This window comes from Lepus europaeus, chromosome 6, assembly GCF_033115175.1.
Source record: "Lepus europaeus isolate LE1 chromosome 6, mLepTim1.pri, whole genome shotgun sequence".
In the NCBI taxonomy this organism is placed as follows: Eukaryota; Metazoa; Chordata; class Mammalia; order Lagomorpha; family Leporidae; genus Lepus; species Lepus europaeus.
The window spans coordinates 15,138,387-15,426,744 of record NC_084832.1 but is presented as its reverse complement, the minus strand read 5'-3'; the positions used below and the strand labels follow the sequence as shown (position 1 = coordinate 15,426,744).

The window sequence follows — 288,358 nt, the reverse complement described above, 5'->3', positions numbered from 1 at the left end:
TTGTGTCAGGAGGAAGATCAGTGTCCCTCTCACCATCCACCCTTCAAACTGTGGCTCTTTGCACCCATGCCCGGAGGTGTCTGGTTAGCAGGAAGCCTTCTGAGCAGCTTGGAGGAGGCCGAGGAGGGTGGACAAGCTGTTTACTGCTTCTCCTGCCTCTACACCCAGAGATTAGGAGCAAGAGGAGACAATATGGAGCGAAGCATGCTGGTGCCTTGGTTGTGACCACTGGAACCGAAAGCAACATTTGTCTTGTCAGAATCATGATGTGAATGAGGAAGCACGCATGGCCTCTCCCTGGGAGGCAGTGTCAGCTCCAGGAAGGAACCCTCGGCCCTGCAGCCGCCTCTCTTTGCAGAGCAGCAAAAGGCAGGCGGCTCTGGAGCTCAGCTGTGGACGCCCTGCCCAGTGTCTGCATGCAGTAGGCTCTCCCTAAGCATCCTTGGAGTGAACAAGGCATGGCTAAACAGCAAGGATGCCAGCCAAGTGGCTTCCACACTCCCTACGCCCTACAGAGCACCCCTAACAAACACAAACCTCCCCCAGCTCTCACAGCTTGGTGCCCCTGGAGAACTTTGGTCTGACTTGAATGGCATCTCTTAAGTCCTGAACTAACTAGGAGAAGGGCGTGATAGGCTACAACCCATTCTGTCTGTTCTACCCCAGAGAACACTCCTCGGCCTGACATGATGTGTTTTGTTACGAGCGTTGCTGCTGCCTGTTATGGGACTTTCCAGCCAAGCTCCACACTGCAACAGCCCCCTGTTTGAGCTCTGTTGCTGCTGAGGCAGGGGGCAAGGGTAGCAGGGAAGCCAGGAAATGTACCATCAGCCCGTGGGGAATGGAGGGTTGAACTTGACCCATCTGTAGCTTAAGCCATCTTGGCTGGCAGGATGTGGTATCTACTTGAGGCCTTCTTCCCACTCAGTTTCTTCCTAAGTCAGGCAAGACTCTCCTCACCTCTCCCCTCCCAACCCCCTTTCTCTACTCTGTATTGGAACCTTCCAGGGCCCAGAAATCCCTTCAAATGCTGTGTGCTCCAGAAACGGGCAATACAGCTGGTTCTGCTGGGATTCAGAACTCTCTGCGTCTCACCTTTTTCTTGCCTTGAATGTATGAACAAGTGAATGAATGAATGATACAGGGGACACCTTGTAGTTTGATCTTAATTCTGGAGCTACATTCAGATGCAGCTCTATCCTTTTGATGAAGTTTTTACCTAGACAGCCGGTTTCCGTCTCTGCACGTTGTTGGCAGTTCCACACAGTCTTATTTATTTCCTCCTTTTTCTCAAAGTTCCAGTTTCCTTTTTGTTTTGAAAGAAGGATGCCGTATAAAGAGTGTGGAACTTGGAACCAGGCTGTTGTGTGTTAGGCCCAGACTTGCCCCCCCCCCCCCACTAGCTAACTGGTCAACCCTGAAGATGTCACTCACCCCACGAGCCTCAGTTTATCTCTCGGTGAATGGAGACCCGGCCAAGCTCCCATGATTTCTGTGAGGATGTATGTGAGAAGGGGTCACGAAGGTGTGTGTGTGTGTGTGTGCTCTATCATTCTTATTGGCTTTCTCTAATGGTCGCTTTTCTCTCCTCAAAACTGGCATTTTAAAAACTGTTGCGTTAAAATGAGTACTTGCCTTTTAAAAAAATCTCGGAGTTGCTAAGCAGCATCTACTCCCCCCCCTTTGATGCAGCATGGTTGCCATAGTATCATCTGAGCATGGTAACAAGAAGCAAAGAGCAATCATTTTTCGCTAAGTAGGGTTGGGCTGACGGATCAACAAGCTCAAATGTTTCCTTCAAACCCATCTTGAAGGAGGGAAACGGCTCTCTAGCACACATCTGGCTTCTTCCACCAGTTACTGCCTCGCTGTCGGTGGTTGCCAGCTGTTTTCCTTACCTGTTGTGCCACAACCCCTTCCTAAAAGGGCTGCCGAAGGGGCCGCTGCTGCTACTCCCTTATTTGTAGCTATTCAGGGCTAAGTGAAGACTCTGATCCTTCTCAGAGATTTGCTAAACATAGGCATTGAGTGTGAATCAGTGTTGTGACTAAAGGCGCCCGTGCCGTAGCAGGTTTAGGGAAGATAACAAATAAACGTCATCAGAGTGACATCAAAGCGCGCCCTTGCAAAACAGGATTAAGAGAGAGGGAAAATAAAGAGCCGACTTGAAATCTAACACGTCTTTGAGGAAGATAAGTCTTCCCGCTCCTGTTTTTCAACTCTAAGCTCACCAAGTCGGGTGGCTGATGACCAAGAACATGGACCAAAAAGCACAGACCTGGAACTCCCCCTGAGGCCCATGTAGTGCTGAGTGGTCCAGTCCACAAGGCCGCTAGGCACAGGTTGTTGAGGTGCTCTGGTGTCTCTCGATTGGTCAGTGTTGTCCCTCACTGCCAGTGTTCCAGCCACCCAGATTCTGTCTGGGAGCCCGTGGGAGCTCCTCACACACCGGTGTCTAAGGGGCCATGGGGCCTCCAGGAGCTGCCTAGCTCTGCAGATAGCAGCTGTGCCAACTGGTCAGCATTCCTTTCATGCTCCTTTTGAGATCGGCTGCATATCACCTCTAAGAGCCGCCCTCACACACCCCCAGCCTGTTCCTAAATATGTAATGAAGTCCACATTTTCTTGGAAAGCAACATTTACTCTTGCAAAGTAAGCCATCAGCGCGGCGTGCTGCCCTCTACAAAGAACGTGGCTGCCCTTAGCTTTCTTGGGGAAGACAGTCCCTTTGAACTTGGGTCACAGGACTGTGTTGGACAAGCACTGTCACCCGCGCTCTCGTGCTTGGCTGCCCCCCGACAATGACGAAGAACTGCCGGGCCGAGAGCAGGGAGCATGCTCTCTGGCCCCGCGGTGCTGAGTGTGTTGATCTCCTGAGCTGATCCTCTACAATTTCAACACACGGGGCAGAAGGGGTCTTACAGAGAGGGCTTTCCAGACAAAGGCAGGGCGTCCCCAGATTCCTTCAAACAAATCAACTTCGCCTGCCAAGTGGAAAGGTACTTCCTCCCGTTGTCTTCCTGGGTTGTCTTCATCTAGGTGTGACAGCTGCCTCTGCCCCTGCTTCCTGCTGGCGGCCATGCTGTGGTTAAGAGCACAGCTTGTCAGAGGAATCTCTGAGCCCAGGAAAGGAGCAGAGAGAGTTCCTGGTTTTTTTTTTTTTCTTCAGCCAGGCAGGAGACATCCCAGGCTGCTGGTGCCCATCCGGCATCCTGCAGAAGGAACTTCTGCTCCATCACTCAATTTCACTGGGTGACAAGCTGATGGTTGCCCTGGGAAAGCATTGTGTACGGAAATGCTCTGTGTATGGAATGCATTGTGGAAGCCTGGTTTCCTTTCATCTGGGCTTCCAGGGAAGTACAAGTCAGCTGTACTAATACCCAGTCAATTAGTCCTCTTGAGCCCTGGGTTTCTCGGCTCTGCCCCCTTCCTCCTTCATCTGCAATTTCTGCTCAAATGAGAAAGACTTGTAGTACCACAGGATCCTTTGCACTTGCCTCTCAGGGCCCTCACCCATAGCCACCCCTGTGACTACAAAACAAAGCGGTGTCCCTAGACTCCTTGCCTCTTTCCAGACTCTGCAAACTTTACACACCGCCCCTCCCACAAGGCCATCAGTGGAAGCTTCTTGGGGCTTTGGCTGTTTTGCTGGCCAAATAATCTTTGGATTATGTTCCAGTGGTATGCTGATAAATGTTTTATAACAGCCTCTCAGGGGAGGGGGCTGTTTAAAAAGAACAAAAGAAAGAAATGTGGAGTATAGAAAAGCAAAGCCCTGATTCGTGTCATCTGTTCACTTCTCTACATCCGTACTCCCACCATGACCAATTTCAAGCCACCAACACAAAGTCACTGAAGGCAGAGTGGGGAAGCGCAAGCTGGCTCTGGCACACCCTTGAAGGAAGCCCCTCTTCAGGGTAATATGATTTGATCTCGTTTCAGGTTCTTTTCTGCATCTTGTTTCTGTCTAGTAGCTAATTCTGTCAGACATACCAATCCTTTAAACCAGTGGTTTCCAAACTGCTTTTTGGCCACAGGTCTTTATGTCTATATCAATAAGTGCAGTGCATAACAGCTTGCTGCCTGTCTGGGAGCTGGGAAGGGTTTGGGGCTCCACACTGCCCCGAAGTGGTGCAGAACATTAGGAATCATTACTTTAGGGCTTCCCTCCACTTTTGATGACTTGAAACGATCCAAAATTCTACGGCTTGTCCGAGAGTTCTCGACGCATAATTGTTTGTTTGAGGTCTGTGGAATCCACTGAAATGGGCAATACATTTGGTCCACTTGGAACCGTTTATGAACCCATGCCCTCAGCTAGGAAGGGCTCTCGGGAGCTTTCTTCAACAACATACCTCAGTAATGACCTCATCCACGCTGTAGGACAGCCGCTGCAGTGGGAGCCCTGGCTCTAACAGGATGCCTAATTTAAGGCTTGTCTGCAGCTCCGAGTGTTCTCTGGCTTCAGCTGTCTACCAAAACCCGAAAGCTATGAGTCATGCCACTTAACTGGCTGCAGGTTTTCAGTCCGGCTTCTCTCTCAGGCAACACCTTTCTCTATCTGTTGTGTCTTTCTGCATTTGTTACACTATTGTTCTATGTTAATCTGATAGCCTTAAAATATTCTCTTCTATATTTCCTCTCCAACAGAGTGCTTCCATTTTATTAATATATTTTATGATATAAGTCAGAATTTGATGGAGATGCACCCTTCAATTTTAGTGAGTGCATGATTTCATCTGATGGGTTACTTTTATTTTGATGGGAGAAATAGGCTTAGCATTTCCTGAGGTTTCAATAATCAAGTTATTAATAAAGAAATAAGAAATTAGAAAGCAGGAAATGAGCCTATGAAGATGGGAGCTGCAGGAAGGTCTTCACAATCTATGAGCACTGTTTACCTCTCCCCAGTGTTTTGTGTCAGACCCAAAGGTTCTTCTAATTCCAAATCTGCGTGGCCACAGTCTTAGCTCAAACAACTGACTGGGACATTGTACAAATGTTTGGACAGCCTGCAAGCAAAGTATGATAGAAGTGACAGCCCCGGGCTCTCATGTGGTAGGGAGGTACATGAGTGCGAAAGCTTAAAGGGCTTTAGCTTTGAGCTACTGGTGAGAACCACTGATAGTTGAACTTCAGACTTCAAACTAGGTTAGGGAATAGGACTAGGAAACATCTTTTGTAAATGAATAGTCCTTATCAGTGGCTCCAAAACCACACAGGGAGGCTATTGATTCCTCTATTTAGATGACAGGCCCACCTTGTGTGTCCACCAGGATGGGGAAGGCCACCCTGACCCATACCACCAGCCTTGCTGGACTTGTCCCTTTAGATATCTTCAGGGGCTTCACACTGAACATATCCAAAGCAGAACTACCTAGGCTCAGTGTTTAGCTCTGTGCTCTGTATCTCAGTTAGTAGTACCGTCCTTAAGATTACCCAGAGCATAAACTGCAGAGTCCTTTTTGGCCTCTTCCTTCTGACTGCCATCCACCTAATTGTTCAGTCCTATAAACTGCCTTTTCAGCTTCCTCTCACACTTCTACCTCTTTCCATTTCCAATGCCATTCTGCTACTTTGGGCTGTTTTAATTTTTGCCTAGTTTGGTAGCATGTTTCATTCATAGAACACTTTCAGTAAGTATCACTGGACTGGGTTACTATAGACTCTTGTCTTGTCCCCAGTCCAGTGTACTTTCCATCCTCCATTCATCCTCTATACTGCAACAGAAGTTCTCAATATAAAGTAGACCATGGTGATCTGGGCGGTCATGACATTGCACCTGCCCTGTTCCCCTGCAGGCATCTAGTGAGCTTGTCTTTCGCTGCATGATCCCACGCTCTTTAGTGTATCCTTCCAAGCACTTTTACAATATTCCATTGCTTCCATAAGTCTACTGGGCCTTGCTTCTGCATACTGCACCCCAGACTCAGCCTTCCTAAATTCCTGTTTCAATCTGCCCTGTCTCAGGGAATCCTCTTAGTATCGTACCTCTATCTGTAAGTGGAATATTATTAGTATGTTTCACTTAGGTACTGTGCCAGGCTTTCTCTTTGCCCCTTCTGTGTTCTCCCTGAATCACGAGTTGGCAAGTCTGGAAACTACACTTCCCAGAATCCCTGTCAGAAGCTTCCTGCTCAGATTCTGCCAATGGGAAAAAATCTCAAGTAAGATTCAGAGTAGAAGCAAAGTAGACAGCAGCATTGTCCTTGAAGCAGCATTGGTCAAGTTTAGAGGCTTCTCCAGGTGGCTTACATGAGATTTGACTGTGGCTCCCAGAAGGTCTTCTACAGATCACCTATGGGCTCTTGTAGGCATCTGAGATTATTGATTTTGGTTTCCTGTAAATCCTGAAATTCCTAATTTCCTAAAATTTTTAATGTCTATTTTAATAGTTGCAAATTTGCAATTATAGTTGTAAGCTTTCCTAAATTCTAAAGGAGGCTCTCTTTGATCTTTGTGTTATTCCTTGAACTCCCTGCACTTCATCATTTTTGCTGGAAATATCTGCAGTGGTCTCTATTTTCCTAATTAAAACTTGAGTACCACAAATCAGGTAACCACTGATTTGGAGATGAGTTTAAGCCAAGCCTGAGTTTTTGAGCTTACTAGATACAGGTTTTTTGTCCCATCTGTAGCTGCAAAAATCTATAAGATTCCACTTATGTTCCAGTTCCCAAGTTGTATCCTAAATCCTTCCCAAGAATTAAATCATTGTGGTGGATGCTAGCCCAGTTGGCCTAAGTTCCTGGTACCTTTCCTAAATTCTGCAGGCTTATCATAGAAGGTAACTTAACCCTCACTCCTTGTGCACTCTGACTCTGGAGCCGTGGTATGAACTGGGCAGCCTGTCAAGAACCAGTTACTTTCACCCAACTTTGATATTAACTAGTGCCTGGAAACTTCTGCTCTTGTTCTTTATTTACTTTTTGGCTCTAATGTGCCTTTTGCTTCCTATCAGTGTTGGTTAATCATTAAAATCTTGCCCTATCTCTCTAGGTGACAAATGACAGACCAAGTTTTCTAATGTGCTATGACTCCTGCCTCAGCCCAACTTTTTCCTGGTCTCTTTCCTTCTATTGCTAGTCTAGGCCCAAAGTCTCAGTGAACTCCTCAGTGAAGTAGCTGATAATGTATCATCAATTTTTTGAGGGCCTAGGGCTTTCTTTTTCTTAAAGATTTATTTATTTATTCAAAAGGCAGAGTTACAGAGAGGTAGAGGAAGAGAGAGAGGTCTTCTGTCCACTGTTTCACGCACCAAATGGCCGCAACCACTGGAGCTGGGCTGATCCAAATCCAGGTGCTTCTTCCGGATCTCCCAGGCAGTGTAGTGGTCTAAGCATTTGGACCATCTTCTACTGCTTTCCCAGACTATATCAGAGAGCTGGATTGGAAGCAGAGCAGCCAGGACTCGAACCAGAGCCCGTTTGGGATGCTGGCACTGCAGACAGTGGCTTTACCCATTACACCACATTGCCAATGAAGGCCTAGAACTTTCTTTTCCATCTACTTCCAGTCCTTGTTGTAACCTGCTTCAAGATGCTGTATAACTTATAAGTACAAAAGGAACTCATCAGGGTCATAAAACATGACATTAAATTCTTTAACACAGAAGCATTAACTGGTATACTCACGACAGATCTTCCAATTTCTAAAGTCACCCACTCTTTACCCTTGACATATTACGTTGTAGTAACCTGTTCTACTTTTTCCTCATCTACTCTATTTCCAAGAGCTTATGTGCTGTCCTGACAAATCTCTTATTCCATATTTCAGGAGCCTGGATGCACATATATACTGTGCCTTTGAATTAGCCTGACATAGTTCCTCTGTGATACTGAGAGAGTTCTTTCTTTTCTTTGGCACTCTTTCTACTTTTTCTGTAGAAGATTTTTGTAACCACATGTATTCATTTAGTGGTGCAGACTCTTCTTTAAGAGGTAATTTATGGAAAACCAATCCATGTGTATTATGAGTGCCAATGTTGTAAGTCCATGTAATCATAAAATTTCAGGATCTGTTTCAGCCAGAATACAGGGAAATCAATCTTTGATATGCCTGTAAAATCCTCACATCCACTTTCAGAGGGAGTGTTTAGCACAAAAATCACAGCAGCAATTATTTTTACCTGCCTCTACTCTTAAGATTTGAGTGGCGTGGGGGGAAGTTCTGCAAAACATTAGAAATGGCCATGCCACCAATTCTTCTTGGAAATATTTAAAAGAGGTTCCACCCACCTATCCCATTGTTCTGCAGGATGAGTCATGAGCACTGGAATGCCACAAAAGGCAGATTCTAACACATTGACTCCCGGACCTCCTGGCTGGATAGATCAGCTGTTCATGTCCGTCTTGTAACAGTGAGGTGCACTTTAGTTGACACAATGGCACTGTGATGACTCCGTTCCCCTTCAGTGTCTGACTTCAGTCTAGGGCTTCTTCCCTTCCCCCTCTGTTTGCCATCAAGTATTGCTTTCAGTCACTTTCCAAAATCCAATTGCCTGCTTTCCAATGAGGGTTTCCATGACAACTTCCATTTGTGATATTGTTGACTCCATTACACCATTTCATCTCTCCTTTGTGGCACTGAGCCCTTCCTTCTGTGTTAGGCCTGAATATTCCTGCTCCCTTTCTCAGCCTCTTGTGTTCTTCTTATGTTGTACTTGACTTTCTTCCCAGCCCCCCAAGCTCATTTTTTTTTTTTTTGCCAGACAGAGTTAGACAGTGAGAGAGAGAGACAGAGAAAGAGAGAGTTATAGATAGTGAGAGAGAGCGAGAGAGAAAGGTCTTGCTTCCGTTGGTTCACTCCCCTAATGGCAGCTACGGCCGGTGCTCTGCACCGATCTGAAGCCGTGAGCCAGGTACTTCCTCCTGGTCTCCCATGCGGGTGCAGGGGCCCAAGCACTTGGGCCAACCTCCACTGCCTTCCTGGGCCACAGCAGAGAGCTGGACTGGAAGAGGAGCAACCGGGACAGAATCTGGCGCCCCAACCGGTACTAGAACCCTGGGTGCCGGTGCCGCAGGCGGAGGATTAGCCAAGTGAGCCATGGCACCGGCCCCAAAGTCAATTTCAATGCTGGGTTTTGTTCTTACATCATCCAGAGAGGGTCAGACTCAAAGACACACCTTTAAGTTACCCTATCACAGAGTACTGGTCAAATCAAGGGCCTGCTGCCTTTTTTTATTTTAAAGATTTATGTATTTATTTGAAAGGCAAAATTGCACACAGAGAGGAAAAGACAGACAGATGGAGAGGAGGAGAGACAGAGATCTCCCATCCACTGACTCACTCCCCAGATGACCGCAATGGTTGAAGCTAGGCAGGTCTGAAGCCAAGAGCCAGGAGCTTCCTCTGGGTCCACATCAGTGGCAGGGACCATCTTCTGCTGCTTTCCCAGGCACATCAGCAGAGAGCTGGGTTGTAAGTGGAGCCTCTGGGACTCAAACCAGCACCCATATGGGATGCCAGTGTCACAGGTGGTGGCTTTACCCACTAAGCCACAAGGCTGGCCCCAGCCTGCCGCCTTTCAGAAGTGGAGGCAGTAAATTGTCTGCCCTGGAAAACAATGGTTTGATAAAAATATGGAGTCCTTACCACGCTTGTCCTGTGGTGATAGGTGCAGGGTGCTAGTGCTGGTGTTTGTGCCACATGGTGCCATATGCAATTTAAATCTTCTTTGTGATGTGTCCTTGGAGGGATAGCAGGCCCACAAATGCAGATCCATTATACTCCACTGAGAACACGGATTCTCATCCTTGGTCTTCCCTTCCACTTCAATACCTTCATAAGCAGGACTTATTAGTAAGTAATGATGTACAGTTAGTGATGTAAGCATAAAAAAAGAAAATTAGTCACTCAGTTTATAGAGTCAGATTAGATGAATAGACATTTTGAAACCTTTGGAACACAAGACATCTTTCTTTATTAAAGAGAGTAAAGGTTTTGGACATGGTATTTTCTCACATCCAACTAGATTCCCCTAAGTAAATAAGTTCACCCAGGAAAGAGAATAAAAATTCTCTCTTTAGGGCCGTGAAGATTATGAAATAACATCTATTATATCTGGGAGAGTGTCAAACCAAATCAAATCTCAATAAATGTTTTCTTTAGTATACACTGGTAAAAAGTGAAGACATTTTTAGTTTTCTAGATCTTCTCTATCAATATTCATCCCAAAAATTCAACAAAATAATTATTGACTAATGTGTGTCAGCTTGTGTAAAATTTGGTATCATTTATTTTTTGTGGATTTCAGTTGAGTCTGTGACTTAGACTTATTTTGAAATAAATTGCTGGAATGGAGTAGCCTTAATTAGACTCATGATATGCGTGCTCTCCTTGGCCATTTTTCTATTCTACGTTGGCTCCTTTCTGTATTTGAAAAAACAGACATGATTCACTGTGTAGTCCAAGTTGTCTTGAGAACCCTTTGGCCCATTCATTTCAGTGCAATCAATATTTATGTGCCCCTTTCTGTGTGCAGAGGGTAGTGCTAGATGTTGGGAGGCAGGGAGCAGTGAAGGAAGAATAAAACAGTATTCTGTTTCAAGGAACAGTAAATATGGCTAAGAGCCAAAGCGTTGAGCAAATGACTAATAGAAAATAATGAAATGAATGCAATAAGCAAGGGATATGGGAAATGCAGAAAGGTTCATTCTAGTTGGAGAATCAATTAGTGGATGAGGCAGCATTTATACTTGGACTTGAAGACTGAGGAGGATCCCAGCAGCAGGGAAGAATGAGTGACCCACGCACGCAAACAAAGTTAAGTATCTACATCGCCATATTCAAGAGAACAATGAATTTGGTTAAAGTTATAGCACTGGAAGCACAGAATCACTATATTTGATAGCTGGAATAGAGCCTGGAATCCAACCCAATCATTTTAATGGCACACATTAAAGGGAAATAAAGGGGGGGGGTATGTTTAAAAAGTCATACTGGAAGGGCCTGGGATTGCACTTGAAAACGCTTAGCATTGTGTTGCTGCAATGGGTGTCTTCTGGAGGTTTTTGTGGCTTTGTAGTAGAACTGAATGCATTTACAACTCTTACTCCCATTTTGCATCTTTCTGCAGAAGTGGTCCTCAGACTTAGACAAATACCTGGAAAGCTTGTCTAGAAATGGATTGCTGGCCTCTGACCCTAGTTTTGGACTCAGTAGGTCTAGAGGGGCCCAAGAATCTGCAATGGTAACAGGCTCCCGGTAATACTGCTGCTGCTGGCCTAGAGACTACATTTTGAGGACCCCTGTTGTGTTATGTGCTCTCAACAGGGCTGCCCATCCACGTCATTGGAGGAGCCTGTGCTCTATCCCAGATCAACGTTTCCGGAAGCATGGAGCATGGGACTACTTAGAGGTAATTTTTAAAGCTGTTGGGTGATGCCCTGGGTGCACATTTGTCCCCTTTGCTCATGCATGGGAGTCAGTAGGAGCCTTGTCGAGATGCAAATGGCTTTCTAGTAGGCCTGAGTCGATGCATTTATAATAAGCTTCCAGCAGATGGATGTCAATGGATGTCAGGTAGCAAGTTCAACATCCTTCCATTCCTCTTTTTAAAAAACCATTTTCATATTGTTTTTCTCTTCAAGTTCCTCTTAAGTGGTTGATTCTCCCTTTCTCTTTCTCCCCTCCCCCACCATTCCCCATGCAATGTGATAACGCACTGTCTTCAAACCCCAGTTTGAATTATGCTTAGTCCAGCAACCACAGGGGGATGGGGTTTGGTCAGTAGCTGAGCTGCACTGGCACCGGGCCCCGACACAGCCTGGTACACGCAGGTGACTGTGCCACCAGGAGCCCGGAGCCGCCTGTGTCCGTCTGCAGCCTTCTGTCCCTGCCACCTGCAGCGCCTGGCAGGGCACCCACACACCTTCCCCACAGCTCTTCCTTTACATTTCTGAGCTGCGCTTGCCCACCCTCTCTGCAACCTGCTTTTTTTTCTTTTTTTCTTTTTTTTTTGCACAATTACTCTCTGGGATCAGCATAGCTCCCGGAGAAGCAGCAGCTTTCTGGCATGTCTATTAGTCAGGAAGGCGACTGAGAGCTGTGGAGGAGGAAAGAGAGAGAAAGACCTATAAGCTACATGGAAAACACCTGTTTGCCATGCAGATTCTCTGGCAGGCTCCAAGGGGTGATTTGCACCGCTGTCCTTCACTGGCAATGCCCCCTCCCCTCCCGTGTCTGTGGGTGTAGTGTGGGGAACTGAGGCAATGTCCCCCTCTTTGTTTCTTCCATGAACTCTGACAATAGCTTGCAGGGCTCTTGCTAGAAACACATACTTGGAGGAGTAAGAATGAAAACAGTCCAAGGTTATGAAGTGAACCCCATTCCCTGACAACCTTGGGGAGACCCGGGATAGGACAACCAGATTATTTCAATTAAGGGAAGGTATCGGAGCACCGGCTGCACTGTGCTGTTATTGAACAAAGAAAGCAACCCGTCATTGTTTTTTTGCTAAGCTGTGTTTACATGAACAAAAGCTTCTGGAAGAGTTTAGCCCCTGAAATTCTTCTTCATGGGACCTTGCGACACTGCCACTGAGGAGAGAAACTGATAATTTATGTGCTGATTCTGTGTGGGTGAGGAGATTTTTTGCAAGAGTTCCAGGAGCGACTTCCAAATGGACAAGAAGACCGCTGCATGCAAAAGGCTGCAGGAATTCAGGCCAATTGTGATACTCAGTGATCCTCATGGATTTGGGTCACTCTCTCAATTAGTGTAGCTCCTCATCTGTGCGAGCACAGAAACAAAAGCTACTTGGAGCCCTTGTGGCTTGGCAGGCTATCCGAAAATACCCTCCTAAAGAGGCAGTGCCGCAAATCCAAAACAGACTTCTCAAAGAACCCCAGCAGGCAGCTCTCCTGGAGCTCAGGGAGTCTGGCCCTTTCCCCAAGCTCGGGGTTTGCAACTTCAGTGCCGATGGCTACAACACTCCTGGGTGAGCTGCTTCCCCCCGGGAGGAATCCATCTTTCTGAAATACCGTCGAGACTTCCACCATTCCAGACACAAGCTTTCACAAGCCCTCCACACTCCCCCTCTCCTGCGAGCCATTATCCATCTTCCCGTGGTGGGGGAGGGAAGCACAAGTCCGCAGCATGCTCACGAATGAGCAGTCATGGGAAGGCCACGCATGGCCCACGTGGAGCTGGACGGGGACTTCGGTCTTGAAAGTCGTCTGGGACGCAGGTGGTGGATGGCAATCAGTAGAATGTTTAGAACTGAACACAAACTCTGTCCTGTTTGTCTCAGCCGTTTATGTCACCAGAGCAAACTTTTATGTTTTGGAGCAGAAGTACAGATCATCTGTTGTGCTTTAAAGTGGGTGTTTTTTTCTTTTTTTTCAAAAGGAGCTAATTCGGTTGTGCAATACCATCAAGAGGAGCCACTTGTAAATTATATTTAGGTGTGTGTATGCTCCTCCACTCGTGGCAAGATGAATCATAGCCTTCTTTGCTCCATTATGTAACTCAATACTCACAAGAAGGACTCCCAGCTCCTACCCATCTGTGCTCCCCAACAAAGGTCTCTGCTGGCCCCTCTACCTGTCCTGGTGTGTCTGTGCAGAAGGCAGTAGAGTGACCACCTTGTCCCTGTTGGGACTTTCCTGGGTTTAACAGAAAGTCCTGAGTTCCTACAGGAAAGACTGGTCACCTTCGCAGGCCTAACTCTGCCCATTCCTGGCCTCAGGTGCTGAGGGTACAGACATTCACCCTAGGTCCTGCCGGCTGCAGGCCCACCAGCCTTCCGCTCCTACAGGAAGTCAGGAAGACGACACCCTGGAGTCGTGAGGCAGATTTGGAGCCTTGACTAAAGCATGGACTATGGACACGCATGCTTGCTTCTAAGCCCACTACGTTATGGTGAGAAGGCAGCTGGGACACTGTGTCTGTGGGGGTAGAAAACGAGCTTTGGGGACCAACTGGGTTCAAATACTAGCTATGCTCCTTCTCCATTCTGTCTCTAGAGCAAATTATTTTGTCTCCTTCAGCCTCGGCTTCCTTGTCGTTAAATAGAGATCATGGGTCTTAGACTCAAACTTCTAGATAGTATTTCTTAGATGAAAACAGCATCAAACTCCATATTGTTTCCCTAGAATAAGGCAGTCATCTTGGCTTTTGATCAGGTTTCTATTGTCTCTAGAACATCCCAGCATCTCCACCCTTTTGCCATCTCTTGCAAATCTAATATGTTTTGGCATTCAAGCAATTTCCACTCTCTGTGTACTCATTAAAATAAAACAACTGCCATATCAAATCAACCCCAAAGTTCAGTGACTTGATGCAGCAAAAGTTTGTTTCTTACTCTTGGAAATTTGATGTAAGAGGGGAATGGAGTGCTCTGCTCCACACAGACATTCAGGGACCCCAGGAACTTTGTCATGTTTGGTACTCAGCTTCTAAGATAGGTTCGAAATGTGCATCCACATGTCTTGGGAAGGACCAAGTTGATTTAAGATCCTGTTCAGTTTGTGAAAACTAGAGACATCGCTCCACTTAAATGCAAAATAGACCAGAAAATGCAGTCCTTGGCTAGGTAATTACTTCCTAGCCACCATTCTAACCAGGAACTCTCTTTCCACTGAAGATGATTTCAGACTTAAAGACTTTCTCACTTTCAGAATGTGTGAGGCCTGCAGTGAACATTCAGAATAAAAAGATGATTAAGACAAAGCCTTTACTCTCAAGGAGCTTGCCTTAAATACTGGCAAACTATTAACCTTGCCACATTGCTCTTGCTTGGCTTGGAGCTCCGAGATTGAGCCTTCTGGCTTCTCCCTGATGAAAGGGACAATGAACATCAAGTACAGGGGAATCAGCTGATGCCCCAGCCCATTATCTGCTGCAATAACTGAATACCACTAACTGAGTAATTTATTTTAGAAAATGGAGTTTTATTTAGCTCACACTTTTGGAAGTGGGAAGTGTCAAGGCATGGTGAGGGCCTACATGCTGCACCTTAACACGGCAGCAGGCATCACATGGTGAGACACAGCAAGTGTGACTTGCTCGAGTCTCTGTTTTGCCTCTTATAAAGCCACTAATGCCATCAAGTTCTCTGCCATGACCTCATCTAATATTAATTGCTTCCTAAAGGCCCTACCTACAAATACTATGGATATATGAAGTTGGGAATTCAGTTTCCAAAACATGAAGCTTTAGGGAAACATTCAAACCTCAGAAGCTAATAATCAAATTAAAGCTGAGAACAGGAGTTGGGGAGGTTTTGGTACACTGCTTATGTTGCCACTTGGGACACCAGCATCCTATATGGGACTGCCTAGCTCAAGTCTTGGCTACTCAACTTCTGCAAGGAAGCTACTCACCCTGCAAGGAAGAGGATGATGGCTCAAGCACTTGGGCCCCTGCCACTCTTGTGGGAGACCTGGATTGAGTTTCTGGCCCATGGTTTTGGCCTGGCCCAGCCCTGACTATAGTGGGCATTTGGGGAATGAACCTACAGATGGAAGATCTTCTCTCTATCTCTCTGCCTTTCAAAGAAAATGAAAAAATAATAAGGCTTAGAGCAGTCTTAGTGGTCATCTACAAAACTTTTTCCCCCATGGCTAAGCAAATAGGAGACCCAGACAATTTGAGTGACATATCTAAATTCTCCCAGCTAATTAGTGCCAGAACCAGGTTAAAAGCCTTCTCTTTCATCTTCCAGTCGCAACTGTTTCCCAACACATCCTGATCGTTCTGCTAACTGTGCAATACATAAGAGTTTCTGAGTTCAGACCTGTTTAATGTGTGTTTAGGTAAAGGTGACGAATGGCGGGTGGAATTGCAGACAACACAGTCAGCGCCACTGTCACACCTGCAGAACCCACAGGCCTCAGTGCTTCGCTGGGAGAACATCTGGCCTTTCGGGCATATTGCCTTTACAGCCACCTTGGATCCTCCCTGCATTTAATAACCACGCAGCTCCCATGTACAAAAACTGTCAGCTTCACCCGAGGTACCAATAGCTGTCAGCATTAACTCGTCCTGTTGAAAGTCTGATGCCTATCAGAAGTTTGAACAGTGCTTTGTTTCAACATACAGTGTTCTCTACTTTAGACTCAAAGTCACTGGCCAAACCTGTAAATTGGTTCATTTTTACTTAAAACCATAGTTGTTGTTATTTTCTCCAAAGGACCCAAGAGCTTGGGTCCAAATGGTCATGTCAGAGGACCTTGACAGTGCTGGTTGGATTCACCTCGCCAGTTTTTGCAGTTAGCTATGGGGGTCCTGGGGAGCTTCGAGAGTGATAATCCTAACCAGCAAGTCCCCAGGCAAGGGGCACCCCCAGCATGTAAGGTCATATTTTCCTGAATGGAGAGTCCTCTTCATGGAGCTACTCCTGACACGGAAGCTTTTACCTCCATAAAGTCTCAGTCCAGGGTGTAGTTCTCAGATGCACATAGACCTGAGCAGCTGGAACTCAGGCTATTCCTGAAAATTCCAAATCTCCATCCTGGAAAAGAGAGGGTAGTGGGGAGGCATCAGGAAGGAAATGGGGAAAGCAGGCTGCTGAGATTCCAGATGAGCTCCTCGAGGGTGAGGGCCATGCCTTGCTGTATATTTAGTTCTCATGCTCTTGAGTGAAGCTGTTTGGGGAACTCCATTTCTACCCCAATATGTATGGCAGTTAAGATCTTGGGGAAGCATAGTCTATGGTTCTAAAATTAAGCAGAAGCTGTACAATGGTACCTTAAAAAGGTTTCAGAAAAGTGGAATCAAAAGATAAATCTTGTGATGCAAAACAAATTGAAATCCATGATAGTCATTTGATAATGCACATTTCTCCATGAACTTTTTGGAAATATCTTCACATATACCTGCAACTCTAAAGCTACTCTTCCCAGATGGTAGGTTTACTTTGGACCAGAGTAGATGCAATAGAATTTCTAGACCAGAGCAGTTTGGGGGGCTTGCAATGAACACACATAAACACACGGGCATGTACACACACACACAAACATGCACACACCAAAGTGGCCCATAAACAACTGAGAAATGCTAGGAACTCTGTAATCAACTTTCCAAGAAGTTGATGTCTGTGCTTGTGGTTCTGGGACTGAGTTGAAATTCCCTGGAGGGTCACAGACACTCCTGAATTCTACAAGTCATGCACTCAGCTGTTCAGCTGGTAGAGACAGCCCTGATGGGAAACCTAATTTCTTAATATATAAATAGAAATGGAGCTTTCCCTCCATCCTAGACTTGGATTTTTGCTAAGTTCTTACTTGCATTTCCCTAGAAAGCTACTAAGGCACTAAAGTATTTCCCACAGACATATTTTAGGTGATGCTGAAATGGCCAAGTGTCTCCTCAGTTGAGAAAAAGAAAAGAAAGAAAAAGGAAGGAAGGGAGGGACAGAGAGAGAAGGAAAGGAAGGAAGGAAGGAAGGAAGGAAGGAAGGAAGGAAGGAAGGAAGGAAGGGAGGAGGGAAGGAAAGAAGGAAGGGAGGGAGGGAGGGAAGAAAGGGAGGAGGGAGGAAGGAAGGAAGGGAGGGAAGGGAGGAGGGAGGAAGGAAGGGAGGGAGGGAAGGGAGGAGGGAGGAAGGAAGGGAGGGAGGGAGGAAGGAAGGAGGAAGGGAGGCAGAGAGGAGGGGAGGGAGGAAGGGAGGGAGGGAAGTTGGAAAACAGAGGAGGAAACCCATTCCATGTAGCTGGAACAAGGTCTCTGAGAGTTTCATCAAGTAAAAATATTCTGTATATGTATCAAAAACAAGTTGTAAATTACTTTTATAAGAGTGGGAAAAAAGAGAGGGAGGAGATGTACAATTTGGGACATGCTCAGTCGGACTTGCCCCAAATGGTGGAGTTAGAAACGTGCCAGGGGATTCCAATACAATCCCATCAAGGTGGGATGTACCAATGCCATCTCACTAATCCAAGTGATCGATTTCAGTTCAAAATTGATCACTCTGATAGGTCTAAGAGTCAAAGGGATCACACAAACATGACTAGTGTCTGCTAATACTAACTGATAGAATCAAAAAGGGAAAAAATGATCCAACATGGGACACACAGCAGACTCATAGAATGGCAGATGTCCTAAATAGCACTCTGGCCTCAGAATCAGCCCTTAAGGCATTCAGATCTGGCTGAAGAGCCCATGAGAGTATTGTAGGCATGGAAAGCTAAGACACTCTGGCAAAAACAAAAAAGAAAAGAAGACCTAAATGAAAGATTTCTGCGAGTGAGATCCCAGTGGAAAGAACGGGGCCATCAAAGAAGGAGGTGCTTTTCTCTGAAGGGAGGAGAGAACTTCCACTTTGACTATGACCCTATCAGAATAAGATCAAAGTTGGCGAACCCTAAAGGCTTCCATAGCCTTGGCCATTCATGACTAGAGCCTAGGGAGATTACTGACGCCATAAACAAGAGTGTAAAATTGTGAAATCAACAACAGGAGTCACTGTGTATTTATGTCTCATATGGGATCTGTCCTTAATGTGTTGTCCAATGTGAAGTGATGCTATAACTAGTACTAAAACAGTATTTTTACACTTTGTGTCTCTGTGTGGGTGCAAACTGATGAAATCTTTACTAATTATATACTGAATCGATCTTCTGTATATAAAGATAATTGGAAATGAAAAAAAAAAAAAGAAACCTGGTGTTAAATTGGAAATTGCATAGAAAATTAATTAATTTTTAAAAAAATATCAAGTAGGATCTCTGTCTTTAATGTGCTGTACACTGTTATTTAATGCTATAACTAGTACTCCAACAGTATTTTTTCACTTTGTGTTGCTATGTGATAGCAAACTGTTGAAATCTTTACTTAATATTTACTAAACTGATCTTCTGTATATAAAGAGAATTGAAAATAAATCTTGAGGACAGCGCCGTGGCTTAACAGGCTAATCCTCCGCCTTGCGGTGCTGGCACACCGGGTTCTAGTCCCGGTTGGGGCGCCGGATTCTATCCCGGTTGCCCCTCTTCCAGGCCAGCTCTCTGCTATGGCCCGGGAAGGCAGTGGAGGATGGCCCAAGTCCTTGGGCCCTGCACCCGCATGGGAGACCAGGAGAAGCACCTGGCTCCTGGCTTCGGATCAGCGCGATGCGCCGGCCACAGTGGCCATTGGAGGGTGAACCAACGGCAAAAAGGAAGACCTTTCTCTCTGTCTCTCTCTCACTATCCACTCTGCCTGTCAAAAAAAAAAAAAAAGAAAGAAAAGAAAAGAAATCTTAATGTGAATGGAAGGGGAGAGGGAACAGGAAAGGGGAGGGTTGTGGGTGGGAGGGAAGTTATGGGGGGGAAGCCATTGTAATCCATAAGCTGTACTTTGGAAATTTATATTCATTAAATAAAAGTTAAAAAAATAAAAATTAAAAAATTACTTTTGGGCCTGGAAATGGGGTGCCGTGAGTTTAGTTGTGGCTTATGAGTGCTGGTTCAAGTCCTGGCTGTTCTGCTTCTAATTCAACTCCCTGCTATTGTGCCTGGGAAAGAGTGGATGATGATACAAGTACTCGGACCCCTGCCCCCCACCACCACATAGGAGACTGGAATGGGGAAAATCTCTAACTCCTCTCCTCCCCTCCCCTTTACACCTCTCCCCTCCCCTTTACACCTCTCCCCTCCCCTCCCCTTCCATCCCCTTCCCTCCTTTCCCCTCCCCTCTCCTCTTCTCTTTTTTTTTTTTTTTTTTTTTTGACAGGCAGAGTGGACAGTGAGAGAGAGACAGAGAGAAAGGTCTTCCTTTGCCGTTGGTTCACCCTCCAATGGCTGCCGTGGTAGGCGCGCTGCGGCCGGCGCACCGCGCTGATCCGATGGCAGGAGCCAGGTGCTTCTCCTGGTCTCCCGTGGGGTGCAGGGCCCAAGCACTTGGGCCATCCTCCACTGCACTCCCGGGCCACAGCAGAGAGCTGGCCTGGAAGAGGGGCAACCGGGACAGGATCGGTGCCCCGACCGGGACTAGAACCCGGTGTGCCGGCGCCGCAAGGCGGAGGATTAGCCTGTTGAGCCGCGGCACCGGCCCTCTCCTCTTCTCTTTTCTCTCTCCCCCCTCACTTTTCCTTTCAAAGAAATAAAACTAATTTTAAAAATTTATTTATTTATATTGAAAGTCAGAGAAGGAGAGACAGAGAGAAAGAGAGAGATCTTCTATCCACTGGTTCACTCCCCAGATGGCTGGGCCAGGCTGAAGCTGGGAGCCACGTGGGCCCAAACACATGCTGCTTTTTCCAGGCCACCATCAGGGAGCTGGATCAGATGTGGAGAAGCTGGGACACAATCTGGCACCCATACAGTGCCTAGTGTCTCAGGCAGTGGTGTTATCTGCTATACCACAATGCTGGACTCAAACCTAACTTGCTTTTTTTTTTAATATAAAGAACTGGCTGGGCCGGCGCCATGGCTCAATAGGCTAATCCTCTGCCTTGTGGTGCCGGCACACCGGGTTCTAGTCCCGGTCGGGGCGCCGGTTCTGTCCTGGTTGCCCCTCTTCCAGGCCAGCTCTCTGCTGTGGCCAGGGAGTGCCGTGGAGGATGGCCCAAGTCCTTGGGCCCTGCACCCCATGGGAGACCAGGAGAAGCACCTGGCTCCTGCCTTCGGATCAGCGCGGTGCACCGCCCACAGCGCGCCAGCCGTGGCGGCCATTGGAGGGTGAACCAACGGCAAAAGGAAGACCTTTCTCTCTGTCTCTCTCTCTCACTGTCCACTCTGCCTGTCAAAAAAAAAAAAAAAAAAAAAAAAGAACTGGTAGAACTGGTTGTATTTTCTCTGCACCAATATCTTCAGACTAGTAGCATTCCTGTCAGTGAGTTGGCATTATTCTCTTTGGCATGCATAATCAGAAAGGCCAGCTCCAGCTGGCCCAAGGATCCCATCTCTTCTTCTGGACTCTGAAGGTGAATGTAGAAATTATTTTCTTTTCCTTTCACATTTGAACACCTACAGACTTCACCTCCTGTTCGTTCAGTCATTTATTCAGTGACGATTTCTTTTGAGCTGGTAATGTGTGGGATACTAAGTTGGCCAATAGGTTTTTAAAGATGAATGAGGCATGGTCTTTTTCTTCATGGAGACTCCCTTAATGTCTAGAGATGAGTATGTCATCCAATGTTATTCATATTTGGAGAGATAGCAAGTTCATTTCAGGTGGCCTGCGGTACTACCTCCGTGGGCTCAAGTACATGACTTTCAATGTGATTGCTAGCCATTGGGTACAATGTGAATGGTCCCCTGAGATGTGCAATGTGGTTGCTAAGAGAGTGTTAAAAAATAAGACTTCCTCAAGGATGAGACACTTGAGTTGAGCTTTGAAACCATCAGTATGTTGGCAAAACCTAGCAGGACAAGGCAGAGAATAACTCGGGCAAGGGAGTAAAAATATGAGGCTACAAGTAAATAAGGCTAGAGTTCAGTAGGCAAGAGCAAGTGTGGTAGCCGATGAGGCTGCATAAGAAGGCAGAAGTCAGACAGGAAGTGTCCCGCACATGTAAAGAGTCTGAAAATGCATCCAGTTAATGCTGGGGAGTCTTTAAAGAATTTTAAATATGGTAGCAACTTGTAGCTTGAAGATTCACTTTGTAATCAATGTGGAAGATGGACTTGAATGGGAAGAGGTGGTGTGGTGAGGTGAAGAACAGGGATACCAGTTAAGAGGTGACTGAAGTAGCCCAGCAGAGAAGTGATGGGACTTTGACTTAGGGTCCTGAGGTGCACATGGATGCAAGACATGTAAGAGGTGAAATTCATTGATCTGGATGACAACTAAGATGCAAGTGATAAACAAGGAAAGTTGCTTGATTGAAAGCGCAATGATGGGAACATAAGCAATTCACCAGGATAGGGGATCCAGAATGAAGGTGCCTTTGGATACAAGGACCTGCTTGGGTTTTGGATATGTTGAATTAGAAATTGGGACCACCAGGAGCATTTTGCTAAGTTGGGAACCGAGGAGACAGATCTGGACCACAAAAAGCAATTTAGAACCATCAGTATTAGGGCTGGAGGAAGAGATTGTCCTAGCTCCTAATTCCTCCCCTTCTCTCCATTCTGATGTGACCTCTGATGAACTTTCCTGGTGATTTAACTTTTTCAGAGCCATCACTGGGAATCTATTCCGTCTTAGCTGTCAACTTGAATTACCACTTACATGATCCTTCACCTGATTATTGCAACTCCAAGTCCCTTTCTAAGGTTTCTGTCTGTTTCTCTGATTGCTTCTAGTTAAATAGTTGAATAGACTTTCTCCTGGGCTCCAGTCCAGCATAATTCAGTAAAAAAGACAAAAAGCCCAGTTCCCTCCTTGCCCACATTTGAGTCCTGGGGTCTTGTAAAATTATTTAATTTCTCTGTACCTCTGCTTACTTATCTTTACACGCAACTCAAATAAAAACCTGAGCAAGATATTGTTGATGTTTAAATGAGATAATGTATAATAGTGTTTTAGCATGCCACATCAGTGGATGCTCAACAAACATTAAATTTACATGCACCAATTTTGTAGATCAGATTCTATTAGAGTTGGAAGACAACTGGGGGACTATCTCACCTAATTCTATCCAAATACAGAAGAGAAAACTGGGCCACAGAGAATGAAAATGACTTGGCCAAGTTTACACAGCCAGTAGGTGGCAATCCTTGGACTCCACATCCTCACATTTAACACTGTACCAAGGCCCTGCCTTCCAGGTGGTTTGGAAGAGTTTACAGACATCCAACTATCACTAGATCTTTATTGGGCTTCCTGTGTAAGACTGGGAGCTGAAGGCTATATTATTTATCCATCACTACATAACAAATTACCACAAACTTAGTAGCTGAAAAACATGCATCTACTATCTCACAGTATCTTCAAGTCAGAAGGCCCAGCCCAACCCAGCTGGGTTACTGCTCAGCATTTCACAAGGCTGCATTCAAGGTGTTGACTGGGTTGTGTTCTCATCTGGAAGCTCGACTAGGGAAGAATCCACTTGCAAGTTCACACTGGCAGAATCCATCCCCTCAGGGACGAGGGACTGAGGTGCCCATAATCTTGCTGGCTCTTAGCCGTTAGCTGGGGGCCACTTCCAGGAAGCAGACACTACTCATTTTTGACTCCATCTGGTCCTCTCGTAGGTCCTCTGATGATGTGGCATCTAGCCCTCAAGCCCAGCAGGACAGTGTCTGCTTTGAGTCATGTTCTGTATATAATTGCAGGACATAATTACAGGACTGTCATTCTATCATCTTTGCCATTTTTCAAAGGCTAAAAGCAAATCCAAGTACTACCCCCTTTAAGATGAACAATCACACAGGGTGTAATTCCATGCGACAGAGAGCGTAGGCTCTGCCCTCTGCAGGTGCCACCGTGGACTCCATCCAGAGAGCGTCACAGAGCTCATTCTGGTTGAGCCTCTGCCTCCTGTGATCACAGCCCAGCACCCTGCACTACTGTAGGAGCACTGTCCCTGCAGGACTGTGAGGACAGTGAGAGTCAGACTGAGGTATCCTCAGGAGACCCTGTGAGGCACATAGTGACACCAAGGGACACAGTGGCACCTGTGCCGGCGGAAAGACAACGTGTGCACTTTGCGTTTATATATGAGTGTTGGTGTATTGGTGTATATGTTGTATATATGCATTTGTGTCTGTGTTATGTGTATATATGTACATGTTTATGTGCATATATTTATATGTGTATCTCTGTGTATGTGTATGTGTGTTTGTGAGTGTACAAAAAGTCCATGAAAAAAGTATATTATGAAAAACCTGCACGAATTTCAAAAATTTCTGCATCAGAGTAAACTTGTTTTTTAATTCTATTTTCCATGAATTTTTTAAGTACTCCCGTGTGTGTGTGTGTCCATATGTAAATGTATGTGTGTGTTTGTGCATGGATGTGTGTGTGTGCATCTGTGAGTGGATTTCACATACATTCGTGCATGTGGATATGTGTTTACATATGTTCATGAGTGGATGTGTGCATGTGAGTGTGGGCATGTGTTTGTGAGTGGGTTGTGTATGTATGCATGCATGTGTGTATGTGTGTACTATGTTGAGTGTCAGAGGGTCCTTCCTGGGAGCTCACCGAGAAACGTCACCTGCCATTCTTGCATTTTCTAGAGTGGCTTTTTCCTGAATTGTTGGTACACTCTGTGACATGAGTCACACTGCTTCTTTATTAAAAATCCATCTCCTCCAGCTGAGGCAAAGCAAATATTTACCCACGTCCTACTCTGGTCCCAGCCTGGGCAAATGTCTGTGCTTCTCCATGGAGCTGTCCATCCTTAGTAGGAATGGCAAAAAAAATAAGGAGATACTCCACTTGTCCTCAATCCCTTGGGAATGAACAGGGAAAGGTGATTTCTAACCATGCCCACCATCTGCTTCACCTTATCCTTGAAGACTTTCCAAGCTGTGCCACCCTCCTTCTTTCTACTTCCTTCATGCTGCCCTGCCTTCCTGCTCCTGGGAGGGTGAGGAAATTCCTTGTGGTTCAATAGCTTTAAAAAAATGATTCATTTTATTTATTTGAAAGGTAGAGTTACAGAGAAGTAGAGACAGAGAGAGGTCTTCCATCTTTTGGTTCACTCCCCAAAATGGCCACAACGGCTGGAGCTGTGCTGACCCAAGGCAAGGAGCCAGGAGCTTCCTGCAGGTCTCCCACTGGGTGCAGGAGCCCAAGCACTTGGGCCATCCCCGTTGCTTTCTCAGGCACATCAGCAGGGAGCTGGATTAGAAGTGGAGCAGCTGGCGCCCATTGGGGATACTGGTGCTGCAGGCAAGGGCTTTAACCCACTGTGCAATAGTGCTGGCCCCTTCAATAGCCTTCTGTCCCTCCTGGGAGATACACCCCAAGGCTGATAACTAAGGCAATCCTATAACAAGAGCCTAAAAATTCTTCTGTGTTTCATGCCCTCATCTTATGCCAGTTGATACCTAAACCCTAAAGTCCATGATCCAATGGAGGGAATCAGCCACCCTGATCATTATGATTTTTCTGTGCTAAAAGTTAAAAGTGGAACCCAGCAAAGCTATCCTTATCTCCTTTGTTTTGCTCAACTGTGGACTTCCAGAGGCATTCCATGCTTTCTCCATTCCCTGTTGTGGATGGTTCAGTAAAGAAGGAAAAGTGTTGACATTAATTTCCATAAAGGTAAAACTGCAAGTCTTAGACTTCATTGGTTTTCCCTTTTACAGAATGCAGAGGGCCTTGATTATCGGTATGAAATAATGCACCATGCAAGGCCCAGTGGAACCAGAGGTTTCTTGTTTGAGAGGTGCCCACTGAGCAGGGAACTCAGGTGCAGGTCATTGCAGGGGAAAGGGAAAGCATCAGAGAAAGGGAGAAAGAGATCGCTTGTGCAGTCCACTGAGTGCCCCACATCGCTGCTCCAACTTTCTCCACAGCATTCGGCCATACCCCATCTGCAAGGATTACTTTTTCCAGTGAACCAGTCTGTGCCATCAATTACCCATTAAACAGTGCTACCCCTGGGCCTGCCCAATTCAGGAACTGTGCCCAAGGACCTCAGATGTAGAGCAAGGGCTTCGGGAACCTTGGAATCCTCGTGGCAGAGAAGAACAAGAGGCAGGTCTGCATTTTGGAAGACCCCAGCCCTATGCCACTGAGAGGAAAGACAGCTCCCATTTGCTTCTCTTCCCTCTCCTTCCTGACCCACCCTTGGGTTAGGGCGGATTTGGGGAACTTTGGACCAATGCTCATGACAATGCTCTTGACAGCTTTCTCTCAGCCTAGACTTTCTCAAGAAGCCTCCTGTCTGAGTTTAAGGGAAAAACAGGGACAAGAAAACTACTCCTTTCCTCCCTGCAGAGTTTAGCAGTTGTAGCAACCTCTATGTATCCATCTTTTCTCTGTCTGGCACTGCACTATGCACAGTGGATGCCAAGGAATCACATCAAGGAAGTACCCTTATTACCCATGGTTGCCGACAAAGAAACAAGATCCAGTGGTGTTAAGTGCCTACGAATGCACAGGTAGAAAACAAGAAAGACAGCTGGAGTTTGAGTCCCAGGCTCTCGGCTGTAGCCTTAACTCCTAGGTGCCATGCTGCATCACTCCACACGTCTGCAGAAATGTTATTTTATTGCTTCCCATCATCTCTCTATTTCCCATAAAGTTTCCTCTCCTTTGTATTCTCTTGCCTTTTTGATGGTCTCTGTCTTCGTTCCTTCAGGCTCCTGTATGAACATAACATGGACCGGGTGGCTCATAATAGACATTGATTTCTTACAGTTCTGGAGGCAGAGTAAGACCAAGGCACTGAAGACGTGGGTCTGGTGAGGGCTTCCTGGTTCATGGATGACTGTCTTCCCTCTGTGGCCTCATGCAGTGAAGAGCAACGTTGTTCTCTCTGTGTTCTTGTATTGAGTCAGCTTCAGGACCTAACCATCTCCCAAAGGCCTCACGTGCCAATACCATCCTATTGGGTGCATGGTGTCAACACAGGAACTTTGTAGGGGACACACCTTCCAACTGCTCATTGAACCAAAGATTAGCTCATGTTCGTTAATTTATTTTTAAACCTACCTGTGTTTGGCACACTAAGTGCTGGAAATCTATTAATATTCAAACTTAGCCTTTAAGCCTGGCAAGCACATGGGAAGCACAGGAGGCAAAGAATAATAGTCTCATGGTCCAGCTCTCAGGGGAAGGGCCAAGAAAGAGGAGGGAAGTGAGGTGTGGAAAGAATGAGACAAGGGAGACGTTATCCTGGGCTTCAGGTTGGCTGGAAGCACAGAAAACCGAGCCCGTGGGCAGTTCATGCAGCAAGTTGGCATGATAACAACTGTGGTTTTGCACAACTGTGCAGTTCAGATCTAATGAGCAATCTTAGCGTCACAAAAATTGGAACCTGTGGCTCCTGGTGCAACTTGCCATGAAGAAAGCAACCTCACTGTGAACCCGTTTGCCGAAAGTGTGAAATGAGTTGTACGTAACTTCTAAGTCACAGGAAATATAGGGGTTAGACAGCTAAGGCAAATGGCTCAGTGAGCAAGTAGTAACACAATCCAGCAGGGGGGATCTTCCATGAAACTCCCGCTAGTCTCTTCTACCTGTCAATAACATGGAAACTAGGAGACATGGAGAAGCTGTTGGAGATTAAAGTGAAACGAAGAAATACAACAACCAATTGGATCTTACTTGAATAAATGAATAATAAGACATTTGGGAGACAACCAGGGAAATTTAAATATGGAATAAGGATTATGTTATATGCAGGTATTATTGCATAAAAATGTTAGTTTTTAGAGATGCTCCTAAAGTACTCAGGAACAAAACGCTAATATGTCTGAAACTGACTTTAAATACTAGGCCAAAAAATGATACAATAGGGTTTGAGCCTTTAGCCTAGCAGTTAGAATGCCCACGACTCACATCTGAGTACCTGGGTTTCTTTTTTTTTTCTTTAAAGGTTTATTTATTTATTTGAAAGTCAGAGTTACACAGAGACAGAAGGAGAGGCAGAGAGAGAGAGAGAGGTCTTCCATCCGCTGGTTCACTCCCCAGTTGGCCACAATGGCCAGAGCTGTGCTGATCTGAAGCCAGGAGCCAGGAGCTTCTTCTGGGTCTCCTACGTGGGTGCAGGGGCTCAAGGATGTAGGCCATCTTCTACTGCTTTCCCAGGCCATAGCAGAGAGCTGGATCGGAAGCAGAGCAGCCGGGACTTGAACTGGCACCCATATGGGATGCTGGCACTGCAGGCCACACCACAGTGCTGCCCTATGCCTGGGTTTCATTCCTTGTTCCTGCTCCTGACTTCCCTGCCAACCCAGACCTTGGGAGAGAGAAGTGATGGCTCAAGTAACTGGGTTACAGCTCCCCATGTGGGAGACCTGGATTCAATTCTTGGCTCCTGGCTTCAGTGTTGACCCAGCCTCAGCCACTGCAGACATCTAGGGAGTGAACCCGTGGAATGGGGGCTCTCTCTCTTGATCTCTCTCTCTCTCTCTCAAATAAATAAAAAATAAAGTAAAAGTAAAGCATATGCAGCAAAATGTTAATGTTTTCAACACGAGGCGAGGGTGTATGATGTTCATTGTACTATACTATCGTGACTATCATATATCTAATGAAATGGAAAATTACAGCCTTGGTTTGGCAGTGTAAAAGCAATGTAGTGATTTATAAGCCCTATTTAGTGACAATTGTCACGTGTACAATGGCTATTAGGCATATTGTCAACGTGTCAGATTCGTTTTAGTGAGTCCTTCTGATTCCCAAAGCTCTATGTTCAAGTGCACCCAGTGCTGATGTACGTGGCTTGAAAGGAATCTTCTTGTGTGGCCTGGCCCTGCTTCTGATGCACATGGAGGGACTGTTGCCGGAGACTTGAGGACACCCATGGTGAGGGGCCTTCCCTGGACAGGGCTGGGAGGTTGGGCAGCCCTTGCCATGGCCGACATCCAGACCCATCAGGGAAGAGAGCAGCAGCCACGACAGACAGGGAGATTCCCCATCGCCTCTGCCCTTCTATTGTGTCCTCTTCTGGCCCTCGGACTTTGCTGGTTGTCACACGTAGCTGTGACGTTCATCTCTGTTCTTACAGAGAGGCTGGGCCCACTCTCTTGCTTCTTTCATGTTAAGTGAAACTCTTGTGAGCATTTTTACCACTTAATTTTTTCCAAGCCTGCTCCAATACCTGAGGTTTTCCCTTTCTCCATTGTTCTTTGTTCGAGCTTTTCTTGCTGAATTCTTATATATCTTTCTTGTCTCGTTCTTATGCCGCTTAGGATTTTATCATGATTTATACAGTGGCTCTGAGTTTGACAACTCTCTTTCCCCCAAGGACCATCTGCCTTTTTGCAGAGAACTTGTGACAACCACATGTACATAGCCTCCTTGGTGACTAGCAAGTCAAACCTGGACTTGTCTATTCGCAAGTGATGCTTGGGAAAACGCTTGGGAAAGGTGAATTATTCTTCAAAACTGGACCTTGTATTTAGGATTTGCATCATGTCAGCAATCTCGTTTTCACTGCAATCATAGTATTCTACCTCCCTCAACCCAAGTGATGAGAGCAGCTCAAGTTCACCTTACCCCCATTGCCGAATAGTCCATTTATTTCCCTTATGTCTCATCTTGGTTTGTTTGGGGTAATTTGGTTTTTGAGCCATTCTTCCCTTGTTAGAGTCTATAATGCCTCTTCTAAATTGAAATTCTTCCTTCAGGGAGCCAAAACTCTGACGCTTCTAAATTTACATCTGGGTAACAGATTTGCTACGAGGTTGGGCTACTGGGGAACAAATTCAGCATTTCAAACATTTTACAAAGAGTTACATTCCTCAAGATCTCATCTGATGAGTTTCGTCATAAGGGACAGATGGGCCACTTTAAGGATAATCAGGAAGTTCCAGAAACATGACATAATGTTTTCATCTCCTATGATTTTTCTCGTAGGTTTGGCTTCTGAGAAATACTCCATGTGCCTGCCTCTGTCTCACTCTCTCTCTCTCTCTCTTCCTCTTCTCTCCCACTCCCTTTGTCTCTCTTTCCCTCTTTAGCAGATTTAAAAAAAAAAGTCCAGAAAGGCTTTCACATTATCTTTCACAGAGAGAACATATTTGTTTCTAATAACATATTTGCTCCACTTTAACATCTTTAGAACATTAAAAAGTCATATTATTCATGAAAAATAATATGCTTTATTTTGAGCCAATAGATAAGCCACAAGTTTTCTGGAAAGAGATAATTATAGGAAAAGAACCTAAAGGCAATCAGGTTGACCCAGAGCTGTGACCCAGACGATGGCCCTACACCTGCCCTACATCTGACATTTGGGCTCAGGCTCTCGCTACAGTCTCATGTGTGAGTGTGCATCCAGGATGGCAGCCAAGGACAGCCTTTTATAAGATGGGTGTGACTACAGGACGAATGTTCAGTAATTTACAGAAAAAAAATCTGAAATGCAAATTAGTTTTAAACCATCTTCATAAAAGCAAGAAAATGCCCCAAACCAAAACCAACTGTGCCAGTTCCTTTTGAAGAAGTAGTGCTGATTTAGGGGCCAAAATACATGTTAGAAGTCTTTCTACTGCTTTCTGTGCCAAAAATTATTTAAAAGCAGCACACACATTTTTTTTTTCTCCCATCATGTTTGGGGCATCAGGAACCACTGTGTTGTGCACTGTCACTACGATCTTAGGCTCTACAGGATCATTTAATGTAGTCCAGAGTCCTCAAGGCTCTTAGGGGGAGGCGTTTCAAGGAAACAGGTGATTGTGCTAAGCTATGAGTGTCAACTCCCCGGAACACGGACTGACTGACACTCTGGGTGACTTGAGTCCCTCCCAGGCAGAGCTGGAGCTGTGAGTTACTACGTCTCCCCGTCTCCCTTCTGCCAGCTGCTTGTTTGTTTGGGAGGCAGAGCTGATACTGAGGCTGGGGAGATGTAGTTAGCAGCAAGGCACGGAACACTCACTCCACAGAGAGCGGCCACAGCTGGGTTACCCTGGGGCTTTCTATCTCAGAGCATTCAGTTCCCTGAAGCAAGGTGCTGCTAAGATTTTTTACCTAAGGAATTAAGCCAGACAGAAAGTTAGTTTGCAAAATAAAAAGAGAAAAAATTGACAGCATCTCTAAGCAGAGCATTGATAGAGGTGAAAAGAGTTCGAAAAACAAAAGTGGGTAAAGACCCCAGGGATAACAGCTTTATCATTTATGAGAATTAATATACATTAGAACCGTACTTATTATTAGCTGTATCTAAAATGGTGGCAAGTGGCTGATTTAATGGGAAGGCTTAGGAAAGATAAAGTATTAATAACTGTTTCTTTTCACTCATTTATCAGTAGTACTTGATTTCCTACAAAGACTACAACTTAGCTTATCTAATTGAGACAACATACTCACCCTTGATTTCTCAATTATAAATAGAATCATCAAATGCTCAAATGCAAGGGTCTTGTCTAAACAATTCCCACTTGGGTTAAGCATTTGATGTGTTTGGAACTATTATGGAAACTTAACATTGCTCAGGTCTCAGTTTCTCAGAACCTACAGCAGTGAAGCTACCCATACCTACACATGCCCTGGCATTCACCTCTGCCCTCCCTTCTCCCTCACAAGTTCCCTTGAAATAACCTAGAAGTAGTCAGCAGCTGGCCGGTGTGAGCCAAGCCAACCCCATAGTCTGCTTGGGCTCTGTGCCCTTAGCTTTTCCACACATCTCTTCTCAGCCTGACCTGTACCTCTGCTTCCTGTTCTCCCTCTCCATTCAGAAGCTCACGGGACACTGCACAGGCAATCAGGACTTGTTAACTTTCTCCAGGGATAACTTAGAAACATCTTGTAGCCCAGTGAATAGAACTAACATATAATTGTGGAAAGCTTGATCCGTAGACATTTTTCTAGTTTGCCTTGAGAAAATTTAGAGCTGTGCCTTAGGAAAATAAGAAGGTGGTGTGTTGTCTTTGGTCCTTCTGGTTTCTCAAAAGTGCCAATTACATCCCCTCAGGACTAAGGGCTCTTCGCTTCCTACCAACTTACCTGGACCAGATTTGTGCTGTCAGTGAATCTTCAATGTAGTGTTACTGAGCCATGGCTTAAGGATTAGCGTTGCAGATCCCAGATACTCATATTTTTGTTTTGTTTTTATCTGGGAAGCTGAGAAAGAGAGAACACAAGCTCCTATCCACTGGTTCACTCGCCCAGATGCCCACAATGGCTGGGGCTGGGCCAGGTTGGGCCAAGGCTGGGGGCCAAGAACTCAATGCAGGTCTCCATGTGGGTGGTAGGAACACAACTGCTTGACTCATCACTGCTGCCTCTAAGGGTCTGCATTAGCACGAGGTTGGAGTCAGGAGCTGGAGCCACATCCTGAACCCTGGGACTCTGATGTGGGATGCAGACCAAACACCTGCACTTCCACTAGCTTTCTTATTGGTTCTTCTTAGGAAGGAAAAAGTAAAACTTCATTCTCAAAGGAATAATTCTCTAATTGTAAAATCATATGAACCTAGTCAACAACGAGAGAAATATTTAAGAGGCATCCCCATGTCCTTTATGGTCTTATATAAGAAGGCACGCAACACTCCCAACATTAGGCCAATTTGTGCCTGATCCTATCTGTCATTAGTTGATTTGAGCCTCAGCACCCTCAGAATCATGACGGGGTCTGTTGAAGGACCTTCCTGTCATCAACACTTCCCAAATTCCTCAATGGCCCTGTGCCAAAGAATGCTACCCAGGAAAGAAGTCAAACATGTGAAACTGCTGGTATTTTTTCAGTAAAGTGGAGAACAGGGGTAGCTACAGTAGGTACATGGGTTTTTTCCTTACTGACCCCTGGTGCAAATGAAATGGGTGCCATTTATACCCAAAATAATGCACTTGCCTTTCTTCAACTCCCAGAAAATGTTTTATTAATAGTTAATCTTTGACCGTAGAGATATTATTGCAATTTTTAAATTTTTTTATTTACTTGTTTATTTAATTATAAAGGCAGGAAGATGAAAATAAAAAGATCTTTCATCCATTCATTCACTCCCCAAATTCCTACAATGGCTGGGCCTGGACCTGGCTGAAGGCAGAGCCTGAAACTCAACCCAGGCCTTGCACGTGGGCGGCAGGGACCCAAGTGCTTGAGTTCTCACTGCTGCCTCCCAGGGTGTGCATTAGAAAGAAGCTGGAATTGGAAGTGACGTTGGGACTTCAACCTAAGCTCTCTGGTATATGGCATGCAGGCGTCTAAGGAGCGTCTTAATTACACTGATTGTCTGCCCCATCTTACAATTTTTAAATGCAATTACTCATGTTTTCTAGGGCTCATTCCAACTATAGTTGATACTAAGTAACCCCTCTAAAACTTTTTTTTTTACTTTACCAAGTGTAATGAAAATGGCTTAACCTTGACTTATTTGGGCGGCAGCTCAATGGCAATTATGTGAGAAGAGAGTTTACAAGATTTTTAATAGGGAGCCATGTCAAGTGGGAAAAGGAGAGTGTGTAGCAATAGCTAGGGAAGAGCAGTGTCAATGAGGTCTGCGTCCTTCAGTGATGTGGGGGCCCCAGCTGAAGACAACTGCAGGACCCTGACAGCCCATGCCTTCTGCACCAGGCATTAAAAAAAACAAAAGATACTCTCACCCCCTCTAAGTAATACTCCTTATAATTATTCTGGGTGCCACCACCATAGAGGGCCTGAGGATGAGGAGGAAGCAGAGGAAGATCTCCAACAAGGAGGGCAAGGGGCAGACTGGAGGGAGTGGAACTTAGAAGCAGAGTGTTGGGAAGGGTTATGAAACAACAGAGTTGAAGCCCTGGCTGGGGTACTCACCAGGGATACCCAGGGTATTTGGACTCCAACCTCACAGGCCAGGCACATGGCAGAGGTGCACCCCACCAACCAGCTGTGAATGTGCCCTTGTAATGTGTTTCAGCCATGAAATGTGATGGAAGTGATGCATATCTCATGTCTAAGAGGAGGCTTCCAGAAATAATTCTCTTGATTTACGCTCTTCATGCTCTAACAACATGTGAGAAATCATCACCCTCTTCCCTCTAGCAACCTCTGATGGACATGGGGAATGATTGGGAAATGCGCTTTGTTTAGGAGAGTTGGGGGATGTTTGTTACTGTGGTGTAACCTGGCCGAGTCTGACTGACACTGAAGCAGCAGATAGACCCAGAGAAAAGGCCCAAAGCAAACATGATAAGCACGAAAGTGAGAGAATGAAAGATGAACAGGAGGGAGAGGGAGGGAGAGATTAAAGGAGAAACACAGAAAAAGAGGGAGCAAATGAGGAATACAAGAGAGAAAAGAAGAAAGAGACCATGGTAAGGAGAAAGTGACCAGGGAGGAAGAACCAAGGCCACAAAGGTAGGGCTGGCCAGCATAGCTGTCAACAGTGTCAACTTGCTGCATGCAGACATTGACTTTAACTGCTAACTTGATTCATTTCCTAAGTACTTCTTAGCTAGCATTCTCTTATTCTTGTCTCAACCTGTAGATTTGAGGTCAGCATTATTTTTACATGGAAAGGAATTAAAAGGTGAGAGTGCTGGATAGTGTTTGAAACACAGCAGTCCAGCTGTATTCTGAAACCACAGTTTATGGCAGAAAAGAGGCTGCCAAGTCATCTAATCCTGAATTCTTTAGGGAATGCCTTGAGGTGCCACCAGGATTCCATGGCTATCACAGGGTCTGCACCCTGAACAAAGCCAGGCAGGCTAAGCGAGTGATCTACCTGGGTGATTACCTGAGCAGCTGCATTTTATCAGATGTCTACAGCAGGCTCTCAATAAGGTTTTGTTTGAAGAAATGGTTCCATTCCTAAAAGAAAAAATGTTTAGCAACAACACTGTGAACAAGATACCACAACACTTCTCAAATACTCCATATGAGAATGAGTTGTGGAATTACCTGCTCATTCAGAATGAAAGAGGTTTGCAACTAGTAACAAGGACTTATGAAAGAAAAATGAATGCAGGGGTATTGCTAGTCATAGATCTCACTTGATCTGTGGACCCTCAGGATAGTCACTACGGAATCTAAGGAATGAAAGACTTACGCAAAGATTTCCACACAAGCCAGTCCTTTATCTTATATAGCAATAGGAAAATTGCCTGAAGTTCTTTCTACAGAAAGTCTTGCTCCTGTTCATACTCCAAACCAGTTCTGGCCTTGTTAGAATGCATGGTTGGTCTTCCCTTCTGCCCAAAGCCAGAAGTAGCCACCTAGGATGTCCAGGATGTGCCTGCTCCTAGGTCACCACGGTCAGTCACAGGCATTGTTGATCTATGAAGATGAAGTCAGCAAGGCCAAAATGAAGCCATGCAGGCCAGTTCTGGTGGGGATGTTACTTTTCCTATGGCTACCTCCCAGTTGAAAGGCAGCTTCCATTGGGTCTGTCTGCAAACAGGAGGGAGGTATTCCTGATGTGCTGTGGACCAGAAGAGACTCCCATTTGTTCTGGGTACTTTCGTTGGAACAAGAGAGAGGGTAGAAGCATCTAGAAGAGTGTTTGACACCAGATTCTACTAGAAAAGGAATTACAATGGTGATTAACCAGACAGAACCAGAGACAAGAACTGTATCTGAAAACAGATCTACTAGAAAAGAAAACACAATAGTGATTAACCAGACAGAACTGGAGACAAGAACTGTATCTGAAAACCTGGAAGGCCAAATGAACTCCTATAAAACTCCTATTCTTCCTATGGTTGACTCTCTCATTGCTGTGGTCGCCAAGGAAGTGGCAAGTTGCACGAAGCATGAGAAGTACTAAGCACCCCTTCCAGTGCAGCACACACGATCCATTCAGTTTGTATCATCCCAGACTAAGATATGTGGAGGAATGGTTTTCATCTAAATTCAGAATGTATGAAGATAATTTGAGCTGTGTTGGGAAAATGCATGTTCATGTTGGCAGTGCCCCTAACTCCACCTCCATACCCGTTCCTACCCACCCAGCATTGTGACTTTGGCTGAGTGTAAAGCCATAGCCCACCAGTGGCTAGGCATGGTACCACTCTGACAATTTGGAATGATTTTTCCCCACTAACTAATAAAGAAATGTTCATATTTACCTGATTCTTCAACTTGCAAATGAAATAGTCCATTTCATATCCATTTCTCATGTCGGTTAGCATTTAGATGTTTGGCAGTGTAAAAATCTAGCAGAGCCAATGAAAACTATAGCTTCCTCTTCCCTTAACATCTAAAGTGCAAAGAAATAGCACTGCAACACATCCACTTAGATACCCAAAGGATGGCACTGAGCTAACACAGGGGATTGCCTGATGTCAGGGTTTGTTTTCATGAGAAAAGAAGAAATCCATGTTTTAGAGAAAGTAGATGTAGCTGGGTGAATCAGGAGGTGAGAGAGCAGGTAACAGAGTTAAGGGGCAGTAAGGAAAGAAAGCACACATGGTATAAGAGCAGGAGGGGAGTGGAAAGAGGGAAGCTGAGGACTCCTTGGCTGTGGACAGTGAAGCAAGGGTACTAGAAATGGCAGAAGTCAAGTACCGCACAGGGCTCTGCTTAGTCTCAACCATCAATGTGCACCTTTGACCTTGAAAAGAGAAGTTTGCATGGTACAGAATGAAAGGTTGAAAACAGGATGCTGGGCCACTGGTTACATAAGAGGAAAAGAACAGCCAAGCTGGTTCAATTCCTGACAAATACATTCATTTGCTGTCAATGTTCCATTTAGCTCTCTGTGGAGACAATTTCAAAACCAGGTCGAAGCCTTGTCATATCATCCAACAATATTCAGGGTAGAGAGGTGGCTCCCTGTTCTTAGCTGAAATGGTTTTGCCCATGACACCTGGGAGGGAACAATCTCTGTACTATAGTTCCCTATTCTTTCAGTGTGGCGAGTCCTGAAGAACTATTAAAATAATACAACACCAAGAGCAAATCCTAATGGGTGACACTGATGTGTCACTGTGGGATCCCCACCCGCGACAAATGGATCTCTCTGGTGGGGGGTGGGGGTGTTAGGTCATGGGAGGAAGCTGTCAGTGTGTAGGGGCAGGAGACATATGGGAAGTTGTGGTACCTTCTGCTCAATTTTTGCTGTCAATTTAAATTGCTCTAAAAAAGCATATTTAAATGGAGAACAGAGAAAAACCATGATCCTGCTGAGAAAGGACAGTGCTTATAAAAGACGGATCAGTATGATTGTCTTCCATGGAAAAGTACAGTATCTGGCTGGTAGGCTATATCTTCTGTTTTCAGAATTAGTGAATGTTCCTCTTAGGATGTGTAGTAATAGTTACTATTATTAGAAGTAAAGATGAGTTAGTACAATGCTTAGTATGATTCCATATGCACTTGTGTCTGCATTGACACACACTTGAGAACATTCCCCATTCAAAAGCAGATTAAAAAAGCCTAGACAGGGGCAAAGGCTCCAACCTCACTCAGCTTGGAGACTTTCCTTTGCTGCGTGGTGGATTTGAGAAAACATGGCTGCTCTTGCCACTGTCACCGCGGTGGTTTATCTCGGAGGTGCAGGACTTCGCCAGTGAACTATGTATGTGTAAAACAGAGAGGGGAGTAGTGATAGGACAAGATTCAGCCTTGCCAGGCATTATGGGAACGCAATATTCTGCTGCCCAAGGTCCCCTCTCCATAGTGATTGAAGGAGGATAATGCCCCTGCTTTAAGGTGATGCTTAATGCCTTGTCTGAAGTGAGGCGTTCCTGAAGATAAATCCATTTGCTGTCTTGTTTGCCCTGCCTGCTTGGTAAATATTTAATGTCAATTCTGCATCTTCCTCAGGCCCACGAACTCATTCTGTTTTCTCAGGAAGCAGCCCCAGGACCTCTGCAGAAAGCAGACGCTGCCTCCATGAGCTCTCCTTTCACACGTAGCCACCTGAATGTGACTCTGAGCTGACTGGGGGCAGACCTGCCACCCACGGGAGTAGCATGTGCTAGCAAACACTTAAAGAGCTCGTGAGTCAGCCTGTGGGCTAATGTGCCTCCTTTCTTACCTAATCCTCACAGTGCTCTCCCAGGGAGTTCTCGTTACTCCCTCCATGTTGCAGACAGGGAGGACGTGGTTTAGAGCAGAGCAGTTACCCAAAGGCAAACAACCCTACCTTGGTGGAGCAAAGGCTAACACAGCCCTGTTTCTAACTGCAGGTGTGTGTGCTTGTGTATTGGGCAGGCAGCTCTCTCTGCTACCCTACAAGGTAATGCTTTTTTCCAACATCATGGATTTTCTCACGCTTGCCACCCTTGAAATTTATCCCCCAAGAGGGTGGATGCCCTTCTGACTTCTGGCTTCAGAAGGTGAATTTAGGAAATCCACTGAAATGGTTGGTTGGCCTGAGGAACCCCACCATATCACACGTCAGCCCTCCCTGAACAGAATCACTTGGGAGTCTGGGCTAATGACTTCGAGTGTTTTTTTCCGGTTATCCCTTGGCACTGTGTGGCCAGCTGCAGGGACAGGGAAGCTTTTTGTCTTGGAAATTGTTGCCCATCACGTAACCAAAAGTGAGGAACTCTTCCAATCCACAGTCTTCAGCTGTCCTACATTCCTGGCTGGTGGTGCACGGGACATGGAATGAAAGGACTCAGCCAGGCTTTTTATTTGCCTGGCATACATGGTGCTAAGTGATCTGCCCAGAAATGCCATTCATTCTTCAGTGTTATTCATGCCGTGATGCTTCCTTACCTTTTGAAGCTGAAAAAGTGAATTTAACAAGATGAATGGTGAGGCTGCATGAAGCAGGAGCAAGATTAGCTATTTCTCAATTACCACATCCATTCTAACCAATTTATAGATTTACAGGAAACGACTCAAATCCACACGATCACTTCAGGTTGCCCCGGTACTCGGAAACTTTTCCAACTGAGGGAAAAAAATATGTATTTTACAAAGGCCAGTAAAAGTGTGAATTTTCAGGAAGTCAGAGAATGACCAAGTTTGTAATAGTTGGCCAGACCTTGGATACAGTCCGGCAAGCGGTTAACTATATATGGGGACTGGTTTCGCACTTAATATGATCCTGGTCCTGTCCTCAGGGGCAGTCCTGACCACCAGTTACACCTCTTTATTTTTCTGATCTGGCAAAGCTAAAAATCACTAACTGTGGCCCAGGGAAAGTGACCAAGCCTGTTGGGCTGCCCAAGTTCTTTAGAGTTACTTCTGGGTGTACTCAGGGTAGGAGAGGGTATCACTGAGCCATTCTGAACTCTTGGCCGGCCTCTAAGGGACCATGAAATCTTCAGCCAGATTTTTTAATAAAAGCAGCATATTGGGTCTGTGTTTCTACTGCCCCTCTCCCAGACTGCTAAAAGGATTGCTAAGGGTAGGGTTAAAACAGAGACAAAGAAGAGGGTAGACAACAGAAACCCAAGAGAATCTCATTTGGCATGTTGGAAAGCAGGTAGATGAGTGATCATTGAATTGGCAGATTACAGAAAGCTGAACCCTAATCCCAGGGCTGGGGAAGTGAAGCAGAAAACCAGGAATGGTGGTACTATGTGCATTTCCAAGTACGGGTGAAGAGAGGGCTAAATATAGCAGAATTGTTTCAAAGTGTGTTAAGTGTCAATAAAGCACTATATTCCCTTCCCCCACTCTGCACAACCCTGTGATCCTGTCCCCTTTCTCCAACTCTAATCAAAGACCAAAACACTATTTCTTGATGGAGTGTTCTGGCATGGGGCAACACCACATGCTGGGGACCACCTGGGGGCAGGTGTCATGTGCTCATTGGTGCAGTGGTTCTACTTAACTATTAGCTTAAATGGGGAGGGGGTCATTGCTAATGGCAGTGTTGTAAATATTCCCATCAAAGCTAATTCAAGCTAAAAGCATAAAATCTCCAGCCATGAAGTTGTAAAGCAAAGCAGCTATCATCTTTTTGAATCTAGCAAGCTGGCTAGAGGACCATGGAATATTCTGAAAATAGAGAAATCAAGTGGAAGCTATGAGCTATGAGAAAACCTCTGTCTTTATCTTCCTCCTCTATTTGATGCCCATATTCAGGCAAGCACAGGGAGTATATTGGAAGGGTTTTCTCTGAGGAATCTGATTGGTAGAGAGAAGACAATGGGGTTGTGGAAGTACTTACAGACATGTGTACCCCCATGAAACAGACAACCAGGTTACTCTGTCCTGAGTTCCATCAGACAATGAGCCCACTCAACAAAGGGCACTTTATAAATTCAATTATATGTAAGTAGTCATTCAACCAAAAATTTTAGGGAATCCATCAACTTGAAAGTCAGATATGAAAATAAAGAAATAGGAGGAAAAGGAATTTGAAATAAACAAGACAATGTAGAGAGCAAACTTGGGAAAAATTGAGAACTGCTATACATTCGTGAAAGAAGAAAAGGAAACCTGCATAAAGAATGGATCAAAAGGGAGGAAGGAAACATAGGAATAATAAAAAGATAGAAAAATGAAAATATAATAGGCTATTTGAAAGATAAAGTTCAGAAAACATTCTAGAATGGAGAAAAGGCAAATAAGTGAACAATGAGAGAAAAATATTTGTAGAGTTTTAACCCAGGAGGTCCAAAGTCCAAAGTGAAATTTCATAAGGAGAAAAAGAAAAAACCATAAAAAGAGAAAAAATATTCAAGAAATGCCACAAAAATACTTTTGAACATTGAAGGACATGAATTTCCACATCAGAAATACTACTGTGGACACAATAGATAGAAAACACCCAAGCCCAAACACATGATTCCTTAAATTTCAGAACACTACAGGCAAAAGAAAATGTCTTGAAGCTTCCAAAAATCAAAACAGACAATCAGCATTCAGAAAAGCACTGGCCTTCTCGATGCCATGTTGGACAGTAGAGATAAATGTTCCATGCATGCCTTCAAAATTTGGGGTAAGCGGGCACCCAGCTACACCACCAGTCAAGTGAGAGGTTAAAATAAAGACAATCGGGGCCAGCGCCGTGGCACAGTAGGTTAATCCTCCACCTGTGGCGCCAGCATCCCATATAGACGCCGGTTCTAGTCCTGGTTGCCCCTCTTCCAATCCAGTTATCTGCTGTGGCCTAAGAAAGCAATAGAAGATGGCTCAAATCCTTGGGCCCCTGCACCCACGTGGGAGACCCAGAATAAGCTCCTGGCTCCTAACTTCTGATCGGCACAGCTCTGGCCATTGCTGCCATTTGGGGACTGAACCTTTCTCTTTGTCTCTCCCTCTCACTGTCTGTAACTCTACCTCTCAAATAAATAAATAAAATCTTTTTAAAAAATTAAGACAATTGTCAGACATTCAGAGTTCAAAAATGTCCTTCTGTTTCAATTTTTCTTAGTGGAATACCGGATACATGCTCCGAAACAAGGAAAGACGCCAGTTCGAAAGACATTGGATCCAGGAAACAAGAAATCAAACAGGAAGAGCAGCCGATGGGGGAGAGAGGTCCCTGGAGGACCTCAGGGTGACCTTGGCAGTGAATCCGGAGAAAGTTAAGACTGAAGCAGGAGGTTCAGGAGCATTACCTCAAAAAGAAGAATAAGTAGTAGACCTAGTGCACGTGTCTGTTATGAGAAGATTTACGTTTATGGTAAAGAATTTGTGGATCGATCATGAACCAATGCAAAGAAAACTAAGCAACCCTCCCTCCTCAGAAGTAGAAACGGTAGAGAGTACTAATTCCAGACACATAAAAATGCGGTATTGGGAAATATAATAATAATTCACTACCAGGCTCAGCGGTGAATTTGTTTTCCAACCTCACAGCAATGTAAAACACCATATCAACCCAAGCAAGCACCACAAGATAACTGCATGGGAAGAATGTGGGGGAGGGATGTGTGTGTTATGGGAAGGGGAAGAAGTGAAGAAACCGAATTCTAATCAATAAAAATTGGAAAATTAAGATTAAATGGTATGAGCAATTTATTTAGATAAACATAGATATAATATGGAGGGGCAGGTGTGTGGCTCGGAGGTTAAGATGTTGCATCCCATGACAGAGTTCTCTGGTTTGAAGCCTGACTCTGCTTCTGATCTAGCTTCCTGCTAATGTGCATCCTGGGAGGCAGCAGGCAACAGGTCAAGTACTTGGTCTCCTTACAGGCAGCAGGTGACAACTCAAGCACTTGGCTCAAGGATGGCGTTCTGGGCTCCTGGCTTCAGCCTGGACCATCTCCAGCTATTGCAAGTGTTTGAGGAGGGAACCAACATATTGAAGCTCTCTATTTCTCCCTCCCTCTCTCTCTCTCTCTCTCTCTGCGTGTGTGTGTGTGTGTGTCTGGATGCCTTTCAGATAATTTTTTTAAACGTTGGTTTATTTATTTGAAAGGCAGAGTTACAGAGAGGCAGAGGCAGAGAGAGAGAAAGAGAGAGCAAGAGTGAGAGTGAGAGCGAGAGAGAGAAAGGTCTTCCATCTTCTGGTTCACTCCCCAGATGGCCCCAATGGCCAGAACTGCACTGATCCAAAGGCAGGAGACAGGAGCTTCTTCCAGGTCTCCCACACTGGTGCAGGGGCCCAAGGACTTGGGCCATCTTCTACTGCTTTCCCAGGCCATAGCAGAGAGCTGGATGGGAAGTGGAGCAGCTGGGACTTGAACTGGCCCTCATATGGGATGCTGGCACTGCAGCCCCAAGATAAATTTTAAAAAGAATTCATCTTAAAAAACTATAAGGAGATCATTAAAGGTTAAGGTTAGCTACAGGTGAGATAAAAATTGTTGTAGAGATTTTTAAAAATGAAACTTGTAGAACAATTCTGCTTTTTAAACAATGAACACATATGATTTTGATTAGAAAGTAAATACATCATAATAAATAAAATATATTTAGGGAAAAAAAAACAAAATTTTTAACAAGGTAGTATTGTTTGAATGTGTGCTCCATAGTGTCTCTCTCTCTCTCTCTCCCCTCTATATATGTACACACTGTCCTGCCCCTCCACCTTCAACCATAGGATAACACAACAAAAGACCCTCAGCAGATGCAGCCCCTTGATCTTGGACTTCTCAGCCTGCAGAACTGTAAGAAATAAATGTCTTGTCTTTATAAATTATCTAGAGCTGGGTATACTGTTAGAGCAGCACAAAATACGTGGAGGGTTGCACAGGGTACTTGGCGGTCTGGGAAAGTCCCTAGCTAACAACAGTGCAAACTTGCCAGTTCTGCCCCGAAAGTCAGATTTCCTAACTGGGAGAACCCACCGGACCACAAGAAAACTCAACTCAACCAGGCTATGAGGAGGCTCCATCACATGGCCATGCACCTCTTGGACTGTAGTGCTGGTGTAGCAGGCAGCCTGTGGCTGCCCTGTCTGCTGCTCCCTTGTAACACGTTAAACAAATCCACCTCTCTTCTCTCCATCTGACTGCTCTGGTGAATTCCTTCACCACCCATGCCCCAGTCACTTCCCCAAACAAGAGGGACTAACACTACAACTATCGCCGAATGTCTCTTCAGTATTTCTAAACGACTAGAACAGAAACGAGTCACGAGGCACTATGCCCAGTCTCCAGGATTTAGTGTCTATTTACAATTGGGAAAGGACAAAGTAGGCAACAACTTGGCCATGTCCACCTGACCATGAGATTTCATAAAATTTTGAAAATTTTTCAATGTGCTGGCTTCCAGATAAATTGTCATAGCCCCTATATGTTTCCACGACCCTTAACATACTTCTATGTACAGGACCCTTGCCAAAATCTTTTCTAATGATCAATTTTTGCAGCTGTCTCATTCGTTACACATTAACTCTGTGAATTGAGTCTCCTGCAGTAAATATTTATGCAGTATACATATTTGGTACCAGACTGCGCAGGATGCTCAGGAACAGTAGGCATTCATTCATTCCTTCATTCATTCAACGTCTGTGTCTAACGTGTCTAGAAGCTGAAGAAACTTGGTAAGTTAAAACAGGCAGAATTCTTTCTCCTGGAGCACAGGGTCAGAAAAGGAAATTAGATGTCTAGAAAAATTAGACAGAAGAGAGACTGACCTTCTAATTCTCATCAGAATCTTGGATAAGATTTTTAGCTTTCACAAGAGGATTCTAGCCCCATTTTTTACCACGCTGATTTTTTAAGCATATGGATCAGCATCAGCCCTAGAGAAGCGGGAGTGATTAAATCTGTCTGGATGTAGCTGGGAAGGCAACGCAGAAAAGTGTGTCTTGTTCTCTTTTTCCCTCATGTCTAGCAGAATACCTGGCATGGGGTTGCTTTTACGTAGATACCTCTTGAATGATCACATGGTGTAGGGATAGGTGGATGGATGGACAACCTCATTCACCTGAAAATCGCCTGTCCTCAAGGACGTGGTTCTGAGATTACAGCATTGAAGCCTGTGTAATAAGCAGTAAGTAGGTAATTCTAAGAGCAATGGGGACATTTTCTGATTCCAGAAAATAAATATTTGGGGCAGATCTTATCTATAGTTCCTGAGTAGTCAGGACATGAGTTGTTCAGCGCCTTCAGCTGTCATCAGCACAGGTTTCAAGATGAGCTCAGACTCCCAGGGGCCCTTGCTTTCAGGAAGGGCACATATTTTAGAGCTCTTTGCATCCTCGGTTTGATTTCAGGGAACCAGGGGACTAATTATACACATGGACCTCAGGATGATTTTTTTTAGATATTTTTATTTGAGTTGGAAACACATTTTCCATTCTCTCATTCTAGGTTTTTCCCTTTACCAGTATTAACATATATTTTCAGATTCAGGTTTTAAATAATTATTGTCCAAAATCAAGTCTTTCTCCACTTACTGTCATCCTTCCAAAATCTGTCTACATCCAAAATCATTATATTTGCTAAAAAGAAGTTATTTTCTTATGTTTAAAAGACACTTTTGCTGTCAGGGGAATGATCTTTGTTATAATATTAACTCTGGGATGATTGGATCTTCTGGAATTAAATAGCTGTCTGTCAAGCCAGTTGTGTAATTTACGCTCAGTTGTAAGGACATTCCAGGCTGTATTTAGCTCACCTCACTAGACTGACTTCTTCCATGCTCAACTACAAAGGGCAAGAAGCAGTCCTCCCTGATAGAGCTTAGAGTGTTGCCATCAACAGGAACCCTGGCTTCAAGAAAACAATCAGTTTAAGTCCACCCAAACAGGATGCCTCCTGCTTACTAGAAATTAATAGCAGACACTGCCCAATTTCTTTGTTTCTGTCGAACTGCATTTAGTTTGCATTGAACTCCTTAAAAACCCAGTATGAAAATTGAGGTAGCTTTAACTTAGTTAATTGTGAGGCACTTGAATACATACATACATACACACACACACACACACAGGCAGATGAGCCCATGAATTTACCTAAAAGGTACATGATCCATGATAAAGGCATCTTTTGAAACTTAAAAATATTGCATCGATAATTCCTACTTTGGATCCCTACCTTTATCTCTGTTGCCTTTGTAGGTGCATAACTCAAGGAGGTCTATGTACTGCTGTATTTATGGAGTGTGATTTATGGGGTCATCACAGCCATTTAAGCCTGCGCTCATCCCCCATTTATCCCGAGGGTGGATGTGCTCTCCCACGTGCCCACAGGGCATGTCTCAGATGGGTGCTGGCAACCTGTGCAGCCCAAGCTGGCCAGCGTCCACCTGCCTGCAGCACTCAGCTCCCTCCGCAGCCTGGATGGCGGTCCCACTGCTGTGCTAGAGCTGAGTGAGCCGTACTCACTGGCGCTGGTTTTTTATTCTAAAGGATCGACTCCTTGGAATGAGAACCAGGCCTGCCAGTTTTGCAAACACACTCTTGTAAGCGGGGCGCACCCAGACATTTGTTGGCTTCACAGCCTGATGAAGAAGGATTTCTTTCCTTTCGCCCTACCAAAGTTTACTGCTTTACATCCATCTTTTCTGACACCACAGATTAGGCAAAAGCAAAAAGAATTAATTCTCACATAATTTTTCAATTGAAATGGAAAAATGTCATGCAAAATTCTGTCTCAGATTGAAGATGGGATTTTCCAGGGTTTGTGAAAGATGTTTATTGGTCCTTGCTACTCAGAATGTGGTCTTTAGACAATGGCATCAGATGCACCTGAGAATTTTTAGAAATGAGGAAACTCAAGCCCCATTCCAGGCATACAGATGCCCTGTGTCTTCTTATAAAAAAAAAAAAAAAGAATTGCAGTAAGTTGAGAAAGCACCGTTTTGGATGTTGTCTTTCACTGAAGACAAACAGACCGACTGGTTCCCAGTTGCATTTGGCATTGAGAGGAATATAGGAACATAATCCAGTTGGTCTTCATACTCTTTAGCTGCTAAGAACCCAGTATCTGCTTTTGCCCACCCACCTCTACAGGGTTTTAGGAGTGGGGCTTGGTTCCTAGTTTTTTGGTTTTTTTTTTTTTTTTCATTGTGATTCTTATCTTTGCTCCTTTTGTAGCTTAATTTGTACCTCAAAGATTGAGGGTAAGGAGAGTCTTTGAGTAGGTCCATGCCTGTGTTAGACTTCAGTCTGGAACTTCCAGAGCACGTTGGAACTTCCAGCAGTCTGAGTGACCTTTCTACTTATCCTTAGTATAGTGGTGTCTTAAGCTCAAATAGTTTTGGGCAATATTTGTACAAGCAACTCTGAGTTTATATTACAATTACTATTATAAGTGTAATTTTTGGGGGAATAAACAATAAGCGCATCACCTTGTGTCTAGAATGTCTATTGCTTAGAGGATCATGAATCCTACCATTACACTGATAGAAAATAAACACTGCTAAAACAATTGGGAATTCAATACAAGGTGATGAACAAGTGCTTGCCATGCTCTCAGTTGACCCACGGTGTGTAAATTACCTGGAATTGGCTGGACATAGCTGTATGGTGTTTGGACCCATTTTTGAATATAGAAGGGCTATTTTTTTTCATTTATTAAACTTTTATTTAATGAATATAAATTTCCAAAGTATAGCTTATGGATTACAATGGCTTCCCCCCTCCCATAACTTCCCTCCCACCCGCAACCCTCCCCTTTCCCGCTCCCTCTCCCCTTCCATTCACATCAAGATTCATTTTCAATTCTCTTTATATACAGAAGATCAGTTTAGTATATATTAAGTAAATATTTCAACAGTTTGCCCCCATATAGCAACACAAAGTGAAAAAAATACTGTTGGAGTACTAGTTATAGCATTAAATAAGAGTGTACAGCACATTAAAGACAGAGATCCTACATAATATTTTTTTAAAAATTAATTAATTTTCTATGCCATTTCCAATTTAACACCAGGTTTTTTTTTTCATTTCCAATTATCTTTATATACAGAAGATCGATTCAGTATATAATTAGTAAAGATTTCATCAGTTTGCACCTAGAAGGGCTATTTTTAAAGGATCAAAGTTCTGTGTTTTACCTCAGGATCTGAGAAGTCCACCCAAGTGACATCTACATCAAATGAACTCTAAGAATGATGGAAAGGGTGGGAGAGCAGGGAACTGGCTGTTCATTAGACTTCAATCTTGACTATGTGGAAGCGTTAGCTATGGAAGCAATGGCTTGTTGACTTGGATTCTTGCAAAGAGAACACTCCTGCATGGAAACGTGAGTGTATTTTCTATTTCCCATCTATTATTTATAACATGTGCATTGGTATATGTAGGTTTCCTTGACTTCTGATTGCAGTTCCTGCTGATTGTATCTAAGGGAAATTATAAAAAATATGAAGCCCAGGTTCAAAAGCTCTGGAGTTGACGGATGTCTAGTGCTCCTCAGGGCCCTTCCCTGTCCTCAAGAGAAAGTCAGGCTAGTGATTAAGAAGGAAGAGGACACTATGCACTCAGCCTCCCCCAGCACTGCAGGCTGGTTGTGGTTTAACACACCCATCTTTGCATATTGCTCACAAGAGTGGAAACATATGTGAAGTAATATTTTTAATAATTCATTTTTAAGATCTAACATAAGACAGGTTTATTTTTAATACCTAGCTGAGATCTGGGTGACAGGACAAAACTTTAGATTGGGTGAGGGAGACAGGAGGGCCAGGGCATTTGGAGTAATGATGGGAAGAAATAAAGCTCTTAAAAAATCTTTGGCTTCCCAGGTATTAGATTCTGAACATCAGAGAAAGAGCCCAACGCTGAGGTATTAGAAAAAGCCGTTTCCTTTGCCAACTTGAGCATACACCTACCTTCAGCTGCAGAGTGACCAGATTTTTAGACTACCAGCACTGTCAACAGCAAAGAACATGAGTGGACTTAAATGCTGGGAGAAGCAAAGCAACCAGCAGAAAGAGCACAGCACAACCAGGCGGCAGGGTCTGTGGCTTGAAGGATGACACCTTTCATGATGTGCCCTTCCCCCAATCCCTTCTTCCCTAGGCTGTCATGCTCGTGGGCTAGGACAAGCGGATACTCCAAGGTCAAGATACCGTGTATTTAAATGTGCAAATTATTTAAAAAAAAAAAAAAACAAACAGCAAGGAGTCATGTCTCCCAGAGCATGAATCTAAGAATCCAAATCATATTGGATTCTTATAAGAGGAAATTTTGGACATGGAGAAACAGGGGGAAGACATCCTTATGTGGACAGAGACAGAGCAGAGGAGGGTTTTGAGGGAAGAATCTAGAAGCCAGGTGATGCCTGGGACTACCAGAGGCTGAAGAGGGCAAAGGAGGTTCCTCCCTAGGGGCTGCAGGGGGTACAGCCCTGCCAGCCTCTTGACTTTTGACTTTCAGCCTCCAGAATAGGAGAGAAGGAATGTCTGTGAGCCAAGCCTCCCGCGGTGTGGTACTTTGTTAGGGCAGCCCTAGCAAATGAACACAGTCACCAGATTGGATTAAAAGGCCCTTCTTCCCTTATAATCTTATCCAAATTTACCTGGTTGTAACCTGCCATCACTCTGCTCCCTAGTAAGATCGTGTTCTGAGGGAGCGGAGGTTAGGATTTCTACGGCTAATTCTTTGGACAGATTGCATGAAGGCTCTAGCCATGTTGGTATGGTGGAAATTTCTATGCCTTTGATGCTGCCAACTTGGGATTGTCTTGTGTGCCATGACGTCGCCATATTAACTAGAATCTATTAGCACAGTGCGTGGCACACAGGGATAGTTGACAAATACAGAATGAGCAGATGACTGACTGCATAATGAGCTGGGAAGGTTTGTGCAAAAGAAAACATTTGTCAGCATTTAATCACAAGTCTGGGTGGTGCTGCAGCCTTGGCACCAAGGGACTGGGAGTAAAACTGGCAGGGAGTAACCATCCTTGTTGTGTTGTGACCTAGCAGGAACTTTGACAAAAGCACTGTATTTGCATTAATATTTTCTCTCTTCCAGAGAAATCTGAATTTAGGCAATTTTTTAATAATTAAAAACCAGGTGAATAAGTTTCCCTCTTCCTAAATAAAGGCCAAAGGAAAGAATTCCTCTTGGCTCTAGGGAAACCCAGTCCTGGTTTTGCCCTTATCCAGTGCCTGCCAATGACCAGGTCTGTTTAACCAGAAGAAAGATTTGGTGTGAGCCTCCTGGGAGCAAAACCAGCAGCTCTCATTATGTTCCCTCCCTTAGAAAAAGACAACAAGCTCCATTTCCAAAACAAACTGCAAGAAGCTATACAAAAATATACCCTGAGGGAGCTGAGGAGAAACGAATGTTTTTATAATAATCCCTTAAAAGGGGAAATGTCACCTTAATTTAATTGGAGCTCTGCTATTACATTTCTTCTCTATCGGTGACACAATTAAACTCTATTATCTAAAGCACTGACCCAAGATGAGCTACTTTTTCTCAAAAAAAAAAAAAAAATCTTCCTGACATCGTTTTTCCAGTGTCTTTTGTGAGTCCTTTGGTTCTGAATTAATTATTTAGAGGAAGGGAAAGTAAATCAGAATTTCAGTTGAGAGGTTTGGGGCATATGTGGTTGGGAAATCACATTCAACATTGTAATATAGATTCATTGCTAGAAAAAAATGTAAATGTTTTAATAAAACAAATAATGGAATGTAGAGAGTACCACAGCCTTAATTAGAGAGGTGCATAAAAGAAAGAACCTCCAGAGTATCACAACTCCCTAGCATCTACAACCTTCCCCAGGAAGCATGGTGTTTATCAGAATCTGGGACTTGTGCGCCATGACACTTGAACACTGTATGATTTTTTTATTATTGAAACATATCATATTGTCTAACCTTCTAACTTTCTCTTCACAGAATTCATAGTGGCATGACATATCGAGTCCACACAAGGGCAAGTCTATGAGGCAGGACCTGTTGTTTGGGGAGACGTTGTTTGCCGTGGAGCTGTAGTTGCCTCTCCTGTGATGGCCTCTCCTGTGGCTATTGTTGATCAATATTTGCAGGCAAGGAAGCAGAAACCCTGTCTGATCACAGGGACAGTTGCTATGCAAACATCAAGTACAGTCACAGTGTTTGCTAGAAATCTAACAAGAGTGGAGAAAAGATTGCAGGAATCTCTTCGGAAGATCAAAATGGTATTATTGATTACGTGTTGAAAATAGGAGGCAGATCTAGCAAATATATAAACTTAGGTGATATATTGTTTAGACTGTTTCCTCCTGAACGAAATAAATTATCAGAAAGTACATGAATCAAATTAATTTAAAAAGTCCTTTTAAAAAGTCTATTGGGGCTGGTGCTGTGATATAGCAGGTAAAGTTGCTGCCTGCAGTGCTGGCATCCCATATGGGTGCCAGTTCAAGTCCCAGCTGCTCCTTTTCCGATCCAGCTCTCTGTTATGGCCTGGGAAAGTGGTAGAAGATGGCCCAAGTCCTTGAGTCCCTGTACCCATGTGGGAGACCCAGAAGCAACTCCTGGCTTCTGGCTTTGGATAGGCCCAACTCCCACAATTGCAGCCAATTGGGGAGTGAACCATTGTATGGAAGACCTCCCTTTCTCTGTCTCTCTCCCTCTGCCTCTCTGAAACTCTGTCTTTCAAATAAATAAACATATCTTTTTAAAAAATAATCTATGAACATATTATACAGTTGTAGAACTTACAGTTGTAGATCCTTTTCATCTTCATCTTTCTATACATCAGGTGTGGATGAGACAGGCAGACAAGGCATAGGACATCCACCACGTAGGCTAACACAGTTCTTTCCTCATCCGTGTAATTCTGGATCTGCAACAAGCAGCCAGAAGAGCATCCAACAACCTGACGATTGTACTACTTTGAAGGTCTTGTTCAACCCTGAGTTCCCCCACTGAGTTCTTTCCCCATAACAAAGCTGACTTGAATGCCTTGAATGTTACACAACACAGAGTAAGTGTTCAGGAATATTTGTTGGGCAGGGAGGCATTTGGTCCAGCAGTTAAGTCATCACTTGGGATGCCCACACCCCACATCAGAGAGCCTGGCTCCAGTCTTAGCTACTCTGCTTCCAAGCCAGCTTCCTGCTAATGAACACCTAAGGCAGCAGATGATGGCTCAAGTACTGGTGTCCCATGTGGGAGACCTGGTTCAAGCTCTGGGCTCCTGGCTTGGGCTGGCCCATCCCTGGCTATTGGAGGCATGTAGGGAATGAACCAGTGGATGGAAGATCTCTCTTTGTCTTTCTCTCTCTCGCTCTGTTTTTCAAACAAAATGGGAATAAACATTTAAAATTGTTGTACTAATGCATACATGAATATTGAAATACTAGGCAATTACTTGTGTATACAAGTATTAAGAACACTAATTAGGGCTGGTGCCGAGGCTCACTTGGCTAATCCTCTGCCTGCGGTGCTGGCATACCAGGTTCTAGCCCTGGTCGGGGCACCAGATTCTGTCCCAGTTGCTCCTCTTTCAGGCCAGCTCTCTGCTGTGGCTCAGGAGTGCAGTGGAGGATGGCCCAAGTGCTTGGGCCCTACACCTGCATGGGAGACCAGGAGAAGCACCTGGCTCCTGCCTTCGGATCAGCATGGTGCGCGGCCCAAGTGCTTGGGCCCTACACCTGCATGGGAGACCAGGAGAAGCACCTGGCTCCTGCCTTCGGATCAGCATGGTGCGCCAACCGCAACAGCCACTTGGGAGTGAACCAACAGAAAAGGAAGACCTTTCTCTCTGTCTCTCTATCTCACTGTCCACTCTGCCTGTCAACAACAACAACAACAACAAAACACTAATTAGTAGAATAAAGTAACAGATTCATTCAATTTGAAATCTCAGGCAATACCCAAAATAAACAAAGAAAATGGATGTAGGAGAAGATCTTCAGTTTGAAAGGATAAGTAAGTTAAATGTTGTAGGATTTGTCTTTCAATTATAGAATTCATCTACATATGCCACACTATTGCCATTACGGTTGTCCAAAAGTACAAAGGTCAATTAATGCCTTATTTAAAAAAAGAAAGAAAGAGAAAGACAAATCTGAGAAATGAGGACCAGAAAGTAGAAATATTATAGAAAAAATCTAAAAGATAGAAAGAATGAAGCACTTAAAAAATAAAAAATAAGCAACTGTAGGAAGTGAGTTTCCTTTATTCACAGAAGTCCATAGTTCACCATTTTTCAAAAGGTAAAATTAACCTCAAATTGGACTCGGATATTACATTTTCTTTGCTTTATAAATTAGCTCCTTTAATGTATTTAGATGCATTATGGCTTAATTTTATATTTAACATGAAGCTGAGCATCCAAAAGGTTTTCATTCTATGGATCATAGAGAGGGCTAAGAAGTTCTGTTTTTCCTTGTGCCCCAGTGAGTAAAGACCACTCTGAAAATAAAAGAATGAGGTCAGCGGAATGAGCGCTTTCACCACTCTCAGGAAGACTCTATATTTGTCCCTTAACCTGTATAACTGTCAAATTTGAAATTGACTAATTTCTTCCCACATTAGCACATATTGTGGCAGGGAAAAAAAGAGAAAATCTGAAATTTTTTTGCTTGCACACACTTTGATTTTTTAAAAATTGGTCTACAGGTTTAAAAATACAAACTTCAAAACTTGTCAAATCCAATTAATCCCCAAATTAAGCTTTGTTTCCCTTGTGGCTCTCCAGAACTGTCAACAAATGAAGAACAATGAAGAATAAACAGGTATTATGTAAGACTAGATATTCTATATAAATATTGTACTTCCTATCTCCATTTCCTATAGTATTTTCCCCATAGAACCATCTTCTAGCATTCTATATACATTGTAACATTGTTTATTTTTCTGTATTGCTGCTAGAAGTCAACCTTCATGAGGGCATGAATTCTTGCCATGTTTTATTTTCTGATGCATCCCCAGTGCTTAAACAGTGTCTGACACATAGTGGGCACTTTATTAGCATTGTTGAATTAAATAAGCATAATGAAGAGCTACAGATTCCAAGCCAACAATATTTCCAATTAGCTTTGTTTAGAATAGAACATGGCATAAAATTCTCCCCAGGACTATCAAGTCAAGTTTTACAGAAATGGTAAATTAAATAACATTTCTATGGCACTGCAGCAATTGAAAAGTGGGAGAGTGGTTATAGGGGGAAGAGCCACTATAATCCAAAAGATGTACTTTCAAAATTTATAGTTATTTAATAAAAGTTTTCTATAAAAAGAAAGAAAAAGTGCTTTCTCATGCACTGTCTCATTTGATCTCCCAGGAGCCTCCCAGGAAGCTCCTTTCTATTCTCACAATGTCGTAAAGGAGGATACCAAAGCTCAGAAGGATTTGTCCCAAATCACCCAACACAGAAAGTTCTGGATCCCAGACACAAAGGGAGTCTGTAGGCAGCAAGATTTGTGCCCTCTCTCACCAGCCAGTGGCTTCTCATTTCTAATTCTCTTTCAGCCTTGTACTGGCTGTGCCCAGAGCTGTGCTCTTTGCAGCATGGCTGCATGTAGTCATTTCAAGGACCAATAACTCGCACCATGAATGTGTCCAGGGCACGTTGCTAAATGTTCCTAAATCTGGGCAACTGTCACTGGAATGCCAAGTTCTCATTGTTCTTATTGGACATCATTTGCCAAAAGAAACAGAGTGGCTAATTGTCTCAGGTGACTTCATTTATATCCCCCAACAGTTGATTAAAAGCAAACTTATTCAGTAGTGTGCCAGACACCCTGAAAGACACGGAATACACCTTGGAGATCAGAAAGGGCTTGAAAAAATGAAGGCTCCGTTTCCACCAAGCAACGTTTGGGCAATTCTCCAAATGTCTTCAACCAGTGGTGAATTAGATCAGAAATTTTGTAGAAATAAGAACTCTCAGCTCTCAGAGTTTGCTGAGGAAATTCAAAGCAGGTCAAAGCTAAATGCTTTACTGTATTTTGGAAGCTTTTTGTGTCCCTAACTGACACCACGAATTCAAAATGAACATGTAATTTTCCTTCGCATTTAAAGAACTCCATCTTTCCCAACATTTGAGGTTGTGTGTGTGAGGTCAGGTCAGAGGTACACACAACTCCTGCCACCTGCCTTTCTATCACAACTGGGACCACCCTTCCCAAACTTTCTCTAACGTGGATGCTAAAAAGGAATTCCCCTATTTTATGTGGCTGCTGATGGAGGTGGCTCTCTGGGAGTTATCTCCCTACAACACTGCCACATTGTTTGATGTGGGCTCTCAGTGTGGACTACTGTGCTGTTTTAATGAAATACCCAGGCCTAGGTGATGTATAAAGATGAGAAACAGTCTTCATGATTCTGGAGCCTGGAAGTTCAAGATTACGGTGGCAGTAGGTTTAAGTGTCCAGTGAAGGTCTGTTCCATCATGTCATTGTCCCATTGTGGCATCCTCACCTGGTGGCCTAAGCTAGTTCCTACCAGTCATTTTTTTTTTTTTTTTTGGACAGGCAGAGTGGATGGAGAGAGAGAGAGACAGAGAGAAAGGTCTTCCTTTGCCGTTGGTTCACCCCCCAATGGCTGCTGTGGCCGGTGCACCACGCTGATCCAAAGCCAGGAGCCAGGTACTTCTCCTGGTCTCCCATGCGGGTGCAGGGCCCAAGCACTTGGGTCATCCTCCACTGCACTCCTGGGCCACAGCAGAGAGCTGGCCTGAAAGAGGAGCAACCAGGACAGAATCCGGCATCCGGACCAGGACTAGAACCTGGTGTGCTGGCACCAAAGGTGGAGGATTAGCCTATTGAGCCGCGGCACTGGCCTACTACCATTCATTTTATAAACTACTAATCCAGTGATGATGGTCGAGCTCTCATAACTTAATGATTCCCCAAGAGTGCCACCACTTCATGCTATCACAATGGGGAATAAGTTTCAGTATGAATTGAGCAGTGGACATTCAGATAATAGCAGCATGCAACCAACAATGGTGCATTGGATTTCACAATTTTAATCCCAATGAGATGGCTTCAATTTAGTGCAATTTGGAAAACTGCTAATAAAAAAGCATCTGGTCATTCTCTACTTATATTGCAACCACATGTTAACAACCACATTAATGCATTAGAACTCCAAGGCTGAAGTTCTCATAATTGCAAGTGGCTATTCTTGTCATTCTGACACTATACCTCATAGCGTTATCCTCATCTCCTTCATTTGGGGTCACTTCCTCCTTTGCCTGACTTCATCCTAAATCCCATATGCTAGGAGACACCTAAAAGTTTTATATATATACGTAAAGGTTTATGATGATATTTATAGCATATGTGTTATGTGAATGATACTAACAATGATCACTCCCATTTATTGAGAACGAACTATGAACCAGTCACTGTTCATGAGCTTCTGATTCAAAACACCCAATGATAATAACTACAGGACATAAGTATCCCCCAGCTAAGTACCTTGATGAAGGTGGCACAGTAGATGTGTTAACATTCACATGTAGGTTTGCCCAGTCTCCCGTGCTTGCACAGGACTGTCTCTCTACTCCAACCCTAGGATTTTTCTCCAGAGTTCAACCATGCTGACTACATAATAATAATAATTAATTCATAAGAGTCACTATGAGCCAGGCACTATTATTGCCTACATATAATCTCATTTAATAGTCATAAATAAGTGAGGTGCTATTTCTCCAGGGGAGGAAGCTGAGGCATGGAGTGGCAAAGGATCTTCCCCAAATTCAGAGTTTGTTAATTATAGAATGGGAATTTAAAATTAAACAGCCTAGTGCCAGAGGCCCTGCTTGTAACTCCTATGATATATTGCCTCCTCAAAACCATTTACGCTATAAAAATTTTCTTTAAATTACCTAAATATATTAATGTAATATCCAATACACTACACTACACACACACACACACACACTTGTATACTTTGTACACTTTCTTAATCTCTTCACCATGTTATTCATTTAGACTTTGAAACTTACTAAGTCAAGTGTATCCCAATTACCTACCAAAATTACATCTGGAACTGTCTCTTTCCACCCAACAAGTCTAACAGATAGCTGTGAACACCAAGCCAAGCAGGGCAGAAATAAGAATGTATCTGTGTGCAATTCACTTTGTCTGTTATTTTGTTGTTTGTCATTAGCCCATTCCAAGGAGCAAGTGCAGAGATTATTTTTGTTGTACCCACCTGGAGCACTCAGAGCGGAGCGGAGGGAACCTGGGTGATAATCTCAGGGGACTGCCTCACATTGAGTCAAGTACAGGGACTCTAAATAGCGCCACTCTCGTTCCTGGCTCCTTTTCTACCTAGCGGGGGGCACATTCCTATTTCTTCTGTTTTATTCTCCAGGTGAAGTGCTAACAATCTATTTAAGGCAGACTCTGATTTGGATGTCAAATAAAACTGATTGATTTTATGATTCTGTAAAGGTCACCTCAAAAGGTGAAACGATTCCTGCTGCAGGGGAACACCCATAAATTCACACTATTTGTGACAAGTCTTGTCCCATCATAGGAAGATGAATTCTTGGATCTGCATCTAATCCTAGGAGCACATTTTCCTTTGGTTTGGGCTCAAGGAAGCCTACATATATTCATACAGCATGGTTAAATGAGAATTTGTTGTCAACTACTCTTAGAGTAGAACCATAAGAATGAAAAATTACTGCACAGGTCCTTTGGCAAAATGAAAGGACATCTCTCGTACCCTTTGGTTACCTCATTAACATCAGTTAAGAGCTCCTGAACAGGTTGGTCTGTACCTAGATGCCATCCATATCTTCTAAGCTCCCTGAGGACAGGGAATGTTCTCCTTTGATACTGCTAGGGTTTGGATGTGCTTTATCCCTCAAAGGTTCATGTGCTGGAAGCTTGGTTCCCACAGCTGTGTTGAGGTGGTGGGAGCTTTCAGAGGTGGGGCCTGTGGAAGGTGGTTACATCATGGAGGCACTGCCTTGGAAGGAATTAACACTGGTCTATCTACATGCATCAGTGCCCCTGAGAGCAGATAATTACAAAGTGAGGCCAGCTTATCTGCTTGATTCCTCTGCAGGCAGCCAGTCTCCTTTCTGCTTCTTTGCCCTGTTGTGACACAACCAGGGGGAAATTGGATGTGGATTTTTCAGCTACTAGAATCATGAATCAAAAAACTTTACTTTACACATTACCCAGTGTCAACAATTTTATTAAAGCAGCACAATGCATATGTAGATACTTTCCATTTTTCCCAAAAGAGTGCTTAGCATAGAGTTATTGTTCAAAAAAAAAAAAACCTAAGTTGAAGAAATGCATGAGTTTCATGAAATTTTTGATACATTTCTATATCTTTCAGGATAACATCAAAACTCCTTGGGATTCTCAGTGCATAAAATGGAGACAAGGCTCAATAGGAGACAGATAAATATAACAGAAAAGTGATGGTGGAAAGGCATGGATTAGGGGGAAGTGGGGGACAGGAGGTGTACACAAGCATTCATGAAATAATGCAACAGTAGATGCATGGACTATGATCCACGCTAGTTTAAATAAAGGGGGTCCAATGAACTAGCTTATTCCTGTTGTCTAAAACAATGTCCAATCAAAGGTAAGACACTTGGGGAAACTGCTTAAGATATGGAGCAGGAGTTTAGCCTTCTGATGAAGATGCTCACACCCACATTGAAGTGCTTGAGCTCTATAACCGGCTGCACTTCTGAATCCAGACCCTGGGAAGCAATGGTGATGGCTCAAGCAGTCGGGTTCCTCCACCCACAAGGGAGATCTGAACTGAGCTCCAAGATCTGGGCTTCGGTCTCAGCCATAGCTGTTGCAAGCACCTGAGGAATGGACCCACATATGAGAGTTAACTCTCGCTTGCTCGCTCTCTCTCTCTCTCTCTCTCTCGCCCTCTTGCTCTCCCTCTCTCTCTTCCCCTCCCTCTCCCGCTCCCTCCTGTACCTCTTAAATAAATATTTATTAAAGATTCAAGACCTTAAAAAATTATGGTAAGGCAAATAAATAAATAACTCTATAGAAGCTTTAGAAGATAAATTCCAAAATAAAGTAGAAAAAGACCCAAAAATAGGCAAATTGAGGAGAAACATATGAAACATATCAAAACGGTCAAAACGGTCTAATATTCCAAAAAGAGGAAAGGAAGAAAAACTAGGGGAGGAAATTATCAAATAAATAAAAAAAATATATTTTTCTAAAATGAGAAGAAATGTGTTTTCAGAAAATTCCTGACAAAGTTACTAAAACCATAAACAAGACACAGCAGTATTAAACTTTCAGAATACTAAGGGTAAAAACTTAATCTCAAAAATTTTCAGAAGGCTTAAATGTGTCCCATAGAAAGAATTAGAATGACATCAGAATTCCCAAATGAAATACTGAGAGGTAGAAGAAAATTATGGTAGAAAATTATTTTTCACCTAGAACTAACTCTCTAAGGCAAATGATCAATTAAGTCTTAGCACAGATCACCTCCATCTCCGGACATCAGAAATCACAAAAATTTACCTCCTATGAATGTGTTCTTAGAAAGCTCCTGGGAAACGTTACACCACCAAACTGGCAGAGCTAACCAGGAAAGAAAGAGACAGAACCCGGGAAACATGAAATGCAACACAGAATGAGAAAATAGGAATGAACACTCAGAATTCTGGCAAAGAGAATGCCAGGAGGACAGTCCTTTGAATGAGAGCAACTGGGGTAGATTGGAGGGGGAGGATGGAGGAAGACAATGAGACAATAACTATGAACATGGACCCAATTTATTATGTGTTTGACTACACTGACAGGAGCAAGCAATTCTGTTGGAGAGTTTGTGGAATAATTAATGATCAGTGCAGAAAATTTAATGAAAAAACAAATAAGCTATATAAGAAAGAAAAAAAGCAATAAGTGTATACTTTGTGGCTAAATATGAATAATAATTATATAGTAAATATTGAATATTTAAGAAAAATATTGTTATACAAACATTTTGGAGAAAATAGAGAAGAAACTTGTGCAAAAATCCATAGGATTTCTCAAATGTGCTTCAAGTTCATCTTTCATAGTAGGGAGTCAATAAAAAATTTACAAATGAAAATTGCTTAGTAATATAATAGTAGGTATCAAAATCACTAAAAGAATATGTGTTTCTGAGTGTTGATCTTGGAAATGGACAGTTGAGACAGGGAATTACATGCATTCTCCTTGTTTGTTGAAGTGTCTGACCTTTTAATATTTGGTACATGTTTTGCTTTGATAAAAATTTAAATTATTCAAGACCTAAACACTAGGACCAGTGCTGTGGTACACCAGTTTAAGTTGCTGCCTGCAACAACAGCATCCCTTATGGGTGCTGGTTTGAGTCCCAGCTGCTGCACTTTGATCCAGCTCCCTGCTAATGTGCCTGGGAAAGTGGTGGCAGATGGCCACTCATGTGGGAAACCCAGACGGAGTTCCAGGCTTCTGGCTTTGGCCACTAACCTGTTGAGGCCATTTGGGCAATGAATCAGATTTCTCTCTGTCTCTTTTCCTCTCTCTCTTCATAAATCTTCCCTTCAAATAAATAAAAAAAAATATTTTAAAAACACCACACACACACACTACCACAAGGAAGAACAACTAGTAGCTCTCCAACTAAGCATGAACCAGTCTCTTCTATCTCAAAGGCAACAATGCACATCTCCTTGACATCTGGACCTCATCAGCCGGCTGTTCCATTCTCTTCTCTGCACAGACCTGCTTCTTTACTGCTGAGAACTCACTAGCTCCACTTCTCACCAACCCTCATATTTATCCAACACTGTTACTGAACTCTGTTTTTTGTTCAATCCAATGAATTCTTTCCCCTTACTCGACTCTCTTCTGTCTTAAGTGCCTCAATTCTGTTCCCTGTTCCCCTCTGACTACTTCCTCTCATCGCCTCACGCCCCAGCCAACAATTCTTCTTTCTCTGTTGGACATGCAAACATGCTCAGGAAATCACTATTAGGCCATTGCAAACTTATTTCCTTGGTAGGTGAGAAGTGAGATTCTCCCATTTCGTCTCCCTAACCCAGGTTCTCCTCTGATCCTTTAGCCAAGTGTTCTCTCTCTCTTTGCTTCCTTGAACTTAAATTCTAGACTTGCTTTCCCACCTGCTGTCATTCCAGGTGAGGTCACCAGGATCCCTTGAACATGCAGGGATCTCTTGGTCTCCTGCTCACTTCTCTGCCTAGTCTCAATTCCTGAGAGTGTGCCTGGGCTTGAGAACCCGGTTCCTGCTTGTTCTAGCAAAGAAACACTGGGTGTGCTGATCTAGGGAGAGGAGAAACATATGTTAAGGGAACAGCAAATCATCTGGTGACTACAGATTAGAGAGCTAGAGGGAAAGTGATTACAGATGATGTTGGGAAAATGGGAAAGGCCAGATGACACAGGGCCTTTTGTTTAGCTCACAGATCTTTGTCTTGAAAACCAATAGATAGCCATTTAGTTGTTTGGAGCATGGACTAATTGTGATTGGATTTCCATAAAGATGAGTTTGGGTGAAGTACAGACTATGTATATGATGTGGATGAAAGAAAACCAGTTAAGAATGGTGCATATGACAAATAACAGTAATTGGATTAAGGTGGTAATGTGGAGATGGAGAGATGTACTCTAAACAGGCATGTTTAGGAGGCAAAGCAACATGATTTAGTCATGACTTCGTCAGGGATAATTAGGGAATGGTGGTAAAAATGCTCCCCACTCCAGGTTCTGGCCTGAATAGTTGAGAAATTAATGGTGCCTTTCACAGTTAAAAGGGATCCTGGACAAAGGCCAAAACTGTGTTTTCAAGCATGATTTGTATATCTGATACAGCTAACTCATGATTTTTAAGAAGGCTTGGGAGTGAGTGTTATGACCCAGCAGGTTAAGCCGCTGTTTGGAGCACCTGCATCCCATATTGAAATACCAGGCATGGAATTCTTCCTTCTCTTCTGACCCCACTTCCTGCTGTTTCACCTGGTAAACAGCTGGAGATTGCTCAAGCACTTGGGTCCCCGGTATCTCTATGGTCAACCCAGATGGAATTCCTGGCTCCTGGCATCAGCCTGGCCCAGACCAGCCCTTGCTGTTGCAGGCATTTAAAAAGTGAAACTGAAAATGGATAATCTCTGCCTTTCCCATTATTTCTGTTACTCTGTCTTGAAATAAATGGATAAGTCTTTTTTAAAAAGAAGTTGGCTGAAGTGATCAATTTCAGCTCACAATTGATCATAATGATAGGACTAAGAGTCAAAGGGATCACATAAACAAGACTAGTGTCTGCTAATACTCACTGATAGAATCAAAAAGGGAGAGAACAATCTAACATGGGAAGCGGGATACACAGCAGACTCATAGAATGGCAGATGTCCTAAATAGCACTCTGGCCTCAGAATCAGCCCTTAAGGCATTTGGATCTGGCTGAAGAGCCCATGAGAGTATTGTAGGCATGGAAAGCCAAGACATTCTGGCCAAAAAAACACACACCTAAATGAAAAATCTCTGCGAGTGAGATGCCAGTGGAAAGAATGGGCCATCAAAGAAGGAGGTACCTTTTTCTGAAGAAAGGAGAGAACTTCCACTTTAACTATGACCTTGTCTAAATAAGATCGGAGTTGGCAAACTCAAAAGGCTTCCATAGCCTTGGCAACTCATGACAACAGCCTAGGGTGATTATTGATGCCATAAACAAGAGGGTCAATTTGTTAAGTCAACAACAGGAGTCACTGTGCACGTACTCCCCATGTAGGATCTCTGTCCTTAATGTGTAGTTCAATGTGAAGTAATGCTATAACTAGTACTCAAACAGTATTTTACACTTTATGTTCTGTGTGGGTGCAAAGTGATGAAATCTTTACTTAATATATACTAAATCGATCTTCTGTATCTAAAGAGAATTGAAAATGAATCTTGATATGAAAGGAATGGGAGAGGGAGTGGGAGATGGGAGGGGTGCGGGTGGGAGGGAAGTTGGTGGGGGGAAGCCATTATAATCCATAAGCTGTACTTTGGAAATTTACCAAATAAAAGTTTAAAAAAAAAAAAAAGGAACATAGAATAATGGTCTCTGTTGACAGACAAAAAATGATGTCATCACAAAATGGTGTCAGTGTTATATCACTACTGCAACAAATCATCACAGTCCATCTGTGTCTTAAACAACACAGACCTCTTATCATATACAGTTCTAGAGGCTGAAGTCCAACGTGGGCTTCACATAGATGCAATCAAGGTGTTAGCTGAGCTGCCTTTCTTCTGAAAGCTCTAAGGGAGAACCAGCTCACTAGTTTCCCGGCCTCTATAGAGGTCCCCAGCATTCTCCATACCATGGCTCATGGCTCCTTTCTCCACATTGAAAGCCAGCAACGCAGTGTGCCACCTTCAAATCTCTCTCCTCCCCTCGCTCTGAAACACATACACCCCACTTTTCCTCTCTCTTTCACCTCTCCATCTGTCATCAAAACTCCTGTGATTTTCACTTTGTGGCCTCCTGCTTTTTTAAAAAAAAAATTATTTATTTGAAAGTCAAAGTGACACAGAGAGAGAAGGAAAGAGAGAGAGAGGTCTTCCATCCACTGGTTCACTCCCCAATTGGCTGCAATGGCTGGAGCTGCGATGATCTGAAGCCAGGAGCCTTTTCTGGGTCTCCCATGTGGGTGCAGGGGCCCAAGTACTTGGGTCATCTTCTACTGTTTTCCCAGGCCATAGCAGAGAGCTGGATCAAAAGTGGAGCAGCCGAGTCTCGAACCGGTGCCCATATGGGATGCCGGCACTGCAAGTGGCAGCTCCACCAGCTACACCCCAGTGCCGTCCCCTGTGTGGCCTCCCTCTTAAAAGGATCTTTTTGGTTACACTGAATCCATTCTGACAATCCAAGGAAACTCCCTACATCAAGACCTTTGATTGAATAACAACTGTAAAGTCCTTTTTGCCATGTAAGGTAACATATTCACAGGTTCCTGGACTAGAATGTGGGCATCTCTTGGGGGAACCATTAGTCTGTCTACCAGAGGTATAGAGATATCATGACAGAAATATTTATGGAATAGATAGAGGTTTTCAAAAGGAATGAGCTATTTTAAGTGATATTTTGGTTTTCCTCTAATTGAATCAAATCAAACATAGATAAGAAGGTATAATGGATGAGTCCAGGGAAATGATGGAATTTATAGTACTGCTAAAATACAGGTAGATTTTACCCAAAAAGTTTTAGGTATTATTTCGCCCAAAGAAATTGTCCCTTTTGAACAGGTATAGGAAAGAACTTTTTCCTGAAGCCTGATATCCTGAGAATTCGTTCAGCTTTTCTTCGCAATGAATGGGTGAGTTGTGATATATGAGAAGTCAATCTCTGTTAAGACACGCTTTGGGGGCCAGTGCCATGGCGTAGTAGGTTAATCCTCCGCCTGCGGTGCCAGCATCCCATATGGGCACTGGTTCTAGTCCCAGCTACTCCTCTTCCAATCCAGCTATCTGCTATGCCCGAGGAAAGCAGTAGAAGATGGCCCAAGTGCTTGGGTCCCTGCACCCGCATGGGAGACCCAGAAGAAGTTCCTGGCTCCTGGCTTTGGATCAGCGCAGCTCCAGCCATTGCGGCCATTTGGGGAGTGAACCAACAGAAGGAAGACCTTTCTCTCTGTCTCTCCCTCTCGCTCTCTGTAACTCTACTTCTCAAATAAATAAATAAAATCTTTTTTTAAAAAAAAGACATACTTTGATGAGGAGATGACTTTTTTTGGTCTTTTCTCTCTGATTATGAGGGTACTTCAAAAAGCTCAAGGAAAATGAAATTAAAAGAAGTTTATTTTTGGCCGGCGCCGCAGCTCACTAGGCTAATCCTCCGCCTTGCGGCACCGGCACACCGGGTTCTGGTCCCGGTCGGGGCACCGATCCTATCCCGGTTGCCCCTCTTCCAGGCCAGCTCTCTGCTGTGGCCAGGCAGTGCAGTGGAGGATGGCCCAAGTCCTTGGGCCCTGCACCCACATGGGAGACCAGGAGAAGCACCTGGCTCCTGCCATCAGATCAGCGTGGTGCGCCGGCCGTAGCGTGCCTACCGCGGCGGCCACTGGAGGGTGAACCAACGGCAAAAGGAAGACCTTTCTCTCTCTCTCTCACTGTCCACTCTACCTGTCAAAAAAAAAAAAATAAAAATAAAAAAAAGAAGTTTATTTTTGGTGCAAAAAATTGCAATACCTGTCCTTATGAGGGAATCTTCAAAAAGGATTGTGAAAAATGTATATATGAAAAGTGTTATGCATGAGATTTTAAACGTATTTTGCACAAAAATAAACTGATATTTTAACTCCACTTTTCATGAAGTTTTTGAAATGTACTTGTATGAATATCAATTGTCACTGTCATGGCCTCAGTGTCACAGTGCAAAGCCACCTTGACGGGGACAGCTGCCATGGTCACATCCAACAGGCTGCTCTTTGTGGATTTCTGTTCTGACTTTGTAACTCTGAGACGTTTTACTACCCAAGGGAGTTCTACTCTCATCAGCAGATATAGAATAGTTCCAGAGATGCAAGACTTCCTTGGAACCTGGCTGTTTTTACTTGACCCTGACTACCAACAGTTAACAGCGTGATGCTATACAAAAGTGAAATTGAGATGTAGGCATTGAACCCTGGCCCTCCCATAGACACTGCCTTGTAATATCCTGCCCACTGGATGGCCCATGCAACCTAAACAGATCTACCTGGGGCTCAAAAATAGATGCATAGTAAAATCCCAAAGGCAATCAAACTAAGGAGTGGAAGAAGGAAATCATAAGTGCTCAGTTAGAACCTAGTGACAAGTTACAGAAAGAATAATTGAAGCTATTACTCATTTTTCCCTCTTTGCTATGCTCTGCATACAATTAGTGTTTTAACTGATTTCCCCCCACTATCTTATAAATGTAAGTGCACACTGGTGACACTCATGCCATTTAGCTCACAGGTGGAAGACTATTGATGAGGGATCCCAGTGGAAGGAGGAGTGGGCATTATTGTAATCATCTAGGCTTAGAGACATTTGGACTAATTAGTGAGACTTTGAATTATTTTCCTATTGAGAGAGCAAGTTAGTGCACTTTTTATGTGTCCTAATATTTGACTTATATAGCTATTCATGTCAGGGTAGTTAACTTATATTAGTCTGTTTGTGGCTTTTTTTTTTTTTTTTGAGCCGTTGGAATGAGAATAAAGATGCTATAGATTTCAGGCAATACCCAAGAAGTGGACTATATGCACACATATTAGCAATTTTGTTGCATACTACCCATCATTTTTTCCAATAGTACCTGACTTTCTTCTGGGGAATTATTTCTCTCCATTGTGTATTTGGGTCTAGCAAATACTCTCCTCTTGCAAGGAGAATGCATGCTGCACCACCCTCCAAAAGCTAAATGACCCACCTAAGTTACAAGTAAAGAAAGGTCTGGTGCTATGCTCAGAAAATAAACTGACAATTGTTATAGTGTTGATAAAAACGTCTGATTTTACTAACATAGAATGAAAGTATATATATATATGTATATATATATATATATATATATAGAGAGAGAGAGAGAGAGAGAGAGAGAGAGAGAGAGAGTTTACTGTGTACTTACTATATAATTGTCAAGCACGAATGCAAGTTTATCAAAATCTAACACTATAAGGTGGGGCTGTATTACCAATCCTAATTGCCAACCAATATAGTCTAGCTCTTGTAACACAGACAGGCCTCGTATTTTTGGTAAGGCTTGAGAAGACCCCCTCTTTTCTATAAAGACTTAAAAGCAAAAAGCAAAACAAAAGAAAATACAAACTTCACTTGTGCTTACTGCTCTTTGGTTCCCCTGACATTTTGCCCTTACTTTCCCCTCCCTAAGCAAGGATCACCATCTCAGCCCTCGTGCTCTCCATCACAGCCCCTCACCATCTTGCCTGCATCCCCACTGCCCCCCAAAACAGTTCTTCTCTCACCAATCACCAGTGATCACCTGGCTTCCTAATCCTACAACTCTTCCATTTCCATTGCTGACGTTTTTTCTTGTTTTGGCTACTTTTCTATATTTGGCATTAATGGTACATTTCTCTATCTCTCCCCCGAAGCAGACACTTAATACTTCTTTGGTATGTCACTTTATAAAGATAGTTTTACTTTTCTTATTTACATAATACTTGAGAATTAGAGAATAGAATTGAAGAATGATGTATATTTCCATGTTGCTAATGAAACAACAATAATCCATTTGTTATGTTTTCTTTTGGTCTATTTTCACATTTCCCATGTTATCTCAATTGTCTTTTGTGTTCTGATAACTTTCATGCTTTCAATTGAGGCACAGTATTCAATAGCGTTCATATGTTAGTTTGCAATTATAATTGATATCCAAAGTAAGGAATCAAACTCCTAACCATGCTATTCTAATTACTCTAAGATGACTAAAATTGGAGTTAATGCCAAAGTGTGGTGATCTAGAGTTGACCTGCAATAAATAATTCAGCTCACTTAATAAACAAGAATTTCAAAGAAGAAGTATGGTCTCATGTTCGCTCAATTTCAGATTTTTAAACTTTATGATGATGCAAAAGCAATAAGTAGTCAATGGAAACTGCACTTAGCATTTTGAATTTGGATCATTTTCTGGGCCTAACAAGATGCAGTATGATGGTCTCTGGTGATGCTGGGCAGCATCAGCAGTGAGCGCAGCTATCAGTCAGCCCCGTTGTCACCAGTGGAAACAGAGATGCTCTAAATATGTTGTGTAGCTAAGCTAGTATGTTTCCTATTACTTACAATTTTCAACTGATGATGGGCTTACTAGGACACGAACTGACTGGAAATGAAAGAAAATATGTATGTCTTTTTTTATAACTTTTTATTTAGTAAATATAAATTTCCAAAGTACAGCTTATGGATTACAATGCATTTTCCCCCACCATGACTTCCCTCCCATCCGCACCCCTCCCATCTCCCACTCCCTCTCCCATTCCTTTCACATCAAGATTCATTTTCAATTCTCTTTAGATACAGAAGATCAATTTAGTATATATTAAGTAAAGATTTCATCACTTTGCACCCACACAGAACATAAAGTGTAAAATACTGTTTGAGTACTAGTTATAGCATTACTTCACATTGAACTACACATTAAGGACAGAGATCCTACATGGGGAGTACGTGCACAGTGACTCCTGTTGTTGACTTAACAAATTGACCCTCTTGTTTATGGCATCAGTAATCACCCTAGGCTATTGTCATGAGTTGCCAAGGCTATGGAAGCCTTTTGAGTTTGCCAACTCCAACCTTATTTAGACAAGGTCATAGTTAAAGTGGAAGTTCTCTCCTCCCTTCAGAGAAAGGTACCTCCTTCTTTGATGGCCCCGTTCTTTCCACTGGGATCTCACTCGCAGAGATCTTTCATTTAGGTGTGTGTTTTTTTGGCCAGAATGTCTTGGCTTTCCATGCCTACAATACTCTCATGGGCTCTTCAGCCAGATCCAAATGCCTTAAGGGCTGATTCTGAGGCCAGAGTGCTATTTAGGACATCTGACATTCTATGAGTCTGCTGTGTATCCCGCTTCCCATGTTAGATTGTTCTCTCCCTTTTTTATTCTACCAGTGAGTATTAGCAGACACTAGTCTTGTTTATGTGATCCCTTTGACTCTTAGACCTATCAGTGTGATCAATTGCGAACTGAAATTGATCACTTGGACTAGTGAGATGGCATTGGTACATGCCACCTTGATGGGATTGTATTGGAATCCCCTGGCACATTTCAAACTCCACCATTTGGGGCAAGTCCAACTGAGCATGTCCAAAATTGTACATCTCCTCCCTCTCTTATTCCCACTCTTATATTTAACAGGAATCACTTTTCAGTTAAATTTAATTACAGAGTTCAACCAATAATATTAAGTAGAACAAAAAAAAATACTAAAAGGGATAAAGTATTACATTGTACATGAACAGTCAGCACAAGAGCTGATCAAGTCACTGTTTCTCATAGTGTCCATTTCATTTCAACAGGTTTCCTTTTTTGTGCTTGGTTAGTTGTCACCTATCAGGGAGAACATATGATATTTGTCCCTTTGGGACTGGCTTATTTCACTCAGCATAATGTTTTCCAGATTCCTCCATTTTGTTGCAAATGACCGGATTTCATTGTTTTTGAGTGCTGTATAGTATTCTATAGAGTACATGTCCCATAATTTCTTTATCCAGTCTATTGTTGATGGGCATTTGGGTTGATTCCAGGTCTTAGCTATTGTGAATTGAGCTGCAATAAACATTAAGGTGCAGACAGCTTTTTTGTTTGCCAAATTAATTTCCTTTGGGTAAATTCCAAGGAGTGGGATGGTTGGGTTGCATGGTAGGCTTATATCCAGGTTTCTGAGGAATCTCCAGACGGACTTCCAAAGGGGCTCTTCCAGTTTTCATTCACACCAACAGTGGGTTAGTGTCCCTTTTCCCCACATCCTCACCAGCATCTGTTGTGGGTAGATTTCTGTATGTGAGCCATTCTCACAGGGGTGAGGTGAAACCTCATAGTGGTTTTGATTTGCATTTCCCTGATGGCTAGTGATCCTGAACATTTTTTCATGTGTCTGTTTGCCATTTGGATTTCCTCTTGAAAAATGTCTATTGCGGTCCTTCACCTATCTCTTAAGTGGGTTGTTTGTTTTGATGTTGTGGAGTTTCTTGATCTCTTTGTAGATTCTGGTTATTAACCCTTTATCTGTTGCATATTTTGCAAATATTTTTTCCCATTCTGTCAGTTGCCTCTTCACTTTCCTGACTTCTCAATTTGATGCAATCCCAAATGTTAATTTTGGCTTTGACTGCCTGTACTTCTGGGATCTTTTCCAAGAAGTCTTTGCCAGTACCTATATCTTGCAGGGTTTCTCCAATGTTCTCTAATAATTTGATGGATTCGGGTCATAGATTTAAGTCTTTAATCCATGTTGAGTGGATTTTTGTGTAAGGTGAAAGGTAGGGGTCTTGCTTCATGCTTCTGCACGTGGAAATCCAATTTTCCCAGCACCATTTATTGAATAGACTGTCCTTACTCCAGGGATTGGTTTTGGATTCTTGATAATCTGTATTTCTTTTTTTTTTTTTTTTTTTTGACAGGCAGAGTGGACAGTGAGATAGAGAGACAGAGAGAAAGGTCTTCCTTTTCTGTTGGTTCACTCCCAAGTGGCCACTACGGCTGGCGCACTGCGCTGATCTGAAGGCAGGAGCCAGGTGCTTCTCCTGGTCTCCCATGTGGGTGCAGGACCCAAGCACTTGGGCCATCCTCCACTGCCTTCCCAGGCCACAGCAGAGAGCTGGCCTGGAAGAGGGGCAACTGGGACAGAATCCAGCGCCCCGACCGGGACTAGAACCCGGTGTGCCGGCACCGCAAGGTGGAGGATTAGCCTATTGAGCCATGGCGCCGGCCAACAATCTGTATTTCTTAAACTGCAGTTTATTTAATTGGGAGTCACGTGTTCCAGACCAGCTCTTAATTCCTGTAATGGGTAGAATAGCCCCTCTGCCTAAAGATGCCCACGTCCTCAGCCCTGGACTCTGTGACGGTGTTGCCCTACATGGCCAGAAGAAACTTTGCAAGTGAAGCGAATGGTTTTGAGATGAGGAGATTATTTGGGATTATCCATATTGGGCTTAGTACAAATCACAAGAATCCTTGTAAGGAGGAGGTGAGAGAATTAGGGAAGGAAATATGGCCATGAAAGCTGAGGTTGGACTGAGGTTGGCCATGAGTCACGAAGTGTGGGAAGACTCTAGAACCTGGAAGAGGCAAGGGAAGATATTCTTCTCTGGGACCCCCAGGAGGAGGGCAAGGCTGCAAACCTCTGGAGGTAGCACTGGCTTCAGAACTACAAATACTAAATTGATGAGCTTTAAGCCACTAACTTCATGGTAATTTGTTAAGCAGTCATGGGAAACTAATATAGGCCTTCCCCCTGCACACCCACTCCAGACTGAAGCCCAAAGCTCTTGGATGGTTTGATCTGCTGACTCGGGGTCTCCTTCAGAACCCTGCCTCCCACCTGTTGTTCCATCTTCCTTTTTTTCTGACTTTTTGCCCCATTCTTGATTTTTTTTCTCCCTATGCTCAGCCCTTTTGTATTTGGATTAGTGAACCAGGTTGACTGAAACCCAGATGATCTCCCTTGATAACTCTGCTTTTGTCTCTCCAGTGTTTGTCCTTAGTACTTAGAATCCTAGATCATCAATGGCACTCTGAGTGCATCATCTGTCCAATGTGGGAGATTAGGCTTGTCCCTAACAAAAGAGGGATTTATCATTTTCCCAGAACGCTCCTGAGATCCATGCTCATATGTCAAGTCATTTATTGGGCATACCTATTTGAATGTTTCTACAGATGCTTAAACTCAACATGTCCATAGCTAAATGCATGACATCGTGGAATCCTGCCCTTTCTTCTGTAATCCCAATCATGGTTATTGGCAACACTCAGTCGTCTCGTCCAGAATTTTCAGAGTTAATTTAGATCTCTTCATTTTCCTGGTGAGTATGCTCCATTCCCATACTCCAGTACAGGAAACTCCTCATTTATTTTAAGATATTTATAGTCCAACGATTCATCAGAGATCTTGATTAGAGTTGAATTTAGCTCTCATTAGTTGTTAATATAAATTATATATGGTGTTAGATGTTATTACTATAACAAAATACCTGAAGCTACTAACTTTATAAAGAGAAAAGGGTTATTTAGCTCCCAGTTTTGGAGGCTCAAGTCCAAGATCAGGTGACCCAACTCTTCCTGTCCCTGTAAAGGTAGAGGATGGCAGTGTCAGAGCAGATGCATTGGGAGAATCACCTGGAGAGCTAGGAAGCAGGAGTGTTTGGGCCCAAACTCCTGTCCTAAGGGCATACCCCAATGACCAAGGATCTTTCCCTAAGCCTCACCTCCAAAAGGTTCCATAACCTCCCAATGGCACCACCCTGAAGAGCGAGCCTTTAACATATTTGCCTTTGGGATACACTTAGACTAGCATCCAAACCTTAGCACATATTAACACAAAACCATTGAACACGGTTAGCCAACCCATGGAAGAGGCCAGAGTGACTGTATAACCATCTAAAATGTCCAGGTTCCAAGACAATGCAGTGCTCTCCTCCTTAGTAACTAGAAAACTACACTGGGCATTCACTGGTCTACTCACAGGCTCTTCTCTCTCCAACTCTGGGCATTTTCAAATTCTTCCGAGGAGCACAGCAAATCAAAGATTAGGCCAGCTTTACATTTTCTCACTTTACTCTGATAATAACATTAAAACTAGGGGCCCGCATGGAAGTGTAGAAGCCTCCACCTGCAGTGCTCATATCCTATATGGGCACTGGTTTGAGTCCCGGCTGCTCCACCTCTGATCCAGCTCCCTGCTAATGTGCCTGGGAAAGCAGCAGAAGATGGCCCAAGTACTTGAGCCCTTGCACACACATGGGAGATGTGGAAGAAGCTCCTGGCTCCTGGCTTTGGCCTGGCCCAATCCTAGCCATTGCAGCCATTGCAGCCATCTGGGGAATGAACCAGCAGATGGAAGGCCTCTCTGTCTGTCTCTCCTCCTCTCTCTATATTCCTGCCTTTCAAATAAATAAATACATATTTTTAAAGAAAAACACTGACACTGATTGCTCTATATGGAAATACTGGCATTGGCATTTCAATCATACACCAGAAAATAAGAGGTTGCTTTCCACAGTTACCAGCTCCAGTGCTCACAAAGCATTGCAAGTTGAGACAACGTATTGAAATCAGATCCCAATGTCTCCCCAAGTGATCACTTGGTGACCTTGTTCTGTAGGGTCACACTGGCTCCACAGCCTTATTCTCACTCTCCATGAGAACAGTGAGAATTCTACCTCCAGAGTATTTCCTGTCCTGTGCATTTTGCCCTATAGAAGATGACACTCTCAAAGATCCTACCTAAATTTTACTAACAGGTGAATATGTACAAAGTGCAGACAATATGAAAGTGTACAGACCTTGTTCCTTTTGGAGTGTAGACTAGAAACCATGTAGTTTTTATTTTCGCAAATGCAATTTAGCATTATTGCTTCTCTGTTTATAAAATATAGTGAAGGTTACTTCAAAACATTTATGGAAAATGGAATTAAAACATGTTTCTTATGATACAAAAATTTAAAAACCATGCAAGCTGGGGATCTCCAAAAGGTTCATGACAAATGTGTTTTATGAAAAAGTTGTGTCTGAATTTCAAAAATTTTGAAACTAAAATAAACTTAATCTTTTAATTTCATTTTTATGAATGTCTTCAAGTGTCTTCATATATACTCATTACCAAAAACATGAAGAAAAATATAAATAAGAGATATGAAATAAATTCCATCTTAAATCCACCACTCATATTTAGTCACTGTTTACATTGGGTTTATATTCTTCTAGGATTTTGTCTAAGCAGCAAGGAACTCAAAGGGTTTTGTCTGTGCCAGAGGGGAAAAAATGAAATACAGAAGCTAAAAGGTTCAAAAATAGGAAAAGCCAGCTCCTATTTTTGCTGTGGTAGCAAACATAAGGAATCAGAGCCCAGAGCCACACAAAATACTCCCTAATGTCATTAGGAAGCCAAAATTATCTGTCTCCCTCTGCCACCGGGAATCCTCAAAGTATGCAGCTAAAAAAATAAAATAAAACCAGCAAAACATCATTCCTGAAATGCACTGTGGACAGCGACATTAGACCCCAACCCACGAGAAATGATGTAGCCCTTGATTCACTGGAGGGATCCGCTGGGGAACATTTTGTTTCTCATCACCTCCACCGACAGATTCATGCTTACAGCAAGGCTATTAGGGGTTTCAGGAGGAATATGTTCCCTAAATTCACCCACAGAGTAATTGTCCTTAAAAGGGAGCCGGAAAAGGTGAACGAATCCTCGGGAGGCACTTGAGATAATGAATGGCCCAGCTGCAGCCATTATCAAGGAGATAGGGTGAATCTGTTACCTCCCTAGACCTTGGCTGCATGGTATGGTGAGTTGGTCGTGCTCAAGACACCTCCCCAGTGCTTCCCCAGCCACATCCCAAGAGTGGAGGCAAAGACACTCTCAGACAAGTACGGCCATGCACAAATACCAGGAGTTACCGTCCTCCTGGGGCTATAACCATACCCATCCTCTCAGCACTGAAAGCTGCGGGGCGACACATTCCCCAGCATTTTCATTCAGATTACACAACCCCTGGGTGCCACACATGTATTGAAACGTGCAAGGCCATCCCTTTAACCATGACTACCCGTTTCTGGTTCAACTGGCTGAGTGAGCCCAACATGCACATGTGACTGATGCATAGATAATTTCCCTAGAACTCTGACGCAGGTGAAAACCAGGCAGAAAGAAAAAAAATAATAAGAGTAAGGAGAAAATATATCTGTCTTTGAAGATATGCATAAAAATATATTTTAAAAGAGGTAATACATATATTTAAATATATATTTGTAAATATTATGTATGTACATAATATGTGTAGGTATATTTGAAGATGCATATAAAACACTTAAAAAGAGTTAAGGAAATATACATATAGATTTTTTAAATTTTTTTATTTATCTATTTTCATTTCATTTGAGACTGAGAAAGATATTTTGTCTGCTGCTTCACTCCTCAAATGTGCACAAGAGCAGGGACTGGGCTGGGCTGAAGCTAGGAACAAGGAAGTCAAGCCAGATCTCCCACATGGGTGGTAATGTGACAGTCAGACTGGCTAATAGGCAGATAGGGTGGAAGGAGGAAAAGAGGATTCTCTCTAAAAGAGAGCAAAACCCTTGGTTCCCCAGAAGTTATCTTCAGCAAGATGGAAGTGCTGAATCCCACTGCAAGTTTCTCCCCAAAAGCTGCCTCTGGCAAGACAACAGTGTCCATCCCGCTCCTTGGGAGTCTCCAGTAGTTGTCCTATGCTGTTGTTTACTGTGAAAACAGAATGAAGTCACTGGTCATTGATCCCAGGCTTCTGATTATTTTTTTCTGTCTTAACTCCAAGTTAGATAGGATAGACAGTCCTTGGGACTGCCTCTCCTGGGGCCCTCTCCTGATGACTGTGTGGGAAGCTTCTGACTTAAATAAATCTTGTTTTTCTCTCTGCCTTGTCCGTGTGGAAATTCTTCTTTCATGTGAAACAAGGAACCGAGGTTGTCTTTCTCACCTGTGACAGAGGGGACCCAAGTACTTCAGCCATCACCTGCTGCTGCTTCCCAGGGAGTGCAGATTAGCAGGGAGCTGGAACCAGAAGTGGAGCAAGGACTCAAACCCAGGCACTGAAGTAGGGCAGCCCAAGTTGTGTCTCAGCTTGATAAATGCCCTACCCTGAAGTCTTACCTTTCACTAGGCCCACTGTGACTCCCTCTGAGCAAGCGGCCAATGCTTCCTCATGCAGCCAGTCGGACTTCCCTATTCTGACAGCCAAAGTTTCCTCATTCCTGCCAGTCTTCCCCCTCTCCTCTCTCACCATCCCACCGCTTGCCCACTTCTGCTAGCCCAGGGCACACTACCTCTTTCTGCCTCAGCCAAACTACTCAAGACTGTGAAAGAGCCATGCCTTCTCAGACCTCCACACCTTTTCCATACAGGCTCCGCAGGGGAGAGGGGAGGAAGTTCAAGGTGGGCTCTGTTAACGTGAAACTGGGGGGGGGCGGGGGGAAGGGCTGGTGCTGTGCCCTAGTGAGCTAAGCATCCGCCTGCAGCGCTGGCATCCCGTATGGGAGCTGGTTCCTGCCGGCTGCTCCTCTTCCAATCCAGCTCCCTGGTTAATGACCTGGGAAAGCAGTGGAGGATGGCTCAAGTACTTGGGCCCCTGCACTGGCTTGGGAGACCCCAAAAGAAGCTCCTGGTTCCTGGTTTGGGCCATTGAGGCCATTTGGGGTGTGAACCAGCGGATGGAAGACTTTTCTCTCTGTCTCTCCCTCTCTTTGTTTATAACTCTACCTCTCAAATAAATAAGTAAAATCTTAAAAAAAAGAGAGAGAGATGAAATTGAATGTTTTGACAAGGAGAAGAACCAAAATAATTGCCTGTTTCTGTGGAGAAGGAAATCGATCTATCATTTATCTCTCTATCATGTATCTATGTATATGTCTATCATGTGTGTACCTATCCATATTTATGGGTATATGCATATACATACATATGACTGTGTGTATACATACATGAAAAAAACTATGCCAGGATTTCAAATGTTTTTTAACACCAAAATAAATTCATCTTTTAATTTCATTTACCCAAAAATGTTTTCAAGTCCCTTTATTCATGTATATGTGGATGTGTGTGTATAATAAATGTGATATGATATCATATAACATATACATGTACTATATAATGTCTAAACAGACACATATGTATTCTGCTCTTCCTGGCTCACCTATCAGCCTATCTACTGTGTTTGTACAGGGTACACACAGATGAAATTAATATGACCACAACTTAAAGGGACAGATAAGGACTTTTAAACAATTTTCAGCAAATGGTTATTGATGTTTACTTTTAGAACCATACGCACAGCATGTGCAGCTGGTGACGCTGTGTGGGCCACCTGCTACCTAGCACTTTTTCAATCATGCTTGATTACAAAGACAAGGGAGAAAAACACCAGATAGCTCCACCTGATATGGACTTTATTATTCAGCGTGTATGTGAGCAAAGGAGTCCAAACCATGGGTGTCTGCAGCGTGGACGATGGCCTGGGGCTCTGGCCACCTGCCGCAGCGGGTCCCTGGCGTCGTTTCCGTGTGCTCTGCTAGCAAGACAGAGAACAGACTCCAACTGGTCCCAGTGGGTGACAGGAGCTGAAGCTCATCCCTTCCTGAAAGCATCCCATGCTCTCGCTCACACTGGCCATGCTCTTGCTACATTTTCCAGCTCTCTTGTAAAGAGAGTAAATAAATGTTTTAAAATAAACAATCATCAGCAGTGATACCCATTAGCCTCGAGAGGACCAGCATAATTACACTCCCTTGCCTTTAGATGGCATTTTGTTTGCCCCTCAGCACAAAAGATGCAGGAAGACAGGATGTTTGGGTTTTGCTCTTTTTTTTTTTTTTTTTTTTTTTTTTTTTTTTTTTGCAAATGAAGAAAATGAGATTGGAGAGGTGAAGTTAATTTCCCAGGATTAGCCCTGATAAGCTTTGAAATGCCATGTTTATTATAGATCAGATATTTTATTCCAAAGCGAGTGCAGTACAGAAGGGGGAAAAAATGGGCATACAGTTAGAGTTTGTCCATGCATATCAATGCAAGTGACACAAGGTCACCATTTACTTTCTCTGGACCTGATATCCTTATCAATAAAATGAAAACACCTACCCTTTGCATGTCCAAAGCTAGGGAGCACAAAAAAGACCATCGGGAGTTAGGAGGCACTAGATCCTGCCCAAGAAGGCTCCTGGTAGTTCCTGGTGATGATCTTCAGAGGCCATAGCAACAGAGTTGAAATCCGAGGCTAGATTTGCAGTATCACTAGAATACATCAGCTCCTACCAGCCTATGCAAAGAGCAGGCTCCCCACCTGAAAATTGGGAGCTGATTTAACCCTTCATTGTGACATCATCTGTTAGCTAAAATATCTGCTGTTGTTTTGATCAAAGATAATAACACTTAAAGTCTTAATGAGAAATGAGCACTTTCATTAAAAGTCAAATGAATTTTTAAAAAACACATTTGCTTAGGAATTATGTGCATAATAAAGTCATGCTATTATGTATGCAACAGTGCAATGATTAGCTCTGATAAGAGAATTGTCACCAGCAGCCTACATCTGGACGTGTTTCAATTTACACAAGGATTACATTTTAAAAGTCCACTTGTAAGTTGGTTGCTTAATGTTTACAATAAGTTATACAGAAAAATCTGTTATCCATCTTAGATCCGCCTCCCTATTTCTATATTGCTGTAGTGTGAGCAAAATATAAAAATAATATTTCTGCTGTGTTTTGGATTTAAAGCATTTTTATGGACCAGTGTGGATATTTATTCGCCGTTCCTACGGGCAAACATATTCATGAATGGTAACTCAAGACACTGCAAGTAAACATCCCTATTTTCAGAGCAGCTAGGGAAGATACCACCTTGCCAATAGGAAGAGGCCAAGGCAGGGACAAAAATCCCTCTGCAGCTGTGCCGGACACATGGAATACGACCAAAGGGACCACCCGCCTTGCACCTGCCATGGCCTCCCAAAGCAGAGGGACTCAGAGCGGGACATTCCTACATAGCAATAGAGGGCATTCATAACTGAGGTGTTTACGAGCTAGAGAATTACTGGGATGCGTTTCCTACTCTTCCTTCCCCCACAGTAGACATCTAAGACAGTCTCAGTGATAGGATCCAAAACACAGATGTCACCTGGCCCCAGAAAGACCACCCGTTAGTACCGCAGCATGGCTGGCCTGTATCTGTTCCTATCAAATCCACTAATGGAAGAAAACAGGACAAGAAAATAAAATCTTCAGGAATTAAGGCAGGAATAAATTCAAGGATAATTATTCAGGGGAAAAAAAAAAAGGAAAAACAGAGAGAGAAAGAAGGAAACTTCAGTGTTCATGCTTTCACCAAAAAAATACCAGCTGCTTCATTCAGCTTTGATCTGACTCCACTCTCCTCCCTTTCCAGTGTTACCTTTGCTAATAGGATGGATATGACCTTGGGCTGGAACTGAACCATTACTAAAGGAGATATGATCCAGACCTGGTTTACCTGGCAGGTGTCAAATGAAAATAATCATTTGGACTTGAAGGTTAGGCTAATACCTCATCTTGAGAAAAATACCCCAAGGGTGAGGCCAGTTGAAAAGCAGGGGGTACTGAATCCTATACTACGGATAGAGTGTGCCCAAGAATTGTTGAATCTGAACAGTCGGGAGTGCCAGGTGAGCTGCCTGCTTACTGGTCACAGCATGGGAATCAGGAAACCAGGATCCTGAAAAGAGATTGAGAAAAGCCTTTAGAGCCTTTTGACGTCAGAACAGACTTAGCCAAGATCTCCACTGTAGAGATTCTGATTCAGTCGACTCACAATGGGCCGAGGAACCTGTGGTCCATACTTTGGAAAACACTGTACTAAGCAATACAATTAGATCTCACTCTCAGACAAGCAAGTGGGCTGTAACACCTGTAAAGAAGTCAGTTCAGGGGCCAGTGCTGTGGCACAGCAGGTTAAGCTGTCATCTGCAACACTGGCATCCCATATGGGCACCAGTTGGAGTCTCGGCTGCTCCATTTCTCATCCAGCTCCCTGCTAATATGCCTTGGAAAGCAGAGGAAGATGGCCCAAGTACTTGGGCCCATGTTCAGGTGGAGTTCTTGGCTTCTGGATTCAGTCTGGCCCAGCCCCCCAAAGTTGAAGCCATTTGGGGAATGAGTCGGCAGATGGAATCTCCCTCTCCCTCTTCTCTCTCTCCCTGTCTCTGCATTTCATATAAATAAAATGAAATTTTTTTTTAAAAAAAGGAAATTAGTCCAAATAAAGATGAAGTAAAGTCAGTGAGTGCGGGGATACCAGATATCAATTAGCAGTTTAACTGGAAGGAGTAGCTCAAGGAAGCCAGCAGATGAATAATAGAAATTATTTTATGGTTCTAGGTTTTAGTCACCCAGAGAGACTTGGTGGATATTTTGATGCAATAATTCTCTCAAGTTGATGCCCAATTTCCAGCCAACTCTAAAGAGCCATGACATGTGTTTGTGTTTTTGTTGTTGTTAAGATTTATTTGAAAGGCAGACATGGAGAGAGAAAGGCAGAGAGAGAGAGAGAGAGAGCGAGTGAGCTTCCATCCACTGGTTAACTCCCCAGATGACCACAGTGGTCGCCAGGGCTGGGCTAGGCCAAGGCCAGGAGCCAGATGCTTCCTCTGGGTCTCCCACGTGGGTGGCAGGGCATTCCCAGGCACATTAGCAGGGAGCTGGAGCAGAAATGGAACAGCCAGGACTTGACCTGGTGCTCATATGGGATCTGGCATCACAGGCAGTGGCTTAACGGACTGTTCCACGGTGCCAGGCCACCCTGACATGTGTCTAGCTGGGTGGTTATGCAGAGGAGAGGAAGTGTTATGAGAGAAGGAGACAGGGATGTGGTGTGGTGAGTCAGGTTGAATGTAGATATCCAGGAGGAGATAGAAAGGGAAGGAATGAGAATCCCATCAAGTGAAGAAGCCATAGCTAAGTGCTTCCTTCCTAGCCATGCCAGCCTTGGGGCACAGGCTCATCTCAGCAGCTGGGTTCTGATTCTGTCAGGCTGTTAAAGCCTAAAAGCCCTGCAGTAGTGAAGGCAAACTACGGCTGCCGTGGAAAGGCAGGACACTGAAGGGTATGCTTGGTGGACCCTGGGCTGCCGGGGACAGTGGACTTTCTGGCGTCTACTGGGATTAAAGCTGACAAAGTGGAAGAAAGAACTAGCAAGTGGGTAAGAGAACAGGTCTTGCCACTGAACTGAATTTGCTTGATGTTATCACTTCTTAGCTGGAATAGTTATGGGCAGAATCCTGGAATTACAATTGGTTTATCAGTAAGATATACATAATTATAGTTTCTAATGCTTGAGTTTTTGTGGGAATTAAATGTGATAATCAAGGTGAAGTGACTGGCAATCGTTAGGCAGGGGTTACCTAAGACAGCTGTTGCTACATTAAGGAGTTCATTCTTTGCCATCCCAGTCCTTTTTCTGAGAATCCATCCTCCCTTCCAAGTGCTCTCAAACCACTAACTTATTCCTCTTAACACACACACACGTGCTGCAACCGACTCCCCATTTTCACACTCCAGCCCAACTTCACTGTAAAATGTGGCTGCTTGAGAGATTCAGCTATGCTCTGTCATTTCTCCACTATATTTCACTCTACCACGCCTTCCATCCGCCTGCTCTGGACAAGATCCCTGAAGATGTACTTTCCAAATCTGTAGGCACCTGTCAGAGATTTCTCTACCACCCCGAGAACTCACCTGCTCCTTCTTTGCTACCCATGCCACCAGATCACATGTTTCTCCATTCCATAAGCAAATCATATGTTCTCAGTAGGATCCTGAGACCTTCTCTGCACTGTATCCACACTCCCAGTGCTTTGGTTCAGGATTCCTTATTTTTCCCCCATATTAGCCCATTTAATAGTCATTTCCCCAATGTATTACAGCAGCCTCCCTAACCTTATTTAAACACACACACACACACACACACATTTATTTATTTATTTATTTGAAAGGCAGAGTGCCAGAGACAGAGGGAGAGTTGCACAGACAGAGAAAGGTCTTCCATATGCTCGCTCACTCTCCAAATGACCACAAAGGCTTGAGCTGGCCCAGGCCTAAGCCAGGAACTCCATCCAGGTCTCCAACATGGTGGCAGGGACCAAAGCACTTGGGCCATTTTCCTCTGCTTTCCTAGGTGCATTAGCAGGGAGGTGAATCAGAAGTGGAGTAGCAGGGACACAAACTGACACCCATATGGGATGCTGGCTTCGCAGGTGGAGGCTCAATCCACTGTGCCACAACACCAGCCCTAGTCTCCTTAACCTTAAAATGTAGGAATCTTCCGAAAGTCTCCCTGTCATTCCCTGGCTCCCACATATACCCTCAGAGCATAGGAAATTCACTAAATCACCAGCCAGACTATATTTCTAAAATGTAAACTTATTCTGCTTCCTGTCCCACCCCCACTCCCAGTTGTCCACATTTTAGTAAACAGCTTCACTGTGGACAAAGTTCTCTGGACCATCAAGCTCGGAGTCATCTGTGACTAAGCCTGTCCTCCCACAACCCACATCCAGGTTTCAGAACACACAGCAGTGCTATCTCCAAGGTACGCCCACTTCTTGCTACCTCTCCTGCCGTCACCAAATCTCAGCCGTGTGACTTCCTTTCTGCTCTTTCTTCTTCTGTTCCTGCCTACCTGAAGTCCACTCTCCAACTAGTAGCCGGGGTTGCGTCATGTCACCCTAGAGCATCCTTAGTGAGCCTCGGAGCCTTTGATCCTGGCCACCCCAGCTCCTGTGGTCTGACTTCTGATGACCCCTCTTGCTGTGTGCCAGCCTCCTCCCGATCTTTATGCTTTTGGGGCAGGTCGAGATCCTGAGCCAGTGTGCCATACTGTGACCTGGCACCCCTCCCAGAACACTGTTCTGCCTGGCCACTCTTCACCGCACACTATGTATGAGTGGAGCTTTATCAGGTCTTCCTTCTAACGACACTTCTTAGAGAGGCTTTTCTGATCACCCCATCCAAAATTTGTTCCCGTGACCCTGCCAGCACCTTATTTCCTTCATAGCATTAATGGAAACTGGTGCTTATCTAATTCATTACCATCGCCTTACTTTCAATGTCCACTCCACTGGACCTCTTTGGAAACAAAGTTCTAAGTCTCCATGGGACTTGCCTTCTTATTTAAAAAAAAAAAAAAAAGATTTATTAATTTAAAAGGCAGAGAGAGAGGAAGAGAGGCAGAGAGAAAGAGAGAGAGTTCCTCCATTTGCTGGTCACAACCCAAATGGCCACAATGGCTAGAGCTGGCCTCGGCCGAAGCCAGGAACCTGAAACTTCATCTGGGTCTCCCACGTGGGTGGCAGAGGCGCAGGCACCACTGCTTTACTGGGTACATCAGCAGGGAGCTGGATGGTAAGATGAACATCCAGGACTCGAACTGGCGCTTATGTGGGATGAAAACATCTTGGGCAGCGGCCCAATCCATTGTGCCACAGTGCCTGCCCCATGGCTTACTTTTATATCTCAAAAGCCTGCCATGGTACTGTCTACACTGGTAGGCTCCGTAAGCACTTGTTAAATGGTCAAATGAATTAAACTTATAAAAAACTTCGATGAGTTTTAGAGTTTACATGGCATAGGTCAAACTCTTTAGCATACAAGGCCCCTCCCACGCATATAGCCCCTTCTCCCAATATCTGCCCCTATAATCCTGGTACTGCTAACATATCAGTCCCCAGGCTACCTCTACTGAGACATTCTCAGGATAACCTCCACCTAGAATACTCTACCTAAGCCTCGTCTTCCTGAGGAAATCAGGAATTATTTTATTTATTGTGCCGACACTCCCCAGCCCACCCCACCCAAGGGTGCCAGCTCACCTCATACTCCCGCAGATGTATTCCAATGTGGCACGGCTTTCAACTTGAAGTTCATTGTCTCTCCCCAACTCTGCTCTCCCTCTCCACTGTGCATGGCTCAAGCACTTATTGTCACTATCACCAGCATCTAGCAACTTACATAGCACATAATTAGTGCTCAGAAAAATTTGTCAAATAAACAAGTGAATGAATAAGTATGCCTCTGTGTAAAGCTCTTAGAATAACTGTCTAAAACTACTCATTTATAAGTCTCACTGCAATCAATATGTTGATAATTTTACACTAGAAATTCAATATGGCATACAGGGTGAATTAGTGTGATCTAAGCCACGGTACTAAAATTATACATAATGGCATAATTATACTTGGTATCAGATGATTAGATGTGATAAGTGACTTTAAAAGGTTTTGGGTGCATTTTCACTAATAGTTGATGCTTGGTAATCTTGGACATTTTTAATATTGCCAATTGACGTGTGACTTGGTGAAGATCCATTTCAGCTGTGAGAGCCTCATGTTTTACAGCATGTTGCTTTCTCTCTAATGGCACAGCAAGTGTTGCTTTATGCATTCATTACATTGGGCAGCATCAGTCAAAGGTAACTGGAGGATAATCTCCAAGGACATCCATAGTCCCAGAAAGGCAAATGTATACAAGTGGCTGCATTCATTTTTGTCTAGAGAACATTAGTTTTCAAGTAATTTCAACCTTAATGTTTCCCTTGCTGTGTTTTATATCAATTCAATAAAACAAAAACAAATATAAACCACCATTTTGTGCCATGCAAGGTTGAAGCACTGCTTCTTGGGTGTCCTCTGTAGACAGAGAATCTCCAAGGCTGAGGAGAAACTGGGTTGGGGAAGGGGGAAGGTGGATCCAGTAGAGAGAGGGAATAAACATCTCTACACTGTGCCTGTTATTCACCAAAGGTTTCTGAACAGATATATTAAGATTGTACCCTGGTTTCATAGAAGATAGAAGATATTCTGGGGGTTATAAAACTATACAATCCCTACCCTTCAATGTTTCATTGTCACTTAAAAATTACTTAGCACTCCTGTGTCATTTAGGGAAGCAAAATCCCATCTCAGTGGTTGAGAAAATGTCAATGAAGGGACTACTGTTTACAGAGGTGTGGGCAGGGTGAAGGTGACCGGTAAGAAATATCGGGGTACCCAGAGGTTAGCAACAGAGGGAAGCTGTCATTTATCTTTAGGTCTGAAGGGCGGAGGGGTGGAAGAGTCGCTGGACCTATGAGGGAAGGGCCACGGCAACACCTAGGGCTATGGAGGGTCACAGCAACTTCAGAAATGAGAATCAAAAGAAGATGGAAAATTCAGAAGTGCTTCAAAAAGTTCATGGAAAAATTGGGTTAAGAGATACATTTATTTTTGATGCAAGATATGTTTGAAATCCAGGCATGGTCTTTCCATAATATTAATTTACCATGAACTTTTTGAAGACCCCTCCTGTGTGTTCTGAGTGACTCAGCCCAGAGAGTATCAACTTCTGGGCACAGAAAGGTGGGGAGGAAGAAGAGACAAAAACCAGCAAAATTCCACAATCCTAATTAACATGATATTACTATAACATTCAGCTTTCCATCACTCCATCAACATACCTGACCCAGGCAACTTACAAAGGAAAGAGAGGTTTATTTTAGCTCATGGTTCAGGAAGTCTATAGCCAAAGATTGGGCAGCTCCTCTCTCCCCATTGGTGGGCCTTTAGTGATGGAGTTCTTGCTAGCAAAGTCCCCAGCCAGCACAGAGGATCCCCTGGCTGAGACAGCAAATGTGTCTGCCTCTGTCTCTCCATACAAAGTCACCATGACTAAATCTCGGGGGCTCGTCTCCAGCAATCTAACCCCATCTCATCACTTCCCAGAGGCACCACACCACCAGATACCCCATAATGCCGCTCAGTACTGGTAACAAAGACTTGAGGGACTAAGCCTGGAACACCTGGACCTTTGCAAAACATCCAGACTAATACCCAATCCACGCCAACCCCCTGCACACTTTCTCGTGAGCTTCTCCACCTCCAGGATGGCCTTTGCCACCACAGGTTTCTGAACAGACCTAGAAAGAGGCAATTTAAATGGAATGCCCCTCTAATGTCCCTCGTGTGATCTTTGTTATTCAGATTGTTTACATAGACCAAGGGTCACCAATTACTTTGCCCCTAGGGCTAGGATGTGGAATGCCCGGAAATTGCTTTCAGTGATACTGCAAATTAAAAAGCAGAGTCACAGAATCTCCGAAGACATTGATAATCCAGCCTGCAAGTTTGCAGTCAGATGCCTCCCATATTACCTCTTACTATCTGCAAATTTCAGATAAATGCTTTTCTCTAGTTTAGGTAACAAATGCACTTTATTTCTTGGGGAGATAAAGTGTCTTGATGTTATGCTTCTACTTTTATTAAAAATGTTGTCCTTTGCATGCACAGTTATTCTGCTTTATATCCTACACTTCTACTAAATCAGAACAAACTGAAGAATGGATTCATAATCTCTGCAACAGATTTGTATTTTTATAAGTGAAACTATCCATTTCACATTCTTGGTTGAAACATGATTTCTGGTTCCTAGTTACTGAGGTTCTATGTGTATTCAATTTCATGTTTATTCATTTTCCTAGAACAATATTGATAATCTCTCGAAAGTTTTCCCTATAATTGGTTTTCTTTTCACTGGACCCATGGATAATCTTTGATTGTTCAAGCAGTTTTGGGTTAACTATCTTTTTCCAGTCAGTTGTGTTTGTTTTCCTTGCTTTCTTTCCAGTACTTAACTCCCTTGATAAAAATCACATGAACAGTATGTGTTCTTTGATCTACAAATGTACTACTACTTTATTTGAAGTATTTATAATTCCCCTAATTTTGATTTTAGTAATGTAATGTTTCACTAGAGAATAATGTTATTGGGTATTTGGATTATATAGGGATCCAATTAAGCTAGTTAAAGTTATTAACTACTTAAGCATTTGTCTGATATTTAGACTGAGTTTTTCTTTTTTTTTTTCCTGTGGTTGTGTATTAAGTCCCTACTTCTATGATTGTTACAAATGTTTAGCAAGTTCAGAACCTGCTGTCAGGAAGATTTTAGTAGAAATAAAACTCCCAAAATCCTATCTCTTGTCCAGACCCCTCTGCTGAATCTCAGACTTGTATTAGGCTTCCTTCCTTTGAGCATCTAAAGGCATTTGTGATGTCTATTTCTGTGGGTTATCTTGACTGGGCCCAGAGGTACCCAGACAGTTGGCCAATCCATGTTTATATAGGAGTGACCTTGGAAGAGATTAACATTCAAATGTGTGTGCTGATGGTCTGTGGTAATGTAGGTGAGCCTTATCTAATCAGTTAAAAGCCTAAACAGAACAAGAGACTGGCCTTCCTCAAACAAGAGGAAATTCTCTGACTTGATGCTCCTCAAAGAGGAACATTGGTTTTCTTCCTGCTTTTGACTGAAACTAAAACACTGGCTCTTCCAGGGTCTCAAGCCCGTTAGCTTTATGACTGGAGCTACACCATCGGCTCTGCTGGTTGTTGGGTCTTCAGACACACTGGATGTAAACCATGGGTTCTCCTGGGTCTCTTGTTTTTAACTTGCCCTTCAAATCTTGGGAGTTGCTAGCTTCCACAACCATGTAAGCCAGTTCCTTAGAGTAAATCTTTCTATGTATATGAGTGTGTGCACACACACACCCTACTAGTTCTGTTTCCCTGGAGAACTCTAATACAGCACCTTCAATTCACCAAGTCTTTAACCAAATCCTTGATTCCCTCCACAGATCTTCCATGGTATTCCCTGTCTCACTAAAGGGCAAGTCCATCCTTCCTTAGAGCCATCCTTGGCTTCTCTCTTTTCTATCACATTCCACAACAAAACTTCAGAAAGCCTCACTGGCTCTATCTTCAAATACATACAGACCCTCCGGCTCTTTCCCATCTCCACTGCCACTTCCCTGACCCAAGCCACCTCCTTCAATAATCAAGGGCCTCCCCCAGTGGCTCCCGCCCATGCTCTCTGTTGTCTGTATAAGTAAAACATCTTAGAAATTGTTGGTAGAAGTCCAGTATCATTTTCTCCACTGCCTCTTTGACCTTAGCCACTTCCACAATCCCCTTTGCCCAGGTTCACTTGTCATGCTGGTCTCCTTCCTGTTCCTCCTGCTTTAGGTCTTGGAGTGTGCTATTCCCTCTCTCCCTAGATGTTCATCCTCCAGAGATCTGTTAACGGGCTCCCCTATTTCTGTCATGCCTCTACTCCAAACCTTCCCTAATCACCTTTTTAAGGGGAGCCCTCTCCCTATAACAGCTCCCATCTGCCTTGTTTTCTCAGTGCCAGCTACATTTCCTCACATATTACATGAGCATACATACCCAGATTTTATGCCTCCCCCACTAAAACACAACCAGAGCCAGAAATTTCTCTGCTATGCTCCTTGATGGACCCTAAGCATCCATTTCTGTTCCTGCTACCAAGTGGGTACTTAAGAAATAAATCCTCACTGAATGACTGCTAAGCTGTGCATAGACCACCATTGCTGAATGCAGAATGCATACTTGCTATATGAGGCTCATGAGAAAATTCTGTGCCTGTGGAAAGATGATTTCTGGCTGGAGAAACCAAAGAAGGCTCATCCTAAGGAATTTCTGACCTACACACCTCAATAGAAAGGAAAATTGAATGAAAAGCTGACAGCACAGTGGTTAAAAGCCTGTGCTTCCTGGATTCAGACCCTAACCCTGCCACTCACAAGTTCGGTGGTCTTTGGTAAGTTGCTTCCCCTTTCTTTTCCCTCTCTCTTATAACTGGAAATACAGTCATGTGTTGCTAGATGGTTCTTGGAATTGTGTGGTCATCACTGAGTGTGCTTACACAACCCTAGATGCTATAGGTCAGTTGTATGACCTCTTGATATAATCAAGTGATGCAGTAAACATGAGATGCATAACATAGCACAGTGTTGTACAGTGAATTGTTTTGTAAATAGAAGGGACACCCTCTAAAGCAATGATAAAATTATACTATGTGGATGAGTATTTGCCCTATGCAATTAAGATACTGATTAGGTTCCCATGTCCTACATCAGAGTGCCCAGATTCAATACCTGGCTACAACTACCAACTCCAGCTTCCAGCCTATACAGACCCTGGAAGGTAGTGGTGGTAGCTCAAGTAGTTGGATTCCTGCCACCCACATGGGGTACCTGAATTGAGTTCTTGGATCCTGGATATGGTCTTGGCCCAGCCCCAGCTCTTGAAGTCATCTGGACAGTGAACAAGCAGATGAGAGCTCCTCTCTCTGTCTGTCCCTGTCTCTGTGCATTGTAAGTAAATAATAAATTTAAGAAATTTTAAAGCATACTGTGGTGAATATACAATTATCATTGTAATTTATTATCATTATCAAATATCATGTACTTTATACATGGTTATGATGTCATGTTTTTCTAGGATTGGTAGCACAATAGGTGTGTTTACACTGGATATCACCACCTATAATCTTTTTTTTTTTTTTGAAAGGCAGAATGGATAGTGAGAGAGACAGAGAGAAAGGTCTTCCTTTGCCGTTGGTTCACCCCCCAATGGCTGCTGCGGCTGGCGTACTGCGCTGATCCGAAGCCAGGAGCCAGGTGCTTCTCCTGGTCTCCCATGGGGTGCAGGGCCCAAGCACTTGGGCCATCCTCCACTGCACTCCCGGGCCATAGTAGAGAGCTGGCCTGGAAGAGGGGCAACCGGGACAGAATCCGGCACCCTAACCGGGACTAGAACCCAGTGTGCCGGCGCTGCAAGGCGGAGGATTAGCCCTTGAGCCACGGTGCCGGCCTCCATTATAATCTTAAGAGGCCACTATTATATACATGGCCCATCATTGACAGAAATGGTATGCAGCACTTGACCGTATGAGTAATAATAGCTGTTTCTTGGGTTGATATGTGAACCAAAGGGAGTAACCTATATCGTGTTTAGCAGAGGCCTGGCACATGAAGCAACCTCAACACCTGGTATCTCTCGTTAAGCAAGGAAAATCTGGGGGGAGGCATTTTGGGTACAGAGATCAGAGAAAGCAAAGCCCTAAGAGATGGGAAAGCATGAGATGTGACCTATAAGGGGCAAAACACTCTGTCCTTTCTGAACATGGGAGTCACACAGAGGGAAAATTAGACAATGATGAAAAGGGGGTGGTTGCAGCCTGGCTGTTGAGGAACTTGAATGGCATCTACCAGTGGCTAGAATGGCATGATGGGAATAAACTGCCTAGCCAGGAAGAAGGAAGGACTGAGATATCCATGTGCATACTACTAGTGCAGCATGGAATGTTTAGAATGAGATAAATCTGACTTCCAGCACCAGGTCTGCACATTCCAGCAAGTTATTTAATCTCTTGAAGACCTCAGTCTCCTTCTCCTCTGGTTCCTGTATCATGCAGTTGGTGTTAAGATGAAATGGGTTAATACAGATGAAAAAGTATAGACCATTATAACGTACGGAAAGCTCCCCATTAGCATTTTCAGATCTTCACTACAGTAGTGACATCGAGATAGAAGGGAGAGGGCACATTCTAAGGATGTTTTGGTGGTAGATGCAACAGGATTCATGTCTAGCAATGGCTTAGAAGATTCTGCTATTTTCCTCTTGCATACCTGCATCCATCAGTGTCCTTCACTGCAAGTAAGAAAGTCTTTTCTAGCTGATCCTACTCTTAACCTATCTCCCCAGCCCACAACATCTTCAGAATTCCCAAAGAATCAGATTTGGAGATGATTCAAGAGAAGCAGTGCACAAAGTATACTCTTGTCAGGGGAAGTAGGCATCACAGTTCCCACCTCTGAACTGGCCAACAGATACCATAAGCTCGCTCTTGAGGTCCGAGAGTGCAGAAAGCATCACCGACCTCCTTAGCCAGGAAGTGAGTTCCAGATGTGCCTACTTTTGTCCTACTAGTCTTCACTCTTGTCTCATTAGTCTCCTCTAAACTAAAGTCTTACCTTGTTCCAACTGATGGGGAGCCTCAGTCAAACACCTACACTACAGCTGCAATGGAAGCCAGGAAAGAGAATTTCCTGGCACTCACACTGTGAAAAATTCTGATATGGGAAGGGAATTGAAAAGATGCTTGGGGGCCACAATTTCTGCTAACAGAAGTTGGCAAGCTAGGGCAAAGAGTAAATTTACTTGGGGGTGAGGGTTGAGCCTGGGGTTCAGTTCCAATGGAATAATCAATGGGATGCATCTGGCAGACATTTGGAAACATGGACTTGGAGTTCAGGAGTGGCACTATGGGGAAGTCATACTAAAGTGGGGATTGCTAAAAATATTAGTGCATGGAATTGCAGATTCCTTAACATTTCCCTTTGGTTTTATTCCTTTAATTTGGAGAATTTATTGTTGGTAAAGTAAAAATATACAACAAAGCTCAAAATCAAGGGTGTTGGATTTCATTAAGTGACAAATTTATCTTCTGTACCTGCTGTAATGATCAAATGAATTGAGAACTTCCATAATTGTTTAATTTTTGATCCTTCAATCTTAATGGACAGAATAGTAATTCATTACTATGGTGGCCCATCAGGAAACATCAGACATAACTTTGTACTCTGTATTCAAATCAATTACCAATTTTGAGACTATTTATATGAATTTTGGTGAGTTTCTTTTTCCTTCAAGAACTGAATGAACCATAATTTTTGAACTTGTGTCAGTGAAGGTTTGATCAAAATCAGAACTGCTATGTATGATAAAACTCTAAGTCCCTTATGCTGTAGGAGCCATTGGGTCTGCATAAACCATTGATCCTGAAGTGTGGAGACTTTGGGTCTGCCAGACTAGAAAACAGGGAAGAAAGCTGGATGTGGTTGACAGCAAAGGCAGATGGGGGCCAAGTATGATGAACTAAAGCTCCATAAAGTCAACTGGAACCCGTGAGATAAACTGGAATCTGAATCTGTCTCACAACACCTCCAATCTTGATGCTATGGAACATCTGCTTATAAGCTGGCACCTTTCAGGGCAGAGTGGCATCTGCACCTGTCTCAAGCCACATAGAAACTGATGGAACAGATCTTTTGGGAGCTGGAGGAGCAGTAAGTTCAGTTGCTGAGCCAACCATCCCAATCAGGAGGGTTGCGAGATGTGCATAGTCTGCCACTTGCCTACAGTTCTGCTCTGAGCTCCAGAGTAAAGGAGAGATGGCTGTTGGGTGCACTGCACATCTCGTATCAAACGTCTCGTGGCCAACACTAACTCAGAACCATACAAGGAAAGGAATCTGGGGAAGCTCAATTCTCAATTTGATAAATTGACACACCATGGTTGTAAGAATTTCTACTTACAATATTTACTTTTTATAAGTCATCACTCTGTGTAGAATATTAATAGACATTGAACAACAAAGAACCCTCTTGGATTATACTTTCATGATTTGACTACAAACGGTTTTAATGAAACTTCAGTTGCAACTCTTTGAAATTTGCAACGTGCTAAATCCCTCAGACATTCCTTATTTTTGAGTATTGTGTTTAACATCCTAGCACCTACTGATACCACTAAAAAGTGAATACAGCAATTGCGGCGTGTTTTAAAGGGAGTAGGACTGTTGCATTGCTGTGTGCTAAGGAAACACCCTGCTCTACCCTCCATAACTGGAGATAAATTCTAGTTGCATTAGAGGTGAATTGAATCTTGCCTTGCAGAACCTAGACTACTGACCTTCCACCCAAGGCCCTGCAATACGATGCGCATACTTACTTCCTTTGAAACTCTGCCTTTGTTTATGAAAGTTCATTATTCATCACCCATCCTTATGCTTTTTCCTCCACTGATGACCTCAGACTCTCTTCTCTCCCTGCAATTATTTCCCCTCTCTCACTCATTAAGCTAATGGACTAGAGAGAGAGAGACTTTCTTCGAAAGCCACCCCTTCCTTGAAGTCCTGAGTGATGAGCTTTTAATGATCTGTTGCTTCCTATTTGGTGAAAGGAGGCTGGGGGTTAGAGTCATTTGCCCACAAGAGGAGAAGTGCAACTTCAAAAGAACACCTCCTCCTCAGAAACGCAGGAGGTCTCCAGGTCTCGTGTCTGATTGCTTCTTCCCCCACCTTACACAACCAATCAATCATACTTACAGCCTTGTACTTCACTTGCTTGACTTCGTCTCGAGCTCTGTAAAAAGTAATAGTTTCTTTTCATGTATTATTTAAAAAACCACTTTTGGACACACATCTTGCCAGATACAGAGGCAGGCACATGACTGGATGGATGGATAAATTGATTGGTGGACAGTGGAAGGGTAGGTATTAAATATATTGAGCATCAGAGAGGAATGGAGCTTTTGGAAATCATTTTTTCTGTTATTCCTTTTAACACCAATGAGTCAACTCTTTCTCAAATTAAGAAACATTTGTCCACTAAGGAAATTTACTTATTTATTAAGTAAAATCAGTTGGGGGTTATAAAATTCAAAAGGTGCTAGAACTAGAAAATTCTGAATTATAAATTCCTGATCACTTGAATCCTTTTTTGTATATACTTGCATAGGAAGCTGAGTGATCTATTTAGGCATAGGAGTCAAAGCTTAAACTTTCCAAGTCCCATTGCTTCCTACTGTTCCATGGAGAAATATATGAGCCTAAGCACTTCATGCAAAATAGGCTCATCTGATCAAACGCCATTTAAGTGTTAATGCTGGAATACAAATGATGTGATATGTGAGTTGGTAGACTCCATTCTTCATATGTACCAAATCACATTACACCTATAAGATTATGGTCTAGTAGTTAAATCAAGTCTTGAGGCTATGTCTTTTAAATCGGAGGCTTCAAATAAATTATTGTTAATATTTTTATATGTAGTACAAATATTATGATTGTTTTTAACTTCTCTTTTACAAATAAGACTGAAGTGTTTATCAATAAAGTGATGTGACATCTTGTCTTTACTTCAATATAACATTATGTTGGGAAAAATTAATGAAATGTAATTAGCCTTGTGTGATGATTATTGAAACTGGGTGATGCACATATAAGGGCTCATAATACTATTCTCACTATTAATGTTAGGGTTAAAAGTTTTCATAGGATGGTTAACTTTAAAAAATGGCGCCAAGGTCTGGCGTTGTGACATAGCAGGTAAACCTGCTGCCTGTGACACCATCATCCCATATAGGCGTTAGATCGTGTTCTGGCTGCTCCACTTCTGACCCAACTCCCTGCCTGGGAAAAGCAGTGGAAGATGGTTCAAGTGTTTGGGTCCCTGTCACCCACATTGGGGACCCTGGTAAAGCTCCTGTCTTCTGGCTTCAGCCCAGTCCAGCCCTGGCAATAAGGGCCAACTGGGGAGTGAACCAGTAGATAGATGACTCTCTCTGTCTCTGTCTCTCTCTCTTTTTCTCTCTCTCTGTATGTATATATATATATATATATATATATATCCTCCTCCTCTCTGTAACTCTGATTTTCAAAATAAATAATTAACTCTGTTTTTTTAAAAAATACGCCACTAGAACATTAACATGGTGTGTATGGGCTCCAGTGCCAAAATGAGTGAGATTTTCATGTCAGACCCTCCATTTACTAGCTCTCCATCAACAGAATGATTGTAAAGTATCCAGCTTCTATGGCTGTAAAAATTACATGAGATAACACATATAAACCAAGCCTTTAAAACAGTCCAAACACACCTGAAATCACTCAGATTTTACCAAATATGTTACTAGTACTGCCATTCTTTTGAAAAGATACTCTATCTCCATGGTTTTCTGTTCCACTCTTCACCTACAGCAAAGTTTAAAACATACGTGTTAATAAATAAAAGAAGTGATTACCATTATCTTGGGTTTCGAGAGAGAAAGCAGGTTCACAAAACTTCCCAGGTGACCTGCAGCAAGCACACCGAAAGGTTAGACTGCAGAATGCAGGAAGGAGAATAGAAGAAATACTCTTGACTGTGAAGATGAACTGTTACCCAAAGCAAAGCAACGTGGCACTCTGCACTCAGAAGAGACACGGACACGGTTGGTGGGCTAGGCCCAGGACCAGATGATGTGCTGTCTGTCAGAGCCAAGCAGATCCTGAGCACTGTCAAAGAACTGTTTGATGTAGACCCCCTGTAGCTCTCTTCCAGTAGTGTGCCTCTCTTCCTTCTCCACTTTCCTTCCACCATGCATCTCCTCATCCCTCCTGTATGGAGAAGTGCCATAGTTCAAGTAAGTGTGCAGACCAGAAGGGTTTGCCTGTAGGATCCATGCTAAAGCTGGGAAAGTTACAGGAAGGGACGCTTTAACCAGGATTCAGAGCCTGGCATTTATTTACAATATGGGTCACTTGCAAATAGGGAGGCCAGAAAAAATTCCTGTGCAGAAGACATTTTTGGGAGTCAGCAGAATGTTGCCAGTGCCCATACTAAACCCTCCTAAGTGCACTAATGTGGAAACAGATCCTGATGTCACCAGGTACCTCAAGGGCTTGCTTACTTCCTTTTAGTTTTTGACCAAATACAATATTACTGGTGCAACCCTCCATGGATTCCCTCCAATCCACACCAATGGAAGGACCGTGGGAACCACTGCCTGGCCTAGCATTATGTTTTCCTTTTCTCTGCCTTACCACTCTACATAACTTTTGTTATTTTTATAAATGCAGTCTGATTAATGAATCTAGTTAGTTAATTAACAATTTCTACCTTCTCCATGAAGGCATGTGCACGTATCTGTTTCGTTCTTTAGTTGATCCTCAATACCTAAAATACTACTTGGCACATAGTTATTATTAAATATAATTTCTGTTAAATTGAATGAGTAATTAATCAATGTAGGCATGAATCAACTAGCAAGAAAGTGAATGAGTATGTGAATGAATAAGTGAACAAACGAGGAAAATAAACAAGGAAAAGAAACAGAAAACTTCTAAGGTTTAGCTCATTATTTTTTCCAATATCCCTTTGTGATAAAATGATGTATAGAAGGAACATACCTCAACATAATAAAAGTACCATTTGACAAACCCACACCTAGCTTCCTACTGGACAAGGAAAAGTTGGAATATTTTCCTCTAATGTCTGGAACAATACAAGGGTGCTCACTCTTATCCCTTCTGTTCAACACAGGACAGGAAACCCCAGCCAGAGCTATTGGGCAAGAAGAAGAAATAAAGGGCACCCAAATTGGAAAGAAAGATGTCAAATTATCCTTGTTTGTAGAAAACATGAGTTATATATAGAAAAACCTAAAAAAATTACCAAGTTATTGAAACTGCTAAGAAATTCAGTAAAGTTGCAGCATACATAACCAACATACAAAAAAACAGTGGCATTTCTACATACTAATAACAGACTAGCTGGGAAAAAAAGCAAGAAAGCAATGTCATTTAAAATAGTTACCCAAAACAGTTAGGAATATATTTAACTGAGGAAGTGAAAGATATCTACAGTGAAAATTATAAGACATTGATGAGAGCAATTAAAGAGGACACACACAAAAATGAAGACATTCACGTTCATGGATCAGAAGAATTGTTAAAATGCCCATACTACTGAAAGTGTTCCACAGATTCAATGCAATCCTTATCAAAATAACAATGACATTCTTTACAGAAAAAAAATTGTAAGATTCATATGGAACTACAAAAGACCTCCAAACAGACAAAATAATCCAGAGCAAATTGAAGAAAAGTGGATGCACCACAATATCAGACTTCAGAGCATACTACAAGCTATAGGAACCAAAAGAGTTCCCTCTGCCACCTAGGGCTGCCTTCTGGATTCCAGCTGTGCGTCTGAGGATCTGATTCATCCAGGCCTTTGGCATCAGTGACACAGGTGCCCTTTCTGGGAGACGACTGCCGTGTGTGTACTTCTCCTGTAGCCCAGGACGCAAAGTCCCCTTCCGAACGCACGAAGCCCTGCTTTAACATGAAGGAGCACAGGAGAGGCGAGGGGTAAGGTTTGTTAACAGGGCCCTGGAACTTTTCTGCAGAGACTTGAAGGTCTGCTCTTGCGTCCGAGCCTTGGCCAGTTACGAAATGTCTGAGCAAAAGGGTTACTTAAAGTAAAATGTTTGGGGCAGAAGCTTGCCACAGCGATTGAGAAGCCACCTGGGAAACCAGCATCCCTTATGAGAGTGTCTGGGTTTCAGTCCTGGCTCTGTTTCAAGTCCAGCTTCCTGTTAATGTACAGTCCGCAGGTCCACAGGTGACAGCTCTGCCACCAACATGGGAGATCAGCCCTGGCTGTTGCAGGCATTTGGGGAGTGAACCAGTGGATTGAATCTCTCTCTCTCTCTCTCTCTCTCTCTCTCCCTCTGCTTTACTAATAAAAAAGAAAAATAATAAATTAATTTTAAAATTTAAAAATAAAAGACATCTGTTTCAAATAATCTACATAATCCATTGAAAAGAAAACAGTTTTTAAATCTAAATACATCTAAGCAACTCAAACTAAGTAATACCAAGATATGAATCTCCTAGCTTTATTTTCTTGAACATATAGAGTTTATCGTGAGTGTGGAAAGGTTGATTTGCATAAACTATTTAAATTTACTGTTTAAGGAAGAAAAAAATTACACTTTCTGAGGAATGATCAAAAAACATCTAGTTACGTAGAGGCTCAATGGTATATTGACTTGTTTAGGAAACTTTTTCTTCTTCAGAAGTAGGAAGCAGGCCACAGGACAACCCTTTCTAGCCTGACTCAGCAAACACCCTCAGGTCCTAACTTCCCTCCCAGACCCCGGTCAGTGCAGATGTCCACAGAGTAACCCCGTGGTGCCCATGGAGTCAAATTCCACACAGAACGGAGTCCATGTAAGTAACAGACTGTAAATAACCACACAGCCTCCCTTCCTCTCCAACTCCTTCCCAACACTGCTGCTCCTCCCTCACAGTAAGTAGGAATCTGTAAGTCTTGCATTTCATAACAGAATAGCCTTTAAAAAGATTCAAAATACAGCATTTTTGTTGGGATCTAATTTACATCTATTTTTTTTTCCTTGTAAGAAGAAAGCTCTCATTCAGAATAAAATCTGTCAGAAGGTGACAGCTGTTTTTGTTGGAGATGGAATTAAGTAAACAGTTAAGACAGTGGAGCTTTTACTAAGATGATTTAATAAAGCTCATTAATGTTGTTGATTTTAATAGCTGACCCAGATAGAACACAAAATGCAACCCTATGCAGCAGCAATGTATCATCAGAATGTATTGACACATTAAATATGCTGCCAATGTTAAATTCTAATTTCAGATTTAATCAAGTTTGTTCAAAGGATGCAAAGGGAGAAATATTGGAAATACTGAACAACATTTTCCATTCATTTCTCCTTGTTTTCTAACCCATGTGAAATGTTCAGTCTACCTCATCAGGAAAGTATTAATAGCTTCATTGTTATGAAAAACCGAAAGCAACAACAACCTGGAGTTATTTCTGAGATGACGGATCAAAGCTATTAAGTCAATCAATATAATGGCCAATGAGTAGCTAGAGACAGGCTGTAGCTGCCGGTAAATATCCCTTTTGTCTCTATCAGTTGTATCCTTGATAATGAATCAGCAAGAAAACATTTGACCCAGCAAAATTCTCCTGCATCTGAATGGTGCTTTATAGAGCTCAGAGCCTCAGAACGCAGGCCACTGGATGCTCTCTGTGTTCGACTTCCACATCCAAGTCTGTCACTCTTCTTTCACCACACAGCGGCTGAGGATACCAAACAGTCTGGACGATAAGTTTGTGATTCATTTTCATTCATTTATGAAGATCTCTTGGCCCTCCTTCAGCTTTACGGGAGTGGAAGGGGGGTGGTGAGTTATGTTTTGTGTTTTATTTCATTCCAGTAGCTCCTGACAGTTAATAACCCAGCCTGGGCTGTGAAAACTTGTAAACTGTGAGAATTAAGCTATGAATCGTAGTAATAAAAACAACTGGCAACATTTATTAAGTATTTATTATTTTCTGAGCACCAACTCCTATGAGGAGAGATAGAGATGGCAGATAGAGATTCCTAGGACTTGTGCAAAGTCACAAGCTGATAGTAGCAGGGGTGGGACTTGAACCTGTGTTCTGATTGGAGCCTATATTTAATGACTGCACTGTGATGTCTCTTCAATGGCAGTAATATTGATCTGATCTGATCTGGTAACATTATGCTAAGTGCAATGAAGGGGAAAGAGCATGGGAAAACATAAGGCTTGGGTCAGCAAAACGGGGTCAAGTTAAAGCCGTGCACCAAACTAGTAGTGTGACCTTGCACGAGCTGTTTGTCTAAGCCTTGGCTTCTCCATATGTAAAACGGATTTAATAAATCAAGGTCATGCTTCTGTGTCTCCTGTCCCTCTACTTACCACCTCCTCCCCAGAACCTAGGGTCCCCCTGTTCTCCTCCTTGCTGGCAGGCTGTTATGAAGCTCAGTTCATTATACAGCTAAAGGGTTCATTAAATCCCGCAAATGCTCAGTTGCACAAACTATGATGGATACTAGGTAATCCAGACAGTGAAGTCAAGTCAGGAAATACCTTTGAATCACATAAAGAATTATTGTTATTGTTTGTTGACCTTGTTTTTTTCTGTGTGTTTGCATTTCCAAATCAAATTTTTTTATATTAATAGGAGATATCAAATAAAAAAAAGTTTGGGGAAAAACAGAATGGAGCATTTATTTCTTGCAGGACTTATCAGAGCCTTTAATATGCTAATGTGTAATGTGAAGCTCCAAGTGAGCAAGGTTTTCCAAGATATCTTGTGTGACCGGTATTTAACAGGAAAAACTGTGAGAATGTCTTGGACGTGGGTGGTACCAGGTAATAAATGTGAGATGTGATGACTGGTTATTTCTGTGAATTAGGGACTGGGGCACCATGTGTTAGTTCCCTAGTAGGAGCTGGAAGTTGAGCCTTTTGCAGAAGCTGTGGAGTGGCCCCAATTGCACAATGCAACTGGATTGTTCCTGGGACTCTAAAGAAAGGCTGATTCATGGGCTTATCTCATCAGTCTACTGGAGCACAGATACCCTAATGACCATCCCTTACACTTCTAGGGGGAGTGTAGAGGAACCTCAGCCACAGACACATTGAGAAAGATTTGAGCGAATAAAGAGAAACAGAGAAGAGGCAGAGGAGAAACATGAAGATTATGCATACATGGTAAACCTGTGACAACCCTCTAACAGTTTCTACCCACCCCAAGTTTAATCTGAAGATGTTAACTGGTCAGATGTGTATTGTTGAGCAGGCTGCGTACTGCACAACTTCAAAGGTATACTGCAGTGGCGACTGTAGAATGACAACTAGTGTCTGAATAAGGTCCTGGAGATTTGCCATGCACAGCCCCCAGGGCCATGCAACAATGTCCGTGGCCCCGGACATTAACCTCAGCAATTAAGTCAACTGAGACTGGGTCTTTCCAGAGTGGTATTTTGTTTGTTTGTTTGTTTGTTTGTTTGATTTTGGTCAAACTATAACTAGCTTTTCCATTAAGTGGAGTTCTTAAAGTTAGGGGCAAGAAGAAAAGAATCAAGCTAAGAATTCAACTGGCTTAAACACACACACACACACACACAAGAAATAAATTAAATATCCCATAAAGATATGATATGGATAAAAAAATAATATTTTTAAATTAGATTTCTGTGTTTCCGTTAAAGTATTTCAGGAAGTTCTCTCTAGTTCTGTGCTTCCAACACAATCTCACTCCTTATTATTTTCCTCTATACAAACAAGAGAACCCACCGATCCACTGGAAATGCACCCAGTAACTCCAACCCAGAACATGTCAATTGAGCACGAGCCCTTGCTGGAGTTTCAGATTAGACAACAGGTCCTGATCAGTGGCACCCTTGGGGGGCCCGAGGGTTCCAAGGCACCCACCCAGCCACCAAGCTCCTAGAGACCTCGGAGTCAGTGCTCAACCTGCTGTGCCTCAGTTTCCCCACTTGTAAAATAAAGGTAAAGAGAGTGACCTCCCAGTTGGAGCGAGGAGGAAGTGATAAATTATTGCAAAGTGCTTTTTAAGAGAGAATGCGAAATGAATGCTTAATAATAATCTTTCCAATAATGAAGACATAAAGATAAATTAGGCAGCCCTTTTGTCTCCGTTGAGAACAATGATAGAATCTTTATTTGGTGTCAGAAAGTCTAATTAAAGAAATACATACTTGTTAGTTGATTCAGTGTGCAAAATGTGTACTAATTGCCCATTAGGTAAAACTTACAGTTTTCTATCATTTTGGCAATCTTGTTTGGGTAATTTTATATCTTAAAAAATCCTTTAAAAGAAAGATATGAATTTCTAACCACAGAAAATATCCTCATTGCATTGAAATGTAAAATCTGAGAATAGGAGGATTTTTAAAATATAGTCCAAAACTATTAGCTCAGTGATGTTATATAACTCAAATATGTGTCTGTAAAGCAAAGTTACAAATGCTTGATTATGTTAAAAATAGCTTTAAGATTCAAATAGATTAAAAATATCATCTGTGTTTCTCAGTCAGGGACCCAGCAAACTGAGAACTTTGCAAATGACTTCTGGAACTGACGGGTAACTGTGATGAAAGCGTATAAAGGACGGCTTTGTTTTCCAGCAGAACTTGTGGTTTTGAAAGCCGAGAGCCTCGTTTTGCCAAAACAGAATATGTGTGGGGATAGTTTTCTATTCATTGACAGTGCATTTGCTTCTGTCAACATGTACAAATGTTTGGAACTTTAAAGAAACACAACTTAAACGATTCTACACAACTCTGCCTTTTTAAACGTTACTTAGTGAAAGGCCAGCACCAATACTGAATCTCGTGGGTGAACCAGGCCTGGTCCAATTCCTGGTGTGTGAAGGGGCTCTCTCTGGCTGCTGTGACCCGAGGACTTGGGTGTCTGGAATTTTCAAGTATGGAGGAGATGAAGGGAGGCGTGGAAGACACGGATGGAAAAGGCACCTAACATCTGGTAGGTGATCTGACACCCTGTGAGAATCCTCACTGAAATTTTGAGAGGCCACAAACTTCCAGGGAGTTACAATCTTTTCTGTCTTTCATAAAAGCCAAATACTGTGCAGCTGTCTGTTTCCTTGCCTCCTGAGAAGCAGCTAGAACCTGGGTGAAGAGGAAGATGTCTTTCAGCCCTCAGATCCGTGATTGTAATCTCACCGGAATGGTCTCCGGATTGGAGTGCTTTGCAAAAATAAAATCATTTGTAAGTGATCAGGCTTGCTGGAGTGGCTGGCAGCCCCGAGCATTGGAGGCTCAGAGGAAGAGCGTGGGCTCTTCCGCTCAGGAGACCCCAGAGTACAGGCAAAGCTATAGCAAAAATTGCAGTAAGTAGCAAACGAACAATTCCCATTTTGTTTTGCTGTAGAAAAGGGACCTGCGAACAGACCTCCAGATGAGAATGACTCAGTGAATATTTAAATGTGTCTATTTCTCTCTTTTTCATTAAGCCTTTTAGATGCAGCGATCTATAAAGCTATCGTGTGAGATTTGAGGGAAAAGAACGCAGTGACACAAGAGCAAAATGATGTCAGAATGCTGTTGCTAAGGTGAACCTGGTTTTTCCTCTCTAATCCAGCTGGAAGACGAAATCATTGCCCATTTCTGGTAAAGAACATATCCATGGCATGAGCCCGCTTCGGCAGCAGATAAAGCAAAGCCAGATGCTTGCTCTGTGCACAAGTCACTTTTAAAATAAAGACCCAAATTGTATCAGAAAACATAACACACACCCTTGAAAGGACATTTAGAACATTTTATGTAAATTAATGTATCAAGAATATGTACTGGGATCTAAGTGGATATCAAGATGAGATATTTTAATGAATCAACCTGAAAAGCAGCATTCTGAATTGAGCGAACAAAGAGAGATGGAACTTTCTAGAAGCGAAAGAGGAAGAACTGCAAGCTGGTGGTTGTTGACAGAGGCGGCCAGGGAGTCCCGGGTGAGGAGGAGAGACAGAAGCCACCACATTAGGGCCCTGAGGGACAGATTCTGACATGAGCACAGAGAGCCCTGTGCCACCACGCTAAAGACTGAGAACAAGGGTCGGCACTGGTGACAAGCTGGAGGCCAGAGCAGTGGAACGCGGAAGTCCCTCGCTCAGGTGTGTCTCTTCCAGTTGCTCCAGGGGCCTGTGTCTTCTGCTGCGACCTCACACATGCTCCCTCATCACCACACATCTCTCTGTGCAAGTGCAGTTTCTCTACAAGGCCTGTCCTGGCTACGCCCTCCCAACTCTACCTGACTACCAACTTCCCCTCACCATGTCCTCCTCTTCCTCTTTAATTTTGAGTTTCTTATTAACCGCGAACACTTTCTAACTTACCATGACACTTTCCTGTTATGTTTAAAGTCAGAAAAGTGTCATGGTCAAGAACACGGACTCCGAAGCCAGCCTGCAGGGGTGGATGGTACGTACCACCCCTGAGCTGCGTGGCTTTGCAGTGGTCAGCTGGATGGCTGGGTTCTCATCTGTCCCTCTGGGGTGGCAACACATCATGCATTTCACGGTGCTGTCCTTGAGTCACAGGAACCGTGTGAATGTTTAACAAATGAGTTGTCTCTCCGTGTCCCTGTAACTATGCAAGCTTCCCAGAAGCACTGTCATGAGCAGCATTTGGTGGAGGAAAGAGATGCGTAACACACTTTTCAGGAACTGATGTTTTTGGTGGAACACAGAATGTAGACAGGGTAAAGATTTGGAAGGGTAGTTATGCTCAGAGGTCACTATACAGCCCCTAGGAGCCCTCTGCTGGCCAGAAAATCCTGGGCAAATAGTTGTCAAGATTTGGTGAGGAGGGCCAAGAAGACTGGATCAGGCTGGCATATACTGGAGCCGCAGAGACTTCCAGGGTAACCCTGATCGTGAGCAATGATGCCTCACAAGCTAATGGCAAAGCTGAATATCTTGTTACAGTGAGAAAACAGAGCATCAAACCAAAAGCAGTGAGTTGAATGGGATAAGCAGATATGGACCTGGCTCAATGAGCAGCAAAGAGAAATACACATTTATTTGGGCCAGTGTTTCCCAGAATGTATCTCCCACTGTAATACCATCCTAGTTAGGTGCGTTTTGAGTAAAAGTGTCTGGGATAGAATAAATCTTCAAACACAGTGGACAATATACCTGTCTCCTCTGGGAGATTCACAGTGTACGCTCCCACAATCAAAGCTCTGAGCCGTCCAGTAAAAACACAGGTTGTGCAGTTTCCCAACTGCCCCAGCTACAATTCCTTTCCTTCAGGGACACTTTGAGATGAGGGTGCGTAGGTTTCACTTTGGGGATCACTTTGGGGATACCTGAACTCTGCGGGGTCAGGTTTCAGCTGCCTTTCTATCATGAAGATATAAAATCGGGACCAATGTATTACAGTGGGCAACTCTTAATCAGTTGAGGGACAAAGCAGACCTTGGTAGGGCAGCAACCCTGGAGGAAACAGAGAGATGGAGACGGCAGTGGGAGCACTGATGTCTGTCTTCACGGTGCATTACCCTGTAGTAAGTCCGACTCAGTCGCACGGATTTTGTAAATGCAAGCTGGTCATCACAGCTGTGATTTCACATATGCCACACTTGTCTGTTTGCTGCACCTGTCCATATTCTCACATGCAGATGACAGTGTCTCCTCCAGTTAACAGGCTTGGCCATTAGTCTCACCAGGATCTTTGTCTGCACACCCATCCACTTCGAACCCATGGTGGAAGAAAAGGTTGCCGTTCCATTAGAGAACTTTGGGGGGGGGGGGAGCTGAGGCATTCATCCAACATCCAGGAAACACCAAACTCCAACTCTGCAACAGCACCCACTTTCTGATGACACCCACATTACCCTCTCAAACTGTGGTGTTTGCTTCTTGATGTAGTTTCTGAACACTTGGCTCTAACGGCCCTTGGAGGATCCTTAGGCAACGCTGCTGCAGCTTTGATGCATGCCCTGTGTCTCAGATACAATTTGCTCCTCATCTTGTGCAGTATTTTGGTCCTCCCAAACTGTATTCGTTGATATAACACAGATTTACTGCCAGCCCCACGTGTCGGGTGCTCTAATATACCAGCAAGCAAACCAAGAACACCTCTGCCTTGGGGGTGCTTACGTTCCCATTAAAGAAACAGAAGTGGCGAATGCTGTAGAAAGGCAAGGGAAAGCACAGCAAGATGAGTCTCCTCCAGCTCATTGCTAAAGGACCCTGTTTGCTTGATTCTCAGTCGAAGTTGGCCAAAAGGCAATGGATGGAAAAATCTCTGACGTCATCTAACGGGGGAGGGGAGGATATCGTGCCATCCGTCTGGAGAGTTTCAGGCTAGGAGTGTCCCTTCTCTGTCAGAAACACCACTTAAACATAAGGATGCAGAGACCATGGTCTGAGAACACTCACAGAGGTGAGCTGTGATGGGAACACTCACTCTGGTGAGCACAGCGGGAAACATGAGGCATGCATGTGGTTCCCCGATCCTCCAGAGAGAGCTGCAGGAATGAGCAGGAAAGATGTGTTGTGGTCCTGTTGAAGAACAGTGACAGGACGAACACTCACTGTGGCTTTGTCTTTGCACTCATGTGTACACGTTGCCATTTCTAAAGGTCATTGGCAAGTCCTCAGCAGCTGGCAGGATCAACACTCACCTTGCTGCCTCACGGGCCACTGCAGCTCTGCAGAGGCATCAGTGTCACCTACTCCTTGGAGGCTTCCAATGAGCTCAGCTCCAAGGATGGACATGTCCAGGAATCTCTGATCCAACCTCTCCTCTGAAAACTCAAATGCCCTGGGCCTGCGACTGGAAGGGACGATGCAATGATCACACAAGCAAAACAATGAGAAAGTTGCTGCTGGCCAACCTGGGGGGAGCCTTTTTCAGTGTGAAGGTTGCAGACCATGCTGTCCAGTGCCCTGGAAGCTCTAGTGAACACACAGGAATTGCATGGGATGGTCTATAGTCCCAAGAGAAACAGGAACACTCGACATCTGTCGGGCTCTGTGTACGCTACTAGCTCAAGGTAATTCAAAATTTCTATATTGAAATCAAGTGGCATTACTTTGTGGCATTTGATATCTTTAAAGTACGGATTTTTGACAGTTGTAAAGATGAAAAGAAAGTACCATGCAAAAATCACTGTGAAACCGGAAGTGAGAATAGTGTTTCCACTCTGATTCCAGGCTTTGGGAACTCTGTGCAGTGCCCAGTAGGCATGCAAATCCATTAATAACCGATTAGAGTTAAAATTCAAACAAAAAGATTGTTTTTTTCATTCAAATACTTTGCATAAAGTTTTAAATAGCTACAAAGTTGTTAAAACATGAAAACTAAGTTGTTTTCAAGTAAATATTTAATAAGTAGAACAATCAGGTAATCTTTTGGCCCAGGAGGTCAGTGAAAAAAATTACTGAACATCAAGATCACCATGACCAAAGAAAGTTTAGATACATCTACCTTGGTTCATTACCACTTTTTGCCATGTAATAATTACTCTTCAGTGAAATCTCATTAGGATTGTAGAACCAAGAAAGCTGATGATGTTTATGATAACAATACTAGCAGTAATGGACATAGCTACAGGCACTGTGTTCTGTGCTAAGGACTTCTCAGACATTATTTAATTTACATGATGTACACAACTTATTTCATTCTGTTTTCTTTAACCCAGAAAATGTTAGTCCTAATTTTCATCAGAGAAAATTTTCAAAGCAGTTAATATTTCTTGTGATAAACTCAATAGAAGACGTTAGAACTTTTTCTGGCAATTATAAAACCAGTTTTATGTTTCCTGCTAGTTTCAGCCCACACATTTAAAATAATGTCAATCTCTTCTAAACTACATAAATTTTCTCCAGAATCATAAATAGAAATCAATCTACCAAAATTAATTCAGCACTACTCCATGTTAGGCATTGTAGAGGACACAAAAAGACCTTTAATACTTGGTCTCTACTTATGAGGGCCTTGTGATCTGAATTATATGTGAAACAGCTAGAGGGGGAATAAAAAACATTATATACTAAATAACTAAATGGAGTGACAATATACGGTAAAGGACTAAAATCAGAATACACTAAGGACTAAAACTATATTGAGAGGGAAATAAGCCCTAAAATTTAATGGTCACTGACCAGGCCCACCTTCAACTTGCCTTCCTGTCTCGTTTTTTTTTCTTCCTACAAACAATTACTCTTCTAGCCATCTCTTCTGTTAAATAAGACACTCATCTGTTCTAAGATAACTCTCTTGTTCCACTCAAAGGAAGACTTTCTTTCTCTGGAAATCACCACCATCTTAAACATCATCAAAGGTTACTTTTTTCCTTGCTGTTTAGCTTACTAACCTTGGTATACCCAATGAAGAAGATGATCTAATAATTCCATAGTACCTTTTAACTTTAATATTATTTCTCCTTACCCTTCTCTAGCTCAATAGATCAGGAGAGCCTCAGAAATAGACAGACTAGATCTATTGTCTCTAAGGCTCCTCTATTCATTTTTTGCTTGAGCCCTGTCTTTGGCACATTATTACTAGAAACATTTTCCAATTCATCCATTTAACCCTTCACTAAGTGTCTGCTGTTATACTACTGCATGTGCCAAGAATAAACTAATGGACAAAGACACAGTCACTTTTCTCACAAGGGTTAGTGAGGTGCATAAACAAGCTAGACATATTTGCACTATACTGTGATAATTGCTACAGTGAGCCAAATGTGAAAATGCCGAGCAAGTCACGACGTCGGAGAAGGCTTCCTGGAGCAGGTGGTGGGTACACTGAGTATTGCTGGATGGAAAGATGCTAGATGGGCATGAAAGGAATAGAAAATGTTTGATGTAGAGGGAATCCAGGTTCTAAATCAGAAAAGACACGACACATTCCAGAGACTAAAATTAGTTTATTAATACTAGGTGCAAAGTAGGAGGGAGGTGAGTTCAAGAGGAGTAGTGATACCAAGTGGGAAACCACGCAGGGGATTTATCCAAAAGATAACGGAAATATGGAGTGACACCATGCAGGTAATGGTAATGTAAGATTTGTTTTTAAAGGATTCGTTTGACTGAGATGTGGCAAATTCAGAGGGAAGTGAAGGACCAGATTGGAGTCAGAGAGGGGAGGAACGGGCCAAAGGTGATATGGACTTGAACTAGGGATACAGCGGTGATGAGGGAGAGAAGCGATATATTCAACAGATAGAAAATGACAGGATATGGAATGTTGGGGGTTAGAGAGAGATAGGCATCAACCATGCCGGATCCATTCACTGAAATGACAAACATAACAGAAATAACAATAACAAATTATTTTAGTTTGACACTAAAATGAGTTATTTCTGAAATATTTAAGTGAAGAGGTCAAGAATAATATTTTTTTAACTCTAATTAATCAACCTGTAGATTAAAACCTCCACTGGACAAATCCAAATGTGTCTTTTTTTCCCCCATTCCTCAGACTATCATCTTTACCTTGAACCTAATCAATCAAACTTTTGATACTCATCCTATGTTTGGTTTCTCATCCTTTTCTTGGCGCAATATGACCTCAATGAAGATTAAGCTTCATTCTAGAGTTTCTATAATTTTGAGGAATCTATCTTGAGTCACCAAAACATGGAAAGGCACAGGAAAATGAAAAGGAGCAAAAACAAATTTAGTTTGGATCTGTGGGTGCAATGCATCAGTCAATTCATTCACTTAAGATACAAGCGTATTTCAGAAAGCTCATTGCAAAGTGAAGTTCAAAGATGAGTTTATATTGGTGTAAAAACTTTTGAAATCCTTATTATTGGGTATCTTCCTCCATGTGCCAGGGACATGCTGGTGAGACAATGGGGACTTCTGGCACTAACAAGTTGGTTGGGAAGGTAGACCTTTAGTAAATAATTAACCCAGTGTAACGTACAACCACATACTGAAGTAAGTTTACTATAAAATGAACAGCCACATCGTGTAAGCTTTTGTGACTCAAAGAGTGGTGCATGGACAGGTAACATCAACATCACCCGGGAGCTTGTTAGAAAAGCAGAATTGCAGTATCCACCAGGAACTAGTGATATGGGACCTGCATTTTAACAAGATCCCTAGGGGATTTGCATGCACATTAAAATTTGAAAAGCACTGCTCTGGAGTTCACAGGGTTGGGAGAGAAAACAACAGGTGGGTGAGAATTTACCTTGTGTGTCAGGAAGAGTTCCGGACAAAAATGGCCTCTAGTCAGGCTGGAGAAATAATTGGAGGCCAGGACGCACAGAGCCTCATAGGCCATGTGGAGGACTTTCTTCTTTTACTTAAGAGCAATCGAAAGATATTTAGGGTTGCACTGGTCAGCTAAGACTGCCATAACAAACACCATTGACTGGGTTGCTTAGATAACATAAATGCATTTCTTACAGTTCTGGAGGCTGGACACCTGAGACCAGGGTGCCAGCGTGGTCAGGCTTTGTGGGGGCTCTCTTCCTGACGTTTAGACACCACCTTCTCCCATGTCCACACATAGGGAATGGGAGAAAGAGATCTAGAGAAATGCTACTGCACATGGGGCCTCCGCCTTCATGACCTCATCTAGCCCTAATTGCCCAAAGGCTCCATCTCCTAGAGCCAGGGTGGTGGGACGGCAAGGACATCAATGCATGAATTTTAGGGAGACCACAATTCAGTCCATAACAAAGGTGCAAAGCAAAGGAGTATGGGGAAAAAATCAGATTTCTGTTTCTGAGTTCCTTTTATGGCTGAGCTATGGAAAAGGGCCCCTTCAAGGGGGCCTAGAAAGGAGACCAACTAAGAGGCCATTTCAATAGTCTTGGAATTAGATGGTGATGGATTGGACAAAGCTGCATTGGCAAAGATGGAACCAAGTGAAACATTTCTAAATATTTTGATGTTAAACTTGACAGACTTGATAATGGATTTCAAAGGGTGGCTGGGAAGAAGGGTTAAGACCAACTGCCAAAGTTTATTTTGGTTTGTGCAACTGGACAACCACGATGTCAATTTTTTGAGGTAGGAATCATGAAATCAACAAGTTTATACATGGTGTCTTGCTAAATGCAATGATCAATATAGAAATAACTTAAGAATACTGTCATTTAGTGTGCATTTATCATATGCCATATAGTTTTTGCACATTTTGTTACTTAATATATGATAGAAACCTTGAATTCTGAGATGGAAAGATCAACTCAGAAAAGCTAAGGGTTTAAAGTGACCAGATTCAGTGAAAAGTACAGGATGCTTTCATCATAGCAGGCAACATGGACAGGGAAAATGTGACAGAGGAAAGGGGGTGAGAGGGGTGGGCGTTCGGCACAGCAGTGACAATGTCACAGAGTGATCTTGACTTCCACGTCAGGGAGCCTGGGATTGAGGCCCAGCCCTACTTTCCATTCCAGCTTGTACACTCTGGGAGGTGCAGGTGGTGGCTCAAGTATATGGGAGACTCACGTTGAGTTCTGGGCCCCTGGCTTTGGCCTGGCCCAGCCCTGGCTGTTGAGGCCATTTGGGAAGCGAACCAGCAGATGGGAAGTCTTTCTTTCTGTCTATCTCTTTTTCCTTCTCTCTCTCTGTCGCTCCCTCCCCCCCCCCTTTTTTTCAAATCAAAAAATAAATAAAAACAATATTTTACAAAAGTGAATGTGAGCTGGGGTCTACATATTGAGTACGGAAAAACAAGCATGACTCCATCAGAAAGTTTGTTAGGATAGCACTAGAGAAAAAGATGAGTAGAGAGGGAGAGGCCAGACTATGAAGGACCTTCAGAGTCTCTAACTTGGATTTTATAGAGTAGGATTTGAATAGGACAGCAGCGTGACCTTGTATGATTTACGGAACCCTGTGTGGCAAGAGAGGGATGTGAAGAAGAGAAGGCTTGAGTCCCAGAGGCCATCTTGCTAGCATTTGTATTACCTGGGCGACAGGTCAGCATGCTGCCCTGGCTGGGAGATAAAACATGACTTAGTTTCATTGGATGAGAGGGGAAGTAAAAGATGCCTAATATTTTAGGAATGAGATTTAAGGGAATGTTAGCTTCAAAGGCAAAACCAGAGAGTGACCAGGAAGAGGAGCTCGCAAACCTGTAATCATGCGTTTACACACAGGGTAACTTGAACTACATTGGTATTCCACAGTAATTCTCTGTTTGATGACCAAGCTAATTTAAATTTCCAGAAAAAAGTACGATGCACGAAAGCCTGCAAGTTACGATGCTTGATGGATTTAGCTGGGAATGAAAAAGAATATCACACAAGTATAAACAGCAAGGGTAATAAAGCATGGCGCTCTAGTGGAGAAAATATTGGGAGAAACATATGAAATATTGTGTCTGAATGATGCAATTGACAAAATAAAAAGAAACTATTGCATTCCACCCTGTCACGCTATTACAGAGGCACTGAACAGTTGCTTATAAAAATTAGTGCGTTGGCTTCAACCTTTCAGATGAATAGGAGCTTTGTTTCTGCCTTGGCCTAGTCATATAACTATCATACTTTATTTTTTTAAAAAAAAATTCAAAATCTTGTTTTTAGTGGAAGGAAAATGTGTGCTTATTGTGTTTGCTAAATGCCATATGTTTTTGTTTTTGTTTCCAAAAAAGCATGCAGAACTACTGATGGGGTGGGGGGGTGGTGGTGGATAAATAGCCCTTCACTACCCTTTTCCATTTTTCTTTCCCCTGCTTTGTCTCAGGGAGCCCCAGCACCTCCCAGAAGATCTTTTGTGGAGGGGCACCTCCTGGTGCCCCGTGGATCACGTGCCATGTGCACTCAGCAGTAAACATCTTCTATAATCATTGCTTCATTAGCGACAATGTGGGCCCACGCACGGCATTGATCAAATGGCATCTAAGGATCTAAGGCTGGGAAGGCACACCTAATCCCCTTGTGGGTGTCTGCCAAGAGCACCAATGGGTAATGTATAGATAGCAATTGTGTTGTTCCTGTTCCCCCCCACGCGCCGAAGTCCCTGGTGGTCTGAAAACTTAGATGCAAGATATGTGGGCTCCGGTCACTAACGGCTGCACCAGCAGATGTCATACAGGAAACTGTGTGTGCTGGGGTAAAGGCGTGTGTACATTTTGAATTTGCACTTGGGCTAGCACATTCTCCCTCAATCATGGAAATCACATGTCAATGTTTTGTAAGGTATTAGTTTCCATGGCAGACGTTGACTTGTTTTTCCTTTTGAAAAAAAAAAAAAAAGAAAGAAAGAAAGAAAAGGCGGGGGTGGTGGAGGTGGGGGGAGAAGCGCGCGCACACACACACACACACACACACGCTTCAGCAAATGGGATAATGACTCCAGGCTCAGGTACAACCCGGATGTCTCTGGGAACCCATGGAGTTTTGTATTTTCCGAAGTGTTTGCAGAGCCGCCGCAGGGCTTGGGGCTGGCCGGCTCTCGGGGTGTTTTCTTGAGCTACTCTCGCCTCTGCTCTGCCAATTACGTCCCACTTTGTCTTGGTGCCGGAGAGGGAAATTCCTCTTTCATCAGTATGGATGCACTGTGTGCAGACCCTGCCAGCGCCGTGTTGCTGTGTCAGTCGCCCTATGAGGGCCAGCTTGGGAGGAGGAGGCTGACGACCCGGCCGCCCATTGGCCGGCCGCGGCGGGGAGGGATTTGTCGGAAGGAAGGGCTGCAGCTTCACGGCAACAGAGTTTAGACTGTCTTTGCTTCATCATCTGAAGGTAAAATTTTCCAGAGACGGCAGACGGCTCGCAGAGTACAATAAACAGGGGACGAGCACTACGTACATGGACATTTCTTCCTCGTGATGCGGTGGGGACGCCTCGGCCGCTGGGTCCTGCCAGCTGTCCCTGGGGTTACTGTACATGGAGAAGACAGGCAGAGCTAAACAAGGTAGGAGAACCAGCCCCCCCCCCCCACTTTTTTTTTTTTTTTTTTCCTGAATGTTTAAAGAGTTTGCTGCAGTGTGCTGCATTCCTTGTGTGTTGCTTAGGGGAAGCCGGGGAAACCGGATTCCACGAATTCAAATGTAATACTTGCCGGGGACCCTGGAGTTTTACGTAACATTTGGATTTGAGAACAAGAAATGGCAAAGCTGGAGTCTGTGCTGCCTGTTCCGGGTGAGGCACGACGTCTAGTTTTATTTTAAAAAAAAAAAAGCTCCTTTTATTATCTTTTTTTAAAAAGAGCATTTGAAATCTTGGAAGCATTATTATGTTCTTGTTATAGAAAAAAAAAAAATCTTCACGCTGCCATCCCTAGCTCCCGAAGAGGTAAAGTTTACCTTGATCCTATTATGTGAAAACAGACTTGCCAGTTAAGACTGAAGGAAAAAAAACTTCGTGGTAAATATGCATAGGCTGGGGGTTTGGCTGGAGACATGTCTACTTCTTGGAATTTGGGGGGCTCCCCAGCTCTGCAATACCACGGCTGTGAGTTTCCAGAGCACATTTTTAACGACCTCGCGGGAGCGAGCTTTCTGGCAAGTTTTCGATGCCATGGTACATGTTTACATTTCGTTTTCTGGCATGTCCGAGCCTTTGTTTCCAGCTTAAAAGTGGAACCATTATATTCCAGAGTAAAGCTGGGTTAAGAACGCTCACTGCAATTATCTGATCTCTATGCATTTTTAATGAGAACACACAGCCAGGTCAATGATTTCACAGGAGCAGGCTGGCTTTTAAAGCCGAGTTTCCCCTCTGCCCGGCCATATCAACTTTCCTGCCGAGAAGCCACGGCGAGAGATGATGGAGAGGATTTATTTTTAACACACTTGGCCCAGGGAGAGAAGGAAAAGATGTATTTGTGAAAGACTTCTTGCTGCCCCTTTTCCGTTGTAAATTTCTGCCAGGCATGAGGTAGCTGTGCTTTTTTGTTAGGCCGCGGAAGCATGTGTTTACAATAAATGTGTAGCATTTTTAGAATAGTTAGCAAGCACTGAAGCGAAGAAAAAGATCTGGCTTGCCTAACCGCCGCCCCCGCCACTGCCAAGCGTGCTTTGAGAGCGTTCCTTGCTAAGACAAAGGTGGAGTGGAAATATATTTGTTAATTGGGCGATGTGTGTATTTGGGGCACAAGAAGGCAAAAAAGAGAGGAGGCATGGGGACGGTCTTGAAATCTTTAAAAAAAGAGGAAGTTTCTGGGGCTCTCCTGCCTGCTGGGAGAAGAGCAGTACAAGCACCCGTTGAAACAAGGGCAGTGCCACGTAGATCCTTCTAGACCCACTGTTTTTACTTTCAAGGAGAAGTGCAGGACACTAGCCCAGAACTTCTGACGTCATTTCCCAACTATTTCTGCTGTGTGTTCTTTTATTCGGGCTCATGGAGAGGAATATTTTTTTATGTCCAGGCCAGCAACAGTCTAACTCCTGCTTGGCCGGACTTGAGCTATGTCTTCATATTTTAACCTGTCCTTTTGTGAATCCTGCACGGGGGGCCCCTCATAAATACCACATCTTCGCGCAGCTGCCTAGTGTCGGACCCACTGCGCCGCACACGGTTCCTGCAGGTTTCTGGCTGGGCTGCCCCAGAGCGGCGGGGAGCAGAGCATGGGTTTTCATTTCATTTTATTTTATTTTTCTGGCCTAACTTCCCCTTGGTGCAGGCCGGCACTGCCACCTGGGTGGAATCCCATTCCTGTTTCCCCTCGAGCTCTTGTTGAGGACAGGTAATGCCACCAAGTTCACAGCTGGTGGTGACAATGGTGGGCACAGCTGCTTTTATTAAAAAAGAAAGAAAAAGCCCCAAGTTGTAGGGCAGATGGTCCCAAGAAAGGGAATTACAGCACTGTAGGCTTCAATCAGTGTCACAGGTGGCAACATGAGCCAGAGAGAGCAGGGGAAGGTTGCTGTCTGTAGCGAGCCTTGTAAAAAGGGTTTTGGTCAGAACACGTTGGAGTTCCCAGGAGTTCCCAGTGCTCATTTGTGTCCCCCCCCCCACCATACTACTATGTAGCCTTGAGCAAACACTATCTCCATGTTTCTACCTCTTCACAGAACTGAAAAATACTTGCTACACTTGCCTTCATAATTCTAGCATTTGGAGAGACCTTGACCTTGTACCGAAAAACAAAAGTTGTTTGTCTCTTGGCACAATGAGCTGTTTAAAGTACAAAGAGATCAAACCTTGGTGTTAGGAAACTGTTGCAAATGCCTTCTGGTACTGACATACATATACGCAGGCAGTCATGGATTGAAAACCCTTTCCTCTATTCTGTGCTCATGTAAATTTTCTGGGGGAATTTATCCTTAGATCAACAAATAGCATTTCCAAGGAAATCAAAGCATTATTGTTTGCATTTTTTTTTTGCCATAAATCTAGTGTAAGACACTAGAAGCTATGCAAACCAGACTTTTGCAGTGATAGGCCTTGCGTATCTGAAGCATTTAGTGCTATTTTTGCTTTGACTTTTGCATTGTATTCGTGAAAGTGGAATGGATAAGAGAGAAAATAAGAACGGAGGAGAAAAACGTGCTTGCGAAATACACTGGTTATGTGCTTTCCTGGTTACCAGCCTGCCTCCTCTCTGCTAGTTGTTTTAATTTGCTGTTGCTATGGTGAAAACAAATCAATATCACATGGCTACCAGCCAGTCCCGCGCTCAGGGAGCGCCATAGAAATTCAAGATCAGGTACTCAAGATTCCAAGCAAGAATTGTGAGAAGAGAATTTCAGCATTGAGCTTCAGAGAATTCCTTGTAGAAGGAATGAGTAGGTTCAAGCTAGCATGCATCTTCCTTTTATCCTGTACGTTTATACTGACAAGGAGAAAACAACATGGGAAGGAAGGTTTATGACTTGTTTACATTTACTAAAATGACAAAACATATTATCAATATAGAAATAGGTAGAAGCACATTGCAAGGAGTAATGGAAAGATTTGTAACCACAAGACGTGCTGGTTGTCGAAAACACAGTTTAATAAGGACAGCTGCACATCAGAACTGGGTGGGCTAGAAACAGTGACCACTACCGGGTCAGGTGAGGAAAGCTGGCGACTCCGGGTGCCAGGTGGGCAGCAGAGGTGAGGGGTTTTAGAAAAGGGGAGGGAGTTCAGAGAGTCTAAGTTGGGAGAAAGCTGTAGATGAAAAGTCTAGCCAGGTGAGCCCGGAACCGGAAGGGCATGGCAGAACACAGGAGAGGGCATTTTGCCCTTTGCACAAAATCTGCCCGAGGCCCAGCCTCCAAACCTAGCCAACAAAGAGAGGAAGCAGATGTGAAGAGAAACAGAGGCGTCCTGAGCCCAGGCCTCCACTCAGGAATGGTCAGCTCAGCTGGGCAGGCAGAGCTGGCCACTGCTGTGTGGAGTAAGGGGCTCCATGTTTCCTGCTTGGGTTCCTCCAGGAAGAAAGGCAGGAAGACAGCCAGGCTTTGTAAAATGGTTACAATACCTCATGCTTTCCCTCCAGTTTTTCCTTAGCTCAGTTTTTGTTTTTCTTTTTGAAACCTTGCACACACTGTTTGCTGCAGCTGTGATAATGTTCCTGGTAAGGAGTCAAAGGTGACATACGGCTGGGTCTGCCTCGCCGCCCCCACCTCCAACCGCACAGGGTGTTTATGGAGAATAGTCCCCGCCTCTATTGCTCAGTGAGAAAACAGGTGTGCAAGGTAAGGCCCCAGGCTTGCTTTTGTGAGCCTGGGCTTCCGGGCTGATGGACAAGTTTTCAGCCCGTCTACTCCCTTCAAGATGGCAGAAACACATGGTAACGAAAGCGGATTCAAATCTTCACTCAGTGTTTTGGAACAGATTGCATTGTCTAACATGTCCTAGGTCAGTGTATTCCATCAATCAGTCAACCAGTGTTTATTAAACACCTCTTGGGTTCCCTCATTTTTTGCTATTTGGTTAGAACACCAAGTCAGTTACCTGATACCTGCTTCTGTGTGTGTGTATGTGTGTGTGCACAAACCTAAATGGTACACAATTATAACTTTCAAAGACTTTCATGTTAGGTTTGTCACCGTGTGTTGTTTTGGGGGAGAACAAGAAACATAATTTTGAGTTTCAGATATCTCTATGGGTGTACTTTCTTCACGGCTGCTCTATTTCTCAGTATGAGCGCTGTTTAATGACATATAAAGATGCAAGGTGAGTGATACGAGGACGCTGAAAAAAAAATTCAAAATGCAAGGCTACGGAAAGGAAAGCAATTAGCGAGTCTCAACAAGCAGAGTTCCAGCTCCAGAGTCACTGGGGAACTCGGCCCATCGTCTAGAAGCACTGAAATGCCAGTCCATCAACAAAAGGAAGTCGTAGGCCTTCTCCCACACTTGGGAGCCACGAACGTGCTCCTCTCAGTATCCCCAGCTCTACCAGGAAACCCGATTCTTAGAGGATTGTGCTCCCCCTCTTTGCTTCCTGAAAGTAGTTACTTAAAAAAAAAAATGGTTTCCTTTTTTTTTTTAAATGCTAAATTTAGTTTTTGTTTCGTACATCACAATTCCTGTGTCTTCTCTGGGCCTAGTTAAGCTACAAGGGTAGAGAACCCATTCAGCTGAGAGAGGAGACTGCGGCTGTAGCTTAAAGAATTCTTTTTGGTCCTGGGTCTTGGCAAGCAGATGGGCAGGTCCAAGGTTTATGAGTGTCTGTGGCAAGCTGGTGGCTGCCAAAGAGCCTTGGGAGGAAAAGGGGAGAGGGCAAGTAACAGGGAGGGTGCTGCTGGTCCTTATTCCCAGCAGTCTGCAATTCACAGAGCCAGGAAGCAAGGTGCTTACAAACAAGATAAGAAGAGCTAAGAACACTAACGTCTTCAGGAGGGCAATTAACATATGTGTAGTTCCTTTCCCTTGCTTTAGGATCTCTGACTTTAATGTGCTGTACATTGCTATTTAATGCTATAATTAGTAATCCAATGGTAGTTTTTTCACTTTATGTTGCTATATGGGCAAAATGTTGAAATCTTTACCTAATATATACTAAACTGATCTTCTGTATACAAAGAGAATTGAAAATGAATCTTTACATGAATGGAAGGGGAAAGGGAGCGGGAAAGGGGAGGGTTGCGGGCGGGAGGGAAGTTATGGGAGGGGGGAAGCCATTGTAACCCATAAGCTATACTTTGGAAATTTATATTCATTAAATAAAAGTTTAATAAAAAAAAAGGGGGGGGCTTTCACTGGCATTATCTCAATGGAGACTTCAAATAGAGAGCTAAAAAAGTGGGAACCTAAAATTAGGGCGCTCTGGCAAGGGTGTGCCAGGTAAAGCACCGTAGGAGATGAGCTGTAAGCTGGGCTTTAAAAACTTGCGTTCATTGCTTTTGCTCCGAGGTTAATGGACTTGAGTTTTGAAGCACAGTTTGGATGCATGTCACTATCTCCTGTCCCCAAATGCTTTCTCAGTCATTCAGATTAAACTTTGGGGCCCACAGGCAGCAGCCATGCCAAGACAGAGCAAGAAGAGCTGTTGGTTGGCTTCCCTTTCTTGATTAAGACTACTCAGAAGGAACTGGGGGACACAGCCCTGTGCTGGCTCTGAACCTGCACCCCAGACCAGTGGCTCAGCAGTGAGGTGCTTCTAGAATGAAAATTTCATTAATGGTTGTAAATGACCTGCAGGCTTGGAATTAATCAAAGTCAACAGTGAGCCGAAATTCCAAGTATTCCATTTCCCCATCATCTCGTTGCATTCCCTTAAGGCTGACAACATGGAGCAAAAAAATTAATATTTTAGGACTATGTGTTATAAACTGGACGCTTTACACAGATTACCTAGAAAGAGCAGGAGAGCCCTGAAAAGTTGATGTTATCCCCAGTTGGCTGAGAGAAGAGAAAATCTAAAAGGTGCCATAATATCCACAAACTATCCCCACCCCCTACCCAGCTAGTGCTTGGCGGAGCCAGTGCCTATGCTCAGGCCCATGCCTCTCCTAATGCTGTGGATAAGGGGTATCAGCTTTTCAACTGAACATACAACTGAGAAAATGAAAGTCATTCGTTTGAAGGAACAAATAAAAGCTCAAGTTGGAGGTAGATCAATTAGTTTTGAAATCCCACTTACATAATTTATATTACACTGAGTGTGATAACAATGTTAACTTCTTACCTGTACATATCATTTCAGTTGTTATGTGTGTTATCTCTTCTAATGGTCACAAAATGCCCTTTTGTCCCCGTGTTATACATTAACTGACAACTAAATTTGAGTGACTAGGTGATCTCACTAACCAAACAGTAGGCAAGTTCATCCACACACCCACAGGAACTCATGCCTATGATATTTAAGGAGATAACGAAATTACACTGCAGTCTGACTAGGAGTTTTCTTGTAATGGATGTTGCCATAGTTAAGTAGAACCCAACCCACACAATTTTGGGAAGATAGTTATTTTTAATTAAGATATTGAATTATTCTAAAAAAAAAAAATCTATACATGCTAGTCTCCTAAATGCAAGCTCCACATCGTCAATCTAAAAGTATTGGTGAAGCATATGTGCATAAATGAACTACTAGTTCTCATTGTGAACGTTCAGAGACTTCAGGCAAGTGGAGCTCTGTGTGGGTTGGTGTACTCGACAAGGCTTTGTGGAGGGGCAGCCGCTCCCTCTGATTCTGAATGGATAAATTCTATCTGGATCAGCATTTCTAGTGTGGGATGTCCATGCCCCAGGCCAAGGGCAAGGTTATTTACAAAGTAAGGAAAGGAAGAACTTGTATCTTATATATTATTTAACATATCCTTTTAAAATGTCAATTTTGGTGTATGTTTGGTAATGTATATAACATATTACAGTGCAAGTACAACATTTATAAATAAGTAACCATCTTTATAATGGTTATTTCTGCTAAAAAAAAACACATTAGTTTTCTGATAGGAATGTGTGATCAAGAAAATGTTGGAGAGGTTTGTCAGGTAGGATGGACAGCAGAGTGGTGTGGTGCAGGAGGCACTGAGGGCACCTGACTTTGGAGAGAAGGGATTCAGTGTTAGGGAGCAGTGGAAGATGAGCTTAGGTGGAGGGCTGGGGTCAGACTATGGACATGCTGAGGAGTCATGCGAAGAGTTTAATCGCCTTACCTACAGCATCAAGTCTAATGTTTCATAAAGCTGTGACCTGTACCATAGGGTTAGAGGTCAGAACATTTGCAACAAGGAAGTCGATATCCAGAAGATGTTTGCAGTACTCCAGTCATGGTGTGGGAAGGAGTTGGATCAGCATGGCTGTGTGAGCATGGACAGGGTGCATCCCAAAGGCACCTTGAAGGAGAAGTCCCTGAAGCAAGTGAAGAATCAAAATGATAGTGGAGTTTCTGTCAGGAGAGATGTCAATGATATCCTGAGAGAAATGGGGGGAGACTGGAAAGGGGACCTACCAGAGGGAACAGGGTTGGGGAAATGAGGAGGCTGAAGAGTTTTTAGTTCTGGAAACAATGTGCTTATTAATAAAGGGACATCTAAGTGGAAATACCTCATAGACATTTGGCAACGTGGGAATGGAGAATAGTCTAGACATCAGGCTGCAAAGTTAAGCTTGAGACACAACTATGTGGAGGTCCTAGTTAAAGCCACGGATGCCCATGGAAGAAGGGAGCATAAGTATAGACAGGAAGAGGATCAGAGACGAGCTTTGGGGAAGACAGTCAGAGACCTGGGAGACAGCAAGAGCTAGCTATGAAATAAGAAAGAAAGTAAATACCCACAAAGAAACAGCCTTCATTTTTTACATTGAGCAACCCCCATGGTTCCACAGGAAGACAGCCTTGCCTCCTGCACTGGACTGCTTCTACTTTGCCCTCTCTGGCAGTGGTACCCTTGGAGGCAAACATTGGCTCAGGGTTATGCTTAGAGCCGCAGCATATTGGGTGGATAAAGTGACCTTCATAGTAATATCTTTCTTATATACAGTGAACTTTAAAAAAAACACAGATCTTCTCTAATAACCAAGGAGAACTTTTGAAACCAATGACTCTGCATCTGTCTCTCAAGAGTATAAAGACTGGGGATGTTACTGGTCAGGGCAGCAATGTCAGATACATCACTAGACTCTGGCCATCTTGTTCACCAAGAGAGGGGGATTCATGTATTACTGGATCTAGCAGATCTCAGCTGAACATAGCCATGAGGAGTATTCTGAAGAAAATGGACCTTTAAGAGGAGAAAGTGCTTGTAATATGGCAGTGTTGAGCCGGCGCCGCGGCTCACTAGGCTAATCCTCTGCCTTGCGGCGCCAGCACACCAGGTTCTAGTCCCGGTCGGGGCACCGATCCTGTCCCGGTTGCCCCTCTTCCAGGCCAGCTCTCTGCTGTGGCCAGGGAGTGCAGTGGAGGATGGCCTAAGTCCTTGGGCCCTGCACCCCATGGGAGACCAGGAGAAGCACCTGGCTCCTGCCATTGGATCAGCGCGGTGCGCCGGCCGCAGCACGCCTACCGTGGCGGCCATTGGAGGGTGAACCAATGGCAAAACGGAAGACTTCTCTCTCTGTCTCTCTCTCACTGTCCACTCTGCCTGTCAAAAAAAAAAAAAAAAAAAAATTGGCAGTGTTGATGCCTTTATACAGGGGGGCTACAATGTAAACCAGACAGCACTTCTCAGACTTCCCTGTATCAGTGCAGCACCTTGGGGATCTTATTAAAAATGTAAATTCTGCCTCAGTATATCTGGGGTGGAGCCAAGATCCTGCATTTCTCATGAGCTCCCGGAGGGTGAAGATGGGGGGCGGGGGGTGCTCATCTGAAAGGCTCTAGAATACAGCAGATGCTTGGCAGGAATGTAGGTGCAGTAGGTCTGGGCCAGCTTCTTTGAGGAGCACTGTGTAAGGATGGTGCCCAGAACCTACCTCTGAGCATCGCAGGTCTCTCCAGCTGGCTCAGGCTGAGAGGGCACCGTTTGCACTGATGCGTTCTCCCAGCCTTGCACCAACATGACTCTGGTGGGAGGCATGGAGGCAGAGGCTTCAGCAGTGTCAAGCAGTTGTGAGTAGCCACACACGGCCCTGCCTGGGGCCTCTGGCTTCTGTGTGGACACAGACCCTCACGCATTCCCCACGAGGTCTGCTAGCTGCCTCCGGGGATGGCTGGTGTGCTTGTTTACACATCTGCTCCAGAGAAACTTCTGTCCCTAAGAAGACATGAGATCTAAATCAGCCCTACATTCCTTTTTTTTTTTTTTTTCGTTTCTAGATAGTGGTCAGATCTGGGCCCAGGAGTTTGATGGGCCCACCTCAGTCCTTCCATCCTCCATGGGTCAGTCCCAGGAGCTTCAACAGACCCATACATTCTCTTAAAATGCAGATTTGCCATTCTCTCCTGAGAACAGGAAGAGTAGAGAGGAAGTGCTATACGCCATTAAAGTTGTATTTGTTTAAAAATGCTGGCTTTAGGGACGAGTAACACAAATGAAGACATTATTAGAAGAGAGAGCTCTGGGGAAATGCTTGGGCCTGGTGGCAGGCAAGCTCAGATCCTGTTGCAAGTCTCACATCTGGTGCCCCCATCTCCCCTCCCCCCGGGATGCTTCCATCCTCCGTGTGTGCCATACGTGGCTCCTGTTTCCTAGAGCCAGGAGTCGAGCTAAACTGATTTAGAGGAAGTTGTCCCTGCTCAAGATGCCCATTTAGTCTGCACACAGATGGCTAGTATTTTTATGCATTTTTAATTCACCAATAACCTTTTAGGAATGGAATGGGACAAATGTATACGGAGTTTATTGAGCGCCTACCACATGGCAAGCCCTCTGCTAAGAGCTTTGTGTCCATCAATTGAGTGTAAGCTTTTCAAGCAAAATGGAGCTCAGCAAGACTGAGTTCCTTGACATGGTCACATGCTACCCAGTGAGAGGACAAGGACGTGAAGCTCATTGGCAGCTAGCAGCCAAACACCCAGGGCTTGTCCAATGGGGCTTCCTGGGGGATTGCTTTAGGGAAAATTCCCTCACAGTTGCAAGTACTAGCAGCAGAACTCACTGAATGGTTAAACAGAACACAAACAAGCAATTCCTGGCACACTGTACAGGCATAAGTCCAGTTGTAGCCAGGAGTCCCTCCTCAAGGACTTTGTAAAGGAACAGGAATGGTGAGGGCATCGTCATCATTTGTTGTGATTACTTGGTCTTTCCCTAAATCTTGAAGCTTGTGTGTGTGCACATGAGTGTGTATGCCAATATACGTGCGCTTAGGAAACTAATGGATCTTAGCTTACAGCTATCTTAAATAGGTATCATAGGTAAAAGCTCATTATCAACTGCAAGTTGTGCTGTTGTGACTTTGCTACCCTGTGAGAATCCTTACAAATCCCTTTTCTTCTTCTTCCCCTGGGTAGTGCTGCTTTTGTTTTTGTTTGTTTTTAAGATTTTTATCTTATTTATTTGAAAGGTATAGTGGGAGGGGGGCAGCAAGAAGAGACAAAGGTCTTCCATCTACTGGTTTACTCCCCAATTGGCCATAATTGCCGGAGTGGGGCCAGGTGGAAGCCAGAAACCAGGAACTCCATCCTGTCTCTCACATGGGTAGTAGGGGCCCGAGCACTTGGGTCATCATCTGATGCTTTCCCAGGTGCATCAGCAGGGAGGTGGAGAGGGAGCAGAACAGCCAGTGTCACAAGCAGCAGCTCAGCCCGCTGTGCCACGGTGCAGGCCCCAGCAATGCTACCTTCTGTCACCCAGCCTCTGCATCCTCTCCTGAGGGCCAGTGGTTCTCTCTAGCTGCCAGAGATTCTGCCATCTGCCTCCTGATATTCTCTCTCTGCAGGTTCTCTCTAGTTCTTTGCCTGCTCCTGAGCTACCCCATAGTCTCTTCCCATGCTCTATTCTCTCCTCCAAGTCTGTAGCTGGCATCCCTACATGGGAGGCGGGCGTTTCTGGGGTTCTGTGCACACCTGACTCAGAGCAGGGAAGAGGAACTCTGGACTTTCCTTCTTACTAAGCCATTCTTCTGACCCTAAAGTCTCAGCTTCCTGGCAGCCACCACAAAGACCTATCCCCTCAGGAAACAAAACAAACCCTATCTCTAGTTTCCCTGTTTCTTTTCTTTAAAGTTGCCTGGTGCAACCAGGCTGCAATTAAGAGGCAGGATCAAAGAAAGGAGCTGCCTCTGGGGCTGCTGGGCCCAGCAAAGAGCGTGAGTCGGTTTAACTCTTTGCTTCCCACGACTTGCTCTCCAACTACTTCTCAGTTCCCCTGGGGATTCGGGCACCTGAGGGCTGTTTTGCGTGGGAAGACCCTTCGGAGCTGGTGGAAGAACTGCTTCCACTCTGCAAGATTCTGATAGTGCCTCTTCTTTGGGATCTACCATAGCAACAAAAATCACCAACCAAAAAATGAGGATTAGATGGGAATCCCAAGCAGGAAGCGCTCTAAGGGCGGGTCTGGCATGGCTCCTGTCTTTTACCCACTACCCTGGGGCCTGATAAGCTGTTTTGAGCTGTTGTGTGTCTTCCTCCTTTGACCCAACAATCGGGAACCTGTAACAAGCACAGCCATAGCACTTTGATAGAAAATTAACTCTTCCTTGTGCCAAAATGAAACGTGACTCCCATGGCTTCACTCTTCACCTCGGCAGGCCTTGGAGTAGCCCAGCAGGTGGACATTCTTACCGACTTTGCCTATTTCAAGGTGTCAGGCTTCCTCTGATAAGACCAGGCTAGCACCTCCCTTATCCACGAAGCAACACTTTCACTCGTGCAATCTAAGACACTCCCAGTTTTCTGGCAGCTTTGCCACTATGTTGTTGACCCACTGTTGACTCCCGTGGCACCTAGGTCTAGCTATGAAGGAAAAAGGAGTGGAGTTGTCCACGTCCCTTCCGCTCTGTCCAGGCCTGAGTATAATGGGGGAAGCTGATGGATGAAGTAGAAGTGTGTGTGTGTGTGTGTGTGTAGGGGTGGGCCATCCACCTTCTAGGACCACATGGAGTGCTTTAAAGCTGTTTTCATCTCAACAACAGGCTGGAAATACACGGGAAAATGCTGAACGCTGGCTTGCAGAATTACCTACAAGGAACATAGGCAGACAGACAGAACGAGATCTAGATGTGTGTGTGAGGAGGCGGACAGATGGAGATATATGGACATCTCCATACAGTCTGAAAAACACACTGAGGCGGCTCTCAGCGACACACGACATGCTTGGGGTTTCCTTTTGTTTTGTTGGTTTGGGTTTTTTTGGCTCAGTCGGTGCTGCTTGGTCGCTGAGTTCCTCTGGGGGCTCTCCTGAGCCCTCCCGCATCTCACGCACCCTGCCATCAGCAGGTGCCAAGGTCACTGAAGGAGCTAATTAATCCCAGCTCCAGGCCCCAGCAGGGCTGTGCTTGCCCTGCCTTCCTTCCTCGGAGCTCAGAATCCAGGAAGGCCTTTCCCCCTCAGTTCCTTGAGGCCTGGGGAGAGACACCTTGAGCAAACAAAGGAAGGGTGAGGAGGGCGCTCAGCCATTTCCCTGCTAGGTGGCCTGGCCTTCTTAGGAGAATTCTCCGGTTGATATTTAACCTACAGATCCGCAGGCCTCTACTCAGTCCTAGACTCTGCTCTCTCTCTCTCTCTCCTGTTAGTTTTTTTTAATGGTCTATGAACCGGGCCGACACTCTGCTGAGCTGAGAATGTACCTTTATTAGTGAAAACTGCCAATTTTCTAGCGGATCACTCAAAAGTGAGATATTTCTCCCTCCACCTCAAGACGAAATGTATGTCGTGAAACCTGGACCCACTAAATAATGGATCAGAAAAAGCAGCCGAGAGGGCTGAGTGTTTTTGGGAACCTTGAGGCTAGAGATGACAGTTATTTAATACCGTGTAGGTGTCGGAATTCGTGGGGGTCCCCTTAGCCTGATACGCACGTTGGGTCTTGAGTTAAGTGCTCTGGGGCTGTGCATGGTTATTTGGGGGGGTTCCGAGCTCTTCCAAATTAGGCGAGGAAAAGCCTGTGCACCTAGCAGGGCCGACAGGACGGCGCCCCTCCACAGGGACGGTCAGCCCCGCTGAGTCTCAGCCCGGCCCTCTGCGGGACCCTCCTCCCCGGGGACCCCAAGAACTACCACGCCAGGGTTGCGCAGGGCAACCCGTTTCCTTTCCAGTTTGGCAGAACCCAGCAAATCTTGGAGTTAGGCTTGTGACACCCTCCATCTTACTCACTGGTTAAAAACAGAAGAAGAAGGAAAAAAAAATGCCGTAGAAAATCAAAACCATATGTTCGGTACACTATCAAGCGGCTGGTGAGCATGCTGCTATGAAATAATCGCGGTGGCGCGATCGGCGGGGCGAAGGTTCTGGGCGTGGGAGCCGGGCCGGCGCTGCCCAGGCCGAGGCCGGGGCAGGGGCGGCAAGGGCCGCTCTGTGTGCTTCCTGCCTTGGAACGGCCGTGGCTGGAACCCGTCCAGCTCCCGCGGCGCAGGCAGGAGGAGGAAGGCTGCATCGACAGCCTGCCTGCCCTCCTTCGCCTCACGTTTTCAGGGCTGAAAATTAGAAACACTTTTCTCCCGGCACACGGAATTACCCCCTCACACACGCGTTCTGCACCCCCTCTGCTTGGAAATGGCAGTTGCTGCCCCCTGAGAGGTGTCTCCTGGAACACATGCGGCTGGGGCCAGGGCCACCAAGGGGCCCGCTGGATGATGGAGGGGGAGGGGGCTGCAGGGGTCTCAAGGGAGCTGCTGGGCCGGCTAATGTTTTATTTCTTAATCTGGGCTGGGGGGGAGGGGGGTGGTCACACAGATGTATTCAGTTTGTGAAAATCCAGGGAGCTGCATTAGTTAAGATTTGCAGTCTTTTCTTTCATAAAACTTTTGTTTTTTTCAAAATGTAGGGGGCTATCTCCCGTGGTGTAGTAAGATAAAGGAAAAGTTGGTCGAGGTTGTGCCTGCGCCGCCCCCCCCAACCCCCCCCCCCGAACCCCCCCCCCCCCCCCCCGGAACAGGGCCTCCACTCCTTTATTTTTTCTCTCCTTTCCCTCGGGCTTCCACATGGGGGCCTCTGTTCCCACCTACAGCCAGCCCCGCAGAAGCCCCCGCAGCCAGATGGCCATCCTCCCCTGAGCCAGTGAGAAGTTAATGCTTCACACTTGAAACCCGAAGAGGAACACATCGGTCTTGGGTAATAGTGATGACGACGCTTTGGCAAGGTGTGCGAAACATCCCCCTTTCTCCCTTTTTTCTGTTTCATTCAAGCGGAGAACACCTTTGCTTAATGGATTTATTTTCCCTGTGTGGCAATCGAGATGAGTGGAAGGAAGGAAGATTCCGTGGGCCGTGGATGACAACTCCCTTTGCTCTTGCTTGTTGTGTAGATCTAGCTACCCATTAGTTCTTTTAAGTCACCCAAATGTAGATTTCAAAAAATAAAGAAGGGATGGCTCAGAGGTCAGTGAGGGACTTCAGTCCTGGGCTCCCATGGATTGCAGAGGGTGACCAAATGGCGTGGAGCTTTGTCTTCTTCGTGTGCGTGACTCTAGATGGTCTTGCCCCATCTGTTTTGGGAAGCTTTGTTATAACAGTGTGCAGGAAGTGTGGAGATGCCTCTTTATTGGTGGAAAGGGGCTGAAAACATGTCAGTTTAATCTTGACCTGCTCTTCCAGGGAAATTTTTTTTTTTTGTTCTGCTTAATAAAGGATTTCTTGACTACAGAAAAAAAAATTGCAGGAGAAAAGAATGTATGAAAGGTGTAGGAAGAAGAGAAAAGTATTTCTCAATCTCCCCTGTTTCCTTCATCCTGTGGAATTTTAAAAAATATATTTATTTACTTATTTAAAAGTCAGAGTTAGAGAGAGAGAGAGAGAGAGAGAGGCAGACACAGAGATAGGTCTTGCATCTACTGGTTCATTCCCCAGATGGCTGCAACAGCCAGTGCTGGGCCAGGCTGAAGCCAAGAGCCAGGAGCTTCATCCAGGTGTTAAATATGGGTAATAGTGGCCCAAATATCTTCTGTTGCTTTTCCCAGGCCATTAGTAGGAAGTTGTATTAGAAGTGGAGCAGCTGGGACATGAACCAGCACCGATATGGGATGCCAGTGTTGCAGGCAGTGGCTTTACCCACTGCACCACAACCCCGGCCCCTATCCTTGTGGAATTGATACTCTGGTGTGACAGGTACAATGTGTACATAACTCAGCACAATGATGGTGATGCATGCCACTAGGAGGGCATAGGTGCCCTGTGAGTAGATTACTGCTGTTGGGGTAAAACAGAGAAGGCTGGCCGGCGCCGTGGCTCAACAGGCTAATCCTCCGCCTTGCGGCGCCGGCACACCGGGTTCTAGTCCCGGTCGGGGCTCCAGATCCTGTCCCGGTTGCCCCTCTTCCAGGCCAGCTCTCTGCTGTGGCCCGGGAGTGCAGTGGAGGATGGCCCAAGTGCTTGGGCCCTGCGCCCCATGGGAGACCAGGAGAAGCACCTGGCTCCTGCCATCGGAACAGCGCGGTGCGCCGGCCGCAGCGCGCTACCGCGGCGGCCATTAGAGGGTGAACCAACGGCAAAGGAAGACCTTTCTCTCTGTCTCTCTCTCTCACTGTCCACTCTGCCTGTCAAATAAATAAATAAATAAATAAATAAATAAAATTAAAAAAAAAAACAGAGAAGGCTTCCTGCAAGAGGCAATATTTGATGAGGCCTTGAAGGATGTGCTAGATGGTAATGTGTGCACTTGAGAAGCATCATGCAGGTTTCTGTGCAAGTTTCCATGGAGAATAGGTGCAGTCTAGGGAGCATTCAGCATGAACTCCCCTGTGCATGGCCTTGATTACAACGCGATGGCTTCCCAACTTCTTTCAGCACGCAGCAGAGAGCCATCACATGTTTATGAGCATGTGAGGAGCAGGGGAAGACATTGCTTAAGGAAGTAATTCTGTGAAGAGTTGACATCTGAGAATTACAGACCTTAGGTGCGTGATGAAGGCATGAGCTGGAACAGCGGCTGTGAGAATGAGGCTTGAGGGGTGCTGATGCATGGAGTGACTGCCCTAAGTGCTTGGGTAGGGTTTGTTTGTTCAGGCCAAGAGAGAGAGAAAGGAAGTCAAGGTGACCTGGAGACATACGCTTAGGTGACAGAAACGTCAGGAAAGCCAATGAGAGAAACATGCAGGAGGGTGGGTAAGAGCCCAAGGGTGGTACCGGACATTAGGAGAGCAAAGCGAAGCTGGAATGTCCTCTCTGAGCTGCAATCTGGGCTTCTGTAGAAGGCTGAGCTGGTGCATATTTGGGATTTCCTTTATAGAGGACTGATGTTGAAATCATAAGAAGAGTTGAGGTAGCTAAGGCAGCAAGAATAATCTAGAAGAATGGTTGATGACATGGCCTTGGGGGTATTTATGTAAAGGGATTTCCTAAGGGAGCATTCATTGGCATGGCACATAGAAATCCAGTTGATTTTAGAGTGCACTTTGCAAAAGGAGTTTGGGCCTCATGGCTTCTTTCAGTGCCTTTGGATCTGTGAGGAGGGGTCATGTCCTAGATTAGTCTTTTAAAACTGGTGGTCATGGAAAGTAATGCCAGATCCCATAGAAAGTCCAGTAAAGCTGAGGACTGGGCCTGGTACCGTGATGTGCCAGCGTTAAGATGGCACCCTTGATTTTCGGAAGAATGCTTTTGGATGAGCAGTGAGTGGGAAGCTGAACTGCAAGATACAGGGAGGGTGGAAAGTGGAAACGCTTAGAAGGGAAGCGTTCAACGTTAGGGCGATCAAAGGAGAGATGGCTTTTGCTCTGCTTCCGTAAGCAGACAGGAAGCAGGCTTCAGGTCATCTTGTTCAGCTTTGAGGGGAAGGTGTGCTGGGGTGGCAGATGGCATCTGGTGCAGCTTTGAGCCCCTGAAGGCTGCTGGGAAGAAACGATTTTGGGAAATGTGTAGGAATACGTTTGATTCTGCTGTACCAGGAAAGGTGAAAGACATGAGATCAATTGAAAGGAAGGTAGTGAGTTGAGGTCGAAAGGCTTCTCCAGGGAGGCTTCCAGAGGCCTTGGCCTTGACATGAATTCAGCTCTGTTCAAAATAATGGCAGTGGGGAGAGGCCAGTGTGCTGCATCGATCTTCGTGACTAATTGTGGACGAGCTTTGTGCCATGATAGGCTTAACTAAGAGGCAGCAACTGCTGCTGCTTTCCAAAGTGCCATGCAAATGTTATTTGTTGTACTTTTGTTATTTCATTATTCTTCTTCGCTTTTTTCCTTCTTCTCACTGGGTTGCAGCAAAGGATAATTCATGAGCCTAGCACCCTCCTTTTAAGTAGCAAAATCTGCCAATATAGATGTCGCATATGGAATATTTTAAATGTCTCCTTAGTGTAGTAGTCCCCATGCATCTTAAACTTGAGTCAGTGTCTGGCAAGTAGTAGATACTCAATAAATGTTTGTGCAACATGATTGAATGACTGGAGTGTTCTTTTATTATTGATATAGGCAGACATGATTATTAGCTATGAGTCATACTCACAGAAATCCATAGTCAGCATCCACCCTCATGAGCCTAGAATTTTCTATTATTATGAAAAGAAAATGCAATTTTCCCACTGGGAGTGTACATATTTCTACAAAGTTGTGCTTTAGTACTAAAGGAGGCCAGCTAACCCCCAGCCCCTTCAACCAGGGATGTTTTATTTATTTAAACTCAAGAGAGGAAGTTTAACTGATGAAGGCAATGAGCAGAGAGAGACTAAAGGGTGAAATGCATGAACTTGGTGTTATCTGGAGAATCCTAACTTAAAATAGGCTTTAGTTGCTTAATTGCTATTGAATAGATATTTCTGGTTACGTTCAACTGCACAAAATATACAGCACTTCTCATCAAATGGACTGACCTATTTCTCCACCCTTGAGGCCTACTTGAAAACTAAATAAGAGACAAGCATACCCATAGCCAAAGCCAGAAGGAGATTTGCAGCCACTGGGACAAGGTCATAGACCTGTATTATATTCACTTCTCTACCCTGCTCCATCCCCAGGAGGAGAAAGAAGTTATGCTGTGTTTCAAAACTTCTTACTCCAATAGTTAATTGGTTAGCTGTACAGACTCTTGGGCAGCTTGTTAAAAAGACAGATTTCTAGGCCTTAGATTCTGACTTAGGAAGTGAGAGGGATCCTGGAATCTACCCTTAATTATAAGAAAACACAGTGATCTAGATACCAAGTGTTCACAGATCTCCTGGCATAGGGCTTAGAAGACCCTTCAACTTTTGGCTCTGCTACAGACTCACTGAAAAATTTCAGGCAAATTTTAAAATCTATTTGAATCTCAGTTTTCTCACCTTTAAAATGGTGATAACAACACCGTATTCTCTGCATGATGGTTAACATTAAGTGAGGTCACCTATTTAAAGAACTTTCTTTACTTTGAATGACACATGTAAATCGTACGCATCTATGGGGTACCATGTGGTGTTTCCATACATGTACACATTGTTCAGTGTTCAAACTGGAATAAGCACATCTGACTCTTCAAGCCATTTATCGATGCTTTGTGGTGAAAACATTCAAAAGCCTTTCTTCCCACTTGCTTTGAAATGTCCAGCACATCATCACTGCCTATAGTCACCCCATTGTGCAGTAGAACCCCAGAACTTATTTCTCCTGATTCATTGTAACTTAGCACCCATTCACCACCCTTTCCCTGTGCTCTCTCCCCACCACTCTCCCTAGTCTCTGATAACCACTATTTTACTCTCAGCTTCTATGAGATCCACTTTTTTTAAGATCAACTTTTCTTCTGAATAAAAAGATCTTCATATATCCACAGAATAAACAACTAGTATGTGATACTTAAGATATGTTTCTCTAAAGGAAACAAGCTATTGGAGAAGAGCCTCTCCCTCTTCCCCCTGGTGAATACTATAGACCCTGTGTGCAATTCCAGAAAGAGCAGGGATATCAACATGACAATTTCTGAGAACACGTAATCTCTTACTGTCACTCACAAAAGACCTCATTGTTCTTCTAGCAAAATGCAAGAAGGCTTTATATACTACAAGCGAATTTTATTCTAGGCTTTGGGGAAGGTTTGCATTTGGTGGGGATGGCAAGACACTGACCCACCATAGTATTCCTTGGATGACTGAAACACAGTGGTGGTTGGAGGGCAGAGGGGCTGTGCTACATTTGGAAACCTTCATGTAGTGCATTTTTGAAAATGGAGCACTTGAATGAGCTCCACGATAGGCCAGGCCTTGAGCTGTTTTGGCTCAGAAGAAAGGGATTCTGCCCTCACCCAGCCTGTTTTGAGGTTGCTCTGACAGATGGCAACTGGTTCACCTGGGACCAAACTCCTGACTTAAACTTTGGGGAAATGAATGAATCAATGAATGAGTGAATGAATTTTCTCTGGGGCCAGAAATACTCCCAAGACATCTGCCAGTCCATGCTTGTCCTCTGGCCCCTAAGGAAGGTCAGCCTCTTTGTTGCCTGGGGAACAGATCCACAAGGATTGCTTCAAGGTGTTTCCTGGAACCAGACAGCCCTTCCTTCCTGGCTGTGCTGACCCAGTTGCCCGTGTGGAGAGACTCAGTATCACATGTCCTTTTTTCTTCCCCCACTGAGAAAACATCAGCAGCTGAGATGCTTTCACAAGTTAGGTGTCTGCCCGAGCTCCGGGTCATGAGATTTGGGTCACACACAAACAGGAAAGAAGTGTTGTACGGAGTGCATTTGATCAGTGCACAGAAGGACAGAAAAGGAAACTCAAAAATAGGAGGGAGTGCGAAGTGAACCGATTGTCACCCTGGGATCTACAAGTCTCAGTCACAGCTTACATTTGAGAAAGATTTGCAGATTTTTCCAAATCAAAGCCTGTCTTTAAATCTTCAAATTGATTGTGAATCATTTTCAAAAAGTTGCCTCCAGCCCAGCCTCCAGAAGGTATTAAGGAAAGTCCAGCTGTGACCCTGATACCTTAATGCTATACAAACAAAGCAAAACAATGGTGATTGGTAGCCAGTGACCAAATGAGGAGCTAATGATCCAGATTCCAGGGGACTCTGGATGGCAAAGAAAAACACAGCAGGATCCCTGTGGAAGGGGGAGATAGGAGGTGGGGGACTCATATACAATGTCATCTTCAGATGTTGTTGGGTCTGTGAAATGGACCTGGTTGAGAACAGCACACTTCTGTGCAAAACAGGCTACTCCAACATCAGTCCCCGATTGGTTCATGTAGCACACCTCACTAGCATATATTTTCAGCCCTCTGATTGGTTCTTATTCCTGCCCTCTGATTGGCTTTTATTCTGGCCTCCCGATTGGTTGTTGTCCCTGCCTCCTGATTAGTTGTCATTCCACTCTTCCCTTGATTGGTTGAACCTGGATCTGGTTTTCAGAAAGCGGACAGAGAGAGCCACATTGTTTATAGAAGAACCAGCACTGACAAGTTTCTCTGGCAACTCCTCCCTGGGAGTCCCCCTCCTGACTGGTGTGGCAGGAGGTTTCTCATTTTCTCACTTTGCTCACTGTCCTTGTCCCCATGGATATTCTTCGGTGTGAGAGAAGAACCAAGACTGCCTCTTCCTGCATTATGACACACGTGAAGCATGCACACATCCATGCACACGTGTACATACAGTCACAGGAATTAATGGCAAAAGGCAATGGAGGACCCTGGGGCTAAGCCTGTTTGCTTAGTCCCCAAGTAATTAAGCCTTAATCTAAGATAGGAAGGAGGGAAAGGCCATCAGATTGAGGCCAATGGGCTAGACTCTAATTGCAGTGGGTCTTATATAGAGCTTAGAAGGACGCATGGGTTTAGATAACCATGAAGAGCGGAATACATTCCATAGCAAAGGAAACTACTCAAACAAAAGCCAATAGGAGGAAATGAGCTCTTATTGTGTGCACACATGGGGTTCTCAGAAAGGAATTTACTTGATTAAAAGACATTTCCGATGCTTCCTAAAGCAACAGGGAGAGGTTGGGCCTGTGTTCTCAAAACCCAGAGAAGGTGTCTCCCATATATAGGTGAAAAGACATGTGTAGGAATTTAGCAAAACCATCCACACTCCTAGACTTCCAGAAATTTCACTTATACAATCTGCCCTTTCTTTATGTTCTTTCTTGTGCTTTATGGTATTAGGATCTAGGACCAGGACAAAATGAGGGTCAAGCACTTGGTACAAGTTTCTTGTTTTTTTTTTTTTTAAAGATTTATTTTATTTATTTGACAGGCAGAGTTACAGAGAGAGATAGAGACAGAGAGAGAGAGGTCCTCCATGCGTAGGTTCACTCCCCAGATGGCCACAATGGCCAGAGTTGCGCAGATCCAAAGCCAAGAGCCAGGAGCTTTTTCTGGGTCTCCCACGTGGGTGCAGGGGCCCAACCATTTGGGCCATCTTCTACTGCTATCCCAGGCCACAGCAGAGAGCTGGATTGGAAGAGGAGCAGCCAGGACTAGAACCGGCGTCCATATGGGATGCTGGCACTTTAGGCCAGGGTGTTAACCCACTGAGCCACAGTGCTGGCCCCTGGTGCAAGTATCTTGATCTCTATATGGAAGGGTCACCCATTCTTCAGTGTGCATCATCACCTGGGACATAGCCCATGCCTAGAGGGTCACCTCTTTTCAGGCCCCTTGTTGGTGCTTGGTGAGGGTCAGGCCCACTGGCCTGAGGTTTGGGGGTGAGGAGGTTTGCATCCAGGCCCTTCAGCTCGACAGTGGGAGTGTCAGCAGTCCTGTCAGCTGCTACTTTCTGCTTTTGGATTTTGCAGAGCACAGCCTGGGACCTGGTACTTGTCCTGGACAGCATGGATACCCAGAGACATTCTCAAACCCTTCTAGACATTAGGGACTAGAAGAAGAACATACATTCCAGTGAACATAATTAGACATGGGAATTTTCTGGGTTTCTGGAGCCCCTGAAGTGGAGGCATCTAATAGTCATCAAAATGTCTTGGAATAGGCAGGACTTGTTATTTTTTTCTTTATGTTGATGACTGACAGCTGGAGTACAGTCAAGCTGGAATCTGTGGGCATACTACTGTAAATGCTAGGCTTTGCAAGACACAATTCTCTGACGGGGGTGCTAACGGAAGGTAAGATGCAGGCAGAGTAGGCAGGGCTCCGAGCTGGGGCCAGTGCCCCCACCCCCCAGCTGAGTGGAGATGCTCCTATGGAGGAGTCACCAGCTTGCCCTCTGACTCGGCTTCCACCCCCAGAGCCTTGGCATGAGCTCAGAGTGTTACCAAACCCATCACTTCCTCCCTTATTCTGTCCCCAGGGACTGCTTGCAGTAGTGGCCAGTGGCAGGCGTGGACAGTAGATGTGGAAGACAAGACTGATCAAAAGGCAGTGCTCCAGCCCGCGCCGCGGCTCACTAGGCTAATCCTCCGCCTTGCGGCGCCGGCACACCGGGTTCTAGTCCTGGTCAGGGCACTGGATTCTGTCCTGGTTGCCCCTCTTCCAGGCCAGCTCTCTGCTGTGGCCCGGGAGTGCAGTGGAGGATGGCCCAAGTGCTTGGGCCCTGCACCCCATGGGAGACCAGGAGAAGCACCTGGCTCCTGCCTTCGGATCAGCGCGGTGCGCTGGCCGCGGCAGCCATTGGAGGGTGAACCAACGGCAAAAGGAAGACCTTTCTCTCTGTCTCTCTCTCACTGTCCACTTTGCCTGTCAAAAAAAAAAAAAAAAAAAAAAAAAAAAAAAGAAGGCAGTGCTCCAGGAATATATCAATTTTAATGCAGTTTATCTCACCCTGGAAGATGAAAACTCAAGGCCTTACATTTTTCTTATGGGCTGATCTTGGGTCATTCACTTAGTCAGTCAACAAATGCACAGTGAGTAGCCAGCATGTGCCAAATGCCGTTCTGGGAACTGGGCTACAAAGGCTCATTAGCCTGACTGCTGGGCTCAGCTGGCTGGTGTTCAACCTCAAGGAGAGGAGGACAGAAATAGAAGAGGCACAGTGGTCAAGCAGGGCAGCTGTGGGGTTAGTGGGAATAGGAGACAGTGTTGGGATCATTTTCCAAGAAGGGACATCCGAACTCAGCCTTGGAGGATGCACGCAAGGACTGCAAGCAAAGAAAGGCGCGAAGGGTGTCACAAGCTGTCTCCTAATTAGCATGCTCCTTCTAATTAGTTGCTTCTGAAGCATATCAAGTCTTATTCACAAATGAAAACTAATAAGCAATTGAGCATGGAACAGTTTCCTTTAGGGTTCTTTCTGTCTTTCTTCTTTTCTCTCTCCCTCTCTTTCTTTTTGCTGTCCCCTCCCCAGCCCCCTTCAAGGGAAGAACCCATGAATTAGGAGCCGGACTGGCCAGCCATTCGCATAATGTGGCTGCAGAGAAAGCAGGCTGTTTTACTCAGCGTGGATCAGGCCGCGTAACTGAGAGTTCTGTTCTCTGGCCTGGACCTTATTTTGTTTTCTTTCATCAGAAGAAACAAGTGAAAAGGGAAAGAGGGAAACTTCTTCATGGGCCCAGTGCTTGTCCCGCCTCTGCTGTTGTCTTCTGTCCAGACACCAAAGAGGCAAGGAAAAGGACCCCTGTTCTCAGTCTCAGGGTGCACAGCATTTTACCTTACCCTCTGGCTGAAAATGACAAAAACAAATAATAATTAAAAACAATGAATAATAAAAATAACAAATAATAAAAAAGCGATTCATCTCGCCTGACACTGAATAATGGTGGTTTCAAGATTCTTCTTGGTTTAAAAGCTCATTTACACGTTGAGCTTACACAAATGCTTAGAAAATTCCATGGCGATTCTTCCTTTACATTTTATTTGTTTGAAATTTACCTTACATTCAAAAGAAATAAATCAATAAAAACAGCCACTTGTGAAATACTTGCAATGAGCTTAATTTTTCTTGTATTTTAAACACGATGACTTCTGTAGCTGTCCTGAATAAACTCAGGCTATAATTCTGAAAGCAACAAATTGAAGGGCACAGAGAGAAAAGTAGGCCAGTGCCCAATAATACCGCAGAATAGATCAAGATCAGGGAAGCTAAGGAAAACGTGTCATGCACTAAGGAAAACACGGAGACGGAGAGAGACAGGTCAGGTCAACTTATAGGCAGGATGATTCCCCAGACCACGCAAGTTCACTGACAACCATGCAACCTTGACTTTTTCCTGTATTCACGGAGCTTTTGTGCCTTTGTTTTACAATGTAGATCAACTGATAACGTGCCTTGTTCCTCATTGACTTTGTAATCTCATTCTTTGCCACCCATATAATGGCCTGTTTGTTTTGCTGCTGGTGCACACTGGCCAAAGAATCAGACATTTGTTTCATGGCACTTGTTTTGAAGAAATCAGTCCTGGGTACATCTTTACACTGTGCAGAAAAACAGGGGCTTATTTGAGTGAGGGATACACCAGGTCTGCACCGGGATAGGCTTACATTTATGCACAGATATAGAAAATGAAATTGAAATATCCTAAAACTTCATTTCTATCTAATTACTGAGAAGCCTGAATTACAGACTATTCATAAAGATGCACAGTTTTATTAATTATAATGGCGTACAGTAATTTGAACTGGCCAAGGGTATTTTATCTAATAATGACCCTTAAGAAGCTCTTACTAATGAAGAGATAAGAATGATTTATAAGAAGTATTACAGGTATTTATAGCTAATGAATGGTAATGAAACTCCTGAGAAGTTTGGTCTCATAAGTAGGGTAAATATTCCCATTGGAGTTACGTTGACTGTTAATTTATTCAGCAAGCATGCCCCTTCTAACCTTTTATTTCATAAATAGCTCAAAGGTAAACTTTAGCTCTGTTGGGGAGTGGTTTCGATGCACAAGAGGATTCTGATCAGCTGATGATGGCTGCCTGCCTGCCTCTTGCTTATGAGTTTTCTGATGCCAAGTCTAGGCTCACAGAGCACACATGTTGGGATCAATTAGTGATGCCTGCCTTGGATGGGAAACAGTTGAAGGGAGAGATGGACGTCAGTCATCTGCTGCCCTTGGCATGGGCTCTTCCAAATAATTGTGACAAGATTCTCACAGGAGTCATCCTCATCCCCTAGGAAATAACAGCAACTTCTATGATGCTGTGACAGTTTCTGGGCTTCTCCAAAATCCAGCATTTGAAGGTGTTTTCTACAAGAGTGGAAGTCATTTAACATCTCAGTTCATTTGGACCCTAAGTAAGAAAATTCAGTTGATTTTACCAAATGTAACTATGTGAGATGTATTTTTATTTTTATTAATTTTGACAAACAATATTATTTTATGACTCTTATTTCTCCTGCATGTGATATTAAGGCAGTGGGAGGTACTGTTAAATTGGAATGAGCCCTTTTGAAATGGTATTTTAATATTCTATTTTAATTTCATGCATAATTACCATTGTAGTTTTTGAAAGAAAGTGAATAAATGCTTATTTCCTTCCACTAAAACAAATCTGAAATTCAGGGCCCCATCCACACAGTAGCACAAGCCTTCTTCATTGTGAAGCTAAATAACAGATAATGAGTAGGACAGAGGGAGGGAAGTAGTGCCGATAATGTACCTGCTGTGTTCTAGGCATCTTGACATTCGCTTTCAAATAAATTTCTTTTCTAATTTAATGTTCCCCACTGCCTGAGAGAGATACAGTATTGTCCCATTTTATAGCTAAGAAGAAAAGGCTTAGAAAGGTCAGGCTGTTTGTTCAGTCTGGAGCTTAAATTGGAACTAGCCTCTAAAGATGTCTGACAGTTCTGCCTAGAGTTCAGAATTTAATCATATGCCACTGGTTCCAAATTTTCTTTTATTTATCTATATAGATTTATGTGAATGACGAGAGAGAGAGACTGAGAGAGAGAGAGAGAGAGAGATCTCCCATCCTGTTGGTTCTCTTTCCAGATACCCCTGATAGTTAGGTTTGGCCAGGCCAAAGCCAAGAGTGAGAAACTCAGTTTGGGTCTCCCATGTAGGTGGTGTGGACCCAAGGATTTGAGCCATCACTTGCTGCCTGGAAACCAGAACCGGGAATGGGACCTAGAACCCTGGGGAATTTGATATGGGACGTGGACATCCTTAGCAGCACCTTAACCACTGTGCCACACGCCTGCCCCACCCCAACTTTTGAACAGGACTTTTGCAGTGACGTTTTATGAATTGACTAATAAGAATCTGAGAACCTAAGCATTTTGAGAGCCTTCAAGAAAAGTTGGCTACTATTATTTTTAGAACACACACACACTCACACATATGAGGGTACTTTAAAAAGCTCATGAAAAATGGAATTAAAAGGTAAGTTTATTTTGAGGGATAAAAAAATGTGAAAACCATGCATACAAAGGATCTTCAAAAAATTCATAGAAAACACATACTACTCAAACAGTACTTTACACTTTGTGTTTCTATGTGGGTACAAACTATTGAAATCTTTACTTAGTATATACTAAATTGACCTTCTGTATATAAAGATAATTGAAAATGAATCTTGATGTGAATGGGATGGGAGAGGGAGCGGGAGATGGGATGGTTGCTGGTGGGAGAGAAGTTATGGGGGGAAAAAGCCACTGTAATCCAAAAGCTGACTTTGGAAATTTATATTTATTAAATCAAAGTTAAAAAAAATGATGCATGGATTTCAACATTATTATACTCAAACGAATTTATCTTTTTATTTCATCTTCCCTGAACTTTTTGAAATCCCTCCATATAAACATATCTGTGGTGGTGAGAGTCTACTGAACCTGAAATGCTTATTGCAAACCACTTTGTCTTTTTATTTCAAAAAGACAATGTGGGTGCCTACTCTTTATGTTAGAAAGTTATTGGGAAGTATCACTCTGTTCCTAAATCTGTATATGTGAAATACATGAAATTTGTTCACCTTATGTAAATAAATATAAAAAATAATAAAAACATTTTCTAAAACCTAAAGCAGAAAATTTTAAAGGACAAAGACTAAAGTATACAAAACAATCAGTAATGTGCATAAGAAAATAGAATGTCATCCTGAGATTTCTTATAGTAAGTACACTGAACTTCTGATTCAGAGGGAGCCGGCTTTTAGTTCACTGCTGTGAACACATTCCTGTTTTTAAAATTCTCAATCTCTATCTTTTGGTGGGAGGGGTAGTGAAGTTGGTGGAGGAGAGAGTTCTCTCTCTCTCTCTCTCCCCCTCAATTTTCATTAATCTCTCTTGCTGAATTTTTGACCCTGAACAGAAAAATAGATCTATTGTACTGAGCCACACTACAAGGCGGACTCCGCCACACAGGCTCTTTCCTTCCTGCTGAAGGACACAGATACCGGCTTTATGAGCTGGTTACAGTCCGCTTTATCACACAGCCTGCAGATTTTCTTAATATACTTAGTGCTGTCCTGTAAATAGCATAGGGTGATCATGAACTCAATCACTTACAGGGTCAACAATGAGACAGATACTGGTAATCTTGGGAAGAAAGTGTTGAGTAGCCTAAATAATCAAGTGAGTAATTGGAATTCTTTCTTATTGTGTAGACTGACAGTCTGGAGACCAACTCATTGAGAACCTATTGTCAACCTTTGAAACTTAATGAAATAATGCATGCTAGGAGCATTTTAGTCACTGTATAAAATTATATGTAAATGCCAGCTGATACTATTAATGATAATAATTGTATCAAAATTTTCAATTCAGACACACGGGAGCTCCAAGATCGCCCAGGGTGTTCCTTTAAAAAGATGTTTCATTTAAAAATGGCAATCTACTTTATTGGTTTCTTTATTTTCAAGACTATCTAGAGGAACAAGCACTAAATCCTGGCTTTATGTCAACGGCAGAAAAGCCTGCACAGAACAGACTTCCACCCCCTTTAAAATGGTCTGCCCCTCTGGTCTTCAAAATTCTGAATTGTCCTTTGATTCCCTTTAAAAGCTGCGAAGGAGAAGGGAGATGCACTAAGGTCTGGCACTGGACACTGTATTAACTCCAATATTACCAGATATGGGTATTCAAAAAGTTCACAGAAAAGAGAATTAGTAGAAAAGCTTACGTTGGTTCCAAAAAGTTTGAAATTCATGCATTGTTTTTGAGTTAATTGGTTACATCTGAAGGGCAGAGAGACAGAAGGAGTGGAAGGAAAACAGAGAGAGATTTTCCATCCACTGGTTCATTTCCCAAATGCCTGCCATGGCCAGATCTGGGGAAGGCTGAAGATAGAAGCCAGTGACTCAATCCATGTCACCTGCATGGGTGGCAGGGACTCACATACTTGAATCACCATCTGCTACCTGCAAAAGAGTTCACCGAGGCAGGAACTATAATCAAGAGCAGAGCTGCCCAGCACACAGCAACTCTGCTATGGGATTCAGGCTTCCCACATTCTTGCTATGCCAAATGCCTGACTCATAGTTTTTCATAAAACACATTTCCATGAACTTTTTGAAGACCCCGCATATGCATGCAGTTAAGCACTGCTTTATATCCACATAAACTTATCTTTTAATTCCATTTTCCACCAGTGTTTTTGAAGTCCTCTGGTATTTCATCATGCTCTTAGTGGTGGCCTCATTTCTCCCATACCTGTTCCTCTTGTGTATTGATTAAAGTTCATGATAGAACCTGAGCACAACAATATGCAGTATAAAATGTCATGGCTGTTAAGGCAGTCATGTTGCTTATATTAAAACTGTTTCACATGTGGATATTTTATTCATTTCATTTATTAAGCAGCTAAAAATTACCTGTTGATTAACAATCTCACTTATTCCATATTTTAAATCACATTTTGGTTTAATGATGTATTAGTCTGCTTTTCGTTACTTTGACTAAAATATCCAAGAACAACTTCTTGGGAAAGAGAAGGATTATTTCAATTTACATTTAGAGGTTGAAGTCTAGGATCAGTCAGCCCCATGGTTGGCCCCATGTGGGGCACCTGTGGAGGCTGCTTATGGTGGGTGTGAAGGAATGATCACATGGTAAGCTAGGAAGCAGAGGGAAAAGCAAGGCAGACATTGAACTCACAAAGACCAACTCTCTGACCACCCTCCAAGGGCATGCCCCCAGGAACTGAGATACCTTCCACCGCACACACCTACGGAGCCATAGTCAGGTCTTCATCCTTAATCCATCAATCATTAACATTAAAACATGAAAGTTTAAATGTCTGCGTGAGTTTGGGGAAGACAAGTCCAACTCAGCCCACAACAAATGGTATCATTTTTATTTCAAACAGATTCTTCAGGAGGTAGTATCTAAATCTGCAGGCCAGTTGATTCGTTATCCTTGAATTCTACCCCCAAAATATAGGTTTGCCCAAATCTAAAAAACATGTATTCTGAATCAAAGCACAAATGGCAAATCCTTCATCACATATCCTAAATTTAAATTTCCAGCAAACAACCTCATTCTGGTTTGGTGCTTTTAATGCTGCACTGGAAATAATATTGCAAATATTCCTTCTCATATTTATTACTCCTGGAGTTAACATGTAATTATTTATTCTTTGCACAACAATTTACTTTTCATAATATTTCATAGTCATGGTAGAGGCTCTTGTACATGGTTGAATAGCTTAGTTGGTTAAAGCGTAAGATAATGATCACAGGTGCCCATTGCCACAAGCTCATGTTTCATCCCAAACCCTAGCCAACCATGCAAAACCTACTTGCTGTGGGTCCCCAAAGGGATCAAGCCACAGCACAGTTATCTCCAATCACTTAAAACACAGTAAGAAAGAAACATGGTGTTCATTATTGCTGTTCACAGTAACAAAGCCAGAATAAGTTTGTTTTTTTTTCCTAAGAAGCCCCCTTTTCTTAAAAAATCCTGTAAAATCAAAGGAGGCAAAGAGGATGCGAAGCAGAATCCTAAGTATAATGTTCAAACAGTCACATATGGCACCTTAGTGGTTAATATTATATTAGTTATGTTTTATTATTAGAAGCAATAATAAGCAGTTATAATTTAACATTTTCATGCCAAGTCTATGAAAAGTGTTATGCAAATTTAACTATTATTAGAAAGCTACAATTTGCAAGCCATTGTCACTCTATTTGTTCTTTTATTTAATCCTTTTTCTTAAGAGTTGGCCAGCTCCCCCCACCACAGCCCTCTCACTGTGAGTTGGAATAACTCAAATTAACATCGAGTCATTTAAGTATTAAACTGTATTTTACCTTGTGACTGATTTTTTAATGATACTTATAATTTCTGCTACACAATTTGGACAACGGACTGTGATATATAATATACCCATTGAATCATCTAAATGGGCATGGCTCACAATAAAAGTGTGTCTAGACTGAATAACATAATGTAATTTCCCTATTTTTCTGTCTTCTTGAATTTGAGGATGTTCAGTCTGGAAAGTGTATTCATATTTTATAAACAATTGTCCCTAAAATGTAGAAACATTTGTCCTATTCCACTTCAAAGGAGGAAATTCCATGTTTCCTGGCATACAAACCCACAGGGCATTTGTGGAATTTTTGTCTTGGTGGGTTTTTGTTTGTTTGATTGATTGACTGAGTTTACTTTCTGATAATAAAATAGTCACTTCCTCAAGAAAAAAATATAATATTGACTATCATATGGTGAACATTTGGATCAGACATTCTACATTGATAGAAAACGTTTTTTTAAAGTGCTGCTTCATGCTCAATAACATGAAAATAGCAAAATTTATTCTAGTGTTTCTTGTTGCTTAATATTTACATTGGCTCTAATGGTTTATTTTCATAATTATGCTATGATTAGTATCCTGACACATGAATATTTAATTCCATTCCTGAATTTTTCCTTTAGGATATATCCCTCAAAGTGAGATGCCTGGGAACTGCTATATTTTTTATTTGCATATCTGAGAATACTTTTCATTTTCATGTAGGTAATGTAGAATGAGTGAATACATTTTTTGGAGTATCAAGTTTCTCCCTCAAGATTCTATACAAATTTTTCTATTGATTTCTAGTGTTTTATGATGCAAAACAGAAAATTGGAAGCCAATCAATTCTTTTTGGGGCAAAGGGGCTCAGTGATTTTAGGAATCACCCTTTGTCTTCATGATTTAATAATTATGATGTTTTCAGGCTCCCAGAGTTTTTCAGTGGCTTTTTCTAGGGCATAGATATCACTTGGATTTTCTTTTTTTAAAATTTATTCATTTATTTGAAATACACACACACACACACACACATATATATATATATATATAGAAAGAGAGAGAGAGAGAGAGATCACTTTTCCATCCACAGGTTCACTCTTCAAGTGGCCACAACAGCCAAGTCTGGGCCATGCTGAAGCCAGGAGCCAGGAACTCCACTCTGATCTGCATGGGTGGCAGTTAGGAGTTTTTAGTATAGCCAGAAGTGTGGAGACATCAAGAAACATGAAAGAAATATTTTATTTTTAACCCTGCTTAAAATTTTCTTTCACTAGAGCTTTTGTGTGGAAAATCAGACAGCTACTTGTGCTCAAGTTGACATGTATAAAAATCAGAAGTTTGTAGTTAACGTGTATTGAAGCCTTTAAAGATCTTCTTGTCCTTTGCTTGCATTGTTTTCAATTCTTAGGACTTCCGTGCCCATACATAGCAATGAAAGATTCACTGATTTTTTCATCCTTCTGTAGATTATTTTTCATGTCAAATAAATGGTGAATAGTGCAAGTTGAGTCTACAAATTGAGTTATTATCTAGTTTTTCCAATTTCTCAAATAATAATTGTTGAATAAGGTATCCTTTCTCCTTATGTAGTATGTATTATCTTCTATTCTAAGTTCTTGTGTATTTTGAGATATCTTAAGGGAATTTCTGAATAAATTCCATTGATTTATTTGTCTGTTACTTTAGTGTGTCAAACTGCTGTTTTGTTTCAGATTAATAGTATCTGTTCTACATGTACTAAAGCCAGTACTATATTTTATGATTCTTTTTCAGAAATTTATGTTCTGTACACACCTATTTCTTCAAGAGAAATGCCAAAATCACTAAGTTCTTCCTCATACTCATAACAACCTTCCACAACAATAAAAAATTCCTTTTGATATTTTATTAATGTATTGAATCTACAGATTAATTTTGATAAAAACTAACACTTTTTAAATGAGAAGCATGCTTGTTTACAAATATTAATTTTATTCAAATACAACTTTATATTTCTAGGTAAAGTTTGTTAATGTTTATGCTGGTCCAATGCATTTTAAGTTGTTATTTTTCTATTTGTCTACATGATTATTGCTAGGAAACAAAACTATTGGTCCCATTCAACTTTATTTAGTTATCTCATTTCTGACAGTTTAACTGAATTCTCTTTCTCCTTGTGAGAATTAAATTTAATTCTCTTGAATTTTCTTGGGATATAATCACATCTACTGAAGACATGATATCACTTTCTCCTTTTCTCCAATAGCTCTGCTACGTATTTCTGTTACATATTAATGCATTGACTATACCACTTGCTGACTTTTGAAAATTCTGAATAGCTTATCTTCTGAAAATTCTCAAAAGTAGATGGTTAGTGATGCAAGGATCTCTGTATTTTATATCCTGTTGTGAATCCATGTTTCCTCCAGGGAATTCTAAGCTAATTATAGCAACCAGTAGCATGCTTTTCATCCTGCTAACTGAAGTCTTAAACATCTTATAAATATTGGTTTTATAACATTAAAAACAAAAGTTCACAGTAGTACATTTAAGACTAGTTGTACTTAATTTCCTACTGTATAAAAACTATAACTTTGATATGTAAGTTTAAAATAAAAATGAGTAACTATTTTTTGCTTTGTTTCATTCATCCATCCATTCAGCCATCCATTCATCTACTTAGCAAATATAAGTTCAAAAACCTTGTAGAAAAATGAAATTAAAAGACATGTTTATTTTGATGCAAAACAATTTTGAAATCCATGCATAGTTTTTGCATAATACACATTTCCTTGAATTTTTTTGAAGACCCTCATGTTAGCTGAACACTGTTTGAATCAAATAATTGAAAACATGTGGTCCCACCCTACACCATCTCCATCTACCCCTGTTAGAGATACACAGTTCTGCTCACACATTCAGGCATATGAAGGGTCTTCAGAAAGTTCACAGAAAATACGTATTGTGCAGAAACTAGGCAGGGATTTCAAAATTTGTTTGCAACAAACGTATCTTTCAATTCCATTTTTCCATGATCTTTTTTAAGTACCTTCATATTTAGACCTAAAATTATTCACAGCTTCCATAAATGATATAAAGAAAAAATATATTTATTTACTAAGTTCTTACTATATTCTAATTACATGCTTATGAGTTAAAACTTGATGTTTTCAATAAATACAGGTATATAGAAGTAAAAACTTCTCGAGTTGTACAGCACAGAGGGTGACTATAGTTCACAATAAGGCTTTATAAAGGACTGCAAGAGGGGAGCTGGTATACTCCAGTCAGAAAGAGAAGAAAATGGAAATGCCGATTGCCTGACGTAATCATTTTACACTGTGTGCATGTGTTGAAATATTGTACTGTATCCCATAAACTGTACAAGTGTTACCTGATAATTATTTTTATAAAATCATATGTTTATAATCATAGTAATTAAAAACCTAAGGGGAAAAAAGAATTTTATAACCTTGGAGTATCACCACTAGCAGACTGGATTAATCATTATTTTTATTGAGATTCTCTCAAGTTCAAGGCATTTTTGCAAATAGCTATGTGAGATGTAACACACTGCTACTACTTGCTTTTTCTTTAATTGAAATAGTTGGTTCAAACTGGAAGAAAATGAAAATTTTGCTTGTAAAAATTTCAGTTAAAACAAAAACCAATCTTACTTTTGCTCTAAAATTGCCTCTGAAAAACGTTTTGCCTCTATTCAAAATATTTGAACTTGCCTTTTGACCTTTTTTTTAAGATTTATATTTATTTGAAAGGCAGAGTTACAGAGAGACAAAGAAGGTGGGAAAGAGAGAGAGAGAGGTGTCTTTCATCTACTGGTTCACTCCCCAAATGGCCACAATGACCGGGGCTGGGCTGAACTGAAGCCAGGAGCCTGAAGTTTCTTCCAGGTTTCCCACGCAGTTGCAGGGGCCCAAGCACTTGCTATCCACCACTGTCCTCCCGGGCCAGACCAGAGAGCTGGATTGAAAGAAGAGCAGCCGGGTCTTGAATGGCGCCCACATGGGCTGCTGGCACTGCAGGTGGCAGTTTTACATGCTATGCCACAGTGCCGGCCCTTTGCCTTTTAACTTTTAATGCTAAATCTAGCTCTCCCTCCACTCCTTTGCATTTGATTCTTAAGCCTATAGGAAAATAGATTCTAAATCTATTTTAATTGTATCAGCTTTGATCATGGTGTGGATTCTTAAGAAAACTAGCTAGTTTAATGGATTTTTTAAAAGCAAGATGGACCTTTGTCAAGTTTGAGCTAATATAACTGAAACTCAATAGGTGCTACTTTTCAGTGGCATGAACAGCTGATTTGTTTTCCAGCCAATAAACTGATACCTTTGACTCCCCAGCTTCAAAGGCCACACTAAAGGCAGATGTATGCCATGACTGGATGTGGAGAAGTATGATCTCCCCGGTGGGTTAGAGATTCAGAGGGAATCATTAGCCATAATGAACCTGCATTTCTGACGCAGTGCTAACAAACTGCCTTTGGGGGCCACAGAATCTCCCCAAAGAGCCCTCCCTCCACCAGGCAAGAAACCTGACTCCTAGCATGTCCAAGAGGAGCCGTGGAGGACCCTGCAGCTCAGTATTTCTCAGGTTTCTCTATTGAGAAGAGTTGGTCTCTGAGGGGTCAGAAGCACCAACAGAAGAAGTCTCCTTTTCTGTCTGAAAAGCCTTCTAAATCTTGCCTTCTCCATTATTTATGCTTACTCTAATAGGAAAAAAAAACCCAAAATTTTAAATTACATACCACATCTGTTATTTGACTTTCTCCCTCACCCTCCACAACTTTCTAAGCTGCACCATAGTTAACATTGGCCATGGATCCACTCAGACGTCATAGTGAGGACCACTGCTTGGCCCAGATCCTCTGTTATGGTTGCGGCTTGGCGAGACTTGTTGCTCAGCCCAAGTTCCTCCCCCCACCCCCCGCCAGCATGTGGCTATGCAGGAGCTAATACTCAGCTGACACACAGTTAGGCAACGAGGCTACTCCCGAAGGACAGCCTAGGGAACTTCAGAAGCCCTTTTACCACTTTCCCTCTTTGGAAAAAGAAATGCCGATTGCCCTTTTGTTCCAGAAACTTCTTGGGACCTGAAGAGCTGTGTTTTTGGTGAGGGAGGAGGACGGCCAAGTCAATTATCAATGAAATACCCACAATCTACCCAAGTGTTTGTGTATTCCCACACTCTTGGCAAATGAAGTGCTTCTTTGAAGGAAACCATTGGGAAAACCTATGGCATCAACATAAGACAGATATGAATGAACCCGTAAAATGGCCAGCATGTGCACATGTATCTTTATGATTGGTTTTCTCTGAAAATATTGCAAATACCATTTGCAAAGCTGGATGAAACCTTGGGATGGATGGAGGCTTGATTCTAGCAATTGCATCATGAAGAACTCATAGGCAGACTTCATAAATATTTTCTGCTGGTGAGTCACTCTTACTGGAAAAAGTGGAGCAGACAGAGACATCCCTGCCAAGTGCTGCGAGGATGATCAGAGTGGACGCACCAAAATTTCTACCATCAGTGTTGTAATCTTGCCATGGACACCAGGAATGTTAATGCCTTCTACGAGTGTTCTGTGTTTAATCTTCCATGTTCTTCCATAGATAGTGTATCACCAGGGTCTCAGAGAAGAAGCAGCTAAAGTTTCCAGTCCAATAGCATGTCCAGGAGAATGTGGTGTGTAAGCTATCTCTTGACTCCTAGAAGCAATCCATTTCTCCTTGAGAAGCACACTTTGTTTGGCCCTGACTGAGCCATTTTGATACCACCAAGAAGATACACACATTTCAATAAGCAGAACATCATTTGCATCTGCATACACTAAGAGTTTTATTGTCATCAGAAAAGTTACTTCATATTTCACCCTTAATTAAAAAGATCATGCTAGTAAAAAAAAAAATAGTAATTTAAACACAGATGTAGTCCTGCATGGTCAAGTGGCTTTTTCATATATAGTGCTGAAGACCAAAAACTATTTTGGTCATTGGAGTGTGCAAAAAGCATGTAAGTAGGTAGCCATATGCTAATCCTTATATCAGAAACATAGTATTCAGATTTGTTCTCTCTCTGTCTCTCTCTCTCTCTTTCACTCTCTCTCCCTCTCTCCCTCTTTCATTTTATCATGTTAGGTTTGGTTTGATTCAGAACTGTTGTATCCCTTAGCAAAGGAGTTCAAACCAGTTTGAGGAGCAGGCAGCATTAGAGGAGCAATCGAAGTATGCACGTGGGAACTCAGATGATAAAATCGTTTTGGAAAATAATGAACAAGTAACTGGAGAGCTTGTCTTGAGGGTGGTATTGCAGGTTATGCCAGGTTATTAATTTTCCAACTCAGCAGTATGCCTCTTGAAAAAAACACTTAAAGAGAAATGGATATGATTTTGAACGAAATGCAGCTGATTGAAAGGAATTATAAAACCGAAGTTCACATGCCAGTAGACCTAGGAAAACAACGCTACTTACATTTAAATAAGAACTGTGTATTGGAGAGAATGTGTGAAACACATGGTAAGGACAGCTGTATTGAGTACACCAAACAGAAACAGATAGCTGAAGAGTCCCAGGTTCGTCTTAACAATAGCGAAACTGGCCCTCATTGTGTGTGTGTGTGTGTGCTTGTTTGAGGCACGGTCGATGCTTAAGGAAATGGCCCCGTGAGCAGTGAGCACACCCCCAGGTGTACAGTGGGCCATCAGCTTTTACATTTGGCTCCTCTGTTCACAGGATTTAGAGGAACACTGGCTTGTCCCTCAGTTTCTCCTCCCATAAAGTGGGAAGAAGCATGTTTGCCAGCTCAAAAGTTGCCCGTGACTATGGGCAAGACAGCTGTATCAGTGGCTCTTCCTTTCTCTCCATTTCGCTGTTGTACTCCTCAAAGTGGTGGCCGTTGTTACCATGGTGACACAGCACAAAGTGACGTTGCTCAGAAATGATGACAACTGGTGACAGTGGGGAAGCCGAGCTGGGTTGGTGATCAGGCCCTGAGGAGCGCTTGGGCTGCAGCCGGCAGAGTAGAGGAGAAATGGGAGGTGTTTGAGGCTACCCACGTCCAGCAGCTAGCATGGATGTCCCCAGTGACTGCATGGTGTTTTAACAATAGCGCCTGGGTGTCACTGGGCTTCCATCCTCATCCTCACAGAATGCACTCCTCGTTGCCAGGAGTATTTTATTGCTCAGAGCTCAAGGCCTGAATTGCAGTAAATATTTGTTGTTGATGTTGATATCTGGCAGTTAGCTCAATTTCCTGAAAGATAAGAGGAATTGTTGATGCAGACTCATTTCTGAACCCTACTCAGCGCTTGCGGCTTGAGTCATTCCTTGTGAATGGCGATTAACAAAAAAAGTGTGGCAGGAAATTGATTTTTTTTTTAACTTCTAGGGTGAGTGAAATGACAACAGAACAAAATCTTCTTTTATTAAATTGACCTGCTCCTGATCCTGAATTCCTGGGACCTGCTCTTCCTGCTGAAGTCAAGGGGTGGGCAGGGAAGTTTTTACTTTGTTCAATGTTAATGAAATAATCAGGGCAGCTGACCCTGCTCAGAGTGTTCTCATAGTGTTCAAATACACGAGTGGTATTCTGGGTCTCCTTGAACCCTTGGAAGCTCCAGGCCATAAGCCCCTGTGTCCTGCAAAGCCATGGGGATAAGGCTGCAAGTGGAAGAGGTTGGGGGCTGGAAGTTTCTTTTCAGGAGAGCACCCCTGGATGACCTCCTGAGCGTGCCATAAACTCAAAGACATAGAAGACCTGGGACCATGGCCACTGCAGAGGGCCTGATCTCACCAGCCAGGACTGAGCTGCCAACCTTGGGATGTGCCGTGAGGAGGGTGCATGTGGCTCAAAACTTAGAACTTCACTTCCTAGAGAATCCCAGGGCCAAGGATGGGGCCTCTTGGAGCCCAGTCTTATTGTGTAATATCTTCACGGCCACTGGATCTCAGCAGCCAGTTCTGCTGACCACCTCCTTGGGCCAGACTCTCCTCTGGGTCTGGGACCACAGCAGCCCCCACTACCAGAACCATGAATACCTGGCTGGAGGTGCTGCTGAGGTCTTGGCACCCAGCAGTGCTCCTCCCGGGAGCTGGATCCTTCTTGCAGGCTGGGGCTTAGGCACCTGCACAGCCCTCTTCAGTCCTCCTCCTCACCCCTACTGCTTCTCATGCGCCAAGACCACTATAGGCAGAACCCCCGCCACCTGCCCACCCCTCGGGGATCCCCTTTGGTGCTGCTTCCTTGGGTCTGGACTCTGGAACAGGAACAGAGTGGGACCCACAGATGCCCCCCTGCTCCCCAATACAGATGCTGCTGTTCGATCCCACAGCTCAAACGGCTGCTAACGAATCTAGGCCAAACCTAGCCAAGCTGATAAGATTTCCAGAAGAGTTCCTAAAAATACATTTCTCCTTAAGTCAGCCTTGCCAATCACCGTACAGTCACAGAACTTTAAGGACAGAGATGCTTTGGAAATTGCTAAGCCCCCTCCCTCCATTTCAAACCCAGAAGCCAGAGACCCAGTGTGCTGAAATAGTAGCGAGAACAACAGCAGTTGGGAAAGATTTCAAATCACATCATGAAGATGGAACAAAATAAGCCATGACGGTGGCACAGGCTGTGAGCTGTGGGGCACACTCATTCTGTCATTGATTCATCCAGTCATCCACTCAGTCATTCAATGACCACTTACTAAGTGCTCACTATGTCCTAAGGTGAGGTGTTGCTCTAGGTGTTGGGGACACAGACCGACCCTGCCATCACAGACATACATTCTGGCTGGTGGAGGAAATGAACAGACAAGCAAGTAAAGGTGTGAGTGCTACCTAATGATAAGGACTTTGGAGGGAAATAAAGCTGGGGGAGCCAGAGTGAGGAGGTAAGACTGATGCAATATTACATCAGAAATGGTCTCCCCATAGACTGATATCGAAGCTGTGTGAAGAGGAGAGGCACAGAGAGCAAGAAACAGATTTGGCATTCATCACGTCTAAAACCACAGAACTGAACAAGGAAGGGTTACACAGAGGCTTCTGAATTTTGTAGCCAAAGGGCCTGTGCTCCAGCCACTCCTCCTCATCTTCACATTTCCCACCTGTAGATTTGTGAGCCTCCTTCTCCAGGTATAAAACTCTTTGATGGCTCTCATCTTTGCTGCCTTTTCCTTAAAAAACATTATTTCAAATGGCTCCCTGTAAATGTTGGTTCTAAGATCTACTGGGGCCTTATATTCCCATGAAAGAAGCTAGCCCCCCGATGAGAGCCATCATCCTGGGCATCTCTCAGTTGGTTCTACCCATTGCTCCTTCCAGCACTGTCCAGCACCTGCCATTTTCTTCTCATTGATGCTGGTGTGCACCTGCTATGCAGTTATTCATTCTGATAGAAGGGAAGCTGCTGGCTCTTCACCCATTTGTAGAACACATGTGATTTTGATGTGCTCAGCTCACAATTGATCCAGCCCCTCTTGGTCAGGGAGAGCAGCCACGCTCAATTCTGACTCTGCCCACTGCTACTACTTAGCAATGTGCACACTCTCACACGTGCTCACACAGCAGTAGTAGATTCAGAAACAAAGGCATGGTAACAGATGTTCTTTCCATCCAGGAGGAAACAACCCTTTCCCCCACCTCCTCAGCTACAGTCACCTCAAGTGTACTCTTGCCAAAACTCAGGCCTTTTTATTACCTTAGATTGCCCCCTTTCCAAGGCCTTGAACTTTGAAATTGGCAGCAACTTTTCTTGGGCTCTGTTCTTGGCTGGCCTAGGATAGATGGACAAAGCCATGATCATCATTTCCCAACAAATGCATGTTCTTCCACTGAACTTGTGCCTCCTGGACCACCTGGTTTAATCTGCCTTTATTACTCTCTAGCATCCTCTGTTACGGCCTGTGGTGGATGTCCTAACTTCAGGAATTCTCTGGAAGGCTCTCTCACTCCACCTTTGCATTTTCCACAACAGAATATCTATGAAACTTGACATCGTGCAAGCTGCAAGACAAAAAGCTCTCCCAATTTTGTTGCCCTGCTTTCTGGCTTCAAGCCAGGCTTAGCCCTTTCTTGCTGCCTGCTTTCCATCCCATGAGCGAGAAGTGAGTATCTTAACTTCTCTCCTCCATGAGAGCTGTTGGTCTTGTCTTCTTTAGGCCACATATTGACACCCAAGTTTCATTTTTACAATTTTTAACTTCTGGGCAGTCTTAGTGTAATTAAATTTCTCAAGAATGCAATACTACATAAAACAAGCCAAGACTATTCTTTAACTGGTTAGAAACTTTACCAGGAATTGTTGGGGTTACCCCTGTCAGTCCATGTCTGTGCCTGTCACACTCATAACACTGCCACGTACATACAGGCATTGGCTTCTAATCACTTCATTCTGTCTTCTAAGATGTTTATACCTACGCACTGACATTTCAAAATGGTATTATTTTATTGATTTTTTTCCTCTAATATCTTATTATTTACAGTTATGACAATATATATTTTTTCAAGTACATCAATTGTAATCAGTTATTTTATAAGAATTTTGCTCAAAAGTGGGGTACTGACATTTGTAGGTGGCCAGGCAGATGACAGGGCCACAGGCTGGTGACACTGGGGAGGGAGTGAAGCACCAAGGCCAGCTGAAGGCAGTCCCGGTACCCACAGGCTCTGGTCAGGGAAAGAACTGGAAGCTCTGCGAAGACTTCCCTGGGAATTCATGGCTAGATTTCAGCCTGCAGCTCAATAATTGCCTGTCTGGCTGCAGCCATTGGTTCCTGGACATCCAGGAAACCGGTAAGTGCTATGTCAGTCTTCAATGCTACCTAACACAATTGCTTTTATTCTAGCAAGAGTGCCTCCTAACTGGATTATAAGTATTTGGATAGAAAACACAGACGCAATGAAAAAAACATAATTTGAATACAAATATATATTGAATATATTATATCCAGCTCTAGTTTCAAGAGTATATTTAGACATTTTCCCTCTTCTAATGGAAGATAGGATTTCTACCTCCGACCATTCCTGGAAATGGCTGTGAAAATAGCTTAGAAATTTTCACCTGTGAAAATGAGCCCTGCCTGGATTCTATGAATTTTTCACTTCTACTTTGTGGTACAAGACACATGAGAAAACAGGTTGTTAGGAAATTTCTCCTCTTACTACCTTTGTCATGAGGTATGGACTCATTTGACTCATTATGTGATTGTGGCTGCACCGGTGTTTTATTTCCCCTATAGAAATATATTTTAAAGTATGTGGACAAGAACAACATACTCTAGGAGGCACTTCCTAGCTTTTGCCCACCTACATAGACAGAGCTTTTCTACTTTTTATTTGTTTATTTTTTTTTTACTTACACTTCATTGATTTTGGAGAAAATTACAACTTTTGGTGAGTAAAAGTTATTTATACCTGTCAAGTGCACGTGTGCCTGTGTGTAGTTGTCTTTTAAGAACTACTATTGATGCAGGTCAGATACCATTCAAAGTACTTGTGATGTTATATAAATATATTTTGATGCCAGTATATACATCCATGGCTTAAGTGTTATTGTCCTCTTTATCGGAAACAAGCTTAGAGAAATCACATGATGTCACACAGCTATTCAGAGATAGAAGAGGAGATGCAATCCAAAGTGCAATAGTTTTTATCCCTCATCTCAGCAGAGGGTTCATAGCACTATTTTACTCTGATTTATATATTCAGTGACTTAACAAAATGTAGAGGCCTCTAGAAAGGAAACTTTTTAAAGACAATCACTTTTGCTGCTCTCCTCCCTTGTCTCCTTTGAAAAGTCAGTCAGGTTCTTTATTTCTTTTGCATTGGAATCTCACATGTTTCCCTATTCCTCTTGGTCCACTGGGCTTCCTGTGATAAGGCCCCAGTTAGGGACCTTTCCTCCTGCCTGTGATCACAGGGCACTAGTCCGCCCCACGCCTGGAAGTCAAGTGGCTCTCAGCCCCAGCACTTCAGCCCTCCAGGGCCCTCTCTGGGCTCCCACATCTGATAGGCTCAGGATGTGGCCAAGTCACTGATCAATGGAGAAGGCACATCGTGAGCTATTTTAAAGTAGGCTCCAGATATAGAGGTGGGCATGCTCCTTCCAGGAAGGAAAAATTACTTTAAAAATGTATTTTAAGATCTTAAAAATTAAAAAGAGGAAATCCAAACATTTTAAAAACTAGGGAAGTCAATGAGAAAAAGATTTCTTTATTATAATTAGATTTATGCAAAATGAAATTAAAGGCATCCTACAAATTACTTAATGGATAATGAGTCCTTGGCTGTCTGAGTCAGAGATCGGTTTGTTTTGCAAGAATCCTTTAACCGGCTCCCTGGGAGGCTGATGGCTGGCCTGCAGCTGAAAGACCATACATAGGTGACCAAATGTGAACTGGAGGAGCTGTGTACTGCAGAGCTGGTTCCCCTAAGGCACTCTTAAATTTTGATCAATCTCAGTCTCAAGATGGGGAATGATTGATGTTTTCTCCTTGAAAAAACTATCCACAAAGTGTTGGCATGGCGTGGCCACGTGAGATCCGCAGCCCGGGCTTGTCTGAAGGGGTGGGATGGAGGGAGGTTGCCTCTTTGCAGAGTGGAAAGCCAGGCTGCTGAACTGGCTTTCCTGCATGCTTAGGCGACTGTTTGGGCACAAGAGCTGCAAATGCTTCCATGCAGTAAAAGGCACAGCTTTCTGGAACTCTAACACGTAGAAGAGTTTTGAATATATTTTGAAAAATGAAGTGTCACGTTAAGTAAAGACCCTAAAAATAATTTGGGACGATTTTGTAGAGTTGAATGGCAAGTCCTTTGGCATTTCAAGAAATACTATAGAGCCTCCTCTCTGTATCGTGGGGGTTTTGATCTTTTCTTGCCTTTAAAGATGAGTCATACAGTGAGCTTGGATATTTGTTCTGTCATGCGCTATCTGGAGAGGACGGGGCACCATTGGTTCCTTTCGAATGGCCCCCCTCTCAAACATGAGGTCATAAGACAGTTCCTTCCAGCCCCCACTCCCAAGGCTGGTTTCATCCTGCATGCAGTCCCTAGAGCTACTTAGTAGTCTGCTTTCCAGTTCTCACAGAATGGAGTCTTAACTGGAAAAAAAAATCCCTCAGGTGTTTTCTTTTGGTCTAGCTTTGTTTTGTTTTGTTTGTATTGATCAGAAACACAGCTGCTGGGGGTGGCCCCTGGCCAGGCCTGCCGGGATTGCTTCTGTGGGAATCCAGGAAATGAAGACCCTGCAGGCCACTCCGAGAGGTCACCCTGGCCTCTTAGCAACCAGCAGGATGCCAACACACAGAGGGGCACAAGGGGAGTTGATGAGGGTGGTTCTGAAACTGGAGTGTGCCTCAGTGACCCTGGGAGGGGTTGGCAAAACCCATAGTGCTGGGCCTCACCACCCAGGGTCTCTGACTCAGGGCTGACCACAGAGGAGTAAGGCCTGATAATCGGCATTTCTAACAAGCTCCTAGGAGCTACTGTTGTTAGTGGCTTAGGCGCTACACTTCTGAAAAATCACTGGGCTAAGGGTCCTGGGTTTTGGCACTCCAATAGTTCATCTCTAGGGCAGCTCTCTACTCTCAATCTAATTGGCAGCAGCAGGGCAAGCCAGTAGACCTGTTGGAACTTTCCTACAGATAACACTGGAGTTCCCTATTCAGAGTGTTATTCCTTTAGTTTAGACTTTGGTCCCTCTTAAAATGTGAATGATCTTTGGAGGAGGATCTGGAGTTCATTCCACAAACATTTGTGGAGCACATTCAGACCAGGCACTGAGCGAACCCTGGAGATTCAAAAATAATGGACAAAGTCTATTATCTACATAGGGCAAACCCAGCAGGAGTTGACACTGGGGGAGAGGCAGTTGCATAAATCAATATTTACAATTCTTGAGAATTAAGGAATAATGACATCTATTTAAAAATAATTACCAGGCAGTGTTGAGAGAAATTGTAAGAGAGAGTATCAGAGGGGCTGAAGGAAAAAAGGAGGAGAGAGTGCCGAGTCAGGGTCCAGGGTGCGAAGGCTTGCCAGGCGTGACTCAGCTCCTCTGGCAAGGGCAAGCTCATTCCTGGACTGCCAGGGGCTTAGGAAGGCGAGAAGTTTATGAATCGCTAAGGAGGAAGAGGAAAGGTGGTACCAAGGGAGACACCGAAGGCCAGAGAAATACTTGAGGGCGGCTGCTTCCAGGTTCTGCTGCCATAGGAGCTGAATAGGGTGAGACTGTTCATACATGGCAAGTAAAACTGAAGCACCCGTCCAAAAAGGAGAGGATGTAGGTCACAGGATGCAGAATATGGTGAACACATTTAGAAATATAACGTACAACATGAGGTCTAAAGTCAGGCAAATGACACTGTAGGGATTTCTGTTACATAAGTAGATTTCAGCTGCTCTCTCTCTCTCTCTCTCTCTCACTCACACACACACACACACACACACAATGTGACATGACAGATACGCCAATCTGCTTCACTATGGCAACCATTTTGCAATCCTAATGGATCCCATAACAGCGTGGTGCAAATCTCAGATAGACACAATAATACTTATTTAAAAAAAAAAAAAAGAGAGAGAGAGAGAGAGAAGGAGGAAAAGGGAAAATGGAAGCACAAACAAAACCACAAGAATCTGAAATGCAGACTGGGAATTGATGGGAGTGGAGACCCAGCTGAATAGAGCAGCCCAGGAACTTCTGGGAAAGGAAAGTGGCGCCTTGCATATAATCAGGGCCAAGTGGGCATAGTTGAGACCTCTGTGAGAATCAGAAGAAAGTGCCCTCTCCAGATACATCTATTATTAACTGAGGCCCTCTGGGCAGAGGAACTTGAAAGCGCTGCCCCTTCCTCCCACTCACCCAGAGTGCAAGGGAAGGAAACAGAGGTTGCATTTCCACTGTGCCCTCAAGGGAAGCAGGCTTCCCACCAAAGTTACAAGAGTGTTGGGGCCAGACTTGCCAGCCAGGGTGCTGCTCAGACTCGAATGGCGAATGGCATCTGTTTCCTTTTGGGTTAGCAGCAGCTGGAGAAGATAACAGGTTCCAGGCCTTTGTAGCAACGCTGAGGGGAACCTTGTGTCTCTTGGGCTGCAGAATAAAGGCACAAAGAAGTTGGATCTGCTCCAGGTTAGGGTCCTGGGTGCCTTGAGCAGCCAGGCCTTGATCTCATATCGCAGGCACCATCCTGCTCTCAGAACCTGTGGCTGGGGCAGGTGCAGATGTGGTGGTCCATACAGAACCAGTGTCGAGGGGCTGGTGTTGTGCTGGTATCCCATGTGAGCTCTGGTTTAAGTCCTCACTGCTCCCCTTCCAAATCCTGTTCCCTGCTCATGCAGCTTGGAAAGCAGCAAAAGATGGCCTGAGTGCCTACATGTCTGCTGCCCATGTGAGAGACTCAGAAGGAGTTCCAGGCTCCTGGCAGCCATTTGTGGAGTGAACCAGCAGATGGAAGAACTCTTTATCTTTCTATTTCTCTCTCTCTCCCTTTGTATAACTCTGCCTTTCAAAAAATAAGTAAATCTTAAAAAAAAAAGCAGTACAGAGCAAGAAGACAGCTGAAACTAGTTTGGTAATTAATATAGACCAAATCTGTATTAACTGGGACAATTTATTGCTAACAAAATGGTTTTATATTTCTGCTATAATACATCTTCATGGAAGCAACTGTGTAAAGCTGGCAGGAATGATTATCAACATTTTACAGACAAAGAAAGAGATCTCAGAAATGCAATTACCCAAGGTTATATGATGAGGAACCTTGACAAATGAGAGCTACCTGTATAATTCTGAATTTTCCCGTGGTGCCAGTATCCAAATGGGCACCCATTCAAGCCCTGGCTGCTCTTCTTCTTCTTCTTCTTCCTTCTTCTTCTTCTTTTTTTTTGACAGGCAGAGTTAGACAGTGAGAGAGAGAGAGACAGAGAGAAAGGTCTTCCTTCCATTGGTTGACCCACCCAAGTGGCTGCTACGGCCAGCGTGCTGCGCCGATCAGAAGCCGGGAGCTAGGGGCTTCCTCCTGGTCTCCCATGTGGGTGCAGGGACCAAGCACTTGGGACATCCTCCACTGCACTCCCGGGCCACAACAGAGAGCTGGCCTGGAAGAGGAGCAACCAAGACAGAACCGGCGCCCCGACCTGGACTAGAACCCGGGGTGCTGGCGCCACAGGTGGAGGATTAGCCTAGTGAGCCGAAGCTCCTAGCCAATGCGCCTGGTAAAGCAGTGGAGGGTGACCCATGTACTTGAGCTCCTGCACTCACATGGGAGACTAGGAGGAAGCTCCTGCATCCTGGCTTCAGATCAGTGAAGCTGCAGCCTTGCGGCCATTTGAGGGTTGGGGGTGAACTGAGCCAGCAGATGGAAGATCTCTGTCCCTTTCTCTCTCTCTCATTCTGTAACTCTGCCTGTCAAATAAATCTTTTAAAAAATGGTTTTCACATTATTTTTCTTCCATAGTATGTCTTGGAATTAAGTGAATATTTTACACTTACAGTACAACTTAATTTGGATGCTAAATTTTCATTGAACATATTTAGCCTCTATTTAAAGTCCATAACGTTTATAATTTGAAAAGGAAAATTATATACTCCAGTTGGTCCAATCATACTTAAAAATCTTCCAATAACTGAATCAGGAATCAGCTTTTAAGTTAAATTTAAATTAAGAATAAACCAAAAAAAATTCAATTTAGTAACTCAGTTCCAATAGCTGTCTGTAGCTGGTGGCTCCTGTAGCAGACAGGGTAGCACTAACACTTAATCCTCCTCCTCAGGAACACAGAAAAAGCTGGGGAAAGAGTGCATAAGAGGTGATGACAATATTATTTATGTGTGATGCAGTTCTTCATTCTAGAGCACCTTTTAAAATGTATGTATTTATTTGAAAGGCAGAGCATTAGAAACAGACACACAGACACACAGAGCTAGAGGAGAGGAGAGGGGAGGGGAGGGGAGGGGACGGGAGGGGAGGGGAGGGGAGGAGAGAAATCTTCCATCTGGTAGTTCACTCCCTAAATGGTCACAACAGCTAGGGCTTGGCCAGGCTGAAACCAGGATCCAGGAACTCCATTTGGGTCTCCCACATGGGTGAGAGGCGTCTAAGTACGTGCACCGTCTTCCACTTCCTTCCCAGGCATATTAGCAGGAAGCTGGACTGGAAGCAGAGTAGTCTCAATATGGCTGCTGGCATTGCGAGCAGTGGCTTAACCCACTGTGCCACATGGCTCTTCCAGAGTATCTTTAGTCAGGTGACTCTGACACCAGAAAGCTTGTCTACCCCCACTTTTAAAAAGCAAGCTTATCTTAAAGTCTTAAAGATACAATCTTTAAAAACTTAACTCATAGAAGCAGACAGTAGAATGGTTCTTACCAGGGGCTGAGGGAACTTCAAGGATGTTGGTCAAAGGATACAGCATTTCTGTTAGGAGGACGAAGTAAAAAAATCTATTGTACAACATGGTGACTATAGTTAACAGCATTGACAATATTCCTGAAAATGTCTGAGAGTAGATTTTCAGTGTTCTCATTAGCTTGACTAAGCCATTCCTTGATTTCTACATAATTCTAGACATTATGTTTTACACAATAAGTATATAATAATTACTATTTAGCAAGTAAAATAAAGAAGTAACTTTTAAAAGCAAGTTAATCTTGATAGAGTCTGACCATCCAAATTCTGGGTTGGTTTTGATTGTTTGAAAAAGGAGAGAGAGAGAGAGAGAGAGAGAGATGGAAAGCTCCCATCCACTGGTTCACTCTACAAGTGCCCACAGTGGCCAGGGCTAGGTCAAGCCAAAGTCAGGAGATGGGAATCCAATCCAGATTTCCCACACAGGTGGGGGGAATCCAAGCACTTGAGCCATCAATGCAAACTGGAATTGGAAATGGAGTAGGGTTGAACCCAGGCTCTCTGAAATGGGATGTGAGCATCACAAGTGTATTGTCACTGCTGGGTCAAATGCTCACCCCTTGTTGGATTTTTATAATAAGTAGAAATGGGAATCTCTTTCTCCCAGCAGGGAATGATGTCTTCCTATCTAAAAGCATAAGCAAAATGTACACCATTTGCTGGATTAGATTGAAAGTATTGAACCTGGATGGGTTTTAGGAATCTCTGAGTAGTTATTCACGCCATGGATACATAAGTGCATATAATGCCCTTTTATTTTTCTGTTTCTTAAACCCAATGAGACTATGCTGCCTCTGAAGATGAGCATCCAGTCTCTCCTTGTTATCCTATGATCAACCCTGGGCCTGGTACACAGAACACAGGGACTCTATATAATATTTTGTACATACGAATTAAATGTGTTCAGCCCACTGTAACATCATTAGTGCTTTACTGCTTTGCCTCCTTCAGCCTTTTGTTCTCCAAGGTGTTGGAGGGAGGGGGTTGAGGTAATGAGGACACAGGCCCAGGCTGGCCTATGAAACCTGACCCAGAGTAAATTTGGCTATTAAACTCATCTTCTTAAGTGCCCTAACTTCAGCTCGTTGATGTTAGCTGCTGTTCAAAGAGGCAAGCAGGAGCCTGCCTGGCTCCTTCAGATATTTTATAATTGAAGCTAGGTATGTACCACAGCTTCCAAGGTTGCCAATCTCGTTAAATGCACATACAATTATAACTCATGGAAACACTTTTACTAACAAGTAGAATTAGTGGGATGAGGAGGCATTCCCCACCGGTCCCAAGAGAAGCTCTTCTCAATGAAGGTTCTCTGATAAGCGAGAGACACCCTTGCAGCTCCTCCCTCTGGCGTCAGACGCAGCACCAAACTGAAACCCTACTGCATGTTAGCCTGTTGGACCTGGTGTGCCCAGGGTGAACTAAACTTAATTGGTCTGAGGACCCACTTTTTCAAATACTTTTGAACAACTTCAGAACTGGCATAGTACCTGCCGATTTTAAAGACAGTTGTGTGTAGCCTAATGACAGGGACACATTCTGAGAAATGTGCGGCTAGCCATGTTCATCCTGCGCCAGCATCCCAGAGTGTACTTACACAAACCTGGGCGACGTGCATCAATCACTTGGCCTCTTGATGCTGTCATCAGGCAGAGTCAACACCAGATGTATGAGGCTGCTGCTGGTGTGACATGGCAGCCTGCTTTACAGGAAACATTTTTGTTAACTAAGTGGAAGGAGCACACTCTAGTATAATGACTGTATGTGCTGTGCTTTTGTACAGCTGGCAGTACAGTATGTGCGTTTACATGAGCATCATCACAAACACAAGGCACTGTGTTGTGATGTTACAATGGCTACAAAGTCACTTGGTCATAGCAATTTTTCTGGTCCATTATAATCTTACGGGATATATATGGCCTGTCAGCTGAAACATCATTATGTGATACGTGAGTGTAATCTACTTCCAGTCTTTATTTGGTTCTCCTTAGCTGTAATTTCTTTGGAGGGCCATCAAGGCTAAGCAAGTATGTATGTAGCATGTAGCATGTATGGTGTATGAAAATGACTGACTTCTAGACCGTTAGTCATGCTTGACCCGGTACTGTTACATTTTTAATAATTTCATATTGTTGAAAAAAATATAATGGGCTGATTTTAGAAATCTGTACTTAATACTATTTTGATTGTAGACATATGTTTTTGCCTCAGCATTCCATAGAAAAAAGCATTTTTCAGATTATAACTCAATAAGAAGCTGAACTAAATTAAAACAAGTACACATTCATTCAGTCATTGGCAAAAGCAGTCAATAAGTATTGCTTGAGGACCGACTAGGTGCCATGAACTAAGGCACCAGAGAGAGAAATGAAAACTATAAAGAATAATCCTTGCTTTGAGGGTGTAAAGTGCCTTTTCAGTGTAAAGAGGAAAACACACATTAAGCAAGTAACAAGGGGAAAGGAAGTGTTGAGATCAGAGGATAAACATCAGAAGGCTCCTACCTGTTCATCTTTAAGTTCAGGTCTCTATAAACTAGAAAGGACATGAAGAACTAGAGCCATATATTTCATACAACATGACAATGTGTCTTGTTACATAGAAGAGACACATCCCAAATAACTGTTTATAGCACTCTCAACAATAAAATCAATAGCCTAAATGTGAAATTAATTGGAAGCCACAGTTCTAATACACTGTTTTGGTGATTAAGCACATTAGATTGAATTGTTTCAGAAGGCCTAATTATTGTGTCTGCCACACTCATCTGTTTGAGTCATTCCTAACTTTTGGACTGCTGCCTAGATCATTCTGCAATACGGTTTCAGTTGCATATTCCTGTTTTTTTTTTTTTAATACCTAACTTTCCTCATTATACTCAAAGGTCTAACTTGGCCTTTTGCAAATTCTAGATGAGAGCTCAATAGTTTGTTAAAGTATTGATTCCACTGCATTTGGAGGTAAGTTATATCTTATTTGTGTTTTGCAGGTTCATGATTTATAAGTGCCTGTGTTGAAGTCACTTTTGGTGGAAACTGCAACCCAGTAGCTCTGGGTTCACGTCTTGTTTTTCTGTCAAATACACTTTTACACGACCTCATACGTGGATGAAGATACCTCATTGTCTGACATTGCCAATTGTCTAATTTCAGAATTTAAAAAGGAGGAAGGAATAAGAAATTCTGCTAAAACATAAACATCTGAGTGGCTGCTTTTCCAGCATCATCAATAGCTGTGGGACATCAGAACCGAATATTCTACCAAGGAGTGCCATGATAGTGAAGTCACTTTATTGAAAAGAGTTGCGTCTGCAGAAGTGCAGAGACTCGGACGTTAGAGTCGGAGATGACACTGAGCGTGCTCCCAGCGCAGCCCGCAGTCTTCAAGTGGCGCCTATTGATCCACGAGTGACTGCCTGCCGGTAAACGCTCTCGTCACTCTGTTCCCTGGATCGGACTTCATTAAGCAATTTATCACTCACCTTCCGACTTACATGTGGGAGTCTTCACGACAGTAGTCTTGCAGTCACTGGAACTGGATTGATATCATCATTTAGCAGAAACTAACAGAGTCCAGATTACTTTGTCATCATGGCCTTGAACGTTGCCCCAGTCAGAGACACAAAGTGGCTGACATTGGAAGTCTGCAGGCAGTTCCAAAGAGGGACATGCTCACGCTCCGACGAAGAATGCAAATTTGCTCACCCCCCAAAAAGTTGCCAGGTTGAAAATGGAAGAGTCATTGCCTGTTTTGATTCTCTCAAGGTAAGAGAATGTGTTTCACATATCATTTCATTGCCACACTGGACCTGCAAGCCGAATCTTTCTGTTGCACTTTTTCTGGACTGTGGTGACTGTTTAGAGATTTTTCACTCAAGTGTTTTTTTTTTTTTTATATCAGGCATACATAAATTTTTCACACATCTATGTTTAAATTAAAAATACATGATGGTATATTTCTGGTCTGGCATGACATTCATGTACCCAAGAGTTTTAAATCAAAGTCTGGCTTGTGACAACTGAAGATAAATATTTTATTAATGTTTGATCTTCAGGAGGTTATATAAAGGTGAAGAAATTGAATGTGTCACTTTTATGTGCCAGTTACTCGGATGTACCTCTTGAAGAATTTTCTATACTTGGGGTTTTCTTTCTGGACCAAGGGTTCCTAAAATACTTCCTCATAGGCTAGTCACTCTCTTTGAGAATTTGTCATGGCTAAAGTACCCATTCCATACTTAATACTTGAGAACCTACTATGTCTGAGTTGTGTAAGAAAAGGAGTAAATAGGATTTAGAGGGTACCCTTGGTAGGAAAAATACAGAATATTAGCAAATAACTACAATGCAAGAAGCAAGGGACATGTGTCCCAGCAAGGTACAGAGAGGACACCTCAGTGGGAGTCCAGTAAAGAGTGCTGGCCTCCAGGTCACTGTTTCAGGAAATGTCTCTAAAGGCTGTGGTATCTGACTTATGTGCTGAGATTGGTGGAGTTTGGACTTAAAGAAACGGGGGAATTTCATGAAAGATCTAGTTGAAGGAATTAGGATGACTTAGTCCATAGTACTTTGAGATACTTAGCCCCAATATCATGGTGCTATGATTATATAAGGTTATATAAGACAGGTCTGAAGGCATAATACTATTGTTTTCTATAGAGATAAGGAAGACACATGGATTAAAAGAGATCAATGTTTACAATTCTGCAAGACATCAATAAACATACCAAATAGGAAAAAAAAAAAAAGTTGATCTGTGTTCTTGATAATGATTTGAGAAATCGTGATACTGTGAGTTTACAAGGCAATAAACTTAGCCTATTCTTGAGTATTGAAGGCACTAAGTATATCCTTCAGGAAAATTTCATTTTAAGGCAAAAACTGCTTCTTACAAGACTTATAAAGTAAAAAAAAAAGATATTTTAAAGGTTTATTTATATACTTGAAAGTCGGAGTTACAGAGAGAGAGAGAGGGAGAGACAGAGACCTTCTGTCTATGGCTACTCCCCAGATGGCTGCAACAGCCAGAGCTGGGTAAGGCCAAAGCCAAGAACTCTGTCTGGGTCTCCCACATGGGTGCAGGGGCACACACATTTCAGCCATCTTCCTCTGCCTTTCCTGGGCCATTAGCAGATAGCTGGATCGGAAATGAAGCAGAAGGGACATGAACCAGTGCCCATATGGGGTTCTGGTGTCACAAGTGGCAGTTTTACCCATTATACCACAACACCATCCCCAGTCAAAATTTTTTACTCTTATACATATAAGACTTCAAGCCACATATTTTAAAGGGAAAATTTTGTCTGTATTCTAAAAGCAGAAGAATGCTTTTATAGCCTGACAGAAGTCTTTTAGAGGCAAAAATTTAATACATATAGCTATCCCCATTTTATTCCTTTTATCATAAAAGATTTATTAGACTGTACTTTTAAAATTATGAATCATTTTCCCCATTTTAGGGAAAGGAAGTAGATTGATAGATCACAATTCATAGAAAACACTATAAGGATATTTGTTATTAGTATTTGCTTTACTTCAACCCAAAAAAGTAAATAAAGCAAGTCTTGTTTTTGCTTTTTTTTTTTTAAGATTTATTTATTTATTTGAAAGGCAGAGTTACAGCAGAGAGAGACAGAGGTCTTCCATTTGCTGGTTCACTCTCCAAATGGCCCTAATGGTAGAAGCTGGGCTGCTCTGAAACCAGTAGCCAGGAGCTTCTTCCGGGTCTCCCACACGGGTGCAGGGACCCAAGGAGTTGGGGCATCTTCTACTGCTTTCCCAGGTCATAGCAAAGAGCTGGATGGTAAGTGGAGCAGCCAGGACCTGAACTGGTGCCCATATGGGATGCTGGCACTGCAGGTGGTGACTTTATCGGCTACGCTACAGTGCCCGCCCCTGGTTTTTGCCTTTATGATTATCTCTGAAGGGAACGTTCAGTATAAAAAGCAGTATAGGCTTAAAACTAGATCATAAAAGCTTTGATATATGGAAAGAGGTCAGAGATGAGAAATTAGTTTTCCTGGTCATCCCCAATTTCTTCATTTTAGTAGTCTAAGCCCTCTCTGCGTATTTAATATCTGTCACCATTTTTGCAAGTTTGTTAAGACATTATATTCTTTAAACTACTTACTGAAATTTGTAGAAAATATTGCTGACCATGTTAAGACCAAGTATTTATTTTTTAAAAGGAATTTATTAATACATTAGATTCTCAGGGTCATGGCAAATGCATGATAATTCCTACAATACAACTCTCATCAATTCTCATCTTAACATGCGAGTAATACAAAGAGAACAGATTCAATGCAGTTTGTACATCAAATTCTAATATAAGGCTACTTCTTGAATATCGACATAGCAGTAACTTTATATTCATTATATTCATTACATCATTATATTCATTACATCACGTTGGACTCACCAGGAGCACAGCTGTCCAAGTTGCCCAGCCCATGGATGGAGGATTATGACCAAGATCATGTTCAGAGTAGAAGCATGAACCAGCTACAAGAGTGATGAACACTGATCACATATAACAGAGCTTTAAAAATCTTTTCAGAATTATCTAGTAGAGCCATTTTCAAGAGGCATGCATAGCTATTTATGGCCTCAAGTTATCATTCACCTTCAGGATCGTAAAATTTCTGGTTACTTGAGTATGATATACACACATGCACATATATATTTAATTGTGAGACTAAAAAGAACATGAAGAGAGCCTACAGGTATGGGAGTAAGACAGGCATGAGTCCACATACCTACTCAGCTACTTCCTTGCCTTTGAAGGGTTGTTTGTGACTTCTGAACTTTGTTTCCTCACCAGTAAAACAAGGACATTCATGAGTGAAATTGGCTAATGTATGTGCAGTCCCTAGAGTGTGCTGACACATTTACCTTGCAGAGTTATGAGGATTACAAGTTCTTACAACAGGCATAACAAATTAAAAGAATACTCAACAATAGTAGCTGAAAAAAGAAAAATGATGATGATGATAATTATGAGGCTATTTAACTTGATTTCATTTGATACAGGCTAAACAACCCTGATTCAAAAATCTGAAATGCTCCAAAATGTGAGACTTACTGAGTGCCGACATGATGCCACAGTGGAAAATTCCACACCTGTTCTCATGTGACAGGTCATAGTCAAAACTCAGGCTCACCATACTGTATAAAACTACCTTCAGGCTATGTGCATAGTATATGAAACATAAATGAATTTCACTTTTAGACTAGAATTCCATCCCCAAGGTATCTTATTATGCAAATATTCCAAAGTCCAACAAAATCTGAAATCCAAAACACTTCTGCTCTCAGATATTTTGGATAAAGGATAGGCACCTTGCATAATTTTAAATTTGGTATTGCTCAGTCAAGCTAGCCTACAATAGAGAGAAGAGCCAAAGGCTTTCGGTCAGACAGACAGGGCTTGAGTGAACTCTGGCTGGGCACAGGCTAGCTGCTTCACTTGCAGGAATTTATTTTACCTCCTTGACTAAAGTTTCCTCTTACATAACAAGGATATAACTTCTACTCTGCAAGGTTACTACAAGGACTGTGACATCACCGAACTTGTCAGGAACTGGCAGTGTTAGTTTCTTTCCCTTCATTAGTAGAGTATCTCATTGTAGTTATTCGTTTTGATGACTGGCTTTTAAGACCAAGATGTATCCAACTCTTAAGAATCAATGGTGACTGATGATACCTGAGCCCTAGAAGTTAGCCACAGCATTAACATAAGTAAGACCTGAGGCAGACATGGTTTTTGCTGTTATTTATGATGAGATGGTTTTTTGAAGACACTGAGGGGTATTTACTGATGTTCATTACTGCTGACGGACTCTCTGTTTTTCTGTCAGTATGGAGATGACTCAGCTGTGACTTGTGTACAAGTTGCTTTCATACAGGGATAAACTTCCCATAAGTACACACTTAAACAATTTTGTGGGTGTCTGGAAAGAAGTTTGCTGAGTTTTCTGGAAAGACAGTGGCACAGATAGAACTGCTTTTACGAAAGATGTTTTAGAAAATACAGCAGCCTCTGTACGGTGACATTCGTGCGTTTTTCACAACTGTTATCACATTTGATGTGAAACATATTCAAGCAGCTGTGGGTTTCTTTTTTAAGTTCCAGTATTATTATGAAACACAGACATGGCTTAAATATCTGCTGGAAGGCCAGGTTACATTCCAGAACAGAACATGGCATTCCATAACATGGGTTAACTTGACAAAATGCTGCAGCGAAGGCTTTGAATAAGCTAACCCCATCTCTGATATCTCTGTGACTCACAAAGCATTTTCCCTTGCAGTTAACATGTTTGCAATTTTCTTTTCTGATTCCTTTTCTTGACTGATAGGAATGAATATGGACTATTTTGTACATTGAAACACTCAGAAAGGAATACTTGAATTAACCTTCATGCTTCTTGAAACTAAAGGTTTCAGCACTTACTTGCCACTCCCATCAAATATTCATTTGCTTAAACATTTGAATTCGAGTTCAGTTTCAAAAAAGGGAATGATGTTAGAAAACATATGCTAATTTTGATTAACAATACTCAGAGTATTCAGGGAAATTGTTTAGACAGTTTTTAGAAAGTTAGACATAACATTTCATCATAAAAATTAATTCAAAGACAGTGTGAAGTTCTCTCAACACCTAAATCAGTTAGTGTCTCTCCTCTGTTCTGTCCCATCCGTGGCCTCCCATCTCACTTAGTGGAAATGGCCAACACTGCGAAGCCTGGGAGACCTGCTTCCCATCCCAACCACCTAACATCACTTGTGCCCCTGTCCTCCATCTGTTCACTCCAGCCAGCCCAAATCTCTGCCTCCCCCTCTGGGTGTTTGCAATTGCTCTTTGCTCCACTGGGAATACTCTTGCTTTAGTTATAGTAATAGCCCTTTCCCTCATTTTCTTCCAGGTTTTGATAAAAAGTGTTAACTCATTAGTGAACTCTTTCTGCCAACCGTATTTCAAATATTTATTCCACTACTGCTGGGATTCCATTTCCTCCTCACTTTCCTACTGTTTTCTCTAACCTCAACCAGCATCTGATATACTAGACACTTGGTTTATCACCTGTCACCCCTCCCCATCTCTTCTAGAATTTACGCTGCATATGCACAGGAACTGTGTCTCTAATCACCACTAGTCTGTCTCCTGAGCCTATAACAGTGTTTCACACATAACCGATGTTCCATAAGTATGTTTTGAGTGGTAGAGGATGCTCATCTGGGAAGTATGCAAGCCTGCTGCCTATGTTTATATGGGGGTACTTGCACTTCAGGGATGCCTCTCTCATCATTGTCTAGGTGACCCACGCCCCTTGGAGTTGGACAGTGCACAACCTGTGCAGACATGTGCTGTGGCCCTTTGCTAGTATCCCAATAGATTTATAAATCAGGAAGCTCTTTGTAGGAATACTGAGACACAGGCAGGACTCAGGAAGCATAATACAATATTGAAAAATTCACAAGTGAATCATTTCATTGTCTCTGCAGGATAATTCAAGCTGCATGTGATTCTACTCTCCTATTCTGTCTAAATTTCAAAGATGTAGCAAAGTCAACCTTGTTCATTTACATATGAGAGGCAGCTATAAGCTGAGGGAAATTGGATATAGTCTTTGCATTTTAAAATATTTTTGTTTATTTATTTTCATGATCTTGAAAGGTAGAGAGATTTTCCATTGCTGGTTCACTCCCCAAATATCTGTAGCAGCCAGGGCAGGGCTAGGCCAAATCCAGGAGCCCAGAACTCTGTCCAGCTCTTCCAGGTAGGTGGCAGGGGCCCAAGAACTTTAGCCAGCATTTGCTGCCTCCCAGGATGCATTAGCAGGAAGCTAGATAGGCAGTGCAGGTGCCAGGATTGGAACTGGCACTCTGTTAGGGATGAAGCTATCCCCACTGGTGGCTTCACCCGACCTCTAGTCTTAGTATTATGGATGATAACTTCAAAGTTAAAAGATGTACAACTTTGATCATTTTGGACAGTTCTTAAAAACATATCAAAAAGGCATAAAAATCTGTAGTTGGCCTTGACTTTAAGTGCATGTACTTAAATTGCTGCTGAGGTATTATATAGCAAATAATTGTTTGTAAAAATTACTTGAGCATTTCCTAAAGTGTATGCCCAATTTTGGCATAATTTGCAAGTATTATCTCAGATAAACTTTTTTATTGTAAATAGTAATAATTGTAGTCCTATAACACCTATTATTTGCCAGGCATTATCTGTTCTTCCAATAACTATGTAAGGTAAATATGATTAAATAAACATCATAGATGTGAACATAGCCTCAAAAAATTTACATGAGTCCTTACTAACAACCAAGCTTGTAAATGGTGGAGAAGTAATGGGGACTCCAGTGACGACACTATCCAGTCTCTGTTATCACTCTGCTTTTCAAATAAAAATCAATAAATAAAACTTTTTAAAAAAAAGTGAAATAGGAGCCGGCGCCGTGGCTCACTAGGCTAATCCTCCGCCTTGCGGCGCCGGCACACCAGGTTCTAGTCCCGGTCGGGGCACCGATCCTGTCCCAGTTGCCCCTCTTCCAGGCCAGCTCTCTGCTGTGGCCAGGGAGTGCAGTGGAGGATGGCCCAAGTGCTTGGGCCCTGCACCCACATGGGAGAACAGGAGAAGCACCTGGCTCCTGCCATTGGATCAGCGCGGTGCGCCGGCCGCAGCACACCTACCGTGGCGGCCATTGGAAGGTGAACCCACGGCAAAGGAAGACCTTTCTCTCTGTCTCTCTCTCACTGTCCACTCTGCCTGTCTAAAAATAAAAAAAAAAAAAGTGAACTAGGAAAGGAGGTAAGAGGGGTAAAAAAAAGTAGGAGAACATTTGGGAGAAATGTAGCAGGAGAGAATTCTCCTTGGATGACAGTCCACAGAAAGAAACAGAGATGTGAATGAAAATGACAAAAGTCATTTGTGTTCTCCTGATTCTTTTACCCCTTTTTACCTCCTTTCCTATTTTACTTCTCTTTTAAAAAGATTATTTATTTTTATTTGAAAAGTAGAGTGACACAGAGACAGACACAAAGAGGTCTTCTATCTACCTGGTTCATTCCCCCAAATGCCCGCAACATTCGAGGCTGGGCCGGACCAAAGTCGGAGGCCTAGAACTCAATGTGGGTCTCCCAAACGGATGGCAGGGACCCAAGTACTTGAGCAATCACTGCTGCCTCCCAAGGTGCATACTAGCGGGAATTTGGATCAGAAGTGGAGCGCAGACTACAATACAGGCACTCCGGCAGGGAAGTGGGTATCTTAACTGCTGCACCAAACGTCTAATTCCCTGTTTTACTTCTAATGCCGCCTCGTCTTCCCCTTGCTCCCAAACTGGACTCTCCAGGACTGAAGTTCAGTCATCGGCTCTGAGAGCGTATCTGCATTGTGTGCAGGTCCCACTTCTTGTTGATGAAGCCTAAACCTGGGTCTCTGCCCTAACTGGCCAGATCTATAGCTTTCCCTGCCGAGCATCCTCATCTGAATGCATCACTGTCACCTCCAGTTCAGCATATCCAAATCCAAACTCTGCATCCTGACTTTACCCCAAGCCATCATCTCTCAACTATCTACCAATTCTTTGTTCCCCAGGCACAAAACCTGACCACCATGGCCTGGACAATTAGCCTTTCCTTTCTTTGTCTCTTTCTTCCTTTTTCTTGTTCTGATTGTACAGAAGTATAACATCTATAACAACTAATCAAAACTATGGAACCTTACCGATTGCCTATGCTTAAAGACTATTGCAAACAATATCAAGACCTCAGTGGTTTTCTGTCCATCTCTCAAATCTATCTATAGACTGCTAAGGAAGAAGCCATCATCTAAGGAGGAGTCTGAAACATCAAAGTGGGCCTGAGAAGGTGAGAGGGTCATTAAAGAAATCTTTGTTCACAAAGATCAGCACCCGATTTTCCCTAATAGTTCAGATAGTGTATGCTAAGGAAGGATAGGTTTTGCCCTCAGGACAAGTGGAGAATCAGCACTCATGTTCAAGAGCAGGCAGAAGGAATTTCAGTGCCTTGCTTGAGCACTAGAATGAGGATGCTGGGGATGAGAGGCATCTGCCTAGATGTCTCGCTCACTGACAGCACTTACGAGCCAGAAGTGATGTACTTGCCCAAGGACTCAGTTTCCTCCAGCAAGTTGCCTTCATTCTACCATTTTAAAATTAAGAATTGGACAAAATAATCTCTGTAGTCATTTCTTAGGGCTGTAGTAACAAGGGTACCACAAACCCAGAGGCTGATAAAACAAGACTTTTTTTTGTCTCACAGCTCTGGATGCTAGACATCCAAATCATGATGTCAGTAGGGTCATGCTCCCTCTGAAGCCTCAAGTGGGTTCATTTCCTTGCCTCTCCAGCCTGTGGGGACCCTGAGACCCCGGTTGTCCCTTGTCTGTGACTGCACCACTCCAGTCTCTGCCTCCCACTTCACATGGCCAAGGTCCTGTGTGTCTGTCTCCACATTGTCCTCCCTTTGAGTCCATTGCCTGATTCTCTTTTTCCAAGGATTAGTTTAATTAGCTGTATTAGTTTAAGGGCCCATCCTTCTCCAGTTTGACCTCATCTTAAGGAACTTTCATCCATAACAACCCACTTCTGAATAAAGTCATATTCTGAGCAGTTGTGGTTAGGACTTCAACATATATGAGAGTACTTCAAAAGGTTTTGGGAAAATGCATTTAAAAGATAAGTTTATTTTGGTGCAGTAAATTTTGAAATACATACTTATTTTCATCATACTTGTTTTCCATGAACTTTGTGAAAACTATTTGTATATTGGGTATACACATTTCAACCCAAAGTAATAATATGCAAACCTGGAAAATATCAGAAATCAAAGCCTAAACTCAAGTCCAAGTATTGGAACCAGCAAGAGAAAGGAAGCTTAAAGAACTCCAAGAGTGTTCTTGGGTACTGAGTAGAAGAAGGAATGATGATTAAACACTGTGTCATTCTATGCTTGCAATATTCTTTGAGTAAAACATATAGCAGAGGTAAAAATAATTCATGGGTAAATATGACAAAACTTATTTACACCTAAAAACTAATGGAATGCAGTATCAATTTTAATTACATCCTTTGATAATTGTATTTGTTACTAATTTTGTTAATCTGTGCATCAGTTCTTAGGAAACTGTTTCTCATTAAAGCTTAGGTAGAAAACATTTGTCATGTTAAAAGAGTTGCTTAATATTCTATTATTTCTAAAAATGGAAATAGCATTTTGTCGGTACTTTTCTTTCATTTTTTTAAAAGAATTATTTAATTTATTTGAAAGACAGAGTTACAGAGAGAGGTAGAGCGAGAGCAAGAGCGAGAGCTAGAGAGAGAGAGAGAGAGAGAGATCTTCCATTTTGCTGCTTCACTCTCCAAATGATGGCAATGGCCAGAGATGAGCTGATCCAAAAGCTTCTTCTGGGTCTCCCATGCGGGTGCAGGGGACCAAGGAGTTGGCCATCTTCTACTGCTTTCCCAGGCCATAGCAGAGAGCTGTATGGGAAGAGGAGCAGCCAGTACTTGAACTGCCGTCCATGTGGGATGCTGGCACTGCAGGCTGGGGCTTTAATCCCCTGTACTACAGTGCCGGCCCCTCCTCTTTCATTTAAACTTCTCTTTTCATATTAAGGTTTTATTAAAAAAAACTACAATGACACAGAGGAATAAAAGATTTTAAGTAAAAGCCATAGCCTGGGAATCTGCATCTGAGTTCTGGGTTTGCTGCACGTAAACTTGTATCATTCCACCTCTCTGGGCTCCAGGTGCCTTATAAGTAAATATTCAGTAATTAATCAGTTAATTAATTCTCTTAGCAAGAGGCACAGACTGAAAAAAAAAAGCCAGTGTTAGGGAGACTCATGGCAGAAAATTAGCTTAAGAACACACAGCCACTGTAAAGATGACAGCTGCCTCTTGGCAACAGATAGAGGAGGTCTGCCTCATGACAATCTATGTGATTTGTATGAAGAACCAAGGATCCAAATTTCTATGTGAAGTTTCTCAATTTTTGAATGTTGGTAATCAATGGGAATATCGTTAAGCCAGGGAGTCCAAACAAAACACATCTACAGGATGGGCTCAGCCAGTAGACTGTCATGTTTAACCTCTGAAATAAACAAGTGAAGGAATACTGATCTTGCAACAGGCACTGCTAACACTGTAAAATGTAGCAGTGCACATGGTTTGTTTCATCAGTAGAGATCATTGAGGGCACAGGGAACACAGTGGGCACACTGGTCTCAATCGTCCTTGGAGGTCTTCTTCACACTGTTTGTGGCTCACTCAGTTTTTCCTTTACCCCACTGGCTGCTCCTTCCGTTTTCCTTCCTGAATCTTCCTCCTGCTGACATCTATGTACCGGAGCCTCCCCAGGCTCTGTCCTTGAACATCTTCTCTCCCGTTCCTCACTCCTATAGTGGACACTTTGAGCTTCTTAAACTCACCAGGCATGTTATTGCTTTAAAGACTCTGGACTAGCTGGCCCAATAGTCAGAAAAGTTAACACCCTAGTGACCTCATTCAATCCAATGACAGTAAATTTTCTATATGCTGAATATTTCTCAATTTCCATCACAAGCCCTTATTTCCCCCCTAATCTCAAGACTCATGTCTTCCATTGCCTACTTGATATCGCTACTTGGATATTTAAGTGATGCCTCAAGTTTAATTCCCAGTGGTTAATTAACCCAATGGTTCTCATTGTATCCATTCTTAGAAGAGTTGGTTCCATTCATTCAGTTGATCAAACCAAACGTCTTGAAAGCCAGCTTGAATCTTCTCTTACCATTACAAGTCCAATTCAAAACTTATTCTCTGTATTCATTTATATGCTACATTGGAACATTTTTCATCACTCCTACCTGGCTACAATTGTATCTAATATATGACTATAAGCTGTACAGGAACCCTCATTTTTATCATTCTCTGTCTGAGCAAACAGAGCAACCCCTTTAAAACATAAGTCACAGGACACTATTCTGTTGCTCAAAACCTTCCAGTAGCTTTTGATTTCATTAATGAAATCCAGAGGACTCTAAAATCCTGTGTGATCTGGACTCTGCTACATTTATGAACCCATGCATCCACCATTCTCCCACCATTACCAGCTAGTCCCTCTACCAGGAAGGCTCTTCTTCCAGGTAAGTAGAAGTTCCAGCTCTTCAGTGTAAACCAGTCTTTGATTAAATGTCACATTTACACCCACCCCCACAACTTCTCATTAAGTGATATTCTCTGTTTACATGTCTCTCCAGTACCTGTCTCCTCTACTAGAGTGTAAAACTGTGAGGGAGGGGTCTTATTCTTATATCCCAGACCTGGCTGTAGTTGGGTACACGATCATATTTGTAAGTGAATAAATGTACCCTTAACTCTGAAACTTTTAAATATAACTCTTCCAGTAAAATTCATATCACTTATTGTGCTACCTATTATTCAGTTGCTCTGTTCAATCTACATACAAAAAAATTGACCACATTAATGTTAAAGGCTTTGTACAAACGAGGGGTCTTTAGTTTACAAATCAGAAGATGCTCATGGGTTATGTTCATGTATACAGTTATTCCAGCAGACAGGTCCCATGAAGTCTTGCCCGTAACTGTCAGCTGAGAGGTATTAAAATCCATCGACTGGCTTGTTGGAATTCTGTAGGCAACTCTGCTGTCCCCAAAGGCCTGGACATAGACTGTTGGCTGCTGTCCAGTAGGTTTTCACCAGTCTGTTCCAAAGTAAGGCCATTAAATACATTTTTTTCTTGAAAGGAAATTCATTCAATGTTTTTTATTCTGACATTACTTTCTTTTTGTTTCTCTGATCATCATAATATTCCTTTCTTTTATAAAGTGATTACCATAATACATGAGTTTTTTTTTAATTTTTCCTCAAGCCCTTACTTGGCAAAAGAAAGACAGGGAAATTCTATGTCAATTTCTTCCCACTTTTCCTTATAAAATATTACTACTTTGTAAAATTCAAAGGCAGTGATCTATACCCATACAACTTGGATGGAAATCCACGCCATCAGATTCACTCCTTTGAGTCCCACACACTGACTCAGTTTTGGCACAGCAAAGTCACTGTTAAATCTGCATTATAAAAAAAAACCACCAGAAGTTCCTCAAACTTTTTCAATTTTCAAATGAGAAGACCTTGATCCATCAGAAAAGCTCATTTCCATTTGGCGGTGTGGGAGGATAGAGCCCAGATAGAGATCCTGAGACCTAGGATGCATTGGTTTTAGTGTACGGGAGCAAGTCCCACAGAAGCTGAGGGGAGTTGGCAGACAAAGCCAAAGTCTCAACTACGGCAGGGGTCACACTCTTGGGGCATGGAGACCAGGCTTGCTCTGCGGAGCTACACCACTGATGCTCTTCACCTATTTCATCATAAACGGATCCTGCTAAGTAGCATATTCTTTCTCCTTGATTTGATTCAATTTCCTCCAGCTCAAAGAGGACAATCCTGTATATATTACTCTCTCAGCACTGCTGTGATCCCAGAACGAAACTGACGGTCTCAGGACAATCATTCCTCATGAGCATCTAACCTTTGGAATCCAGGAAGTGAGTAGACGCTGACACATGCATTTGTGATCGAACTTACCTAACAAAACTGCCTGACTGGCCAACATTTTTGGGAGATGACCCATGAGGTCACTTCTGATGACTGAGGTTGTATACCCAACTCACAGTATCAAGCCCTGCAGAAGATGAGATATTGCCAGGGGAAGGGGTGAAACATAATGATTTTGAGATGTTCATGGCATTAAAGCAAAATGGCCTGATTCTACTTTAGTTATGACTATATTTTATTCATATTATTTTCATCTTACTGGAACATTTCTTATTCTTAATAAAACTGTATCACATTTAATTTTTGAAAAAACTGATGTGGCTGTTAAGGTACATTCGTAATCAATTTTAATATAATCTTTTGTTGAAAGTAGAATTCAGTACATATAAGCCTTTTTAAGTATCCACCTGATCCATTTCTCAAATCTTATTTGAAGGAATATTTCAAGTGCTCTCAGTCCTTTGTAAAATCCTAAATGACACTAAAGAGATCGTTTCCACACCTGCCATGAAACTAAGCCCTGACCCAGATGCTTGGGATCTAAAATTAATCAGCAGCAGCCCTCATTTGAGACATTTAATTCGCAGGCCTCTTCTCCATTCCCATTGGGCATTCTGCTGTTAAGAGGAGCTGTGATATCTGGAAAATATTGGGATGACAGAATTCTTAAGGAAGAATTCTAGTAGGTCCAGTATGTTCTGAGAGATAACTAAAGCTAAAGAGAAAGAAATTTCCCTCCCTGAGGAATTCTAAATATCATCTATTTTATTCTGTAAATTGTCACTGAGCCACGACTAAGTGCCAAAGCACTATGTTTTGTGCCTAAGCAAGAGGCAGGACCTTGTTTTTCTGGAATCTTCAGTCTCTTGGGGAAAACAAGAAGCTCAGAAATAAATGGTTAAAGTGCATTAAAGTGGAAACCAGGCCTGCAGAATCTCTGGGAAGACAAAGCTGATTAAGCCGCATACATGACCTTGTTTGACTTGCAAACGTAAGTGAAACTCACCTTGAGCTATTTCTTGCAATTGCCTGTTTTAAAGAAAAACAGACTTTAAGTTCAACCAATCAGAAGAAATAAACAAAATAATAATTATATAACTAGGAAATTCCCAGTAGAGTAGACCAAATAAAGCAATTTTGTAACTGTAGCCAATCTCATATTTTCTTTGCTTTACTTCCCTGTTTGTTCTATAAAAACCTCCCCTTTGCTTGGCCTCATTGGAGCTCCCGACCCACTTGTGGTTTGGAGCTGCCCAATTCATGAATCACTGCTCAAATGAACTTTTCAGAATTTTATTATATAATAAAAGAATCGCAACCTATCAAAAGTGTTATTTACAAATTATTGAATGTTTATAGTATGACAGGCATCAGGTCAGGCACTAGAAATAAAGTGTGTTATAAAAAGAGCATGTGATTTTTTTTTATGCCAGGGATTTTCCTTCTAGTGGGAGTGATAAAAAACAAACTGGTACAAACAGCCCTCCTCTTACTACTCCCCCAAAATGATATATTTATCAAATGTGAGACTTGCTAGATGGATATGCCAATTACCCTTACCTAATCAAGGGCCGTGGTCTACACATATTGAAATGTCACACTGTACTCTCTATAGATGTACAGTTACTATGTGTCAATTAAAAATACATTTTAAACATGACACAAACAGAGTACTCCCAGAGAAAACAATGAGATTAGGGAGGACTTTGTGCAGAAAGGGTAGCGTGGGTGGCCTTCTCCAAAGAGTTGCTTTCTGAGCCGAGACCCAAAGGAGGAGGAGGCAGCCAAGTGAAGGAAGAAGGGCTTCCCCGAGCACAGGGGAAGGAAAGCTCTAAGCCTGGAGACGAAAGTGCTTTGTCAATTCTTTAAGACATTGCCTGAGACAGTGAGTAAGAGAGGGTCTGAGTCGGAGTTTGAGTATGGTACTTAGCACTCAGAGTTGAGCAAAGGGGTGGTGTGCTTGGACTTGTCTAGTGGGACGCTTGTTCTGCCTGGAAGGTGTTGCAGGATGTGGCAGGACCAGCAGACCACTTTTTGGAACTTTTGAATTTTCCACATTAAGGTCATTGCTGCTTGGCTGGGGTGGCGGTGATAGAGATACAAAGATGTGTGTAGATTGAAATAAATTTTGGAGGTAGAATTTTTAGGGAAGAGGTATCATGACTGGATATAAAAAAGATCAGTTTCGATATACCCTATCTCAACTTGTTCTTTTCGTTGGTGTATCTGGACACATTGAAGAGACATCTGTCTTTTCCCCTTCAGTGTCATTTGCCCTGCCGTTCACTTTATTCTTGGCGGTTTTCTCCATCTTCACTCAGTAGCTGGGTGTAAGCCAAGCTCCAGGGTTCCTCCTCATCAGAGTGGACTTCAGTCAGACTGCTCATATAGAAGAGCCTTCTAGATGTGTCTGGTATAACTGAAGCTCCTGTTATTGTTGACTTTCCTTTGATCCCATCTTGAGATTTGCTTGAATCTCATGAATGTTTTCTTGGTCATTTTAAATAGAAAGTTCTATTTGATCATTTTTTCCTATAATTTTTAAAATTTCTGCTTTATTTTTCCATAGGTTATCTTTTCAAGTTCATTTTGATTTCAGTTTCTTTCAGAAAATTATGTGCTTCACCAAGGTTTTTAATTTTGTCATGCAACATAATTCACTTTACACCATACAGGCCAATCTTTTATATAAACATTATTTAATAGATTATTTTATAATTTCTTTTCCTTTTATTTTAAGATGAAATTTATAAATAAATGTTTTAAAAATAAATTTACAATAAGTTAGTTTTATTTGAAAAGCTTATGTTCGGTCTTAGCAATCAATTCTACAAAAAGATAAATTTATTTTTCTCTCATTATTATGTGTCTTTTTCCCCCCAGAAAACTTTTATTTAAGGTGTACAAATTTCATGCATTTCATAAATACAACTTTAGGAACATAATAATTCTTCCCACCATACCTGCCTTCCCACCCACACTTCCATCTTTCTCCTTTCTCCCTCTCCTATTCCCATCCTTATTTTTTACTAAGATATATTTCCAATAGATTTTACACACATAAGATTAAGTGTATACTAAATAAAGAGTTCAACAAATAGAATGAGAAAAAAATAACTGTCCCTCAAAAGTTGAGACAAGGGCTGTTCAAAGTTATCACACCTCAAAGTGTCAATTTTACTTCTATAGATTACCTTTTAGGCACGCTAGTAGTTACCACAGATCAGGAAGAACATATTGTATTTGTCCTTTTGGGACTGGCTTATTTCACTAAGTATGATGTTTTTCAGTTTCATCCATTTTGTTACAAACAACAGGATTTCATTTTTTTTTACTGCTGTGTAGTATTACATGGTTTACATATCTGGTAATTTCTATATCCAGGTTTCAGTTGATGGACATTTGGATTGATCCCATATTTTAGGTATTGTGAATTGAGCTGCAAAAAAACATGGGGGTACAGATAACTCTTTCATATGCTGATTTCATTTGCCTTGGGTAAATTCCCAGGAAAGAGATTACTGGGTCATATGGTAGGTCTATATTCAGATTTAGGGGTATTCCCATACTGTCGTCCACAGTGACTATACCAGTTTATATTCCCACCGGCAGTGGATTAGGGTACCTTTTTCCTCACATCCTCACATTTATTGCTTGTTGATTTCTGTATGAAAGCCATTCTAACTGGGGTGAGGTAAAACGTCATTGTGATTTTGATTTGCATTTCCCTGATGGCTACTGATCCTGAGCTTTTTTTCATGTGGCTGTTGGCCACTTGGATTCCCCCTTTTGAAAATTACCTGCTAAAGTCCTTTGCCCATTTTTTAATTGGGTTGTTTGTTTTGTTGTTGTTGAGTTTCTTGAGCTCTTTATAGATTTTGGTTATTAATCCTTTATCAGTTGCACAGTTTGCAAACAATTTCTCACATTCTGTCAGTTGCCTCTTCATTTTGCGGAGTGTTTCTTTTGCAGTGCAGAAGCTTCTTAATTTGATGTAATTCCATTTCTCAATTTTGGCTTTGATTGCCTGTGCCTCTGGGGTCTTTTCCAGGAACTATTTGCCTATGCCAATGTCTTGCAGGGATTGTCCAATGTTTTCTAATAATTTGACAGTATCATGTCATAGATTTAGGACTTTGATCCATTTTGAGTGGATTTTTTGGTAAGGTGTAAGGTAGGAATCTTGCTTCATACTTCTGCATGTGGAAATCCAGTTTTCCCAGCACAATTTGTTGAAGACATTATCCTTGCTCCAAGGATTGATTTAGCTCTTTTGTCAAAGATAAATTGGTTGTAGATGTGTGGGATGATTGTTGGCATTTTTATTCTATTCCATTGGTCTATCCATCTGTTTTTGTACCAGTACCAGTCTGTTTTGATTACAACTGCCCTGTAGTATGTCTTGAAATCTGGTATTGTGATGCCTCTGGCTCTCTTTTGTCATATACGACTGCTTTAGCTGTTCAGGATCTCCTGTGTTTCCATATGAATTTTAGCATCTTTTTTTCTATAACTGATAAGAATTTCCTTGGTATTTTGATTGGTATCACATTGAATATGTAAATTGCTCTCTGTAGTATGGTCATTTTGATGATATTGATTCTTCCAATCCATGAACATGCAATTTTTTCTATTTTTTATGTCTTCTTCTATTTCTTTCCTTAAAGTTTTGTAATTCTCATTATAGAAATCTTCGATGTCCTTGGTCAAGTTTATTCCAAATTATTTCATTTTCTTTGTAGCCATTGTGAATAGGCTTGATCTTAGAAGTCCTTTCTCAGCTGTGGAATTGTCTGTTTATACGTAGGCTATTGATGATTTTTGTGTGCTGTTTTTATATCATGCCACTTTACCAAACTTTTCTATGAGTTCCAGTAGTCTATTACTGGAGTCTTTTGTATCCCTTATATATAGATCCATGTCATCTGCAAAGAGGGATAATTTGACTTCCTCCATACCAATTTCTATCACTTTGATTTCTTTTCTTGCCTAATGGCTCTGTTTAAAACTTCAAGGACTATATTGAATAGGAATGGTGTGAGTGGGCATCCTTGTCTGATTCTGGATCTTAGTGTGAATGCTTTCAACTTTTCCCCATTCAATAGGAATTGACAATGGGTTTGTCATAAATTGCCTTGATTGTGTTGAGGAATGATACTTCTATACCCAATTTGCTTAAGGTTTTCATGAGGAAGGGATGTTGTATTTTATCAAATGCTTTTTATGCATCTATTAAGATAATCATATAGGTTTTGTTCTTCAGTTTGTTAATGTGATGTATCACATTGATTTATTTGTGTATGTTGAACCAATCCTGTGTACCTGGGATAAATCCCTCTTGGTCTGAGTGAATAGTCTTTCTGATGTATTACTGGATTCAATTGGCTAGTATTTTATTGAGGAATTTTGCATCTATGTTCCTCAGGGAAATTGGACTTTAGTTCTCTTTCTCTGTTGTATCTTTTTCAGGTTAAGAACTGGGGTGATGATGGCTTCATAGAAGGAGTTTTGGAGGATTCCCTCCATTTGAATGTTTTGAATAGCTTGAGAATTATTGGAGTTAGTTCTTTAAATGTCTGGTAGAGTTCAGCAGTGAAGCCATCCAGTCCTGGACTTTTCTTTGTTGGGAGAGCCTTTATTACTGATTCAATTTTTGTCTTGGTTACCGGTCTGCTTAGATTTTTTTTTGTCTTCATGGCTCAATTTAGGTAGGTTGTATGTGTTCAGGAATCTATCCATTTCTTCTAGGTTTCACAATTCATTAGCATACAGCTCTTTGTAGTAATTTCTGATGATTCATTTTATTTCGTTGGTGTATGTTGTTGCATTTCATTTTTCATCTCTAATTTTATTTATTTGAGTCTTCTCCCTCTTTTTTTCTTTTGGTTAGTTGGTCCATGGTGTGTCAATTTTGTTAATTTTTTCAAAAAACCAGCTCCTTGTTTAACCGAGCTTTTGTATTTTTTGTTTCAATTTTGTTGATTTCTTCTCTAATTTTAATATTTCTTTTCTCAAACTAGTTTTGGGTTTGTTTTGCTGTTGTTTGTCTAGGTTCTTGAGATGCCTTGATAGCTCATTTCCAATTTCTTGATGCCTTTCCAATTTCTTGATGTAGGTACCAATTGCTATAAACTTTCCTCCTAACACTGCTTTTGCTGTATCCCATATATGTTGTGTTATTATACTCATTCATTTCTGGAAATTTTTTTTATTTCTCTTTTGATTTCTTCTATGACCAACTGTTCATTCAGAAGCATGTTGTTCAGTCTCCATGTGTTTGCATATGTTCTAGCAATTCTTGAGTTGTTGATTTCCAGCTTAATTCCATTGTGGTCAGAGGAAATGCATGGTATGATTTGGATTTTTTTGATTTTTGAGAAACTTGCTTTATGACCTAGCATGTGGTCTATCCTAAAGAAAGTTCCATGCAGTGGTGAGAAGAATGTGTATTTTTCAACTGTAGGATGAAAAGTTCTGTAGATACCCATTAGGTCCATTTGGTCTATAATGTTGATTAACTCTGTAGTTTCTATGCTGTATTTCTGTCTTGTTAATCTGTCCATTGTTGAAAGTGGGGTATTGAAGTCCCTCATTACTATGGTACTGGAGTCTATGTCTCTCTTTAGATCCATTAACATTTCTTTTAAATAGCCAGTTTCCTTGTAACTAGGTGCATATTCGTTTATTATGGTCACATCTGCCTGTTGAGTTGATCTCTTAATCATTACATAATGCCCTTCTTTGTCTCTTTTAACAGTTTTTGTGTTCAAGTCCATTTTGTCTAATATGAGGATGGCTACATCAGCTTTTTTGTTTATTTGTTTGTTAGCACTGAACATCTTTTTCCATCCTTTCGCTTTCAGTCTGTGGGTATCTTTGTTGGTGAGGTGTGTTTCTTGTAGGCAGCAAATAGATGGGTTTTATTTTTTAATCCATTCAGCCAGTCTGTATCCTTTAACTGGAGAGTTGAGGCCATTTACATAGAAGGTGACTGTTGATAAGTAAGGACTTGGCCCTGCCAATTTTCTGTAAATATTCCTATTGTTTACTTTGTATTTCATTTCTACTTTTTACTGGGAGATTTTTCTGCCTTCACCTTCTTTCATAGTGATGATCGGGTTTCTACGTTTTTGTGTGTAGCATATCCTTTAGCATCTATTATAAGGCTGAATGAGTGGTGACAAATTCTTTAAATTTCTGTTTGTTATAGAAGGCCTTTATTTCACCTTCATTCATAAATGAGAGCTTTTTAGTGTATAGTTTTCTGGTTTACAGTTTTTTTCCTCTTAAGACTTGGAATATGTCTTGCCATTTCTCCTAGACTGTAGGGTTTCTGATGAAAGTCAGCTGTGAGTCTAATTGGAGATCTACTGAAAGTCAACTAGCATTTCTCTCATGCACATTTTAGAATCTTTTCTTCATGTTTTACTGTGGAGAGTTTCATTACAATGTATTGTGGTGGTTATGTCTATTAGGAGTTCTATGTGCTTCCTATACTTAGACATCTTTTTCTTTCTCCAAATTAGGGAGGCTTTCTGCAATTATTTCACTAAAAAGGCCTTATAATCCATTCTCTTTCCATGTCTTCAGGAACTCCTAAAACCTGTACATTGGGTTGTTTGGTAGTATCCCATACATCTCTGAAACTTATTTTTAGTTTTCTAATTTCTTCTTCCCTTTTTTGGTCTGACTGTAAAATTATCAGAGATTTGTCATCTAACTCAGATATTTTTTCTTCTGCTTTACTGAGACTGTTGTTAAGGCTTTCCACCACATTTTTTATTTGAGTTATTGAATTCTTCATTGCCAATATTTCATTTGATTTATCTTTAAATCTCAATTTCATGGAAAAATTTTTCATTCATGTCATGCATGACTTTCTTTAATTCATGGATTTGCTTCCGATTACTTGTTAGTAATCCTATGATCAATTTTTTGAATTCCATTTCTAGCATTTCTTCAATCTCTGCATCTTCACATTCTGGTATTGAAGTGTTGTTGTGTTCCTTTGGAGGCATCATGTTGCCTCCTCATTCTTGTTTCTTGAATAGCTGCATTTATTTTTAGGCATTTGTGGAGATACCTGGTTTTTTTTTTTCTTCTCTGTGTTGGCTTTATCTTTGGAGTATTCTTCTGTGGCTTAGTGGAGGGTCTGCTCTTTCAGTGAATACCTGGATGTGTGTTTTGGGTGTAGCCATGGAGCTCTGTCTAATGCTCTAGGGTGAGAGTGTCCAAGGTGACAAACAAATTGAGCGTGTTAAAGCTCTTTTTTTTTTAATCAGAAGGGAGGTTTGATGTGCTTTGTTGGCATAGTCTCACCACATTCACCTCCTCTCCAAAGAGATCAATTCCCGGGAGCTAGCCCCAGTGGGTGCAATAGTCATCTGTGCTGCCACAAGAACCACACAAAGGATCCATGCAGTCATCAGTGTGAGCATAAGTCCTGCGGCAATGACTCTCGTCAGGGAATCAGGGATACCCAAGAGTGTGGAGCTGCCCACGGTGACTGCCCAAAGACCCAGCCATACCCTGCGCCCTTCCATGCAGCCATAGTGTTTTCATAGTCCTGGCACACAAGGCTCCCACAGTCATGAGTCCCCAAACCCCTGTCAGTTCTCCCAGACAGACTCAGGAGTCTCCTCTTGCTGGTTGCTGGTGTACAGACATGAGAGGGTACAGCTGTTATGTATGTCCAAAATGTCCTGCTCTTTCTTGGCTAGTTTCAGGATGCTGGTGCCGGTGCTTGGAGAGACAGAAATGTGACCCCTTTCATTTTCCTCTAGATTGGCAGTTGCTCTTTCCCTCATAGGGCTCTAAGCCTGAATCATGCCAGGCTCTTCCCGCAGTTTTATTGCCAGTGGCTTGGGCTGGTGCATTCTGGTCTCACCTCACTCTCCAAAGCTTGTGCTGAGGCTTTTGACTGCTGGGGTCTTGAGTTTTGAGTGTCTACACCCTCCATGTAGATCCACAGTGTCCCTCTAATTTTCCTGGAGTTTCCACTGCAGTTTTCTCCCTAACTCTTCCCTGAGATTGCACTCTCTCCACTTTTTTTTTTTTTTTTAACTATCTTCCCCGAGACTAGAGCAGTAAGTTCCCTCCCTATTCCAGCATCTTTTGTTTACTTTGAGGTTTATTATTTTCTTTCTTCAGTTTCCCATAATTTGTTTCACCTTTCTTTCCTCTAAATTGGAGGTAGAATATTTAGTTCTATTGTCACAATTATTTTTTCCTTAAAGCACTTAGGACTGTAAATCTATCACCTAAAACAGCTTTGGTTGTATCTCACAGGTTTTTGTTAAATCATATTCTCACATCTGTTATTTTCTAGTTTGTATAACTCTTGTCATTTTAATGCATCTAGTTTTAAAATACCCAAGTAATCTGGGGTGCTTTTTCCTTTGAATTTTTACTATTTGTTTCTAGTAATATTTTCTTACAAAAATATCAAAGTTGCACAATTTTTACTTCAGAGGTGTGACGAATTATTTTTGTTCAGGTTGTGATAAGATGGATTACTGTTCTTAATGAATAAGATTATATCAACATATATACTTCTATAGAGATATTGCGATGTTCAAGTGCTTTTTGTCTTTATTTATTTTTGTCTCCTTAACCTGCCAGGGAGTTCAGAATACAAGACATTTTAGTACTACTCATTTGTTTCTTTGTGTTCTGAACTTTCGCTTTTCATAGAATCATATTGTTTCATGCTTAGCATTCCCTGCCTTCCATGGCTTTGTTATGGTTCTGTCTTGTATCAGTATGCAATTAACATTTTTGTCAAATTTATGCTTTACATGGGTTTGCTTCTCCTGCTTTTGGTCTTCATGTTTTTGTTTTTGTTTTTTTTTTTCTTGACAGGCAGAGTTAGACAGAGAGAGAGAGAGAGACAGAGACAGAGAAAGGTCTTCCTTTTTCCATTGGTTCATCCCCAAAATGGCCACCACGGCCAGCATGCTGCGCCAATCCAAAGCCAGAAGCCAGGTGCTTCCTCCTGGTCTCCCGTGTGGGTACAGGGCCCAAGCACTTGGGCCATCCTCCACTGCCTTCCCGGGCCACAACAGAGAGCTGGACTGAAAGAGGAGCAACAGGGACAGAACTGGCGCTCCAACTAGGACTAGAACCCAGGGTGTCGGTGCTGCAGGTGGAGGATTAGCCAAGTGAGCCGTGGCTATGACCAGATCTTCATGCTTTTCTAATATTGCTTGTCTTGTTCTTATTTTTAACTTTATGATATGTTTTTATCTCACATAAACATCATTTGTTTGAATTTGAGTTTTAGTTTGAATTAATCTTGAAATATACATTTTTTAAATATAAGATATAGAGATAGATATAGTCCACATACCTGCCTTAAGGCCCTCTTCATCCCTGTTTTGGAACTTTTATCAAGGGCTGACAGTCTAAATAATTACCTATGTTAGGTGATAGAATTTTTCTGAAAGTGATAGTATTCTGATGTTTCCAGAGGGCTAGGAACTTAGAAACTTACAGGTATAATGGTCATATTTACATAATGTTGTCTTGTGGGTTACTACCTAGCATCTCCAATGATCAGGTTTGCTACAAGAGAGAGATCACACCATCCACATCAACTCTCTCATTTACATACGGTAGCAGGCTGCAAATATCAAACAAACTTCTCTGAAAGAAAAAGGCTTCTTTAATATAGCCAATATTAAACACTTCCATTTAGGTTTTACTCTCTGCCTTCCTTTTGTCTCTTTTCCCTCCACCCTCTGAAAAGAGGTTTCACCAGACTCTGTGTTCAATATTATGCCATATTCCTTGGGGGAAACATGGAAATGAACACTAAGTTCTTGTTATTAGGGAATTTTAGAAACCAACTGAAGAGGGACCGGTGCTGTGGCATAGCGGGTAAAGCCACCACCTGCAGTGCCGGCATCCCATATGGGTACCAGTTCTGGCCCCGGCTGCTCCACTTCTGATCCAACTCTCTGCTATGGCCTGGAAAAGCAGGAGAAGATGGCCTAAGTCCTTGGGCCCATGAACCCATGTGGGAGACCCAGGGGAAGCTCCTGGCTCCTGGCTTCGGATCTGCCCAACTCCGGCCATTGTGGCCAACTGGGGAGTGAACCAGCAGATAGAAGACCTCTCTCTGCACCTCTCCTTCTCTCTCTGTGTAACTCTGACTTTAAAATAAATAAAATAAATCTTTTAAAAAAGAACTGAGGAAACAGAAAGCCCTGTAAAATTAACAAATATTAAGCTATTTGGGGCTAATAATTTTTGAGAAAAGAGACAGAAGCATTAGCTGTAAAAGGCAACCAAAAAAATGTCATGGCAAAGAACTTTATGGGCTAGGTAGGATATAACTAAAAGGAAAGATGGATCTTCATGTTGTGTGCCCTATAACATTAGCTTCCAAGTGTTATTCCTTTGCGGACTTCTAAAGGCACCTGTTCACTAGGTCTGGGTATAGATCCCAGGAATATGTATTTTTAGAAGCTCTCCAGTGATTCAGATGCATGGCCAAATTTAGAAAACATTACCTTGAGTGATCTCATCACATAATCTGTAATTGTTCTTGTGCTGTATAAGTCTATTAAGCATCCCTGATGGTCTTACTGAAAGTTTCCATTTGTCTTACAAGGTTCAAATAAGGCACAAAAGTTCTGATAACTATGAAACAGCATTTAGTAGGTCAGGATTAAAAAAGATCAGGCAGCTGCCACTTCTTATTCCTATGCCAGTTTTAACTGCAATGTACAACAGTGCAACAGCCTATAAGTGATTAACCATAACTGTACTGAACAATAACCATCAATCCCAGTTGTTGCCAGTTTGAAATATCATGGTGTTTGGGGGAGGCAAAAGCAACAACAAAAAAATGAAGATGAATGAGTAAACTGTAAACCGCATGTGTTTACTCTGGAGAAAGGAAGACCCAGAGAAGACATGATAGCCCTCTCGGCTGGCATGCTGGAGCAGTCCACTCGCTCCATGTAACGAGCAGGTCTACGTCTGCAGTGTATGTTTCTGTTCAATATGAAGATGAAGTTTATAAACATGCCTTAAAGGATTAAGGTTTCCATCTCAGGAACTGCTCAAATAGATGAAAGCCTGAGATTGGTTTTTGGATTGTCTTTTTAAGTTTCTATATCAGAGATAATAAGAAATGGTCCCATATAGAACTAATTACTAAAATGGCCAATCTTAGCTTAGCAATAGCAATTTTTGCAGGTGTCAATATTGGAGTAATTGGTTGCCTAACAACTAGTAAATATCTGTGATGCATCAGAAAATCATTAGTTTGTGTTTGAATTGATTTCACAATTCCTAACACTACACTTGGTTCATTTCACTCATACAAGTATTCCCACTAGAGTTTGTTATATATCACAATGTGTTGAACTGCATACAACTTGCACAGTTTAATCTTTATCAAATGCTAGCCTGCTGCCCAGATTAGCCATAACACACCCATTGGAAATAGGTGTTTGATCCATGCGGGAGATGACAGGATAAGAGGGTGACAGCAGAGTGAGTTTGGGTATCTATAAAACTGTTCCATACAGTTAAATCCAGGAGAGTCCTTGGGGTATTGTACAAGTTTAATCATGAACTCTTCAATTTTGGAATTCTGTGAATTTTTAATACTTGACTAATATTAGCACTCAAGGTATAGAAGAAAGTTTAAATACATAACATACTTGAACCAAAACTTTTCCTCCACAGTCTCCTAGGAAACCAACAAAATACATCTGGATAGTTTAAAAGTTTGATCTTATTTATAAAAGGCTGCTTTACATTATAAGAACCAAAGAACTGTTATTTGTCAAACTTCCACATTAAACATCTGCCAAGATATCTTATTAGGTTTTCTTAGTAATAATGACTCAGTACATAAAATGAGCCACAGAACCCTTCTAGAATCTACGCACACTAAAGATCTGAGACACTCATTTCCTCTTCTTTGTTTGATCCCTCAAACTCAAATCATAATTTAAAAAAGTGATTGATTTGACTAATTTCTCTTTTCTCCCCAAAAGGTTTAGAACTGCTTTAGGTAACTTTTTATTAGCCAGTCCAAGATACTTGTGCTGCAGTATAATTAACAGCATTTTAATGAAAACGATGGCCCATTAGTTGGTAATATTTGGAAGAGCGTTTTTCCTAATTACTTATTAACCTTTAAATCAGATGCACACAAGGGAGCAGAATATCCATGTCTCTGAGTATCTGAAAGCTTTTCCAAGGTGCTTTTATAAAAAGAACCCAGAGAAGCTATTTTTTTCCCTCGGAGCAAACTTGAAATTATATCAGGAGCTAAGTGTGGTATGATGCTTGTCCCATTAATAAAGAAGTTTTCAGTGTACCTATTCTTGGCACTTGGCAGTGAGTCGCCATTAATAGAAGTATAGTTTAATAAGATAGTAAAGACGATGCCACCAGTTCTCTTCATCTCTTAAATTTGTAGCTAGTTGCTAAAAGTGCTGAAAAGAAAGCGCAGGCACTACTAACAGTTGAGATGGAATTTTGAATATTTCCACATACATACTAGGACATGAAGAAGGCTAGAATAATAGATTTCTAGATCTGACTTCGTGGGCCAAAAAGGTTCTAGAGCTAAGGTACGATGCCAACCCACTTTACTGCCCTGTAGACAGCCCTGTAAATGGCTGAACATAAGCTAGATGGAGAGAGATAACTGGGGTTTGGGTGACAAGAGCCCAATTTCATTGTCTCAGGAAAAGGGCATCCTACTCTGGGAGTCTTCCCTGTGGCCCATTCCCTGTAAGTTTCTGACTGGCTTTTTTCTTTACAGAATGCTTCTGAATGAGAATTACTGTTCGAAGGTCAAAGCTGCTTTTCCACTGGTGATTCATTGTCTGCCAGGGCGTTACCTCTAGGTCTGTGCTCTGTTAACTTTGTTATTTTCTCCCTCTGCCTCTGCTTTTACTCATTCATATAATGGAAACTGACTGAGAATATAGGTGCCAGGTCCTGTCTTGGGCAGGGAGGTACAGCAGTAAAGATATCTCCCTTCCTTCAACTTGCTGGTCATATGATGAGTCTGCAATGGGTGTCAGGCAGTGTCCATGTAGTATGATGAGCACCAGCAAGGGTACCGGTGTGCCTTAGAGTGTGGTTAGATTGGAGCCACGTGCTCTAGAAGCACACTGGGAGTTAGCCAACTCACTTTTGGGGTTGCAGGGAGATCAGGAAAAAGATCTCATTGGACTTGATGGAAGAATGGGGGTGAGAATGGTCTAGAGAGGGCAATATGGCCATTTCTCACTACCTTCTCCATGAGGCCACCTGTCTTCCTGGCTCCCTCTCGTCTGTCCTTTTCTCTCTCCACCTTCCATGTATTTCGGTTGGATCACTATCTTCCTAGGGACTAGCCTCTGTGAGGACCATCTGTCAAGCCACTGTGTCACAGTCAAGAATAAAACACTTCTCAGAGGCTTTGCTGCAGGGCACAGAAGGCCGCAGGTTGATAAAGGAGTCTGAATCTCTGTGACCCTACTATGGTTTGCCTACCAGTTCCAAGAGGTCTGTTTGCATCGGAAATCAAGTTATAGTGGTGGCTCTGCATGTCATTCCCAACCAGCCAATACTGGCAAAAACAAGAGGCAAAGGTGGAATGCTACACTATAGATGGAGCAGCAACACACACATAAATAAATATAAATGTCAATAGATAAGTAGACAAAATGTTCCTTGAGAGGAAGAACAAATGAAAGAAAATAATCATAACAACAGCTGCCATCTACTGAGTATACAGATATTGTGGACTGTACCTGACATTTTCAGTATATTATATGTAATTGTTAAGACAGTCCTGGAATCCAGATTCTTGAAATCAATCAATAATCAATCAAACAAAAATTATCCACAAATCTGGAGCTGGAGCTGTGGCATAGCTGGTAAAGCCGTCACCTGTAGCGCCAGTATCCCAGGTTCGAGTCCTGGCTGCTCCACTTTCCATCCAGCTCTCTGCTATTGCCTGGGAAAGTAGTAAAAGATGGCCCAAGTCCTTGGTCCCCTATACCTGTGTGGGAAACCCAGAATAAGTTCTTGGCTCCTGGCTTCAGATCAGCCCAGCTCCAGCTGTTGCAGCCATTTGGAGAGTGAACCAGCAGATAGAAGACCTTTCTCTCTCTCTCTCTCTCTCTCTCTCTCTGCCTTTCAAATAAATAAATAAATCTTTTTTAAAAAATCCACAAATCTTGAAATAGTCCTTAGCACAAAGTAGAAAGTTAGTAACTATTTCTTGAATAAATAAAATAAATAAAGCTATTCGCTTAGAGTCCAACTCCCATCCCCTCTTCAGAATGTCAGCTTCTTAAGAGCAGGGATCTTATCTTGACTTCCCCTGTATCCCAAGTACCTGGAATGGCAGCTGGTGCAAGATAGGTGCTTGATGACTTCGCCTTTATCAAAAGACAAGCAAACTGAGGCTAAGCAAGATTCAGCGTTTTCTGAAAATCACACAAACTGTAAAGATTTGGAACTGGATCGCAAGTCAACCATGCTCTTCTGCCCTCTGTGTAACACTGGTCTGGCCTTCTTCTTCTTCCTCTCCACATTATCCCCTAGTTATCTCAGGCCTGCTCATATTCCAGATATTCTCTCATGTCTGTAATCCACCAATGAGGTTCTGTTTAAAGACTTAGCACGCCAGCATGCACTGGTGAATACTTAGCGCATACCTATTATACCTATTAGAGTGGGGAGGGAGGAGTAAGCTTTAGTTCTCTTGTTTGTGCTGAAAAGGCACCAGAGGAATATACAGGGAGAATAGATTGCCTGCCTCATGCAGCTGTAGTGGAGCTCAGCTCTGGAGACAATGAAAGCTCAGTCTTAATAATGTAAAGACAAACTCACTGATGCATTTCTGCTCCTTCCCATGATCTCCTAAGGTCATTATGGTAACCTGGTATGTGCAGGCAGACTGGATAATTGCAGTAATGAGCATAGTGAGGTCAAGAACTTGTAGTGTACCTGGCTGGTTTGGGAGGAAGGCAGAAGGGAAAGCTATCAGAAGTTAGGAATTACAGGATTAGGACTGAAAATTGTGATTGTCTGAGTAATTCAAGTGACTCAGAATCTCACAAAGCATGGCATTGATGGGCTTAGTTAATGCTAAATTCCAGATACTTTTATTTTTCTAGTTTTTCCTGTTATTTCTACAGTAACTTCCTTTCTCTGTCTTTCCCATTAACTGGTTAAAATTTAAATACTGCTAATGTTGACAGTGGTATAGGGAACCACACACTCTCATATACTTATGGAAGTATACATTAGTTTAGATCTTTTGGAGGGAAATTGTAAATATATACTACATTGTTAAACATTTATACTCACCAACTAAGCCATTCCACCCCTTGATTTTTACTCTGGAGAAATACTTGTGCATGTATACAGAAAGGCACATACATGCATGTTTGTGTCGGTAGTGGTAATAATATTGAAAATTAAAACTAATCACAAGCTAACTAATAAAGCCATCTAGGGAGGGAATTACTTAAATAAGCTATGATTCATTGGTACTATAAAAAACTGTATTGTGTTTTAAAGATAAGGTAGAATTATTCTCTCTTCACTCTATCACTCTGGTGTATTATCTATATCAAATATACACACATGGGGCCAGCGCTGTGGCACAGGGGTAAAAGCCGCTGTCTGCAGTGCTGGCACCCTAGATGGGTACCTATTCAAGTTCCGGCTGCTTCACTTCCAATCCAGCTCTCTGCTATGACCAGGGAAGACAGTGAAGATGGCCTAAAGTCCTTGGGCCTCTGCTCCTCAGTGGGGGACCCAGAAGAAGCTCCTGGCTCCTGGCTTTGGATCAGCCTAGCTCCGGCCCTTGCGGCCATTTGGGGATTGAGCCACTGTATTGAAGATCTCTCTCTCTCTCTCTGTCTGTCTCTCTCTCTCCCTGCCTCTCTGTAACTCTGCCTTTCAACTAAATAAATGAATCTTAAAAAAAAAGAAAAGAAAAGAAAAGAAAAGACACACGTGACTTGAAAAAAATCTCTAAAGCAATATTTTACAAAAAATTGCTGCAATATTTTGTACATGGTTATCTGGTTGCATTTACAATATGGAGAGAGGTATTTCTATAGGGACATATATAATGTGCTAATTGAATATCAGCAGCTAGGCTGTAATTGGAGACCCAACAGTTACATGACTTTTAATCACAGGCTATGACCAATGAAAAAGCAGTTTATTTCTTTCCTACCGTAGGATGTGCTGGGTGTTCCACAGTCATTCAGGCCCTAGTTCCTTCCATGTCATGATGCTGCCGTTCTTTAAACCCTAAGAATTGCATGGTCATTTACTAGAATCAGGTCAGAGCCCACCTTTAAGTACAGGAGAAAATAGGGCGGTGGCTCACTCACTACCTTAAGGGCTCCCACTTGCACATTGCACACAGTACTTCCACTCAAAAGCTGCTGGTGAAAATTTGTTTAATCACCCCTTCAGCATGGGAGGAGGTGACTGGAAATGCATGCCCTGGCAAAATGACCATGTACCCAACCATCGCTGTATCACAATGAAAGTAAAAGAGGACAGAGTCTGGCGCACAGCTAGCTGTCTCCTCTATTACACAGAGGATGGAAAACAAGAGGGTCATGAAGCTTTGTTCTAAAGTGGGGATGGAACTGGAGAGCAGAGGAAACCTTTGCCTCATCCGTGTCCTTTAAATCATTTACTGTGACTAGGAGAGATTAGGACTAAGGTCACAGGCCTGCAGTTACCTAATCTGTCCACTCAGACTAGGTAATAGCTACCCCAGCCCACTTGACCCCATGCTGACCTCTCATAAATCTCCCAACACTGCCTTCCTCTTCCTCTTCACCTACAATATTTTTATTCCATTATTCCATCTGCACTAAATATGCTCCAGGAATTGGGTGTTCAATACCTACTTGATTATCATCTTATTAAAAAGTCAGGTTGCCACTGGCCTTTGATTCTCACACTGGAATTTTTTCATTTACTCCTTTTTCTCACACAAATGTGTTGGATATTTATCACAGGGATAGATAAAGTAGGAAGTTGAAGTGAGGATACAGAATTATCATTCACTGACACTAGATTTCCCCCTCATTGACAAAACAAGACATCTGCATCTGAATAGATGAGTGACAATGGCAGTTGATGTCCCAAGTTAGTGGTAAAGCTATTAAACTAAATAGAGGTTCCGAATGAGAGATGATGACCGGGATTAGGAAATTTAAATGAAGGCTCCTTAAGGAGATGAGCCTGGAATTGGGCCCCTAGGCATATGTGATATTTGCTAAGGCCTAAAGACATTAGCGTGTGTTAGGAGGACAGAGAGTACATTTATTGATTGCCTACTATATGCTGTTACTTTGCTTGCATTATCCATTTATCCTTATAATATATCACAGAAATAGGTACCCTAATTTTACAAATATGGAAAAGCAGAGAGTGTGTTAATGATTAAGGACCCCATGGCTAGTGAGTAGAAGAGGTAGGATCTGAGTCCAGCTCTGTCTATGTTCTAGACAGATCTAGATTTATATGATTTCCAGTTATCTCACTTTTCTCAGAGCATTTCAGGCAGGAGGGAAAGCAGATGCAGTGGGACAGAGCTGAATGCTGGCTGTGCAAGAGCAAGGAGGAGAGCCGGTTGAGTGCAGGTGTTCTTCCTTGTGTTTTTAGGTTGAGGTCACCCTGGTGTCTGGGTGCTCTGGGAGGAGAGGACTGAGTTACTTGCAGGAAGTGCTGTATCAAGCTTCACTTGGCATTGAGCTCTCCTCTAGTCCCAGGGAAAGAAACCTTGCACGTCAGGCTAGCTCCACTGGCCCAATTTAACAAACCAGTCTAGAAGAGGGGTTTAGTTAACAAAACCACCAGCAGCCTCTGTTAATTCGCCAGTGGCAAATGCTGACAGAGAGTCCTGCAGTCTTCCTGTCTCGGGAGCAGCAGTTGCTCCGGTTACTTGTGCTCACTAGAAATGAGGGCAGGAAGGGTTTTCTGTTTCCAGACACAAGCGATGTAAGAGTACAAAGCACTCCACCTCCCAGATTCCTTCTGGCTGGATTCTTCCTCAGCTCTTCATGAGGTTATCCTATTCCAGTGTGTTCTTGGGGACCATACCTGTGAAAATACCTCAACCTCTGCAGCAGTTCTTGAGCACATCCTTGGACTCGGGGATGCTGTTTTTCCCTGGTGCTGTAGCCACCTGCCCTTGCCTCTTCTCCAGAAAGCCCTTCTCTGGAAAGTGAAAACAAAGCGTTCTCTTTCTAGGCTACTTCCCCTTCTTTGATTCTCTGGCTCAAGCCTTAAGTAATTACCAAATGCTTTTAAAAGAGCTTTCTCTTCTAGAAGTGGCCCATTATTTGAATAGCTCAAATCAGAGGACAGAATTCTGGTCAATCAGGTGTGGTGGGAGCAATCTTTATGACAGAGGATAAGAGAGTGCCAACAGAAGTAGGTTGTACTTATTCCTAATGGTATTTTGGTTGTGAAGTGTGGGTGACAGGGAAAGCCTTGGTGTTTTCTGGGCAGGACAATGTAGGATTGAAATTATTTATAACATAGATCTGGTCATAGCATACAGGACTGTCAAGCGAAAAGAAGGCTTTGCTACTGTTTATAGCATGTTAACATATGCAGGGTACTATGCCATGCCCCCAAAGGGTCTGTGATAGTTCACTTAATCTTCACAATCACATTAAGAGATTGTGTCCATTTTGTGGATGCGGTAACTGAAGCTTAGAGAGTTTTTGTTTTCCAGGGGCTGGTGCAGGGCAGAGTTGAATTTGATCCTGAGGATTTCACTCCAAATGCAACAGGCGCAGATAGGTCACCACAGTAAGGACAGAAGTTTCCTGGAGGCTGTTGTGGAGTATGTGGTTTATCATGGCCCAGACTCTACTGGCTCCAGGAATAGAACAGAAAGGAAGGGAGGAGGCATTCACAGCAGAGGTGGGAGGCTGAGCTACAAAGGACAACAGAGGAGAGGAAGAGGACACTTAGTGGGCACCTGCAGGCCACACGCTGTTCAATGGCCATTTCATCAACCCCCACAATTCTGATTTTGCCCACTTCAGTGGTCCATGTGTGACTCCCAGGTGAGCACATAACACGGCACTGCTATCAGTGTGACTCCAACCTTCATCCCTGGGCAGGAGCAGGATCACAGTTCCCAGTCCTCAAAATAGGGAAGCTGTTTTGGGGATGTGGGTAGGCATGGGGATAAGTTTGTTGGGGGCGAGGTGTCAGGAGTCTGTTTGGTTAGAAATGTCTTACATATCTGGAGCCAGGATCTGGAAATGTAGATTTGAGCAGCAGATGCATAAGACAGATGCCAGTGCCTCCACACACATACACACACCCTGCCACTACCAGCAGCAACAACAGAAAATAAGTAGTCAGGAGAGCGCCAGAGGTTGGGCAGGAGGATGATGGGGGAGGTGCCCACAAACAGTGAAAACATAAAGAAAATTATTGCACTAGTGAGAGAGCTGGAGAAGAGCCAGTTAGCAGCACTGGGGAAAATAAGAGGGAGCCATGCTCAGGCAAAGGAAATGGCAGCAGCACGTACAGAAGCCTGGGGATCCTGGTGCCTCTCAGCCAGCAGGCTGTTCACTCACTCCCAACTGCCCATGATATTTTGAATCATGTCTAATTTATTAATAATACATTGCATTCCATTAAATGCTGTAACCATGAAGGACACTGAAGTAGGTACTCTCTCAGGAGTCATTGCTTTGGGTGGCAAAATGCACCGTTTTCCCAGCAGCTCCCTCTGACTGGTTACTGTTTCCCAATGAAGTATTTGCTCAACATTTGCCTTACATAAACAAATAGAAAAATAATAACAGTGTGTACTCCCTCTGAACATTATAGGAAAGTGTAGGCTTCCATTTAATGAGGTTTGGAGACAACATAGCAATTTTGATGTCCTGTCAAGCTTGTTAAATTGTGGTTCTACTAGGATTTTATATTGAGCCAGAACCAGTACATCCCAAGGTTTAAATTAGGTATAATTGGATATGTAACGACTCTTTTGGGTCACTGGGATATAATTTAATGCAATAATTGAATAAATCATACTGTTGTGGCCGGAAAAGCCCTCTCTAAAAACTTCTAGCCCACTCTCGGGAAGTAACTGGGGAGGCTGAGTCCCTTGTATGAGTTTATAACAATGTTTTCCAAACTGAACCTACAGCTGAGGAATGGCTCCAATCCAGACCTATTGCTCTATATTTTTAATAAGAGAGACAGGAATTTGCATTTTTAAAAAGTTTTCTAATTCAGTTGGGATGTCATATTTAGAAAATATTGTTTTAATGTTCTTCAGGGAGGAAGGCTTTATTGAGTATTTTATCCACCTAAACTTTGTTCAGATTGACTTAGTGTGGCTAAATGGGGAAAGTGTTGATTTGATCATCATCTACACTATTTGCACAAGTTAAAATTTATATTTAAAGGATTTATTTATCTTTTTACATAATTCAGAAATACAAAATAGATTCTTAAAATTTATTTTATTTGGAATTTAATGATATTTTCCATTGTCTTTTGGTCTTCTGTCCTGATTCTCTAATATAACTTGAACCTGAACACGAGTGTGATGACTTGACAATGATGTTACAGTACAGGTTGAGCATTTCTATCCTGAGAATCTGAAATCCAAAATGCACCAAAATTTGAAACTTTTTGTGTGACAACATGATACTAAATGAAAAAGTCCATACCATGAAGCTTTGTTTCATGTATATAATTATTTAAAATATTATATAAAACTACCTTCAAGCTATGTATATAAGGCATGTATGAGACATAAATGAATTATGTGTTTGGACTTGTGTCCCATTCCCAAGATATCTCATTATATATATATATATGTATATATATACATATATATATTCTAAAATTAGAAATATTCTATAAAATATTCTATAAATATTCTATAAATATTATATATATATTCTAAAATTCCAAAAAAATAAAAAATCCAGGACATTTTTGCTCCCAGGTATTTAGAATAAGGGATACTCAACCTATGTGTCATTGTATAAAATCTCTGAAGAGCTGGTTTTGAGTTCTGGATCTATCATTTATGACCTTATGGAAGTCATTTGCAAATGCAATAATAATGGCAATATCTAGTCTGCTTAGCTCATGTAATTGTTATAAAAATAAAATGACATGATGAAAGTGACAGTGCTTTGCAACCTTTTAAATACTTGCAAACGTTTACTACATAGAATAAGTGTAGAATTCAAGTAATATTAAATGCTTACAAACATTTACTGTATAGAATTAAAACAATAAGGTCTTTGATGTTTCCTCCAGTATCCCAAAAAGGGATACCAGCTTGGCTTAACTTAGAGGAGCTCTGTTTGATTTTTATGGCCTAAATATCTGATTTATATATTGATCTTCTGCATAAGACTTCATTGGAAATCTGCTGCTTAAACAAAAAAGTTGAAAATCTCTCTTCTATGTTCTTGGGCTTTCTGCAGATACTACATATACTGCAAAGATATGGTAAGACTATTGATTGTCAGGTGCTGAGCCACCAGTGTGAATACCTGGGAAACATACAAATGGGAAAGTCACCCCTTGATCCTCATTTAACTTGCCCCATTTGAACATTGAACAAAGGATAAAATACTTCTAGAAAAACCTGAAGGGATTTCCAGCACCAGAAAACAGAGGGAGTTGAAGCAAACACTTGTCCTATTTATTAGCTCATTTTCCATGGGGAAAAAGCATGCCTGGGAAGTAGAGAGCCTTTCGACATTGGTCCCCTGGGGTTCAGTAGAGGCGTATGTCGGTTGCCAGGCAACAAGAACAAAGCTCAAGAACCATAAGTTCTTATCTACTTTGGAAGCAAATCTGGATGGATTTTTGATAGGCTTTCAGGAATTTATGGAGACTTGACCCTGGTTAGATTTTCCAGTGTCCATATGGTCTTCCAGCATGCCTGGACCTTTAGCTTCTTAATTCTCACCAATACAGTATTTTCTTCACTATTATTCCATACATGTTCTACTGTCTCTCTAGTTAACTGAAAACTTCATTTGGCGAATAGAAAGGAAACCCAAATCTTCTAGGTCCCACCTCCATGCATCCAGCACATAGTGTATCTTCAAAAACAACTGATTGATTGATTGATTTTTGGCCCACGACCCTGGCTGGTTGTCAAAGACCCTCTTTTTATTTTTTCTTGGTGGATGAAAGTTCGGTGACACTTGTAGAAACAAACTTTGCTTTTCGACTTTTAACTTCTATTGATTTTTCCACTGAGTGTGCCAAAGCCTTAAATTGATTCCAGTTGCTTAAAAGACATGTATATTTTTCTTCTACAAGTTTTAAGGGGAAGAATCCATGAATGTATTTTCCCTAGACTAAACCAAAACCAGATAGTTTTTCCAGAAATGTATGAATGAACAACAAAGTGGTTACTTTGGAAATACCATTATATTGGATTTCAGTAAAGTCAAGTCATCCCAAATTTCATGCGATTCCAGGTGAAAGAAAAAATATTTAGTCAGTAACAGGAAAGGGAAAAATAAATTCAAAAGCTCCCTTGTGCATATTTGTGATATAAAACTGAACAATTAATGCAGAAGCAATATGGTAAATTGTATTAGTGAGTATGAATTACCTCTTAGACAAAAGCATATTCATAAGTTTTTGCTATATAAAGACAAAACAGTCCTCTTTATCACAGAATCACAAAATCTTGGATCTGGAAAAGACTTTAAAGAATTAAGTTATGTTCTGCTCAGTGCCAAGACAGTGACCCCTCTAGGGCAAAGATCATATTTTCTGCTTCCTCTTCAAAATGTCCACAATGCTGAGCGAAAAGCTGTGCTCTCAATTCCCTTAAATAACAGTCAAGAATGTGTATACTGGTGGCTCACAGCTATAGGGGGTAAGAAGAAAATCTCATCCTCACTTGCTGCAATTGTGTTTTTCTTTGATAGTAACCCATTATGAGCCACAAAGCTATTGTAATAATAGGGATTACATCTTTGGGATTTTCCCTGTGTCACTCATTAAAATGTCATGCAAAGAGCTACACTGGTGCTTTTGTTGCCTGACAAGCCCTGGCCGGTTGCCATAATGCCTGCAGGCCTACTTCATAGAGACCGTGCATGTTGACCTGCCCACTCAAAAAGGGTTGCAATGGCCTTACCTTTCTGTGACCACAGTACTGGGACTTCAAGTGATTCAAGATCAATACATCTTTCCAAGTTCCTCTAGGAAGTCCTACCAGCTGTCACATAAGGGCAATTAACACATCTCTCTCAATTATGCATGCGGGTGGAAGAATTTCAAACATTTGGCTGGATAACAAATCCATCCCCTCTGTTAGAGAAAGGTCATCTCTTTGGCCATCTGGATATTTACTTTTCTTTAGAAATGCACTTCATGGAATTTTTCTGTTGGGAGGGGAAAATGAGGAGAACAAAGGGAATTTCCTAGTGAAAATGATTATGTCTCATTCAACATTACTCATGCCCACACACCAACAATCTGAAACCTTACATACAACTTATTTTATTTATTTCACTATCTACTAACATGTACCACATTTAACCTGCACATGATTAAGACAAGAGCTGCCTTAGATGGTCTTGAAGTTATGCTACTGGTCTTAGAAATTTCTTTTACCTGCTTATGTGGTCATAAAGGGTACAAGTAATCACTTTATGGGAAGCTGATAAACAAAAGGCACGTGAGACAGATGCAAGATGGGTAAGTCCCTACTGTCTTGCAGGATACAGTCTAGCAGGAGGAAACACACAAGTGACTCTAACATAATGGTCACAATCCTGAATTACCACCAATGCAAGCAAAACAAAGCCCTATAGAGGCAGAGATATTTCTGAGGGGACCAGGAAGGCTTCGTATAGGGGAGGACATCTGATGTGGGCCCACAGAGTGGAGGAGGAGGGGGACATTCTGGGCTGAAACAGCCACGTGGGCCTGGGTGTGGAGGCAGGAAAGTGTGGGATGTGCTTGGCGTCTGAGAGCAGCGCAGCTGGACTGCAGTGCAGAGCGGCAGGGGGCATGTAGGGAGATAACATGATGCGACTTTGACACAGGGATGTAGGGGAACTTCAATGCCAACGTGAGAAATGTGAACTTTCTTTAGTAGTCAAGACTGTGGAAGATTTTCAGTAGGGAAATTAGAAATTTAAAAAAGTATATTAGAGGTACTGGTGCCATAAACTAGAGTGTCAATTTGTTGGGTCAACAACAGGAGTCACTGTGCACTTGCTCCTCATGTGGGATCTCTGTCCTTAATGTGCTGTACATTTTGATTTAATGCTATAACTAGTACTCAAACAGTATGTTTCACTTTGTGTTACTATGTGGGGGCAAACTGTTGAAATCTTTACTTAATATATACTAAACTGATCTTCTGTATATAAAGAAAATTGAAAATGAATCTTGATGTGAATGGAAGGGGAGAGGGAGCAGGAGAGGGGAGGGTTGCGGGTGGGAGGGAAGTTATGGGAGGGGGAAGCCATTGTAATCCATAAGCTGTACATTGGAAATATATATTCATTAAATAAAAGTTTAAAAAAAAAGTATATTAGAGGTGGAATTATGCTCTCTCAAATGCTGTATTTTGAAGTCCAAACCCTGTGCCTTAGCATGTGACTTTACCTTACCTCTGTAAGGTAATCAAAGTGAGGCCATAGAGTGAGCCCTAATGCAGGATGACTGGTATCCTTAAGAAAGGAAATGCAGACACAGAGGGGCCAGGTGACGCGCAGGGACACAGGGAGAAGATGGTCTTCTCCAAACCAATGACAGGAGCCTGGACGGAGTGCTTCCCCGAACGCCTTTAGAAGGAGCCAAATCTGCTGACTCCGGTTTTACTCTTTTGGCCTCCAGATCCGCTCAACAGTAAATTTCTGTCAACTGTAAGCCCTCAGTCTGGGGTCCATTGTTATGGCAGCCGGAGCAAATTAATATAGTGACAGTGCGTGAGACTGACTGGAGTGGGCAGAATCGTGCTCTAGGAATGAGGACGGTGGCCAGGGGGCAGTCAAAGGAAGACAGACAGATGAAAAGTGTCAAGGAGGGAGACGCGTCCTGACTGCTTGCTGACGGAAATGTCAGCTTGCAAGCCACAGCGCGTAACTGGCTCCCCGTGCTCTGTTCTGGGCTCCTACTGGGCACTGGAGGCCTGGAGTCTGCTTAGTTCTGGACCTGGCTCCGAATGGTCCATTGATCCCAGACAAATCACATTCTCTGGAGCTCCAGGGTTGGTTCCATGAAAGGAGAGGACTGCATGAGAATCCTACAGATTCAAGATCCAAGAACTCTTTGGTTCTGAGATGCTAATTACATGAGGTTTTATGTTAGTTGCAATAAATACATATTTGTAAGTGAGTGAGATTTACAGCCCACTTATTTCTAAAAGGCAACTGAAGGAACTTTTAAAATTCAGCATCTTTTTTTTTTTTTTTTTGGTTGTTGTTGTTTTTAAGAGAATAGCAAAGTAGAAAATTGACCCAAAGGAAAAGAGAAACATATTACAGGTCACCTGAGATGAACTCATTATTGGATTTGAACTTTAGCTCTGAGTTTCCTGGCAGCTAAGGTAAAAAGAAAAACATGCGCTCATTGTCTGATAAAATCGGTGTAATATGATTAGTTCTTGAGAAAAACATGCAGACATGCTGAGTGCTCAGATAAGATTGCATTCCAAGAATAGGCCCATTCAAGATACATTAAGAGCCATGCAGAAATCCATACTCTTTAATCCAGTAATTCCACTTACATGGAGAGAGTAGAAAGGAGGGGGAGGGTGGACTGTGTGTGTGAAAATGCTTGTCACGAAATTAGTTATGAAACTGCAGGACTGTAAAGGCCAAAATGGGAGAGATAGTTCACTTAATTGTGGTGCATTCATTCAAGCGAACATAATTCAGGCCTTGTAAACAATAAGACTCTGCCAGTAAAGAGAAGCAGGTTTATGATAGGATCAGTGAGAACAATCAGAGAGGAAAGTATTTGTACACCAGGATTGTAATATGTAAAAATATTAAGAATATCAAGAGTTCCTCGGGCAGAGTTATGATTATGGTAGGGTAGTGCTCTTAAGGGTGAAGCCCCCACCCCTCCAGCTGGGGACAGTGTTTTTGATTATATCTAAGACGACAAGCCAGCCCACATACTTAAGCTTTACATTCTAGCTATGCTTTATGGGATTGCATTTTTTAGTTATAATAAAAGAGAAAGCTTTCAGAAATGCAAAAACAGCAAACTGAAATTGTATTACTTGGAAAGAGCTGTTATTCAGTTTAATGCAATTGCTTAGTTTATTAGAACTGATTTTAACACAAAGCAAAACATATGTGGAAGCATGGTGGTCATGAAGAGGCTCTCTTTGTTTCCACTGAGGTCACTACAGCTAGCTGGAGTAAGCACAAGTGGAAATGCTGGTAAGGGGATAGCAATGTTTCAGGGTCCAACAGGCTTCTGTCCTTGGCACGCTTGTGGGCTACATACTTAGGTGGACATGCAGGCAAGAGTATTTCTCCTCTGGCATGATCTGCTCCCTTCTCCTTTCCAGATAATTCTCAGTGCCATTCTCATTAGGATTCTTTGAAAAAGAGCTTCCATTCCTGGTATTAATTTGAATGAAAGTAGTCTGACCAAGAACGAGCTCTTAGTGTTGAAATGAGACATTGCAAAGTTTCAAATTCTCAAATCTCCATGACATGTAGAACATTCAGGATAGTATCCAGTCTAGGAATAACTTGAAAAAATGATTCACAGAGGACATGTATAGGTGCACATGTCAAAAATTGGCCCAGTATTTGTCAAAATGCTTCAAAACACACACACACAAAAATCAATGTCATACCCTACATTAATAGAATGGTAGAGGGAGATACATCAGTCCAATTGGCGCATATAAAATAAAATAATTTGATTTTTCCAAGGAAAGTCCTCAAAATCGTTCCTGCTTTTCTTCTTTTCCACGTATCTCATTGCACTCCTGCCTCTAGCACATTGGGTCTCTTCTTAGTTGGCAGAGGAGGAACTCAAATTCTAATGGGCCAGTGTGCTCTTTGTGAGACACCCCATCACACTGGAAAGGACAGAATGATGCAACTGGCGGAAATGGGATTTGAGGCATGCTCTCTACCATGAACTGTAGATTGGGCTAGCCCGGACTTTCGCCTGCTCGGTCATGGAGACTTCTGCTGCTGTTCTCAGAGGAACGTCGTCCGCCTGCTGCTTGAACAGCTGTTGATGGATGTCTTCTGCCCCTTGCAAGCTCTAAGAGGTGGCTACAGAGATGGCCAGAACCGGTCCCAGCTGTCTGGAGTTTTAGGCTGAGTTGGAGGCTGCGAAGGCAGTATCCTCTCATTTCAAGGAGGGACCAGGAGAGACCTGAGGGCTGACACAGTGGATTTGCATGCCGCCCTGAATCTGGGCCGCGTGTATCTAAGCCCTTTGTGCTCTCTCAGGCTCTGACCTGCTCTCTGATCACAAGGGCAGAGCTAAATGGAGATGTGCATGAGATCAGCAATATTCAGTGACTGGGAGTTTGACATAATGCACTTTCTCATAATTTATTAAAGTTGCTAATACATTTAAAAACTATGTGAAGAACATGGAAACCTCTCAGTAATATGGTTCAGTGCATTAACCCTCCATTGATTTTGCCTTTCAATCAGAGTAAGAGCCACAGTCCTTATGATGATCAGTAAGCTTCACCATGTGATCAGCTCACTCTCCTCACCTCCCCACCATTAGTCACTACTCTTACTCTTGCTCACTGTCTTCCAGCCACACTGTCCTAGTGACGATGATCCCCAGAACACTCTAGGCATCTCCTGCTCCAGGGCCAATGCACTTCCTGTCTGCTTTTCCCAGAATCTACCAGACTTTCTGCCTGCCTCCTTCATGTCTCAAATGGGCAAGTTACAGAGAAGCAGAGCCAGAGAGAGAAAGAGAGAGAGAGAGAGGTCTTCCATCCCCTGGTTCACTCCCCAAATGGCTGCAGAGGCTAAAGCTGGGCAGATCCCAAGCCAGGAGCCAGGAGTTTCACCGGTTTTCTCCCACATGAGTACAGGGGCCCAAGGATTTGGGCCATCTTCCACTGCTTTCCCAGGACATAGCAGAGAGCTGGATAGGAAGTGGAGCAGCCGGGACTCTAAGCAGCACCCATATGGGATGCCGGCACTGCAGGCGGCAGCTTTACCCACTGCACCACGGCACTGGCCTTTCAAATGGCAACTTCTTAGTGCAGTTTTCTTCATTCACCCTCTAAAGGCACTGGGTTCCATATACACGCATTTTTCCTGTCTCCTCTCAGATACATTTTTCCCCTAGAACTTAGCATCATCATATTCACTATATAATTCATTTGCTGACCTTGTTGAGTATCTCTATTCCCCCATGAAGTTATAAGTTCCATGAAGGCAGGGACATTTGCTTGTTTTGTCCGCTGCCTTATATATGGTGCTGAGAACAGTCTGTCACAGAATTGAATACAGTAAAATGCAATGGATGAATTAATGATTTAAATGGCAATGAATTTTGTCCAAGGACATGATCATGGGAATCATCTTGCTTTGATGTTCTCTTCTGCTGAGACAATCTGCAGCTTGGACATGAAGGTCAACAACTGTAGGGTCTAAGGACTTCCAAGTGGAAGGGAAGAGACCAAATGACAGGGTTTGAAGAATTCCTTAGCTTTTAAAAGAGCTAAGTTAGAAGCCTAACTTTGCCAACTACAAGCTCTGTGATCACTGATTAGTTCTTTATTTTTTTAATGATTTGTTTATTTATTTGAGAGGTAGAGTTATAGACAGAGAGAGAGAGAGAGAGAGAGAGAGACAGAGAGAAAGGTCTTCCATAAGCTGTTCACTCTCCAAATAGCTACAATGGCTGGAGCTGGGCTGATCCGAAGCCAGGAACCAGGAGCTTCTTCTGGGTCTCCCATGTGGGTATAGGGGCCCAAGCTCTTGGGCATCTTCCACTGCTTTCCCATGCCATGGTAGACAGCTGGATTGGAAGAGGAGCAGCCAAGATATGAACTGGTGCCCATATGGGATGCTGGTACTGCAGGTGGAGGCTTAGCCCACTATGCCACAGCGCCAGCTCCCACTAATTAGTTCTGTGACCTAAACTAATCAAGTTAGGTCAGTTAGTTCTCTGAGACTCAGTTCATGCAATATGTAAAATAAAGATAATTATATATAAAATTCCAAGGCTGTTATAAGAATCAGGGTCATGGATGACACTATAGTTCAGTAGGTTAAAGCCATGACCCACAGTGCCATATGGGCACTGGTTCAAGTCCTGGCTACTCCACTTCTGAACTACCTCCCTGCTAATGTGCCTGGAAAAGCAGTAGAGGATGGCCTAAGTGCTTGGGCCCCTGCACCTCTATGGGAGACCTGGAAAAAGTTCCTGGCTCCTGGCTTCAGCCTGGCCCAGTCCTGATTGTTGCAGCCATTTGGGCAAGTGAACCAGCAGATGGTCTGTCTGTCTCTCACCTTCTCTCTCTCTGTATCTCTGTCTATCAAATAATAAATCAATCTTAAAAAAAAGGCATCAGGGTCAAAATACTTAAAACATTGAGCATATAGAATGCTTCATAAAAGTGAAACTTATTTTCATATACATAAATCCTCTGTATTATTTGGTAGGAATTCATATACATGTTTGCACTATCATTTTAGGAAACTATTTAAAAAATCCTTGCAATAGTATTTTTTTGTCTTATGGGGTGGGTGGAGAAGAAGCCTTCTTAAATATATTTTTATTGAATGCTAGTATAGATCTATACCACTTAAAGATCCAAAAATGGAAAGAAATAGCCTTTAATGCAATTGAAACCATCTTCAAAGCACATGTGTTGTGTTGACTCCCTAGGTCTCATCCTAATAATTTTACCACAAAGTCACTTGTTAAACAAACATTGACTAAGTATTTGCCCTCTTCTAAGCACCATGCTGTACCTTGTTGGCTATTCTAACACGCATAAGCAAGCTGCTGCTTGTGCACAACTTAACATTAAAGGCCAAGATGGCACCTGACATTGAAACCGATACTGATCATGGCCAAGATAGGCATTTTTGGCTGAGTACCACCCCAGTGGTGCAGGACGTTGGAGGAGTAGAGGAGAATCTGATTGTCAGGGTTTTTTTCCTTCGAAATTATACTTAAAGCTGACTACCACCAGTCCCCTTTGGGTTTTCCTCTCTTGGAAGCCCCCTTCACGCCACTTTGGCTGGAGGTCCTTGATTCTTATAAATATTTTTAAATCTCAAAAAAAAAAAGAAAGAAAATTACTGTTTCAAGGAAGGCTGAGGAGTAGGTGGAGAGTCACTGACAGTAGGGAGGGCAGTGAAGCCAGGCCTTGGAAGGGACGTGGAATTAGGACAACTCAAAATGGAGACAAAGACAGGGCAATGGAAATACCTTGCAAAAACTAACAGAGATGCCAGAAAGGAATAAGGTGTTAAGTTGTCCCAACTTTGGCTGTTCTTGGGTCAGGGTTGCTTGTGAAGGCAGCAGCAAAGCTGATACTGGAGAGGAAGCTCACTGTCTGACAATGTGGAAGGTTTGATTTAAGGTTCAGACCTCTGAGTTCAGAGACCCAGCATGGGGGAGGGCTCTCTGAGGGTTCTGAAGAAGACAGTGATACACCCAGTCTGCAAGTGAGGAAGTGTATTTGTGGCCACCAATTCCTTCTGAATTCCAAAGCCTCCCTAATGTGTGCCTCCAGACCATTCTTCTCTCCCGAACTCCAGATTCCCATAGCCAACTGCCTGCTTGCTGCCTTTCCTTCAATGTCTTGTAGGCATCTCAAACTCACCATGTGCAGAACACAGCTCCTGTGATTTCCAGTAAACCCGCTCCAATCATGATTTCTGCATCTCAGCTGATAAGTGCCCCATCCCAGGACATTTATCTAGGTCCCAAACCTAGAGTCATCTTAGACAGGTCTCTTCTACATCCAGTGACTTAGAAAACCCTATTGGCTGTATCCTCCAAATATAGCCATTCTGGCCCACTCCTTACCACCTCCACTGCCACCAGCCAGGCCTTGGCCACCATCATCCCTCTCTTGGATAATGGTGAAGCCTCACCAGTCTCCCTTTGCCTATTCTGACCTTTACAGTGGCCAAAGCCATCCTTCTAAAATGTCAGTCAGGTCATGTCACTCCCCTGCTCAAAACACCAATGTCCTCCCAGGAAGAAAGCCAACTGCTGACAATGCCCCCCACCCCAAGGCCTGACCTAATCGACCTGCTGGTACTTCTCAGTCATCCTTTCCCCCTTGTGGTGCTGGAACCTCCTGGCTAACTTCAGACATGCCGGAGAGGTTTCTCCCCTGAGTCCTCACATGCACTTCTGCCAGATACAAGCAGATGAACGGCCCACCTACTGCAAGGTTACTGGAGCATAAGCCTTTGATGACAATGTCAATTTAAAATATGTTGTTTAAAAACTAGAAAAGGAAGGGAGGAGGTAGAGAGAGAGAGAGAGAGAGGAAGGGAGGGAGGAAGGGGGAGAAGAAGGGTAGGAGGGAGGGAGGAAGAGGAGAAGCAGTGAAGGAGGGAGAGGGAGAGGAAGGGAAGGAGGGAGGGAGGAAGAGGAGAAGCAGTGAAGGCAGGAGGGGGAGAGGAAGGGAAGGAGGTAGGGAGGAAGGGGAGAGGCAGTGAAGAAAGGAGAGAGGAAGAGAAGGAGGGAGGGAGGAAGGGGAGAGGAAGGGAATATTATAATTTTAGAATTTATCTATGAACTACATTGAGTCTTTTCTATTTGTATTAATATCACATTAATATAAAAAGTACCAAATGGTAAAAATAAATAAAAATAAATGAATGAAATATAGATCCTATATAAACAGTTCAAAACTGCATGTCCTCCCAAAGGATCCTACAAAATGCCAAACTCTTCATGCCAAGGAAGGGCAGGTGGTTCACCTTGGAGCCATCTAAAAAGGGGTACAGCTCTCTACCCTTCAGCCTGCTGTTCTGGGGAAAATGGTCAATTGGGGCTTTAGGTCTCTGCAATATGTAAAACATTGCAAGATGCCTGCAACATGTAGTTTTACACACGGATAACCATTTATCTGCATGAAATGCAGGTGCCTTGTCTGCAGATTCTGAAAGCTTGCATTCTTCCCTAACAGGGTGAGCGCTGAGGCTGTTGGGGCTCCTCCTACTGTCCTCATAGATGAGATGTGCTGAGAGTTGTTGATGTTGGATATTTGCTTCAATTATTAGTTTGATGTATTAAAATTCAACTAGCCATATTTATAAAATGCACTCAATCACTTTAATTGGGTTTGTACAATTCCATGATTTATGAAACAATACGTGGGTTCTTCTGGCTAATGTTAGACTTAACTATGACTTATTACTATGGTGTCTTCCCTTCTGTCTATTCATGTGCATCTGCACTGCAGATCCATATACCAGAGTTTCTCTAAGGTGGGAACAACTTGTTTTCCATCTTTGTGTACACTTGGGCCCAGCGCAGTAGCTGAGGGCTGTGGGAATCCCTAACTCATACTTGCAGTGGGTCTGGAGCCAGGCTGAGTTGGTGCGAATCTTGGATCTTCCCCTTTTAGCTGTGTGACCATGGGCAAGCATTTAACCACTCTGTGCCATGGCTTCCACATTAGTAAAATAGAGATAAAACTTAAAGCTCTCCCAGAGGCCTCTTGTCAACCCTGAGATCATCCCTGTAGAGTACTTAGCACCGCATTTGGTTCATCGTGAGAATTCAATAAATTCAATTTTTTAAATTATATGAGCCTAAGAAAGAAATGCAGTGATTAAACCAAGTGGCTCAGGTCCTGCTTCAAATCCTGGTTCCAACTCTTGTTGCTTGTAGGCCCTAGAAAAATAGTCTTGCCAGCTGCAAAGCTCTCAAATGCCAAATGCAGGTATTAATGGTGCATCCCTCTCTTATAGGCCTGAGATTCTGCATGAAACACTTAGCACAAGGCCTACGGTGCATATAATACTAAGTATTCAAAACAACAATACTGGTGTTCATTTCCATTAGTGAGTATTATCAACATATAGGTAATTCACTTATTAACTTATTTTAAAGGCAGAGAGATGGAGAAAGTAGAGAAAGAGAGAGAGAGGGGGAGAGAGAGAGGTCTTTCATCCATGGATTCACTCACCAAATGACTAAAACCACCAGTTTTAGACCAGGTGAAAGCCAGAAGCCAGGAATACCATCTGGGTCTCCCACATGGATGGCAGGGGCCCAAGTACCTGGGCCATTTGTCTGCTGCCTTCCCAGGTACAATAGCAGAAGGTTGGGTGGGAAGCTGGGTAGCCAGGATGCACACAGCACTCTGAAACGGAATGCTGGCATCACAGGCAACAGCTTAACCTGCAGTGCCACAGTGCTGGCCCCAGTAATTCTGTTAAAAAACCTGGACTTTGCAAAAATCAATTAATTCACTTTACCAGTAAATTTGACCAGCAGTTTCTGGACTATCTGGAGCTTAAGCATCAAACCACTAGCAACAAATGAAGAACACCTGAGATTTGTTGAAGGAGACTCCTTCTTCCAAATACAGAGAGGTTCTAAAAGGGACAGGAAGTAATGCCATTTCTCACTGCTTGGCTGGATTCAATGGGAGACACCCTGGAGTCGAGTTAGTTCTGTCCCCTAGGCCAAAAGATACAGATTCCAATGGTGAAGTGGAGCCCAGTTATGTTGTCTCAGAGTTTCAATCCTCCCTAGGTACATTTGGAGAGAGGTTTGGCAACAGACAGTCTAAGAAAAATGAACAGGTATCAGCTGAGGCTGGTGGTCCTCAGAAAGTCTGTGGGTGGGCATCTGTGAGCAACAGGACCCAGCTCATGGCCAGGGCTCTCCATGGAGGGAGGCAGATTCTCAGATCCTGAACTCAGGAGCAGAGAAGAGTCCCATGTTACCCTCAAACAGGAGACCTGGGACATAAGGTCAGATAGAAGACTTCAAACAGAGCAGCTGCCTACTTATCATAAGCAGGGCACTCATGTGGGGTCAGCCAATGCGAAGATCCTGGCTCAGTTCAGGATTCATGCTGGGCACTTGGGCCTGGGAGACAGTGCAGGGGATTCCAGCCAGGCTTCAGCTGTGGGATGGAGGACATGTGTGTGTGTTAAATGCCTGGCCTCATGAGAAAGAATGGGTTGGGTGATGGTAGACCCTGGGCTGAACAGAGCATGCCTTTACCCTCTTCTCCCAACAATTTCGCCAAATAGCCAAGTGACCATCAAGGTGGCCTCTCTTTAGGAATGAGACTACAGAAATGCATCTCTCCCTTTGTAGAAGCCACATCAAAATACTGGCCAAATTTACCCATTTTCTTTGACTTCTCTCCTGCTTGACTGAATGATCCCCTCACCCCTGCTCCATGAAATTTTAACATCAAGGACAATTCTTATCAAGTCATTCTCTGTAATCAGAATATAAAAATTATCCCAACAATTTCTCTTTGAAAATGGATCTTCAGAGACTCAGTAGGCCTTTATGCATTACTAATGAGTTCCTTAGTGAAACATTTTGTCTTTTACTAAAATAAATCTCTCCTATTAAATCTTCCATATGAAAATTCTGACAGCATTTAAGCTGACTAGCTTCCCTGCTAGAAAATCATTGCACTTGTTAAGGATTTGGGAGTTGGTATCATTTATTTTTGAGGAAATTGGAAGGATCTTGCTACCTGAGTTCATGAAAAAAATTAGACTACATATTCACAGAACCAAATCTTAGGGTCAGAAGATACTGTAATGTTTCCAATCTCAGGAGGAATAAAACGTTATCTGGCATCTCTCACACGTGGCTGTGTTCGTTTCTGGGGCTGTTACCACAAGTATCATAAACCAGATGTCTTAAGACAACAGAAATTCTTCCTCTCACCTTCTGTAGGGCAGAGGTCCAAAATCAAGGGGTCAGCAAAGCCAGCTCCCTCTGAGGGGTCATGGAGAGGGTCTGTTTCAAGCAACACTCCTGGATCTGCTGGCCTCAGGCACAGTTTGGTTTATGGGTGGCCGTCAGCCCTTGTGTTTCTGTCCATCCTCTTTCCTCAGGGCATGTGTCTCTGTGCCCGATGAGGACAGTCACCTTGGATTAGGGCCCAAACTGATCATCTCATCTTAACTTGATGGCACCTATAAAAGTCCTGCCTCCAAAAGAAGGCCATGTCCAGAGGGACTGAGGATTCGGACTTCAAAATATCTTTGAGGGGAAGGAGGTACCTTTCTCTGAAGGGAGGAGAGAACTTCCATTTTGACTACGGCCCTCTCTTAATGTCAGAGTTTGTGGACTCAAAAGGCTTCCATAGCCTTGGCAGCTCATGACAAGAGCCTCTGGTGATCATTGATATCATAAATAAGAGTGTCAATTGTTAAATCAACAAAAGGAATCACTGTGTACTTGCTCCACATGTAGGACCTTTGTCCTTAATGATTGTGCTATGAAAATTAACATTAAAACTAGTCTTCAAATATTAGTTTATGTGTCTGTGTGGGTGCAAACTGTGGAAATCTTTACTTAGTATACAGTTGATCTTCTGTATATAATTAAAAATGAATCTTAATGAAGAATGGGATGGGAGAGGGAGTAGGAGGTAGGATGGTTTGGGGGTGGGAGGGTGGATATTGGGGGAAGAACTGCTATATTCCAAAAGCTGTATCTATAAAATTTATAGTTATTAAATAAACACTTTCAAAAAAAAATAAATAAATAAGAAGCCACCTGGGCTCCATATCAGAGTCCCTGGGTTTGTGTCCCAGCTCCAATCTCAACTCCAGTTTCCTGCTGATGTGCACCCTGGGAGTCAGCAGGTGAGATAGATCAAGTACCTTGGTCTTTGCCACCATGTCAGGGGCCTGGATTGTGTTCCAAGCTCCTGCCTTGGTCTGGCCCAGTCCTAGCTCTTGTGGCCATTCGAAGAGTAAACCAATGGTTGTGAAGTCTTTGTTTGCCTGTCTCTCTCTGTCTCTCTCCGTCTCTCTCTCTCTCTCTCTCTCTCTCTGCTTTTCAAATAAAATTTAAAAAAAAAATTTAAAATAAAAAACAAAATATCTTTAAGAGGAGACACAGTTCAACCCAGAATACTGGTCATCCACTGTCAGCTCCCTAAAGTTCATAATCATACGAGATTACCCATTCTATTTTAAACAGATCTGTCCTTTGTTGAGCCAAAAATCTGTTGCCCTGTATTTTCTCCCACTGACCACAGGGGACAGTGGAGAGGCTGCATGCTTTGGTGATGCAGAACCGGGGTTTAGTTGACTCTGTTTGACTTTCACAACATGACCTGGAATGTGCCTTTAAATCTTGGTGAGCCTCTTTTTCCTTACTTTTAAACTGGGGTAACATATTACAAGAATGTTGTGAAGCTGTAATAAGACACCGTGTGTGAAGAATGCTTTTGAAGGTGTGATATGAATGCTCCATTGTGAGTTTCCTTAAACAGCTCTACAAGGCATGGGGGTGACAGCACTGACCCCGAGGCCAGTCTGCACGGATGGACACCCAGCTATGCTGCTCATTAGTTGCATGACGTTGGGGGATTATTTCCCCTCTCTACGCCTCTATTTCATCCTGTAAAATGGGACCCTAAACAGTGTCTCTTGTAGTGGATAAATAGGCATGATCTTTGATAAGCCTTTAGAAACTGCCTGTTACGTGGTCTCTAGAGTATTATGTAAGTCTTTGCTATGTTCACTGAGCACAGGGCCAAGGCTTAATGTCCTGTTTGCAATTCCCTCCATTTCTGACTTAGAGTAGATGCTCCCAAACCATCTGTCACACTGCTTTTGCTCTCAGGAGACTCTTCCAGGGGTCACTGCCTTTTCTGTGTAGCCTAGCTCAACCTTTCCTCCCCAGGCACTGCGCCAATGCCTGCTCAGTGGTACAAGGTGCTGCCACCTATACCCAGGCTGTCTTTTATGAAGGTCACTCTCCTCTGCTGCAGTTCAGTCTGCAGTTCATTCCAAAGCCACAAGGAACCCAAATCAGCCTGAGAAGAGTGTCCTCTTGTGTCACCCAGAATGAAGGCACTCTTGAAAGGATGCTGCAGTTCCTCATTGTCAACCAGTGCTTCTTAACCCAGTCTTCCTTCTTTCCTCCTTAACTTTCTCAATCTCCCTCCCCTTGCTGTCCACCCCTTCCCCATGCCTCTATCCACAGGGCGCTCAATCCTTCTCCCACTTCTTCCTGGAAGCCCTCCTGACTCTAGGGCATGCTGGTTTTGTCACAAGTATGTTTATCATCAGGTGTGATATTCAAAATAACTAATATTGTAGGTGGTCCCTGGTGGGTAACAACCAATCGTAATGCAGCAGAGCTGGATCTGGGAGGTTCTTTACTGCACTCGGTTTAACTCTCTGACTTTTTGGGTATTAGGAGGCAGGTGCTGACAGTGAGGGAGGCACTCGAGTGGCTAGAGTAGCAGGAAGAGTATCTGAGACTATTTGCTACCTGCAGCAGGAGAATTTCCAGTACAAAAGCACATCCACTAAATGTTGGCCTTTTAGGCTGTGTCTGTGTTTGAATTCCAGGAAGCACAGGAGGGGAGGTGATTCTCAACATCATATTTCAAATCTGATTTAAAAGATTATACAATAACAGGAGATGTGTAATGATGCTTTTGTGTCTTTGGCTAGACCCCAAACCTTCTAGAATTGCTAATGACTGGTGCTAATAAGAATAGCAGGGTCTGGTGCTGTGGCACAGCAGGTTAAGCCACCACCCGAAGTGCAGGCATCCCATATGGGTGTTGGTTTGATTCCCTGCTGCTCTACCTCCAATGCAGCTCCCTGCTAATGTGCCCGGGGAAAGCTGCAGAAGATGGCCCAAGTCCTTAGGTCCCTGCACCCATGTAGGAGACTCAAGAAACTCCTGGCTCTTGGCTTCGGTCTGGCCCAGCTCTGGCTGTTGTGGCCCTTTGGGGAGTGAACCAATGGATGGAGGATCCTCTCTCTCTGTCTCTCCCTCTCTCTGTGTAACTCTGCCTTTCAAATAAAATGTTTTTTTAAAAAAAAGAATAGCAAGCAATGTCTACCAAATATTTACCTGTTCTAAGTGCTCTGGGAATGCCTTTTAAAAATTTTAGGAATTTAACTTCCATAGAGTGGTTGTGAATCATCAAGGCTTTTTTTTTTTTAAAGATTTTATGTATTCATGTATTTGTGAGGCAGAATTACAGACAACAAGAAAGACAGAAAGAAAGGTCCTCTGCCTCTGCATCTCTGTAACTCTGCCTTTTAAATAAATTAATAAATCTTTAAAAAAAAATAGTAAATGTCCCTTCCGATGGAGTTCCCTCTGACTCCTGAACTCTGAAGAGCTGCCCACAGGTGTTCACATGAAGCCATGTACTTCCCTTTTTGTGGCACTTACCATGCCATATGTTATTGCCCACTTAATGTCTCAGGGCGTGGCACACAGAGGGGGTTCAATAAGTGTTTGTTGAAGGAGGGAAGAAAGCTCATTTGATAACAGGCACTAAGTCTAACTGTGTGATGGTTGTGGACTGTGGGCTTTGAACAGGAGTACAGGAAGTAGACAGAAGAGGCCAGGAAAAGTTCTAAGGCTATGTTATTAACATTTTATGGGGCTTCTAGTCCAGCACCAGGCTGCACAGTCAGGAACATGGTATCAGAAAATCCAGACACTATGAAGTCAAATAGCCACCAGGATGGTTTGGGTTAAGGTGATATATTATCGCCATCCATGCTAACCACTGTACCTCAGTGACTCAGAAGACATTTATATTCTAGTTAAGTAAAACAAATTTCAAATGAAGCATCTGGTGCCCAGAAGTTTGTTTCCTTGAATCTAGAGAACCAAGGGCTATTTTTGCTCTCACCATTTTTTTTTCTTCTGGCACATTTTCAGTTAACGTGTAAAACTAAGAGGATGAAGAATCCTTACCAGTAAACACAGGGCTTGGCTCCCTGATCAAAACAGACAAACATCTCTCTCCTGTATATAAGACACAAAGAGCAGGAAAAACTGAAACCTACCTGGCAACCAAAAATCCATTTAAAAAATAATAAATAAGACCTAAACATGCTTTGAAATGGAAAACTACAAAACACTGACTTTCTCTGCCCTCCCCCATTTGTTAATTTTTACGTTCTGTTTATTAAAATGGGCACAGAATTGATGGCATGCATCAAAGCCAACAGTGCTTGAAGACTAGGACAATGGCATAGGCAAATGCCATTGACTGAATCCCAAATCTATTCACCAAGCACTTGGGCTGGCCTCCAGGTGTTCCTAGCCTTCTGGTGATAGCAGCCTGCTCTCAATGCAAATCCAGGGTTAAGGGCATCCAGAAGCATCTGTAACTCCCTCTAGGAGAGGTTAACACACTAGCCTTGGAGAGCTGCGGACACTATCCCTATAGACAAGGTGAGGCAGTAGGATGACCCAACAGGACTTGTATGGTTTTCTGGAAAGAATATGCAGACTGACTCACCCACCTCCCTAACTTGATTCCCACTTTTCTTATCCTCCTCTGAAGTGGCAGCTGTGCCATTATCAGTGGTGGGTGAATTGGAGGTGGTGGTGATTGCCTGTCATTATTTGTGATTTTCTCCTGATTTATCCATCAGGCTACACTGTCAAATCTTCCTATACGTTCCTCCATATTATGGAAGTAATAAAAAAAGAACGCAGCCTAGAAAAGATTACAAATATTCCATTTTGTCTGTCTTTAATAACCCTAACACCTTATATTATTTATTGCAAATGTACACTATAAAAAAGAAATTGTAGGGGCAGCCGTTTGGTGCAGCAGTTAGGTGGCCACTTGGGACACCCACATCCCTTGATTGAGTGCCTGGTTTGAGTTCCAGCTCTACTGATTCTAACCCAGCTTCCTGTTAATGCACATCCGGGGAGGCAGCAGATTATGGCTCAAGTATTTGGGTCCCCACCACCTACATGAAAGACCTGATAGAGCTCCAAGCTTCTGACTTTGACCTCACCAGCCCTGGCTGTTGCAAGCATTTGGGGGTTAATTAGTGGGTGGAAGATCTCTGTCTCTCTGCCTTTCAAATAAAGTGAAAATAAATAAATATTTTAAAAATATGAAGTGAACTATAAATTGAACAAAGTAAACAGAATGGGCCTATTATGGATCCATGCATAATATCAATGATAATGGGCAATTGTTCATTTTGATGGAAGTTTTGGTTATCATTTGCTTATAACAATTCCCCAGATTTTAAGCTTCCTTCTAATTCTGATGCCCTTACATAGTTTTATTTTATTTGCTACATAATCTAGTTAGAACTGATAATACAAGGAGCTCATGTGGCTCAATTAGTTTATTTAAATTCAAAAGAAGTCTTAAAAGCCTAATCTGTCACTTGCCTTAGAATAGCGCTATTTCAGTCCCATAGTTAATGCTATAAATTAAGCCGTGATGTAAATAACCATTTTATTCTCCTACACTTTCACTTGCACATATCCTTCTGGAAATGTTCTGGGGGAAGAAGTAGAGATTCAAACCCAGTGCTAAACTCAGCCTTGGCCCATCTGACTGAGACTCATATAAACGATGAACCAATAAAATCCAACTCCCCTTACTCAGATCACAGCCCTTGTTTCTTCCCCACTTTCAAAAGCCTTTAGATGTCTTGATGCTGTAGGAAAACTGAGGTATGAATATCTGATACATCCAATCATTCAGTCACAACTCACAACTACATGGCCCAAGGACCAAAAGACTCATCTGTTTGATGGAGTTTTCCATTTCCAAGCTGTGTACACAGTGGGTACTTAATAAATCCCTCCAGCCTTAAATGATTTTGACTTAATTTGCTGCTTCTGCCAATGTTCCTCATGCCAGCTCACATAGACATCTCATAAATGTAAGAACATATCTGGACAGCTGCCAACATACAACTCCGTGTCACTTTGTAATGTGACCATTGGTTCATGCAGCTTCCCTTTCTACCAGAATAGGAACAATTAAGGAGGAAATAGATGTGGAAAAAATATCCATGGCAATTTACACTTTTTGTTTTTCTTTATTTTTGTTTCAAAGCAACTTCTGCTATTTCTTGGGCTCTAACAGTCATGAAAAGCAACTGAGATATGGGAACAGGATCATCCCCAATTGACAGATAAGAAAACTGAAGCACAGAGAATGATAAATTATTTGTAAAAGTTCATTTAACCATTTTGGGATGAAACCACCACCAGAATTCCAGGATTCTCCAACTATAAGACACAGCTGCTTTGTAAACCATAGATCAGTCAGGCCGTGTGGACCAGCCCTGGCAAGTTTCAGCAGGGGAGATTTCAAAGAAAAACAGACCCAGGCCTCTTTGAAGAGATAAGTGACCAAAGTTGGCACTGACCGTGAGAACAAGGATAAAAAGGGTTAAAGAGCTTGGGAGAAAGGCCATACAGAAGCCCAGCAACAGAGAAACAGCACAAGTAGGGGGGTTGTTTTTAACATCATGTGTAAGGGAACTGCAAAAACTCCATGGAAAATGGAATTTCAAAAGAAGGTTATTTTGGTGTAGAAAATTTTAACATTCATGAATTTTTTTTTTTCATAAGGCACATTTTCCTGAATCTTTTGGAAGTAGTCCTTGTATTTTTACAAAGAAGGGGTTAATAGTAACAATCTGCTCAGACTGTTAATACACAGAAGTGTTAATAGTAACGATGATGATGATGAGCATAATAAAGCTCAGAGCATGCTGACTATGTGCCAGGGACTGTTAAAACACTTTGTATACATGCACACTTAGTCATGATTAAAAGCCTCTGCACTAGCAACTACAGTATTATTATCCCATTTTACAGAGATGGCAGCCGGAGGCCACCAGGCTGCGCTTGTCCAAGGTGCCCTGGCAACAACAGCAGAGCTGGAGTTTGAGTCCTCATAGTTCAGTTCCAAGATGGTTTCCTTCAGCCCTGGTTGAAACCGCCTCTTAGGAGAGGTCCAAGATGGAGCAGGCTTCAGGAATGTGACCTCAAGGCAAGAGCATCTGTCCTGACCTTGGGATGTCACTCAGCTGGTCTCAGGCGTGTGGAATGCAGGGAATCTGAGAGGCTCTTCCATGGCCAGCTTTGGGGTCCAGAGCAGGCTCTGGGGCTCAGAGTGTCCCCGAAGGCCGCTCTGAGAGCACGCACCATCTGCCCTCCACGGTTTGAGGGAGCACTCGCTGTTCCATGGCCTGGCCCACCTTTTTGCTCAGGCCGAATTGGAAAAGGCAGGATTCAAGAGATCAGAATGTGAGCCTGGCCCTCAACTGGAATAGTTCTCCCCTAAAAGGGCCTCCTCAGAGCCTGATGACCAATGACTTTGCTCACACAAGCAGAGCTCAAATTATTCCTAAAATACGTACGCCAGGGGCCTATAAACAGAATTGCAGATCATAAGAACTGTACTCTCTTCCCCATGGAGAACCAATGGGATATAGCTGTCTGTTAGCTATCCCTGTGGGCAAAAACTCCTGTTGTTACCAGGAGATTCCTCAGCAAGCTCCCTAATTAATCTGTTTTCTTTGTGCGCCCATATTTTAATTGCCTTTTTCAATGAGGACCATAATAGGAAAAGATTCTAAAACTTACTTGTTTTTAAAATAAGCAATTAGAAAATCTCTTTTTCCAATTATGTTTTTTCTTTCTCCTACCAACCTGATTCTGAATTCTTTTCTTAGCCAAAGATGTGCCATGTAATTTAATGGCCATGCAGCTCTGTTAGCGCTTATCTGTTGTCCTGCCAAGTTCATATTACAGTTGTTTAGCATCTTTCTTCATCCCGTGGGGAACCAACATGAGTATTTTGTATTAGAATCTTCCATGGTCACTTATTTTAATGAATTTAATTCGGCTTGAAATTCCAACTTGATTCTAATCACCTTCTGTAATCTAAATATTCTTGGAGCAGAGATTACTTTAGGAGGTAGAATAAATTGCACCAACTCATTGTAGACTCCTTCAGAATTCTGTAATTCTTTTTAGACAAGTGGTCTCCAAGTACAAATCATAATAAAACTAGAAATATAAAATCTAATAATCAGGGCAAGATTTAAATGTAGCATAAAGTATAAATCTTATCTTGTTACTCTTCTGCCTAAAAACTTTCAGCAGCAATGAAGTTCATGGCTTTTAACAGGGTTTTCAAAGTTTTTATCTGGCTCCTACCTCAACTGCTTCTGTACTCTAACCTTGAAAAGAAAGCTGCCTGCAGGTCCCCAGATGGGATGATGTCTTCCTCTGAATGTCTGCATGTTTTATCCCTACAACATGCACATACCACACACACACAACTTCCATGCACATACACATGCAACATGAATGCAGAACACACACAACATGCATAAAAATACATGTACACAGATGACACATTGACCGCACACATATGCACAACATGCTATACACACATAATCTACACACAATCTAAACACACATTACATGCTACAACACAATACATATACAACATGCACACAACATGTATATATACCACATACAAAACATGTACACACAGCATAAACTCTACAATACACAGCATGTATAACATACAAATATACCACATAAGAAACATGTTTACATGCCATATACATAACAAACACATCCAATATACACAGCACACACTACACATACTTACAGTATACAGTATACACACACAACACACAAACATACACACACGCTTTGGCCACCTCTCATTCCCTTGCCAAGTTCTTATTTATCTTTCAGGTCTCAGTTTAAATGTTGCTTCTGCAGAGACCTTCCATGGCCCAGTAATCTTGTTCTTAAATTTTTATTTTCATTTTATTTGAAAGGCATAGATGGGCAGAGAGCTTCTATCCACTGGTTCACTCCTCAGATGCTCACAATGACCGGGGATGATAATGGAAGCCAGGACCAGATACTCAATCTGGGTCCCCCATATGGATGGCAAGGACCCAAGTGTTTGAACCATTACTGCTACCTGTCAGGGCGCACATCAGCCGGAAGTGAGGTTGGAAGTGCGGTGCCAATCTCCAATTCTACCCCTCTCCCACTGCTTCTCAGCATGCTCTTCCAGAACACCTATCACAATGTGTAATTGGAGACTGATTGGCAGCACGACTTGGTTAACATCCATCTTTACCACTTACTGCAGGCCTCACGAAGACAGATACCATGTCCTGTTTTTGTTCCCCTTTGTTTAGTTCTGAGTGTAATGCCTAGCATGTAACAGGATATTGATAACTATTTGATGGATGGATGGATGAATGAATGAATGAATGAATGAGATCCTAGCCTGGAAGTATACAATGCTTTGCATTTCTACACCTAGCATGCCCCACTTGGATGAAGAAAGCCATCAAGGGCTTGGGTGACCTGTGAGCTGCAACTCCCAAACTGGTCCTTGACATGGACCCCTGTGACTGGCCTTCACCCAGGGTCCCTCCTGTTTCCCAGTTCTAGCAGACTGCACCCAGGCAGGGAGAGCTCCCATCCCAATCCTGCAGAAAATGCACTAATCCCTGCCTCCAGGGGTTGAACTCTACTTCCATTAAGTCTCTGGAAAGAGTAGTGCAGCAAGACCAAAAAACAGAGAAAGAGTTAAAACACAAACCAAGTCCTACTGTCTCAAGGAAAGTTTCTTCTGAGACCCTTTTGTTTTTATTTCTTGAAGTAAAATCAGGAAACCCTATTTATGACACGTCTGTTTTGTGTCAAGGTGACATAGAATGTTGCCTTACACTTCTGCACATTGCCCTCTCCCATGTGGCTATGACAACTTGCTTTGATAATCAACTGTTTTTGTGCAACAGTGCATATCCTGGGAAATAGTATGCCTTAACAACTTCCTTACAAATTGTTTACTACGTCAAAAAGCTCTTTATATTTCGACAGTAGCTTTTCCTTTAGGATTTCAGAATTCTATAGGATACCTTACTAAAATACTGTCTCCTAGAGTTCCTAGGAGACAATTTGGAATTGGTATACCCCATACATCTATGGTGCAACATTCTTCAAAATGTTGCTACCAGGGGGCTGGCACAGTGGCGTAGTAGGTTAAAACTCTGCCTGTGGTGCCAGCATTCCATAAGGGTGCCAGTTCATATCCCGGATGCTCCACTTCCTATCCAGCTCACTGCTAATGGCCTGAAAAAGCAGTGGAAGATGGCCCAAGTGCTTGGACACCTGCACCCACATGGGAGACCCAGAAGAAGCTCCTGGCTTTGGATCAGCCCAGCTCCGGCTATTGTGAACATTTGGGAAGTGAATCAGCAGATGGAAGACGTCTCTCTGTCTCTCCCTTTCTTTGTCTCTAACTCTGCCTCTCAAATAAATAAATCTTTTTTTAAAATGTTGCTACTAGAATGAACCATGGTTCAGGGCTGTCTTTTAAATATGGGTACTTTCAAAAATACCCTGTAGAATTGAAAATAATTTAAAACATAAAATACTTGAATGAATGTATGTAGCTCTTATCATGTTTTGATGTGAAAGCTTATTTTATGGAAGAACCAAAGAATCAACCAGAATAGTACTAAATCTATGATCCTGTACTTTACTGGAAACAAAATATTATACACAATTTTTTTCATCCTTTGGTAATAACAACATTTATTGAGGGCTTGCTACATGCCAGGCATTTTTCTAAACTTTATACATGTGTTAAGTCATTTAATTGCATAGCAGTCCTAAGAGGAGGACACAATAATTATTTTCATTATATAAATGAAGAAAAATGCAATTGTGCAAAGTCGATAGGAAAAAAGAGAACCAATTATGAGCCTATAACTTGTGTGCTTAAGAGTTGTTTTCCATTTCCAAATTCTCATATATACATATATCAGTAAAATTTTTAAAATTTCCTTATGTATCATATTATTTTATAAGAATAGTGGCATATTTTTATCCTTCCTTACTGTTGATAATAAATAGCTTGGTACAGTGATGTAACTGACTGTGGGAGATTTAAAATCCAGCTCTATCACTTACCAGCTATATGACCTGGGTAAAGCTCCTTAGTCTTCTGAGCCCATTTACCACTTTGTAAAGTAGGAATTAGTATTGCTATTGTGACAGAAAATGAGATAACACTATACAAATTGCTTGGACCATAGGTGATCAATATTCCTTACTTCAAATGTTTAAGTAAGGACACTGAGAAATCACATTAATTCTCATGAAAAAGAAGGTTCCATCAATAAATTACTAATTTGATGCTATAAATCATGTATTATTAGCTGAAAATAGGTTATATAGTTCCTAAGTGTCCTAGCTATATAAACAGATAACAGTATTTATTAGAAAACTATTTTTCCAGGCCAGCGCCATGGCTCACTTGGTTAATCCTCCGCCTGCGGTGCCGGCATCCCATGTGGGCGCCAGGTTCTAGTCCCGGTTGCTCCTCTTCCAGTCCAGCTCTCTGCTGTGGCCCAGGAGGGCAGTGGAGGATGGCCCAGGTGCTTGGGCCCCTGCACCCACGTGGAAGACCAGGAGGAAGCACCTGGCTCCTGGCTTCAGATCGGCACAGCACCATTTGGGGAGTGAACCAACGGAAGGAAGATCTTTTTCTCTGTCTCTCTCTCTCTCACTGTCTATAGCTCTGTCAAATTAATTAATTAATTAAAACTATTCTTCCAGCCAAGTTTGTATGTATAGGTACAATGTATTATGTTAGCAGACTGCTAATCATATTAGCAAGTACCTGAGGGAACACACTTAATAGCCATGCTGGTATAAGTGTGGACTTCTCTCTTTTTCCATCCTCATTTTGTGAAATTCTGCCACTAGACCCATCTGTACACTTGTGTTTATAGGTTCACAAGTGTACCTTGTACACACAAACATTTCTGGGCATCAGCTCCCAAGTGCCATGTTTGTAGCTAAAGAGAGTTTGGATTGAGGCTATCAGAGATAAGCCCGGGGTGGCTTATCCTCTACACAAGAAATACCTTTCTGCATACCCTCCTGTACCCTAGCTAACAGGCGGTAGCTATGTTACCACTTCCCATCCCAGATGTTGGGATTGTAGTCTCACAAGGCAGCCAACCCAGAGACGGCCATGTGTGTATGCTGGAGGACCTGGCTCATTCCAAAAGCTCTCCTGGAGATTCCATTTCAACAAACTGAGAGACTGAGGCAATTGTTAAGGGAAGGAAGAAGGGGACGTCAAATAAGAGATGCTTCAAGCAAGTTTCTTGGACTGGAGGGACCCTGAGAAGTCAAAGCAATGAGTAATGTTAGGTCCACCACACTGTTTAAAACAACAGGTCAGATTTTCAGAGAGAACACATGGAGAAGGACGCAGCTATTCCTAGACTACTTTTATTCACAGTAGTTTCCAGTTGAGCTTCCAGGTTACCTGTAGCTTTAGAGTAAGCCTTCTTGATGTCATAAATAAGATTGTTAATTGTTAAATCAACAATAGGAGTCACGGTGCACTTACTCCCCTGTAGGACCTCTGTCCTTAATGAGTTGTACTATGAGAATTAACTATAAAACTTGTTCTCAAACAGTCCTTTATACTTTGTGTGTGTGTGTGGGTGCAAATTGTTGAAATCTTTACTTAGTATAGAGTTGGTCTTCTGTACATAAAGTTAATTAAAAATGAATCTTAATGAAGAATGGGATGGGAGAGGGAATAGGAGGTGGGACAGGAGTGGGGGTGGGAGGGCAGGTATGGGGGAATAACCACTATATTCCTAAAGTTGTACCTTTGAAATTTGTATTAATTAAATAAAAGCTTTCTTAAAAAAAGTCAAAAGTGCTTGGGCCCTGTACCCCATGGGAGACCAGGAGAAGCACCTGGCTCCTGCCATCGGATCAGTGCGATGTGCCAGCCGCAGCGCGCTACCGCGGCAGCCATTGGAGGGTGAACCAACAGCAAAAGGAAGACCTTTCTCTCTGTCTCTCCCTATCTCACTGTCCACTCTGCCTGTCAAAAATAATAAAAAATTTTAAAAAATTTAAAAAAAGTCAATGGGAAACAAACTAAAAGATAAAAAAAAGAATAAGCCTTCTAATACTTGCCCTAGTATGTCTATTTGAAAATAAGAAGCCGAATGTAACATCCACAATGTGAACGTGAGAATAAGGAAACATTTTCTGTTGTTTTATTCTCTCTCTCTCTCGATATATATATATTTAGTAGAAAGCAAGGGCCTCTTCTTATGATATTCTCAGCACCTACCTTCTTATCCTCCCTGAAGAGGCTGACCTCTGGGATAGTGCCAGTTGACCAGCACAGACCACCAGCACTGCACAGGACCCATGCCTGCCCTTTTCCATGGCAGGGGGGAAGATTCAACCTCCAGAGAGCAAGCCTGAGCTGCCAAAAGTGCAGCTGAAATTAGTGGGAAGCAGAGTGAGAACTCCAGATGTTTAGAATTAGGATGACTATAAACAACTTCATTTCCCCAGATCCACCACGCTTGCTTTTTAAAATTATTTTTGTATCTGGTAAACAAACCCATACTCTCTTTCTTTGGTTGCAAACGGACTAATTCTTTAGGGAATGATAACACTCAAAATGGTTAACACATTTTGCTATTCTTTCTCCAGAAATTGCATAATTCGTATATCAACATGATTCTCTCAATTGGTAGTTTTGAAAACTTGAGGATTAAGTATAAACACCACCATGTGCAATTACTCTTGAATACTGGCTTTATGTACACCTGTCACCTAGTTTTTAAAATTTTTTTCCATTTTAACATCCAAATGTTACTTTAGCCATAACAGTATTTATTTACTGCATCATATTATGACATAAAATGTTGTGCTCTTATCTTGATGTAGGGTAGGGATGTACAGTGGCAGCTTTTGTGCAGCAAAGGCATCAGTTGCAGATGAGTATATGGCTTCAAACCTGGAAATTTCACCTATGTGCCCGTTACTAAGAAATATTGACTTGGGCTGGCATTGTGGTGTGGTGTTACCTGCAATGCCAGCATCCCATATGGGTACTGGTTTGAGTATTGGCTGCTCCACTTATGTTCCAGCTCCCAGCTAATGGCCTGGGAAGGGCAGTGGAGGATGGCCCAAATGTTTTGCATTCTGCCACCCTTGTGAGAGACTCGGAAGAGGCTCCTGGGTCCCCACTGTAGCCTGGCACAGCCCTGGCTACTGCAGCCTTCTGAAGAATGAACCAGCAGATGGAAGATCTCTCTCTCTCTCTCTCTCTCTCTCTCTCTCTCTCTCTTTCTGTATGTGTGTGCAATTCTGACTTTCAAATAATTAAACCTTTAAAAAAAGAAAAGAAATGTTGGTTCCTGTGCCATCATTGCCTCTTCATCAATAAGTTGAAATAAGGGATGTCTTCAGCTAATCTGAAACACATACTTCAGATTCTAATTGCAGTCTGTACTGCATAAATTTGTCATATAATTCATATTTTGAAATCACTCTAGCATGTATAAACCAGTGTATAGCAAGTTCAAAGACTCCTTTTGATGGGTCACAATAAACACACCCTTCTGACTGCCTTCCCTCCTGCCTGCATGAAGAAACTTTCCCTTCACTCTTAACAGTCACATTTCTTTGCAATCCATTGTTAGGGTTTGAAATCCAATAAAAAAATTAGAGAAAGAAAGAAAGAAAAAAAAAAGAAGCTCCACTTCTCAAGTTCTGGCAATGTGGCTCATCGTGTAGAGTGTGATGCACTCCTCCCAACCTCCCAACATGTGCATGCATGATCCTATGCCCTTGTATATAAGGGGCAATTGTACAATTGATGTTGGGGATAGCAAGCTACCTATCACAGTCCTAAACCCAAAATATTCCTTTTACAGGGCCGTTGTTCAAGAGAGAACTGCAAGTATCTTCACCCTCCAACACACTTAAAAACTCAACTTGAAATTAATGGGAGGAACAACTTGATCCAGCAAAAAACTGCAGCAGCGATGCTTGCCCAGCAGATGCAATTGATGTTTCCAGGAACACCACTTCATCCAGTGGTGAGTACATCTTACCTAATGAGGGGAGGGTGATTAAAGGGTTGGTATGAGCAATGCCACAGGGGCCTAACATGACCTCTCTCTACTTTGTCACCTTGGTTATAATTAGAGTAAATAGCTTCACAGCTCAATATATGCTGTGAAATAGGTTTTTGAAAAATTATTACTTATATGGAAAAATGTATGTGAAAACAGGAAACAGTGAACCTCTAATCAATATCTGGGTAAAGTATGCCAGTTCCAGTCTTTCCCATCAGTAAACTCCGTATCTGAGCCATCTCAGGGTAGAAATAGATGGTTCTACATTTTCAGTTAGAGTATGGATGACTGTCCAGGTATTGAAGAGGTTGTGATGCCTCCAATATTTTTAGCAATGCAGCACATAGTTTATTTAGTCCAGTGGCATCATTCTGAGGGCAAAGAAAGTGAGAAACCAGAGAGGTTCAGCGATTTCCCCAATGTCATGCAGTTCATAAATTGTATAGCCTAGAATGGAACTGGGGCGTCTCAGTCAGGGAGCTCTCTGCAGTCTGATACTCATAGCCCAGACTGAACACAGACAGAGACCTGACAGCAGCCCCACAAGGAGTCAGAGGTGGCAGCAGGCCAGGGTCCCTGCCTGAGTCACTCAGTCTCCTGCCTCTGACAGGCTAGCGGAGGGTGTGGCAGGCCTGAGGAGGACCGCAAGATAAATGCCCAAGGGAACTAAGGACATGAATATGCATTGTGTAATATTTCCTCCCTCCTTTCTCAGTGTTGCAAAGTATCTCCTTAAAAGTCTGGAAATTGTTTCAGGAATGAGGTCCTGGGGGAAATGAGTGTATTTTCACTTTAATGGGTTTCATTTAGATTTGTGATTGATCTGTTAAGAATAAGCTAATTTGAAAAAAAAAATGCAAGTGAGTGAAATTTATGTTTAAAAAAGGTATATGCAGAAAATTGTTTGAAAAAATCAGTCTTTATTGTAAGGAAAAGCTTGTGTGCCCGGAATCTGCCAGATTAAAAGGGACACCTTTCAGGGAGCTCAGCTTTCCTACTGTGCTTCTCTAAGAAGGAGAGGAGAGGGCAGGGTGGCTGAGAGGAGGCAAGAATGCAGGCAGCTTGGCAGCAGTGTTGCTCATCCCTGGGTTTCTGAAACAAGTCGTCAGGAACCACTCTGCCCCGTCTAAAAGAAAAGTCAGGTGCACGGGGCTCCAGGATACATAGGATGCAGTCTTTGATGGGTGGACAGATACATGGAAAGGAAAAAGATCTGGACACAGAAAATGATGAGGCTGGATAATGAAAGTGTATTCTACAGGATGAGTTAAGAGCTGGCCCAGATGTAAGGGCTGAACACAGATAAGAGTTCTGAACGCATTTAACACCAAAAATAGGTATTTAAATGGTCCTCTTTAAAAGTACACACCAGTATAATTTATAGTTTTCTTCACTGATGCACGCACATAAATTATTTTATTAAATTACCTAAATGCTAAAATAATTTAGTTATACATATTCAATAATGTCTATGGCAATAAATTTACAGCCAGCAAGGTCAACACAGTAACACTGGATTATATGTCTCACTCATTTGAATGATACACTTCCTATTTATTCAGAATTAATAACGACTGACTCTGGTACTCAATGATAGCAGTATTAACAAGGAAATTCCATTTCTGCTGTTAACTATTAGTTGAACTATTTTGGAAAGTTATATTTATTTATTGTCTATAATATTAATTAGAAGATAATAATCATCATGCTTTCTATTAAAAAAGAATATTGCATTTAAATATTGTAATAAAAGTTTTTAAATCACAAGAAGTAATAAAACAGTGTGACAAGTACGGAAATGATCTGCTGTACAAAGAATTCAATTCAGAGTCTCAGAAGTGAATTAGTGGCCTCATACAGTGTGGTCAGCTGAACACTGACTCTCAGAGGAGCCTGGAATCTGTAACGTCACCTTGTATGGAAACAAGGTCTTTGCAGACATGCTTGAGTTAAGAATCTTGAGATGAGGGGACTCTTCCTGAATAAAATGCAATCACAAGAGCCCTTCTAAGAAGGAAGAAGAGAAAGAGTTGGCACAGACAGAAGAGGAGAAACGCAGTGTGACTACAGAGTTAGATATCGGAGTGATGTGGCCACTAGCCAAAGATGCCAACAGCTACCGGAGATGGGACAGATGAGGAGTAGATTTTCCCCTGTAGTCTCAGGAGGGAACAAGGTCCTGCCAACGCCTTGATTTTGGACTAGTGAAACTGATTTCAGACTTCTGCCCTTCACAACTGTGAAAGGATACACAGGCATGAGGATCTGTTTATAGCAGCCACGGAAAAACAATACACGTACAGGGCTTGCTTAAAGCCAAACTGATAAACAGAGTAGCAAAAAATACTCCAACTTTAGGTCTCCTTCTAAACTAAACTTCTATAAAGCACTAGCAATATTGTTTTCACTCCCTCCTTCTCCCTTCCACCACTGAACCTCTTCCACAGAAGTCTCATACCAATATCCTCCATGGTTACCAAACCAATAGGCACTTTTTGCCTTCATTATTGTATAGGCTGAATGTGTACCCTCAAATTCATAATTAGCGGTATCAGGAGGTGGCTAGTGCCCTTACACAAAGAGACATGGGAGACATGGGAGAGGTCCTTCACCATTCTGTCCTGTGAGACACAGGGAAAAGGTGCTGTGAACAAGGAAATGGGCCCTGAACATGCACTGAATCTGCCAGTGCCTTAATCTTGGGTTTCTGAGCCATGAGAAATACATTTCTGTTGTCGAAAGTTACTGAGTTCATGATATTTTGTTAAAACAGCCCAAATGAACGAAGACAATAGTATTCAACCTCTTAGCAATATTCAATAATCAATATCCTTGTTGTTCAACACTAACTTCTCACTTATTACTCCTTCTTCCTCTGTCTCCTTTGCCCATTATATTTCTCTATGTATGTTGAAGTTCCCAGGCTGGATATTTGTTTCCATCCCCCTCTCCTTCATGGTCTCTTTCACTCCTGTGGCTGTACATCATCAATGGCTGAGAGCCCCAAAAACATATGTTGCTAGTCCAAACTGTTCCTCTGAGCCCCAGACTCATATGGTCAACTTTCTACTGGTCTCACCTCTAGATTTCTCATAGGCACCTGACATGTTGACAACTAAATCTTGGCTTGTACTGCATTCCCATCTCAGTAAACAGTCTCATCACCAGCAGTCCCAAACCCAAACAGGCACACTCTGCCCTGAGCACTCTGACATCCAGCTCCACAGGAAGTCCTGTCATATCTGCCTTCAAATCCATATTCTTCTCTACTTTCCAGTATCCTTCTCTGAGCTGCCATCAGTGTTTTAAAAATATCTTTTAAATATTGCTTTTCTAATCTCGCAGTTTCCGCTCTTGCCTTATTCCAATATATCCTATATACAGCGACTAGAAGAATCTTTTAAAAACATAAATAGGATCCTTTCACTCCCTTACTGGAAACCTTTCGATGCCTTCTGTTTTCACTGGGAGCAAAGCCTAAATATTTAACCTTGACTGTGACCTATGCTCTCCTTTGTGATTTGATCCCCAGCCACCCTACTCTTGCAGCATCCACTGAGCCCAAACCAAACTTGCAGTCCTGCAGTCACACAAGGCCTTTGCTGTCACTGAGATATCCTCCTCCTCTCCACATGTTAATTTCATTCCACTGTCAAGGACTCTACATCTATGCCCTTCACCCACCAATCAGTCTCTGTCGATGAGTTCTCATTTTATACTTATCCATAAAATTAAATTATAATTTTGTTTGTTTTGTTCTTTACCATTAAAGGTTTATAAATGTGTGCACTGTCCTGGTGCTGTGTCAGTACCAATAAATACTTTACTAAATGAGTAAAAATTCAAAGCATGCTTTCTTTCTTTTTAAGATTTATTTATTTGAAAGGTAGAGTTACAGAGAGGAAGAGGCAGAGGCAGGGAAAGAAGTCTTCCATCTGTTGATTCACTCCTCAGATGGCTACAATGACCAAGGCTAGGCCAGGTCAAAACCAGGAGCCAGGAGCTTCATCTGGGTGTCCCACATGGGTTCAGGAGCCCAGTGACTTTGGCCATCTGCTGCTTTCCCAAATGCATCAGCAGGGAGCTGGATCAGAAGTGGAACAGCCTGGACTCGAACCAGCACCCATATGGGATAGTGGCACTGCATACTGCAGCTTAACCCACTGTGCCACAGTGCCAACCTCAGTTTTTTTTCTTGCCAACCCTCTGACTCAAATTCACTAAGTCTGGGGCTGGTGCTATGGCATAGTAGGTTAAGCCTCCACCTGCTACGCTGGCATCCCATATGGGCACTGATTCATGTCCCAGCTGTTCCTCTTCATATCCAGCTTATGGCCTGGGAAGGCAATGGAAGATGGCCCAAGTGCTTAGGCCCCTGTACCCACATGGGAGACCTGGAAGAAGATCTTGGCTCCTGGCTTTGGATTGACTCAGCTCCAGCTGTTGTGGCCATTTGGGGAGTGAACCAGAGGATAGAGACTTCTCTGTGTTTCTCCCTCTGTCTGCAACTCTGCCTCTTGAATAAATAAATAATTTTTTAAAAAAATTCATTATGTCTAAAAATCCTCCCTTTGCTTTATTCCTCCTAGGATATTTATCTCCCCAATTCCTGATAGGATATAGAAGTAATTCTTCTTTCCCTTCCTTCTCAGAACACATAAACTTTCCTAAGTAAAGGAAAGGATGAAGTTGAAGAGTGGGTAACTTTAGTATGGTACAGATCTAAGAGCACAATAATGGCAGGTGCTGTGGTGCAGCAGGTTGAACCACAGCTTGAGACGCCATATCCCATGCCACAGTGCTGGTTGGAGTCCAGCTCTACTTCCCATCCAGCTGCCTGCTAATGCTCATGAGAGGCAGTAGATGATAGATCAGGTACTTGGGTTCCTGCCATGCATGTGGGAGACCCTGAGAAAGTTCTTGGCTCTTGACTTTGGCCTGGCCCAGGCCCTACTGCTCCAGGCATTTAGAGAGTGAACCAGTTGATGGAAGTTCTCTGTCTCACCCTCTCCCTCTGTCAATCTGCCTTTCAAGTGAATAATAGATCTTAAGAAAAAAAGAGCCCAACAACTCAGTCCTTAGTGACAGGGTCTTGAGTCTTCTGCCTCCCAGAGCTGCTTCTGGTAGTAGAGAGAGGAGGCCTAGAAGATGCCATCTTTAAACTTTTCAGTTTGTGTGTCAAAAAACTACCCTTTGAAGTACAGCTTCCTAAAACTGTGAAGCTATGGCATTCTTGCTTTTAAAAAATGGACGGGGCCAGCGCCGTGGCACAGTAGGTTAATCCTCTGCCTGTGGCACCAGCATCCCATCTGGGCACCTGTTTTAGTCCCGGCTACTCCTCTTCCAATCCAGCTCTCTGCTATGGCCTGGGAAAGCAGTAGAAGATGGCTCAAGTTCTTGGGCCTCTGCACCTGTATGGGAGACCCGGAAAAAGCTCCTGGCTCCTGCCTTCAGATCGGCACAGCTCCAGCCACTGCAGCCAGTTAGGGAGTAAACTAGTGGATGGAAGATCTTTCTCTCTGTCTCTCCCTCTCACTGTCTGTAACTCTACCTCTCAAATAAATAAATAAAATCTTAAAAAAAACTCAATGGAATAAATTTTAGGGCCATAAAATACCCAAAGCCACTTAATCTTTGCTTCCCACCATTGCCCCTTCCTTACTACTACAAAATATCAGTGATGTGTGTGTGTGTCTCTGTGTGTGTTTGTAAATGTGTTGTGCATTGTATGTTATGAGTGCTGTGTGAACATGTGTTTCTCATCTCTGAACATGGATCTAGTGATGTAACATGCTGAGAAAGAGAGTGGAAAACTAGGGAAAGAAACACAGGGGTGTGGAGTGAAGGACACAGGAGGGAAACAGCAAGCCCGACATTTCAGAAGCATTTTTTCTACAAGGCTTTCTGTGGATCTCAACCTCTGGTTTCTTCAGCCACGGATTAGCACTGAGAGAAGAGGGGGACCAAATGGACATCTTAGATAGCCTGACAACAGCACTTGTGCAGTAACTGCAGGGCTGATTTTCCAAGCTGGAGTTGACATTCTTCCAGGGACAGAACCATGTGGAGGCACTGCCCTACTCTTTGCTCAGCTGCTGGCTAAGAATGGAATTCAGATACCAAGAAACCTTGTCAGCCTAGACTCTACTACAGTTTAATTTGAATCCCAGATCTGATAACCACGTTGCCAAGACATCAGCGCCCCGTGCACAGCCATATGCAGTAGCCTCACACACATCCTATGGTTAGAAGGCCCAGGCTGACACTCTGCCAGCACTCTCTATCCACTGTAAAGACATACAGGCAACTAGTGTTCAGGGTTTGTTCCTCGTTTGTTTAAAAAAATTACCAATAAAATCTAGTAAGTGCAGAGGAACGGACAAAACCCCAGCCTGGGAGCCAGGAGTCCTGGGTGTTTTTTCTTGACTCTGCCTCAGTGGCTACATTGATCCACTTTATGTTACTATCATGAAATAACTGAGGCAAGGTACTATATAACGAATAGTTATTTATTTAGTTCTGGAAAATTCAAGGGTACTGGCATGGCCCAACTCTGGTAAGGATCACATGCTGCGTGGCCTCAAAGAGGTGACAATTCATATAAAAGGGAGACAGAAACCAGAAAACCAGGAGTGCGGAGAGCCAATCTCCCTCTTTTATAATAACCCACTCTTAGCAGCACTGGGGTCCCACAAGAATGATGTTAATTCATTCTGCAAGCAGTATCTCAGGTGACCTAATTACTAAGCTAAGCCCCTCCTGAAGGTTTCACCATTTATTGATGCTGCTGCATTGAGGACCAAACCTCTAATGCATGCACTCCTGGAGGACAGGCCACATCCACACCACCACAGTGGTACTGACTTGGGGTTACCCTTTTAGTATCTCTACTCTAAATTGCTTTCTCCTGTAAGTCTGCAAAATTCCCACTGCCACACTTGCTTCTTAAGGATTTGAGAAAATTAAAGAAGACAAACATGTAAGAGAATGCTTTGAAACTGTCAAAAATTTAAAAAAAAAAAAAAAGAAAGGAAGAAGGGGGATTGAGGGAGGGAGGGAGAGGAAGGACAGTATGATTATCTTCTCAGAACTGTACCTATGAAATACATGAAATCTGTTCTCTTTATATTAATAATTTTTTAAAAAAAACAAAATGCCAGAACCTTTCACAGATATAAAATATGACTGTCCATAATAATAATATAAAGTGCTCATCTCAGCAAAGAACCATAACTTTATATTCTTACTAATAAACTTCAATGAAAAAAATATCTAATTGAATGTATCTTCGTAGGGCCTGTGTGACATGATAGAAATTATTTCTCCAGCCCATATTTCAAAAAAGAAAATATTTGCTATAATTTAATTCAGATTTATACCTCTAATAGTTATATTGCCATACTGATTAAATTCCTGTTATAAATCTTTAGATAATTTGAGACAAAAAATAAACACCCACCTTTGTTAATACTGACTTTTACACTATTAATGAGAACTGCTTGTTACTGAGTTCTGATCTTGAGATGTAGGGGAAAAACAGAGTCTTACTGAGCCTGACCTTTTAAGCAAGGCAGTTTGACTTTGTCTCTGTGGATTAGAAAAATTAAAGTTCAGAGAGGCTGATTTCCTCCCCAGGATGGAAACTCGTAAGTGGCAGAGCACTGGATTTGAACTGGGGTCTGAGTTTTCTACTTTTCAACAATCCTCTGTCTGTGAACCACATTACTGCCATCATCAATAAAACATACTGGAACATTCAGTTTAGATCACTAAATCAGATGAATGAGTTAAATATATTATTGAAAGCAAAATGTAGCTAATTGGGATACATTTGTTGATACCCAAAAAGGTTTTGGGAAATGAATTTTGAGGTTTCACATTCTATTGACAGTCAAGGTACCTTGGCTCCCAGTAACTGCTGGGAAGGATGGTTGGGATGGGAGAGAGGGTTGGGAATTTGCTTCTGCCAAAAATAAGAAAGGACACACAGGCAAGGGTTCTTTTCTCTAAATATTTACGTTGGTAATTAGGCTGTGGGTTAAATAAAACATTTAGGACAATTTTACAATACCTACTTTCATTGAACACCTGTGGCAGTGGCCTCTAAATTTGGCCACATGGTCAGATCACCTAGTAAAAGGTTTTAAAGGCAAATTTCAGGCCTTTGTCTAGGCCTACTGAATCAGAGTTTATCTCTATTTTTAAAATCCCCCAGGCATTTCTGATATGGCTGGTCTACTGAATCACTGATGTGTTATGATTTATGACCTTTCAGAATTGATTTAAAAAAAAAAAAAAACCGCTAACATTACAGTCCTATACCATTTAAATCACTTGGCTTTTTTTTTCAAGAGTTCTAAATCACAAAAGATACAGTTACTGAAAACTAAAACTTTCTGTAATTATGACTCAAATGGGTATCATACATGTAGAGAATTTTATAGAAAGTCAAGGAAGAAAAAATTTTAACTGCCATCTATTCCCATGTTGAACCCTCATGTTGCAACTTCCTTCTAAAGTGAGTTTTATGTCTGAGCCAGAAGGATTTAAGAGCTTCCCGTGGGAGTTCTGAGGCAGCAGCCCTCTCAACCGTCAGGATCACCTCTTCCAGCCCCAGCCACTTCAATAAGGACTTCGAAGTCTCTTTGAGAACTCCCTGCACAAACTATCAATAATCTATTGTTTTCTAAAACATGACCATTTATGGAATATTTGTCTCTTATTGCTACAAAGGCAAAAAAAATGTGTTCACTACACAGATTTTTATTTTTCCCATATGTTAAACAATTCATTCAGAGTCATAAGTAGACAAGTGTTATGCACAATGTATAAATGGAGAAATAGTATGACACAGTCAACAGCATATCTGAATTTTTGTCCTAGAAACAAACAGGTTAAAAATCATCTGTAAGTAAAAACCAAGCAACGAACTACACAAGAACCATTCAGATCCATTTTAGTATAAAAATTCCTCCTAAGAAAAATCTTTAATGTCTTAATTTTTTTAAAAAAATGGCTCTTTGAAGATGAAGCAAGGTTTGTTCTTTTAAATGTACATACTTGCTTTATGAAAGGCAGAATTTTTTTACATATTTTAAGTGAGCTCTTAAAAATAATCACCCCATCAATCTATTAGCATATTTCTTCTATCCTTGGATGAGGAGTATAGTGATACAGAACAAATTTAATAAGGTGCTGGATGCTCTTGTGTTTATTTTGTAACCTAGGAAACAAAGCCAACTTTTAATGGCCATTTGAGAAACCAGTCAACGGAAAAGTGAAAGTTCCTCTAGCCAACCTTTCAGGAAGGGAAGAAGGTCAGATCTAGACATAGGGCAGCTTAGGAAGGAAAAAAAAAAGTAGGTCTGTATTAAAACCTGCATATAGATTTTGGGTGAGATACATGTTAATTATGGCATATGGAAGCATACCAGTAAGTCAGAGCAAAGTAAAATTCCAAGTAATCTCCATTTTTTGAATGTATAAGCTTGATTGATCTGAAAATCAGGATATTATCATTGGGTTTCTTTATTTCTCATCTCACCCTTTCAGTGACACATAGGAGAAATCAAAGATTATCAGACACTATTCCATGGGCTTTACTACCTTAGTCTTGCCACGTTCAATTGTGTGGAATGATGAGTAATTAGCGGGGTAATTACTATTTTGTGTTCTCTGTAATTAGATTTCTAAGATGGTCTCCCATATTTTTGTGTGGTTTTAGGAAGAGAAGATCTATATGGAATTCAATTTTAAGAAAATCAAAAAGGGAAGTTTGACAAAGTTTTATGGTTCAGCATTGAATTATGTAGCTAACAAATGAGTGTGGTAAACGGTGAATAAATTTTTCTCAAATGACATTTGCTAGAAAATTTTTTAAAGTTTTATTCTAAAGAAATCTTTTTCCTATGTTGTCTTCCTTTAACAGCCCACTTTTCCTGTAGGTCCCGCAATAGGGACAAATACGGCTATTAGCTTTGCTCCTTACCTAGCACCTGTAACCCCTGGAGTTGGGTTAGTCCCAACGGAAATTCTACCCACCACACCTGTTATTGTTCCCGGAAGTCCACCCGTCACTGTTCCGGGATCAACTGCAACCCAGAAACTTCTCAGGACTGACAAACTGGAGGTATGCCAATTCTCTCTGTGCTTTGAGATGCATTTGTGGCAGAAGTGTACTTACAAGTGAATGCCTGCAAGTTATTAATTCATTCCTGCAAAACAGCCACACACACATGCATGCACACATGTGCACATACACACATACTTCAGACCCTGATCTAGAACTCATGCACTGCCAATTCAAAGGCTTGAAATTAAAGCCAAGTATAAAGAAAAATCATCTATGTGAAAAGAATAACTTTAATATAAACAAAAATTGCCTTTATGGAATACGAGTGTAAGGGCCAAATGTTCAACAATCAGTATGAAATCAATCCCATACAGACCACAGAGATGGGGCCAGGTCCTGAAGACCTCCTGCTATGCCAGGCGTAAACCCTTGCTGGATCCTGGAAAGTTCTGTAAATGGGCAGAGCAGGAATCCAGCAGTGAGGATGATGCGAGACATTTGGGGATGAGGTAGGGAGTGGGAGTAGGTACGACCACAGCTGTTTACCTACTGGTATGATCATATTTCAGCATTTTAAAAACAAGTATGACTTGCTCCAAAATATCAGCCCTAGTTGTGTTTCCTGGTAGACAGAGGGCCAATCAGTGGCTGGATAAACTTAATGAGATATTTTCTTCTACTTAAATTCAAGTGTTCTATAAAATTCAAGAAAACAAGTCCATATATTCATAAAGCAAATCTTAAGTTGTGAATCCAGCCAACCTTCCTATACTTTGTTGGATAAAATTTCTCTTTAATCAGAGCTAGAGAATTCACCTATTTATGATACTCTGTATCTCTGGGGTATTTAATAGAGCATTTTATAAGGTTATATAGAGTCTGATAGACTGTTGAAAGAGTTCTTATAATTCAATTTCTGATTAAAGTTGTTAGGTGATATGAGTATGGTTAGGATATACACTGCTCCTTATGTTGTATCATTAGAGAATGTTCTTTGAATTTGCATTCATTTAAATATTGACCCAGTGAGCCTGGAGAGAAAAGAAATATTGTTTTCTAGTAATGCTGTGAATGTTTTAGAATTTGGAGTTTCAAACTGCAAATACTATTAAAGATGCATATTTTTCATTTAATCTGGAGTATATGGATCCCTAGATGAAGGGACTATGAACTCTAATCACTCTTGTTTAGAAAAGATCTAGCCTATTCCTGTGCATATTGAATAGACCTTTCACAGGACTGGAAAAGTGTTTGGGGCTCCACCTGCTGGGCCCATGGAACTCTGGTGTTCAGGATATGACTATGTTTTACAAAACAAATTAAATCAATGGAGTTGGGAACAAACAGTCCTTCCCAAAAGGGCTGGTAGACAGAGACATATGTAAAAATGATTCACAACGACTTTAGCATGAGCAGCTTTCAGTTCTTTCAAACCAACAATGAAGTCAGCTACACAAAGAGACCCTTGGCAAATGCCTGATGACTGGTCCATGCCTGTGATGGTGTCACAGACAGGAATCATCCCATGTGAAGAGGAAGGCTTACTCAGTATCTGTGGGAACATCTCAGCAATTTTTATGTTGTACTTTTTATGAACAGATAAAATGCTGACTAATGGCCAAACTAGGAGGAAGGGAAACAATGAGCAGTTTTCTGATTTATCCTGTTTACCCTTCAAGCCAACTGCCCACTGGTTAGGGAAACAATTTCCCAAGAACTTCACAGACTGAATTCCGTGCCAGTGGCCCATCATAAACACTGCCGGTGATCATGGTGTGAACTACCACGTACATGTAGGATGTGCAGTTCTACTAGAAAGTCTTACCTATTAATGAAATTTAAAAACAGGCAAGAAGCACATAAGTACCATACATATGGTATTGATGTTATTTCATGTTGTCTATATTCAAGGCAAACTCAAGAATACTCTGCAATTTTTTACAAAAGTTCTCATGATACAGAAAAGTCTTGAGCTCCCAGAATGCTCAGAGGATGGGGGATTCTAGTTGACTAAGATTTAAGATAACTCAGTAATAAAAGAATAAAAAGAAAATCAATACTTTCAACTCTATTTTACTTCTCTTCATTTACTTCTCTCTATCTTTCCATATTTCTCTCCTTTTTATATGTGTTTTATCTTTTTTCTGTATTGTCAAAAGTAATATACTGGGGCCTGAATCATGGGTTAGCGGGTTAAACTGCCACCTGCGACACCAGCAGCCCTAATGGTCACTGGTTCTTGTCCTGGCTTTTCCACTTCCAATCCAGTTACCTGCTAATGGCCTGGGAAAAGCAGCAGAAAATGGCCCAAGTGTTTGGGCCCCTGCCTCCCCCATGGGAGAGCCTGGTTCCTTGGCTTCCTTGAGGCCATCTGGGGAGTGAGCTAGTGGTTGGACGTTCTGTCTCTACCTCTCTCTCTCTGTTAACTCTGACTTTCAAATAAATAAATAAGTAAATCTTGACTAAAAAATATAATGACCTTAAGATGAAAATGTTGATTTCTTGGATAATATAGTTCTTTTTTTATTATAATGAGCACAAATTATTGTATTAGAGCAGGGGAGAAGGTGGAGAGGCTGGGTGTTCAGATTCACTTGCCTTCACGCCCTGTCCCCAGATGCAGGAGCAATAAGTTTGTCATTTCCTCCAGATTCTGGAGTTGTACAGCTGTGACCTGCTGGCATAATCCATGGTGATTATCTCCCAAAGCAGGTGCGTGCACACACACACACATACACACAGCATCCCCAGAACTGTTAGGGTGGGAGATCTAGAGATATAGAAGTCATACACCGACCGCCGGTCAGACAAAGCAGGCAACATGCTATTCAGGGACAGGGGAGGCTTCGTTGAGTTTTCTTCATATTAGCCAAGCTGCAGATTTCAGATTATTTTCTCATTACAAATTTTCACCCAAGCCAAGGGGGCAACACTAAATTCTAATTAGTGTCTCAGTAATTGTAGTTACTTGGGTTATGGATAATTAAAATGTTATTGTGAATGGTCTAAAGCCACCATTGAAAGTAAGAAAAAGCCTCTCTTCCTTTGCTTACGTGAGCACCCTGGGCCTCCGGGGCACGCGCTGGCCTCTGGGCTTCCCTCCGCATCGCCCCCTCTTCTTCCCCTGTCTCAGGTCTGCAGGGAGTTCCAACGAGGGAACTGTGCCCGGGGAGAGACCGACTGCCGCTTTGCACACCCCGCAGACAGCACCATGATCGACACAAACGACAACACCGTAACCGTTTGTATGGATTACATAAAGGGGCGTTGCATGAGGGAGAAATGCAAATATTTTCACCCTCCTGCACACTTGCAGGCCAAAATCAAAGCTGCGCAGCACCAAGCCAACCAAGCTGCGGTGGCCGCCCAGGCAGCCGCGGCCGCGGCCACAGTCATGGTAAGTGCGGCGGCCTGCGCGCCCTTGCACCTGCCGTCCTGGCACGCTCTCCCTCTGCCAGGAGCCGGCTGCTTCTAGGGCTAGGACTTAGATGCTCTTGGAAGCAATTGGGACATGTGGAAGGCTGCTACTCCTGCTGCTCCGCTGCCTAAGTTTTGTTGTTGTTTTTCCCTTTGTTTTTGTTTTGTTTTCCCCTCCTTCCCTTCTTCAGCACAATAGATAAATCCCTCAGGTGCAGGGAAGCAGAGGCGGGCTGTGGGCTCTGTCTGTCCCTTCCACTTAGGCTATGAGACTGCACTGAGGGTCTTTCTGAGAGAGGTGGAGCCCTGCAGCTGACCCACAGACAGCAGTCCTGAGAGACTCCTAGCAACAAGTGACAGAGCAGTGACTGGCTTTTCTCTTTTCCTGCTTTCTCCCTCTTCTCTTATTTATCACAAGGGCAGTTTTTGTCAAACTCTACCCCCTCCAGTGAAATTTTACATAGAATGGCATTTCATGAAACACAAAAATAGAAGGCTGGTGCGAAACAAAGGGAAAAATAAATAAATAAAGACCTGGACCCTGGCTTGCCTCCCTTAATTACCCAAAGCCCTTAGAGAGCAGCAGCAGCCTGGCTGCCACCACCTGGGAGCCCATTACAGCTCCAGATGCTCAAGGAGCCTATCTGTCCATTAGGGACCTCGAGCACCATGGTTACTGCCACCCAGGAGCCTGTTGGCCCTCCGGAATCTAGGGCCTCACCCCAGACCTTTGCAATCAGAATCTGAACTTTAAAACATAACCGTTAACATCTCAGAAGCACCTACCTAGGACACCACTTCTCAAATTTAGATATTTTTGGGATTTCATTGAGAGGCGTTTAAGGTATTTGAAGAGTCTAACAGGATGAGTTCCTTTGCCCCGGTTTTCTTATTTAATTGGCCCGGGTGTGTCTTGGACAGTGGTATTTCTTTAAAACCCCAAACAATTCTCATGTACAGGAAAGATGGAGAATCACCGTACTAGGCTGTAGAAATTTCCAAGTAATTTGTTTTAATGTGAGATCTCTGGCTTATCACAGCTACTTTAATATATGATACGCACCATGCATTCATTCATTCAAATCATTTAGAAAAAGCTGCCATGCATCAGGCAACGTGCTTGGGTAGAATAAATACATTAGGCTGCCTTCCCTGCCCTCAAGGAGCCTGGAGTTCGATGAGAGCAACAATGCTTCTTACTGACAGGATGGAAATACGTGGTAGAGTCCAGTGGGGTGGGAAGGACTCTGTGGCCTGTGTTTCCTTGGGAAGGACAAATACAGCTTCAGGGAGGAAAGTCATTGTTCAAAAACACATTGTTCTAGTGACCTGCCACCTTGTACACTGAGAACTGGTGGGAATGGAATGGTGGCGAGCAAGTTCATCATTGCTCAACCTTCTTCTCAGAGACGTGCATAAAGGCACAGGCTTGTGATGAATAACAGAGACACGGCCAGAGAGATACAGAGCCTGCCTCGAGGTTTTGGTGGGAGAGAGCTTTCTTTTTTTTTTTTTTTTAACTTTTTATTTAATGAATATAAATTTCCAATGTACAGCTTATGGATTACAACGGCTTCCCCCACCATAACTTCCCTCCCACCCGCAACCCTCCCCGGTGGGAGAGAGCTTTCTAATCCAAGCTTATCTCCAGGCAGTTTGAGAACTGCATCCTTCGTCCGTCTCACTGTTTTCCTCAGAGATCTTTACTGTTCCTTTAGTTCCTTTAATGTCTTTTCAGTGTTCCTTGCTTTTCTCATTCTCATTCTCATGTCACTGGACACAACACTGGTTCTCCTGAGTGCATGGATTTCTACACATGGAAGGACACATGGATCCACACAAGAGGGTCAGGAAAAAAAATAAAAAAAAAAAAGGTCTTTTCCTTTCTTTGTTATAGTAAAAGAGTAGTTTCCAAAATTCACTACAACTGGGAATAGGGAGAAGAGGAAGGAAGCAGGGAGTAAAGTGATCGCGTAATGGTGATGAAAAGGAATTCTTTTAACGGGTAAATGAGACCCTGTATCCATTTGACCAGAGTGGAATCCATCTTACCATCCATTTAGTAATGATCTCATCCCTTGAGAAGTAAGATTGCTTTCAGGCCAGCCCCAACTTATCCTAAATGGTGTGTTGGTTGCTGGGCACTAAGAATACATTTTTTCCCATAGAATTCACATTATAAATCATATCTACATATTCAGAAGAGCCCCAAGGATAGTAGGGACTCTATCTGCAAGAGATGAAGTAGCTTAAATGAAAAAGTTTGTAGTGCTTGATAAAGAGGCGGAGAGGTAAAACGGGGCCCAGGGCCTGGATGCAGGGCCTTCAAGACCAGCGAGCCTCCCTCTTCTTTCTCTTCCCTCTGTCTCTGGTCAGCCATCTTCATTCTCTAATAGTAGCTTCTCTACACAACACAGACCATGGCTTTGGACATATGCAGTGAAATGTTCTTAACACCTTTAGACAAGGAAAAAATTAATATCTTCTACCTTAGCTCTAACTAGGGAGAAAAAAAAATTACCAGTCATTTTTGTGACCATGCCTGTAGTAAAACTGGTGAGAAACTATGAACGGCTCAGTTTGGGTCCCATGGTTTCTGGTCACTGGGGTATGAGATGACTAGTGCAAACACAAGTCCCAGTAGCTCAGATCCTTGTTAATACAATGAACCATGGTACTAGGAGTGACCTTAGGTGCCAAGCCTGATTTTATCTGCCTGTTTCTTAGACATACCAGTGTGTAGATCTGCAGTCAGTCTATACCTGATCACTGAAGGAACACTGCAGCTCGGAGGTGTCAGTGGTAGATGACCTGAGCTGGCAGGAGAAGAGCTGGGATGGTCATCTGTACAAACAGCTCATTACCCAGCCTCCTGTCTTCCCATCATAGCTGTGCTCCTTCACACGTCACCACGGTTACAGTTACCGTAGCTTCTGGATTATTATACCATGCCCAAATTTGGAGTTCTGATAAGTCACAGGATCTCCTGCATCTTCAAAGACAACCCAAAGGAACATCGTTTCAGAACGAAAGCCAGTGTCTTTCTGACAATGACAGGAAAATTACCAAGTCTGTCATGTCTGTCTGGTTGTAGTGAGAGGCTCATTTGAAGCCAGCCAAGGTGTAGATGGACAAAGCCAAAGTACCCTTACTCTAGTACCAAGACTACTCAGTACATTGGAGAATAACTATTATTTCCCTATTCAAAAGGGCAGTGGGAGTGACTATTGCAGTTAGAAGATATTAATGTTCCACTCAGCTGAACCCAGCACACCCCCTTAGTGCAACTTTATTATCGTGGACTGTGAATTCCCTCCTTAGTTTTGCTTGATTAGACCCTAAAAAATAAAAATTAAAGTTTTGACTCTAGAAAAAGAGATATTTACTTTCTGCAGAAACTTATTCTATCCTAATACCTCTTCATACATAACCTCTAGAGACTCTCACCAGAATTTTTAAAATGTAGCAGCCAGACATAGCTCCCCGGTGGTGTTTGAATCCTCGTGTTAGCTGTTTTTGTTCACATAGACCAGAATGGGAGGATACAAAGAAAGGACTACTCTGCAAAAGGAAGTGGGACAACCTGCCACCGGCTAGATAAGTTTCCATTGTTCAAGGAACGAGGTACAGGAAGCTTGCTTTCCATGTTACTTGTCCACATCCTTTCATTCCATTTTAAAATGACAGCTGTTTGCTGTCAGCGGGGTCTTCCGACCCCTTGGATTTGGTCTTTGCCCGTAACGCCTGGCATGGGCTCTTGATTTCCTTGCCTTGACCTGTACTTAGATTGTTCCCCCACCCAGAAAAAGAAAAACCTGGATTCACATTCGGTCTCCACTACTCACCCACCCAATTACACAGAGCTGGAGGGGGCTCAGGAAGGGCAGAGGATCAGAAATGTTTCTGGGGCCAGCATGAATGATGCCAAGCAGCTGGTGCACAGTAGTAACTCATTTAAAATGAAGCTCTTTCTTTGCACTGGTGTTTAAAACACTTGGCGATCTCTAAAGTCTGTTCTTTCAACATAGCTAAATGTATGTCATCAAACAATATCATCTAAAACAGAACATCTGTGTGCCAAAAAGCTGCTTTATTACATGATTATTCATGCACACGAATCTTTAAAATATATTCTGCATATGTACTTTACAGTGTGGTGGGTACAAGATGTTGATATACATATGACCTGTGCCCCAAGACTTCAGTGTTTACTTGAAGATATTTTCATCTAATAAAAAAATATAGCGTGAAAGAGACATACAGTCACTGGTTCACTCACTATACATTTTTCAGTTTCTTTACATTCCTAGATTTTTCTAAGTTTTATGACAGGATGAATTCTAAACTAAGAAAGGAAAAAAGAGAACAGTAATCTTCCAGTGACCACTCTATGGAGAAGCACTAATAGTTCTTATTCTACATGGAGGCTCCATTAGCTAATGCTTTGTTAAATCAAAATTTTGCTGATTGATGGCAGCTTTAGGAGATGTAATCACTCTTACAGTCAGCATTCCAGAAAACATCCACACAATAGCAGTGTGATTCTACAAAGACTTAAGGGCAAGAAAAGTGAAGGGAAAAACTGAATCTGAAAAGTTGAGGCCAACATTATCTTGAGTTTAGCCATCCAGTCATGTTCTCAGTGTGATCATGACAACAGGCAATGTAGACCCCTTTAGCTAATACAGACTAATTTAAGTTTAAAAAAACAAAAAAGACAAAGACAAAACCTTGCATCACTTAATGTAAAACTGCAGAGATGAAAGATTTTAAACCAAATAATGTGGAAGTTCCATGATGCTGGATTTATATTTGAGAAAAAGAATATTTAGTACAGAGAGGCTTTCTTATTGTTGAGCTCATTGGGAATTCTTTTTTTTTTTTTTTATGTTTACAGTTCTCTTTTCACAACGTTGGCTTTATATTATTTGATGGCCACTATCAAAACTACCTCCTAATCCATGTTCTTCTCCCTTGGCCATCCACAGTGCCTTCTCCTTATATTCCTTACCACTTGATTTCTAGTCGCTCTTCCTCCCCCACCCCTTGTAGCTCTTGACCTGTCTCCTATCGACTCCATGCTTCTTATCCTGAATCATCAAGTGATGATGGGCTCCTTTTATTTACCAAAGAAAATATAATTGTTTCACATTTTTGAGAATTTGGTAATATCATGTCTTATCTCAGATATCATAATTCTACCCCAGAAGTCTAGAATATAACATTTGTATTGATTAGACAAACCTTGGGGATTTATCTATTGTGCTAAACATAGAAAAGGGATATTTCATTTTTTATTTGCATTAAAGCTATTCTTTTGAATTTCTTTATTTTTATAGAATTCCATCATAGAATGTTAGGGTTTTTCCCCAACAATTAACAAAAAATAGGAAAATTTTTCATTGTGGTCTAAATCAATCCATATTTGTTATTATTTTAGCTGTTTAAGTGAAACTATCTTCCCCAGCATATAGCCATAAGATATTATTTTATTTCTAATCTTTCAAGCAATTCTTTACTATTTTTAGCTGTTTGCTATTTTTAGCTGTTGCACTTGTTTTAGTCAAGAGTCCCACTTCTCAGTAACTGGGTTGGTCACTGACTATAGCTAAAAGTACAAATAAAATTATCAAATAGAATTATTTTGACACCTGAGAACACTAAATACCTTTAAAAAGGGTATTTTCTTAGTATAATCCGGTAAGTTGTTTGAGATAAATTAAACTATAATTTCAAATGTAGTAGAAAACAGAATGGATGATAAGTTAGTCATCAGAACCAGAATGATGGAATAAAAGTGAGAATTCTGGAAACTCACTAAATTCACAACATACGAAGTCTGGAACCTCAGTGGTCATTGCAAGACACTAGCAGAGTGAAGAAAAGAATTGAGACAATTATCCACATGATTCAGACAAAAAATAAAGATCCAAACCCAAATAATTTTGCCTAAATAATCTTGTGTTTGAATATTTTTTTGCCTGAATTGTTTTGTCTCAGTTTGCCCCTTCATTTTGTTAGGCTAGATCTAAATTTTAAATATTCTTATGAAATTTTTCAACTTGGACTGTTTGCATTTATTATTTTATATTTGAAAACTAACTTATCAGAAATTCTTCAAACCTATGGCCCTTAAAAGTTTTGCATTTTTTTTCTGAAGCAATATAAAAATGCTTATGGTGTGTATGCAAGCTGCTGTTTTAATTAACTTTCCTGAATTTCAAACATCTATATTTTACTCTCTTATATGCTTTTAACTAAGGTATGGTAGATGCATTTTTGCTTCAATACTAATTTAAGGTGTAATATTCATTTCTTTAGAGAACATTTTTGTTGTTGTGCATGCCTAGTGTTTTGTACGTTGTATATTGCATTCAGAATATTTTTTTCCTTCTCACCTATCCACAATGCAATGCCGTTCCCATGATGCACCTCTGCTTGCTGTTTACCTGTATGTTAATTCGCTTGAATCCCATTGGCCCACTGCCATCATGTGCTCGCTGCCTGTTATTAAAAGACTCAGTCGACTGCCAAAGCAATGAAGCGACCTCTCGAAGCAACTGTAGACCTGGTACTTTGACCTTTCACCTTTCGCTTTGCATGTAGCTTTTCAGAGAACCATCTGAGATTTGTATTGTAAAATACTGGTTGCCAACAATCATTATTATTAATTTATGGAATAAATTCAATAAGGTGTTTAGCCATCTCATTTTCATATGTAATCTGTGAAATAAATTAATCCTAACAAATTTTAATACCTTTTCCAAAAGAGTGAAGCAAATTTAAATTACTCGGCACAGAAAATGCTCATTATAATTCTTATTAACCTTTAAATTTAAGAAATTGCCATTTAAAGGAAAGAATAGGTATTAATAATAACACAAATGCTTCTTTTCCCCCTTAGAATAGTTTAACTCATTTTAAAAGCTGAAGCCATTTTCTTTTGTTGTTGTTTTGCTTGATAGTTTTTCTTTTCCTTAGTTGAGATGCTACCGTTTTTGGGTTACAGAAATCATGCTTTCGCTCTCAATAACAAATTCTCACTCATTCGACATTGCCGCTGTTTAAATTAAGGTGCATGGCAGAGGCATCTCCTTAGCTGTCATTTTTAAAAAGAATGTTGCAATTGATGATCTCTGTGGACACGGAAGGTGTGTTTACTTTAAGTTAGACATATCTTATCGAATTCTTCATTTCTAGGCCTTTCCCCCTGGTGCTCTTCATCCTTTACCAAAGAGACAAGCACTTGAAAAAAGCAACGGTGCCAGCACGGTCTTTAATCCCAGCGTCTTGCACTACCAGCAGGCTCTAACCAGCGCACAGCTGCAGCAGCACACGGCGTTTATTCCAACAGGTGCGTGCCCTGACCGTCCACGTCTGTGTCCTTGTGTCCTTCCGGTCATGTGCTTTCTTCTCATTTCTTTAAGCTGTTTGGTGGCACCTAGTTTGCTTTTAAAGGTACAATACGGCCTGAAATTCATCGCAATCCTAGCTATCTAGATTTATTGACCTTTCTTTAAATGACGGCGTAGGACTGTTAGGATTCTAAAGCCAAATATTTGACAGAGTTAAAGTGACAGATTTAACCCATGAGAAACAGACAGCAGTGAGGGCATTTGGTTTCCTGTATTTACAGAAGCTCTGTAAAACTGTTTATGCACATAAGACCTTATATGTGTGTCAACTGAAATTTCTCCTTAACTCTGAATGCCCTAAAAATTCCAGTACATACTAACCTTTTTTTTCTATTTCTATTCAGATCACTAAAAATGAGGCTACACAAATTAAAGAAATCCTCTACTCATATTTTTATATCCATTCTATCTCTTTCTCCATCCTTCTCAATTTTCACCAAGTTCACAAATATAGAGAGCTCTTGTCCTCAGTTTCTAAGCCAATGCCTGATAATATTAGGTGCTCCAGCGCATTAACCTATGTCACTAAGATATCAACTACATTAATCACAGAGTCTTGGAGTTTGAAAGATTCTTGGTGATCTCCTCATCCAGTTGTTTTACAGATGAGAAAACTGAGGCCCCCTAAGTGAGAAGTGACTTTCCAAGGTGGCACAGCTAATGAGAAAACAATGTCCAACCTGCTTCCCTAGGCCTGGCCCAATTTACACGACAGTACACACTACCCAGCCTCTACTCACGGATTCCACAGATAAAAGTGAGCTTTCAAAAAGTGGAAGTCAGATAAGAATAGTACAGCCAAAGTGCAGTGCATGTCAGCTCTCCCTCACTTTTTGCCCATATACATACCACACAAACACAGCTACCACAAACTGACTGTAGTTTTCACCTTGCAGTCTGTTTTAGAAGCAGTTGTTTGTGGGAAGATCATTGATTCAGTGTTTCTAAGTCATGATTCTTCATCTCATGATAAGTGAGTTGACAGTAAATGTAGATAAAGAAAAATTTTATCAAAAAGAGCTTCTTGGTCCTAATCTGTATGGACTAACTGGACTTTTCCAGTTCACTATCCATTTCCTTAAATCCTCCAGTATATCAGGAGTTGATATCAGAGGGAGTTGAATAATATTTATGTGATATTCTTTGTGTAAAGTCTACACTTTAAAATGTATTAGTAACTTGTGAACAATGTATTTTACAGTAAAAATATCAATTATATAAACAAAATGGTTCTTAGTGTTTAGTTTTCTCTTTTCAGTTCTGCACCTATCACAAAATAATCTCAGGGGCCTGGAGCAGGCATCTCTAATTCTGTATGCCTTAGGGCTTCACTCTTGCCCTATTAAACCTCAGTGGCACTCCAGTGCTAGTACAGCATAGCAGTGTTTGTATTTGTAACCCACTTGAAATAACATAATGGTGAGGTAATTCTAGAAGGTAAACTTACTTCATGGTCCTAAGTGCTTTCTAGAAGTGTCTCAAAGACCTGCTGGCCTCTAGATACTTTAAGAAGAAAAAATTTAGACAGAATATACTGATGGGAAAACACATCAAGGGAACAGTCTGTTTCTGAAGAATGAGTGATAATGCCATTAACATCCCCCAGAAATACCTACTAAATCCTGGGCCTGAGTCTAATAAAAAAAATTCCAAAGCCCTTGAATGCATGGTTAGCATTCCCATCCAATAATGACATATTTGTTAAATCACTGAAAAATCCTCACTTTAAACTATTTTACCTGGAAATCACTTAAATATTTCCAAAACAAGGATGAATAACATCCCTTATGCAATAACCTGACTTGTTGATGAAATGTGTTAAAGAGCAATATTAGGTATTGGCTGCTGTGGTTGTGTACTTCCGCCCTCTGGTGGATATCTTAGGAACAGCTCAAGTGTGTTTGGCAACCCTCAACACAGTGGGCTATGGGAGGAAAAGTGGGCTGTGGCCCACTTAATTCTGCGAACTAGAAGTGTTTGCAACTATTACATAATATAAATAGCACAGTGAACAAACATATGGATCTTGTGTCCCAAAATTCCATTTCAACGTTTAAGAAATTTTAACATTTCTCTTAAATGATAAAAGAAAAAATAATTTCATTGAAAGGAAATTAGTATAATCTTTCTACCACTTAAATCCATATTATATATAAATTTCAGTGCTTATTTTCATCAACTTTTTATTTCAGGCTTTATTACTAATAGTTTCAACCTTATTTTTTAAATGATGTTGATAATATTTATTGATAATCATGGTTGGTTTTCAACCTCTACAAATCAAGTGATAATGTTCAGAAACACTCTGTAACTCAGTAGCTGGTGGACTCATTATTTTTAAATGGATAAGTTTTTATATTTCTTGAAGTGTTTCACTTAAATTGTCATCACAAGCATGCAACCAGAAGCATTTTGTGTTCTCCCGGAGAATGCCCTTTATTGAAAGGTAACTCCTTGGAAAGCTTTGGATTTGCTATTAAAGTTCTTCACAGAAACAATGAGAATGTGGATTTCAAGAATTCTGCCTCCGGGCTGCAAAGATGTTCATCTAAAATATTATGCAAAATATGTGGTTCTTCTTCAAAATCCTGCAAGGATAATTATCACCCTGGTTGATGCCCTTGCACATTTGCAGTGGGTGGGAATTTTCCTTTTTCATTTTTTAAAATTTCACTTTTGCTAGAGCTTATTTTAACCAAGGAGTTATCTTCTTTCTTTGCTATGTTAGGAAAGTGGCAAAACCACACACACTTACAAAAATAGCAACATAATATTTCTTGGCATTTCTCTGACAGGTTTATTCTGAGTTGCTGTGTTATTATAGACATTATTTCAATATTCCTCAAGCTACTGCAATTCTGTTAGTGACAGGAACAGTTGTTTGCATTTTGCAGATGGAAAAACTGAGGCTATGGAATATATAATTAATGAAAAGATCCAGAATATTTCTGGCTCATAGATACTAGAGCTGAAATATTTGTGCAGCTAAAGCAGGAAACATTTGAGAAGGCTTTGTTTCCACAACTTGTGCCTTAGTGAGATGCTCAGCTGGTGAGAACAAAGCACCTGACAGATTCCTTCCTTGATTTGTTTCCTTGTATTGAAAGTACAGAATCAGAAGCATCAAATGTGGCTACCAATAACAAACCGTAAAGCTTACATAGATTATCATACCACTTAGTGAAAAATTTATCAGTGTTTAGTAGAAACTATGTCAGCATAACCACAAAATTTTTTTTATTTATTCCATCCAATTCAGCAAGCATTTCTCGAACATATACTATGTTTTGAATTCCAGAGCCAGTAATGAGAATATAACGATGTTCGGAACTAGGTGGAAACCAAATGTAATGCAGAGCATTATGGACTTGCTGAAAGTGTGAGCAGACATTTGAGAATGAAGGAGGGTGAGCCAAAGCATTCTGCCGTCAGCATGCGCAGCTGGCACATACACAGAATATGGGGAAGGAGAAACGTGCGTAGGTCTTTGAAAGAGAAGCAAGATTTTAGCAATGGGAACCAGCATCCCAGGCAGTGGGTGGGCAGAGTGCACCTGAGGAACAGCAAGTTGACCATTGCAGTGATGGTGTAAAGCATTTACAGGGCCTGTTGGGACAGCAGAATATAGGAGTGGGGTGAAAAAGCTGAGATGCAGCTTGCAAAGCCCAGCCCAGAGCCTGACACTGAGAAAAAGAGAGTCAAGCTCACAGCTAAGACAACGCTTCCGACATTTACATCACTAGGCCACGCAGAGAACATTGCAACCACATTGAGGACTAAGGCCAAAGTGACACAACCACACCTTTCCCAGTGTGGCTGCAGGAGTTGCTGTTGATTGTCAGCAACCCAGTGGACACAGGAAAGCCCTCCAAGGTAGCCCGTCCACATTGGAATGCAAGAGAGTAAGAGGGAAATTTTAGAGGAGTAACTGAATCCAGCCATGGAGAAATGAAATAATTCACAAAGTAGGTACTTCTAACAAATTGCACCCAACACATCTCTTACTAATGGTTAGAACGTTCATTGAACACATTGACCACCTACTCCTACTATGTGTTTGCCCCAAAGAACTAACCAGATAAGATTTCTGTCTCCCAGAGGTCACTGGAAAGGATGAAAGAGGGAAGTTCAACAAAGACCCATACAAGTATGTAATTAAAATTGTTAATGAGAGCCATGAATAAAAAAGTATAGAGATCAGGGAGATTAAAAATAGAACTGATCTAGATGGCATGGGGCAATAGGCTAAGGAACACTTGCAGAGTTCTCTAAAGAAATGGCATGTGCCTTGAGATGTGGAAGATGACAATAGTGGGTGAAGATTGTTCCTGGCAGAGGGGACAGTTTGTGGGAAGCTCAAAAAATAGAACTTTTGTTCTATTAATCCAGATTAACCTATCTGGATTATGGTACCAGAGGAGAGTGGTATAAGATAGACGGCCTGGGGAGGTAGGAGCCAGGACCACAAAGGGTCTTCAATCCTCATGTCTAAGAGCAATGAGGAACCACTGAATCATATCTAGTAGAATCAAGACCAGCCTGCATGTGGACAGGTTTGCACTGCCAAAAGCATGGAGGATGGACTATAGAGGGGACTGGCATGGAAGCAGGAAGAGGAGTTAGGACACTGTTCCATAGCCAAACTTAGAGAAGACAGTTACCAGAACTGGAGAAGTGCAGGTGCGATGGGGAGAAAGACAAAGGCAAGCTGAAGTTTAGAAGCAGGATTGCTTTGGCTTATTGTTGACATGGATCTGGGAAGGTTATGAGGGAAAGTGGTATCAGGCATAACTTGAAGCCCAGGCTAGAGCTCCACATACATGGTGAGGCCCACGAGGTATTGTTTGAGGCAGAGGAAAAGAATCTGTGGAAAGGATCAAGGTTTGAACACGCTAACTTTGAGACACTGATGAGATCTCCAAGTAGCCCAGCTAGGTGAGCAGGGAGATGAAAGGACTTGGAGCTTAGAGAAGAGATCTGGGCAGGACACATAAATATGGAAGCTGTGAGCTGTTAGGTAATATTTAAATCCATGGATTGAATGATATACTAGGAAAAAGTGTAGAGCAGATAAAAAGGACCTATAAAAGTTGAGTCCTGGAAAACTCTAGCCTGTCAGGATACAGAGTTCAGAGAAAGAAGAGAATTCAGCAAAGTAGACAAAAGGGAGTTGTCAGAGAAAAAAAGTATGTGGGGTGTGTGTGTGTGTGTGTGTGTGAAGATGGACAAGTTCCCACTGATCACAGCTATGTGAAGTTCTTTGGTGACATTCACAGCTTGACCAGAGAGGTGAAAATGAAAACCAAACTGGAAAGGACCAAATAATAAATGGGAGCAAGGAAGTGAAAATTTGTGTGTATATAACTTTCTGGAATTTTGACTGTGACCATTAGAGACAGGCCCCATGAAAGAGATTGTGTCATAAAAGGGGTTTTGAGCAGGTGTGTGTGTGTGTGTGTGTAAGTTGCATATGCTGATCCATGTTTGTTGAAGAATTCAGTAGTAGCCCAGATAAATAGTCCCTTTTCCTAATGATAGTCTGATCAAAATGTAGCTGGGGCCAGAAGTCTCCCGATCCCACGTGAACAGCTCAGCCGAGAGAACAAAGACCTACAATCCCAGATTCCTCATCTACTATCTCAGAAGACAGTTCTGAAATCCTACCTGGTTACACCTACACTGATTAAAAAGTACCTCTCTGGCACCTACACAACATTCAACCTTCAGTTATCTAAATCTGTGTATTAACATGATTTTCATTCCAAGGAACAGGACTAGTAGCAAGTAATTCTTCAAAGCTTTCAATACATTTATTTTCCATCCCTGTATGATATGCATTGACATTCATGGTCAGAGTTTCATGCACGTAAATAAAATCACCCATAGGTAAGACAACCATTCCCAAGGAAGGGCTGAAATTCCCCTCTCAACTGCACACTTAAGAAACCAACCTGGACTTCCTAGCAGTTTTCCCAAAGGCCTCCCTCAGGGGTCACCTTGTAGCAGCCATGACAAAAATCCTTAGCTCTGCTGTTAACTCAGCCCTGGTTCTGTAATGTTTGAACCTCATTGTTAGATACCACCTCCTTTTAGGCAATCAGCAGAAAGTTGATCACATGCATCCCTGTGTCATGCTGTCCGGGAACCAGTTTTCCTACATTATTGGCCTTTCAAGCAGTAATCTAGGATTCTGCTGATCTGTCCTGCTAGGCTTTGATTTGGAAGATATAACATCTTATCATTCTTATTTTTATGTTGTTGACATGAAATATTTTTTACAAACAAGATGTAAATGTAATAAGTTCAGCATAATTTAGGGTATATAAAACCTGACCTAGATTTAGGAAAAGAATTCTATTTCTAGCCCTACCCAACTCATACTATGCATGACCTTGGAGGAGTTACTATGCCTCAGATTTTTCATCTGTAAAATACCCTCTTCCTACATTGGAGGATGAACTTGATAATGTTTGTAAAATATGTTGTAGTCTCACAGGAAGGATGCAAGGGCATTATCACATGTCATTCTTATTAGAATCATGTCGATGTATATGAACAGAAAGTGTGAAAAATAGTCTAAGGAGTGAGCTTGCAATAATACTGGCTTAAAATAAGTCAGATATATTTGTGTCTATACTGACAATGTGAATGGCCCTAGAAGATTGTGTGAACTAACCCTACTGATTTCTGGTTGTGCTTCAATCTCACTTCGAATGTTAACTCTAAACCGCTAACCTGTTTCTTTCCCTTTATTCACTTTTTCCACCCACCATTGCATGACATCAGGGTCAGTTTTGTGCATGACACCCGCTACCAGTATTGGTAGGTTTCAACCTTTTTTATTTGTCTTTTCTATGATGTACAATACCTTCACTTGCTTGGAATTTATTTCAGAGATGGTAGCAATGCTTTAGGAAATATTAGATTTGAAGGTTTATTTGGCTTTAGAGTTAACATGTAGGTTTAAAAAAATGTTCTTGATTTATTGAAGAAAATTATGGTTTTAATCTGACCTCTGTGCTAGAACAATCACTCAAAAACAGAAACCACAAGTATGAGTCTGCTTTTTAATGATTTGTGTTTGGTTTTCTTTATAATTTTTACGGTATAGCATAAGAAAAAAGAGCTTACTTCGTCAGAGAGGCAGGCTAATTTCATCAATGTTTTAAAGTTTCATAGTGGTGTGCCTTTATCTCCTCTTTGCTGTGTGTTAGAGTTATCAGAGTTTCCCAGAAGTATTTATTTAAAAAAAAAAACTATTAATGGATGTATTTTGAAACCAAATGTCCAAGTTGCTTTACTTGACTATCTTTTTAAATTTCAGGTGTTGATTTACTTGTGCTGATTTTTTCACATCTCAGCATTCCCTTATGTTAAATTTTAATACTTTATAGTTATCCTCACACATTTCAACGCCTTCATACAAAAGTATGTCTTTAGGACATACAGAGTAGTCCCACTGAGGGTCAGGAAAAATAAACACTGGCAAAATATGCCTGGCTATTTCAGCATAACTGTGTTAGAATTTATAACAAGGCTATGATATTTGCTCCACCATTTATTGACCCAAATAAGCATCCACAGCAATTCCAGTTCACATAAACAATCCCAAATAGAAAACAAAAAAATTCAGTCTAACCACAGTTAATTCCAAAGAACATCCTATCCCAAATTAGACATACATATTGAGCTTTGATGTTTTAGAACTTATGACTAAAAATGAAGAACACATATTCTTACATCATTGGACATTAGCTGTCATAATTTTAGAAACAACCATTATTACACATTTTATATCCTTAGATTGGGAATGGATCTATTGTTGGAAATAAAATGTTTATAAATACATCAACCAAAGTACACTGCTTTGGCCTTTCTGGGAATCACTGATTATGTTTTAAAACTTCCTTTAATTGTACTTGTAATAAGCTATTTTCCCTTTTTTATTTCTCTCCCATGCTTCCTTGCTTTGCATTGTGATTGCATGCCATCTGCTGGTTTAACCCATGATGGCTTGCTGCTCTGATATTCACCATGCCAAAATACCACTTCTATTACCATAATGCTACACCCTCCTGTTCATTGCTCCCATGGTTCCCCTCCTGAAAGTACCCATGATGCACAGCGCTACGTCCGCCACTGTCTCTGCAGCAACAACTCCTGCAACAAGTGTCCCCTTCGCAGCAACAGCCACAGCCAATCAGGTTTGCTCCTTTTAAAGCTTTCTTTCACAAATCCCAAACTCTAAATGAGTGCTGATATTTAAAAAAAAAATTCTCGGTGAGAATTTTTTTTTCATGTTTATCCATCAAATTTTATTTTTTTAATTAGTTTATATAGCAAGCATTTATGGACAGGTTGCACTTATTTAGAGTTAACATTTACTGCAAATAATGATGTAGCTATGTTTTGTGTTGCACTGTTTGTTTTCGTACCTAATATTGTGTAATTAACCTGACAGGCTTAAATTCCTTTTAGTACAGCATTACCTATCCAGTGGTTTGTGAATCGCCATGTAAAAATTAGAGACACGCACCTGTGGGTGCTTCAAAACTGGCTCGTTTTTGTTTCAGTTTATTCAGACCCTGTCATCTGTTGTAAGGGAAAAACATTCCCCCTAAGTCTCCCTTTTTTCCCTATGTGTCCAATTTGAGGTCTGAATAATTCTCATTAACATTTGATCTTAGTAATAGTTGCTACCAAACTCACTTGGTTACCACTTAATGATTTGTTCAGATAGTACTGTTAAGAAGCCAAAGCATACTAGAAGAACAGTATGTACCACTGGGTTCACAAAGGCTGGATATAACTGAATCAGAGAGTTTAACTCTGTTGGCTTAATGCATGTGCCTATAAGACCATGGATGTAATATTTCATGGATGTGAGAGCCAGTTGACTATTTCCTGCTCTGTGGTTACCAGCTGACTGTAACCCTGATGCTAGCCAACCAACAAACATGTGCTCCTAGTTCTACAGAGATGAGTGTGAGACGAGTGAGCATAAACTCTCACCTCACCTAGAAAACCACTTTATTGTGCATGCCCTCCCTTCATAGAAGAACAATTTTGGTTTTGTGCTTAGTTTTGTGTTTGTTTTCTTTTCTTTTTCTTTTTTTTTTTTTTTAAAAATCAATTGTGCTGATAAAAGATGACAAGGTATATAGGAATAGGCTAGAAGGAAGGGCCAAGCTAAAAGGAGAAATGGTAAGTTGAGCATTGGGAGAAATGACGTCAGGGCAGAAATAGCCCATTTCAACCTGTATCCTACTAGCTAGGGGTGTTGATTCATGCTTCTTTCCTAATTCAAGTGAACACAAAGTGGTTCCAGTGCTACAGGTTTCGTGACTGAACAGAGAGGTAGGTGTGTGTGTACTGAAAGGTAGGGATGGAAGTTAAATCCCAGGATAGTTTCCACTGGGTCCTCTGCATTGTGATAAAGCGGGAAAGAGAGAGGAAGGAGGGAAGAAAGACCGAACGGGCGGTGCAGAGTCAGATAGAGACCAGGTGCAGACAATTCTTGAGTTCTTTCCTCCCTTCTTCTAAAATGCCATCCTATCCTGTAAGCAAAGCCAACTTAGTTTCCAAACCAATATACACAGAACAGCAAGTAAGTTCCTTAGCTGGGAAGATGTTTTATTTTTAATGATGAAATGAGAAGGAAGAGAGACTGTTTGCAACCTTCTATTATTAGGTTAAAAGCACCTCCTCTCACTTGATCATTTTAATAGGGAAGTTGTATATCTGATTCTTTTTAGTCTAATCCTGCAACCTGGAACATGTTTATGTGATTTGTGACCCAGTTTGTGTTACAAAGTCCCATCATAAGAAAACAACTTTGAAGAATAATACAGTTGTAGCTGTTACAACAAAGTTTTATCTATACTTTAGAGCAATTTGAACATTTCTGACACTTAGAGACGTTTTCTGAGAAAGGAAAGGAAATCAAGATAAGGGAATACTTAGGAGTTTTAAGGATAAACCCTTTGTATAGTATAAATAGTTGACCATGTTCATACATATTCTTCCAGCCTAGTAATCATTTACATGCATCTGTGTAGATTTGTGTATTGCTATGAGGAGGGGGTAAATAGCATGAAATATTCAGAAGATAAAATACGTTATTTTGAAGCATGATGGCAAAGAAATTAACAAGCTTAAACTTCAATTAAGCCAAAGAGATGTGATGAAAGGGTGTGTATCAGTAGCTTCCAGAATCCTAGAATCTGTGGTTTGCAGGTTTTCAGATGTAGTAGTCACTACAGGACTGCACTGCCCTTGAAGAATGAAAATAAATCCTTTAGCAGCTCTTGATGACGGTCTGCTTGCACACAAAAGCCACAGAAAAGTAAATAACAATAAACATAAATTTTTGGATATCATGTCCTTTATGTATTTTCAAAGAGAAAAACATCTACAAACTTGGAAATTCTTTTAGCATCCAAGAACAGAAAACTTAGGTATTGTTAATGACTGTGAAATCACAAGTTATTATCTTGTTAAGATTTCAACCCTCACATTCAAATTGAATGAAAGCCATGTGAATTACATAAATCAGTTAAACATGGTGAATCTCAGTTTCCTCATTCGCGAAAGAAAGAACAGAACTAATAGAAGTAGATGGCCTCTGAGTTTGAATACATCAATGGGTCCATGATTAAGAAGCTAGGCCTGAAGTGTGAGATTATAAAGGTCAACATGAACAAAATGGAAGGAGCTAGTCAGTGAGTGGTAAGCATCATGCCTTCTCATCTTCATCGTCTTAATACAAAATGCCATAGGGTTTTGAAGGATTTTATTAAGTTAATTTGATAAGGCGAATATTTTAAGTATTTCAAGTCCAATAGGTATTTGCAACTAGATATAAATCATGCACAGAAGAAGGAGAAGAGACTAAAACACTGTGACAGCTTCTTCTTGTCCAATAGTCTCAGCATGTCACCCCATGGTGAGCAGAGCAGAACAAGCAACACTTTAATTGAAGTTTTCACTCAACTTGACGTGTAGTTTGAAATTAAATAAACACAGGATCCAATACATCTTGGAAATATAAAAATCCTTTCATAAAAGTATTTTGGGCTATCTGGCTTTAGGAATAAATGTATAAACAAAAAATACAATAAAACAGATTTATCCAGAGATATTTCTTATTTCAATTAATGTATTTTGAGTTCAGTATACAGATTATACCTAATAATAATGTTAATATTACAAACCATTTATTGTGTACAAGGTCTGATTGTAACTTGTCTTCCTCTCTCATATATTATATATTATATGACCTATTCAATTCTATGACAGAAGATATGTATGTATGGATACTCAATTAACCCTCATAATAGTTTTATAAGATAGGTACTAGGATCAGCCTCCCCATTTTACAGATTATAAAACTGAAATCAAGGTAAACTACCTAGTTAACATCATATCACCAACATGTGATCCTGCTGGAATTTAAAAATCCAGGCTTTCTACGTCCAGGGCTTTCCTCCTAACCATCATAGTATGGTGCCTCTCTCCCTACTTATAAATACACAAGAAGTACTTCTTCCACAAATAAAAACTGTGTGTTGAGTTTTGTCCATTGTGGCCCACTGGCAACAAACTCTGATGCTATAGGAGGATGTGAAGTAGTCTTGCAAATGTAGCTAGAACTAAAAGTGAATCTTAAACTAAGATGAACTAAATTTAAGCATAGCTTCAAGTTAGTTATGTAACAGCTAGAACATGTTTAGAAACCATATAGTTAACTACATAGATATTATAATCAATGAAAATTATTTAAAATTCCTGCAGAAGAAAGGATTAGTCATTAATCTCAGTGAAGCAGTTCCTTGGGCTTATTTTCTGTGAATCAAGTCCATACACTTGTGTCCTACCCTCTGCCAATCAACTTTCAGATTGCTTGGTACCAAATCAGAAAAGAAAATTATGATAGAGCATAAATCAGCCAATTTCAGCCCACTTCCAAAGAACTATAGATGCCTATATAGAAACAAATTTGATTTTAGAATTTACATTAAAAGAAATAGAGGTAAACAGCTTAATATATGTATTAACTAGTTTTTTCATATTATAAGAAATCTTATTTAATCAAATGAGAGTGCAGATTAAAATTATAGTGGCATGAATTGTTATAGGACTCTATGATGTCATCGTTTTAGTATTTTTGTTTTTAAAATTACATTCTATTTCAAAGGGGGAGTAATTTCCAAATAAATATATTTTATGTTTTTAGTTTCTTCATTTATATACAGAGATTATTCATTTTACCTAAGAACTTCCTTAAAGGTCTAATTAGAATATGATTTGTACTGTGAGTCTTTTCCCCTGTCCTCCGGCTCACTCACACCCACCCAGCTAAAAGTACTTTTTCTGTGTTCTAAATTTTACAAGGATTTTGAGCTTCCCTGAAGGCACCATCATTAGACAGGAAGAAGACAAGTGCAAGGGCACAAAGAAGGGGAAGTATAAAGTGTAGCTGGAGAAGAACTATCAGATGGATCCGACAGTCCATTTGCTGATACAAGGCAGTCGTTGGAATCCAACTGTGCGGCCCTTAATGTCAGATTAAAGGGCTCAGTCCTTGTTAGGCCACAGAGGGGTTTTCAGGAGGAAAAGAGAAAGACCTCTAGGAGGAGTGAGTGATGGATTCGAGACAGCAGAGTCTGTAGAGACCACTAGGAGGCTTTCAACAACAGCCTGAACCAGGACAGTGGCTGCTGGCAAGTGGCCTACTTAGTTGTGCCTTTGCACACTACACAGAGTGTTCCTTTCAGCCAAAGAGAAACATAAAAGCAATGTCATACCATGGTAAAACCTGTCCAAATCAATGCCATGTGGTGGTGGGGGTGGGGGTGGCCTCATGTGAAAGGTTAACCACAGAGTGTTGACTGTAGGCAACGAAACCGAGTTCCTACCCTTCCAGGACAGAAGTTGACACTCACTGGTCAGATGCCTCCATTGTGCTCATCCCGAACATGCAGCTTCCCACTTCCTCCCCAAATGAGATCTCATAGGTACCAAAGCACCTCCCCAATTCCCAAACTGGAGCGTATGCTTGAAAGAGATAATCCAGATATGCAGTGCATACATTATAGCTCTGTGGACACTGGGGGTCATGAATCACCTCATTCACCCTGGTGTGAGTGCACACTAGGATAAAAAGCTTGTACAGATTGATATTAGCAATCTTTTTGTGGAGCAGCCCAGTGGTGAGCACATTCAATTCTGATGAAATCAGATTATGTTATTGAGAGCCTGTCGACCAACACGGAATCACTTCTCCAAAAGTGATGATTCATGTTTAAAATTCTGACCTCAATGTCTTGTCACTTCTTTGGAACCATCCTCCAGAGATTAAGTCCATTCAACAGTATTAGTCATAAGAAGAGTCTGTCGAAACTTAGCTGATGCGATATGATATACCCATAGCCCTGGACTCATTGAATATTTGATGAGTCAGAAAATCCCATTTTCCAAACATGCCTTAGGTATGTTTACTATATAGGATAATAATCAATTTCAAACATATCTTACCTGAAAAATGAAATAGCATTAAACCAGATTTAAAATACTATGGTTTATTTGGCCTGCTACAAATTATTAAAGAGGAAAGAGAAAGGCTTAAAATCACCCAAATATGAACAAACTTCAAAGCTATTTGTAGATAAGTTTTTGGATATCCAAGTAAACCTATACCAACCAAGAAAGCTGGGAAGATAAGGTGATATTTTACTTCATCTCTCTCATTTCAAGGTTTATAAAACATCTATTATTCAATGCCATCTGCGGGGACTATATTCAGACAAATGTAGGAGGCATTAAACATTCCCCACTATTCACCACTTGACCCATTTTGAGGCCTGTGATTGTTTCATAAGAAAAATCTTGGTTCTGCGAAGCTCCAGTGTGGGAGGAGTAGGCTCTTGTCAGATCTCTCTCCTGAAATACACAGCAAAGTGGCTGGCCTCTGTGTCAGATGATCAAACTGTGAAACACTCCCTTCTCACAGTTTCTCATTCCTGGGAACAGATTACAGAAAGCAGCTGGGGCCCAAGTATGTTGTTCTTCACAAAAGCAGAGACAGCAACTGTCAGAATCCAGCCCTCGTAACTGGTACCCCAGGCTGAGACACCTCTCTCAGTGTTATCCTGCTAAATTTGTTGAGCCACTGTTAACGTTTTATCTAACTCTAGAGGAGGAGTTCAGTCTTGGTAAGGAATCCAGTTGCTTCAAATGAGGCAAATATTTTGTGGGGAAGAAAAGATTGAATTGTGTGTGTGTGTGTGTGTGTGTGTGAAGAGAGAGAGAGATTGAAGCCTGTTGCCTCTCTTTGCATAACAAAATAAAACTACAAAAATTGCAGCATTTGCATTTAGCTAATGCTACTAGTTAAAACTGTCTGGCAATTTGAGTCTAAATTTCATTGTACAATGTGGCTCGTGTACTGGAACCCAGATTTGCTAGTATGGCTTTAATAATAATAATAATAGGTGGGGCATAACTTTGCCTGTCTGAAGTGAACTTGGGTCCAGGAGACCAACAAGGAGGAAGATTAATTTTTTCTTCATGAAGTCAGAAAATAAGGAGACAACAGATCTTTTATTTCCCTGCCTCAGAAGCAGCTGCTTTGCAGGTCCACCCTGGGGTTTAATTAATAAATGCATTTGCAGATTTCCCAAGGCAAGGCTATGTTATGTAAGTGTTGTAATCTCATTCTCATTTTTCATGAATAATTTACATCTCATGGTGAGAAACTTGGGTAGATTCCTTTGTATACAGCACCTAAAGACATAATATCAGTTCCAATCTTGTGCAGCTGAGAAGAAAATGTCAAGAATCCTTATGAAGTCCTCCCTGCCTTATGGACTGTCCTACTTATTAGACCTAAAATCCCATCCTCTTTTGTATTGTGATGGAATTGGGGGGGAGGTGTGCTTTTTTGATTGAAAAGTCATATTCCCAATAGTATTTTGGCTTTTGTTGGTAGTAGTAAAATCATGCTCCTCTTCTCTAATTTCGTGTTTTCTCCTTTGAGCAGAATGAATATGTAGTTCATCCTATGTATGTATTTATTTCCAGCTTTAGATTCAGAAGCAGTGAGAGGCTAGCTGCAATGCAGGAATTCAGATCCATTTTCAAGCTTGAATCTCATTCTTAGTAAGAGTTGCTATGAACAGAATAAACATTTTATTCATAGGCATCTATCTACCCAAGTTCTGCCACGGCTCCTGCCTTCTGGCATTTCTATCTCTGCCTTCAGGGGAGTAGTCAGCCGTTCTGTGTGGGTGGGTGGGGGGAGGCAGACACAAACTTGACTGTGGCTTCACTTACAACACATGATGCCACTATGTGTCAAAGACAAATTGGCATTATGGCTGGCCTCCCAGCCCTTTCTAGCCTAGCATTCCCTCTGGGCGACACTGCTAGAGGCAGCAACCTCCAAGGTCAGACCAGTCTGCTGAACCAGTTTGGGGGAGATGCTGAGGGTACTTTTCACTGTCCAGTGGAAAAGATGTGAAACAATCAGAGCATGTTATAAAACAAAATCGTTCAGCACCCAAACATTGCTGCATGGGAAACAGACTCCATGGCAGGGTCTCATCCCCAAAGTGGCTGGGGATATGTAGGTATTAGACAGATAAAGGACAGATGAAATTGTTTCTGACAAGCTTGAAATCTAAGGGGTGTGATAAAGGGAAAAGGGGATTGATATCCACAAATGCAGCAGCAATCTGCCTTACCTGTGTTACCACATTTTATTTTTACATATGAAGAAATCAAAACTCATATTTGCTCAAACCTCTAATTAATAGTGTAGCCTGAATTTGACCTGAATTTGTCTGCCTGACCTTCAAGTCAATGCTTTTCCCCTTATCTTACATTATTTCCTGATAGCACAGTGGTTTAAAAAGGAATTTCAAAATCAATCCCAGACTTTATCTCATGATAGAGGCAGATAGAGGAGCTGGGATTACATCAGATCTGAAGAAGGGGACACAGTGTCTTGTGTGACCTAAATGAGTTTGCTTTAGGCCACATTGCCATGAGTGGCAGACACAAGGGAGTGTGAAGAGGAGGATTCAGTGGGCAGTCCCAGGGCCTTGAATGACAGGAGAAGAACAGGAGAGGAAATGTTAAGTGAGAGGCTTGGAAATGGAACCTACTGAGAGTAGGTAAGAGCTGGGATGGGCTGAATGCAAGTGACTGGAAGTGATGAAATCAGGGTTCAAATGAAGAAAACCAAGGTGTGGGGAGGCAGATGAATAATTAAGAACCACAAAGATTCTTCTCCATCCTTTGCTCTCTTTTGCTCATTCACTTGCTACTGTCCAGCTTCTGCAGTCCCTGTGGATTTCAACACAGTCCTCCCTGCCATGCAGCTCTCCAGCCAGGCACCTTGCCCACCGACTTTTATAAAAAGAATGGTTTTGTCTACATATCTTCACTTTGATTTGAACTGTAAGAGACAGAATTGTTGACTGATGTTTTGTGACATCAGCTTATGAAAGACTAGCATTCATGCAGAATCCATATCATGCTTCAGCCTCATATATAATGTGTTGGAGCTCTTGGTCTGTCTGTTTTACTTTCAGTGATCAAATTATATTATTCTTATCATCACTCCCTTTGCTCTGCAGTATTTAAAGATCTCAGAGTTTATGTCAATAAGCTTCCTGTAATCAAATACACTCTTCACTCTTCACCACAAGGCATTTCTGGTAGCAGCAGCATTAAGCTGATCCTTGTAAAACGTCACTCATGTTCCCCTAGGTGCAGCAGCCTTTGTAGGTCTGACCTAAGACCGGCATCAACTAAAGCACAGATATGAAAGGCGGTAAGCCGTAAGAGGAACTTTACTACTATCGTGCTGTGCCTCTTGCATAACTTCTACAAAGAATCATTATGACGGAAATTTCACTCTATATTGGAATAGGAGCTCAGATCAGCAGGCATAGAAGCCAGTTGTCTGTGTCCTGCCTGGAGCAAAGTTGTTGCCCCTCCACCACATTGCCTTCCCAAGAAAGTGCTTCACTGATCCGGAAGGAGCCCCAGAGACCTACAGGACAGGAGCACAACATCAACAGCTATCTCTCCAGGCCACGCGGCAGATGCTACCCTAGGTGTTTTCTATGAATTACTGTCACGCCCATGACCAGATGAGGAAACCCCACTTCAGAGAAGCCGAGGCTCCTGCCCACGATGATAGTATTCCGTGGCAAAACCGGGTTTAGGACTTTCCCTGAGCTCCTGATCTTCCATTTTATGACGAGAAGAAACCTGAGTAGTTAAGTGACTTGCCCAAGGTCGCAGAAGAGATGAGAAGCTGAGCCCCTGAAACTATGCATAGCCCCCTGCGTCCCCGCCCTCAAGCCACAACTTTAGAAAGGGTTTCGAAGGAAGTTAAACGTGATTCCTTCTTTTTCTCTAAACATGTTTTTCCAGGAATAATTTCACAATGGTTCCATTAATCATTCTCTCAGTATCTGCCACGGTGACACTGAAATGATGCAAGGGCCAGAGAACCACTCTCCTCATGAGGGTTCGGGAGAGAAGGAAAGGCTGGAATTGATTCCTTGTGTTCATGTTCTCTCCTTTGCTCCTCCTGGACCCCTGCAACGTTAAGGATGGCCTTGAACGAAGAAAGAGTTGAAGGGGGAAAATCTAAGAAGCGTTTGAAAGAGTGAGAGGAAAAATTCCATTGTATTCCTTTGCCTTGGACCCTGGAGTTTAAGTTGGTTGGGTTTTGTTTGTTAAGCAGGAGCTGACAAATCCCCTTCTGCTTGTCTGGGATCTGGGTGACAGGAGGCCAAGGCTGGAAAAGTGAAGGACTTAGAGAAGACCCGGAGCACACAAGTATCCGTAAATAGCCATTTACTATAAGCACAGCTGTCGAAGAAGTACTAATAAATACTACAGCTTGTCAAAGTATTCACATTTATGGCTTAGAGTAGAAAATTTTAAAAGTTTGGATGTTACCATAAAATAACAATAGTAAATATTCCTACATTAATCCTCACAACACCTTATGGGTTAGCAAAAATTTTGAATTATCATTACAGAGTTGAAGAATACTAAGAATAAAAGATCTTGAATAACTTAGCCATGATAACATGCCTACTAAACCTAGAAGCTGGGCTTGAATGAGATGTAACTTTAAAGATTGGGAGGCTCTGTCTCTTAAGGGACTTATTATTTTTATTGCAATGGACACTGATCATGAACTGATGGCTGTTGATGCTTTTGTAAAAATTAAGATTTTAGTTTAAAAATGATTAATAGGAATTGATAATCAAGACTTTAATGAAAAATAACATAAATTCAGCCTATATTTAGTTGACAGTGATATTTCAAGATATACAAATATAGAAAGAAAAGTACGTTTGACAATTTTTAAGATATTAATCTCATCAAAACCATGTTTATTCTCTTTTTTTATTAATTTATTTGACAGATAGAGTTAGACAGTGAGAGAGAGAGAGAGAGAGAGAGATTTTCCTTCTGTTGGTTCATACCCCAAATGGCCGCTACGGCCAGCACTGCACCGATCTTAAGCCAGGAGCCAGGTTCTTCCTCCTGGTCTCCCATGCAGGTGTAGGGGCCCAAGCACCTGGGCCATCCTCCGCTGCCCTCCCGGGCCACAGCAGAGAGCTGGACTGGAAGAGGAGCAACTGGGACTAGAACCCAGCTCCCATATGGGATGCCAGCCCCGCAGGTGGAGGATTAACCAAGTGAGCCATGGCACCAGCCCCCAGTGTTTATTAAAAGTACATGGAATATCACATAGAATGTATACTACTTAAGTACACAATATCACTTTTTAAAAATGTTGTCTTATTTGTTTGGAAGGCAGAGAGAGGCAGACAGAGAGAAGGAGAGACTGAGAGATAGGGGAGATCTCCCATCTGCTAGTTCACTCCCCAAGGCCTGCAACAGCCAGGGCTGTACAGGCCAAAGCCAGGAGCCTAGAACACAGTCCAGGTCTCCCACATGGGTGACAAGGACTTAAGTACTTGAGCCATCACTGCCTCCTCCCAGGCTGTACCTTAGCAGGAAGCTGGAGTCTGGAGCAGAAGCAGAGCCTCAAACCCAGGACTAGAACCCGGTGTGCCGGTGCCGCAAGGCGGAAGATTAGTCTAGTGAGTCACGGCACTTTTTAAGGCCCAGGTTGAGTATCATAAATAAACTAAAAATATTTTTGGTTGGTGAGATCAACAAAGGCATCCAAATTTGAGTCTGGTGAACAGGAGTCACGACACAGAGGGAAGAAGGTACCGCTATGCACTTCCCAGGGTGATAAGTGCACAGATAACTTCTGTTGAAAAAAAGTCTACCAAAGGAGTGCTCCCATCCAGGGCTTTGGTTTTTTAAGCAACAATCATTTAAAAAGAGAGACACTCTTTTTCTCCAGTGTTCCCACAGAACCCAGGTATGTACACATCTCCAGTTGAGAATGCTTTGGGCAGTGTGGAGGAAGCAACTGTGAAGAGAGCAAGTAGAAGCTGAATTTAGTTGCATGTAAAACCACAGAGCTAAATTAGAAAGCAGGGCGAGGGTTTTCATGACGATTCCAGTGCACAGTGGAGAACAAAGGATCCTATTTTGAAGCCAAAACTGCAAAGGATGAAAGGGAGAGAGAGAGGGAGGAAAAGAAAGAAAATGAAAGGAAGGAGGGATTAAGGACAAGAGGGGAATGGGAATTATTGTTTAAAGGGGATGGAGTTTCAGTTTTGGGTGATGAAAAGTTCTGGAGATGGATAATGGCGATGGTTAATATCATTATTATCACTGAATTTTACAACTAAAAAGATTAGAGTAGTAAATTTTATGCTATGTGTATTTTACCACACTTTTTAAAAATGGACAAAAGATGTGAGTAGGCATTTCTCCAAAGAAGGAATTAAGAACTGGCAAGAAAGAATTTGTCTAATTGTACCAAGGATTTTGTTTTATTGAATCTTCTAGTAAAATGATTGTTTCCATACTAAAAAATTCAATATTGTTGCCATGTTTCCCTTTAAGAGTTCTGTCTTCACAAGGCAGGTAACTGAGTTTAAATGTGAATTCGTCCTCAGTGAACCATGTCTGCTAGAAGGTGGATCTAGGCTGAGATGCTGAGCCTCAGCCAGAGCCCATGGCTTACCCATGGCAATAGATCGTCCCATGTTTTCTCAACAAATGTATATGAAGAGCACACCATGTGCCATTTACCATTCAGGGTCCCAGGAAATGGTAGTGAAGAGAATGGCCCCTGTGCTCTTGGCTCTTACATATTGAGGGGACCAGCAGTGGAGAAACAGGAATATGATTACACTCCAAGTAATTGTCACAGGGTAGGGATTACCTCAAACATGGATGAGCAGTGCTGAAACACTGGGTCTAACCATGGCACTCCGATGGGGAACAGTTAGTTACCAAGAAATTAAAGAGGATGGGGAGCTCTACTTCTGTATAAACTATTCCTCCTGGGTTCCCATTTTGCCATCTATTACACCAGGGCACCCTGGCACTTCCTGGAGACCACTGGGAAGGACAGATGTTGACCTCGCTTAACTACAATGTCATAGAAGCAGAGTGAGAAACTAAGGTTCAGAAAAGCCACAGATTCAGCTTGTGGCAAAGACATGCCTCCTAAATCCCACTCCCAAACTCTTTTGACTTTTCTCTTGCACCTTAATTTTGTACACAATTGAGTGCTTTACACACACACACACACAAAAAAAAAAAAAAAAAACAGGAAAAAAATCTGACTTTGCTGGAAAATTTGTGAGATGGCAGCATCATCCTACCAATTTGGGAAATGTGCAAGATAGCTTACAATCCACAAACACACATTTTCATGTCCAGTACACAGTATTAATCTTACTGTTCCTTTTACGGAATTTTAGCATTTGATTGCTTTTTTTTCTTTGGTGTCTTAAAAACCAGTTCTTAACAGACTGAATTATACATTCTGCCCCACTGCTAAAATGGGGACTGCAGCCAAAATGTGCTCAGGATTCTAAGTCTAGCATAATGGTATTGACTACAAAAGCAGAGCACTGAGCAGGATTGGGGACTTTGTGTTAAATCCAACAATATCTTATTTCTATGATTTGTTTTTCTTGACCCTAATCTTTAATTTATTACTGTAATCAAAATCCCATATTGTAGAACTTTATGTTTTTAAATTTCATGTCAGATGTACCATAAGCTCATTTTTACAAATTGATTGTTTTAAATTTTTCCTGAACACTTTGTGAATTTGCATGTCTGTTAATATTTAAATTTATTTTTTACTCCTGAGTTGCCACTCATATCCTTTAAAAGATTTATTTATTTGAAAGGCAGGAAGAAAGAGAGAGGTAGAGATTGGTTCAGATAAACAGACAGAGCTCCCTTCTACTGGTTTACTCCCCAGATGCCCAGGTAATGGGAAGTTAATCTAGCTCTCCCACATGGGTGGCAAGGACCTTACCTACAGCCTCTCAGGTGCACGCTGGAATCTAGGATCAGACTGGGCCAGAACTCAAGCCCAGACACTCTAAATGGGTTGCAGGCATCCCCAGCAGCATCTTAACTGCTGCATCAAATGCCTGCTCCTCCTTTAAAATATTTAAAGTATCTTTATGTCAAAAATAACCATGAGCAAATAAAGATACATTAGGGAATTTTTTTTTCAATTTATATAGAAAGTAGACCTTAATACTATGTTACAAACACTGGTTGTTAAAGGTATAAAGTTTTCTGATATTCTACCTTCATGTGGTCAGCCTATTTAATCACTGCTACCGTTACTTCCCACTTTTCTCACTGTAAATATTCTAAAGTTTAGAATATTTTCTTAATTAGTGTGGCTCAAATATTATATATTGCTTCTTGAGATAGTGTAGGAACTCAGCTTTCTTTAATGGTAATAGTACCTAATATTAAAAATGTTTGAGCTGGCGCCGCGGCTCAATAGGCTAATCCTCCACCTGCAGCGCCGGCACACTGGGTTCTAGTTCCAGTCAGGGCACCGGATTCTGTCCCAGTTGCCCCTCTTCCAGGCCAGCCCTCTGCTGTGGCCCGGGAGTGCAGTGGAGGATGGTGCAAGTGCTTGGGTCCTGCACCCTCATGGGAGACCAGGAGAAGCACCTGGCTCCTGGCTTCGGATCAGTGCGGTGTGCCGGCCGTAGTGTGCTGGCAGCGGTGGCCATTGGAGGGTGAACCAACAGACAAGGAAGACCTTTCTCTCTGTCTCTCTCTCTCACTGTCCACTCTGCCTGTCCAAAAAATATAAAAAAAATTTTAAAAAAAGTTTGAATTTCCCTGTTCATTTGGTTAGGAACTCAATTTTCCTATAATGATAGCAGTGGACTTGGTGGTTGGGTCGCTAGGTTGGTTCACAATGGTTTATTTAGCTCATGACACTGTTCGTGGCTAACATTACACTAACAACATAGAACAGACCAACCACCCTCTATGTTCATGGATGCTCCTTCACCTTTATAGTGAAGAATGATGTTAAGTAGCTCATGCCTGACCCAAACCCCTCGACACAGTCTGACCGAAAATTCCTGCAGCTCCTCTACCAGCCAGAAGAAGGGGAACCACAACTTTATTATTATTATTATTATTATTATTATTATTATTTCTTTTTGACAGGCAGAGTTAGACAGAGAGATTGACAGAGAGAAAGGTCTTCCTTCCATTGGTTCACCCCACAAATGGCCGCTACAGCTCCGGCGCGCTGCGCCCATCCGATGCCAGGAGCCTGGCTTCTCCTGGTCTCCTATGCGGGTGCAGGGCCCAAGCACTTGGGCCATCCTCCACTGCCCTCCCGGGCCACAGCAGAGAGCTGGACTGGAAGAGGAGCAACTGGGATAGAACCAGTGCCCCAAACGGGACTAGAACCCAGAGTGCCGGCGCCGCAGGTGGAGGATTAGCCTAGTGAGCCGCGGCGCTGCCCGGGGAGCCACAAATTGTAATGACTTCCATTTCTAGGTGGAAGCTGGGGATGCTGGTGGAGTTGAAATGTGAAGTATAGTATGGAATCAAGAATGTCAGATGAAGAACAGGAATGCAAAACCTCAGCCTATTCCTGTGTTACCATCAGACCACTCACAAACCCTCTTTCTCACTTTCCTTGATACTGTGGTTTGATCTATTTCGTTTTTTCCTGGCTATTGTATGGCTTTTCTCTGCTGAGCAATCATGGTCTCATGGCTCTTTTCCTAAATAAATACAAAACATTCTCAAGCATATTTTCGTTTTCAACACTTCTGTTGCACCAAGGGAAAGGACCAGGAATAAAAAGCAGCCTTGCCTTTGTCACATCGCTTTACCTCCTTCTTCATGTATATCCTAATGGGGGTGGGGAGGAGTCACTCTTGTATAATATGTGGTTTGTTAGATGGTCTGAGGACTAATTCCCATCTCAGTGTGAAAGCAACAAATGATCCTCAGAATTCCCTCAGGAGAGGTGGACTGGGAGAGGCTGGTCCTGGGGTAGAGAAGGGGCCACAATCAAAGCCGCACTGTGACACTACCAAGAATCCAGATGTTTCTACACATGGCATAGATGCTTGTGAGCAGTGCAGTCTTATTCAAACCAAGCATTTCCAATCATGGATTTTACGCAGACAGTCTGCGTGATCAATGTGGGCCCTGGTTAGTAATCTTCAGTGAGGCTGGGGTTTATTGCTTTTCACATAAACTTTAACTATTAATATTTTAATGATAATTTTTCATACACTAGAAAGTATATCTAAAAAGTTATTTGTTCGAATATAACAGAGTGGAAAAATACTAGAAATGAGTCATCAACAAAATCATATGTCATAGAAAACAGAGGAAGTAGATAGAGCTTGGAATGTAAACGTTGCATTGGCAATAAAGAGCAAAGCCATGGTCCTAACAAAATTACTCGTTAAGGTGTACTGGATGCTATGGCCATTCCAACCAACTCCAGCTTGCTCTCTTAAGAGTGAAACTGACTGTGATATTTAAGAATTTTCTCCCAGGACCCCAATGTATGCCTCTTCTGTACAAATAAAATTATGTCTTAAAAATAAATTCAACATGACACACCACTGCCCTCCCCCAGAACAATATTCCCCCAAAATAATGAGCAATATTATTCTTTATGTATCTTCATATCTAACACACAATATCTCTGAATTTTTTATAAAATTAGTTTATAGTCACAGAGTAGGCCAAATAAAGTTTTTGAAAATGTACGTATATTAACATGTATAATTATAATAGCTTTAAATACTCTTAAAAATTTTTTATTTGTAAAAAGGGAACTTCATACATTTCATGTAAACAGTTTTAAGAGCACAATGACACTTCCACTCTACCTTCTCTCCCTCCCTTACTCCCACCATCTCTCCTTCTTTTCTTATCTTATACTTTTTTACAGTGACATTTCAATTTTCTTTATAGTTGCAAGGTTAACCATCGACTAAATACAGAATCCAACAAGTAGTAAGTAGAAAAACTACTATTCCTCAATAATAAAGGACTATAAAAAGTAATTAAATCTAAAAATGTCAATTTCACTCAAATACAATACTTTCTTTGTATTTTGTATATTAGTTATCACAAGTCAGGGAAAACATAATATTTGTCTTTTTGGGACTGGCTCATTTCACTAACTATAATGGTCCCAAGTTGCATCTGTTTTGTTGTAAAAGACAGGATTTCATTTTTTTTATGGATAAGTAGTATTTCATCATGTATATATACCATAATTTCTTTATGCAGTCATCAGTTGATAGACATATGGGTTGATTCCGTATCTTAGCTATTATGAGTTGATCTGCTATAAACATGAGGGTACAGGTAACTCTATCTGATACTATAAATTCATCTTGAGGAAGAAGAAATTTGCTTTTGATTTCAGGAATGCATACTCCTATTTAAAGTACTGAATTATATTGGGGACAAAAAGTACTAATATCCCTCTTTGTGCATTTTGCTTTAATCCGATTAATTCACAAGTTTCTCATCTTAGGGTGAGGGTTCTAGACAGTCGTATCTACCATGGGGAAGGTGCAAGGGGCAGCAGGACTGAGTGGGAGAGAGAGAGAGTTAACCAGCAGGGAGACAGAGGGAGAGAGTACCACCAGTAGAGAGTAGGAAAGAGGGGGTAAGAACAACAGAACTGGAAGAAAACTGTGGACAAAGAAAGCAGAGGTCACTATTAATTTCTGTAAATAACATATTTCATTTAAGGAGCCAGTGAAATATTTTTCCTTTAATTGTCTTTTGAGGGAATAGGGCCCTGTAATCACAGGAGAGGGTTATCAATTCTGAAAGTTTTCTTCAGCTGGGATTTTCGTTTATCTTCCCCCTGTATGAGGGATCATGCCCCCAGCCTGGGCTAGTTTTACATTTGTTTATATATAATGGAAAAAAAAGGGAAGGGTGTTTCTTATTCTTGGATATTTCTGAATCCCTAACTGCCCAGAAAGGGCTCAGTGGTGTAGCTTGTCCATGGGGCTTTTTTTCTGCATCTCTTGCACCTCTCTTATGAATGGCCTGGTGTCTTCTGTGGTGCCAACATTGTGGCACTGTGTCTTTAGTGACTTCCTATTTATTCACCCTCAATCTCTGCAACCAACAGTTAGTAAATGCCTTCTGTGTCTCCAGCCCTGCCCTAGACACCGGGGATATAAAGGTGAATGAGACATTCCCCTTGTCCTTAACAAGCATAGTTTTGCTATGAAACCCAGTTAATGCATCAGCCCTGCTTAGAAATACACATTTCTGCCTACATACCAGTGCTATCAAGACCCACTAAGATCCCTTCATATTTCAGCAGGGACATGCAAATATTTTATAAGGTATATTTTATATACCTTTCCACATTCAGCATTACCAAGACAGTCTTTGATGGCTTTTCACCGGAGAATTTAACTCACACATACACTGCTCTTTTCTAATTATTTTGTGGCTTGAATACATAAGAACAATCTGGGTTGTTTTTTTTTTTTTCACTAAAATGTTTCCCTATCAATTAAACAGAGCAAGAAGAGTTCTCACTGAATTTAATATTGAGCTGTCATTTTAAAGGATAACTCATCTGACATCCTTGAATCTTTACAATGAGCACTTTTACAACAGAAGTGTAAACATTTCTAGAAGTTGTCCAGAAGCTCACAATTTCCAAATGTGCTCTTATTGATATGTATGGTTCCCTGGAGATAAAGCACAAGGTAGGAAATTCAGGAAGTGTTAATACTTAGTGCCTCTGAAACACTAAGGAAATCCTTTGTTGTGTCTTCTGCAGCCTCCTTTCCGAGAGGTTTAGTTCAGCAGTTGAGTTCATGCTCATGAGTTCCAGTTCAGTGTTTTGGTCTCTACACACAGATTATTTTGCTTTCAACCGAGTGTACACCATGGTGTGCATGGTGTGCATCCATTGATCATGGATTCAAGTTGAACCAGCCAGCTGGTTGAGAGGATTCAGCTGCTTCAAACTTAGATCCATCACCAATACAGAAGAGACAAGAATATACTTATTTTATCACCAGTGACTCAGTTCAAGAAGGGATAGTATTTTCTCTTAAGGTAGTGGTTTCCTATTGGTCAAGTAACCTATCCCTTTGGATGAAAGCCAACTGTCTGCAAGTTGCAGTGTTCACTCTCCTTTAGTCCTCTCCTGGTCCCACTCACCTTCACCATGGCTGCTTCCCATGATGTTGTCTGCAGCCTGCATGGATGCCCAGTCCAGGAAGCCAGCCAACTAGACCTGGCGGGTACCTCCTCCAGGGATATAAAGCCCACAAAGGACACAAATTGGCAGCTCACAGCTGAATTCAGCCCAAAAAGATACATTTGACCTATAGTGAGTTGTTTCCTATACTGTGAATTAATTGCAGGATTTTCAGCTTCCTTTGGAACATGGGAGGCCAAGAAATATGGAGCCCAGGTTTCTGTAGGTAACAACTGACTGGAGCTGAGTGGATGCTTCCGCATTGATGTCCATTTCCTACCTAACCCCAGCATGCTCAGTATTTAGACAGCACTTAACTTAGTCTACTTTTTAATAAGCTTGCCTGCCATTGCACTACAAGTTAATGTTGCATACTTTGCTGAGGATACTGAAACTACTGCATAGCTTCTTGTAACATATTTAATAAGAAAACAACCCCTTTGAAGTTCTTGGGAGCTGTTCATGCTTTGTCTCTAATAAATAACAAAGAGATTAATCATATACTAGGTTCATATGGGGTAACTTACTGTTGCACATTAAGATTCTTAAATCCGACCACCATGGGGGAAGTAGATGACTTCACTTAGTATGACCTCCTTTTCTTATTGATTAGTAGACTCTGTTGTAACCAACTGATATTTTTGCATCACAGATATTCTTGCTATAACTGGAGGAGCCACTAAAGATTTACAGAGGCACTCATGATTTGAGATCAAGTGTTACCTTTGTTTTAAAAATAGAATTGTGGATTCTGTGGGCATCAGCTATTCTCATTTTTGTATGCTCTCCTTTTAGTGGAAAAGGGATTGAAATAATGCTTTCAGTTTGGAATTCTGATTTACCACACTAGATTGGTTAGAGTCTTCTTTAATAATTTAACTTCCTTCTCCTATCACAGTTCCCTGTTATATAAAAATCCTACTTACCTGAGGGAATATTCTATCAGGGAGATAAATAAAAATGTGTCTTATTCAATGTATTTGGTGTTTTTGCCATCACCATAGCTTTTTCTGAGACTGTAGCAGTGGTGCTGCATTTGGGGAGGGTGTTCTGTTGCTGGGTGCAGACACATCTGTAACCTGCATCTGGGGTGGGGGGTGCTTGGGCAGGAAGTAGTTGGCCATACAGAACAGGATGCCCTGAGCAGAGCCCTAGGAGTCTCACAAGTCCAGTAACTATTCCTGCCCATCTGGCACCTGCAGATAGTCAGCACTGCCTCCCACCTAGAGCTCCAGGCTGCATCTGGCCACAGCTTCACTTTTACCTGATGCTTAAGTTCAGTACCTTCCTCAGCCAGCATGGTCAGAGGTAGGCTCTTTGAAATCACTACTTTCCCTGGTCCCATCTCAGACTGTAAGTCACCTCCATCCCTGGAGGGGATTCCCACGGCAGTGAGCAGAGTGAGCAAACATTTCCAAGCTCATGCTGGCTTGTGTAAGCACTTTGTAAATTGTACCAGCCAATTAAAACCGTTCACATTTTCTTTTCCATATCTGTAAAATACGGTCACTCTACTGACCTCGCTTGTAAGAACGTGATAAAAATCCTCAGAGCTCCTCAAAGTCAAGGGCATGCATATTAAAATTCAAACAAAAGCAATGATGCTTAAGACAGGGGACTTTTAGGAGATCTGGTGTGGTAGTTAGTCCTCACTGTGCGCACTCTGGAGACTCTGTGGGTCAACTGCCCCTTTCAAGAAAGCATGGGCTGCAGTGCCTTGGAGGTTGAGTAAGGAACTTTTGAATATCAGCCTCAGCCTGAACATTTGCAGAGTAGGAAAAACGCCACACACGGTGGGCCTATTGAGCTCATTTCGGTAAACTGTGTTTTAATTAATTAACCATTTTTAAAATGCACAAGATCAGGGTTGGGTGTAGCTCATATGCCAAGGGCACATACAAGCCTGCTATTATGAGAATGTATGTTTTGTATCCATATTGAAATATTCAGGGAGTTTCTGAAGCTTTCCATCCTCCTAGCCACAACAATTACAGTGAGGATTGAAGAAGTTTTATGAATATAATTGTGATGAAAGAAAATGTCAGAGTAGAGACAATAAGAAAACACACAACATTTACCTGTTCATCTTATTTTAAATTATGTCACTTTGGTGCCAATTAAAAATATAACCAAATAAAGAAAATCCCTATTAAAAACTAGACAGAAGAGCCCCCTCTTTCCTTCAAAGCAGCTTCTCCCCACCCATCCCACTCCCAAAAACATGCACACACACTTGGCTCTCCTCTTCCCTCCCCTGTGTCCTGTGTTTAAATGGTCCTACCCTGCCCTAGGGTCCTAAGGCTTCAAATGTTATGTGCTGCCTATCAGCAAGAGCAGCCAACACACAGCAGTTAAACAAGAGGCACTCAGTAGAAAACTGTCCTTCACCTAGATCCCTGTTCTATTTCCAGGATATATTTCACCCCAGAGTATACTTCAGACTAGCCAATGATATGTGTCAGATAAAGATTTAGTAATAAATGATATTTTCAGGAAAAATTGCTGCCACCAAAATGGGACTTAAAAGGAGAAATACCCAAAGCTTTCCCACCTGCTAAGGTCAGATCTCTTAAACCTCCTGAGGCACACAGCTTCTAGGAGAATTTATTTTTTTACACCACGTGTTCATATTTGGTCCACAAGACGACAAAGACATGGACAAAGGGGTGGCCAGGGTTTTCTGGCCCAGAGGCCAGGCAGCAGTCACAGTTGAGAGTTCAGTAGAGTTGGTACTCATTTCTGTTTTTCTTTCTCCATATAATGGTTTGTAAGGAGACTGGGGCAAGAGAGGAAAGCAATCTGGGTCTAGTTAATGCTTGCAGATCGATTTATAGTCTGATTAAACCTTGATATTGTGTATTTCACTTTGTCAAACACAAGTTAAAAGTATTGTTGCAACTGACTTCTGCAATACAAGTTCACCCACTCTAATTTGCCCACTGCTGTGCTTTCTATAGAATACTTTTCTTTCCAGATGATTAGGAATCTCACCCTATATGACATTTTAATTCCATTTAATAAGCAAAAATGTAAATATAGTCACAATTTGTATTACTATATATCAGCATAAGAAATTGCAAGATTTTTTTCCATAAATATTTTAGAGAGACTCTAATTAAAGTCAAAGAAAAGAGAGAAGAAAGCAGGGCATGATTTTATGTCCTCAGGTACATTATTGTTTGGAAAACTTATAGATGGTATTGAAGCTAAAAAATGAAATAGAAAACTTTCTATATAATAAATATTTAAATTTAAAAATGAAGTTAAAAGCTGACCAGATGGAAAATTTGAATATTACCTATTTGCAGGGATACCATGTAAAGATACTTTGATGATAGTATTCAAAACTTGATATTATGATATTTACATATAAGTCATATTTTATTTTTATTCATATCAATTAGTATATGAGACAAAGTGCTATTTTTCCTGATTAACTTTAAATTCCTGAACATTTTAAAACCAAAAGATGATCTATCTGGTTTTGAGTTTCCATTTAGTATATTTAATGTAAATGAGTTCATCTATTTTCATCAATTTTAATTTTAATGCAACAAAAATATTCATATTTATTTCATGTGAGAAACTACTGAGTGTATTAAAACTTAAAGAGAAAATGACCACGAGTATAAATTCCTACATAAATTATACTTGTAGAAATAAGGCTTCTGTTGGGAAATGAATTTCAGCATGCAGGAGCATTAGATGAGTTTTTGTCAGTTGTTTCCTAAAAAAGACTTGGCTGTTTAATAAACATATGCTTACTACTTATACAATATTTCATCAAAACATTTCATAAAGAATAATATTTTTGTTAGAATGGGTTGAAAATGTGGTTCTTAAGCTTGGCATCTAATGGACTGTACCACACAGGCCAAATTCCCTCTCCTTTGCAAAGATATGGATTGGAAATAAATTTAGAGATCAAGCTCAGGAACCATAGTTTATATTTGACAGCTGAGCCTTACCTGAGCTGTAGATGCTTTTGGATTTATTAAGAAAGTTTTAACTAATTTATTAAATTATCATCCTAGTTTTTTCTTTAATATGGGACATTTAAACATACCTTGAATTTGAAACTAGTTATTCTATCTTGGGAACAGGGTTATTTTTGATGAGAATATATTTTTGAATTATAAATGTGAGTTACTAAATATCTGATTTATTATAATCTTTTAAATATTTATACTTAAGTCTTAGCACCTTGCCAAGTGAAAATGGGTGCTCTGATTAGACTTCCTAATCACTTTAGGAAATATGAACAGTCGTATGAACATAAAATGAAATGTGAAGCAACACTAAAAAAAAAAAAAAAAGAGTAGGTCTAAACACACACTGCATGCCCACATGTATGGGTCACGTTTTACAGAAATCCTGGGCTTTTCAATCATATCTTGTTATAGCGATCACAGAGTAGACGTGTTAAATTTTTTAGCATGAAGGGCAAGGATTGTACAAAATCATAATTACATCAAAATCATAAGAAATTGAAAAGTTTTATTTCTTAAATGTCTATTTTCAGCGAGTAAAACTTAAAGTTGCTGTTTTATCCACAAAGAAGGATATCTAAATCATACTTATCTTTTTCTTTAACAGATAATTCTGAAATAATCAGCAGAAACGGAATGGAATGCCAAGAATCTGCATTGAGAATAACTAAACATTGTTACTGTACATACTATCCTGTTTCCTCCTCAATAGAATTGCCACAAACTGCATGCTAAATAAAGATTTAGTTCTTCTGGACAGACCACAACTCTAAGAAGCTAGTGCTGCTATATCATATATGAGTATTAAATATGGTATGCTTAGTATATTCCAACCTAAGATAGTTAACTACCTGAGACCAGCTGTGATGTTTAAAGACATAAAGGATAAAGTTTACTTTTAAAGGGTTTTTAAACATAGTTTCTGTCCTAGGAATATTGTCTTATCTCCATAACTATAGCTGATGCAGAAATTCCAACCAGTTTACTCGTTTCGACTCAGAATATTTCAAATTTAGCAATAAATAATTAGCATTAGTTTAAAAACCTATTCCAAGGGCAGGTTCCATTCTAACTCCAATCACTGTCATTTCATTTACCCACTGGATCAAAGGGTATGTTTCACTTCTTGACGAGATGAATGCTGCAGCAAAGACGAGAGGTGAAGTAAAACCGATACCTGTCCTGCAGGTCTAAAATTTGAATGGAAATTCAAGCACAAGTGCTGGGGACACATCAGAGTGTGGTATTTGGTTTGCCTGGAGATGCCGCATTGAATCATGTGATTCTAGAATAACATTAAATAGATTGAAAAAGAAACTTTGCACGGTATGAGCTTCATACCCCACCAAACAAAGTCTTGAAGGTATTATTTTACAAGTATATTTTTAAAGTTGTTTTATAAGAGAGACTTTGTAGAAGTGCCTAGATTTTGCCAGACTTCATCCAGCTTGACAAGAACGAAAAGGCCCATGCCAACAGTCTAATCTAAGGGATTAGTCCTTCAAACTCACCATCAGGTTGCCTGTTACAGAATAACTCTTCTAAACTAAAAACCTAGTCAAACAAGGAAGCTGTAGGTGAGGAGATCTGTATAATATTCTAATTTAAGTAAGTTTGAGTTTAGTCACTGCAAATTTGTGACTTTAATCTAAATTACTATGTAAACAAAAAAGTAGATAGCTTCACTTTTTAAAAAATCCATTACTGTTTTGCATTTCAAAAGTTGGATTAAAGGGTTGTAACTGACTACAGCATGGAAAAATAGTTCTTTTAATTCTTTCACCTTAAAGCATATTTTATGTCTCAAAAGTATAAAAAACTTTAATACAAGTACATACATATTATATATACACATACATATATATACTATATATGGATGAAACATATTTTAATGTTGTTTACTTTTTTAAATACTTGGTTGATCTTTAAGGTAATAGCGATACAATTAAATTTTGTTCAGAAAGTTTGTTTTAAAGTTTATTTTAAGCACTATCGTACCAAATATTTCATATTTCACATTTTATATGTTGCACATAGCCTATACAGTACCTACATAGTTTTTAAATTATTGTTTAAGAAACAAAACACCTGTTATAAATGGATATTATGTGTAATTGTTTAAAACATCCATTTTCTTTGTGAACATATTAGTGATTGAAGTATTTTGACTTTTGAGATTGAATGTAAAATATTTTAAATTTTGGCATCATTGCCTGTTCTGAAAACTAGATGCGCCAACCATATCATTATTTGTTTGAAAGAAAAAAAAATCTACATTTTAATTCATGTTGGTTAAAGTCTAATTACTATCTATTTATCTTATAGATCTGATAACCCTTGTATCAAAAGAAAATCACATTCTACGTGTAATCTTACATAGTGCTTGTATCGTTGCATTTGTTTTAATTTGTGGAAACGTATTGTATCTAACGTGTATTACTTTGGTAGTTTCATCTTTTATGTATCACTAATATTTGTAATTTTTTCAACTATAGCAATGTAGTTATGCTACAACTTACCTAAAGCATTCAAACTTGTTTTCCTTTCTCTTTTTTTCTTTGTTAATTCATTTAAACTCATTGTAAACATAGTATACATTACTAAAAGATAAATTATGGGAATCACTGAGATATTTTTGTAGACTAATTGTTGTAACATTGTCTTTTTTTTCTTCTGTTTCATGATTTTGATTTTAAAATTTACTAGCACACAACTATTTTCCGCCCTTTAATAATGGAGCATCAAAAACATCACCTGTATCCCCAAACAAATATAGAAGACTGTATTTTTTACTATGATATCCATTTTCCAGAATTGTGATTATAATATGCAAAGAGTCATAAATATGCCATTTACAATAAGGAGGAAGCAAGGCAAATGCATAGATGTACAAATAGATGTACAACAGATTTTGCTTTTTATTTATTTATAATGTAATTTTATAGAATAATTCTGGGATTTGAGAGGATCTAAAACTATTTTTCTGTATAAATATTATTTGCCAAAAGTTTGTTTATATTCAGAAGTCTGACTATGATGAATAAATCTTAAATGCTTTGTTTAATTACAAAAACAAAATCACCAATATCCAAGACATGAAGATATCAATTCAACAAATACTGTAGTTAAGAGACTAACTCTCCACATGTATGGGAACTACATTTCACTCTTGGTTTTCAGGATATAACAGCACTTCACTGAAATATTTTTTCACCCATACCACTGGTAACATTTCTACTAAATCTTTCTGTAACACTTAAAGAACTCCCTCATTCATTACCTTACAGTGTAAACAGGAGTCTAATTTGTATCAATTCTATGTTTTGGTTGTAATATTCAGTTCACTCACCCAATGTACAACCAATGAAATAAAAGAAGCATTTAAAAGGATTATACAGTGTTCTTCCTCCTTTTTGTGTCAAGACAGCTAAACAGAATGGTACAAGAAGACCAAGCCCTGGTCTTCAAAAATGAAATCCAAAGATTTGGCTTTTTAAAAGCAACAAAAACACTTTAAAATGGTAATTTGGGAAGTATTTTTAGGAACCTTCAAAATTAGAAATAAAAAGAAATCCTACCACTCAGGCCTCTTGACTCTGAGAATGATGACATGTAAACATTAATAATTCAATGAAGAACACAACAATCTCATTAACAGATAAGAAAGTACCTATGCAGGCATCTGGTTAGAGCTTGAATGGACATGACCTAGACCTTGGGCTGTACAGAGAGCGTAATGCTAAGTTCTGTTCTATGTAGAGGTCCTGGCCAAGTGGACCAATGACAGTGTTGTACAGACAGGTCCCCTACTATGCAATACCTAAGCTAGATTCTTCTATGAGAAGGTGTGTGGACAGGAGGAGCCGCCAAGTTCCCTCGTCAGTCTTTTGAGACCCACGGTGTTCCTCAAGGAAGTATTACAGGCCTTTTGAGAGGTGTCTTAATCCACTTGCTGTTGCTTTAACAGAATCCCCGAGACTGAGCAATTAACAAAGAATACAGGCTTATTTTGGTTCACAGTCCTGGAGGCTGGGAAGTCTAAGACCATAGCCCTGGCATCTTTTCTGCTTCTGTTGAGGCCATTGTGTGCTTCAACTCTGTGGTGGAAAGTTGAAAGGTAACTGGGTACATACCAAACACACAAAACAGGAGGGCAGCCATTCTTTACAACATGGTGGATACTAAACCTGGATAACTAACCCAGTGCTGAGAAAGGGAGAATTCACTCATGTGCACCAAAATTCCACCAAGGAGAAAAGCATTAATCCCTCTTACTGTTCTCACCACCTCTGAAAGATCCAACTACCTCTCAATGCCATTAGACTGGCAATTACATTTCAACACTGGTTTGGGGGTACACAAAACATATTTCGGCCATAGCTGGGGAACATTCCTTGCCATGCCAAGGTTGGCCAAAATCAGTTTCTCCATGAGCCAAGGCTGGAAGAGGAGAGAGCAGAAGCTTTTCTCCAGGGCAGAATAAAGCTTCAGAGCTTCGGAGTGGTTACAACGTCCCTCACAAGGACAGAAAGTAGAAATATTCAGCAGATCAGACATACACAAGTAAAGGCGCTTGTATTTTTTAACTGTCCCATCAGGATTTCCAAAGGTAAAAATCTGTAACAGCTTTGTGGATATTTGTAAAACTGGCTATATATTTAGATGTGCAATTTTTTTCAGGGCGATGCACAAGAAAACCTGTTATTCCATCAGGTACTCCTTACAACAACAACAACAACAAAAATCCTATGTTAACAGTAAGTTCAAGGTGCCAACTTTAGAGAGCAGTTGTTATTTTAAGTGAAAAACCTAAGACAAACTGTACTTAAAATTTTTCACACCTGGTTTCATGAAGTGTAACTTCATCAGTAGGCTGGCTTTTTACGGCACTACATCAAAGCAAAAAATGAAACCTAAACCTCAGAGGATTAAAAATATAACTCCTCAGCTTTGAAAATATTTAGGTATAAAATATCCATTAGCCTACAATTACTGCTAAAACAAAATCACTATTTTAATTGTGAACTGTCTAAACAAAAAGTAATGTTTCAAACACAGAAATATATTCTTTTCCTTTTGACCAAAATCCTCCTGCAGTGGTACAGATTTTAGGAACGGTTAGGGAAACCAAATTAAAGTTCAACCTTTTGATATTTATAAGAAGGTACTGGTTCCCTAGAGAATTATTTTTTCTTTCCCTCAAAAATATCTTTGAGTCTCTGGAACATTAAGTGATCTTTGCGGCTGTACTTGTCTGTCTCCATAGAAATGGCTGTACCACTGTAAGTAAGTATGAGTCCTAAAAAAAAAAAAAAAAAAAAAAAACACACACACACACACACACACAAAAACAGGGTAATAGTTCCTCCTTTGTCAGGGTGGTGGGTGGCAAGGATAAGAATGGGCAGAATTAAGAATGTTTCACAGGGCTTACTTAGGTACTCTGCAGTAATTACTCTCTAAAAGTACTTCAAAAAGTTCATGAAAAAATGGAATGAAAGATAAGTATACTTTGATGCATGAATTATATGAAATCCACAAGTTCAAAGAATTCCTGAAAATTTCATATCATGAAGAAACTATGGGGCCGGTGTGTGGCGTAGTGGGTAAAGCCGCCATCTGGGACTCTGGCATTGTGTCATGGCTGCTCCACTTGCCATGCAAATCCCTGCTAATGACCTGGGAAAGCAGCGGAAGATGGGCTAAGGGCTTGGGCCCCTGCACCCACATGGGAGACCTAGATGAAGCTCCTGGCTGCTGGCTTCTGCCTGGCCCAGCCCTGGTCTCTGCAGCCATTTGGGGAGTGAACCAGCAGATGAAAGATCTCTCTCTTTCTCCCTCTCCCTCTCTCTTTCTCTGTAAAGTGAATTACTAATAGCTGAGATGTTCAAACTACTCTAAAGACCCCTACCCAAGGTACCTAGAGAGTCTACTGTGAGAAGCAGCTAGAGTCCAAATCACTACTACCCTTCAGAGTCTGCCCTCAGGGTGACTAGATCCACAGCTCAGAAGAAAACCTTTGGGCATCTTTGCTCCAGAGTCAGATACTTTGTAAATGAGCTCCTGTCCATTTGAGGTGTCCCTTAGATACAGGTATGGAGGTAGCAAGGGACTAAGTGTAACAGCGAAAACACCTCAGTCTCCCAAGCAGCACCCAAACCCCACCCACTTTCATGCTGACTGCCACTGTGGAAGGTTTTGCCATTTAAGAGCTAGCACCAGCTAGAGATATCCACCCTGGATGCAGGCTTGGCACACCCACTCCTATCATGCACCTGAACACCACTACCATCATGCCATCATGCACCAGACTCCATGACAATTCCCAGATTCCCAAAAGAGGAACACACTAATGGAAGGTACCCAAGCCCCGCCCCCAAATACCACCCTCATTTGAATATTCAATTAACCACCACCCCAGCCACCACTCCTATCCTATAAAAGGACTACCCAAAATTGGTTTCTCTTTCTGGAACTTGCCTGCCCTTATTCCTTGCGTGTGTATTTTCTCTTCACATTTATATAAATCTTGCTTTCCTGCTCACCTTTATTTATGTCTCTTTTTAGAATTTCTTCCTGCATGAAGACAAGAATCTCGAATAAGTCTAGCAAGGGGCCTCCCCCACAAAACCTTCAGCAGCCTGCATGTAAATTTCCTTGGTGCTACTTGGCATAAACTTCCATAACACTGCTTTGGGATTCCTCTCAATACTGATGATAACTCAGGGCCAGCGCTGTGGCACAGCAGGTTAATGCCCTGGCCTGAAGTGCCAGCATCCCATATTGGTGCCAGTTCTAGTCCTGGCTGCTCCACTTCTGATCCAGCTCTCTGCTATGGCCTGGGAAAGCAGCAGAAGATGGCCCAAGTCCTTGGGCTCCTGCACTCATGTGGGAGACCCAGAAGAAGGTCCTGGCTCCTGGCTTCGGATCGGCGCAGCTCCAGCCATTGTGGCCAACTGGAGAGTGAACCAGTGGATGGAAGACCTCACTCTCTCTCTCTCTCCTCTCTCTCCTCTCTCTTTATAACTTTCAAATAAATAAATAGGGACCAGCGCCGTGGCTCGTTTGGTTAATCCTTCACCTGCAGCGCCGGCATCCCATATGGGCGCCGGGTTCTAGTCTCGGTTGCTCCTCTTCCAGTCCAGCTCTCTGCTGTGGCCCCGGGAAGGCAGTGGAGGATGGCCCAAGTGCTTGGACCCATGCACCAGATGGGAGACCAAGAAGAAGCTCCTGGCTCCTGGCTTCGGATTGGCACAGCGCCAGCTGTAGTGGCCATTTGGGGGGTGAACCAAAAGAAGGAAAACCTTTCTCTCTGTCTCCCTCTCACTGTCTATAAATCTACCTGTCAAATAACAAAAATTAAAAAATAAATAATTTTTTTAAAAAAAGAAAACTCAAAAAGTAGTTTTCATGAGATAAGATATAAACAAAAAGTACCTTGGTTTGTTCACAAGTATTTTACACAAGCCTTAGTGTTATAACAGATCTAATATCCTCATAATGTAGATGAGAAATTAACTCATAAAAATGAAACTCTTCCAAAATCGCTTACAGCAGAATTCTTCAAGTCTTGGCCTGTCATAACTGCAGTCATGTTCAAGTGAGCTTTATTTGTGGCATATTTGGGTCAGAATTTCAGAGTAAAGGATTAACCCAGGCTCAAGGTGAAGTTACAATAAAAATACTTCATTGGTGTACTTAAACAGGCTTTCTTCATTATTATAAGACTAGGATTTGTGCTGGGGCCAGTGCTGTGGCTCACTTGGCTAATCCTCTGCCTGTGGCGCTGGCATCCCATGTAGGCGCCGGGTTCTAGTCCCACTTGCTCCTCTTCCAGTCCAGCTCTCTGCTGTGGCCCGAGAAGGCAGTGGAGGATGGTCCAAGTGCTTGGGCCCCTGCACCCGCATGGGAGACCAGGAAGAAGCACCTGGCTCCTGGCTTCGGATCTGCGCAGTGCTGGCCATTTTGGGGGGTAAACCAATGGAAGGAAGACCTTTCTCTCTGTCTCTCTCTCTGTCTAACTCTGTCTGTCAGATAAATAAATAAAAATAAAAAATAGTAGGATTTGTGAAATATTTTGATACTATGGACTTCAAAATAGTCATCTCTCCATATTCCTGGAGTCTACATGCATGATTTCAACCAAATTCATATAAAAAAGCATTCAGAATAAAAAACTGCATCTGTATTGAATATATACATACTTTTTTCTATGTCATTTCCTAAAAAACACAGTATAACAACTATTTAAATAGCATTTACATTATATTAGGTATTTTAAGTAATCTAGAGACAATTTATAATATTCAGGATTTATTTAACATTTATTAAAATTATTTATTTATTAGAAACAGTGAGAGAGAGATAGAAAGAGAGAGAGAAAGATTCGATCTATTGATTCATTCCTCAAATGGTCACAACAGCCAGGGCTAGTCCAGGCTGAAGCCAAGAGCCTGGAACTCCATCTGAGTCTTCCACATGGGTGTCAGGGACCCAAGCACTTCTGCCATCTTCCGCTGCTTTCCCAGGTGCACTAGCAGGTAGCTGGATGGGAAACAGGGCAGCTGGGAATCAAACCAGCTCTCCAGTATGGGATGCTGGTGTTGCAGGCAGTGCCTTAACTAGCTGCACCACGCCTGCCCCCTAAATCCACCATAGATGTACAGAGGGATAACTATTCAAGGGTAATTCAAAAAGTTCATAGAAAATGAAATTAAAAGGTAAGTTTATTTTGGTTCAAAAAAAAGTTTGAAATCCAAGCATCATTTAATTACATTTTCCATTAATTCTTTTTAAAAGAAAAGATCTTAGATTTTATTTGAAAGGCAGAGTGACAGAGAGAGAGAAGGAGAAACAGAGAGAGAGAGATCTTAGCTCCCAAAATGGACACAACAGCTGGGGCTAGGTCAGGCAGAACCTCCATCTGGGGTTCCAAGTACTCGGACCACCATCCACTGCTTTTCCAGATGCATTAGTAGGGAGCTGTATTGGAAGCAAAGCAGCCAAGACTCATATCAGCACTCTGATATGGAAAGTGGGTGGCTTAGCCCACTATACCACAACATTGGCCCCTGCATGAACTTTTTGAGGTACCTTTGAAATATTCCAGATTCAGGATAGAGCTTAATTCTTTACTAGGATCAGAGGAACATAAGAAATGTTAGTTACATTGTACCATCTCTTTTGTTGTTCAGAGTTTTCTTTCCTTTTCTTTTTTTTAACTTTTTTTAATAAATATAAATTTCCAAAGTACAGCTTTTGGATTACAGTGGCTTTTTCCCCCCCATAACTTCCCTCTCACCCACAACCCTCCCATCTCCCACTCCCTCTCCCATCCCTTTCACATCAAGATTCACTTTTTTATATATTTATATATTATTTATATAATATATAAATATAAATAAATAAAATATGAATTTATATTATATATATTTATTTATATATTTATATATTAATTTATACTTATTTATATATTTTTATATATTATATAATCTTTATATAATAAGATCAATTTAGTATCTAGTAAGTAAAAACAGAAAGTGTAAAGTACTGTTTGAGTACTAGTTATAGCATTAATTTACATTGTCCAACACATTAAGGACAGAGATCCTACATGGAGAGTAAGTGCACAGTGACTCCTGTTGTTGATTTAACAATTGAAACTCTTGTTTACGGCATCAGTAATCACCGTAGGCTCTTGTCATGAGTTGCCAAGGCTATGGAAGCCTTTTGAGTTCGCCAACTCCGATCTTATTTAGACAAGGTCATAGTCAAAGTGGAAGTTCTCTCCTCCCTTCAGAGAAAGGTACCTCCTTCTTTGATGACCCATTTTTTCTACTGGGATCTCACTTGCAGAGATCTTTCATTTAGGTTTTTGTTGTTGTTGTTTGTTTGTTTTCGTTTGTTTTTTGCCACAGTGTCTTGGCTTTCCATGCTTGAAATACTTTCATGGGCTCTTGAGCCAGATCCAAATGCCTTAAGGGCTGATTCTGAGGCCAGAGTACTATTTAGGACATCTGCCATTCTATGAGTCTGCACATGTTGGATCATTCTCTCCTTTTTAATTCTATCAGTTAGTATTAGTAGACACTAGTCTTGTTTATGTGATCCCTTTGACTCTTAGTCCTATCATTATGATCAATTATGAACTGAAACTGATCACTTGGACTAGTGAGGTAGCATTGGTGCTTGCCATCTTGATGGGATTGTATTGGAATCCCCTGGCACGTTTCTGACTCTACCATTCAGGGCAAGTCCAATTGAGCATGTCCCAAATTGTACATCTCCTCCCTCTCTTATTACCACTCTTACATTTAACAGGGATCACTTTTCAGTTAAATTTAAACACCAAAGAATAATTATGTGTTAATTAAAGAGTTCAACCAATAGTATTAAGTAGAACAAAAAAAAACTACTAAAAGAGATAAAGTATTAAGTTGCTCCTCTATGGTCAGGACAAAGGCTGATCAAGACATTGTTTCTCATAGTGTCCATTTCACTTCAACAGGTTTTCTTTTTGGTGCTTGGTTAGTTGTCAAGAGTTTTATTTTTAAATCTCCATATGGTTCTCCTGAAATAAAATATAATGAAAACCTTTGAATCTTTTCAACAGTGATGTGGAATTAAGTCATGATACAGTCAGTCAGATAGAAGCAACCCCTGAAAAGATGCAATATGACGGTCTAGGGAAAATGGCCACAGAAAGTGAATTACTGGATAAAGCTCACACATGGACTACGAATCTCTAAAATTCAGCACCTCCAGAAAGGTAAGAAGTTAGATGTCACTGCTGTTGTTGCCTTTCTCTAACTTTACTGGGGGTCCTTCTAAGACTTTGGCTTATATAAACAAAGACAGAGATTAGTGTCAGTCTTTGTGTATAAATATAAATCTGAGTCAGGACTGTCCAACTTTTCTTTTGCTAGAGAACTTTTGCTTTTCAGGAGGTGTGGAACCCTTTTTTTCTGTCAAGGGCCACTGGGATATTTATAACATCATCTGCTGGCCATACAAAATTATCAACTTAAAAATTAGCCTGCTTTACATATTGAATTTTGAGTCCTAAGTGTGGTTGCCTTAGCAGGGCCAAATCAAATCATTTTTCAGGCTTCATATGGCCTGCAAGCCAGACATTCCCCAATCCTGCTTAAACAAAAGCTCACCCCTCCAAAAGTGCACAGCATTGTGATCTGGCTGCATGGACTTTCCCATTCCTGAAAGCCTCTAGTATGCTCCACAGTGCAGAGATGGATCCTGTTCATTTAAATGTAAAATTTGAGGCTTCACAAAGGGAGAAAAGTGTATTCAAAGCAGCATGACAGCTTGGGAAAATGAGGTTCTCATATTCTAAATCTGTCTGAAAAAAT

The 288,358-nt window shown here is 42.0% G+C and overlaps 1 protein-coding gene across 9 annotated transcripts; it reads left to right on the top strand.

Moving 5' to 3' along the window:
• The first annotated feature begins 110,205 nt into the window (after window positions 1-110,205).
• MBNL2 (muscleblind like splicing regulator 2) lies at window positions 110,206-280,382 on the top strand. 9 transcript variants are annotated; one of them, XM_062194010.1, is made up of 9 exons: window positions 110,206-110,439; window positions 135,411-135,530; window positions 161,021-161,632; window positions 225,213-225,377; window positions 235,345-235,545; window positions 238,622-238,885; window positions 245,423-245,476; window positions 246,106-246,259; window positions 277,600-280,382. In XM_062194010.1, the coding sequence occupies exons 3-9, from the start codon at window positions 161,459-161,461 to the stop codon at window positions 277,725-277,727; spliced, it is 1,140 nt and encodes a 379-aa protein (XP_062049994.1). In that variant the 5' UTR covers window positions 110,206-110,439; window positions 135,411-135,530; window positions 161,021-161,458; the 3' UTR covers window positions 277,728-280,382. The 9 variants fall into 9 exon arrangements, with proteins under 9 accessions (XP_062049994.1, XP_062049993.1, XP_062049995.1 ...); XM_062194009.1 differs by having other exon boundaries at window positions 160,858-161,632; XM_062194011.1 differs by lacking the exon at window positions 135,411-135,530 and adding an exon at window positions 254,430-254,524 and having other exon boundaries at window positions 160,858-161,632; window positions 277,600-277,717.
• Window positions 280,383-288,358: the final 7,976 nt, after the last annotated feature.

Bases quoted from the DNA above. Each gene is read 5' to 3' on its own strand.
- MBNL2 (XM_062194007.1), top strand. From the start codon at position 161,459: ATGGCCTTGAACGTTGCCCCAGTCAGAGACACAAAGTGGCTGACATTG. The intron at 235,546-238,621 runs GTATGCCAATTC...CCCCTGTCTCAG, and splicing joins TCAGGACTGACAAACTGGAG to GTCTGCAGGGAGTTCCAACG. The intron at 245,477-246,105 runs GTACTTTGACCT...CTTCATTTCTAG, and splicing joins TCGAAGCAACTGTAGACCTG to GCCTTTCCCCCTGGTGCTCT.